The following is a 288,358-nucleotide window of genomic DNA, read 5'->3' as shown; positions in this document are numbered from 1 at the left end:
AGGTTGACAAGCATCTACTTAAGCAGTTTTGCAGAGGATGTTGGGAAAATTCCTTGATTCTAGAGTTGCAACTAGAGCAGAAAAAGCATTCACCCCCATCCTTTGCAGAGCTAATGACCTTATTGCGAACTGAGGAGAGCAAGCATGCTTCCAAAAGTGTACGAATGAAACAACATCTGGGAAGTGTTAAGCAGCGTGCCGTGATGCAATCTCAAACGACCACTAGAGATGATGTGGCTCAATTTAATTCTGTTACTGCTCAGTTGGCGAGTCAGATAGCAGAACTCCAAAATCAGCTTGCTTTATTAACTTCGAAGCAGTCTAAAGACAAACCAAACCCCAAGTCAAACATGGTCAAGTCCTCAAATAAGCAGAGTACCATCAGTCCTAAAGGAAAAACCAAAGTTCCAGACACATCCCAGACAGCTAGACCAAAGCCAGGTTATTGCTTTAGGTGTGGAGAGGATGGGCACATTGTCAGTTCTTGTTCCAATGACCCGAATCCAGCCTTGGTGTCAGAGAAGCGGAATGAACTTGCAAAGAGACAGCGTGAATGGGACTTTCGGAATGGCAGTACTAAGCCCCAGTTAAACTGACTGCAGTTCCTGTTGCGGGACGAATGGGAACTGGGATTGATTCAGGGTGTCCCAAGTCTGTTAGGGCACTGTCAGCCCGAGCACAAGTGAAACCACGCCAATCTGTTTTACCTAGGGGGTTAATTGGAGCAAAATGCACTGCACAAGTAGATGTTGCAGGTGTGATGTGTGACTGCTTGCTTGACACTGGTTCACAGGTCACTACCATAACAAAATCCTTCTACAATGATAATCTGTACAATAAGCCGATAAATTCCTTAAATGATTTTTTGGAAGTTGAGGGAGCAAATGGTCAAAACGTCCCTTACCTCGGTTATGTTGAGCTGATCATCACTTTTCCCAAGGACTTTGTGGGAGTTGACACAGAGGTACTTACCTTAGCCTTGATTGTCCCTGATCTTCCCTCCACTTCTCAGCCTTCAGTGTTGATCGGCACGAACACTTTGGACAACCTGTATAAGGACTTTTCACAACAAGAGACTCAATACTTTTCTCCCACTTATGGATATAAGCAAGTGCTTAAGATGTTGGAGATGCGCCTGAAGCAGAATGTAGAAGGAAACGTTGGATTAGTGCGCGTATCTGAGAATCATTCACAGGTGATTCCAGCCGGCCAAAGTGCAGTTCTCTGTGGAGCAGCCTCTGTTGCCGGTTCACATTTAGACAAGTGGGCAGTTGTGGAACACCCGTCTTGTTCCCCTCTACCTTGTGGTCTGATCGTCAAGACATGCATGGTCACACTTGGAGACAACAGACATTGTTATGTGCCTGTTGTAGTTGCCAATTCTACCACACACGACATTACAATTCCTCCTAGATGTGTGGTTGCTGAATTGAAGGCGATCCAGTCTGTGTGCTCTGAGCAGTCCGACCATGGGAGTGTAGTAGAACCCATTCCAACATCTGCTCTCGAGTTCAACTTTGGTGATTCACCCATTTCGCCAGAATGGAAAAGCAGACTTACAAGGCGGCTACAAGAAATGCCAGAGGTATTCTCCTTGCATCCTCAAGACTTTGGGTGCACCGATAAGGTCAAGCATCGGATCAATCTTGTGGATGAAATGCCCTTCAAACATCGGGCAAGGCCCATACATCCGGAGGATTTTGAAGCAGTTAAGAAACACCTTCAGGAATTACTCAATGTGGGAGTCATACGAGAATCTCAATCTCCTTACTCTTCTCCCATTGTGGTTGTCAGAAAGAAGAGTGGCGACATCCGGTTATGCATTGACTATCGGAAATTAAATCAAAAGACCATCAAGGATGCGTATGCACTCCCCAAACTTGAGGACACATTCATGGCTTTAACGGGATCTAAGTGGTTTTCAGTACTTGACCTAAAATCTGGTTATTACCAAATTGAGGTCGAAGAGGCTGACAAGGCAAAAACAGCTTTTGTATGCCCGCTAGGATTTTATGAATTTAATCGGATGCCACAAGGGGTCACTAACGCCCCAAGCACCTTCCAGCGGATTATGGAAAAGTGTATGGCAGACATAAACCTTCGCGAGGTCTTGGTGTTCATAGATGACATCATAGTATTCTCCAAGGATTTGGAAGAACACGAGGAAAGACTGTCTAGAGTCCTAAATAGACTTAAAGAGTATGGTCTTAAACTTGCTCCAGAGAAATGCGTCTTTGCACAAACCTCGGTTAAGTACCTCGGCCATATAGTGTCAGACCAAGGAGTGAAAACCGATCCCGATAAAGTAGCAGCTGTCAAAACCTGGCCGGTTCCTAAAAATTTAAAAGAACTTCGTTCCTTTCTCGGATTTGTTGGATATTACCGACGTTTCATCAAAGATTTTTCCAAGAAGGTGAAGCCTTTAAATGAGTTAACTTCAGGGTACCCCCCTACTCGGCGGAACTTTAAGTCAGTGAGTAATGTCCAGTACCGGAACCCTAAAGATATCTTTAATGGCAGATGGACAACTGCTTGTCAGGATGCGTTTGAATTAATCATTGAGGAGCTCACATCTGCACCGGTTCTGGCTTTTGCAAACCCCAGGTTATCATACATCCTGCATACCGATGCAAGCGGATCAGGTCTGGGTGCCGCTCTGTATCAGGAGCAGGATGGACAAATTAGAGTTATCGCTTATGCGAGTCGGGGGCTTTCGAGCAGTGAGTCCAAATACCCTGCCCATAAATTAGAATTCCTGGCACTTAAATGGGCAGTGGTAGAAAAGTTCCATGATTACCTTTATGGAGGCACTTTCACAGTGGTGACAGACAGTAACCCCCTTACCTATGTTCTTTCTACTGCTAAACTTGATGCAACTGGGTACAGGTGGTTGGCTGCACTGTCGACTTACAATTCCACCCTGCAATATAGATCCGGAAAGCAGAATATTGACGCTGATGGGTTGTCTCGTCGACCCAACGAGAAGTTTCCGACTGATGATAACTCTCTGAAGGAACAAAACCGCATCCTTAATTTCACTGAACAACTTACCAAGAATTCGAATGAGCATGAACTTAGTGATGATGTGGTAAAAGCCATCTGTGAAAGTCGTCTTATCCAATGGCCAGAGTGTCCGAATGACTTCCCTCCTGCATTTGTCAGTTCTTTGGCAATGCAGGAAACCGCTGTACCTAACGCTTATGTACTAGAGGATCAATGTGGAGGACTACCAATCATTCCTCATCTTTCTCAGGCTGAAGTTCAAAGCGCTCAATTAGCCGATCCTTGCATCCGAGAGGTTATTGCCCAATTTCAAACTGGAGAATCCCCTTCGAGTACTGTAAGGAATGCTCTTCCCAGATTGCCTTACCTCCTCAGGGAGAAAGACCGCCTTGAGTTACTTGATGGAGTCCTATACAGAAGAAGGAACTTTGCTGGGAAAACTATTTACCAACTTGTCTTACCTGAGAAGTTCCATCTAGATGTTCTCAAATCTCTGCATGATGACCTCGGACATATGGGTGTTGATCGTACTTTAGACCTGGTTCGAAACAGGTTCTATTGGCCCAAGATGGCATCAGACGTTGAGCACAAAGTTAGGACCTGTGGTCGGTGTATACGAAGAAAGGTTTTACCCGAAAAAGCTGCACCTCTTGTGAATATCTCTACCACTCGTCCTTTGCAACTTGTGTGCATGGATTTTCTGAGTCTAGAACCTGATCAAAGCAACACCAAGGATGTGTTAGTAATCACTGACCACTTTACTAAATATGCACTAGCTATTCCCACCCCTAACCAAAAGGCCAAAACTGTTGCAAGGTGTTTATGGGAGCAGTTCATTTGCCATTATGGTTATCCTGAACGCCTTCACAGTGACCAAGGGCCTGACTTTGAATCACATCTAATCAAAGAGTTGTGTGAAATAGCTGGAGTGCAAAAGGTCAGGACAACACCATACCACCCGAGAGGAAATCCTGTTGAGAGATTCAACAGAACATTGTTGAGCATGCTTGGAACTCTAGAGAACAAAAAGAAAAGCTACTGGAAAGAGTACGTAAAACCTCTTGTACATGCTTACAATTGTACCCGCAATGAGACCACTGGGTTCAGCCCTTACGAGTTGATGTTCGGGCGGCAACCTAGGCTTCCTGTAGATCTGGCTTTTGGATTACCCTTGAAGAGCAAAGAAGAAATAACACATTCACAGTATGTAAAGAATCTCAAGTCACATCTTGAAGAAAGTTTCCGTATTGCAAGTGAAAATTCCAAGAAAATGGCTGAAAGGAATAAAACCCGCTATGACAAATCTGTGAGAGCGTCAACATTGCACAAGGGAGACAGAGTTTTGGTTAGGAGTGTTCGACTCAGGGGAAAGAACAAACTCGCTGACAAATGGGAAGGAGTAGTCTATGTAGTCATAGACCAACATGGTGATTTACCAGTGTATAAAGTATGCCCTGAGACACAAACAGGACCCACCCGGACACTACACCGGGATTTGTTACTTCCTTGTGGAACTCTTCCATCTGAAATGCGGGAATGTGAGTCCCAGAGTTCAGTTCCCAAGCGCAAGACTCGTAGTAGGACAGCTTGCAGAAATTCTGAGGAAACAGAGGAAATCTCCAATTCTGAGGAAGAGGAAGAATACTATTCAATGCCTCAACTTGATATTGTGAATGAGTCTTTTGTGGTTCATACTTCTGGAGTGACTTACCCAAACAAGGAAAGTGCTGTAATTCCATCACTTGAAGCAAGCTCAGAGATCAACCGAGGAGCTCAAAGTGAATTACCTGAAAGGGAATTTTAGGTCATTGATGAATTACCTGTGAGTGAACCTGTGAATCCTAAAGCTGACTTACCTGTGAATCCTAAAGCTGACTTACCTGAAAATCCTGAGGTCCAACCTGAAAGAGAAAAAGATGCTGATATGAGTCGTTCACCTACCTTGGAGCTGCAGGATCCGAATCATAATGGAGAATCATCCATCCTGGAATCCAGTTCGACTGAAGAAAAGCTAATTGATGAAGAAGAAACAAATGATGCAGAGAAGGATGAGATTGAACTGAGAAGGTCTGCCCGACATAGAGAGAGACCCAAAATTCTAACTTACCCTGAACTGGGAAATCCCCTTGTGACCATAGTTCAATCCCTCCTTCAAGGTCTAAATGTTGCTCTCTCAGAGTCCCTGCAAGATTCCTCTCAAATAGGACACCTCCTAACTCGTGGGTATGCACCCATTGGTGATATGCAAAGGGACTTGCATAGTTCTAAGAGGGGAGGGTGTAACCCAGACTCAAATTAGCATATTTGCAGTCTTTGCTCAAGTTAATTTGTCCAAAATATTTAACAATGACTGAACACCAAATAGAATAAAACTTCGTGACAATGTCTAGTTTATTATAATGTTTATTATAATATGTAAATTATTGCAGCAAATCGCAACGAATGGAAAGTGTGTATACTGTTGATTCTGCAGATGTTAGGCATCCAATCAGGAAAGAACAGGAAGCAGCGCTGACTCCGCCTCCCTGTGCGCAGCGCAGATCGGAAAAACAGAGAAACAATACAGAGAGGAGAAACAGTGATTAGGAGAATTAATGGTGAAATACCTGAAAGAAAACCTAGAATTTCATTGAGAATCAGTTTATTGTTACAACTACACTGATTGAGAAGTTTGTTTAGATACTTACCTGAGTAGAGTTCCTGTTGATTCTGTAGATGTTAGGCTAAGCTAACACTAACGAAACTAGCGTGGTTCATCTGGTGAAACCTGGAAAGAGAGACAAACAAACAAAAAACAGTTAATTTACAGAGGAATCGGCCAGATTTTGCATGTATGTGTTTTGAAGTTGGATTTTCGTATTGTGGACTGCGTTCTTTGGTGTGGATGCATCGAGACGTGTGACAAGTGAAGGAAAGCTAGATGGCGAGCCACCCGTGAAAACCGAACTTGGATCTACTTTTCTCATCTTTCCTTGGATTTGCGTCATTTCTGCAGGTCGACTATCTGTAGGAGTTCTTCCCTTTTTTGACTTTAAGGATTGAGGTATCTTTTATTTCCTTTTGGGAGTGACATTTTCTGAAAACTAAAGGGGAAATTTCTATTTTTTGTGTTGTTTGGACTGAGAATCTTTGAACTGAAAATAATCGTTTGATCTGATAAGAGATCTATATCCCCTACATATTTTCTTTCGTTATTATTGTGGGTAACAAAGCACAATTGTAAATTTACTTTGTTGGTGAACATTTTGTTGAGAAATTGTCATGTATTTTGGATTGTGAAAAGATTGTTTCACAAAAATTACACTGAAATTAGGAAACGAAAGAGATACATCTAAACTAGTAAATAACTAATAAATCTGCCAATTAGGTGTAACTAAAATTAGGTTAAAAAGCAATAAAATAAATTCTAGATTATAAGGAAACTCAAAATAGAAATCAACTAGCTGAAAAGGGAAAAGAAAGGAACTAAACGTTTGTTACTTTTCTTTTGGTTGATATTTTCTTGTATTTAATTTGGGTAATTGTTTTCATCTGCAACTAAGGTAAATTCACTTTTGAATTGTGTACAATTTATTTTCTTTCAAACATTGTTGATTCAAATCCATTATTTGATTTGTTTGTTGATACTTTCATTTTTGATATAAAAGGAAAAAAGTCCATGTGTGTGTACCTCTGCCTCCTTCGACTCCTGTGTCTTCTGATCGGCCCATTGATCTAGTTTATCACAAGTTCTGCAAAGCAGGTGTTACAATCCCATTAGGGGAAAGTTTAGAAAAAGACCCAAATATTGCCTATTCATACGCCTATTCATTCTTTTTCTCACGTGAATAGGGTACAAATTTGAACCTTTAGATATCACCATGAAAATTACTGAGTTGATTACTTACATCAAGACAAACAAAAAATGTTTAATCTAAATCTAATCTAAACATTGGGTATAGCCAGGTGAAAATGTCTTGTTGAATCTTGTTGACACATAACAGTAAAATACTTAATGTTAAGGTCTGAATGGAACCCATTTAGGCTACCCATGAGCATTAATACATAGATGCAGGAAGAAGTACTTTAGAAACCAGCCTTTATTCATTTTTAAGAGACTGGGTTTGGGGCTGAGGTCCGTGGGACTGTTTCTGGGGAACGAGTCTGAGGGAAGAACAGGAGACAATGGTAAGGGGAATGCAGAAGACAAAAGGTAGGCAAAATGAAGTGAATCCGCAGAAACAGTCCCACGGACCCAGCCCCAAACCCCATCTCCCCAGATCAAAATGAACTAGCCTACATAAAAAGTTAGTCAAAACAAACTTTGAAGTTTGAAACTTGAAGTTTGAAGTAAGTTAAAAGTGGTTTTAAAGCGTAAAGTTTAAAGGTTTTTAAGACAATACAGTATATCAGGAAAACAGACAGACAGACAGCCAACATAATACGTTTAAATAGCATTTATTTTTATCAAGCAAACATAACTATGATAAAACGTTTAAATAATATAACAGCATGTTGGCTTTCTAAGGCCAACATAAGTTGAAATAGCATTTCAGTATGTTGGCTTTCTTAAACCAACAATCATTGCACTAACTCTCACACACATTTCTACTCTTATTTGTTCAATTTCTCCATGTTTAACGAGGATCTTCTGCAGCAAACACAATTTCCCTGTATAAACATTAAATGAAGATGCATCAAGTTCCCCTCACATGCACTTTTCCCTGCCTCCTCTTTCATCTAACCACACATTTCACTATTAAACTACTAAAACATAATTACATAAGGAATCAGATAGTATTAATTTATTTAATTATTGACTTATGTTCATATTTTACTAAGTATTATCTTGTCAGTGAAGTCCAGACACTAGCCCAAGAGCCCAAGAACAATATGTAACCATTTTATGACCACATGCCCAGTATGACCTCTATTTTTTTTAATATTTCACCAGGCAGTAGTTTACTGTGTGACTTACTGCGTGACTTAAGATGATTTGATTGAGTGAAAGTGTTTCTGATGAGTCACGAGAGCACAGGTTGTGATATGCCTGCAATACACTCTTAGAAGAAAAGGTTATATGTAGAACCTATTATGCAAAATTCACTTTTACATGGTGTTTGAACATAAATTTGTGTTGGCAGTGTGTGTACACAACCACCCTATAAATTGCAAATCTGACTCATGTCAAAACGGGAATAGTGTTTATAGTTTAGGAAAATGGGTGTGCTTTCTGATAAATGGCGTTATGGTTTTGAAATTTCAGTTCAAAAGCCTGGTTATATTGTTTAAGCAATCAAGAAAAACTGTAACACTTGCTGGTAAAATTTGGATAGTTTAATTGATAATTTCCCAGGCAGATAGTTACATCTCAGAAGAAAAGATAAGCCTAAGCTTTTTGAAAATGGACTGAGGAATAAAGAACCATAATGAATTTTCATATCTTTGACAGTTTCTTAACCAATTAAGTTTAAAAGTATTGTTAGTATAAAAAAAAAATCTAACATCTCTAAGCCACCATCAGCTCTTTTGCCTGATATAATGTCCTTTTTTAACTTGCAAGGTTTATTTTTCCAAATAAGTCGAGAAAGCTTTTATTAATTACTTTGGAAGTTTTATCACTGACATAAAAGGAGTAAACAAATCTGGAAAGACTCTCAGCTTTGGAAAGCAAAACTCTCCCAAACAAAGTCAGATCCCTTTGTAACCCGTTTTTCAGAATATTTTTAGTTTTTTTAATTTTAGGCATAACATTCAGTTGTTCACGTGTATGTTTATTTTTAGAAATATGAATGCCAAGGTATGTAACAGAGTCCTTTACAGGTATGCTTTCAACTAATAGATCCATAGAATCGTGTATAAATAATATTTTGCATTTTTTAAGATTTAACAATAAACCAGAGGATTTGGAAAATTTGAATACATTCCAGGGCCGTTTTAACTTGACTTTTATCTCTCAGAAATAAAGCAGTGTCATCTGCCAATTGACAAATTTTGATTTCTCTATCAAATATTTTCAGTCCCAGAATGTTATGATTATTCAAAACGTGAATAGAAAGAAGTTCAGCCACTAATAAAAAGGGAGAAATTGGACAGCCTTGGCATATGCCACAATGGATCCTAAATCTTTTAGAGGTTCCCATATTAAGAAGAATAGAGCTATTAATATCTTTATAAAACATTTCTATAAAATTAATAAAATTCTATTTTAATTCTATTTAATTCCATTTAAAAATGTCAGTCCTTGTTTACTTAGTATAAACCCTGATTTATGAAAAAAAAGAAAAAAAGAAAGAAAAAAAAACTAATAGAATGGAAAAGTTTTTTCAAAATGTACAATTAATTTATTGATTGCACTATAAAAATAAATAAAGATAGAGGTGATTAAAGGTGAACTAAGTAACTTTTTTACCTTAACAGAACAGCTTCGGAGTCATTGGAATGGTTATATTACTTATTTCGGGTTGAATGGTGGTCGTTTCGCACCCCCCTGGTGCCCGTGAGCGGAAAATTCGCACTTGCAACTTTGAGCCGGCGGGCCGCTGGCCGCCGCGTCAGGAAGTATCGCGTGATATCAGGTCTCGCGATGTAAACAATTGCTTTACGGCCAAAAGAAATCTGCTAAAATGCTGTCATTATTGCGCTCCCTCACGCTGTTCGAACCCGAATGAAAAAGACGTTTTAAAGAATGTCCCATCTGCTTTGATGTCGTTGATCTACTAGCCTCTGGTGTCTGAGAATTGCCAACGAGTTTTTACAACAGTGTTGTCAAATATCTATTCCGAAGCTGTGGGGGAGCTCTAGAGAGAAACCTGCGAGCAAAAAGCTAGAATACAGCGAAGAAATCCCGAAACTACTGAGCCCCGCTTTAAATAACAAACATGGAAAACAACAACATCAAAACAATAAAAAATCTCAAAATAAAAGGGACACATAATAGTTACTCCACCTCCCCAGAAAACCACAACACAAGTTTCACACATTAGGCCTGTTGTAGCCTATGCCACAGTGGCAGTGTTGGCCTGCTTCACTACCTCTGCAGAAGGCTCGTATCTGAAGCAGGGTTCAATCCGTTCATGAACGTTCATTGCATCTGTCACGTGACAAATGAACGAAAGACTCGGAAGGTAAAGTAATTATTTATGTTCCCTGTAAATTATTTTTGACTGCATTATAATGATTTCTTAATTCAGAATATGATAAAGACTGCGTAGGTGGATGTGTTTGGGGAATTTGGCTGTTAAAAGTATAACATTTAAACCCCCTTAAATGAACGAAATGACTCGAAAAAAGATTTGTTCATTTTAATGAACGAGATCGAACAAGCGAGTCAGTAAAATGATCCGAACTTCCCATCACTCACAGGCTGCCATCAAGTGACAGTCTGTTCCTGGTGTCAGTCTTGTTTAGGCCAATAACTGAAAAGGTTCGCTCAGCATCCGCATTTGAGTGTGGCAGGCTCAACACAATCTGGGCAACCTTTGATCATTTGGGGAATTTTAAAATGCCACTTGCCCGATTTGCCAAAACGTAAGCCTATTTTTATTGAGCAATTAGCTAGCCCACATAACATACGTCAGACAACGTTCGCAACTATAGTTGAAGTCTACTCTCGGCACACAGACTGATTAGGCAAGGCTACGTCTGTAGTGAAAGGCACACCATTTTATTATCTGCCTACCTTGATTGTCATCCAAACTTTCAAACGCGCATCAGTAGGCTCCGACTCGGACTCCGAACCTATGCTCTGAACTCTCTCTGAACTTTTCACATGCAACTGATGTATCAGGTGCAAGGTTTTCAGCGAATCAACGATCAGAGAATACTGCAGAGAGACGTCTCTTTGGATAAAAGGGAAGTGGAAATAAAAATCAATAATAGGCTGAATGGTACCATGATATGTCCGTAACATGTCCGTAAATGACCTACCCATAAGTGTTACATTAGAGTTAGCTATAACACAGTTACAGTATAAAAATTATGTCTAAAGTTCCCATAAAACATGAAAACCCAACAACCCAATGGGAATATATTGTTGTGTAAAACATCTGTTCATAATCTGTGATTACACAATTCCAATACGAATAGCACTGGGAGGCGTCTGGAATAACTCTGCAATGATCAATCCGCATTTTTAAGACAGCTTATTTTAGGCTCATATTCAGAATGTCCTTCTCATACAACGCCAACGCCAACGACCGCACAAATGGGCTTCCTTTGTGAAATATAGCAGACCACCTTTTTTAAATAACAGTTTAAAAAAGATGGTCTGTGATAGATAGATAGATAGATAGATAGATAGATAGATAGATAGATAGATAGATAGATAGATAGATAGATAGATAGATAGATAGATAGATAGATAGGCTATATCTGTGTATGAGAACAAGCTTTACACTTCAAGATCTATCTATCTATCTATGTACGACATTCATGCATTTATTTGTCATTTAAACTGATGCAAACAGGGAAAGAGAGTAGAAAAGACGTATTATCCTGTCGCCTCCTCTAGTGGACAGCATTAAGTATTACGGCCTTCATTGCTCAGATAACGCAAGTCAATGGATTTTTTTGGGAAAGTCAGTCTGACCAGTTACTAGTTAGAAAAGATACAAGCGAGTCAGACCAGCTGTCTGAGCTGAGTTTGGTGATGCATTTAAGTTCTAGGCGGAGTCAATTTCTCATAATAATATTACATAATAATAATGTTTAAATATATGCTGGCTTTTTAAAGCCAACCTAATAAAGAAAACTCAGACAAACATCGACCAATTCAGTATGTAATAAAATTGTATTAGTTTTAAAATAAAACTAATAACATTTTAAAGGTATCCCGTGCTTCAACCAACATGATTTAATCCCAAACCCTGCTAATTTTGTCAGTATTAATGTACGTTCACTTCTCTCTTTTCTGTCTCTTTCTTTTCATGTGAAATGAGTAGGCTACAAATGCATACATTCATAAATATAATCTTTATTTCTATTCGATTTTCTAAATTATTTATACGCCACACTGCCCTTTGATGTAAATGGTAAATGTTACGGACATATTATCATGGTAGGTTACCGTTCAGCCAATCATTGATATTTATTTCCACTTCCCTTTTATCCAAAGAGACGGGACTATTTGCACTGTATTTATCAATGGGAAATAGCCTATATCATGCTAAAATAATCTGTCATATAGCCTACTGTGGCTCACATTAATGGGGTCGCTTGCAGCACGAATTACGTGAGCAGCAACATATTCTGCTTCAAATATTGTGCATATTTAACAGTGAGTGGTGGTTTCAGACATTATTTTATTATAGTGTATGATTTGTCCATGCCACACTCGCACTGACTCTGCCTGACAGAAAGAAAAGCTCGTAGCTTACTGAAGGCGGAGCGGTTTGACCAATCAGATGAAAGGGGCGTTTCAGCGCCGCCCACGTGTGCAAATGAAATATCGAACCCATTAACCGATTTGTAAACCACAAACGAAAAATGAAAAATCGAGCCAAAATCTCATTTTTCGTTTTTTAAACTAAAGTAAAAAACGAATAAACGAGCTGGTTTTCATTTCTCATTATTCCATTCCAAACAGGAAATGAAATGAACAAAAAGTACACGGACCTATCTAGCGTGCTCATTGGCTGCCCTGCGGCAACTGCAGCAGCCTACCACTGAGCCCTGCGTGACGTCACGCCCAATGACATCACGCCTCACGCGTCACAGCCCGCCAGAATGGGGGTGGCTTAGCGTATAAAAGGACGAGATTGGGGGCTGCTTACCTGGTTTTCATCGACTGAAGCGAAATCAGCTCGTGGCACGAGCACGGCAGGTTATGCAATACTCGTTCCCTCTTCTAGAGAGAACCGAGGTTACATTAGGTAACCGAGTACGTTCTCTTACGAGAGGTTCTCTCGTATTGCGTAAGTTGCTGACGCTACGGGAACCCCTTGTCAACGCCGTGTGCGCCAAGCATCCACCACATAAGTCCCAGGGGAAAGCCCGGGGGACGCAGATAAGTGGGACTCAGGCGGCCAGCAATGCGGGCCAGCGCATGTACATAAGCACACCGTAGGGGATACAGAGCGGCGCTGCCGGTCCATATTGAAAGAATATCAACCCCTGTAGTGCAGCTCAACCAGGAGAGCTAAAGTCACGTGAGAGTAGCCTGCGCACGAACAATCTGGGCAGAACATACACACAACTTAGACTGACAAAAGTCTAGCCTGCAAGGCGGGAACTTCCAGGTTATAAAACCTAACAAATGTAGAGGGGGAGGCCCAGCCCGCCGCCATACAAATGTCATGAATACAAATCCCGCTGGACCAAGCCCACGATGAGGCCATGCCTCTAGTGGAATGAGCCCTGACGCCCAGAGGGCACTGCAGGTCTTAAGCTGCTGCGATAGCGTCCACTATCCATCTGGACAGGCTATGTTTCGAGGCGGCGAGACCCTTGGTGCGCCCATCAAACGAAACAAAGAGCTGCTCCGAGTGCCTGAAGGCGGCGGAGCGCGTGATGTAAACTCTCAGCGCCCTGACAGGGCAGAGGAGGTTATCATCGCCCTCTAAACCGGATGCCGGCAGAGCCGATAGAGAGATGATCTGCGCTCTGAAGGGAGTGCCAATCACCTTGGGGACATAACCATGTCTCGGTTTGAGGATGACTTTAGAGTCATTTGGTCCAAACTCGAGACACGCGGCGCTAACAGATAACGCGTGTAAGTCCCCCGACGGGCGGCCTTGGTAAAGGTGCAGAAGTTCCGCGTCCACGCCGGCCCGCATCCGGCCGGACTCCTGGATCGAAGAGGGGTGGATAAGGCATGCCAAAAGATTCTTCCCAAGATGCCTTGCCAGGGAAGATATCAGGTGTGATGTGGATGAGAACATGTGGCCAAATGCAGAAGACCGAGCAGATTAGAAGATGGCTTTTTCTGTTTGTATATTTTGTATTTTCACATACAGTAATACTGTAAATGGCAGCTATATTGCATATTTTTGTTATCTTGCAGAAATGTCCTGTTGCAAATAAAGCCGTTACTGCAGCAATTCTGTCTCTGTCTTCTTTTTTTCATAAACCATACATTCTATAAAGCTACTCTAAGAAGGGTTATTTATTTTGTTGAATTGAATTTCTGCTGCAAAAAAACAACAACAAAATGCATGCATTTACATTACAAACAAAACAAAAATGTAGAGAGACTTCAAAAGAAACTGCAGTGCAAAACACAATCTATGATCAATACAATATACTGTCTATTGTAGGCTATAAGGGCAGACCTGACACATAAAATAATGCAGTTTCTGTAATTCCATCTGATGTTAATGTTTTTATGACACTGTGCTATGATTGACTAAATCTTCCTGTTGGAAGAGAACATGTGTTAATGTTTTGGTAGACATAGTGCATTGTGTTAGTGTATTATTGTATTTTGAAAAAGTGTTGGAGTTTAGTTTACAATGTGTGATTTTGAGCATGAAATTAACCGGTTTGCCAATTGTGTGTTGTAGTTGTGTTGGTGCGTTAAGAGTTTAGGAAAATTGTTAAAAGTATTGAAAAAATTGTCATAGCGATTGTAAAAAACTGTAAATACATGTGTGACTGGTTTTGTGGTATTTTGTGTATTTCGTATTGTATCAACTAGCCAGCATGATTTATATGGTAATACCACCAATGTTTTCCACACATGCCTGTTTTCATGACCTTTACCATGTAAACCGAACACCTACACTGGTTTCAATATCAAACACAAACAGCACCAACTGGACAGTGGGACAAGATATTAGCATGTAAACTGCTATGAAAATATTAAATATTTTTCTGTTGTTCTTCGTTCTGCCAATGTTTTTTTTTTTTATGTTTTTTTTTTTTAATGTTTTTATGTTTTTAGGGTATTTCCTTCCATCAGCTATTTTGTTATCTTATGGGTGCTAAAAAGAGACACGTGTGTTGTTTGGTAACATTATAACTTAACAAATATTGTTCAAATTAATCAAATATAAATTATCATACATAAATATAAATAAAATTGAATTAATCACATTAAGTTAGTGGTTTAATAAACATTTTTATATTTTCTGTCTCGCTTTTTTACACTGTGCTAACTACACATGCTATTGGACATTTCCTATTTCCCACTTCTGAAGTTGTGATTACGAGTCACGTTCAAGTGCTTTGTTGTTGGAAAGAACAGGAATCACGGAGGACACCAGGTTTATCCTTGCTTATTTCATGTCTGACTGACATGTATGACAGTACATATTGAGGATATTCAATGTATTACTGATGTATTTTATGTTGTAGAATAAAACGTGAAAATATTTTGAGATTGTGTTCACCACAGACCTTATTTCAAGCTTTTAACCAAAAACCCATTCAAAAAACCCATGGACTTCAGGATGATGGAACCGGAAGGAGACCAGAGGAGGGATTCGTGGTGAACATGAAGGCAGACTGACAGAGAATTGGAGAAAGAAGTGGTCAGAGAGATGTAGTGGAGTAATAAGATGGTTGTCAGTGGTGCAGTTATGTGTAAGGATGAGGTCTAGTTCTTTGCTTGCTTTGTGTGTTGCAGGAGTGTGCTGTCTCGTGAGGTCAAATAAAGCCAGAAGAGTAAGGAAGTCAGTCGCTTGAGGTTTTTCTAAGTGTATTTTGAAGTCACCAAGAATTACCAATGGAGCGCCCTCTGGAAAAGATGATAGCAGCACATTAGGAAGTTGCAATTGACCTAGTGGATGGTATATGGCGACAAGATGAAGTTTGGCCGGATTAGTGACAGTGATGGCATGATGTTCAAAGGAGGTACTTGCAGGGAGAAGAGATAGGAGAGAATTTCCAGTTGGTGGAAATGAGAAGACCTGTTCTCCCACTCTGCCCAGTTGGACGAGGTGTGTGGGAGAAAGTGAAGCTAGTGGAGAGGGCTGACGGAGTAGCGTGATCCATGTTTCAGTAAAAGCCAAAATGTTAAGTTTTGACTTACTGGCAAAGGCTGGAAAGAAGTTAGCTTTGTTGACAGCAGAACTATATTTCCACTGTCGAACAGAAAGGGTAACAGGCTGTGGAGAATAAGTGGCCGAGGAACGTTAAAGCCTTCACTGAAAAAAAATATTTTTGCTGCTTGTTCAAATTGCTTAATTAAAATGAGCTTAAGCAACACATTTGCTATACATTTTGTCCTAACTTAATTTGATTGTGTTCAATCTGCTTAAATATGTGTAAAATTTAAGTTTACTTAATCCATTTGTGTTGGATTACATTAATGATTTGTGTTGCATAAACTGAAACTTGGCGGTGATTGTTAGTTCTTTGCATGCTTTGCATATGGTTGAATTAAGAGAAGATAAATGTTAAAATTAAGTGTTATTTTATGTTTTTTTGAGAAAATGAGAAAAGGGGAAGACCTGATAGTGTGTAATTGTGTTTAATGTTCAATTACATTGGAATTATTAGAACCATTTAAATGGGGTTACCATTGTAGAGAAGAGTGGAGCATTTTGTCAGGTTGTTGACTGATTCAGTTACTTACTTTCAACTGCTTTGGCTGAAAGGAGCATGCACATCTTAGCATTTAAGATGTGAATATGTACTATTGCTAGCAAACAGCTAAATATAGTTGATTCAATTGTATGTCACTAAAATAAATTAAATCTAAATGGAAGACTGAATATATAATTATGAATAACTGAATCATATCAGGGAGCCTTTAAAAATTCACTTAAATGGAACGCTTAAAAGGACTTCATTCCATGATGTTGAAGTTACATGAACAAATTATGCTTGTTTAACATAACCCAGTTATGTGGAACCTGTTGATATAAAAAAGTTAATTAAAGCCAACATATCATTTTTTTGAGTGTTGGTGTGTGCTTCTGTGTGCGGACGTGCTAATACTTCAGTCTGCGATGGACAACAGAAATGAACTAGTGGCACATGGTAAGAGTAATGAGGGAAGTGGTAACAGAAAGATAGGGATACTTAGAGCAGTGTGTTGTGCCTTGTCTGTGTCCTTACTTAGTGGAGTCATGCAGGTAGAGTCCCAGGTTTTTACCAGAGTAGGTCTTCACACGGGGAGGGCTGAACACGAGAGCTGCCTTTTACGCTGCCGCTTCAGTATTGTTTGAAACTTATGTAGGCCTACTGCCTCACAAATTGCTTCACAGCTTCACAGTCCACCTACTTCAATAAAGTGTGGTGAAAATCAAGTTTTTAATGTTGTTTATATGTCTGTGTGGTGTTTTTAATTTGCTTTAAGACAAACCAAGTGCAAATTTGTGCAAGGTCAACACCATTGCTGAGTGTTTTCTCTTTAAAACTGCAGTGAAACAAACAACAGTCTCAAAAACGCAAGTGCTACTGCCCAACACTGCATAAAACACATTACCTTAGTAGTGACGCTATACTGTCCAACACTGCATAAAACACATTACCTTACCCGATACATCGACTTGTAGATGAGCCTGTGTAATTCACTCCTCCTCTTCTTCTGAATCAGTTTCTGCTTCAAACATGGCTGAATTAAACCAGTATTTCCACTTGCCAGTACAGCGTTTACTACAGTAGAGTTGAGCGAGTGGATGAGGATCAGGTGTGATCTTGTGTAATTGAGTGGAGGCGGGGCTAATTTGCATATTAATGGTTCTGCATATCCTAAATGCAGCAAGGGTGTAGTTACATTCAAGCTATTTTAAGGCATGAGGAAAAAAATAAATATGTAATTTTGTTGATCAAAGATGAGTTTTAAAGGACATAAGTATTGACTATGGGTAAAAAAAATTGTAAACTGGAACTTCCACTGGATAGCTCCTAAATTAGCTCCTAAATTAACAAGTAACAGATCTTAGACCTTAGAAGTCTGTGAAGTGCAGTTCTACCTCCTTACTAGCAACAGCTGCTAATCTTGAACAATAAACACAGCACGCACACTGCAACTGCTGGTCACTCTGAAAGACAAATGCTTCTTCGGCTCTAACTGAACTGAGGCCACTTAATATATAGCTCACCTACTTCATTAACTGCTCAAAGTATAAAGAGTAAACTGAAACTTCCTCTGGATAGCTCACAAAATTACCCCTCTTTTAATATTTGACATTTTGTGCTATAACAAGTTAACAACTAATTCATCAAATGTTTCTATTCATTTAATAACACATTGGCTGATGCATCATCATCCAGCACATGCTAAACTTATATCTCCGTCCTTCAGAGGTCCTGACTCTCTGTGGTCATTAAAAATCCCAGGATGTCCTTCGAAAAAAAGTAGGGGTGTAACCCCGGCATCCTGGCCAAATTTGCCCCTTGGCCTCTGTCCATCATGGCCTCCTAATCATCCCCATATACTGATTGGCTTCATCACTGTCCCCTCTCCACCAGTAAGCTGGTGTGTGGTGGGCGTTCTGGCGCAATATGGCTGCCGTCGCATCATCCAGGTGCATGCTGCACATTGGTGGTGGTTGAGGAGATTCCCCCCTTCCATGTAAAGCGCTTTGAGTACCTAGAAAAGCGCTATATAAATGTAACAAATTATAATTATTATTATATCTAAATATGCTACAATTTAAAAGTTAATCCACACTATTCTTGACGGGGAGTCTTACCCCAAAAGCTGTAAATACAACAGAATAAACATTATGGCAAAACAAATTTATGTAAAAATAAAAGTATTTGATCCAGATGCTTCATAATTGTTCCTGAATTTATTTACATTTTTTTCTCTTTTTTTTTTTTTTTTTTTTTGTGCAAAATTGTGAAAATTATATCATATACTATTTTGTGGGATTCCGCAACAGAGTTTCCCTGATGTTTGCTCTCAACAGGGGCTTAGCTGGTAAGAAAATGGCTTGTGTAAGGACAAATCAGCAGTAAATGAAATCAGCAGTAGGCTATATTGAGCTGAATCTCTCATGACTCATTAACTTCAGAGACATTGTTAAAAGGCTTTACAGCACATTAAAAAAGATACGAGTAAAATTCCACAGCTTATGTTGTCTCTATTGACTTTTCTGCTTGAATGCTGGGGTTCCTTTAATGAAACCTGACGCGAGCACAAAGTGACTTCTGTTTATGTAATGACCTCGTGGAGTACAGCAACAGGCAGGGCTAAACTTATTACCAGACAGTTTACTAAGTGTCTCCCTTTGAGATTCACCCAGACGTCTCCCTGCAATGGACAGCGCAATGTCTTTTATGCAGATGTAGTCCGGTACTGTAACTAAATATAAGCTGCATTGTGGTAATTAAAGACTTCAGGAATAACGAAAATGGACAGTATTACCGGTACCACAGTGAGTCAGATAAACGGAGACTCAAAACAGGAGAAAAGTGATGATGCCCAGTCAACGTCGAGTTCACAGGTTGTTTGTGGAGGGTGTCGAAAGAAACTTCGGAGTTTGTTACCAGTGAATTATAAAGAAGAAATTGTAGAGCTACTAAAACTGGCTGGACCAGTGGTAAGTTTGAAAAGTTTGAATTGATTTATGAAGGATTTTAAACTTTGCTTATAGCAATCATAACCAAATATCGTGATGATTTTATTCACTGTTGATTGACAATAGAAAAAGAAAAATGGACACCTTTGATTTTGTAGAGAAAATGAACACATGAATATAAATCTTTAAAAATAAACTTTATTTTCTGGTTGACGGGAATATTTGATCTATAATTATTGACACTCTTTCTGAGACTCCTGAGAAATAGAAAAAAAATCTGGAAGTTGCACCAAACCGTAGTTGAATGTCTCTAAATATGTTTAGTTTTGCAGAATAATCTAAAATAATGATTTGTCAACTTGTCTTAGTTCTTTAGTCAGGTTTGTCTCAAGAATATTGTACATGACAAATCAAACATACAATATTGTAGCTGAGAGAAAAAAAGTGGAAATGTCTTGTGGCTTTTATTTGATCCTGATATCGTTTCCCCTTTTTTGCAGTTTATATCTCAGCTGATGATCTTTCTGATCAGCTTCATCAGCACTGTGTTCTGTGGACACTTGGGGAAAACTGAACTGGCCGGTGTGGCTCTGGCTATTGCTGTGAGTTCACAAAATAACTTCATTATAGTGGCATTCATTAAATCGCCTTTATAAATACGTCCTTTTTGCTCACAGGTTATTAATGTGTCCGGCATCTCCATCGGATCTGGATTGGCGTCTGCATGCGATACACTCATCTCTCAGGTATGAAAGTCAATGTTCAGTAATGTGAGTGTCATTTGTGCTCAGGTGTCATTTGAAGTGAATTGTGTCCTGCAGACGTTTGGGGGTAATAATCTGAAGCGGGTGGGTGTGATACTGCAGCGAGGGATTCTCATCCTCCTTTTGGCCTGTTTCCCCTGCTGGGCGCTTCTCATCAACACAGAGGCGATCCTGCTGGCTGTCCGGCAGAGGCCCAGTGTGGCCAGGTCTGACGCATTCAACACACATTAACTTATGGTTCAACTTCTGTTTGGCAAAACTTACTTGAATCTGCTGATAAAATCTTTTGTCAACATATTGTGAATGCAAGTGAACATAGAATTAAATGATCTAAGTATTGTGAAATAACATGATGTCATATCATTTGGACATGTGGCAGTCACATGGACCTAAAGCCAGTGTCTGTTGAGTTCCTTTAACTGTGTGTGATTGTTTGCCCCCCCCCCCCCCCCCCCCCTCTCTCTCTCTCTCTCTCTCTCTCTCTCTCTCTCTCTCTCTTTCTCTCTCAACAGTCTGTCACAACTCTATGTAAAAATATTCATGCCTGCTCTGCCTGTGAGTGACACATTAAATATGAAATGTATTCACTGTCTGTAACTATAAGTAACTATACAGTAAAAATAACTATTCTAGGTAATAACTTTAAATATATATATTTTCAGGCTGCCTTTATGTATCAGCTGCAGGGAAGGTATCTTCAAAATCAGGTAAACCCAAGCAATGTGTCTCCATTATTATTTTGCCTGAGCTTATTGTTCATAAATAGCATATACAAGGGTCTGTTTTTGTTTGTATATTTGTTTAGGGTATTATTTGGCCTCAGGTCATCACAGGAGTAGCAGGGAACATCCTCAACGCTTTAATAAACTACATCTTCCTTCATCTGCTAGATCTTGGTGTGGCGTAAGAACCTGTCTAGATTTTGTTTATCACAATTCATAGGATCTTATGTTGCGTCCCAAATGACATACTATACACTCCTGCAATGTACTCTACCATGTGAAGTTAAAAATGTAATTTTGTCATCCAGCTTTGGAGTCTGATAGCCACAATGTAAGGAAAACTGTGACAGTTTGGATCGGTCTGAAAACACTACTTGCACTATTTATACTACAAAATGGCTTAAAGTGCATAAGTGTGCAAATTGGGACACACCTTTAGTTTTTTGTATTTTTTTTAAAGAACTCAAGGCTTAAAAATAATTAAAGGTCCAAATGACTCCATGGAGTCATTCTTTCTTACTAACAGTGGATCTGCTGCTGCAAACACCATTTCTCAGTATTCATTGGCTGTGTTTCTCTATGTCTACATCCGCTGGAAGGGCTTGCATGAAGCCACCTGGGATGGTGAGTGTCTATCTACGTCAACACCAGAACCCTTGGTTTTCAAGGGGGTGTACTGTTTATATTCTGAGACACAAAAACTTGTGCAATAACAAAATTACATTAAAACCTTAAAACATTCAAGGAATGTCTGGTAAATGTATTTTAACCAAAGTCTTTTCACTAAAAGTTTTAATTGAATATGGATGTTGCTTGAATATTTAAATGTTACTATAATTTAATCTTTTTGATTCCATGAATTACACAACTTTTCTTTATTTGAAAATTGTTTTAGCGTTGTATAATTATTTAAAAGATGATTACATCACTCACAGGAGCAATATGTAACAGTTTTATGTCCTGGTGCAAAGCATGCTGGTTTCTTTATTAATATGTGACTCTTTAAGATAGTGTAGAGGAGAGTTCACTGAAATGTTTCGATGAGTCATGGTTCATTTTATAACATACTGCCTTCATAGATAGTCAATGTTGAAACTGTCATATCTTTCTTGCTGATCTCCATCTCTGTCTCACATTAGGTTGGTCTCGTGACTGTCTGCAGGAATGGGGCGCCTTCATTCGCTTGGCTCTTCCCAGCATGCTCATGCTTTGTGTGGAGTGGTGGACATATGAGATTGGAGGATTCCTGGCGGGTTTGCAAACTTCCTGTGTTTTTATGTAATTCAATTTGCCTTGTGGCATGAATTATATTTGTGATCTTCATGTATTGTATTTTTTCAATGTAGGGCTCATCAGTGAGGCCGAACTGGGAGCCCAGTCTGTTGTGTATGAGCTGGCCACTATTGCATATATGGTAGGTTTACAAAGGTCATTCGGTCTAACTTGTAACAAAAACAAAACTGTACACTTGTTCTGGTTTCAGGATCTTCTCAGACCCAGCAGCACCAGCTGTTTGCAGGTCAACAGGTCAAGATATTAGCATTACATTTATACAAAAGATAAACTGAAATTGGAACCTGTTGACAGAACTGTGTAACTAATATGGTACATTTCTGTTATTCTACATTCAGTACTTAGTCTCATTTTCCATTAGCAAATAGTCTTTTGTTAGTCTCTGCACGGGTGGTGAAAACCAAATCACACATTGTAACTAAACACATCAGCCTTTTATTTCCAAATACATTTTCTAAAACAACTCACTCTGATATATATATACATTCAACACATACTCAAAGTATTAGATCTTGATAGTAGTAATCTTGCATATTTGTATATGAAGAACTTGCACAGGAATGCAGCTGTGTGGTGCACTTCTTTCTTTTTTTTTAGGTGAGACTAAGCAGCCACAGCCTTAATCCATCCCATAATTGAGATTATTAAATGTAGTCTTGGAAATAACTAAAATGCATGTAAAGTTTTCATAGTAAGTGCGACCAAAAAACCCAACAGAAATCATTGCTTTTGAAATAACGGTGAGTAAAAGAGCAATATCAAAAGTAAAATGGCTCCAGGAACAACAAAATCTGTGATAAAGTATATTTGAATCCTTTGGTTAAAGTAGACCAATTCGCTTGAGCACAAGTCATTGTTTTCTCTTTGTGATTCAGTTTCCACTGGGATTTGCAGTGGCAGCCAGTGTGAGGGTGGGAAATGCTCTTGGAGCTGGAAACACGGAACAAGCCAAGCTGTCCGCCAAAGTGTCTTTAGTCTGTGGACGTATGTGATCTATTCATCAACAGCTTTGCTATAAGATGCCTAATAGCGTCTACAAATTTTTGCATGCATTATTAATTATAAAAATCTCACTTATGACTATGTTTATTATCATTGTAAAGTTAAGTGTTATTTGGTGTTTTTTCTAGTACTGGTTTCTTGTGTGGTTGCAACCATTTTTGGAAGTACCAAAGATGTTATTGGATACATATTTACCACGGAAGAGTAAGTACCTACAAAGTAGATCTACTTTGCTTAAAAGCAATACAACATTTTAGATTGGGTATTTGGTATTTACAAAAATGCACTTATCGAACGGGAGAAACTGCAACGTACAGTATGGCAGCTCTAGTAAAGAATACAAATAAAAGAGTTATTTCTCTCTCTCACACAGGGAGATTGTGTTCAGAGTATCAGAGGTCATGATCATGTATGGCTTCTTTCATCTATTTGATGCCACTGCGGTAAGAGTTTTTATTTTTAACTATTATCTGCATTAGAAAAAAAACAAAGATCAGCATTGATAATTTTCTAGTACAAATATCTGATCGTCTGTAAATATACATTTACTTTGAGAAGCAAAATCGCATAAACTTGATTCCAGATCAATTCTCTAGTTTCTTAATACATATAACCCCACTGGTATATTGTTTTTTTCTTGTTTTAAGCATAAATCTAATTATATTTTGTGAAGGTTTTTTTTTATATTTTGGTGAAAAGCAAAACAAAATTATTATTTTTTTTCCTTTTTAAGAAAAACAAGTGTGTGGTGATATTTTGACGTCTGTGAGGTGCTTTCAGTCTTTCAGGTCACTTCAGATATTGTGAATGTCTGACAATGTCCTATTGATAATAGGTAAACTAAGGTTTGTTTTTCTGTCTGAAGGGCATTACAGGTGGCATTATCAGAGGTGCAGGAAAGCAGCTGCTTGGAGCTCTTTGTAACATTGTGGGATATTATTTTGTGGGATTACCAGTAGGAGTGTCACTGATGTTTGCTCTCAGCATGGGCATAGTTGGTAGGTGACTTGCAAACATGTTGTGAAATAAAACATTCTCAGCAGCTTTGCTGGAATAACCAAAACACTTTATTAACCCTCTGATGCTACTCTGCCACTTTTCAAAAATTGTGTACTTCATTGGAATGGTACAAACATTTTGGAACTTGCCAAGTGAACTCAAATTTTTTTACATGATTCAAAAAGGCTAAGTGGTCTTATGAAATTGTCAATTAAAAGAAATCTCTGTAAACAGAAATAGTGCATTCATTTCATTGAGGAAAAAAAGTTACATACACAACCTAAGAGTACAAATGTGACCCAAATGTTAGGAGCACCAGAGGGTTAAAACTCAAGTGCCCCACTGAACAAGTCCATCAATCTCCTCGCGTCTTTTCTCTCTGTTGTTAGGTCTGTGGATTGGGTTTTTTGGGTGTGTCTTCCTACAGTCATTGTTCTTCATCATCCTCATTTGCAAACTGGACTGGAAAAAGGCGACTCAAGAGGTGGGCCATTTTTCCTCATCCATAGTCTATTTGGACAGATGATTATTTTAGTCTTTATCTTCTTATTTTCAGGCCTTGATCAGAGCAGGTGTTCAAGCCACTGAGACCAAAGATGAATCTTACGCTATGGAAAATAAGGGCTGCACAGAAGGTACTGTCTGTCTGTGGTATATGATGACCTTAATGATGAACAAAAAAAAAACATTCTTTTATTATGAATTTTCCTTTATTTTGACCAATTATTGTATAGAAGTGCCAGAAGAGTCCCAGCACACTGAAGAAGGCCAGACAGATGCCAGCACAGACCTGGAAGGACTCAGTAAAGGAGAAGGAGGAATAACAGACGCTGGCACAAAGGTCACAGTTGGGGTGGTTTTGACCACCAAACAGCTGGTTGTTCGTCGAGGACTAGCGGTTTTCTTCATGATGCTTATCCTAGCTGGAGGGATTGTGTTAAATGAAGTGCTCATTCAATTTCTCAGATGAGCACAATAAATACAGAGCTTTGTCTTCAATGCAAATTTAAAATAAAAAAATCCACCAGTGCCTATGCAAAGTTAATAATATTTTAGAGGTAGATTATTGTTTTATTTATTTTTCTATGTATTTTTTAATTCACCACAGCCTTTTTGAGGTCTCTGATATTAGTTGTGTTAATTGTATCACACTGGCATTGTGAGAGTTTTATTGAATTTCAAGAATAAAATAAGCGACAAGCTGTAACGGTTACTTGACATGTATTTTTTATTTATTGTCAGTATTGCGGTTGTTAGTGGAAGCTCATTTCTGCCACAGAGTTAAAAATAAAAAAAGATAATTGTGACATTTTATCTCACAATTGTGTGGGGATTTTTCTCACAATTGCGAGTTTGTATCTCACAATTATAACTTTATTTATCGCAGTTGTGAGATAAAGCAATTATGAGTTATAAAGAACTCAAAGCTTGGAAGAGCAATGATATTCTTTAATATAACTCCAATTGTGTTTGGCTGAAAGAAGAATACTTGAGGGGGTGTAAATTTTGTGATAATTTACATTTTTGGGTGAACTATCCCTTTAAGAGAAAACACTTTTCAAGAACTACATTAAACTGTTTGTTGGGACTACATTTTTTCCAGATCTTGCGAAGTCAATGTCACTCATTAAAATAATCACTGCCCACAGAAAAATGCAAGGGGCAAGACCTGGTTAAGCTGCGCTAACAAAGACTAGATGAAGAAGACCTGCTTTAGCGTGAGACGCTGTTTTTCCACCCCAGTTACAAAATGCATTTGTTTGGCCTTCCTATAGGCAGACGAACTTAGAATACAGCAATGCATTTTTTGAATAGTCAGGCATGAAATCCTATTCTAGTACAAAACAAAATCAAGATCGTAAAATGGCATAATAAGACAACTTTAAATAAAGCCACTGCATAAGGCCATTCTGGACTGTTATCAACTTGTTCATTTAGGGATAACGACTGCATGTTGTGTGATTCTACTGATCCCCTCTCATAATTTTCTCTGTCAATTTAATGACCCCCTCAAAAATTAGACTTTCATCTACCATATTTATACATTTACTTACTCAATTGTTCACTAATTTTACAAATCGTTGTCAGCTTAGTCCCAGACACTGGCCCATGAGTAATATTTAACCGTTTTTAATATCTGACCAGACAGAAGTTTACCGTATGACTGATTTGAAGTTGATTTAACTGAGTGAAAGTGTTTCTGATGAGTCAGATTTGATACAGATATTTTGAAATCTACTTTCATAAGTTGCATTCAGTATTTTTTTCTAATGACATAATGAAATAATAACAATAATTGTTATGTTGTTATTATTATTTAATATAATTAAATATGATATTTATTTATTTTGTTGTTGTTGTTTACTTGAACAATAAAAAAACGAACACATCTGAGCACAAATTAAGTGACTTCTGTTTATGTAATGACCTCGTGGAGTCCAGCAACAGGCAGGGCTAAACTTACTAAGAGACAGTTTACTAAGTGTCTCCCTTTGAGATCCACCCAGACGTCTCCCTGTAATGGACCTTTAGCGCAATGTCTTTTATGCAGATGTAGTACGGTACTGTAACTAAATATAAGCTGCATTGTGGGAATTAAAGACTTCAGGAATAACGAAAATGGACAGTATTACCACAGTAAGTCAGATAAACGGAGACTCAAAACAGGAGAAAAGTGATGATGATGATCAGTCAACGTCGAGTTCACAGGTTGGTTGTGGAGGGTGTCGAAAGAAACTTCGGAGTTTGTTACCAGTGAAATATAAAGAAGAAATTGTAGAGCAAGGGAAGCTGGCTGGACCAGTGGTAAGTTTGAATCGTGTGAATTGATTTATGAAGGCACTTTTTTTTTTTTTTTTAAGTGCAAAATCATTGTCAGTAAACAATTGACAAATGAACAAAATAGCTAAAATAAATTCGGATTTGATATGAATGAACATTTTATTTAGCTTTGTTGTTTGTTTTTAGCTTTAACCTTTAATGTTTGCCTCAATGCTAAACAATCAAAACATTTGTGCTCGGATCCCTAATAGTTTTGGCAAAACTATATTTTCAATTTGGAACTGAATCAGATATGACCATTAGAATGTTCTTAATACATCTGCCATTTCATGTAGCCTATCTGGATGCAATCTAAGTCGCAAAGTTTAATTCTAAATTTGTTCATATATATAATAAATATTTGATCACTTGTAATGAGTTAAGATATTTCATTAGTCCATTTTATCTGAAGAACATGACATGATCAGTTTATTTTATTTCTCAAGAAGTGGAAATGTCTATCGGATCCTGAAAATGTTTCTCCTCCTAATATAGTTTATATCTCAGCTGATGATCTTTCTGATCAACTTCATCAGCACTGTGTTCTGTGGACACTTGGGGAAAACTGAACTGGCCGGTGTGGCTCTGGCTATTGCTGTGAGTTCACAAAATAACTTTATTATAGTGGCGTGCATTAAAACACCAATTGCCTTGCCTGTAAATACGTCCTTTTTGCTTACAGGTTATTAATGTGTCCGGTATCTCCATCGGATCTGGATTGGCGTCTACATGCGATACACTCATCTCTCAGGTATGAAAGTCAATGTTCAGTTATGTGAGTGTCATTTGTGCTCAGGTGTCATTTGAAGTGAATTGTGTCCTGCAGACGTTTGGGGGTAATAATCTGAAGCGGGTGGGTGTGATACTGCAGAGAGGGATTCTCATCCTCCTTTTGGCCTGTTTCCCCTGCTGGGCGCTTCTCATCAACACAGAGCCGATCCTGCTGGCTGTCCGGCAGAGTCCCAGTGTGGCCAGGTCTGACCACAGTCACTATGTGACGCATGAGTCCACAGTTCCTTAAAGCCCCCCTGTAGTCAATCATTTTATCACTTAAAACTCATCTTTGCGCCTTTGAAAAAATTTCTTCATACCTTAAAGGGATACTCCACTTTTTTCGGAAATATGATCATTTTACAACTACCCCAGAGTTAAACAGATGAGTTTTACCGTTTTAGAATCCATTCAGCCGAACTCCGGGTCTGACGGTACCACTTTTAGCATAGCTTAGCCCAGTAGCATTTCTTTCAAAATGACCAAAGAGTTTCAATATTTTTCCTATTTAAAACTTGACTCTTCTGTAGTTAAACCATGTACTAAGATCGACGGAAAATGAAAAGTTGCGATTTTCTAAGCCTATATGGCTAGGAACTACTCTCATTCCAGCGTAATAATCAAGGAACTGTGCGGCCGTACCATGCGTGCAGCAGGCGTAGTGATATGACGCAGCGCCTGAAAATAGGTCTAATAGGTTAGACAAACTTAGTCCCGGTCACGTTGGAAGAAGTTACCGAGCTGGGGACTATTTTTAGGCGCTGCGTCATATCACTACGCCTGCTGCACGCATGGTACGGCCGCACAGTTCCTTGATTATTACGCCGGAATGAGAGTAGTTCCTAGCCATATAGGCTTAGAAAATCGCAACTTTTCATTTTCCGTCGATCTTAGTACACGGTTTAACTACAGAAGAGTCAAGTTTTAAATAGGAAAAATATTGAAACTCTTTGGTCATTTTGAAAGAAATGCTACTGGACTCGTCTGAATCAATGATCTATGCTAAGCTATGCTAAAAGTGGTACCGTCAGACCCGGAGTTCGGCTGAATGGATTCTAAAACGGTAAAACTCAACTGTTTAACTCTGGGGGAGTTGTAAAATGAGCATATTTCCGAAAAAAGTGGAGTATCCCTTTAAAATAGCTTGAATATAGCACTCTTCACCCTTGTTTTATTATATGCAGATCCATTAATATGCAAATTAGGCATTACAATTACTTTAGTAAACGCTGGAAATACTGGTTTTATTCAGCCATATATGTTTGAAGAAGAAACTGATTCAGAAGAAGTGGAAGAGTGAATTATTCAGGCTCGTCTATCAGTGAGTCACGTTCGACGTTACGTCAGTAATTTTACGGTCAGTGACGTATTGAGATCTCGCCTGAGAGCCCAATCACCTTCAAGTGGTACAGAACAAGTCAATGGACATTTGTCAATGGACGCAAATCCCTCCCTGCTGTGCGGGTATATAAGGAAGCGTGCGGGACTCACTCATTAAGTTTTCACTGAGGAGCCGAGCCAGTGACTTGTCACTCAGCGGTGGACACAGGGATTGTGGCGATGGGACATAATGTCTCTGTTCCCTCATTCAGGGAACGGGGGTTATAATAGGTTACCTAGATGATCCCTCTCAGTCAGTAACGTTCGACATTATGTCGGTGACTGGCGTATTGGGATCCATAAGAAAAATGCCACAATCGCTGTGCCTTCCACTACCTAAACCTGTTAGGGTGGAAAAAGGACAGGGCATACACCACCTGGTCCCTGAAGGAGTGGTGAAAACTTTGGGCACATATCCAGGCCGGGGTCTCAGGATTATGTGAGAGTCCGGCGGCCCAAATTCCTGGTACGTTTCGTTGACTGAAGACACCTGCAGCTCTTAGCGCTGTCTTAAGAGACAGGATCTTAACCTCAACTGACTGCAAAGGCTTTAAATGGAGCTCTCTGTAGGGCCGTTAAGACCAGAGAAAGGTCCCAATTGGGGATGAGGCGAGGTTGAGGCGCACCTTTCTGGAACCTGATGACCAGGTCATGCTTTCCCACAGACTTACATTCTACTGCATCGTGATGTGTGGTGATAGCGACAACATACACTTTCAGCATACCTTTGCTCCAGCCCTTCTTGCAGGAAGGAAGGACAACTCTAATTGGGCATTTATGAGGGTCTTCTCAGTGAGAAGAACACCAATCAATGAAAAGACTTCACTTCAAAGCATTGGCACGCCTCAAAGAGGGGGCTATAGCTGCAGTGATAGTGTCTACTACCGCTGGGGGTAGGTAAGTCCTCTACATTCCGTCCAGAGATCACATGTGGAGGTTCCAGAGGTCTGGACACGGGTGCCATATAGTGATATAGAGAGGCAAACAGGTCTACCTGTGCGGCTTCGAAGCACCTCCAAATCAGCTGGACCACCTGGGGGTGGAGTCTCCACTCTCCCGGGAGTGTGAGCTGTCGTGCTGCATGATTGAGCTCACCCAGAATGTAAATGGCACGAAGTGAATTGAGTCGCGTCTGATTCCAGAAGAGGAGATGGCGGGCGAGTTGCGACATGCGACGGGAGCATAGACCTCCTTGACGGTTGATGTACGCAACGGTAAATGTGTTGTCCGTCCGGACCAATACATGCTTTCCCTGCAGCAACGGTCAGAACCAGCACAGGGCAAGGAATATTGCTAGAAACTCAAGATAATTGATATCTCGAGATAATTGACTGCCACTGCAGTCGAGGTCCTGTCCAGGAGACTGAGGCAGCATGCCTGTTGCACACGTGGTGTGCAACAGCTGGTGTTGGAGGCATCTGTTAAGACAACAATGTGCCTGGACACTTCCTCTAGGGGAACTCCTGCCTGTAGAAAAGCAAGGTCTGACTACAGGCTGAAAGCTCTGCAACAAGCCGGTGTGATTGTCACCCGGAATGTGCCATGGGACTCGGTCGTGTAACCAGTGTTAAAGTAGAGTCATAGGAAACAATTTGAGCAGCGTGACCGGGGCTGTGGATGCCATATGCTCCAGGACCCTCTAAAGTAGTTTCAGTGGAACCACTGTCTTGCCATTGAACAAATTTGAAGCAGAATTCAAGCTGGCCAGTTGTCACGGCACCCACTTTGGGAACTACTACTCTACATAATGACCCTTCTAAAAAAGGGGGAGTGGGAGGGGAGTACTACATAAGCTTACCCAGCGGCTATTGAAGAAACAGAGTACTCTGCAGAAATACCCTCTCTACCGAGAGGAGTACTATCTACGCTTCTTAGAGCCAACACCTGCAAGGTATTACACCCACTCAACCTGAGGCTACGACTCACAAAAGCGCATCCAGCTCTGAAAAGAAGTTCATGACATAGCCAACTAGCCCCAGGAGCGACACATTCAACAGTCAACCATTTTTCAAGGGGAGTGCTGGGGTCTGCATTTAGAGCATTTAGGCTCTTCCCTTCCAATCTGAGATCCTAACACCTGAGAATGTCTTGGGCACATGTTCGGGCTTATACTAGAAACTCTTGGGAGCAACATACTCTGCATAACGACTCTCTAAACGAGAGGAGTAACAATTAGCTCAACCTGAGCATGTCAGTGTCAACAAACATCTATTCAGCTCTATGAGCACTCTGTCAAGAGTGAACCTGACCACAGTCTCTAATCCAGAGACAGATTGAGCCCCCACGAGGCTCTGGGGAGCGGAGGCCTCAGCAGTATGACTCTCTAAGAAAAGGAGGCCTCCCACACTCAAGCCAATGTGGTCTCTAGTTGTTACAAACGAACCCATGGGGAAAACAGCTAAGCTTAGATACACCCAACAAGGAGCTCAAAGAGCAAAGGGTCTAAGACAGCTCTCTGTTATTGAGAGAGAGAGGCTCATTCTCTAACTCTACCTGCAAAGATAAAGACGTCTGTATGGAGCTCTAAAGGATGGAGGCCTCAGCATGATGACTCTTAGATTAGAGGAAGCCTAAAACACCCACATGGGTATCACTAAACTATTGTCACTCTGTCAGAGCTGTGGAGAGCGGAGGCCTCAATAATGACTCTCTGAAGTGAGAGGAGGCCAAACCACGTTAGGCCATCAGGGAGGCTTCAGCCTACTACCCGTGCTACTCTGATATCATACTGTATGTAAACGAATATCTATAGATCTGGGCAACCAGAGAATCAGAATGAGAGGAGTCAGCACTCAGCCCTGCGTGCAGTTCTGATGAGGCTGATGAGACTAGAACCTTCCGCTACTTCTAGCTACAACTCACAGAAGGTTTTCTCTGAATCAGAAATACCCAACTCCAGCTATCACTAGATATGCTAACGTATACTAGGACAAAGTAGCAACAGATTCCCTGTAACAGCTTCATGAATAATTGGGGCTTGAGGGAACGGAGGCAACTAACCCTCCTCTTTTCTTTTTTTTTTCTTTTTTTTTTTAGGGAAAGGCTTAACTATGTTCTATCTCCAAATTAGCTAGAAGAGGCTAAGAAATGCCAACCACTCTGCCAAAAACTGTGAGGCTACAGGGAGCTGCTTTTATCTTTTTTTGCTATATTTCTGATAATATTGAACAGCTGTGCTTGCTAACAAAAAGCTTGAGCCGGACCATCAGACTAATGGATTATCATCATTGGTCCAGCCCCTTTCAGGGCCTGATGTTGCTTAGGGAGGGGGAAGGAGGAAAAAGAGGGTAGCTGTAATCACCCTCAAAAAGGGAAAGAGGCGATGTCATCTGCCTCTGCTAGTACCAGGACACTTGTGTCTGGACTGAATCGCTTCCCTGAGGTCCTGCTTTTTCCTCCTTGACTCACGCCGTCTCAGTGACCTACTCCTAGGTGGAGGAGGTGCACGAGTTGCAAAACACAGGCCCTCTGGCAGTGTCTACGGTCCTCTGGCTGAGACGGACAAGGGCCCCCGGTCCGGCGCGGTATGTAAGATCTGAAAGCAGCTGAGCGCGCCGGTGGATGTGCCGAATAATTCAGAGGGCGAAACTGGGGAATCGAGGAGAAAGGCCTTTTCTTTCTCACCGATGCTCGCCAAGTTCACCCACAGATGTCTCTCTGTGGCCACTATAGCCGCCATCGATCTCCCGATTGTGGCGGCGGTCTGCTTGGTGGCCCGGTGAGCCAGGTCTGTGGTGCGGCGCAACTTGGGAGAGACCCTGGCCCTGGTCCAAGTCTCTCAGCAGATCGGGTTGGTATGCCTTGAGCACTGCCATTGTATGCAGTGCAGCACCAGCCTGACCTGCTGCCGTGTATGACCTGCCATTTAAATGTGATTTAGTTTTCAAAGGCTTAGATGGTAGGGCCAGAGCTCTCAGTGGCGATATTTCCCACAGAGAGAAATGGCTCGCGAATGTCTCTTCAATACCCATGCTTGCGCATTCCCTCGATGTTCGCATAATTAGAATGCTGAAATCGATGAACGCAGGTTGAGTATGGGTGCTTCCATGCCTTCTCGATCTCAAAGTGGATATCTGGAAGAAATGGAAGGCTCACGAGAGATTTCGGGTTATGGCCAGAGAGAAAACGCCCGTCCAGCCTTCCATGAGCAGTCTCCTCTCTGACGCGCTGTCCATAACCTCCACCAGCTCAGCGCGGGGCAGGGGGCCTGGAAGGGTTCAGCCATCTCTGCATCTTCACCTGCTTCAGCCGCCTCCTGCTCGTCCTGGCTTGAAGCCACCAGAGCGATGCATCTTCTCTCAGCAGCTCACCCTCGTCCGCCTCTGAGGGACGCAAGAGATTCACACCTCTCTCAAACTCCTCAGCAAGCTCCATCTGAGATCCCCACAATCTCAGTCTCCTCTCCACCTCAGCGTGAGCAGGACCCGAACCATGGGGCGTGGGGCGCAGATAACTGTCCCTCTTCCCTCGAGAAGGGAGACAGACGAGAGCAGAACATTTTATAGGAACAACGCTCACAGTTCGCGCACACGGACCCCTCAAGGACCAAGCACTTGTGCTCCTCACCCAAACAGAAAACACATAAGGTATGTGTGTCGCCAGGTGTCAAGAATCTCGGACATAGGCAATAATCTGTTTCTAATAAATTCATAATTTCCTTCAGGAACCAGCAAACCAGTCCCTGAAATGAAAAGAGGATGACATGTTCTCTAGGCACCCCTTTTATACTTCCTGGTCGCCCTTCCCTTTTTTTGTCCCTCCATTTACAGCAACGTCATTGCAACTTTCAAGGCCCAGAAAGGTGATAAAAACATCGTTAAAATAATCCATGTGACTACAGTAGTTCAACCTTAATGTAATGAAGCGATGAGAATACTTTTTGTGCGCAAAAAAAACCCCTAAAATAACGACTTTATTCAACAATCACAGGCATCACACACGACCAGCGTCGGCCAATAGTGAGCTGATATTCTGACATAGAACCCAGAAGCGCTGCACTTTTTACACTACGTCAACAGCGTAGGAGAATGGTTTGGAAGAGAAGAGATTGTTGAATAAAATCATTACTTAGAACACACATATGACCCGGAGGGGCTGCATATGGAGTATCACTGGGGTGTCCAGCCGCAGGTGGAATGTTTCAACCCCAGGGGTGGCAAGGTGGCTTGCCGAGGGAAAGACACATGCTCAGAGAGGCTTACAGTGGAAATATACATGTGGGGGTCGCCCAGAGGGTGAACCATGCACATGGAGGCACCTAGCCAAGCGCGAAAGCTGCCGGTGGCATAACTCTGGCGTTGACGTCAACAGTGCTGGAGGAACTCAGGGCCTGCGGGGAGGCTCACCTGAGGAAATATCGCACGTATCCCATCCGTGGAGAGGAATGGCGAGCAAGCGAAGACACCTGAGCAGAATCTAGTACCGGCTAGTTGAAGCGAGTACATGAGAAGAAACTGGCTCCACTCTGAGATTATAGAATCTCGTGAATGTATTAGGTGTCGCCCAGCCTGCAGCTCTACAGATGTCTGTTAGCGAGGCGCCATGCGCTAGAGCCCAAGAGGATGCCACACTCAGAGTGGAGTGGGCCGTCACACCAAGGGGGCATGGTCGACCTTGCTGCTGGTATGCCAAAGCAATGGCGTCCACTATCCAGTGGGACAACCTTTGCTTGGAGAGAGCCTTTCCCTTCAGCTTCCCACCATAACAGACAAAGAGCTGGTCTGAGGTCCTGAAACACTGCGTTCTGTCTAAGTAAGCACGGAGGGCGCGTACTGGACAGAGCAATGCCAAGGCTGGGTCTGCCTCCTCCAAGGGCAGCGCTTGCAGGTTCACTACCTGGTTCGAAAGGGTGTGGTAGGAACCTTGGGCACATATCCAGGCCGGGGTCTCAGGATCACGTGAGAGTTAGCCGGCCCGAATTCCAGGCACGCTTCGTCAACCGAAAATGCCTGCAGCCTCTTGATGGAGGCCAATGCAACCAGGAGCGCTGTCTTCATTGACAGGAACTTAAGCTCCACTGATTGCAGAGGCTCAAAGGGAGCACTCTGCAGGGCAGTTAAAACCACTGAGAGGTCCCAAGAGGGTACGAGGGGAGGACGAGGAGGATTTAGTCTACTCGCTCCCCTCAGGAACCTGATGATCAGGTCGTGCTCTCCCAGAGACTTACCATCAACTGCGTCGGGATGTGCGGCAATAGCGGCAACATACACTTTCAGGGTGGAGGGAGACAGCCTTCGCTCCAACCCTTCTTGCAGGAAGGAAAGCACGACACTGATCGGGCATTTCGTGGGTTCTTGATGTTTAGAAGAACACCAGTTGACGAAGAGGTTCCACTTCAACGCGTAGGCATGTCTCGTGGATGATGCTCTAGCGGAAGTGATGGTAGCCAACACCACTGGTGGTAGGGTACTCAAACCTGCCTCGTCCCGTCCAGGAGCCACACGTGGAGGTTCCAAAGATCGGGACGAGGGTGCCATAGGGTGCCCCGTCCCTGAGAAAGGAGGTCCTTCCTCAGGGGAATTGGCCAGGGAGGTGCTGTCGCAAGGAGTACCAGTTCTGAGAACCAGGTCCGGTTGTGCCAATACGGGGCAACCAAAATGACCTGCTCCTCGTCCTCCCTGATCTTGCGCAAGGTCTGCGCAAGGAGGCTCACTGGGAGAAACGCATACTTGCGTAGGCCCCGCGGCCAGCTGTGTGCCAGTGCATCCGTGCTGAGCGTGCCCTCGGTCAGGGAATAATACAGGTCGCAGTGGGACGAGTCGTGGGAGGCAAACAGGTCTGCCTCAGTCCGCTTCTGGAGTGATCGAAGACTGTTGGGCGCAGTCCTCAACCACACCGCCGACCAAGCTGCCCGTCTCAAGAGTGCTGCTTAGGCTGGCGTGGCAGTCTAAGGGGTGGAGACGGGCAGCGCCGCCCTCCTGCGACCTCCTCCTGCTCAGGGCCGGTGAAGGCCCGAGGGGAGGAGCCGCATGGAGGTGGCCTTGGCGGGAAGCAGACTAAGGAGACCACACGGATGGATGACCATCAGTGCAGACGGACCTAAGTCTGCTTCTGGTGGCCGAAGCCACCCCGCCGAAGAGCCCAGCCTGGAACATGGGGGAGCTGAGAAAATGAATTCTCAGACTCCCTCACATCAACCTGGCTAAGCCCATGTCTGGACCACTCTAGTGGACACCACCTGACCCAGGATCACGCAGGTACCGATGTCGCCCGAGAGCGAGGTCAGTAGTGTGCGCGGCGGAACGACCAGGCCGGACATGGGAGGCATAGTGTCCCAGCAAGGGGGCGTGGTCGAGTTTCCGCGTTCTGTCAGTGTTGGCCAGGGAAGGACTAGCGTTCCACTGCGGCCGGTTCCGACAGAACTCCCGAGTCAGCACTGCCTCGAAGGTGAAGGCGACACACAGGACTGCATGCCTGTGTCACAATAGTGACAGAGAACATACAGACCAAGATCGCCTCACGATCAAGGGCAGCGAAGGCGGAGGACGCGGAAGCGTCCTGATGCACATCCGGGAAAGCCTACAGCGCTCGGGGGAGGGCGGCGCCACTCCAACCGATGCTTTCAGCTGCCCGGGAAAGCATGGCCATCGGCTCTGGATCTGACTCGACTAACGCTGACACTCCTGAGGGAGGCAACGTAGTCGAATCCTCATTTCCAGAGAAATCAAGCCCGCCTTGTGATGCTGTGAGTGACATGACACCACCTGCTGGAGCCCCGAATTAAACACTGGGTCCCCGCGAGGAACCAGGCACACACGGAAGCCCCACGGTTTGCGATGTGGAGGGGGGCGTTTTTTTTTTTTTTTTGTATTGTACTACACTGTAACCCTCAGATCACCCTGGCCACCAGCCAAAGTATCCCGTAGGAAGAGATAGATTGGGGTGTGGCAGAGGGGACTCTACCCACACTGAGATCATTGAGTCTCGATCTATAAACATCGCGATGGTCATGTTCCCGCAATGAAAACATGACTCATCCACGAGCGCTGCCGAGCGTGATTAAGCCCAACACGCGAAACAGCGCTCGTGACCGTTAGGCAGATGAATCACGCACCCACATCCAGTAAATAAACGGGCAAACCGTCTTGAAAAAGACCTGCCGTGTGCAGCTCTTTTAGAGAGAGGAAAAAGCTCAGCAGAGTGCTGAAGCGCCCTGGGAGAAACACACACACTGTCGGCAGATCACTGCACAGATCAGCAGCAGGCAATGCGATCTCGCTGGAACGCGCCATCACTCCAACACACTGAAGAGCCGCTCGTCTCGTAGAGTGAAGATGATTCAGAATGGCTTGCAGGAGTGAAGAGATCTCTTGGCTCCGAAGCGAAAACATATCTGCATGTTGCCAGCGTACTTCCTTATATACCCATGACGTGGGGCGGACTTACGCTATGCAAATTCCGCAGACCCATGGCATTTCATTGCCATTGGCTCGTTTTGTATACTCGAAGGTGAGAGGCTTTCTAAGCGAAACCCCATTCGTCGCCATCCGACGTAACTCGGAGTGACCACGAAAGGGAACAGTTATTTTAAATTGTAATAATATTTCACAATATTACTGTTTTTCTATATTTTTGAATAAAAAAAATGCAGGCTCTGAACTTCTTTCAAAAACGTTGAATGGCAGTTTAGCAAAACTTACATGAATCTGCTGAAAAAACAATAGTTGTCAACATACTGTGATGTGAATAGTACATAATTGCTATATATGCAAGTATTATGAAAGCCTATTATTGTTATTCAGTGGCTTTCAAAACTAAATTTAATCTGTTCATTATTGTAATTTTGTAGTATCTGTTTTCTTAACTGTGTGATTGTTTCTCTTTCTCTCTCAACAGTCTGTCACAACTCTATGTAAAAATATTCATGCCAGCTTTGCCTGTGAGTGACACATTAAATGTATTAACCTGTAAAATGACTAACTATAAAGTAAAAACCTATTCCTCCGTATCTAATTAATAATGTATAAATGTGAAATGTGCATAACAAAGTGTATTTTTCCATCCAATTATTTTTTTTAAATACTGTTTTTGTTGGCATCTTCAGGCTGCATTTATTTATCAGCTGCAGGGACGGTACCTTCAAAATCAGGTCAGGCCTCTATTGCAGAAAATCTTTCTTTTTTCTTCTTTTCTTCTTCTTTTTCTTTTTCTTGAATGCAAAAATACAATTTTTGATTGTATATTTGTTTAGGGTATTATTTGGCCTCAGGTCATCACAGGAGTAGCAGGGAACATCCTCAACGCTTTAATAAACTACATCTTCCTTCATCTGCTAGATCTTGGTGTGGCGTAAGAACCTGTCTAGATTCGGTTTATCTCATATTTATTTGAATAAATTTGTTGTTTTTACTTATTGTGAAGGATTGTGATTAGTGTAAACTTCTGGGTTATTTCAGCAGTTACTTAAAAGGTCAAATGATTTATTGGACTTTCTTATTAACTCACAGTGGATCTGCTGCTGCAAACACCATTTCCCAGTATTCCTTGGCTGTGCTTCTCTTTGTTTATATTCGCTGGAAGGGCCTGCATAAAGCCACCTGGGATGGTATCTATCTATCTATCTATCTATCTATCTATCTATCTATATTTTATCAGAAAGTAGTTCAATGAAATGTTGCTGAGTGATGACATCAGTTGTTGTTGTTTTTTCTGAAAAACATGCTGATATCGTCAAACGATAATTATTTGTTATTAATTTGATTATTGTTTTTGTTTTTTTGATCACAACTTGTCATTATAGGAAACTAATGAAACTAATTAATTTACATAAATTAAAGTTCCATGCAAGAACTTCTAGGTCTCCATCTGTTACATCTCTCTCTGTCTCACATTAGGCTGGTCTCGTGACTGTCTGCAGGAATGGGGTCCATTCATTCGCTTGGCTCTTCCTAGCATGCTCATGCTTTGTGTACAGTGGTGGGCATATGAGATTGGTGGATTCCTGGCAGGTTTGCAAGCTGTCTGAGTTTTTATGTAATTCAGTTTTGTTTGTATCATGACTACATTATATTTGTTGTGGTGTTTTTTGTCATTGTAGGCCTCATCAGTGAGGCTGAGCTGGGAGCCCAGTCTATTGTGTTTGAGCTGGCAACTATTGCGTTTATGGTATGTTTTTCAAAGGTTCCTTGGTGTCATGAATATATACACCTGTACTGGTTTGAGGATCTTCTCAAACCGAACAACACCAGCTGTTTACTGGTCAATGGTTCAAGATATTAGCATTACATTTATATGAAAGATAAACTGAAATTGGAAACTGTTAACAGAACTGTGTAACTAATACGTGTTACATTTATGTTATTCCATATTCAGCCAAGACTTCAAAGAGTGCTTTTTGATGTTTTTCTTTCTTTCTTTCTTTTGTTTTAACAGTTTTGTGTACCATTAATAAATATTTTGTTATCTTCTGCCTGGGTGGTAAAACATCTCAGGTTATGACTGTAACCCTTGTTCCCTAAGAACAGGGAACGAGACACTGCATCCTAAGACACTTATGGGGAACGCCTCAGCGTGACTGGTATCTGAAGCAACTGTCAAATCACAGCAATCGTATTGGCCAGCGACAGCCTATGACATCATACTAGTGCGACCAGGAAGTATATAAGGGCCGCCTAGAGAACATGTCATCAACTTCTCGTCTGAAGCGACTGTGCAGGCAGCCCGAAGGCATGGCAACGAGACACAGTGTCTCATTCCCTGTTCTCAGGGAACGAGGGTTACAGTCGTTACCCGAGATGTTCCCTTTCGAAAGGGAACTCGCACTGCGTCCTGAGACGCTTATGGGGAACGAAATACCCGCGCCACCATGCTGAGGGGAGTGCATGCCAAAACAATGGCTGAGATTAAAGTTTCACAGTAATGGCAGATTCCAGTAGAAGTGCCAAAACCACTCACCCCTTCTGGTCACACATTAGACTGTCAGTGACAATACTCCCTATGGCCACTGCCCGAGCTATCATGCCACAAAGAGCTCAGGAGACTCTAGAGCAGTGGTTCTCAACTCCAGTCCTCAGGACCCGCTGCTCTGCACATTTTGTATGTCTCACTTATCTGACACACTCAGTTCAGTTCATGGAGTCTCTCCTAATGAGCTGATGATCTGATTCAGGTGTGTTAAATAAGGAAGACATACAAAATGTGCAGAGCAGTGGGTCCCGAGGACTGGAGTTGAGAACCACTGCTCTAGAGAGAGGAAGCCAACCTCACCCAACACACTGATTTTCAAGGCGGCCCCCAGAGGGCCGAATTCATGACATATCACTATCTGGCTCAGATAAGCGGAGGCCTTATCAAGCTTAAAAGGCCGCTCAAGGACTTGGAATCTACATCTTCACTGGGAAGGGATTCCTTTAAGGTGTATGGCCAGGGGCCTACAGGAACCCTGGTCAGTCACTTTTAGGGGGACAATATGTCAACCCCCATAGCCACCAGGGAGGCTGAACTGGTCTGTCCTGAGACCTAGTCTAGCCAACAGCCTGTCTGTTTCCTAAAGAGATCCTCTTATCATTACTTGCCTCATGAGAGATAGCCAGATGAAAGGAACTGCAAAAAGGCAGTAACCAGCTCACACCGGATAAAGAGACGGGCATCCTGGGGAGCAGGACTCAGCATAGCGCTTTCCAACCCTTACAATCGAGGGGAGTTACTGTGCGTTCACACCGCCGCCAGCGAGAGCATCAAAGTGGCTGGAAGTCATTAATTTTCAATGTGAGCCGGCGGCGAGCTCTGGCGAGGGTGGCGCGGTACGTCTTGGAAAGCGAGAGCAGCGAGAAGAGTTGAAGTCAGGTCAACTTTAAGGTAATGAGTTATGACACGGTTCAGCGGCAACCAATCGGAATGTAGAAGTCTTCCGCTTGAGAGGAGTCCAGAAAACGCAGTCCTGTACCGACCACATTAGTTCCCAAGCAAAATAGAGGAGAGGTTGATCATGTGAATTTGATAAGAAGGCACGCAACACTATTTATAGGCAACATTTTCGCGCTAGGACGCTTGTTTTTCAGCGGGAATGCAAATTAGATTAGCACTAACCATGAACACAAAAGTCACACCACATAAATGGCTTTTAATTGGTTTATTTTGTTTGCAAACATGTCACTATAATTGTTAAGTTCTTTCCATCGATCAATTTCTTACTTTCACATTTAAAAGATTCCATGAGGTTAACTTATACCCTACTTGGTCAGTCTGCAAAAATAACGATCAACAAAATATTTATTAAATAGGAATTGGCTTTTTTTTTTTAACAAAAAATATTAAATTTAAATAAAGTTTTAAAAAAGACCAAGCATTCGATCTACATCAGAGCGTCAGAGCGTCCACGAATCTTTCTACGGCGTTGTTGGCAGGGCGGCGAGATTGAATTTTGCCGCTCTTGCCGGCGGCGGTGTGAACGCACAGTTACTCTGCTCGACCCTGGACCTACAGAGTGCTATCTTTTTCAAAGCACTGTGGAGGCTGTATACTCTACCTAGGGTCCCTACTCCACTAAGGTATGACCTTCTTAGAACGAGGGAGTACCTAACAGCCTAATCAAATTGATCTACCAGGGAGGTCTCATATGAGTCCTTCTCCTTCTGACCAGACTTCGGGAGTACTCTACAGAATGACCCTCTCAAATGAGGGGAAAGCAACTCTCAAAGCATCGACCAAGCTCTAAGCAATAATAGAGAGGCTCCATAAGAGCCTGCAATATGATCTAACTTTAGGAAGCTAGGACACAGATTTAGCTGAAAGTGCTAAACAACCTAGCTCGACCCAGAGGATGGCCTTCAAGGTGGCCTGCTTGAGTGCCAACTAATTGGTAACGAATCTAGAACTCTAGGGCTAATGCCAGGGAGGCTCATGTGAGGCCTACAAAATAAATCTTTTGGCTGATTTTATGCATCAGATTTTGTGCACATTGGGTTATTCATAAGAAGATTGTTTAAATGTTTTATCAAAAGTTGAAAAAAAACTTACAATTAAAATGAAAACATACATCATAGGTCCTACAGGCATTGTTCCTCATGGGAAAGAGGTCAAACATCAAGTCACATTTTCATCCACAGCCTTAAAGGATTAGTTCACCCCAAAATGAAAATTTCCTAATAATTTACTCACCCCAATGCCATCCAAGATATCCATGTCTTTCTTTCCTCAGTGGGAGAGAAATTATGTTTTTTGAGGAAAACATTTCTGGATTTTTCTTCTAACAATGGACTTCATTGATTACCATCGTTTTTAAGTCCAAATCAATGCAGTTTCAAAAGTCTTTGAAGTGTTTAAACGGGCTGTACGCGATCACAGCTGAAGAAGAGGTTGTTATCTAGCGAAACGATAGGTCATTTAAAAAATATATATATAATTTATAGACTTTTTATCTTCAATAGTTCGGATTGAGCTGATCAACAAACGGACAGGGAACTGCGTCATCACATTGAAAGGTCACGCCGGCGTTGATCAGTCCGTTTGTTGATCAGCTCAATCCGAACTATTGAAGGTAAAAAGTCTATAAATTATCTTTTTTTTTTTTTAAATGACCTATCGTTTCGCTAGATAACAACCTTTTCTTCAGCTGTGATCGCTGTACAGCCCGTTTAAACACTTCCAGGCAGCCAGGCATTCATATAATATTTGTAATCTTACAGTTCAAATTACAATCCGGCCTCTAGTTAATAAACGCCAGAGGAGAACTGGCCCCCGACTGAGCCTGGGTTCTCCCAAGGTTTTTTTTTTCTCCATTGGGTCACCTGATGGAGTTTTAGGACACCATTAGGTCACTTGATGGAGTTTTTCGGTTCCTTGCCACTGTTGCCTTTGGCTTGCTCAGTTGGGGATATTCTGGGGATATTTAATTTGATTTTATCAATCAATAAATTCCACTAGAAACAAACCTTGTTGTATTATTTTAATTTAATACTGTGAATCTGCTTTGATACAATCTGTATTGTGAAAAGCGCTATACAAATATACTTGACTTGACTTGACTTGACTTGACTTCAAAGAGTTTTGAAACTGCATTGATTTGGACTTAAAAACGATGGTAACCAATGAAGTCCATTATTAGAAGAAAAATCCAGAAATGTTTTCCTCAAAAAACATAATTTCTTTCCCACTGAGGAAAGAAAGACATGGATATCTTGGATGGCATTGGGGTGAGTAAATTATTAGGACATTTTCATTTTGGGGTGAACTAATCCTTTAATCGCTCCTATAATTGAGATTACATTTAGCCCAAAATGCATGTGCATTTTCATCATACAAGTGAAAAACTGATAAAAAATCATTGCTGTTGAAATAAAAGTAGATGACTTGAGATAAAAGTAGAACCATATCAAAACAGCAGTAAGTTCTGTTTCTGAACATCTGAGATAAATTATATTTGAATCCTTTAGTTAAAGTAGGTTTTTGTCATTAAATGTATGTATTATCCTCATTTTTCAGTTTCCACTGGGATTTGCAGTGGCAGCCAGTGTGAGGGTGGGAAATGCTCTTGGAGCTGGAAACGTCGAACAAGCAAAGCTGTCCGCCAAAGTGTCTTTTGTCTGTGGACGTATGTGATTTGCTCATTAATTCAACTAAAAACTCTTCTAAAAATGATTCTAGATGCTGTTCCTGCATGGCCAGTTGGCACGGTTATGATTTCTTTTTCAAAATCAGGATTACATTGTATGTTAGAATGTGAGTAAGGGTTGTGATACTGTTGGTAAACATTGGAGCAAGGCCTATGACGATGGAGCATGTAGAGAAGTTCCCAAACTGCCAACAAAGTACATTTAGTAAAAAATAGAGATACCATAATGGAAATTAACTCAAGGAAAAGTTAAATTTGCTCATAAGAAAAATACTTTAGTAAAAATATTTAAGTAACTGATAAAAGTACCGGTAAATTTTATGAATAATGGCACAGGTGATGATAACGATGGGAACCTAGCTGAGATTCTGTGTTAGGGTATGTAAGAGTTTTTAAAGGGATCGTCCAATCCACACATACATTTTTTTTATTCTGTCATATTTACATGTTGTTCCAAACCTGTATGAATTTCTTCTTCTGCAGAACAACCATTCTTTCAATACAATGAAAGTGAAAGGGGACAAAACAACACTAAACCCCAGTGACTTTGTAATGACCAAAAAAAAAATCCATCAGAAGTATTTTTACACATATTCTTTCAATTTTCAATACAATAAATGCATAGCCTAAAGATTCCATTATAGAATTTTGACATAGAGAGGGGGAACCCCCCTAGAGGGACAGAGGTCCACTCAGCAGTGGATTCATCACTGTGAAGTATAGTTAAATTTTATTAATAAATGACAATTTTGTACTTATTTCATCTGTTAACTATCACTCATTCCTCACTCATTACATGGCACGGTTATTTATTTAATTGTGGGGTTTTTTTTTTTGGGGGGGGGGGGGGGGGGGGGGTAGTTGCGCTGAACACACTGAACCGTGCTCAAGTGGAGATGTAAATTAAATGTAACTGAACCGTTTGGCCCGATGGTGGAAAAGCACTTTTAACCAATGCTTGGTTACAACCAAGAATTTAATACCTATTTGTTTAGGTTTCTCTATTGTTTTTTTCTAGTACTTGCATCCTGTGTAGTCGCAACCTTTATTGGAACTACCAGTGATATTGTTGGATACATCTTTACCAGTGAAGAGTAAGTAGAGTAAGAGACCTACTGTTCAGATTTAATTATGCATTAAACATCATAACATTTTATATGTAAGACAATTCCTTGCTTGTGTAATGGTAAATTGTATATCTTGTAACGGAGGCCAGATAGCGAGAACTGTGTGAGTAAACCTCACTCCCAAGGCCTCAAGAGGTGTGTTAGCGACCGATGTTAGGGTCTGCGGTCTTTAGCATCATTGTTAGCGTGCCCGCCTCTCATGCTGGAATAGCCTGTTTGAATCCTGCTCGGAGCGGGGCAAGTAGAGCCGGAGAGGTTATAATCTATTGTTTGATTAGAAGGTCGACAGATAAAGTTTTTTTATTGTGTGTTTCTGACCAACATTGAAACTTTCAATTGTGATATTGAGATCAAATCTGTGTACTGACTGTGGCCTCTCTCTCTCTCTCTCTCTCTCTCTCTCTCTCTCTCAAAGGGAAATAGTGCTCAGAGTATCAGAGGTCATGATCATGTACAGCTTCTTTCATATATTTGATGTCATTGTGGTAGGCTTGTGATTTTTTTTCTTTGTTTTGATCCTTTTGAAAAACAAAATCACATCCTATTTACAATAGTCTTTCTGCCTTTTTTAAAATGACTTTTATTTCATTCTGGTTATCAGTATTTATATCTAAACATCTGTAATACAGTATACACTTACTTTCAGAAGGAAAAATACGATTTTCCAGTTTCAGTTTCTTTCTATTTCTCTATTTCTTTTTATTTCTCAGATATTCACTTTAGATATTGTGAATGTCTGACAGTGTCCTCTTGTTAATGGTCAAACTAAGGTTTGTTTTTCTGTCTGAAGGGCATTACAGGTGGCATTATCAGAGGTGCAGGAAAGCAGCTGCTTGGTGCTCTTTCTAACATTGTGGGATATTACATTGTGGGATTCCCAATTGGAGTGTCATTGATGTTTGCTCTCAGTATGGGCATAGTTGGTAAACATTTCAAATATTAAACTCAGGTGCCACGCTTAACACCTCCATTAATCGACCTATTTAATCTAATAATTAATCTTTTTCTCTCCTGCTAGGTTTGTGGACTGGATTTTTTGTATCTGCTTTCACACAATCTTTGTTCTTCATTATCCTCATTTGCAAACTGGACTGGAAAAAGGCGACTCAAGAGGTGGGCCATTTTTCCTCATCCATAGTCTATTTGGACAGATGATTATTTTAGCCTTATTTTTCTTATTTTCAGGCCTTGATCAGAGCAGGTGTTCAAGCCCCTGAGACCAAAGATGAATCTTACACTATGGAAAATAAGGGCTGCACAGAAGGTACTTTCTGTCTGTGGTTTATGATGACCTTAATGATGAACAAAAAACATGTTTCTTTCATCATGGACTTTCCCTTATGTTGACCTATTATTGTACAGAAGTGCCAGAACAGTCCCAGCACACTGAAGAAGGCCAGACAGATGCCAGCACAGACCTGGAAGGACTCAGTAAAGGAGGAAAAGGAATAACAGACGCTGGCACAAAGGTCACAGTTGGGGTGGTTTTGACCACCAAACAGCTGGTTGTTCGTCGAGGACTAGCGGTTTTCTTCATGCTGCTTATCCTAGCTGGAGGGATTGTGTTAAATGAAGTGCTCATTACATTTCTCAGATGAGCACAATAAATATTTCTTCATTCCAAAATATTCACATTAGTTTATGATTGTGTGTTGCTACATTGAGTAGCCTACTTGAGTTATGAAAAAAGAAAAAGAAAAGTGGCTTCTTAAACTTTAGCAATCGTACATTTGCATTATACTTCTTAAAACAAGTTAGGCAAACAACTAGTTTTATTTACTGTAGGTTTTTTTGTTTTTTTTTTATCTCATATTTTGCACTTATCAAGAGCTCATTTTGGTTCTTTGTTGTGCATTTGTGAGTTTATTTAAAGGGATACTCCACTTTAAAATGAAAATTTTGTCATCATATACTCACCCTCATGTTGTTTCAATCCTTTATGAATTTCTTTCTTCTGCTGAACAGAAAGGAAGATATTTAGAAGAATGTCAGTAACCAGACAGTTTCTGGTCTCATTGACTTCCATAGTATATATTTTTTCCTACTATGGAAGTCAATGAGACCAGAAACTGTCTGGTTACTGACATTCTTCTAAATATCTTCCTTTCTGTTCAGCAGAAGAAAGAAATTCATACAGGTTTGAAACAACATGAGGGTGAGTATATGATGACAGAATTTTCATTTTAAAGTGGAGTATCCCTTTAAGATACTTGTTTAGTTGTTTTTATAGAATTGTTTGTGATGTTTGATAAATGTTTCTTAGGATTGTTTGCAAATGTCAGCTAGAAAAGGAGACAGGAAAAGGCTGTCTCGAGTTTTAAATACATTTTTTTTTTAAATGTTTCTTGTCCATTTGTTGTTATTTAAATTATTTATTTTTTCTGTCATGCAAAGAAACATGATCCGGTTGCGATTACTCTTTTCTCACACTTTTCTGCAGTAAAATGACACCTGAAAGTCATCACAATCACTTCAAATGGACTTGTTTAAGGGGTTGTTTACACAACACCGTTTTCAACTAAAAACAGAAAACTTAAGAATTTTAACGAGTTTTAAAGTGCAAGTTTTTGAAAAAGATATCGTTATTGTCTCCTTGTAAACTACATAAATGTGAATTTGTTGATAGCAGTTGAGTGCAGGTGAGACCTTTTTTTGGTGAAACATTTTTACACAAAAAAAAAAAAATAAAAAAAAATTTAGTACATTTTAAAGCTGTGAAATCAATTAAATATACTGTATGAATTGAGTAAATGCAAGTAAAAAAATTAAGTAAATTTGAGTAACTGCATCTGGTACATTAACAAATAAAATTTAGTAGAAATAATTTAACATTTAAACATTTAAAAAAAATATGAGTAATTTTAACTTTTTATTTATGAGTAATACTAACTTTTTTATTTCCTCTAAACCTTAGTAAAATAGTATTCCATACAACCACCAGTATACATGATATTGGCCTTTATTGTCGATAAGTACAGCAATACAGCATATTTTACACTGTTTTAACATGTAGCCAATACAATATTGCCTACATTTAAACTCATTTAACAAACATTTTAGAAGTAAAAATGAAACATTTAAACATTCAGGTAGCCTAATTCAAGTGTAATCAACCAGTCAGTTATCCAATTTCCACCAGATCAGCGCTGGTTCTCGTGCCGGAGACGGACTCGCGCTCTGCGGGTGAACTTCGAACTTCATACCGCCGTCCTGCGTTTCACTCACAGTCACAGCCGAAAGATACTGTGAGCGACTGACTCCATAACCTGCCAATAAACAAACAGTGCACAGTTCTGAGGACATTTTATTATCCAAATTAATTATATTCATTATCATTAGGAATAAAGTCCTGTGTTTTATGCAAGGCGTTTCAATCACGCGAAAAGACAGGCACGACTCTCGTTTAGGTGTCACATTACGCCTCTGTATGTTGTTTTGCATTAAATAAAATGATTTAAAGCACAGTAATGATTTTATAGATAAAATAAAACATTCACAAACCTGAAGAAGAGGAAATGCACCAATTCTGCGATGCTGAGAAGAGAAGAACTGTTCTGGACTGGAGAGAATTCAAACAGCCCGCGCTCACTCAACCGTTAAACTTACTCAATTTCTTAAGAGTGTTAAATACACTCACCTAAAGGATTATTAGGAACATCATACTAATACTGTGTTTGACCCCCTTTCGCCTTCAGAACTGCCTTAATTCTACGTGGCATTGATTCAACAAGGTGCTGAAAGCATTCTTTAGAAATGTTGGCCCATATTGATAGGATAGCATCTTGTAGTTGATGGACATTTGTGGGATGCACATCCAGGGCACGAAGCTCCCGTTCCACCACATCCCAAAGATGCTCTATTGGGTTGAGATCTGGTGACTGTGGGGGCCATTTTAGTACAGTGAACTCATTGTCATGTTCAAGAAACCAATTTGAAATGATTCGAGCTTTGTGACATGGTGCATTATCCTGCTGGAAGTAGCCATCAGAGAACATTTTTCCAGTCTTCAACTGTCCAATTTTGGTGAGCTTGTGCAAATTGTAGCCTCTTTTTCCTATTTGTAGTGGAGATGAGTGGTACCCGGTGGGGTCTTCTGCTGTTGTAGCCCATCCGCCTCAAGGTTGTGCGTGTTGTGGCTTCACAAATGCTTTGCTGCATACCTCGGTTGTAACGAGTGGTTATTTCAGTCAAAGTTGCTCTTCTATCAGCTTGAATCAGTCGGCCCATTCTCCTCTGACCTCTAGCATCAACAAGGCATTTTCGCCCACAGGACTGCCGCATACTGGATGTTTTTCCCTTTTCACACCATTCTTTGTAAACCCTAGAAATGGTTGTGCGTGAAAATCCCAGTAACTGAGCAGATTGTGAAATACTCAGACCGGCCCGTCTGGCACCAACAACCATGCCACGCTCAAAATTGCTTAAATCACCTTTCTTTCCCATTCTGACATTCAGTTTGGAGTTCAGGAGATTGTCTTGACCAGGACCACACCCCTAAATGCATTGAAGCAACTGCCATGTGATTGGTTGATTAGATAATTGCATTAATGAGAAATTTAACAGGTGTTCCTAATAATCCTTTAGGTGAGTGTATATTAATAATATTGATTTGAATGAAGTAATATTTTTGTTTCTTGAAACAGATCTGTTTAATTCTCCATTCTCAAATATTTTGATAGAAATTTCACAAATATATTAAGTGTATTATAAAGAAATAATTGGTTAGTCAAATACTAAATTCTTTTAGTGAAAAACACTTAAATATAACTGTAAATTTTAGATAAAATTAACTGTTGGATTTTTAGTCAACAATCAAGTAAACAATATTCAGAGATTTTATTAAGTTACTAAAGTTAAATATTACTGTAATATTTACTAAGCCACAGAATTATTTTTTAGAGTGTGGAAAGCTGTCTCAGACAGCGTGCAATTATTGAGTTCTCTTTTAAGTCTTGTGCTTGAATGGACAAATTCACACAGAAATGATGTCAACATGCGAGTCTTGGCGAGTATTCTAGCAAACATAGAAGTTTATTTCTTAAGTGAACGTAAACATTTGAGAAAGACAACGCATGTGTAACAGGTGTATCACTGCATCTGGATCCGTGCATTATGTCTTAAAGTGACAGCAGCCTAATATTCCTGCTGTCTGTGTTTTTTAATGTTAATCAAACAACAAAAGACAAAGAAATCACTCACTACTCTTGACTGAATAGCTTTTGTAACTTTAATAATGATTAATCTTTATTTATTTAAGCATGTTAATTTTATTTTCACTCTATTGTATTTATTTGTGCTGTTGCTTGTTGTTTCATTATTTTTTCTGATTTTCTTTATTTTTATTTGACAGTGGTCCTTTTTCCCTGAACATATACATACCAAAACCGTGACCCTAAAACCGTGATAAAAACCGAACCGTGAGAAATTTGAACTGTTTCACCCCTAATAAGTATGTATCACTGATCTATATAATGACAATGTCATTCTATATAGATCAGTGGTATGCATGTATCTATCTATCTATCTATCTATCTATCTATCTATCTATCTATCTATCTATCTATCTATCTATCTATTTACACTACGGGGCTGCTGAATGCTTGAATTTGACTGGTTGACGAACATTCTAAGGTGTGTAATTATTATTATTATTAAATAAGAATACAATAAATAATAAATCAAATAAGTTTTAAAAGAAGATTTAAAAACTAAAAGATTCAGCATGTCTAATGTCAGTGGGAAGAGAATTCAAGAGTTTTGCAGACAAAGAAGAAAAGGCCCGATCACCCATAGAGCATAGAGAAGGTGAAGGAACCGTTACAAAAAGCCAGAATCGGAGGAGCAAAGATCACATCTTGGGGTGTAGACCATTAAAGGTTCAGACAAATATTGTGGCACTAAACCATGCAAGCCAAGCATTCGAATGTTAGAATCTATGGGAAACTTGACAGGGGGCCAGTGCAAGGACTAAGATTGGAGCGATGTGCTTACTTGTCCTGGTCCTTGTCAGGATTCTTTTGAGGAGTTTTGTACGTATTGCAATTTGTTTAGGGGAAGATTTAGAGACCGCAACGAGCAGAGCATTACAATAATCGCTGCGAGAAAAAAACTAATGAATTAATCAGTTTTTCAGCCACATAAAAAGATAACATGGGGCACAGTCTTGCAATGTTTCTGAGATTAACTTTTAGGCCCTAACAGTACTGGACATCATGAGGATCGAATGTTAAATTTGCATCAAATTTTCTTTGAAACTCAAGAGCAGATCCATCCACATTTAGGGTTCAAGAACCAGTTTTCTGTATTTGGTGGGGTGAACCAATCAGCATAACCTAAGTCTTATCAGTGTTGAGACTGAGAAAACTTTGAGACGTCCATATTTTTTTTATCTTTAAGTGTTCAAGAAAGGCAACAGCTGTGTTAACACCAGGTTCTGAATGAATATAAATTCAACTGAACCTTATCCTAGACAAAGATTACAAAATCAAGACAAAAAACAAAATTACGCACAGTCAAAATACAGGTCACAGGCTATACAGGAGAAAATGTGCCCGTGACAGGCAGCTGCATAGCCAACATCCTCCACAAAGGAAAGCAGAAAGCATCACATGAGTACAGTTGCTGGTTGTAAGCAAAGAGGTGCAGCCAATTTTGTGCTTAAAAATATGTGTGTGATTGAATCAAGAAGGTCTTTGTGGTTAATGTGCATAAGGACGCAAACAATGATGATACACTCCTCAATGAATTCAGAGACATTTTTGAGGGCATGGGATGCCTCCCAGGTGAACATAAAACCCACATTGACCACCAGATGGCTCCAGTCATACATGCATGTCGGAAGGTTGCCTTTGATTTAAGAGGGAAGCTTAAAGGAGAACTGAAAAAACTTGGAGTAATATTCAGGAATAAAATACAGGAGCTTTCCTGTAGCTCAAACAGTGTGTTGGTGCTTGTAACGCCAAGGTCATGGGTTCGATTCCCAGGGAAAACAAGAACTGATAAGAATGTAAATGTGTACCTTGAAATGCAATGTAAGAAATGCCAAATATGTGAAATGTAATATGAATGGGGCTTTAAGGGGTGTGTCCTGGGTTGAGGGCAGAGGTTAAAATAAAGATGGTGACAGCTAAAGAATGACTGTGTTCTGGTCTGTCTGCAAAAAAAAAAAAAAAAAGTCTAGTAAAACAAGTGACAAATTATTTCCATGTTTTTGCCACAAAATTAAGTTTTATTAGGTACGGAAAGCTCATACTCTTTCTCCCGCTCTCTCTCCCACTCAAACACACACACATACAGTACGACACACATTCACACAGAAATGTGTTGTCAGCACTGCTCTGACGATTTCATCAGTAAAATAGTGTGACAACAATGACATTTCTCACTAGCGAGGTAATACTTGCCATGTTCTCACTTGCTGTTCTTCTTATAAACTTACAGTTTCACTATTAGTAGTGAGGAACTGCCGAACTGTTAAGAGACACACAGACTGAGGTAATTCACACATGCTAACTCTCTCTCTCTCTCTCTCTCTCTCTCTCTCTCTCTCTCATAACCGCATTAACAACTGCATTTCTCTGCTTTTCTCATAACTGCATTAATAAGTGCATGTCTCTGCTATTAGTGGCTCAAGCCTGCGTAACTACTTCTGAAATTACGTTTTGGAATTAGCAAAGGAGGCTTGGGATTAAATGTGCAATAAATTAGTCCAACACACAAGAATGTTTTAAGGACAAAAACCTAACAAATGTCTTGTAAGTACAACATCTAAACAATGTTTTGAGGTGTGGTTACTGTAGTATAAGCTTAATAATTGATTTTGCGCCGTTGAATTATTGAAAATTAATGCACACTAGAGGTGTAACAATCTATCCGCTTCGCGTCGTGGTTGCATTACCAGCTCGGGTGTGCATTATTTTTCGAATTATTAAGTCAATTATTTCTTTACATATATTGCTCCTCTGCATGAATGAATGTGGTTCAAGGACATCATCTCAGAGCGAATGGACAAATGAATATATACACACCGACGCAGCCGGAGTATGGATATGATGTGACATGCACGGGCGACTGTGCATTTGACAGTGTATTTGCACATTATCATTTTCTTTTTTTATCAAAAATTGCATAGTGTAGCTTTAAATGCTTGCCTAAAAGAAATTTGTAAAGAATGTTTTCAATAGTATTTCGCTTTGTGCTTTACTTTGGTTATAAGGTTGTAGTTTTCATCATATAACCAGATACATATTTTAAAAAACTGTTTAAAATGTAAAATCTGTCCACTAAGAAATGAAATAATATATACTGCACAATAAGTACTGCTCTTTTCAGTAGTCTTATGCAGCTGTATTTTGGCCTAGACAGTTGGGCTGGAGACTGTCCCAGAAAATTTGTCCATATTGTGCGTACAAATCCCCTTCTGTAAGCCTACGAGCTGGCAGAGATGTAATAAAAAATGTTATGGGTATTGGCTGATTCGCTTATGTCCTCCTTGTATAGATTGGATGGATTGACCCAGTCGCGGTCCCAATCTTTTTTTCTTTTTCTGTTTTAATTGGGGCCTTGGTAAGATGGATCAAGTTAGAGTGAGCTTGCTGTGGTGTTGATGAAGGTGTTAAGGGTGGAAAAAATCTTTGAATCCATTGTTAGGTTGCTCTGAGGTCGAATAAAACTTTCCGGAAGAGGACAAGCTACATGCACAGCGATTCCAGCCATCAGGATCAGGACGGTGGTCAACAGTGTGAGTCCCCGTCTAAGCACAAGCTGTTTCGTAGAGAGCAAGACTTTAGGTCGAGCTTCTCCAGATTCACTCTCCATCACTAGTTTACCCTGCTCCTGGGTACTAACTTGTACATAGCCGGCCGCTTCAGAGCTATTACTTGTTAGCTGGGCCTAAAGTAGCAAAAAAATTATATAAATAAAAGTTATCACCACAGGGATTAGAGAATAGTTTTATATTTCAGGACAGACGTCATCAATGTAGCAATTACTTTGTTTCCAGTTATGTCATCCCAAGGTTCAGGTATACTTGCTGAAGCTCCAAAATCAGGTGTTTGCTCCGCGCCGTCCTGCCGTTCAGAAACTAGCGTTTCGATGACTGACTGTCCTATCGACGGCGTCTTTTGGACACACACTACTTTTGCATGTTTGCCTGCACGTTTCAGGGCCTGAGGAAGATATTAGTCAAAATTATCAAACACTTTCAACAGCCTTCCTGGAGGGCAGCTTGGCTTGACCATGTGAGTTTGATTTGTCATGTCCCACCTGCTCTGTCACTTTCTTCCAGTCGAGCTTGAAGATGAGCGTGGTGAAGAAACAGGTTTGAATAATGACACAAATCAAGAGGCCAAGCCACAGACCTGAATGAGTGGGAAATGAGAATGAGATGTGTTTCAGGCTTAGAACAGGTAACAGATAAACAAATGCAACCTGAATTGTATTACATGGCTGGAGTGAAGACAAAACATGCTATGACCAGAGATATGAATCCACATTAAAGGGTTAATTCACCCCAAAATAAAAAACAAATCTGTCAGCAATTACTTATTTTACCTAATAATTCAAAATATCTTCATTTCTTTTTAGAAGATGAACAAAAGTCTTATGGATTTGTAACTACATGAGGGTGTCAAAATGTTTATTTAAAAATCTTTAAAAACCATAAGTTTAGATGTGCTTAATGTATTGAAATTAGTTTTATAGAAAAACATAAATTGATGACTTTGTTATAATTATTACAAAATATGTTTTAATGACTTTGTTAGATTAATATCTCCAGTGCATATACAGTATCCCACATAGCAACATTTTGACGTCCTAGATCCAGCCCACATCTGGCACACTTGGAAAGATGATCTGGCCCACATGCAGCGTGGACTGACGGCCCTTGGCGGCTCACACCATTGTTGAGATTCATGTCATTGTTGATGTCTGTGTGTGTCATCGTAGATTAATTTTATGTGCTCATGTTTGTTAAAATCTTCTAACTGATTGTTATAATATTGCTGGATCTCATGCTGCAGTAATACAGGGTTTGTGATGTGAATATATTAATGGTACAACACAATTGTTAGATTCAAAAGACATCAGTGAATCAGTCTATTTCATGATGATTATAAAACCATCAACCGGTAACCATCATCACCTGATCTCATTTCACTTTAGCTTTCTTTGCTGCTGCAAATGTGCTTGAAAAACACACCGTCACAGCGGCCAAAAAAGACAAAAGATATAATAAGAGTTAAGAGCCCAAATAATGGAAACACTAATCACTGTTATGATGACTTCAAATGAAAAACATTAGAGTTAAACCCCCGTTAATTGTCAATAAAAACTTGTAGAGTCTGACAGAAAGAAAGTCAGTCTGGTTAGTAATAAGTGAAGCTGGTAATGCTGTTTGTGGAGTTGTTTAATCCTCCTCTGCTGAGATCTTGAGAGATTTAATGTCTTCTTTTATCTTCAGTTGATTTCATCTAAGGCTGTGGCTGAAGTCAGTTGTAGTTCTTGTGTTTCTGCTCGTCTCTTTTTCTGTTCTCTTCTTTCCTTCAGTGATTCTGCTCATTAACAGGCTTATTGAGGCTGAAATGACTCCATATTTAATATACACAGATTTTGTGGCTCAGATAAGATCCAGTTCTGTTTTTCTTTTCTTTGCTCTTGGCTGACATGTGGCATTGCTATGGCCTGCTTGTGGCCCAGATCTGGCAAACAGGAGTGAGCCGGCCAAGGGCCGTCAGTCCACACTGCATGTGGGCCAGATCATCTTTCCAAGTGTGCCAGATGAGGGTCGGATCTGGGATGTCAAAATGTTGCTATGTGGGATAGTGTTTAGAAGTTTGGGGTCGGTAAGATTTTTTTTATGTTTTTGAAAGAGGTCTCTTATGTTTACCAAAGCTGCATTTCTTTAACCTAAAATACATTAAAACAAAATCATTACAAATTAAAATAACTGCTTTCTATTTAAATATATTTTAAAATTGTAATTTATGCCTGTGATGGCAAAAGCTGAATTTATAGCATCATTACTCCAATCTTCAGTATCACATGATCCTTTAGAAATAATTTGAATATGCTGATTTGCTGCTAAAGAAACATTTGAACAGTGACACAAATCAAGGGAATGCTGAAATTGATCATAATAATGTTGTATTATTATCAAAATTGGGGTTGTCACATATATAAATGAAATTAAAGCTCTTTATTGGCTTGACATTATTTTTTTGTTGATCCTGGAACAACATTCCAATCAACCAATCAGATTTGAAGGCTATAATTACCAATCAGTGTTATTCACCTATAATTCACCCTCTGATTTTAGGGATAACTTATGGGTAGGGTTAGGTTTAGGGGTAGGGATATGGTTAGGACTGAATTTTGTTCCCGGATCAACAAAATATGTAGACCAAGGAATGCGTCTATCTTGGCAAAATCAGGACATGCGAAAAAGGTGTACCAAGTATCCTGAGCTCGGCCAGAAACATCAGTGATATTCCCACTGGTAACCCAATGCAGTAGTAACAGATCAAGTTGGACAGTGCTGCTATCTTCTGCTTCCCTGCACCCAGAAGAATCCCTGAACACACACACTAAAACACAACACAATCAGTCTTACAGATATGAACCAGACACTTCACAGTTATCAGTGAATTACGTCATTTCACAGAACCAGGTTTCATTCCCTAGTAAACTGATTGTGACATTATCACTACAGTATAATCACAGTATAATCACACCTAGAGTCATATAATGATGAAAGACAACTAGGCATTACAAGAGATAGCATAATGCCACCAATGACTCATTTGTGTTGCCTTCCTTTAAACGAATACAAATGTTAAAACATTTCAAACCTACCACAAGAGCATCAAAAAACTGCAGGAAGACGAACAGGGTGAGATTTTCCGAGACAATCTTCACTATGCTCCTGTTAGATTAAATGAAGAAGTGAGAACTGCAAAACAATAGAAGAAAAACTTCGCTCTAATCGCTCTAATTAGCAGTGTTTTTATTTATTTCTTATGCAGAAAATGAGATCATGATACCATAAAATATCACATGACAAATCCATAATAATCTCTGTTTTATCATAATCCAATACATGTGTATACAGTATGCTATAATGGAAAAAAAACCTACTCATCAGAGGTAAAGATGTAGCCCACTACTGACTTTGAGCAACCTATCACGATTCCCTGTAAAACAGCCAAAACTCCTGCAATGCAAAGGTTTAAATTATATTTTCTTCTAGATATCTATTATATGTTCACCATGAAATCAAACTTAACAATTATTTTTTTATGGAGTATTCCAGTATTTATTTAGATTTATCCGTGCACGCTTTATTTTTGTAAAAGTTCATGTGTCCTCGTAATCTCCCTCCCTTTTTCATCGACATCTGTATGACATCCAGTGTTGGGAAGGTTACTTTGGAAATGTAATAGGTTACAGATTACAAGTTTTTATAATGCTATAAGTAGTGTAATTATTTAAATGACCATACTTTGTTAAAGTAATATAACTGATTACATATGATTACTCTTCTAAATCTCTAACGAATGTTTTCAACTGTTAATCATTTTCAAACATTCAAATCAGGCAGGGTTAACCTTACAGTAATAGTCAATACTGATATCAGACTTTTATTTTGAGCAAAAAGATCACGTTTTTGTCAAAGACTATGTCTGGATCGGATTCAGAATGATGATCAAATCATAGATGGATTGGATCACGTCCATCAACACCCACAAAGCTTCACAGTCCTATAGCTCGTCCTGGGTCGACACTTCATTCAGTAACATTAGGCAGTTTTGATTTATATGCTGTTTAATGTTGATGATCGCGTTACTTTATATATGCATATGCTTACATATGCTAAATCGCTTGTTCCCTTTCGAGAGAACTCGCGATGCGTCGATGACGCTTTGGGAACGCCCCCAGCGTGATTGTGTCTGAAGCATCTATGTCAACTAGTCCAATGGAAAGAATGAACGTCACGGGCGGGTGACGTCATGACCAGGAAGAGATAAAAGTGCATCCGGTGCAACCGGCATTAGCTTCTGTTGCCTCAGCAAGTGATCTGTGTCAAAATACTGTCTGTCTTATTTACTGTTGTCTGTCACGTTACACATATTCACTATGGCGAAACAATTATTCAAGCAGTGTGCTTATCCCTTTACTTATTATTGCATATTATAAGTTGATTGGCCAGCCGAGAAAAGAGCTTCTTATCATCCAATATTTCACCTCCACCACGAGGCCTTCCATTTTTTCCCGATCTTCACAGCGAGCTGTCTAGATTGTGGAATAAGCCATACTCATCCCGTCTTTCAGCCCCCAAGTTCATGTATATTCTCAAATAAGGGGGTTGAAAGAGTATGGCTATGGGTCGATGCCCCGGGCAGAACAGACGCTTGCGAGCTATCTGTCTCCCGGTTCAGCATCGTCCCTGAAGGCCTCAGCTTTGCCCACGAAGCCATTAAAAACAACATCTAATTTAGTGGGCAAAGCATATACGGCAGCAGGTCAAGCCGGAGCCTGCCTTCATACCATGACAGTGCTTCAAGCATATCAGGCTGACCTGCTGGGAGATTTGGACATGAGTGAGGGGGTGGGGCCTGACAAAATTCGAGAGCTTCGTTGGGCCACAAATTTTTCTCGCCAGAGCAATTGGGTGGTCTGTGGCAGCCCTTGTAGCCACTGAGAGACACCTCTGGCTTAATATGGCAGATTTAAAGGAGAAAGATAGATCTTTTCTGCTGGATGCGCCTGTCGACCCTTCTGCCCTCTTCGGCGACGCTGTTAATTCAGTCGTCGAGAGGTTCCAGGAAACTAAAAAGCAGGCAGAGGTGTTCAAACTAGCTCCTCATATCGCGCACAGCAAAAAGAGAGTGTTGCGTCTCGTGCCCCTCCACAAAAATACTGGAAACAGACGCAACACTCTCAGCCGAAGCTTTCTAAGCAGAAGACGGATCTGAGGGTCATTCTTCAGGCTAAGAAGGCTTCGGGTCAAAATAAAAAGTCCTGACGCCACGGGCGTCAGACCAATGAGGGAAGCCCCAACCAGGATGGAACGGTGTACACCTCAGTATACGGTGCCCGTTCCATCTCGGTAACCTCAGGGGGCCGTTCTGCCAACCCCGCCACCCTCTGTGTTTTGGGGCGCAGCGAGCTCCTGGCGCAGTGTCAACTCGACATTGCGTCAGACTCGCGCCTTCTGAAGGTTTCCTGCCAGTATGCTTCAGGTCCCCGAACTGGCTGTTTCAATTACACCAGAGGCCAGCCTCGAGAGGCTGGTTCCCTTAGTAGAATTTCTGGCAGAATGGAAGAATCTGCCAAACATATCTCAATGGGTCCTGCAGATAGTAGAAAGAGCTTACAACGGGGTGTTGCTCACAATAGTACAGCCCGAGCAGGCTCTGGTATAGAGCAGGAGGCTATAGAGCAGGTGTATTCACCCGACAGAGAATCGGGTTTTTACAGCCATTATTTCATTGTTCCAAAAAAGGAATCTAGGGTTGCGTCCCATACTAGATCTTCGTCGTTTGAATCGTACAGTTCAGAAACTCAAGTTCAAGATGCTGACACTCAAACAGATCGTGACTCAAATCAGATCCGAGGACTGGTTTGTCACGATAGATCTGAAAGACTCATACTTCCATGTCTCCATCCTCCCTCAGCACAGGAATTTCCTGAGGTTTTCTTTCGGGGGCAAAGAATACCAGTATCAGGTGCTTCCATTTGGTCTAGCTCTATCACCCCGCACATCCACGAAGTGCGTAGATGCAGCTCTGGCCCCGCTCAGGCTGCAGGGCATATGCATTCTGAATTACATAGACGACTGGCTGATTCTTGCGGAGTTAGAACAGTTAGCGGTTCGGCATCGAGATGTTGTCCTCGCTCATATGCAGAAATTGGGGTTGAGGCTCAATGCCAAGAAGAGTGTGCTTTCTCCAGTACAGAGGACCACTTTTCTTGGTGTGGTCTTGGATTCGGTCACGATGTGAGCCGTTCTATCGCCTGCTCGTGTAGCTGCTATCCTCACAGCCACAAAAGAGCTAAAGCTAGGCCAGTCACGCACTGTAAAACTGTTCGAGAGACTGTTGGGCCTCATGGCAGCAGCGTCCAATGTGATACCCTTTGGCCTGCTGTACATGAGACCTTTGCAGTGGTGGCTCAGGACCAGAGGGTTCTCTCAGAGGGGAAACCCACTCCGTATGATCAAGATCACGCGTCGGTGTCTCCGTGCCTTGGTTATCTGGAGGAAACATTGGTTCCTGTCCCAGGGTCCGGTGTTGGGAGCTCTTTGCCATCGAGTTACTATCTCGACAGATGCTTCCCTCACCGGCTGGGGAGCGGTAATGGAAGGCCGTTCAGCTCAGGGTCTGTGGAGGAGTCATCATCTCTCTTGGCACATAAATTGCCTGGAGATGATGGCCGTCTTCAATGCATTGAGACATTTTCTCCCAGACCTGAGGGGCCATCATGTGCTCGTTCGGACGGACAATACATCGGTGGTCTCTTATATAAATCGTCAGGGGGGTCTGTGTTTGCGTCCACTATGCAAACTGGCGCACCAGATCCTCCTATGGTCCCTAGGGAAAATACTCTCTTTGAGGGCAGTGTATATTCCAGGGAACCAGAATATAGGAGCAGACACCCGGTCGAGACAGGGGCTGAGGCCAGGGGACTGGAGACTCCACCCCGAGGCGGTGGAGCAAATTTGGGAATTTTACGGAAACCGAGCAGAAGTGGATCTGTTTGCATCTCAGCACACGACGCACTGTCCATTTTGGTTCTCCCTTACTCACCCAGCCCCCCTGGGGCTGGATGCTTTGGTACAGACGTGGCCGAGGCTACGTCTGTACGCATTTCCCCCTGTTGCTCTGCTCCCAGGAGTTTTGGAGTATTTCACCCCCAGCCAGAGATTTGGAAACTATGGGTTTGGCCTCTGAGGGGGCCCAACTTATAGAGAGTGGTCTCTCAACCGAGGTTGTTGAAACCATTTTAAGCTCCAGAGCTCCTGCTACGAGGAAACTTTATGCACTAAAGTGGATAGTTTTCACTTCTTGGTGTCACCAGCGTCAGTGGGATCCGGTTAACTGTTCAGTTAATACAGTACTTGAATTTCTACAAGATCGCTTTGTATCAGGTTTATGTCCTTCCACACTTAAGGTATACGTGGCGGCCATTGCAGCTTTCCACGCCCCAGTGGGTAATCCATCTTTGGGTCGAGACCCCCTGATCACTCGTTTCCTTCGTGGCACCTTGAGGCTGAGGCCCACAATTCGCACTAGGGTGCCGGCTTGGGACCTTTCAATAGTTCTAAAAGGCCTGTCTGGGGCTCCCTTTGAGCCCTTAGATTCGGTTTCAGAAAAGTATCTTACATTCAAGACCATCTTTCTGCTAGCTATTTCGTCCCTCAAAAGAGTCGGAGACCTTCAGGCCCTTTCGGTATCTCCCACCTGCCTTGAGTTTGCACCCGGGATGGTTAAGGCTTTCTTATACCCTAAACAGGGATATGTTCCTAAAGTTCCTACAAATATTCCGAGGCCTATTGTGTTGCAGGCTTTTTGTCCTCCTCCGTTTACCTCATCGGACCAGGAAAAGCTTAACCTTTTGTGTCCAGTGCGAGCACTGGACACTTATGTTCATCGGACTTCTTCGTAGAGAAAATGCTTTGGATCACCCAAAATAGGTCTTCCAGCTTCTAAGCAGACAGTTAGCAAGTGGATAGTTGAGGCTATTTCTCTTTCTTATGAGTCCTCTGACCAGCCGTGCCCTTTGGTGGTCAGAGCTCATTCCACTAGGAGTATGGCGGCCTCTAAAGCTCTATTTTCTGGTGTTTCTCTCCAAGATGTTTGCGATGCGGCGGGTTGGTCCTCACTGCTCACATTCGTGAGGTTTTACAGCCTGGACCTGGATGCTGCCCCAGGGTCTCAGGTGCTTAGTGCTTAAGTGTAAGTTCTGACAACATGCTGACACTCAAGTATTTGTAAGTTTGGCGATTTGGGTATTCTCGTTCCCATCGACGCATCACGAGTTCCCTCGAAAGGGAACGTCTCAAGGTTACGACTGTAACCCTAGTTTCCTGAGTAGGGAACAAGACGATGCGTCGCCCTGCCATACTTCCTACATCCCTGTGATCGACTTGCTTCGGCAATTTCGAAGCCAATGCCGGTTGCACCGGATGCGCTTTTATCTCTTCCTGGTCATGACGTCACCCGCCCGTGACGTTCATTCTTTCCATTCTTTCCATGACATAAATGCTTCAGACGCAATCATGCTGGGGGCGTTCCCAAAGCGTCATCGACGCATCGTCTCGTTCCCTACTCAGGGAACTAGGGTTACAGTCGTAACCTTGAGACGTTTCTGTTTCTTCGCCCATGTTTTTATAAGGAGATGCAGAAATCTTTCAGAATATGTCTAATAGCGACCCCTACCGTATAACAGTGAAAACATTTCCGTCAATGGAGGGGAAGCGTCGTCTCATCAATGACGGAAATTTCCTTCAGTGGCGGGGACAGAGTTAAGCTTCAATTTAAGCACTATGTGGGTATTTCCATAGTCTACTAACCGGAGATCACGAGAGTCACTTTACTGGTGATCAGGGCCCTGTTAGTGTCTCCAGCTCCCAGCGCGTTTCCCACACGCACACAAGCGGCTGCATGCACACCTAATGGAAACTAAACATGAAATATGTTTATTAAAACATGCAAATATTCACACTAATTCAATTTAACAATAAATAAATACATTTGTAATGCATGTGTTGTTGTTTTTTCAATACATTTGCCTTTTGGCAGTAATGTCTGAAAGTCTCTTAAGTATTGTGAGCTCAATGCTACACAACGCTGTCTTACCATGTAACTAATGGACCCCACCTCCAGCAACACATGTTGAGCACCAAGATCCACCTCCCCGAGCATTCCTGACAATCATCAGGATGAGAAGAGGGATGGATGTTATTTAATTATGTGTGAAATGAGATTGTTTTTCTCTGATTGTGGCATTGCACTGAAACATACAGTAGTTAGGCAATTTATGAGAAGATTTGTAAGCCATCAAACTTTTGTGCACTGCACTTCCACCTGGGATCTTGTATCAGTGCAATAACAAAATAGTAATTAACAAAGCATTAACTGTCAGGGATTTAACATGATTGCAGTGGCACTTCAGGTTGTAGACCAATAGGAATATTTTCTGTTATATATATCAAATTGGCAACTACTCATTTAATTTAATCAGAAACACAAGACAACGCATACTCAAACTTCCTCACACCTCTACACACCTGCAAGGAAACCTCCAATCTCATAAATCCACCACTCAAAACAGAGCATGAGAGTGCTGGGAATGGCCAGTTTCATGTAAGAGCCCCACTCCTGCAGTGATGCTCTAGACCAGCCTGTAGGGGGCGACAGAGACAAACACATACACACACAATCACTGCATACAGAACACCATATATCTCCTGTAATTATTGATTGACTTGCTTTGCAAAATAATTATGTTTGTGTATTCATGCATGTGGAAGAACTTGTCACAATTCGACAAAACCAGTCTACTTTATTTTGTAACGCAGAGAAGCAAGCCATTTACTGTTAATTTGTGTGAGGCCTCCGATTTATGAGTCACTATAGGTAAATGATGAATAACTATTTGTGCTACAAACCAGTGTGTTTATGATTGCGATAATAAATTAAAATAATAAATACCAGTTTACAATATCAAGCATCATCATTAACTGTTTTTGTACAGCTAAAATAACTGGAAGTGGCTGACACCGGAAGCCTGACACATTCAAGTTACAAATGGCCACAAATGCTCTTAAAGGGGACCTATTGTGCTTTTTTACATTTTCAACTTTCTTTAGTGTGTAATGTTGCATGAACGGAGTCTTCAAAGTTACAAAGCACAAAGTCCACTCCTAAGGGAGTTATTCTCTATATCAGTGCACACTGTTTCTGAACGCCTCGATTGGAGTTTTCCTGCGGGAACGTACACATCGCAGTATTCCTCATTTAAATATCTCCCTCCCAAAGTATATGCAAAAAGGAATAAAATATTTTATTTCACTGGGAAAATGCCAACTGGTGTCTATAAGGAGCAGGAATTCACACTGAAAGTGATTAAAGTCTCTACGCTGTCCGTTGCTAGTAGGACTTCCTACTAGAAAGTGGAAGTCATTGGCTGGAAGTCAATCCCAAAAAGAATTGATTGTTCGATTCTGAGGTAGTGACAACTGAGAGTCATTTGAACCTGTGGTGATGATTTCATTAAGGGAAATCGACTCCACTGAAGGGCCTAGCCTGGGCACAGTGTGCATCAAAATGTGGCCATTAACAGCTAGGTGTAGGAAAGTTTGATTTATCTCAATAACAATTTTGTTCATCAAAAAGATAGATTTGTTCACTGATTCATTTGTTGACTGTTTTTGTAGTTTACATCATTACACCAGTAGATGGCAAGTGTGTGGTAATTGTATGGGAGCATTACAAGCGTATTTATTTTGTTGCAAGTCATTCATGCGCAAAAAGTCATGGTAACACTTTATTTTGATGGTCCCTTTTGAACATTCTGTTGACTATAAGCAACTTTGCAACTACATGTCAACTAACTCTTATTAGAGCATTAGTAGACTATCTGCTTAATATCTGATAACTCTTTATTGTGATGATCCTCCAACAGACATTCTACTAACTATAAGTAACTTTGCAACTACATGTCAACTTATTCTAACCCTAACCCTACCAGTCTATTAAAGGGATAGTTCACCCAAAAATGAAAATTCTGTCATCATTTACTCACCCTCAAGTTGTTCCAAACCTGTATGAGTTTCTTTGTTCTGCTGAACACAAAGGAAGATATTTGGAAGAATGTTTGTTATCAAACAGATCTCGGTCCCCATTGACTTCCATAGTAGGAAAAAAATATACTATGGTAGTCAATGGGGACCGAGATCTGTTTGGTTACAAACATTCTTCCAAATATCTTCCTTTGTGTTCAGCAGAACAAAGAAACTCATACAGGTTTGGAACAACTTGAGGGTGAGTAAATGATGACAGAATTTTCATTTTTGGGTGAACTATCCCTTTAATACTCTGCTAACACTCTAATGAGAGTTAGTAGACATGTAGGTGCAACGTTACTTATAGTCAACAGAATGTGTTAAAGGGACCATCAAAATAAAGTGAAACCAAAGTCATGATCAACGCGACTTGTATTGTTAAAAAAATAGGTAAGTCAAGTTAAAAGAACATTATTACACAGCTCTGTGGAATACTTGATTCTGAATGGTCAATCGCGGCAGCAACGCTATACGCTTGCTAGGAACGTTTTTTCTTCATGGAAGTTTTGTGTTTGGTGAGCTAATATAATATTAAAACTCAGTCAAAATAAATATTTTGTGTACAGTTATTTAATTATATCCAGTATCGTGGATTCGATCTATATATATATCGCAGAATCAAGAATTACGGGCCTTCACATCAAGAATGATGTATTAAGAGATGCATTAAGAGCCAAGGGGTGAAAACTTTTTGAATTTGAAGATCAAGGTAAATTTTACTTAATTTGTCTTCCGGGAAACATGTAAGTATCTTCTGTTGCTTCCGAAGAGCAGTACTAAATAAGAACAAAAAATGTCATCCTGTTCAAAAGTTTTCACCCCCGGCTCTTAATGCATTGTGTTTCCTTCGGGAGCATCAGTGAATGTATGAACCTTTTTTTTAAAGTTGTGTTTGAGTCCCTCAGATTTCCTCAGTGTGAAAAGATGGATCTCAAAATCATATAGTCACTGCTGGAAAGGGTTCAAATATGCAAAAGATGCTGGAAAACTGAAGAATTTCCAGGACCTGGAGGACTTTTCTGAAGAACATTGGACAGTTTAACTGCTTAAGATAAACAAGGGACTCAAGAACAACTATCACAAAACAAAACAAAAAAACAGTTGTGGATCATCCAGGTTACGACACGCAGTATTAAGAATCGAGGATACATAAACGTATGAATGGGGTCATTTTTATAAATTCAGCTATTTTTTGTCTTGTGAATAATGAATAAATAAATAATAACTACTTGTAATATAATAAAGTTGACTTTATTATATAAACATCTTTTATGTAAAATATCCTATTCAGGACAGTACTAAATAAAAAATAATATGCGTTTTGTATGATCCTTCTTATTTTAAATTATTCACATTTTCACAGATTCTGCAATCTGTAAACTTTTGAGCAGCACTGTGTATTCACTGTGCATCGCTGTCTGCACTTCCATTGGTAGTCGCCGCACACGCTGAGGCTCATTTGCATACACTGGAACTCTGCTAACTGCATTACTAGCCATCTCTCTCGCTCACGGTCAAGAATCAATTTGTCACTGCAAATCAATGTCGGATGTGAACGCCCCTTTAGGGAGTGATAATTATAGATGACTTAATGTAATCATTTTAGAAGTCAATGACCCCATAATGGCATTAAAGTGTGTGTGTGCGGCTTTCCACATATTCCTCACCATCCCATGTGTTCACATGCAGCTTTTTCCAGCGTATGTACGCAAACAGCAGGAGGCAGATGGAGATCTGTGAGAAACTGTTGGCTACAGCAGAGCCCCTGCAGAAACACACACACACCTGCTTATCCAAGAGATCATTTATTTCCTGGCTCTTCAGTGTATTTATTATTGTTTATTATTATTAAAATCAGTAGCCTATTAATCATTCATACTTCACTCCCAGCTTCATTGAGTGAAGAAGGATGTAGTTTGTTGCTACATTTAAAATGTTGGCAGCAACTGCAGTGTACATCTGGGGCAGGATGATGCCCTGAAACATGACAATACATTATCTCTTCAGTTTTCATCTCTTTTGCTCATATATACAAGCTTTCCAATGCAACATCTTGAGCTTACTGAGATGTTGTACCTGGTTTTGCAGATAAGACACCTGCAGATAGTGCAGAAACATGGCCTAGGAAATTGAAGGAAGATATCGGTGCTGTCAGCAGAAGGAAAGCTTGTGACAACTGACTGTATAACTGTGGTTACATCCTTTAAATATTACATGTGTTGAACTAAAATAATAGACAATTTGACTATTATGTGTCATGAAGAGTGAGCAGCATGATTTGGAGAAAGCGCCAGGAAACATTTGAACTTATACTCTAGAAAACAAGGCCAGCACAGAGATTAAAGCACAACCACTGAATGTTTTTGTAAAATCATGTTGTTATACTTACAGGAACAGCAGGGAGGAAAGCCATAACATACAGCTGTGCAATCCTGAAATAGGGATGAATAATGGAACCTTGAGCATTGTCTTTAAACAGTATGATACCCAAAAACAGGATCATTGACACTCCATAAATAGTTACAATTTGGTGTCATATTTATGGTGTCCTATTTATGTCCTAATTATTATTATTATTGTGAGAACAATCAGATTTATCTTTGCAAACAAAAAAAAAACACACACAAAAAAACAGTATTATGGAAATAATATACTTTAAAAGAATATACTTAGGTGCGACCTGAATGTAACGTTTTTGGACTCTTAAAGGCAGGGTAGGCAGGATAAAAAAAAAAAAAAACTTTTTCCCAAATTTGTTTAAACTGTCTTTATATACCAATACATAATTAAAATGTAAGTACTCTGAAAAAGAGAGTATAAAAATAAACACAGCTACTTATTTCCATTCGGAACGAATGAAATGATTGCCTGGGCGACTGTCACTCTCCCTCGCTACCATGGCTACCACCCCTGCCGCTACAGGAGCTGCCCACATGCGTGCACCCGTTTGACTCGAGGAGGGGGAGAGGCACGGAGAGAGGCACAGAAGCTAGGAAGAATCACAATTATGGCAGAGAAAGAGCAGTCAAAATTCCCAGTATCTGCATATACAGTCAGCGAAGGCAAACAAGGCAAAAAAAGGAACTAGTAAGGTAGAAAGGTAGGCTACTTGTCTCCGGAGTGTAATGTTAGTCCTCATCAGAGCCAACAGTGCTTTCATCGTGGAAGCTCTTACATGCAAAACACCGTATATGTTATGAATCTTACACGAAATTCACCTTCAGCACAGTGTAACTGATGGTAATGGGAAAACGTGTATCAATGCAACCTGTTTTTAGCTTTGCCTTATGTTACTAGCTCGTTACCGAATCAAACTCAATATATTTTAAACTTTACCAGTATCGATATGCTAGCTTGATAGTGGGTACTAACAGCCATGTTAGTTGTTTATATTCATAATGATACAGTAATTGAAAAAAAAAGTAATTGAAGATAAATAAAAAAATATTTTATTACATGTGATTCTGACATGATGTCACTACATGCACTGCGCTCCTCTCCGCTCGGCGCTGGCAAACGCGTCCTCCAAGCTGAGCGGTCGGCATCGCGCGTTCATGTGTTTTGGGGTGTGGCTTTGGAAGGAGCCCAGAAGGGAGGGGGTGGGAGTGAATGGAATAAGTAGCTGTGTTTATTGCAGCCCTGAGAGGACTACAGACACTCGATTTTTATACTCTCTTACATTTTAATTATGTATTGGTATATAAAGACAGTTTATAAAAATCCTGCCTACCCTGCCTTTAATTGCATGTTAATTGCAATTAAATGAAAATGTATTAGAGTTTAAATTTACTTTAACTATAAACTATAGTACAAGTTTAACTATAAGAGTTTAACTATAAAATCTAAAATAACTTCAGAGTTCAACTTTTTTGACCCACTTTGGTAGGATTTAAGTAGCCTAGACAGCAAAAGTGTCGGTGTAAAGAGCTGTGCATGTAAACCTCACTCCCCTGATCTCAAGAGGCGCTCTAGCGACTGACGCCAGAGCCTGCGGTCTTTAGCCTCCTTGTTACACACATGAGATCACAGCAATAGCAAACCACAACCATCCAATCAATTCCCAATGGAAAAAATCAAGTTCCGCCCAACATTTTTTCTTGTTCAGGAAGTCGTTTCACGCGGATATACGTAACGATAGGGAAGAAACTTTTATTTCATGCTGACTTTAAGATTTAAAATGTATAGATAAAAAAATAAAATAAAAATAGGCAAGAAGTAAATCTTTTATCTCATTTCATGAAAGCATTTTGAACAAAAATTGCTGTTGTCAGTATTTGGTGAACTTTTGAAAAAGTTTGAAAAGACTTTTATCCCCAGATTTATAGCTAAATAAATAAATTCTTTATTCATCTCAGAAGTTTTAGTACCCTCGATATTTCAACTGCTGATTTTTAAAGCGTAGAAACTGCTTATTCTGTTCTTTTGGCACACAATTTTGTTTTCCCTACAGAAAGTATGGATTTTTTTTTTTTTTACATCGGTAACAATTACCCTACTAAAAGTTTTGATTTAATAATCTGACTGGATTAGTCTGACCTGGCCACCTCCGGCTCTTGCTTCAGGGTGAGGAGTATCGACTCAGCGTTGATGAGTATGGCCCAGCATGGCAGGCAGAAGAGTAAGAGGATGAGTATGCTTCTCTGGAGAATTTCCCCCACACGTTTAAGGTTCTTACTGCCAAATGTCTGGACATGGACAACAGATCATTAGTACATAATATAGAGGATGGACTCATAACTTTATGTAACAATTAAGTTAGTTGATGTTGTTTGAGTTGTTTTTCAGATATGTTTTTTAACAGAGGGAGATATTAAATAAATCTCTCACTTTGTGAAATACTGTGAGTCCAGCTAAAACTGGGGTTGGGGGGGGGGTATTATACAAACACAATAAACAATGGTTTATTGAGATAGTTGGTAAGACAACATACATAATTACTTTAAACATGTTAAGGTCATCATTAGTTAAGAATACCTGAGAGAGGTTATACAAACATAATAAACAATGGTTTATTGAGATAGTTGGCAAGACAACAAACATAATTACTTTAAACATGTTAAGGTCATCCTGAGTTAAGACTACCTGAGAGACGAGTGTGTCACATGCAAGGGCCAGACCGCATCCAGTGGCTGTTGTGGTCACATTAACAGTCTGAGGGAGACAAATGAGGCTTTAGCAGTGCAATCACTGAGCATAGTCTCCTTATCTCTCACTGCTTCCTTCTTGGAGATACAGGCTATGGATTCCCGATTGGATCTTCTAGAGCACTTCTTGAAATAGGAAATAGTCTTAGTTTACAAAACACAGACATGACAAGATACCAAGGCTTTAGATTTTTCAGTGAAATGTATGAGGTCATTGATGTCAGAAGGATTTCATTCATTTTAATATAGTTATATATTTTAACATCAGAGATGTAATAATTGGACGGAATGTCTTAAAGTAGACCTTTCCTTTAACTTGTGATGTGGCATATATTTTTGTACCTAATTTACCTCTAAAGAGTGGATTTAGTACCTTTCGGGTACAATAAGGTACTAATATATATGCAACCCTTAGAAAAAGTACAAAAGTGTACCTTTGAAGGTACTGTCCCAGTGAAGCTGTTGTAACCCTAAAGGTCATTTTTTTGTGCAGATTTTTTTTCTGACAGCAATAGACAGTGGATGCATTACCGCAGAAGCCAGGGCATATCCAGCCAATTCAGCATTTCCTAGGTGACCACAGAATATTGTGATGACGAATGGCAGTAGAAAGTTTAAGATCCTGGAGACAAGCTGACGAAAATGAAAATTCAGACATCAAGAACACAAGCAAACAAATAAACCACACAGAAATCAATTCAGTCTGCAGCCCAAAGATTGTTGGACTATTTGAATCCAGATTACATCCGGCAAAGCAACTTTATAGAAAATCATGATGTTTATGTTTATAATCTTCATGCCTGATAGTCGCATTTACAGTTTAGAGATGGAACAAAAATATATGGGAATATACTGCAAAATATAATGTGATATATTACATAATTTCCATATTGGAAACTAGTGCTGCTATTTTTCCATATACTGCAATATATTTATTGACCATGTATGGCTATATATTAATACAATTTAAAATATTTATAAATAAAGACAAAAAATAGCATAACATGTAAAATTCACAAAGTTTTATCCTTTATTGTGTACATAGATCGCACACACATGTTCCCATATAAATGTGAATATATGTTCACACATATACACTATATTGCCAAAAGTATTGGGACATCCCTTGAATTCAGGTGTTCCAATCACTTCCATGGCCACAGCTGTATAAAATCAAGCACCTAGGCATGCAGACTGCTTCTACAAACATTTGTGAAAGAATGGGTCGCTCTCAGGAGCTCAGTGAATTCAAGAGTGGTACCGTGATAGATTGCCACCTGTGCAATAAGTCCATTCGTGAAACGTCCTCACTACTAAATATTCCACGGACAACTGTTAGTGGTATTATAGCAAAGTGGAAGCAATTGGGAACAACACCAACTCAGCCACAAAGTGGTAGGCCAGCGGAATGAGTCAGGCGCACAGTGCACAGAAGTTGGCAACTTTCAGCAGAGTCACACGCTACAGACCTCTAAACTTTGTGTGGCCTTCAGATTATCTCAAGAACAGTGCGTAGAGAGCACTGAGAGTCATGGGCTGCGTTCCAGTCCACTTTTAGACACGCACTTGCGAACTTCCCTAAGCACTTCCCCTCGGGGGAATCCCTGCCGCCATTTTGAAGTGCGTTCCACTTCGTGAAGTGGACGAGGGAAGTTTATATTGACAGACCCTCGTTCCCTCGATTTTGACAGAGGGAGCGAGTCTACTTCATATGTACACTTCAGGCACCTATATGTCCCACAATGCAGTACGACTGTGACGTCACCACAGATCTCGTCTAATCACCACAACAACAAACAACTCTATGATATATTAATTATAATTGTTTTGTTTTTTAAACAATCCAAACACACCTATAAACATTTGGATGCTGCATTAAACAAATTCTTAAAGGGAAAAATAAATAAATAATAAATCAACTCCATAGCTGATTCCAAGTGATCAAGGGTTAAGGACGTTCCAGTTCAGCCCATTGCAGTTTCTGCCAGTAGTGGGCAAAGCAATGACGTACATCCGAGTGAATGAGACGGAGGGAAGTTAGCGAGTGAAGGGCATGACAATTTTGGACTGGAACGCAGCCATGGAATGGGCTTCCATGGCCGAGCAGCTGCATCCAAGCCTTACATCACCAAGTGCAATGCAAAGCGTCGGATGCAGTGGTGTAAAGCATGCCGCCACTGGACTCTAGAGCAGTGGAGACTTGTTCTCTGGAGTGACAAATCACGTTTCTTTGTCTGGAAATCCGATGGACGAGTCTGGGTTTGCCAGGAGAATGGTACTTGCCTGACTGCATTGTGCCAAGTGTTAAGTTTGGTGGAGGGGGGATTATGGTGTGGGGTTGTTTTTCAGGGGTTGGGCTTGTCCCCTTAGTTCCAGTGAAAGGAACTCTTAATGCTTCAGCATACCAAGACATTTTGGACAATTTCATGCTCCCAACTTTCTGGGAACAGTTTGGGCATGGCCCATTCCTGTTCCAACATGATGAGTGAGTTTGGTGTGGAGGAACTTGACTAGCCTGCACAAAGTCCTGACCTCAACCCGATAGAACACATTTGGGATGAATTAGAGCGGACACTGCGAGCCAGGCCTTCTCGTCCAACATCAGTGCCTGACCTCACAAATGCGCTTCTATAAGAATGGTAAAAAATTCCCATAAACACACTAAACCTTGTGGAAAGCCTTCCTAGAAGAGTTGAAGCTGTTATAGCTGCAAAGGGTTGACCAACACCATATTAAACCCTACAGATTAAGAATGGGATGTCATTAAAGTTCATGTGCATGTAAAGGCAGACGTCCCAAAACTTTTGGCAATATAATGTATATACACACACATTCACGGAATGAGTTACAACAGATTTCTAGTTCCCAGCATGCTTTGCTTCTGACTGTTAAAGGAGAGCAAATAAATAAAATAAAAAAAATTATTTAATGTGTTTTGCTTAATATTAATATAGGGGGAGAAGTGCTGAAGTGCTCATTGTGCTGAAGAGTAGAGCCTGTGGTGATTTTGACGACTGGCCCAACACCATTAAGACTACATGATACTTAAGAAGTAATAGCAGTATACTCCTCAACACAGTGATAGTCTACTAAATACTTTAGTACATGCAGGTGTGCTTGTGCTCTAGCTTGAAAATATAAAACATTTATAATGTAAATAATTAAGAAATATAAAAAAGATTATAATATTTTACATATACACTCACCGGCCACTTTATTAGGTACACCTTGCTAGGTTTGACCCCATTTTGTCTTCAGAACTGCCTTAATTCTTTGTGGCATACTGTAGATTCAACAAGGTGCAGGAGATTTTGAGCACATTCCTCAGAGATTTTGGCCCATATTGACATTATAGAATGACACAGTTGCTGCAGATTTGTTGGCTGCACATCCATGATTGCGAATCTCCTGTTCCACCACATCCCAAAGATGCTCTGTAGGATTGAGTTATCCTGGTGGAAGTAGTCATCAGAAGATGGTACACTGTGGTCATAAAGGGATGGACATCGTCAGCAACAATACTCAGGTAGGCTGTGGCGTTTAAAACATGCTCACTTGTTAAAAAGCGGCCCAAAGTGTGTGAAGAAAATCTCCCACAATCCACTACACCATAAGCACCAGCCTGAACTGTTGATACAAGCCAGGATTGATCCATGCTTTTATGTTGTTTATGCCAAATTCTGACCCTACCATCTGAATGTTGCGGCAAAAATCAAGACTCATCAGACCAGGCAACGTTTTTCCAATCTTTTTTGTCCAATTTTGGTGATCAAGTGTGAATTGTAGCTTCAGTTTCTTGTTCTCATCTGACAGGAGTGACACCGGTGTGTGTTCTGCTGCTGTAGCCCATCTACTTCAAGGTTCGACATGTTGTGTGTTCAGAGATGCAGACCTCGGTTGTAGCGAGTGGTTATTTGAGTAACTGTTGTTTCTATCACCTCAACCAGTCTGGCCATTCTCCTCTGACCTCTGGCATCAATAAGGCATTTTCACTCACAGAACTGCCACTCACTGGATATTTTCTCTTTTTTGGACCATTCTCTATAAACCCAAGAGATGGTTGTGCGTCAAAATCCCAGTAAATCATCAGTCCATGTCATGTTCAAAGTCACTTAAATCACCTTTCTTCCAAATTCTGATGCTCAATTTGAACTTCATCTTCATCTTGACCTGCCATGTTGTTGCCATTTGATTGGCTGATTAGACATTTGTGTTAATGCGCAGTTGAACAGGTGTAGCTTACAAAGTGGCTGGTGAGTGTATCAAATTTTAAATATATTTTTGTATTTGCTTTAATAGTGGTACCATTATAACCATTATAACATTAGTGGCATCATGATCACTTTTTCAATCCATCATGATAATCATTTTTCAATCCACAGATGCCTAACCAAGATTAATTCCTAATATAAACAGAATTCATACCACAGGAATTCCATGTGACAGTCAGATAAACACTGTTCACGACTATAAAACAGGAGCCATCATTCACATCGTCATCAGTCATACAATTACTATCTCCAAGTCAAGACTAACTTAAGTTACAGGCATGGGTCAAACATGCATCCCAGAACCAGTCTTTGCTGGCAAAGCTCCTGTCTTTAAAGTTTAAAGTGAGCTGAAGCACTGAGAGAGTATTGGAGCAGAAAGAGGACTCACCAGGGGCCCGGTCAGAAGCAGGACTTGGTAGAGCTCCTCTCTGTAGGCCAGGGGAACCCATTTACGCACACAGCTGCAGCGGAACAGTTTAGAACTGGGTGCTGTTGCCTCGGTGATTTGTTCATGGCTTGCCAGGGGGCCACAAGCCTCAGGCATCCCAGCTTTATCCATTCAGCCGCTGAGTGCAAGAAAATAAGAGAAGAGGGTGAGGAAAGAGCGAGACAGAGAGAATAATAGGAGCGATATTGGAATGAGACCGCTTCTCTCCAGCAGCGATTTGTCATAAAATGTTGTTATCAGTCCATGGAGGCAGAAACAATCAAATCAAATTGTGCTGGGACACTGATTAAGTAACCTGCTGCCTTCAGTCGCAGAGAGGCAGGTCACAAGCAAGCTCTTTATAATTCCCTGTATGGAGTACAGCAACTCTGAGGGGGGCTGTAAGAGGGGCGGGTTAGCCCTTCGTACTTCTTAAACTCAGCGGTAATCTTATCAGGAATGCCTCTGTAAATAACAGATTGCTTGCCTTTGAGGAACTCATTCTAAAGCGCTTGCTTTCTAAGTTGTTCGTTTTAGTAGTTTTTTCAAATTGCAAGTTTGTTTTACAATAGCAAACTCAGTGTAAAGCACATAATGTGCTTGTAGTTTTGCAGACTTGGTCTGAAGATTCATTACATAAGTGAAAGGTTTCACTGAGTGAGCCTCAAGTTCCACTTTTAGTGTCTAAGCAATTTGAAAAAAACTTTAATGCAGCATAATGAGCAGAGAAAGCTTTGCTTTGGGACAAAATGATCTTGGGAAACAGACCTTTAACCTGTAAACTGACTTCCTTTACCACATCTTCACTATTTAGGCAGGGTTAGGTCTGAATTTCACAAGGATGATATGTTCAAAAGAGTTTTCTAGCCCCTATGGCTGCAAATGTTGCTGTTTTAGGTGTTGATGGCAAGAAAATGTGTTTTAATATTCATCATACTGATCTCAATCATTCAACATTAGCTAAATATCTCTAATTGGCACATTACCATTTGGTAGCTTGCCATGGATCTCCAGCGGCAGATCACACACAACCTTTGGTCATAAATGTGTCTGCTTGATCAAACATTAACGTTTTACCTCAGTCAACATCACAGGTCTTACACAACCAGTGCTGATCATTCAATAATCTGTGTGTGTGTGTGTGTGTGTGTGTGTGTGTGTGTGTGTGTGTGTGTGTGTGTGTGTGTGTGTGTGTGTGTGTGTGTGTGTGTGTGTGTGTGTGTGTGTGCGCGCGTATATGTGCCTGTGTGCGTATATGTGCCTGTGTGCGTGTGTTCAAATATTATTGCAACTACATTTTACAACTACATTTTACTTTTTTTAATAAGCACAAAAATTGGTTAAAATATTGTTGGAACTACATTTTACAGAGCCCCTAAAGGAACATGGTGGTGGGGAAAAAACATGAGAAGGGAGGAAGAATGCCAAAGTTTTGAAATATACTTTTTCCACCCATCTCATTTTTTTCCCACCACCATGTTCCTTTAGGGGCTTCGGAATGTTTACGGTCTTACATGTAAAAATGTACAGAAAGTATATGTCAGCATAATTCATGCAATGTACAGTGTGTGTGCACTTATCGATGGGTAGCAAACTGGAACAACCTTTAGCCTTTATTTTGCAAGACATCCTATGTCTTATCAGATGCAATAAGAAATGCTGAAGACTGAAAGGAGGAATGGGAGGGCAATAGAAGAAGTTATGCACTATCATGCAATAAAACTTTTTTATTGAAAAGAGTTTGTCTTCTCTCACACATGCATGCAATTAACAAATGTACGCATACATCTACGTATTGCCTCTGTTCATCCAGAAGTACAATTTTATGACGAAGAGACAAAGGTTCATGATGGCAATGACTATGGAAGAATGATTACTGTAAGTTACTGTAAGGAGCAGGCGAGCAGCATCCACATCTCCAGGACCTGCCTTCACTGGTGACAGACAGGTAATGATATAGTGTTTGCCCCAAACTTTGGCACTGTTTGTCACTGCTGTGAAATTAAAACACTTTTAAACCATCTCAATACAGTAAGTCTATAATTTTGGCAAAAGCTCTCCATTAAGTTTAACAACAAGCAAGCTAGTCTGGTGTTGACGTAAAATAGCATTGTGCAAGGTCGGAAATGCCACCAAAATGAATAAAAATGCCCCCAAAATTCAGTATATGAATTACCCATGTAAGTGTTCATGTATTTTGTGTTTATAACATAATATAGTTGAGCAATCTCACATGAGCAAGAGTGCCATTTTCTCGAATATCAGCACAATTGCAAAATGTGATATTAATTTTATACAACAGTTCAATAAACGATGAGTTGATTCAATTAATTGACAAGTTTTAGGCACAACATTGTCCATTTTGACTGTTTTTGCTCTATTTAGCCAACAAAACTATATCCATACAAAGCAGAAAAGTTGAATCTCAGCAACACAGCAGTGTTTCGTTATTGAATTATTCACTGTTTTTGAACAAATCGGTTAAGTCAATGATTCAATGACCCATTCATAAAGGTTGAATGACTGATGATTCACTAATTAAGGCTTGCCTCCACCTATTGGTGGTTTTAGTTTCATAATAGTATAATTTAAACCAAAATTTTCAATTTAAAAAATTTGAATTACAGAAAGATCCTAACTTTAGATCCTATCTATCTTATCTGTTTAGTAATCATGGCAATTTCATTTAGGACCTCATTTAGGACAAAAGCTATTACAAAATGACATTTCTTAAGTGCATAATTATATCTTGGATAGGAAAACAGTATTACCGAAGCACCCTAACTCCACAAAAAAATCCTAAAAACTGACTTAACTTTAGGACAAACCCAATGGTCTCCTAACTTCAAAATTATTTGTGAAATTAATTATTACTGTAAAAATCACATAATAGCCCTGTCTGAGAATGGCGTCACATTTATTAATGATACAAGATCAAGAACAGCGATATTTGATGGTGGAAAGACTTTGTGAACACCCAAATGATGTGCTGCACTTTGATGACAAAACTCGACAGTTACAGACTCCTATGAAATAAAAGGATTAGGCTTTGCCTTTTCTACCAAGCTTGTCAAAACTTCACTTAGTGAAAAGCACCACTTAATTTGTTTCTCCATTTTACTTCACAGCAGCTGTTTGCGCATCATTGGTTGCTTGGTAATAGACCTGAAGGTGATGATACACAGGGCAACTTTTTGAGCAATGTTGCTGGGCAATGTTGCCATCAACGGACAACCAGATGAGACACAGGGACCACGACCGATCTAAATTATCCAGATAGAAATTTATTGCCCATTTTCAATGGGAAAGTGCCCAAACAACAATCTCTCTGCAAGATTGCCCAGCAACATTGCTCAAAAAGTTGCCCTGTGTATCATCACCTTGAGAGTTGATTACCAAATCGATGGGGGGGTTTAAGATTTCCTAACTACAGAAAAAAAAGGAGATTTTATAAGATAGGATAAGAATCCTAAAGCAATTTAAGATTTGCTTCTGTAATACGAATTTGGGAAAAATCGTAAATTAACTTGTCAGATCGTAACTTAAGACTTAAGATAGAAAGTTTCTGTAATATGCCCCCAGCCCCCCAAAATGTCTGCACAGCCCTGAAAAAAAATTGCTGCCTTTAATAATCAACTTGGCTGTAAGTCATTTCAAACTAAATTAAACTTTTAAAAAATGATCATGTGACTCTATGTATAAAGAGGGTCAGATGTTCTTGCTTCTATTGAAGCTCAAGATGCCCTTTAAATAATTCTCAAATCATGATGAATAACTTGGTTTAACAAACTTGTAGATCTTAAGTGCTCCTGTCATTTTTTTATAAAATTTTATCAATTAATTTGTATTATACGTTACATATTTCATATATAACTGTGTTATATACAGTATATATCATTGTACTATAACAATATAGTCTTGTACTGTGTATAATCAAGTGCACTTGTATGTATGTGATACATCCATCAAAAAAGACATATTTTGGTGCCTACAAAGCTGATCAAAAACAATGAAGACAATGGTTAAACAGTTAACCGTGGTTAAAATTCACATTGAACCTGTGATATCTGTTAGATTTAGTTACAGTTTAACTTTGATAATCAACATCATTAGCTCACTGTGGTCAAACTGGGCCCCCTGGTGGATAATAATTGAGACTCCATTATGTAATGTAAACAGCATAATACATCTTTTGTTTCAAATCTGGGGCGAAGACAAAGCTAAATGCACAATATGCACTAGAAAACAGAACTGTTACATAATTTCATTATAACTATTAGTTCATATTCAACCATCTGGCTGATAACCGTTATGCCTTTAAATACATACATATGATTGATTAGGGCCAATGCAGGGAATGGGACCAGGGCTTACACACCTACTCTTTTTTACGAGAAGTACCATGGGATTTTTCATGACCACAGAGAGTCAGGACCTTGGTTTAGAGTCTCATCCAAAGGAAAGAAGACGTATATATAGGGTACTACGGGGTGCACCAGGGTAAAAGGCGCCTTTGATTTTATTTTCCTCTAAACCACTAAATGGCACAAAAACTTGCCGCAACACTTTCCAAAACATCTGCTTTTCAAGATGACCGTGAAAATTTGGCTGATTATTTATTGTTAGTACTGTAAATCGATATTAAATTATTATGGAATCTCCCTCAATGCTTTCAGAATCTTTACTTTTTAAAATTATTTTGTTTCTGTATTTTTAAAATATATTTTTATTTTAACATTTTAATGACAGTATATTTATGTAACAATTTTTTTATTTTTTTATTAATCAAAATAAAAAGAAAATAGTAGCCTACAAACTTTGCTAAAATTATTGTTTTGTACAAGTATTAACTTGTTCTTAACATACTGTATTATTTTAGCTTTCTTAAGGTGTGCCTTTAGCCCCGTTGTACCCTGTATATACAGTATAATAGTATAACAAGGTGACCTTATGCATATAACACTGTATTTGTATGAAATTTGTATAACTGATTTTCCTACATGCTGTACATGTGCATAATGTCATTGCCCTGCGTCAATGAACTCAGATATCACATATAAACACTAAAGGAATGCATGATTCATTTTGGGTTGGGACATGTATTTTTTTCATTTAATGCGTTTGGCATTGACATATGCATTTATAGAACATACAATTTCTCTTATCGCAAATGTTTTTATGACTGTAAGACTATATCTTTATGAGATTTCTCTCTTTTCATCCTTCCCATTCCACCTTGAGATATTGAAATGACACTTAAAAACCTATTTTTGCACAACACTAAAAGGTCTGTGACCGTGAGGGGAAGGTGATTTCAATTCCAAGTGCTGTAAAGGGACAGAATATAAATCATTGGTGTAAAGACACAGGCCTCTCCAGACCTCACGCAACCTTTGGATTTGGCATTTTCCAGAGAACCATCGCACAAAGCTTTGGTGAGTAAGCGGTCTTGAAAAAGGCATCTTTGCATCATTCTGTTGATAAAATCAAATGATTCAATGACTTTGAAACTGTCTGGAATTGTTAAATACGTTTAAATAAAAAAAATTGCCATCATTTACATACCCTCACAACATTCTGAAGCTGTATGACTTTTTTTTCTTTAGTGATATTCTGAGAAATGTCTTTAGTTTTTCCATTAAAGTCAATGGGATCCAAAGTTGTTTTGGATACACATTGATTTTGATAAGTAACGGCCATTTTCTTACATTTCTAGCAAAATACGAATTCATTTGAAGAATGTTTACCCAAAACATTCCACAAATCATATTTGTTCATGTCTTTTTATCATTAAGGGCAGCTGGCACACTTACAAAGATGAAAGTATTGGTTATCATTCAGCTCCTGCTGTGCTGTGTCAGTCCTATAAAAGGTAGCCTAATCTATCACTATGTTTTCAAAGTCTGGTGCTTTCAAACAGATCCAAATGCTGCATGTTCTAACATATTATTCTACTCGAATAATTCGAATACATTATGCCTGAACAAATTGCTAATATTTAATTCTCTGTAAACGCATTCTGAGCAGCGGTCACCGTTGAGTCATGTCCGTCGGCCATCGGGAGCTTGCTAAAGACAGAAGTTGAGCAAACCGTCACCCTAACTTGTAAGACTGATGGAAGTATTGACCCATCCAACCAAGAACTGCAGTGGTTCCGCAATGGTGCCCGGGTGAATCTGGCAGAAGAAAACCGCCTGTCCCGGAGTAGTCTTTGTGTACAGTCTGTCTCGAAAGAGGACAACGGAGTCGTCTTTACCTGTCAGCTGAAGGGTGACGCAAGTGTGAACGGCTCCATCGAGTTCGACGTCCATTGTAAGTTTAATGTTCAGAATAATGAGTAAACAGGAATATATTCAAGGGTAAAACTGACAGGTTTGGAATCAATTTCATTTCAGTTCATCTATTCCAGAACTCAACTAACACCTTATCAAACTCATTAAATTAACTCTTTAAATGTAGCCTACATCGAATGTTCACTCAGTTAGGATTGTGCGTTCGTGGGGTTCATTTGTAAACATTAAAACATCTCTTTCAATATAGCCACACGACGTAAACAATTAAAATGACCATTTACTGTGTAAACTAACCATTTATGTGTAAAGTTATCTATTCTAATTGTTTTGAATCTGGAATATTTCTTTAAATTAATCAGATTTCAGTCAAACTGATTAATATGCTGCTGCAATTTGTAAGTGGATAGTGAAAAAAAAAAAAGTTTTTCTTTCTTTCCTGTATGCATGTAAAACAACATAGTTAAGGAGATATGGTCAGATGTTTCATTCTAAGGTTTGAATGCCATTATATTACAGATCCTCCAGACCTTAATGACACTAAAGAACTGTTTGTTGAGGAAAAAAGTGGTGTTGTTCTGTCCTGTGATGTACGTGCCAACCCTCCTGTAGCTCTGGTTTGGAAAAGGGATGGTGAAGTTTTGGATCTGACCACAGGTAGTTACATAACGACCAATAATGGCATTACCGCTGAGTTGTCAATCCCAAAAGCTGAGCGTGATGTACATCAAGGAACGTACATCTGTGAGGTAACCTCACCCGTCTATGGAATTGCGAGCAGGACATTTACAGTTACGGTTGTAGGTTTGTGGTCCCTTTTTTATCCTCAATTTTTCTTTGACATTCTGCTTTACATTAATGTTCAGTTTAATTTATGTTTCTTTTTCCCCCTCCATTAGATAGAGTCCTAAAGTTCCCTGTAGGACCCACGATTGCTGGAGTGGTGGTGGTTTTATGCACAATTGTATTAGCACTCATCTCTAGGAGGGATAAAATTATGAAGGTATGTCAGCTCCATTTTGTTATCGTCATAACTAATAAAATAAAGACAACAGCGACGTTTAATATGAACTAGTTTACATAAATAACTCAGATCTTTGAATCAAAAACTATCTGAAACATCAGAAACTTTTGTGTCCTATAGTGCTGCAAACGAAATTGAACATCTCCACGTGGAATTGCATCTCAGGCATTCAAACCACAGAGACATTGAGCATTGAGGAGATCAGACTGGAATTTAGCCATTACTGTAACTGGCAAATGGGATGGAACCAGGATGGAAAGACACAGCCACTCCTAGAACATTGATGGCTGTGTTTGTTGGAGATACATTAAAATAAAGTCATTAAAGTGAATTGCAAGATATTTTACTGTACATTCTCAAGGACGAGATTTTACTTGTGTAAATAGTGTAAAAGTCAATAACCCAGGAAAGCCATGACCATAGCATGTTAGTTGGCTAGAAGAATTAGCTATATAGAGGAGTATTTTGCTAAATTTTGCACCAATGCTATATTTTCTAAATGTCATAATCATTTGTTAACAAACAAGTATTCATTAATTCAATGAGCTTATTGTTTCTGTAATACATTATTACATTGTTTAAATTAATACATTTTTAGCTAACTTTGACTTATTATATGTACATTTCTGAAATACTTAACTTAGACATTTATCTCTAATAACAGATCACTCTAAATTGTAATATGGACTCATGCACTTTCTGTAAAGCTGCTTTGAAATTATGTGCATTGTGAAAAGCGCTATACAAATAAACGTAAATTGAATTGAATTGAATTAAATATCATGTGCACTATATTAACATTATATTTTTACTTATATCATTAAAATATTATACGTTGTTATTATATTAAAAAAAGCATTATATTTATATTTGAGTTGTTATTTTTAACCTTTATCTATTAACATGTATCTACTGTACCTAATATTTATCTAAATGAATTGATATACTGAATCAAGATCGGAATCATATCACAAGAATTGAATTGAATTTGTAAATATGAAATCAAGCAATAATAAAAACAGTGGCCTACCAGTCATTGTACCATGTTGAAACATGTTCTCACTGAAATGGAACTTAATAAAATTTCTGTTTAGTTACCAAATGTTTTGACAATCACAGTACACTTATTGTGATGCAAACATGTTTTTTTACATCCCTCCCAAATCGAAATTGAACATCTCCACATGGAATTTCATCTCAGGCATTCAAACCACAGAGACATTGAGCATTGAGGAGATCAGACTGGAATTCAAGTAGCCATTACTGTACTGGCAAATGGGATGGAACCAGGATGGAATCTCTTAAATATAAATTACTAATTCAAAAAGATCTTCTTAGTTTCCTGCTTAGCCTGTTTGTTTTGTTGTTGTTAAATTATAAGGTGAAAATATATCTGTCAAACAACTCTTTATACTTGTGAATTTTTTAGATGATTTCCGTGTGCGTTTCTCCCCAGATTCTAATGTTGTTGAGCAAGTACTTTGTCTCTGAGCCAGCAAAGACGCAGCCACTCCTAGAACATTGATGGCTGTGTTTGTTGGAGATACAATAAAATAAAGTCATTAAAGTTAATTGCAAGATATTTTACTGTACATTCTCAAGGACGAGATTTTACTTGTGTAAATACTGTAAAAATCATAAACCTTTAACCAAATCAAATCATATAGGTTATAGGCGCATATAATATATATACACGCCTATAACCTATTTGATTTGATTTGGTTAAAGGTTAAATATATTTTCCACTTTATAGTAAGATTCGGATACTTTCACTGTTTTCTTCGCTGTCATATCAAATTCTGAGACAAATACAAATGTAATTATATTTCAGATTTGTTGGACATTTAGTAACTTAGATTTTGTTTTAGTTGATTATAAGCACAAGCTTTATATTAAACAATACTAACTTGATCACAGCTGTTGAATATTTTGGGATATTTATGCATTTGAGACATTTCATAAGACGTTTTGCTATCACTCGAGGTGGTTTATTAATGATGAGCTTCTTTGGTATTTATGTATTTAACAGTTTAAAAGTGGTCTCTTTGTCTCTATGAATATAGACAGTTGATCATAGCAATACAAGCGCTCCAAAACAAAGAACCGCGGGTTACGTCACATTTAGATTGCGACGCAATAGCATTTTGGCCAATCAGAGTGGAGGAACGGGACATAGTGGGCGGAGTCTGACTTCCAGAGGGAGCGGTTCGCCAAATTCAAACAGCCAGCCACTCGAAACAAAGTAAAGGATAGTTTGACTTCAAAAGACTCTGAGATTTAGGAAAAGAACGGTAAGTTTTAATTTTAACGTCATAGTCAATGCAAAATCTTTTAGACGTATTTGTTGTGTAAAGCATTTATTGTTTTTGTTCGATGTTGCGTTGGGTCGCTAACTTTTTAAATGATCAATGCTTTGTGCTCTTCTACTCTGCGGTAACGTTGCTAACGTTACTTACATCTTGGTGAATAATCTTCAGTTTCATTTTATTATCACTCACCGCGATTTACTATTTTCTTTTACAAAAATCAAGCTTGTGATCAGTTTATTTATCATTTGAACCGAGGCAGCTCTTCACAGAGTTCCTCCCACAATCATGGAAAACCTGGAAAAGTAATGGTGAATAAAATCTTTAAAAGTCACAGACATTTCTTATGTGAATATTATGTGTTCTACACTGTGGACTTATAATTATGCTAATTTTAACAGAAAAGGGAAAATGTCATAGTAACAACCTGTTTTAGAGTGACATTTTTTAACAGAATGCATTGTTGCTGTAAAATACTGCAAAATGGTTCATCATTGTTTACGTATAAAGTCAATGTAGGCTACTATTCAACAAGACAACGCATATAGGTCTACACTTTTACCGTAAAGTATATTTTTAAGTCATATTTTTTTTGCAAATAGGCATTTTTACATCTCCCTGAGAACTCATGATGACGTCCACTATTGTGAGCGGGGTCTGGAGGTCGCATGCTGTCCTCGATGAGTCAGAGCCCGACAGCTCGCCCGAAGCGCCGCAGCAGTTTAAGAAGATGCGCTCCACCAGCTCGCTGAACTCACTGAGAATGTCTCTGCGCAAGCGGCTGCCCCTGAAACCAGTGCAGTCCAACGTCAACATCTCGGAGAACCCCACCTGGGAGTCACTACAGATGAACCAAAAGACCAGTGTTGTCCGCAAAATGACCCGCAGTGCAAAAAACTCCATTGGAAACGTCTGTCAGGTGTGCTTCATTTTTCTGTGAATGCACATTCATTCAATCACTTGTTATAGACCTTATTCACAGCAGAGCCATCTTTAAACAAGAATGAAAGCGAGGCTGTGAGGGATATACATAGGCTGCATCTGAAATCGCATACTTCCCTACTATATAGTAGGTGAAAAACAGTATGTGACAAAGTAACTATGTACGAATTCACAGTACTCTTAAAACAGTAGGCAAAAAGTACCCATGACTTACTACTTCTGGTGAGATTCTGAAGTGTGCATATTATGGACACTTTACTATCCCATGAGGCCACGGGAGAGGATTTGTGAATTTTTTATTTAATTTTTTAGTTCAATTGCAGACAAGTACAGTGCAAAAATTACAAGACAAATACAAGGTATTGTGATACAGTTCAGAGTATGTAAAACAAAGAATAACGTGAAGTGGCGTAACTGATGCTGATAGGTCACATGATAATGACAACATGGCGAATGTAGTACGTCCAGATTTCATTCCTACACACATTCAATACTATATAGAGCGTACTTTTTAAGCGGGCTTGAAGTAATTGTTTTAAATTCAAAATAAGTACCAACTCAAGAGAGTAGCTTATGCGATTTCGGACGCAGCCATATATCTCTTCAGTGGGTTGTACTGTTATTTAATGTGTTTCTGGATTGTTCTGCTGATGAAACACTGCAAAAATATCTTTCCAAGAAATTTCTGTAGACAAAAAACTCCAGACAACATGAGCTGTGGAAAATTCTAAGTGATATAGGAGCTTGTTACAGTGCATGCCATTGAAAACACGGTAAGTCTATCCCTCACAGCCTCGCTTTCATACCTGTCATGGCGCTGCTCTGAATAAGGTCTATAGTTATTCATGTAAAACAAATGTTTATTTAGGCTACCTTCCCAAAAACCCCTATATTTTCATCTTCTAATCAGAAGTTTCAAAGGAGCAGACAGCCACGTCAGGAGTGTCTGGTCATGACGCCTGGTAGAACATCAGGCGGAGAGGAGTGTGATTGCACTGGGATATCACAAACCCCAAAACGATCTGCCGCCCGTACTACCATCACCCCCAGGCGAACTCCAAGGTCAACCAGCAAGCGGACTCCTCGAGGGGCCTGTACCCCAGACGCCAGTGCCTGTGCTGTTAGGACGGTGAAGACCAGGGGCACCAGGAGGCAGCTGGTGCGAATGGCTGCACTCAGAAGCCCTTTTGCATCACCAAACACAATGAACAGCAGGAGGTGAGGCTGCACACCTGCATTCACACATTGCATTTTTGCTGATTTTAAATTGTGTCCCCATGAAATCATTTGACGACAGCATTTTTCTTCATTGGGAAGTTGCGTGGGCAATATTTAAAGAATCAACCTTTTTTTGTGTGTAAATAGGCCATTATGTCACTGATGTGAACTGTGAGTTGGTATTTGCAGGTGGTATATTAGGGGGAAGGACATTGTCATTCTAAATAGCATTTGATTGGGAAGGAATGTGTGTAGTGCAGGATGAGTCATCAGGAATTTATTTGTATTTTTTTGAAGAGAGTGACTGTGTTTAGATGTCACACTATACAATGTATACTGTGCACAGTATTACAATTGTCTGCATGCATGGAATACCCTGATGACTAACTATATTTGTCAAAATATGTTGTGTAACAATTGAGCACACTGTGTAAAATACCCACAATTCTCTTTTTTTAATATTCATTCTAATTAGATTAGATGGTCAAATATTTAGACATTTTATGCTAAATTGAACAAAAATGTAAAATAACAGTAACTATTTCAAAGATGTTGGACGCTGGATTCAGTGTTATTTTAAGTATCATTGAGATACTATTGTTGTAAATATTTAAAAAATAGTTTTTACTTTAATTTTAGTTTGAGTAATTTTGTTGTGTTTTGTCATTTTTCTTCTTTTTTTAAATGTGTCTTATTCCAGTTTTAGTTATACTAAGTGAAAATGAGAAATGTTGCCTTGGGGAACTAGCTGCTTTTTTATTTCAGTTAATGTTTATTTTATTTCAAGAAACACATTTTTTTTAATGGTTTTAGTAAACTAAAATCACCCTGAACTGGATATTTGCCATCATCTAACGCTCACTAAAAGGTTTAAAACTAATAATTTAATAACACTGTTAAATGTAATCTTTGGCAAATTTCAAAATGAATATCCATTTTCATATTGTACATTATAATGTTTTGATGCCTGAATCTTGTAGCATTCAATGTGATTGATTTTAGTTTTCAGTATTTTATCTTTTAGTAGTTTAATTCAACATAATAGTATTGTTATGTTATAAGTTATAAGTCCATAACATAAAAATAATATTATTAATATTGGTGCCTGACCCTCCCTAAACTGTGCAGTATCCAATAAGTAGTATGCTTGTATTCCATTCCAAACACAGCCCATGCCTGTAGATTTTAAAATAACACATCTGACAGCTAATTTAGTCAGCGCTTGGGAGAACATTAGCATATGGATGACCCTGACGCTACAAAACATTAGGGATGACAAGAACAGTTCTGCAGATTGAACGTAACGCATGATATCACAAAATGGTTCTCTCCATCCCATGACAGGCAGTTTGATGAGGATCTGGATTGTGTGTCCAAAGGCCTTGGAAGGCTAAACCGTCTCTCTCAAGCCTTTGATGATGCGATTTGGAAAGATGATAGGTGAGTATAAAAAAAATCCCAATAAAATGTTGTTTTAATCTTCACCTTTTATCAGTTTTATTTCTGCCAGTTCTTGGGATTGGGTGTGCTCACTCAAGCACAATGTGGTCCCAGTTCCCGCTCATGACATCTGGCCATTTCCTGTTTGTAGTTTGGGAGGGCGCCCCAACGTTTCACTAGACAGCAGCTGCTCTGTACCGAAACCTCCTTAAAAAGCCTTTATATTGAGGCGCTTAAAAGTTACTGCACTTAGTGGGGTTTGCTTTTTGGAATTGTTGTCTATTGCTGGAACAACTGTGATTTAACTGTTTTAATCTAAGGGTTATTTTTTAAGACATTGGGGTTGTTCATGTTTTTATCATGCAGTGCTAGTCTTAATATCTTCCAGCCCTTCCTCCTCCTCCGAGGGACCCCGTTCCCTCCCCTTTTTGAATTCCACACATAACTTTCCTCCCGCCAAGATTTTCAAATGGCTCAAAAGTCTCATTCCTTGGTTGGGCGGTCAGTCACTCTTAATCAATCCAGCTAAAGGGGTGACGATGGGATTTTAGGGCTGATTTAAATCTGCTATATTGCAGTCAACAAATTCAAGGCTTTCAGGCATGATCACTTGTAATATCTTTCTGAATTAAGTCCATTTATTATTTCTCTTCTATTCTGCAAGCGACAGGTTCAGGGAGTGTCTTTTGGATTAAAGCGAAGGTAAATGTTTTAAGTATCTTTCTGAAGTTCTGCTTGTGCAAAAATGTAATGTTTATTCCATTATGTGAGCATGTTTGTCCAATCTAAGGAGTCAACTTTAGCTCACTGGGTCTGATTCGTGCAGTCAGCGCCACACTAAAGCCTATTTGTATTGCATGATTAGTTATTAACCTACACCAAACATGATTTAAGGAGCTTTACTTTCTAATATCAAGCACTAAAAGGCATTTTATTACACACTTTACATTGGCTGCTGTTTAATTTGCCCATTTCCTTCCAATCCTTTTTACCATCATTTTACTTCTATATTGTGATTCGTCATGCCAATTCAAACAGATTCTTCAGCTCACTACATTTTGAAAGCAAAAAAAAATGTATCTTAGAAGATGATTAATGTTCCAATTCACAAGTCTGTTGCTCCTTTTTTCCTGTGTAACACTAAACGAGTTATTGTTAAAATGAACAACTTTTACACTGAAAAACTGCATTTTCAGTTTCATTTAAAAATAATTAGTGCTGTCAACTCAATTAATCTGGATTAATCGCACCTAACATAACATTTTGTAAATATATAATATGTGTGTGTGTGTATTTACAAACTTTTATGTTAAATGTGATTTATCATGATTAATCAGTTTGACAGCACTAAAAATCATATATAACATTGGGATTTGAACACTAAACTCTAACTAACATAACTTTCACTCATGTAAATAACTGTTAAATGTGTTTTCTTTAGTCATGGTGTATTGCTAGATCATATCCCCCTTCCTCAATGCCTAGTCAAAAACCTATCTTGTCCTGGCTAATCAAAAGTGCATTTTGTAACCAGTTAGCACTAAGCTTGTAAGCTAAAGCCCAAAGTATACTTTGTTTTTTATGCATAATTTAAGGTGCACTTACAGAACACATGTACATTTTGTCATCAGCATAGTACAGCACAAAATAACAAGTAGTTAAAGGGTTTGAGACGGGTGATTCCCGGAGGTTTGAGATTTAGCGCCTCCACGTTAAACTTTCTCGCTAGTTATGACAACTAAACTATGCCACTCCCACACCATACACACGTCAAAGTTGCAGGAGCAAATTTTCTCTGTTTACAGATATGACGAGACGGGCGAGTGACGTTTACGCAATTTCCCATGAAAACAATCCCGCTAGGTCTAAAATCTAAACGCTTATAGTAGGCTTACCATAGTGAATCAAGGTAGGACAAAAACACGTTTTTGAAAAAGGATTGGGGATGTATTGACTCGTTTGTTAATTTTGAACAAAAAAGTTGCATATTGTACCTTTAACTTTGTAGACCTGAAAAATTTCTAAACTTTCTAGTGTTCATGTGTCAATTCGCGCACTATTATTTGAAGTAAACTTTGAAAGCCTCTGCATTCGGCTGCAAACGTTCGCATAAAACCTTGACTTCGGTCTTAAAGTCGGCATAAAGTGGAAGTTTTGTGACGTATATCCAAATGAGACAGCTTCTGGAATAAGAAAAATATAGGGCAGGACTTGATTTCATCCTTCGGGAATGAGTTGGATCGTAGGAATTTGGCTAGTTGCCAGTTAAATGGAGGCTGATCTGAATGCCAGTTTGCTGTCAGTTGTGGAGGATATTAAGCCCCATCCTCCACCGAGACACACGTCATGAAGAGAACAGACGCTGTTGCATTTTAAGAAAATAGTGTGCACAGATAAATCATTTATTATAAGCACTGCAACATTGTGTAAAAAAAAAAGAAGAAAAAAAGAAGAGAGAACTGCCTAATTTGATATCATGATCTCCAAAAGCACCTTACTTCATCCCACACTTAACTTTAACCAATAATATGATTGCAGGGTCCAGGCATTGGAGCACTACAAAGGGGTCATGAGCAAGAGCTACAGCACGACCAAGAGCAACATTTCCAGAGGACTGAACAGGGCTTCCATCCGAAAACAGACACAGCGCGTACAGCAGTCCGTAAGCAGCTGGACTGATGTGGCCATGGCGAACATCCGCAAAGTCACTTAAGAGGCAACTGTTTTCCTTATGCTATCAAACATGTATGTTGTCTTGTGTTTCTCAGTATATGCCAGAAGAGGCCTTGTCCAGTATTTTGAAGGGACACTTTTCTTATCTGTCTGTATCTTTTAATGGGCAACTGAATATACTGTATCACTATATGAAAACATTTCCATTTATAGCTGCTGATTTTCAGATTTTTTTTGTGCATGATTTCAATGAATGCACATTCATGGCTCAGTGTGCTAGACATATTGAAGCATTTATTTAAAACCTTCTGCTGTGAAAAGCCACCAAAAGATGTGAATACGAAATGTAAGCATATTAAAAATGAATGTGTGGAAAGGTCAAAGAATTAGGAAAAATGCTACATGTTATTCATCAAAAACTACCGAACACTAAACTGACATGTTTAGATAGTGTCTTAACTGTGGGAAATGTTACTAACGTTACTGTTTACTAACTGTTTTAACCTATTTAGTTGAAGTTTATTAACAGCGTTTTACTGCTTTGGTACTTTACTGAGTGTACTGCAAGGCATTAGTATTTGTGTAGCAGGAGGAAAAAAATGCAAAGTATGCTATAATTTCACTATTTCACCAAGCAATTATACTGCTATTGTTAATATTATGTAAGACATCATAATCACAGATTGTACTCACAATATAGTGATCCATATGTAAACATTACCAAAGAACAATAAGAGAGTGAGTTTGTTTCAAAGCTGAAATGTTTACAATTATATCACTTTGCATTATGATTTTTTAAAAGAAAAGGACAAAAACAGCAGAATTGTTTGCTTTTTTTATATTTAATAAATAAATAAAATCCATAAATAACAAATTTGAATGGTTTCTTTCTTTTCATCTCATTATGTAAGTTTTTTTCTTCACATCTCTTAGCATGTAAAGGACTAGAAGCTGCAAAGTACACGGTTCAGAGCAGTTCAGTCCTATTACTTGGATTTCCTTTTTCTTGTGCTTTCTTAACTGACGTTAAAATGCACTGAAAAATAACAGCGATCTAATGTGCTTTTAAAAATGCAGGGTGTCTCAGCAAGGAATCATCATTTTTAAAAGGTTGCTTTATTGGTCTATTTTAAGGATGGTAAATGTTTAAAACTCCAGAGGGAGCAGCTGTAAAACCACCTGCAAGATTTCAGCTCATTATAACCATTTTATCAGGAAGATTTTTCAGTCATGGCATGCAAAGAATGGGTTCTGCTATCTCACTGTGTTGAGGGGAAGATGCTTTCTAGAACAGTATGGACTTTTTCATGCTCAAACAGCAACAATACACACAGATTTTAAAATGTAAAAAAGCATAATATGACCCCTTTCACAAATGAAACTTTATTTTAGAGTGATGGCCGAATTGGTGAATGTGATTTCACCAAGTACAACATGATACTGGATGAACATTCCAATCAACCAATCAGATTTGAGGGACAAGTTTACATTTTATGTCAAGTTTAGGCTTGCAACCAGGGTTAGGTGCTTTTACATCAATGCTATTCACCTATCATTTCCCAAGAAAAATGCGATAACTTTGTTAGATAATGCAATATTCAATATGCGATACGTTAATGCTTTAAGTGTGTGAAATCAATTTAAATTATATGTAAAAACTGAAACTGATTTAACCAATATATATATATTGGTTTACTGTATTAGGCTGCTGTCACTTTAAGACTTAATGCACTGATCCCATTGCCGCACATCCGATTTCTTTCCCAGTGGTTTACGTTCACTTAAGACTGTGTTTGCATGAATATTCGCCATATTGTCATATGTGTGTATGACCATTCAAGTGCAATAAGCCACGGAAGAGAACTGAATTTGGGATTGCAAACAAAATATGTTGCTCCAGGAACTTACTTGGCAAAATCAAGATAACCTACCAGAATTACAGTTCTAAAAAACTGAGAAGAGTGCAATTAAATTAATCGGAAATAATTTGTCAACATTTCAACAGATAGTTTTATAACTTCCAATAACACTGTTTATGAAATGCATTTATACAAATATATACAGTTTTGTGCAGTACAGCCAAATTCACATGACAGATTCTCTCTGAAAAAGTCAGACGTCAAACCACAGCAGGACATTTAAAAACTGTCAGCACATAATCTACTAGCACATACTTCATCCTAGATGAACACTAGAACTATAGTCTTTACATAATGCATGAGTATGAAGCAACATTTTGACAAAAAGAATCTGGGTTGAGCAAATCATGCAGACAGGAGTCCGAAAAAAAACTATTAATGAAACATGGCAGTTGGAATGCTCCTGGAGATGTCCGTTTTTCTTCTAAGCTCCTTTTCCTTTACGGCTGATTAAAACACAAGCAAACAGGGTCTTCTGAGAAATGCTTGCCAGGTGATCTGGGGGACGTGTGGGTCACAAAAGAGTCATAAAGAACACAATGCCTCAGGTTGCAGGACTGCTATAAATAGATGCGGCTCAGGGGCTCAGGTGCTCATGTCCATGGTTACCTTCACAAAGACCACAGGAGTCTGCAGGAAGATATTCACCACACATTAAACGAGTCTCCTGGCAAAGCACAAAACTCAATAAAAGATGACCTTGACACTACTTTCTATAGCTACTCTCTGTCATACTTCTGTCTCATTTATGACACCTCCATCTTCCTCTTTCCTTCAGCCTGCTGTAAGAGTCACATGGGGTTAAAGCGTTCAGTGTCCAATCTTCACATCTGTTCTGGGCTCTTTCTAACAGCAAACGTTTTAAATGTTCCTCGTCTCTCTCCGGTGGGATTGTTTGTTTTGGAGATAATTTGCAAATCCTTGCAGCTGTTCACTGTTCTTGTCTACCAAGGAGCCCATCTATCGAGTTGAGCGGTTCTTCTGGTTTGAGATGAGATCTTGACGTGTTTGATGATTAAATTTGTCTGTATGTACTGAGGATGGAGAAAGAAACATGAGATTAGTAAATGTGCTTGTTCAAGGTGGTCTTCCAGCCTCACCAGCTGAAGTCAATAATCCTGTTAACCGCGGTAGAATCACTGTATAACATACTAGCAGTTTGGTGCATTAATATACAATTCAAAATCAGATGCTTTTGAATGGCTTTTAATGTAGCTCATCCAATAAGATTGTATTTTTATAATTTTGTATGTCTTTCAGCTTGACTCCATGAGCTCCATATGGGAACTTTAAAATATAATTCGAATTCAGTATAAAAATTAGAAGCATTTCAGTCTCGTGAGTCAATTTTTTCTTCTTCTGAATAACCAGTTACGGAATCTGCAAATGCTATCTATAAAGAGACTAAATCTTGCATCCTCAGAGACAGAGGCATTGTGGAAAAGTTCAATATAAAATAACAGCATAGAATAATAAAAATAAAATAATAATAGGTTCAAAATGACTAAATATGATATTCAAAATAAATATAATTGGAAAATAATAATTATTTTAGGGGTCCATAGCATTAAAAAGTTTGAAAACCCCTGTTATAATGTATTTCTACCAACAAGTGTAAATAATTCAACAAGTAATTTATAATAAAAAACAGAAACTAAATAAGATTTATGTATTTGAATTGCATATAAAATTCCCATCCATTTGCCTTCAACAATTTTAATATAACTAATAAACTTAATGTGATGCATATTTGTTGGTCATACATAAATAAAATGGGTAAGAAAAAGGTAAGGTAATTAGGCATTATTAACTATTTGCATTTGATATTTTTTTTTTTTTTTTTATCATTTAAAAAATATATTCATTTTCAAAACATATCTTAGCAATCCTATTTGGAGCAGTAATAGATTAATATTGGCACATAACTTGAACAGTTTTGTATTGTAAATTGTCTATTAATGGCCCAGAGTCAAAGATCATTTGCTTTCTTTACCCTTGTGTTTTTCAGGGCCATTCAGAAAAGATTCGCACATCTATAAACGCCTCTGGTTTAGAGCAGTTCTACCACAATTACTTGCTCCAATAGACCGTGAAAGAGAAGCACAACTCAAACATCAGCCAAAGGGAGACTCGTCTCACAATGTCCATCACTCTTTCTAGAAGCCAATTAAGCCCCTCCCTAAAAGTTCAAGACAGATTCGCCAAGCTGGCGACAAGACAGCCGTTCCCTGGGCCGCTGGGCTGTCGTTTACAGACACATGATGACAGAGTGCAGAGACCTGCGCAATCCAGAGCAACTCGTGTGCGTCACAGCAACCCAGATGGGAGCCAGTGGTCTTCTGTGAGCCAATGGGCTGCTCTGGCTCTTAAGCGATCCAATACAAATGTTTGCAAATGACATTCTGCTCCCATAACTGCACAACATGAGTGTGTGTCAGTGCACACACTACATCAAATATCAGCGAATCTCTGCAGGTTTGTGAAATGAACGGAGCTCTGTATCGGGGCGCTTTCAAATCAATCACAAAACATGTGTCTCCATGACAACAGCTGAGAAACATCTCCAATGAATATGTCAGCATGCCTTCTCTGCTAAACCATATTGGGCATTAGCAATGAGTTGCGCACAGCTAATGTCAGAGCAGAAATAATGATGGGTATAATCTTCTGAAATGTACTGAGGTAGCTATTAGGCAACAACAGGTCATATAAATGTACTAAAGACGTGAAATACAAGTAGGGTACAATGGAGCTAAAGGCAAACCTTAAGAAATGTGCTTTTCTTTATACTCTCATAGTGTATGATTGAAGAAAAACAAATGTTTGTATTGAACATTGATGGAGCAACAGATTTTGTGTGGGAAAAAATCATAAAAGTAGTTTATATTTAAAAAATCGTATAAATGTACGAGGTGGAAAGGTGGGCCTTTTACCCCACACTCACTAAAAGGGTCACCAGCATGGCCGTCCTTCCATAGTTTTGGATTTATTTTAATCTAACACTTATTCCTTTGGCATCAAATTTAAGAATAACATATTTTGACAGTTTTTGCGGAATGGTTTACCGATATCCACATTTCCTCTTCCTCTGTAAAGACATGTTTAAAACCTGACTTAAGACATATTTGTTTGATGAGGCCTTTGCTACTTTGTAAGGTCCATTAGGTTTAGATTATATGCATTTATATTCTTATTTTTTTTATCCCTTTCTTTCTCTGTATTTTATTTTACTTGTTGTAAAAATTACTTGACTTACATAGCACTTTGGTACATTCAGTTTTTTAAGGTGCTTTATAAATACATTTTGATTTGATTCTTTATTTACTAATTGTAAGTGCATTAACACTTTAATAAAAAAGTTACTATTTATTTTTGCATCACATGAAAAGTATACATTTTCCCAAGAAATTAACTAGTAACTTTTGTTTGTAAGTGTATGTCTTGAAGTAGTTAACTGGTAACAAGTTAATTTGTAACTAGTTAACAGTCAAAGTACTAGTAACTACTAGTTCACAATATAGTTAATATAGTTAATATAGTTAAGTTTAGTTAACTAGAAAGAGAAGTAAACTAGTACTAGTATTGCAATACATTAATAGTACTAGTATTAATTGCAATACAAGTTAACTAGTATTTTGCTTTAATTTAGAACATTAATATCACTTAAAGGGATACTCCACTTTTTTTTTTTGGAAATAGGCTCATTTTACAACTCCCACAGAGTTAAACAGTTGAGTTTTACCGGTTTCGAATCCATTCAGCCGAACTCCGGGTCTGGCGGTACCACTTTTAGCATAGCTTAGCATAGATCATTGAATCGGACAAGACCATTAGCATCTCTCTCAAAAAAACGACCAAAGAGTTTCGATATTTTTCCTGTTTAAAACTTGACTCTTCTGTAGTTACATCGTGTACTAAGACCGACGGAAAATGAAAAGTTGCGATTTTCTAGGCTGATATGGCTAGGAACTATACTCTCATTCCTGCGTAATAATCAAGAAACTTTGCTGCCATACCATGGCATACCAGGCGTAATGATATGACGCAGCGCCTGATAATAGTCCCCAGCACGGTAGCCTATTTTCAGGCGCTGCGTCATATCATTACACCTGCTTTCTGATTTTGTAATGTAATCTGACAAATTAATACAAATTATAGTATCAATTAATACTAAATGAATAATTTAGTTAAACATTAGTAAACTAGTTAGACCAGTAACTAGATAACTGACAAGTTACTCTTATTAATTTTGTCACATGCAAGAATAATCCTGTGCTATTTTGACAAGAATATAAAATATTCCTAAGAAGTTAACTAGTAACATAGTTACTAATTACTACTAGTGTGTGCATGTGCTAAAATTGACATTGTTTAATATTCCAAACTATTTATCTACCAAATTAGTCACTAGTTAACTAGTAACTACTACTTCACAACTTGATGAAAATGTTGTTAACTAGTAAGGTATGTTAACTACTACTAGTAGTAGTAGTACTACTTAATTAGTACATGACCAACACTTAACTAGCATTATGCTTAACTAGTACTTGTTGTTGCCTTATGGCTAATGTAATCAATATGTCATACATATCATCCAGATTTTGTAATGTAATGTAATATGATAACAAGTTCTTGATTTTTGTAATCATGTAATCCAAATTACATGTAGTCCATTACTGCTCATCACTGATAGTTATGAAGTATAATGTTTTTAATGAGCGCTTACTGTATTAGATGGGATGCAGTTTCACAACATACCCTTTTCCAACAACTTCCTTTATAGTACAATATCCTGTATTCTCCCCTCTTCTTCTTCCTCCTCTTCCTCTTGATCATCAGTCTGGATGCGAATCTCTGGTCCGTCTTTATGAGATTCAGGCTGGCTCTGAGCACGCTCAGGTTTGGGGGTTGAGACAGATGATGAGGGTGGAGACGGCTGCTGAACAGACATGGCTCGTCGCAGCAGCGGAGTGCGCTTGCAGGACAGGAAGTCCGGGGATGGAGACAGGAAGTCCGTTTTGGAAGAAAGGCCAAAAGATCCCTGCCGAAGCACCATGCGGTTCTTTTTTGAGCGTGACCCGTGCTCAAACTCAAGAGTGGAGAGGTGAGCTGCGTAGCCTTCACTCAAAAACTATGACACATGAGAAAGAGACAAAGGGAGGGAAAATTGTCCTTGAAGGGATTCAGTACTGTTAAGACTAAGAGGAAAATATCTTAACCTGGTAAACTAAAACGACTGAGCTTTACCTGGCACTGGTGCTGATGTTTCTTGGATGGCCTGCCCACAATGTATATCTGATTAGGTGCAAGTCCCAATGTGCTGTATACGGACATGTCCTTCATAGAGCCATATGCCGCACTGATATTAATGTGACACTATGTGGAAACACAAATATATTTTTATAAAAATATTTAAGTTTTTATTGCCCAGTTACTTCCTTTTCTGCACGCTTCCAAGTGTAATTTAATTACGGTGCAATCTGAAAGTTGATAACTGAGACATGATAAAATATTAGGAGTTTTAAAGAGAGATGAATTAACAAAAGGTTTATGAGATTACAGGTAATCGATTACAGCCAATCGATCTCTACATTTATACTTCCCTTTATAACCACGCATGCACTAACTCTGTGCGCTATGCAAATTCATGTTCTCCCTCTCCCTCTCTCTACCAGCAGCAGCAGCAGCATGTTTCCATTAATTGTATGTTCTGAGCATTTAGCAGAATGATCAGCAGCAGCAACCATAGCTCCTGAGAGTTGTCATGACTGAAATGTTATAAAATGAGGCTAATCATTACTCACCAATTTGATACTTTCTAAACATCTATAAAGTTGAAAAACAAACATTCAAAACCTACAAAATCATCTTCTAATGTAACATATTGTAATGTATAATGTAAACGTTCAGCTGGTATGTGCAAAGACAGACCTCTTTCACCAGACTCTTTAGAAAAATGGTTTTCTGACGCAAGGGGTCATGGACGAGTCCTTCTGAGAAGAAGACCATGCCCTGGGGGAAGTTGTGCTGAGAGAGCCAGGACACCACCCTCTGCTTCTGCATGTCAGGACGGCCAGTAATGTAGATGATCAGATACCCAAGATCCTGCCAATGTCTAGAAATTAATCAAAACACAGACATCAAACAGCTGAACTTGACAAATGGAGTCAACACTACAATTTGTGTACAAATTAGGTATGTTTACATGCACTAATGTCCATCAGTCCAAATAAATTCAATTAAATTTCAGATTCTGAAAGTTCTGTTTATATGAACCCTAATGTCACATTGGTTTTGGGGTTTGGTTCATATTTATGTTTAATGTCTTTTATTTTGAAGTTTAGTCATAAAAGTCACTGTTTGTCATGTGATTCCTTGCCCTTGTGTGAACATGTCATGTGCTTCCCTAGTCTCATGTGTAATGTTCTGATTGGTTGTTCAGGTCATGTGTTTCTCTGTTCTGTTTTGTGATTGTTTTTTTGTCTTGATTGTTACTTATTGCTCATTAGTCTTTGTGTATACATAGCACTCTTGTTTCATTGTTCCTTTGTCTAGCTTTGTTCATGTAACTACTTTTTAGTGAATCCATGTCTAGTCCAGGTTTATGTTCAAGTTATGTTTGTTATGGTCATAGTCAAGTTCAAGTCAAGTCTATGGTACTTTTGTATTTGGATCACATTTTGGTTTAAATAAACTGCCTCAGGAGACTATTCGTAACACCTAAGTTTTGAAATCCGATTCACATATTTGTTTACATGTGCATTACATGTATTCCGAACCAAACTTAAGTGCATACACAAAGTTCAGAACCAAAAGAAAAGTCACCAGGTTAATGTCACTGGACTTACTGTGAACATAATTGTCGTTTTTACCTTGATGACATATTTAAATAGAAAACTGAAAGCTATTTTAGCTAATATTTATTAAATATTCAGCATCTTCCAATATTCAGATGTAAATAAACATACGCACATTTGTAAAACATATGTAAACATATGCATTTTCACATTCAAGATTACTAGCGGATTATTTGTTTGCATGCAATGAGATTATTTACTTGTCTTCCCATTATGCTTTTTCTAATTTAAATGAATTTTATTAATCCAAGAGGTGAAACGGATGCGAAACGTGTGCATAGCACAAACAATACTCGACAATGAAAGAAAGGAAATGAGGAACTTAAATACACAATGATGATTAACTCAAAAACTAACAGGTGTGATTGTGAATGAGTGTCCATGACAACAGATAGTGGCGGGAAAAAGAGAACAAGGGAACAAAGGAAAACAGGTGACTAAACATACTGACAGAAAACGATAACAAACTTAGGCAACATGTGACAGGGACAGGGCAAAATAGCAATTTTATAGATGAAGACGTTCAAACATACATAGATGTGTTTAAAACAGAAACGATCACACTTTATATATATATGTACTTATAACACAATAAGTGCATTGTATCAAATTATGAATTTAAATGTTCATACACAGTAGTTAAAGACACTTAATATAAAGTGGGACCTAAAATCATGGAATTTGTGCCTCTAATAGTTTAAGCACTGGGACACGATACAAGTTTACTGTATTACATTTATTAACAGCAATATAAAGGTGTGGTTACATTAGCGAAATGTTGTGTGGGGAAAAAAGGGTCCATTGTCTATTATCAATAGCAATGTATGAAGCAAAACTCACAGTCAGCTTTCTGGCGGTCAACACAGTGAATTTGTGTGACTAACTTTTGAAACCCATTCCGAAATCTGTGTGCGGAAACCTCTCGCACTCATGCAGAATTTCCTATCCTGTGGATTCTTATAGTTACTACATTTCGCATACAAAAAAAGTAACCAAACAGCGGTAAATGTGGCAGCACATTAAGGCTTTATGTATCTAAGATCTAAGTATTTGTCATTAGTTACAAGTTTACCTGACCACATCCACAGCTCCGGGGCGGACTTTGGGATCACTACCCATTAGGGAAACACTGGCAGCAAAGGAGCCATCAATACTAAACACCACACACTCCATTCCCCGTAGCAACACTGTGAGGAATGCCTCAGCGCTTGTCTGATCACCTCTGTAAAGAAAAATAAAGAAACGCAACCAGCTCAGGTAGTGAATTCCTCCATTCTCCATTCCATGGTCTATAGATAGATATTAAGAGGATTCACAGTTTTGTGATGAGAATGTGAGTACTTACTTGACCACCATTTTGATGGGGTAAACACCCACCCCCAGTTTTTTATCATCAGGGATGGTGTAGGACACACGTCCGTTGCTGCTGGTCACCACAGTGTCAAACAGCACCCAACGGCCGGGGGCAGGCTGGGTCTTCAAAAACACATCCACCTGAGAATCAGACAGGAACTCATAAACATACATGCAAGATCATAATTTTAAGTTTCAATAAACTGTTTTGTATGAAATGCTTTTTTGTGCCAGCTATCCATTAGAATGGGAATCTAAAGCCACTTTTCCACTATTGGGCCGAACGGTTCTAAGAACGATTCCAGTTGTATTTCCACTTGAGCGTGGTACGGCATGACACGATTACAAACCATTCTTGGCCCGGAATTCTCAGCATGGTTGATAGAATGCATGTAGTGACGTTGCCACTCAGGATTGGTCGCTTGTCTGTTGGCTGGCTACCATTTTCTCGGTAGCTGGCTAAGTACGCTATTTGAGTGACATAAACAAATGAATAATAAAATGAAAAGAAATATCTGATCATCCTCCATAACGCGGTCGCGATTTACATCTAATATTGTCTGCAACTCTTGCGTAAACAAGGCAATGACTGACGTGTTTGTATTATATTCCAAAGAGCGGCCATTATCAGCCCCACAGTGGCCACTTGGCCTGACTGGCATGAAATGGAACGATTAAGCAAAGAGAACGGTTTGGCCCGATGTCAGAAAAGCGGCTTAACAGATAGTTTTCTCCAGACCTCTTTGGTTTTGTAGCATTGGTCATGATGCTTGTTGTTACGACATCAACAATACCTTCTCTCCCGTTAGGGTCACCATGTCAAGAGGGCCATACATAAATCGCCCCACCAGCGTCTGCGGACCATCTTCTGTCACAATGACATCATGAACTCTGTGATTTGCCGTTACATTCTGTTAATGAATAATAATATGATTGAGCCTTAAAAACAAAGGTATGTTCATAAACTCACTATTAAAATATGTTGCATTCCCAGTTTACAAGATAGATCAAATGTTTTCTGTCTTCTTTATGAAAGGACGTTGAATGTTAATTACATCAGAAAAGTTTTAATGATTCTCCAGGACAATGCATTTGCACTTGCATGCATTTGCAACTACATATATTGTGAGACTTAGTAAATCGCAACTACCTTGTACTTCACAGTCTTTCTAATTCTTTAGGGAATGTGGAAATACCTAACAAGAGCTCTCAAAGGAATTCATGTTTACAGCATAAGATTACAGCATTAGAAAGAGTTCTCAACACCCAATGTAGGTAAACATGGAAAAGGACCCACAAGCTACACTGGCAGAATAAATATTGCAATACATGAGCATCAACATGATAAAACTTTAATTACCATTACTTATATAAAACAGTTTAAAATGAGTTCTTACAGTTTGACTGACACCAACAAGAATTTGATCGGTTAGTATCATCTCAGGTTACGACTCTAAGCATGGTTCCCTGAGAAGGGGAACAAGACACTGCGTAATGGAGTTAACGCTATGGGAACACTCCTCATCGCTGGAATCTGAAGAATGTGTTACACTCCAATCTCGATTAGCTACCACAGTCAGGTGATGACAGAGTATATAAAGGCGCCTAGAAAGAACGTCACCAGCTTTATTTGTCTGAAGGAAAACGTACAGGCATGTCGAAAGTATGGCAACACTACGCATTGTCTCGTCCCCCTTCTCAGGGAACTATGGTTACAGTCGTAACCTGAGATGTTTCCTTTTGAAGTGGAACTCTACACTGCATCATGGAATTTACACTATGGGAACGAAATACTAGGGTTGGGTATCGTGTTTTTTTTTTTTTCGATACCGGTGCCAAATCAAAACTTTTAAAATGGTACCGGTGCCTAAATGGTGATACAAAAAAAAAAAAAAAAAGAGCCTCAAAACTATGGTGAATAAGATTAAAGAGCGTTTTTTTATTGAAAAAAATAAAATAAAAAAATCTTAAAATTGAATATATTGAAATTTTAAATATATAAATATTAGTCTAAATACAAAACACAACAAATTTACATAACAAATTGACAGTAAAACCTAACCCAAATACAATAAATTAACACTAAATAACACTAATAAAAGCAAAGTAGTCTGTATTTTTGGTATGCTACAAACCAGCTTTAAATTTCAGCAATTCTTTTCTCATTTTTTGCCTTCTCTGGCGAAATATGACACCTCTCCTGACTTATTGCTTGTCCTGCTCAAGGTTAGCGTTATTTTAGAATGCATCACCTTAAATGCTGTGACACGAAACCTATTGTGGAAGAAGAACACCGTCATGTTTACAACTGTGACAATGAGCATTCATCAGGATCAACTGAATGCTGGATTTTCAAAAGTACGTGAGGTTCGGGGCTCTATTGTTGCAGTAAATTTGCACAACGCTCTTGAATGAATAATTTATTAGATTAATGCCGGTCTGTTATTGTATGGACATCGACTTACATTTTCACGCCACAGTGCCAGCCAACGCGCAAACGCAGATTTGAATTTAGAAGTTGATGATCACGCGATCTTAACATTAAGCACACCAGTGTGAACGATCGTAAGTGTCAAAGGGTTAACTAGCAATCACATGCGGTGATGATGTTTCTAACGTCCATTTCGGAGAACCAGAAGGTAGATATTTCAACCGACAGCTGAGGCATTTAAGTGGCACCGAAATGAGGCACCGAAATCTGCATTTTGGTTCGGTCTGGTTACATACCGGTTTCTTAGGTACCAGTTTCATATCAGTGCCCGGTTTCGGTACCCAACCCTACGAAATACCCAGTACGCCACACTGCCCAAATGCCTGCTCACAGTGCTTTGAAATCACCAGCGAAATAAGCTGTAACCAAAGATTGCCATAGAGCGCATCTAGTGACCCAGAACTACCAGTCTGAGGGACTGTCTGCAGCTCAATACCACCCATATTATTTATTTGACCCAGGGGTAGAACTGACTAGGTAGATCACAGCCTCACTGCATCTACCAACCAAAGAGGAGGGTCATTTTAGTTCCAGAGGGACAACCTCCAACAAGGGAGCAAATGATTAAGCATCCTGTCCTGACAACCAGGAGAGAACACCATTCTCTCAACTGCCTGCTGTACCTAAGAAACATAGTGCATAGGGATGGAGTGCCACATCCAGCTCCACCCCCTTGCTCTCTATCACCAATCATCACAGGTGGCGTGACTGGCCAACCTCTTCTGAGGACAGAAAAACATTGCCTCCGAAATTCTAGGGAAGCGCTCTACCTGATAACAGTCCTCCTAGAGAACTAGTTGTCATTCGTCATTCGACTATTACCTTCCGTACCGGAGGGGCCACTGAGAGAGTGGAGTGCCATTGCACTCTTATACCATTCTCTACCAAGTAGCTCTTGACGGCTGATGGTTACCCATTCCTACAGTTCAAGTGAATGACAGAGAGCGGGCCGCTAGCTGCGACAGAGTCCAGTTTTTTATGTCCGCACTTATCACCTCCAGGTATGGACGGGAGAGGCAACAACTGAAGGAGTGACATACAGAGGCAGAAAAGTTCATTCTCCTTCTTGTACTGCCCATCCATACATGGCAACAGACTGATCCAGCCTCCAATCTAGGAGGGGGCTAGATAGCTGCCCCTTCCCAAAGGGAAGTGCCAACCTGTTACTCCAAAATTAATGTCAATCGACAAGAAGTAAATTTATGCTACAGGAGATGAAGTAGAACGCTAAAGAGGTATTGCCCAATCTTCCTGTACTGTCTAGCCCATTGAAATGTGATCACAGAAGGAGCACATCGCTAACACCTCTGCACTCCATGTGTCAGAGGGGGAGGGGTGACCAATGATGATGTGGGACGCAGGTTGCGTTATTTGCCCATCATACACATTTATCAAAACCTAACTGTTATAAAGGGAGCATATTGCTACCATATTAAAACTGCCGACACTGAAATAACAGACAGAGAGAGGCTTGGGATGCGAGCAGTGTAATTGCCCATCTAATTGCCTCTGCACCCAGTTCACTGAAGAGCGCCAGATGGAGAGTGGAAGATTACAGGGTTAAATACCCAATCTCTTCCTATAGATCCTCTACTTATGTGCCACCAGGGAGGCGCATCAATACCACTTCATACTCTTAGAACTAGCAAGACGACAAATGATAAAGTGATGTGCGGTTTGCCACATACCGTCATGGGCAGCAAGTAGAAGAATGGGATGCAGCCGTGTTAGAGCTCAGTTCTACACCTGCAACACCCAATGCACCAGAGCGCATGTCCATATCATCTCCATAGCGTAAGCTTTCTGGAGACAATAAGGGAGCAGACAGCAGAGCAGACAAGTCCCTAAAGGCCAAGTCAGGTCCCAAGTCTTTGAGGTCCAAGTCCAAGTCAAGTCAAAAAGTCTTTGAGGTCCAAGTTACTACTTGTTTCTACTTCAAAAATATCTAATAATGCGCACAAAGTATTACTTAAAGTCAGCTTGGTAGGCTTGCAACATCACCATGGTGTGCAAAGCCCCACCAGCCTGGCCCAACACCACATACACCTTGCCAACGAACCTGGTATTGCTTCAATGACAAGGCTGGAGCCTTCCATGAGGATCCCGCACCGGGGACGAGATAGCTCGCAAATGACTCCTCAATCTGGGGCATCCCCGCATATCCATGTGCATCGATCCCCTTAATATTGGCACAACTGTTCATTACAGGGGCATGAACAGGCTTAAAATGCCTTCTCCCACGACCTTGCCACCTTAGAGTGGAGATCGGGGAGGAAAGGAAGGCTCACTGGAGCAGGATGCTTATGACCTGCAAGGAATCGCTCATCCTGCTTGGGGCAGATTCCTCTCTCTCCACTGACCAATCTAATTTTAACTTTGCCGTGGTGCAGATAATAATGTAGATTAGCTCCAGTATGTGGGGGTGAGGGAGGAGACAGACTCACTCAAGACCTCACCCACTTCAACACCCATCACATCTAGTTCCTCAGAACTAGATCGGGTCAATAACATGCTATCCACCAGAACAGAAAAAGCTGCCGAGCGGGCTTCCGGATCTGACCTGAGAGCTCAAGAGCTAGCTGGTGATGCCTGAAATAGGGTTAAACCCATCTCAAGTTCATCCACTAGCTCCATCTGCAACCCCCACGATTGCAGTCGCCTCATCATTTCCATAGCGTTAACTCCATGACGCAGAGTAGAGTTCCACTTCGAAAGGGAACTTTCTTGTTTTTTTTGTGTCACAGTCACAATATATAACACATATCACTAACATTTAAAAGTTTGGGTTCTGTAAGATTCGAACACTTAATTTCTTTTTATTCAGCAAGGATGCATTCAATTGACCAAAAGTACAGTAAATACATTTATGATGTTACAAAAGATTTTTATTTCAAATAAAAGCTTTTATTTTTAACTTTCTATTCATCAAAGACACCTTTAAAAATGTATCACAGTTTCCGCAACAATATTAAGCAGAACATATTTAATTATAAGAAATGTTTATTTGTTTCTGAAGGACCATGTGACACATAGTCCTTCTATGAGAGTAATGTCTGCTTAGAATTCAGCTTTGACATCAGAGAAAGATTTACATTTTACAACATATTCAAATAGAAAAGTTATTTTAAATTGCAATAATATTTCACAATATTATTGTTTTTTCTTTATTTTTGCTCAAATAAATATATGCAGCCTGGGAGAGCACAAGACGCTTGTTTCAAAAGCTTTAAAAAAATGTTACGGACCCTATACTGTTAAATGGTAGTGTATAGCACTACAGTATTTTGAATCAAATGTTCTGCAGGGGCCCTATTTGTTCAAAAATGCAGACTAGACATGAAACATTATTATTATTATTTTACATTTCCAGGTAAATGTTATGTATTATAAAATCAATCACACTGCACAACATTGTTTCATCAAGAATAGTAATTGCAGGTAATTTCATGTGATATTAACCCGTAATTTGACATGTGTCCGCCTGCGAAGCCACTTCTCACGGGGGCTGGATGGAGAAATTGGAATAGCGTCTGAACAATTGGACTCCCCAGCCTTCAGACAGTCACACCGCATTACCTGACAAGGAAAGTGGCAGAAAAACTGTGCTGTAAATTTCCAATCCTATGAAAGCAAAGGCTTTGTCTGAATGAATCTCAAATGTAGGGAGGGTCCGAAAGTGTGACAAATACTGAAAACACTTCCATTTTGCATTTGAAAATAGCATTTGAAATTGAATATTTTCTTTAAAAACAGTACATTTTTCAAATAAAATATTTATTTTAAAAATATTTAAAATATTTAAAATATTTGATTTAGTATGCTTACAAGAAGACTTTTTTGCACTTAATGTTAGTGCTTTCTTTGTTTTCTTCTCTATCTGTCTCTGCTCCTTTCTACTTCATAATTCTCAGTAATGTGTTGTTAAAACTGTTCCCATGAGTCTGTGTCCTCTCTGGCATGACATTAGACAACATTTGCTGTAGACATTAAACTTAAAGAGCTGCAGTTCTTTTCATCTTTTGATCGGATCAATGCACTTCTACATGTTTCCAAATATATTCACTGGATGACGCATTTCAGCATTATTACATAGTCTGTGCTGTTTGGACTTCTCCACCCCCACCCCCCCCTTGTTTAAAAGAAAGCTCATTGTTTGACACAGCGTCTCTGTAGAGCTCTTGAACAGATTGAGGAGTGAGTCACAAGTTCACGTGAGTCTTAAACAAGGAGGTCTATAACAGCTGGAGAAAAAGCAAATGTGATTTGAATTCAGCCATATTTGCTCTTGGGTGTTCAGGTCAGCTAACAGGTTTATTTTTTTATTTTTTTCAATGAACAAAACCACAAATGCCATGTGGCTAATTCCTGGCAGCAAGTAAAATGCAATATATAATATAATATAATATAATATAATTATAATGTAGGTAACATTTTAGCAATCAAGTCGTGTGTTATGGTTTCTGTCATCTGTTTGGAATCAGAACTAGCATTCTAGCATTCACTTTTTTGATCTAAACAAGTTTGCAAATGGTCTAAAATTGTTAGTGGTTCAGTGATTCATTTAGACAGTTCACACTTGCACTGAATCGTTTGCAGCAGTCTCTCACACCAAAATAGTAATGAGATACTTTATAAGACATAACACACAAAGAGAGCTGCATGAGGTGGATATTCACTGTACCAACAATACATTTTAGGAAACAAAATTGCCAAATGTCTTCTATAATTGTCAGTCATGAAGGAGATCATTATTGTGCATGCAGTTTGTAAACGGTTCTGTACTGCAGGTAAAAACTATTTATATAAAAAATAGTATTAAATGAGAAGACTTTTTTGTTGAGGGGCCAGTGCCCCATTATTGATGGCAAGGCAAGAAACACCCCTGATATAATATATTTGTGATTTATATGTTGTTTGCAAAAATAATATAGAATATAAAAAGGTGCTGTTTGCCCACAAATTGTTTAGCTACAGCAAACTGTAGGAGCTATAAAAAATCCTATTCTACTGTGTAATGTTAGTCTGACACTGTGCTGTATTTATTTACTGAACCTGTTTAAATCTGAGGAAGCCCCTGAGCCTTCAACACATAAAGAGGAACATATATCTTTTATGCCAAAGTTTTCCAGTTCACAAGGGTGTAGTGATTGATTTGTTTACAGGTAGCTACTAACAATATAAGTCTTGAACAAACTGTCTATAGCTGACCTTAAAGAAACAGGAACAACAGCCCTAATTCTTTCAATTTTGATTCCATCTGTATTATTGTCTGATCAGATGGAAAACATAGCTGAAATTGAGGTTTTTAAGCTTTTTAAGCAAAATGGTGCAAATATCTGGGGAAATATTGGGACAACACAGCATTTATCTTGCCATCCATCAGAACTCCAGCGTGTATGTGCTGGATGAAAGACCTTAAAGTCAGCATGAAATGAAAATTCACCATATCTATTTTCTAAAAGCATGTTTTTTGTGAATGATTCATCTGTGAATGACAGACTTCTCTCTGGGGATGTTTGCAGGACTTCTCTAATCATTTTGTCCAATTAAACACAATTAACTGCAAGCTCACATTCAGATCTGTCTCCATCCAATCAACAATTAATGGATTAAACCAAGACCTCAACCTACCTTTTTTTTTTTTTTTTTTTTTTACTTGGTTCTATGTCACAATATGGAAGAAAAGATCTGTCGCTACATCCGTTACATTGATTTCAAAATTTATCTTGAAAGAATAGTCCAACCAAAACTGAAAATCCTATTATCACTTACTCACCCTCACCCTGGTGTGACATGAGGGTTTATGACTTTATTTATATGACTTGTATTCAGTGGAACACAAAAGAAGATATTTTGAAAAACTTTGTGAAACAAACAACATTGGAGCCCATTGACTTTCATTGTACGGACAAAACATTTCTAGAAATATCTTGTTTAAAGTGTAAAGTGTATGTTCAGTTCCCTTTCAAGGGAACGAGGTGCTACGTCGATTGATGCTAAGGGAATGCTTCGCGTGATGACGTCTTGAAGCACATGTAAAATCAGTCCAATGGTGTGACAGAACGTCAGAGGCGGGTGACGTCATGAACCAGGAAACTATAAAGCCTGCCCAAAACAGAGCTATGTAAGAAACAGCAAGCTTCTGTGTCTTCAGTAGCGCTCATTGTGAAACTGTCCTTGTCTATTTGGTGTTGTTTTGTCTTTATATCCGATATATATATATATAAAGTCAGGGTGAGAAAGCAGCAGTTCAGGTTGTGTGTGCACCCCTACCCATGTTATTTAATGGGTGGGGACACAGACATTCTTTGTGTAGCTTGTTTAGGTGAGAAGCATGCACAGTCAGTGCTCGAGGGTGCTGGCTGTGAGCACTGTGATGTGCTTCCAATGCGGACACTTCGATCCCGCCTGCCGTTCTTTAGCGAGGATGCTCAGGCTTGCGTTCCCCAGGTCTCTGGCAAACACAAACATGGGGTTCGCAAATGGATCTATCAGCGGGGTTAGAGACGGGCCCAGCCTTATCTCTGCCTTCACCTGATAGATCCAGTGCCTTCTCTCAGGGTTTGGAAGCACAAGCTGTAGTTCCTTCCGCCCCGAGGCACAGACACTGCAACTATCTAGTTCTGAGGAACTGGACGTTGTCAGTGTCGATGCAAGAGATTCTGAGGATTCGCCACCTCAGTCTCATGCATTTGAAGAGCTGGTTGAAGTTGTGACAAGAGCGGTTGAAAGACTGAGTATTGACTGGCCAGCAGATAAACAGGACGTTCGTTTCAAAAGTAAACTGGACGAACGCTTCCTACCATCATGGTCCCTACCGTTTTCCCCAATCTCCACACAGGGGTCGCTGCTACAGACCTACCAAGCTGAATTGTTCGGAGACATGGATGAGGGCAGGGGAATTGGCCCTGACGTAGTTTGCGAACTACGTAGAGCCACAGATTTATCTCTCAGGGCCACCAAGGAGACGGCTAAATCCATCGGCCGCTCTATGGTCTCCGGCATAGAGACTATCAGCGACATAGAGACCATCATCCAGCATCAGCAGTCTCCGGCGAGCACATATCTCAAGGACCAACCGGAAAACGTAGTGGCCTTAGGATGCCTGCCCCCTCCGACGAGGGCTCCAGAGCAGTTAGTTCGGTCGTTCCCTGCTGGTTTACCTTTACAGGGCGTGGAAGCACGTAATGGTAATGGAACAAGAAGTTGAAACCCTGTTAGAGAAAGGGGCCAAAGAATATGTACCTCCCTCCAAAAGGGAAACCGGGTTCTACAGCCAGTATTTCATAGTTCCAAAGAAGGATGGCGGGGTTGCGTCCCATTTTGGATCATCGAGTGCTAAACGAGTCAGTCATGCAACTAAAGTTCAAAATGTTAACACTGAGACAAATCGTGCCATAGATCAGATCCGAGGACTGGTTTGTCACGATAGATCTCAAGCGTCTAACGTGATACCTTTTGGATTGTTGTAGCCACTGGAGGAGGTTCCGTCTAAGTTCCTGACCCTAAAAGCTTTGTTCCTCCTAGCTATTAGGAGACACCCTCACGCTTGGAATTTGCACCTGGCATGGTTAAAGCGTTCCTTCATCCTAGACCACGTTATGTTCCAAAGGACCCCACTACTGTGGCCAGATCTATCATACTAAAGGCCTTTTGTCCTCTTCCCTTCCAGAACTCGGACCAGGAAAAGAATAATCTGCTATGCCCAGTAAGGGCACTAGATGCCCATGTCCACAGAGCTACCCTGTGGCGTAATTATCTGAACAGTTGTTCGTATGTTTTGGGCCCCCTAACAAAGGGTCCCCTGCATCTTAGCAGAGAATGAGCAAGTGGTTGGTTGAGGCTATCTCACTTGCTTATGAATCGGTCGGGCAGCCTTCACTTATGGCTGTCCTTTCCCATTCTACTAGGAGTATGGCGGCCTCCAAGGCCCTTATGACAGGAGTTGCTCTCCAAGATGTTTGTGATGCGGCAGGGTGGTCCTTACCGTACACATTTGTAAGGTTCTACTCTTTGAACTACACTTGTTCTACACCAGGGTCCCAGGTGGTCTCGCCTTGTGCTGCTCCTCGCAATTTCACACTGGACAGACACTTGTCGCTATGGTGGCGTTGGTATAGACGTTCCCTTAGCGTCAATCAGTGCAGCACAAGTTCCCTTGAAAGGGAACGCCTCGGTTACGGCTGTAGTCGCTTACAGGCACGTAGGAGATATGGCAATGTGAAGCAGCGTCTCGTTCCCTGAAGCTTCGTCACCTTGCCATATCTCCTATGTGCCTGTCAGTGACTACTTCAGACTTTTACGAAGCTAGCTACCCTCTGTTTTGGGCAGGCTTTGTAGTTTCCTGGTTCATGACGTCACCTGCCTGTGACGTTCCGTTACACCATTGGACTGATTTTACATGTGCTTCAAGACGTCATCACGCAAAGTGTTCCCTTAGCGTCAGTTGACGCAGCGTCTCGTTCCCTCTTCAGGGAACCGAGGTTACAGTCGTAACTGAGGCGTTTTTGTTTTGTTTTCACTGTGTTTCCTGTTCTGGTTTGCCTGTGTTCTTTGTGCCTAGTAATTAGTTACTGATTTAATTCACCTGTCCATACTTATTTAGATTACTCTTCCTGTAAGAAGAAGAAGAAAAAGAGAGTAAATCAAGCAGTATTCGAATGAGTATTAGTAAATGGTAACAAAATCTTAATTTTTTGGTGGACTATCCTGTGGTAGAAATTCCCTTACGCACCTACGATTGGCACTTCCCATCCAAAATGATCCTCAGATGACCACCACTCGGACTACATCAGTAAACCCAGATGCCTAAGACTAGTATTTTGACTGCATGAGATGCCTACAAATAATAGCTACTCTGGCAGTAGTCTCAGCCCATGGACTGTTGGCAGAACGTCTGATGCATATGGCACACTTTTCTGGAAACACTTCAGGAGTTTCGAAGTCGCAATCTAAATGGTTGAATTCTACTAGATGTCCGGGAGACGTGTGTATTGCATTCTTTAACGGTCCGCCTTGAAACAAATGCTGTGACGCCAAAACCCCTCATGGAAGAAGAAAGCTGTTGTGTTTACAACTGTGTCAATGAGCGCTTACCAGGATCAACTAAACGCTGGATTTTCAAAAGTATGTGAAGTTCGCGGCTCCATTGTTGCAGTAAACTTGCACAATGTTCTTGAATTAATCATTTATTAGATGCACACCAGTCTGTTATGGTAGGGACATCAACATTATATTGGAACGCCCCTAAACATGACGTGGAACAAAACAAACTGTGATTGGTTGCGTTACATGTCAGTCAAATGTCCTCTTGGGTGGTCCTTGGCCAAGAAAAGCTGCGAAAGAGTCCAGACCTTCTGTCGCCAGTCTGAAGGTCTGGTTACGCAAGACTACTCTGTCGGTAACCCCGGATGCCCTAAGAGTAGTCACTCTGAGTCGGACGACGTCTCACTCCCTATGAACATTATCACTTGGGAATAAAGATAGTGTTCCAATAACCTGCTGTGCAGCAGTAACCAGACAGACTCCAGACAATGCCTTTGAAATGCTTTAATCACGGCCGAGAGGACCAGTCCCAGATAGAATCCCCACAGTAAAAAGAGTACAGTTTAAATAAAACAGGAGCATGGCAAAGGTGACATGATTCATTGCATACATTTTCTCTAATATAATTAGGTAATTTGTGCAATTCAGTAAACCCCCTCCTCTGTTACTGGGCAAAGCAAATCGTTTTTTTTTTGTGTGTTTTTTTGGTTACTTCAGCTTGCTCAAGTTAATGAGATTAAACATATATTTATTCAGACAGCCATCTAGTCTTTTACATCTGCATCCGTTATTTCAACACACACTAACTTTGACCCAAGTGTTGGGGACATTTCTTTTCAAAAGCATATAAAAGGAAAAAAGGAATGCTAGTTATGATTAATACAAAATAAAAAATCCTTTTGACTTTTAAAGCTTAGAGCAACTGATGACTGACAGGTGAGTACGCGCTCCCTTTACGCTGTCACAAATACATCAGAATGAATTGTGGTTTACACTACATACTGTATGCAGTGTGGTCCGAATGTGGTTTTGGACATTTACACCTGCATTTCCTGCTGCCCACTTCAGATAACCCAAGATGGATGTTAATACTTGGTGTAAACAGGGACTTTTCCCTCAAGTTGTGGTGTTATATGTTATACAATCCGTGTAGTAGAGCCAAGAACTTTCAGAGGAAGCGCACTTACCTGTCTAAGAATAAAAGCCACAGCATCCGTGGACTCCCAGTATGAGGCGTGGAACAGGTGAGGCAGTGCTATAGTGGGAAAGGTAGTGAGCACATCTGGACAGTACAGCACATAATCTAACCGCTTCGACCCCCACCACCTACTACATACTGAGAGAGAGAAAACAGAGCATTTATGTTATACATGCCTGAACCACACTTGCAGGTAGCTTATATCTTCAAACTGTATACAGCAAAGTCCCTGACTTCCATGAAGAAATGAATAAAATATATGAACATCCTGAAAGCACCAGATTCAAGGACATGTAGTGCTCTTGAGACTCACTGTTTGAAATGCTAAAAGGCTCGCTTGGGGCAGTTTCAGACCCTTCAGCATCAGAGGCAGAGTGGGCGAGTCCGAGTGGAACAACTCGATCGCTGTCCCTGCGAGACACACTTCCTCCACAGCACTGCTCTATGTGTCCGTCTACAGATAGACTGCTGTCTGACAAGTGTCTGAGCACGGTGTCTGCTTTGAGAAAAAAAGTAATAAAGGAAGACAACAAAGAATTATTCACAAATGAGAAACTTAACTAAATGTTTTTTTTGCATGTGAATTTTTGGGTTGTTAACCTCTTCCACTCTACGTGCCTGTGAGCAGGGCGGGGCGGGGCCTAGGGCTACTTCATTATATTTAAACACAGCTCAAGATATTTCACTTTTTATTCTATAATATATCAGTAATATGTAATACCCTCCTGTGTGTTTTTTTTAAAAAAAAGCTTTTAAAAGGCGATTGCTAACAAGTGGCTAAATGGGATTACAGAGGTTGTCAGCGACATTAAACATCATCAGCTGAACAGGTAAACTCATCTACTCACCATTCCACTTTCACAGCCTTGTTGTGTTTATAATCATGCTCTTGCAAACAAAGAGTTGATGGAAGCTTTGTGATGTTGACGTTGAAGAAATGCGACTGTGGTGTAGTTCATTTATAACCTACGTTTAGATTCTGACTTATGCTGATTGTATTTAGGCTTCAAAATTCAATTGGAAAAAAGGAAAAATGTGACGTTTTTTTGTCGAGGGAACCAGGCTGATGTTAACTTCCGTGTTGGCCTACAAAAAAAATGTCATCCCTGCGGCACTCTATAAAGGTCAGCTGCAAAAATAACTTCCCAGATAAATCTTTAGTAAATACTGACAGTAGTTTGTTTAACTGCAAAAGAAGGTTTTAGTCAATCTGGCCCTTAGTTTATTTTTATTTATTTTTCTGAATGTTTTCACAGGTTGGTCACACCACATCTGATTTGGCAGATAAAAATGCTTTCAAATATTAATAAGTAATAAGTAAAAAATAATATATAAAACAAGATTTTGGCAATCTACTTTTCATGAATTTCATTATTTTTAATTAGCTTTTTTTCTTCATTGCGATATCAGGAAAGATTTATAACAATACAAATTTAATTCAGTATTCAGAAATTAATCATGATAGAAGTGGATTCAAGTCATTGTAAGTAACAAATCCCTTTATTGTGTGTTTTAAATATACATTTATTTAATTCACAGAATGAAGAAAAAATTTCAGATGGAGCAGGACATACAAACCAAGAATTAATTATTTGTTTGTGATATTTTTTGTTTGTTAACAACTAATTAATAAATTAAGCCACTTGAGCACATTGAGCATCTTATTGATGCTCAAAAACCTCCTCCAAATCCTCCAAAATCCTGTTTCAGCATATAGAAAGTTATTCTTCTGCAAGCGATTTATATGCCCTAGCTTGAAAGAAACCTAAATCCGGCTTTTTGAGACAATGTTGCATTTTCAGGGCCCTTAAATGTATAATAATTGTGTGAAATGATTTAATTTGATTTCTCCCAAAACCCAGCTGCTCAGTGAGTGTTTTCTCTCCTGGCATTCAATGCATTAGATGCTCTGTTCAGCTAGCTGTGACCTCAGCTTGGCTGCATAATGGGACTAATTGGAGCACATTTTCTGGCACAGAGTGATTCTGACTAATACCACAGAATAATGATGATCTTAAAGAACTCTAGTAGAGCATGTCGTTCACACTGGCAATGTCATTCAGTTCTAGATCACTGGTAAAATGTATGCCTTGAGTGCACTGTAAGTTGCTTTGGATAAAAGGATCTGCATAAAGTGTAAACTGATCACTGTGCTTACACAGTGATCAGGGTGATCAGGTGATTGGGGTCTCACTTGGGAGCCCCAATCCCCTCTGAGTAGTAAAAAAATGGGCCAATGAATATTGGCGAGTGAGATTTGCATACTGAGCCACTCCTACCTGGACATACAGGTATATAAGGCTGGCTAGCACTCACATTTGTTCAGTTGTTTTTGCTTCAGAGCCAAGTGGTTCCGCAAAGTGATCACTCTCCTCCAATCACCTCACAAAGAGCATTGTTCCTGATCGAAAGAGCATTCTCCCTGATCTAAAAGAGCTTGCCTACGAGAGGATGTCTTTCTTTCCAGTGAAAGGGCGCATTCAGTGGTGTTTCGCCATTCATAAAAGAGTTTTTGCATAGTTACATGCAGTGATTCACCCATTGGCACTTCGGCACAAAAGAGCAGATTTCCCTAAAAGAGCAAGCACAGGCGGCTTCATCATACTTCATCGTACCCAAGAAAGGCAGAGGGATACGGCCAGTATTGGATCTGTGTGTTGAATCGGGCACTTCACAAGCTCCCGTTCAAAATGCTCAATCAGAAATGCATCTTCACATGCGTTTTCCCCCAGGATTGGTTTGCAGTGATCGACCTTAAAGACTTTAATGTCTCGATGTTACCTCGATACAGACCGTTCCCACATTTTGCTTTCGAGCATTTCAGTACAAGATCCTCCCCTTTGGGCTGTCCCTGTCTCACAGTGTCTTTACCAAAGTCGCAGAGAATGCCTTTACCCCACTCATGGAGGTGGCTATTCACATCTCAATGACTGGTTTATTCTAGCTCACTCTTGGGATCAGTTATGCTAACACAGGGACCTGGTGCTCAGGCACCACAGCCATCTGGGGCCTTGGGTCAATGGTGAAAAGAGCAAGCTCTCCCCCACGCAGAGCATCTCTTTTCTCTGTATGGAGTTAAAATTCAAAATCGCTTCAAAATTCAATTGGAAAAATCTGACGTTTTTTGCCGAGGGAACCAGGCTGATGTTAACTTCTGTGTTACCCTACAAAAATCTGTCATCCCTGCAGCACTCTATAAAGCAGGGTTTCTCAAACTCTGCCACTGTCCTGCACAGTTTAGCTCCAACCCTGATCAAACACACCTGAGCAAGTTGATTAATGTCTTCAGGATCACTAGAAACTCACAGCTAGGTGTGTTTGATCAGGGTTGGAGCTAAACTGTGCAGGACAGTGGTCCTCCAGGACCGAGTTTGAGAAACCCTGCTATAAAAGTTAGCTGCAAAAATAACTTCCCAGTAAATCTTTAGTAAATACTGACAGTAGTTTGTTTAACTGCAAAAGAAGTTTTGAACTGGTGCAAGATGCTAGTCAATCTGGCCCTTAGTTTATTTTTATTTATTTTCTGTCTGTTTTCACAGGTTGGTCACACCACATGATTGATTTGGTAGACAAAAATGTCTTTAATAAGTAAAAATTATAGTAATAAGTAAAAATAAAGATATTGGCAATCTTTTTTTCAGGAATTTCATTATTTTTAATTCGCTTTTTTTCTTCGTTGCAATATCAGGAAAGATGTATAACAATTAAATTCAGAATTCATAAATGAATCATGATAGAAGTGTATTTAAGTCATTGTATGTAACAAATGCTTTTAATGTGTGTTTTAAAAAAAAATTCACAGAATTAAGAAAGTGTTTTGTCATATCAATAGTTCAGATGGAGCAGGACACACAAACCAAGAATTAATACATTTTTTTTTGTGATATGTTTTGTTTGTTAGCAACTATTTAATAGATTAAGCCATTTGAGCACATTGAAAATCGTATTGATGCTCAAAAACCTCTTCCAACAAAGAGCAAGCTCTCCCCCATGCAGAGCATCTCTTTTCTCTGTATGGAATTATATATGGTGCATCTCACCAACAGGTGCGCACACAGTCTGTCCTGAACTGCCTGAATACGTTCAAACGGAAGATAGCAGTGCCACTGAAACCATTTCAGAGGCTCCTGGGGCATATGGTATCCACAGCCGCAGTAACAGTACATGGCTGAGTCTCCGGATGGGAATGGCGCCATGACACTTATCCGTGTGGCCATCACACTGAGCTGTTGCCAAACATTCAGCCCCTTGTCAGACGGGAGGTCCCTTAGAACAAGAGTGCAGGCATGTTGTTGTTACAACAGATGCCTCTAGAACAGGTCGCTGTTCACCCTGCACCAGTTTCGACTATTGATTCAGGCCAAGCACATGTTGGTCAACACAGCAACTGTTGTGTACCATCAACCGCCAAGGCAGAATACGCTCACGTCCTCTGGAGTCAGCAGTGGCTCAAACCGCTTTGCACCGTTCTCATACCGAGCAATTCTCAATCGTGCGGCCAGTGCACTCTCACGACAGCTCACATACCCTGGAGAATGAAGACTCCACTCCCAAGTGGTCCAGCTGATCTGGAGTCGATTCTGAGATGCACAGGTAGACCTGTTTGCCTCCCCGGGAGTCCTCCCACTGGCAGTTGTTGTATTCCCTGACAAAGGGGACCCTCTGCACGGATGCTCTGTCAAACAGCTGGCCCTGGGGCCTACGCAAGTATACTTTTCCCCCAGTGAGCCTGCTCGCACAGACACTGTGCAAGGTTAGGGAGGATGAGGAGCAGGTCTTGATGGTTAGACCTTTATGGCCCACCCGGACCTGGTTTTCGGACCTGATGCTCCTCGCAACAGCCCCTCCCTGGCAGATTCCCCTGAGGAAGGACCTACTTTCTCAGGGACGGAGCACCATATGGAACCCACGTCCAGACCTCTGGAACCTCCTAAAGTGGTGGAGGTAGACACTATCACTCAAGCTAGAGCCCCCTCTACCAGGCGAGCTTATGATTTGAAGTGGATTTGAAGTTTGTTTGCTGAGTGGTGTTTTTCCTGGCGGGAAGACCCCCGGAAATGACAGATGAGCTCTTTGCTTTTCTTCCTGCAAGAGAGGTTGCAGCGGAGGCTCCACCTTTAAAGTCTATGTTGCCACCATCACAGCACATCACAATGGTGTTGATGGTAGGTCACTGGGAAAGCATGACCTGGTCATCAGGTTCCTGAGAGGTACCAGGTGGTTAAATCTTCCCAGTCCATGCCTCATCCCCTCCTGGGACCTCTCTGTGGTCCTTTCCGATCTAGAGAGAGCTCCCTTTAAGCCCCTGGAGACAGTTGAGCTTAAAGGAGAACTCCGGTCAATTTTAACATTGAGCTCATTTTTTTGTACATTTGGAGTGCTGTCAATACAGAGAACAACGACAAAAATCGGTGTTGCCTACACCGAGTTATTCTATTTTTAAAATTTGCACACTATTGACTTCAATGGGGCAAGTAGTAAGCCTGCTTTTTAGCCTCTTAACATCCTTTAAGTGTCATTACAAGTGCACAGAAAATGTGAGTGATTCCTTCCGAGTGAACACGGGTGGATCTGACTGCAGTAGATGTTAGAGATATTAATAAAAATGAAGTTAATTCAGCCAGCGCTCATACCTTTGTTTACATCCTGTTTTCGGTCGAAGTCCACAGTAGTCGATTGTCGAGTTCACGCGCGTGATCATAGGTACTAAACCTATGCGCGTGAACTCGACAATCGATTACTATGGCCTTCCACCGAAAACAGGATGTAAACAAAGGTATGAGCGCTGGCTGAATTAACTTAATTTTTATTAATATCTCTAACATCTACTGCAGTCAGATCCACCCGTGTTCACTCGGAAGGAATCACTCACATTTTCTGTGCACTTGTCATGACACTTAAAGGATGTTAAGAGGCTAAAAAGCAGGCTTACTACTTGCCCCATTGAAGTCAATAGGGTGCAAATTTTAAAAATAGAATAACTCGGTGTAGGCAACACCGATTTTTGTCGTTGTTCTCTGTATTGACAGCACTCCAAATGTACAAAAAAATGAGCTCAATGTTAAAATTGACCGGAGTTCTCCTTTAAGTTCCTGTCTCTAAGGACAGTGCTCCTGACCGAGCTTGCTCACTTTAAGAGGGTGGGGGACCTGCAGGCATTTTGGTCAACAAATCATGCCTTGAGTTTGGGCCGGCCCAGTCTCACATGATCCTGAGACCCCAGCCCGGATATGTGCCCAAAGTTCCCATCACTCCCTTTAGGGACAAGGTGGTGAATTCAAGCGCTTCCCTGGAGGAGGCAAACCCAGCCCATGTCCTGTTCGAGCACTGCATGTTTACATGGACCGCACGCAGAGCTTCAGAAGCTCAGAGCAAGCCAAGAAGTCTCCAAACAGAAGTTGGCCCACTTGATAGTGGCTGTCATTACCTTGGCGTACCAGTCCCAAGGCGAGAAGTGCCCCATCGGAGTGAGGGCTCATTCTACTTGGGGTGTTGCTTCCTCCTGGGCGTTAGTGCAAGTTACCTCTCTGGCATCTGCAGAGCTGAGGGTTGGGCGATACCTAACCCCTTTGTGAGATTCTACAATCTCTGGGTTGAGCCGTTTTTTTCCTGTGTATTGGGTACAAAAAGGTAATGTGCGAGAAGGTTGACTCTGTGTCTCGCTTGCAGCGCTTTTCCCCTCTAGTGGGGGGATACGAGTGCCTACTGCCTTTTCAGGTGAGTTCCCTACTGGGGAACCCTGAATCAAGTTCCTCCAGTGTCCTTCGGCAGTCAGATGCAGCGGAGGTGTCTGACGCCAGACCCAGTACTTATTTGCATGACTGGCTAGTCAGCCCTTGTACTGGGCTAAGTGCCCATATGCTGTGATTCCCCCTTGGTAATTCCATATGTGTCCCATATCTGTCCAAGATACGGTTTCCCTGTTGGTAAACCCGTGTATTTCCCTGGGCAGTTTATACTCTGCCCTGTCTTGACATCGGTAGTAGTTCCATCCCTGGCTAGACAGGACCTACCGCACAGATCTTCCATATGTAGTAATAGCCCACGGGTCAGTCCATATGTGTATCCACCACAAGTTACCTCCCTTTTGGTAGGGTGTGGCCTCCATAGCATCACTCTCTATTGTACTAGAATTGAAACCTAAATCACTCTTCCCATGAAACAACACGTAAGAGGAAAAGCAGCTATGACTGTCTCCAGGGTAAGCCCTGTCACTTTCATCCCATTGGTATGGAGAACTATTTTTCCTTGGCCTTACATGGGGCGCTGGATAGGTCACAATTGTATGAGTGTCCAGTTGGCAAAAGGCAGCTTGCCAGCATTGCGTCTCCGACACTCGTAACATTCAACGTAACATTGAACATGACTGACTGAATGGAAACGTCTTGGTTATTGATGTAACCCTCGTTCCCTAAAGTAGGCAACGGAGACATTACATCGCTCCCGCCACAACCCTGAACCACCGCTTAATGGCCGGCATCCCTGTCTCTGCTCCTCAGCAAAACCTGAATGAGTGAGTGCTAGCCGGCCTTATACACCCGTATGTCCAGGTCGGAGTGGCTCAGCATGCAAATCTCACTCCCCAATATTCATTGGCCCATTTTTTTCCTACTCAAAGGTGATTGGGGCTCCCAAGACCCCAATACGTCAGTATGGATGTAACATCTCTGTTCCCTCCTTCAGGGAACGAGGGTTACATTAGTAACCAAGATGTTATCCAGATGTTCCAGTGGAAAACCAGTAACATGTCTTTTTTGACATGTCTTTTTTGAATTAATATGGTTGAATTAATTTATTCAATTATTATAAGTTAAAGTATTAAAATATCAAATTGCCAAGACCTAAAATCTGTTAAATATTACAACTTAGATTAAGTTATAATAAATATTTGTACTTTGCTCTTTTTATTTACATTTAAAACAAACAGATCTTTACAGCCCTATTTACTTGAGTGATGCAAGCTGATGGGAGCCTGAGAGAAAGCTCTTACCAATGAGAGTGGAGCGCCCATCACCCAGAGGGTACCGCTGGTAACGGGAAACAGGAAAGGGGGGAAGGTGGGTGAGAACTGGGTGCAGCAAAGGTTCCAGACGTGAGGCAGAGGGGTCCGATGGGTAGAACAGATTAAAAATCTGAGAACAAGCTGGCCGGAGCTGAGCCACTAATAGAGATGAAAGAGAGTAACCATTCATCAGGTAATTACTTTGAGCATGAAATAAAATAAAAAAATCACTTAAAATCACATTTATTATTTTGGTAAAACAGAATATTTCTTTAAAAATAAACAATTTGAGTGTGTGAAAGGGAAGCTGATTTATACCATCAATGGCAGGTAACACTGTCCTCCTCATTGCTAGAACCAGCCCCAGTGGGCATCCCAGCAGAAAGCAATCTGACACTTCAAACTCAAAGCAGCCTGGATTGAGAGCCTGACTGGAACCACACTGATCGTCCTGAGACAGACTGTGAGACAGCAGGGATGGAAAGCGAGTTATCTTCATTTATTATTAAAACTTTGTTAATGATTAATCAGAATTAATGCTTTCGTTTTATGCTGATGTCATCATGTGCCCCCATGACAGGTCCGTTAATACTTTAGAACCAAGCAAGATCTTTATCCTTGATACATTCCATTGCAAATCGTCCATTTCAGGATCACTTCAGTCAGGACCACTCTGGCAATGGAACATGATTTATTGTTATTAATTTACAACATTTGGTTTGGCAGTATGGTTCCGTATGGGGTTCAGCTTTACAATAAATTAGGATTAGCTGGGCCTGTAATAAGCCCCCCGGAACAATCAGCATGACATTGAAATGATGACTGTACAATAATATTTAGCAATCAAAAGAATCAAAAGAGTCTTGATTCAGATCTGGAACAGAGAGCGAAAAAGGAGGGGGGGTATGATTAAGGAAAAGAACAGTCTTTAATAATAAATCCGACAGGGAATTTTCGGGAGAACACAACCACATTCAAACATAGACAACAACGAACAGTGATATAATAAAATAAAAAGGAGAACAAATGAGATAATAAACAGAACAGGTGAACTTAATCATTTATCAGACACACTGGGAAACGGTCAGATGACAGGCACAGGGAAAACAGAACCTACACACACTGAAAACCAAATCAAAACAGGGCAAACACGTCAATTAGCATTTAATTCAGTTCAACGACTTTTTTGTTTTTTTTGGCTCCCAACTGTTACAGTTTTTTTATTTCAGACATCACTTTATCTGTAAACTGAACAATGCAACTGAATGACTCATTAGCATTCAATCTTAAAATTAAGAATTTATTTTATTAAAATCATTAAAACCCTGGCATAAAGGACATTACAAAAGACTAGCAGGGTGGAAAGTGATAATGAAGACGAAGGAAAACCATAAATGCATTACTCCTGCCATGCTCCTGCCATGCACTCCAGGACATGACAAACATGAACACATTCGCTCCAACTAAATTAATTAAATGATTTAAAGTCCAACCATGTTTAATCAGACATATTGGGAAGCTTTTCTTCCTGAGGGAATAAGCAGTAACTAAAATGTCAACACATGTCAGTGAAGCAATGAACAAACCCAAATCTCACCTGCTGATAAAGACATCACACTGACCACTGGCCACGTCTGCATCACACGAGTCACTTTGCTTTCGGATGAGTGGATGGCGGACTCCAGACAGCGGATCACACGGCGTTGACACATCAATGTTGCTCTTACTCAGGCGCTTGCTGCCTCGGAGAGTGGGGCTCAGGGAGTTCACCGCACATGGCTTCGCCTGGAACATAAAGACAACCATAACCGAAGTCAGTTGTACAGCAGCCAGAAGTGTAATATGTTCCTCATTATCAATTTTCAGCAGTTGTGGTTGTCATCTTGCTTCCTTACTACTTTTTTTCCTTAAAATTGAAGTTCACACCATGGAATCTGTTTTCATATTTACAAATGAAGACCTCTAGAATTACTATATAGTCAAACAAGACTGCCAAACACAAAGTTATGATACATTGTATATTAAATACAGTGCAGCAGAAGTAAACCCCATTAACTTTCTCCAAATTGAAATAGATTTTTAACAAAATCCTATAAACCTTTCAAGATAGACCTACCATGAGCTCCGAGCTCTGATATGCTTCTCAATTGATGTGTGATTTAAAAGTAATTAAAAATTTAAAAGCAAGTTTAATAGCCAAATTCCCTATGAAAAAACATTACCCACAATCCTAAAGAGAGATCGACCAATTAGAGGAGTTGTTACTTTGACCACTCATTTTGAACTCAGCCCAGATGGATTCCCTACACTGTCAATATTTCTAGCCATCTGAAAATTTTGCATTAAACTTAAAAATATTACATTTTACTTTAATGACTAAGTAAACAGTTTCATATTTTACCATCATCCTTTTATTTAAAAATAAGTAATAGTTCATTGCCTGATAAAAAAAAAAAAAAGTACACAGTCCTGTTGTCACAAGTTTACTGCTCATTTGTGCTTCACAGATTTTTATTTTCTGTTCTCTTGGTTTCTTTGGTTCCAGATTATGTTTACCTGTGTCTTGTTTAGTGTCTCATTTGTTCTGTGTATTTGTATCCCAGTGTTTGAGTTCTCCTGATCATTTTTGGGAGTTACCCTTTTGGATTGGTTGGCTCTTCTTGTTATCCAAGATTGTATTCTTGTTTCATTTATTGACTGCAATGAGATCCTTTCTTTTTTCCTCTCTCTAAATTGTGATTCATCTCAGAGCTGGTTGGTTTGGTTCATGGCTTATAATTATTTAATGAAGGATTTTTTTTATTTATTTTTAAATCCTATGGGGAAAAAATCTATTTTAAAGAAATACTGTTGGATCCAAAGCTACTGTAAAAGTAACTGAAATGTGTTGGGGCTGTGGTATATTAACTCTTCAATCAAGCAACACTCAATAGCCATGTGTAACACAGTGACTCTGAACCCTGTACTATTTTTTTGCCTCCGTTCCACTGTTTCCGAGGCATCTGTTCATCATCTGATGTGCCATGTGATGTCTTTTTATCACACACTGGCACTGCACAGTTGACCGCGCTTTTATTAAACTGTCAGCACCAAGAAGCTCAGAGAGACAGGGTGACTGGGGATCTATAATGGTTGCAAACAGTAGACACATTGGGGGGATCGCAATAACATGAAGGATGGCACAATTTTATTTCTGGGTGAACTAATCCTTAAAGATAGGGAGAGAGCTGAGGAGGAGACAAACGGGAATGGGAAAATGTCCTATGACATTTAGATATGAGAACAGACAAAAAAGCTTTGAAGGGCAGAAATGTGAAGGATTCTCTTGAGCAGACATGGATTTATGTCTGATAAGGAGAGAATGACAGTCAGCTTCAAACAGAAGTGAAAGGCAGGAGTTCAGGGTGGTTTTGTGTGCATGTTCTTCTGTACCTTTAGACTCTCTGTACTGTTGTTGGTGCTGCCACCCTCAGGGCTTCTGTGTTGCTTGTCACCACTGAAACACAACGCATCAAAACAAAGGACACCGCCAACACAGTCTGCCACCAGGCACACCTGAAACAAGCATTTGAAGATGATTTGAGTTATATATTACATACAGAGCACTTAAAGGTTTTGGTAACAATCAAACGACCAACCCTCATGTTGTCCCAAATCCACAAGACTTTCGTTCATTTTTTAAACAGAACTGAAATCTGAGAGATTTCTGTCCCTTCATTGAAGATCTATCCACAGATCATAAAGTTAATCCGTATGAATCGAGCTAGCTTAATCCAAGTCTTCTGAAGAGACACAATCACTTTAAATGATGAACATATTTAATTTAGGATTTTATTCACATATTAACATTGATCAGCAATCAATGTTTACAGCACTCAAATTTGGTCATGAAAGCTCATGTATGCTTGCTTGACCAATGAGGTTCATTCTCACGTGTTACGCAGGACATCTGAGCTTCGCAAGAACCAATGAGTTTTTTTCTCACGTGTCAAGCAAGTACAATGTTGCTTCTGTTTATGTTTACTGATCAATGCTTATATGTGAAAAAATATATATGTTAATCATATAAAATGATCATGTCTCTTTAGAGGACTTGGATGAAGATGCTCGATTCATATGGATTTATTTTACGATCTCTTTATAATTATTTTAACTGTCTTTAAACTGTTTTGGGTAGACTTTCAATAAAAGGACAGAAATTTCTCAGATATCATTAAAAATATCTTTGGAATGACATGAGGGTGAGGAAATGATGACAGAATTTTCATTGAGGATGAACTATCAATTAAATTCCGCTCATTGACATTTCAACTCAAAATGTGTAAACAATGTTTGTGATTTTCACTACATTTCCTATTTAAAACAAGAAAACCTTAAAGATACTCTATTAACATGTTGAAATGCTATTTTTATGTACAGTTTAGAGTAGCTGAATTCTTGGTTGTTAGTAAAGCATCAGCTTCTGCTACACATCATCAGGCTGGTGAAGTCAATCTAAAGATAAAATTGGTAAATATGTATATATGTATATTGATAAACCAATAATTATTTGTACAAAAACAGTATGTGGCAAAAGTAGTCTGTCCGAATTCACAGCACTCTATAAAGAGTAGGCAAAAAAGTACCTGGATGCCAACATGGCGAATGTAGTACATTCATACTACACACATGAATACTATAGAACATACTTTTTTTAGCGGTCGATAAGCAATTACTTATTCAAAATAAGTACCTACTCAAGAGAGTATGCGATTTCAGACTCAACCTATGAAACTAGGTCTAAAACGTTTTGAGCTTATCCACTTTCGACCACTTCCAAAGGTAGTCGAAAACGCATTCAACCTGATTGCTTTCGTAGGGTAAACGCTCATGTGGTCAAATGTATTCAAACAGACACAAAAGACTGCATACTCTCTGTCTACTGACCTAATGCGTAAACATTATCGGAAGTGTGCTAGTCAGACGGGATTTAAACTTAATCTGTAGGAGACCCAAGTCGGGTCTTTTTGAAGACGAAAAATGTACCAAACACAATGTTCTCTTACCATTCCTGATTTCTAACACACACTCACCGCATTCAGCATGGTCTTGCGGCTATCAGAGCAAACATGAAAGCTGATGCTCTCTGTGTGTTTTTCTGTCATCTTCAGAGAGTTCATATGTAAATTGCGCAAGATTATTTCATCCATTAGATCGAAAGATCTGAAAAATCCCATACATTTACCTGCACATAGACCCTCCCCTCGAAGAAATCAGGACAGAAGTGGTTGAAAGTGGACAAAAGAGACGGAATAAAGCACCAGGTGTAAACGGGTATGTGTCTCCCTCATCTACTTGTGATCCGAGTAAACAAAACGCATCTTAATACCAGGTGTAAACAGGACCAAAGATTTCAAGCTTTCCCATAATACAAGTGACTGCTGTGAAATTGAGAGTGAGATCATTTTACCAATCGCACTGAAACATTTAAAGGGGTACTTCACCTCTGGGAAGATGAATGTGTATTTAAAATAGGTCATTTAAGTAGAAGAAATGTGAAGAAATGTTTGAATTTGGAGCTTTCTAGACTGAGAAAAGCCAGAAAAAGTATTTTTGGCTTATGTGGATGAAAGACAACAACTCCCAGAATGCACTTGCTTCGCTGTCTTAGGAGGCCACGCCTACCGGTAAGAGTGCGCAGATGAAAACAACAAAGCTAGCCTACGTGATGAGTTTGCGAGGGATTTAAAGATCGTCCAAAATGTCCGGGATTCGGATTTTGCGTTCTACAGTCGCCATTCATCATGTTTACTGTGGCGAGCAGGACGAGGCTGACGGCCGCGGGAGAACAGCGCGAGGCCGGTGGTGTCATTACTAAGACGCGCCGGTCTCGCATCTCTCACGGAGGAGCGGGAATTTTTCTTAGCAATGGTAAAACGCACATCAACCGATCACTTGTTTAGCGTTCATGTAAACACTACATTCAAATTCACCAATCAGAATGAATTCAGTTAGATTGAAAGGTATGCATGTAAACAATGAATGGCGACCGCAGAAAGCAAAAGCTGAATCCCGGACATTTTGAACGATCTTGCCCGCCGGACAAGTCCGGAAAAAGGAGGATGGTTACTTACTCAGCTTTCTCCTACTATTCAGCTTTCTCCACAGAACAAGAGCCTGCTAGCTTAGCTTCCAAAGAAAGACGGCTGACACTGTGTACATTCTGACTGAGTGAGATCCCACCCTGTATGGGCGGGCTGAAAACATGCGGAACAACGCCTTCTACTGGCTGTAGTCTTTAGCCTCTGGCCAGAAAATCCTCCGATGACGCAAAATGACGATTTTTGCGTCATCGGAGGATTTTTTCCAGACAAAAAATACATAAATCTCTTGTCTCAGGGGGATATGAGGGTGGAAAGCACGGTAATTCGAAAATACTACAGGTTTTCTACTAATACAAAGCTTAATGCTAAATCCTGAAGTAACCCTTTAAATGATCCCAAATATTAAAGGTAAAAAGCAATTGATTAACAAGACATAATATTTGGTATATAGACATTCTTAGTGATCTTTCAGCCAGGGTGAAAAGAAAAGGAGAAGGAAGAGAGGGGTTCAGGATGGGTGAGCAGAGAAGATTAGGCAAATGGCTTTCTGTGCCCCTGCTTCATGATCTCTTCTCTGGATTTGCAGATATATAGATTTTTTTGCATGGTATCTGTGTTTGTGAAAGTGTCTGTGTTCGGTCTTATCAGGAATTTCGGTCTTACATGATTGTTAGATGACAGCAAAGGTAATCTACATGTAAGAGTAGAGGAATGAGTACGAGTTATCAAATGTTGAACAATGCACGCCAATAATACATTAAATTAAAAAACAAATTTATATACACATATATATATATATATATATATATATATATATATACTCACCTAAAGGATTATTAGGAACACCATACTAATACTGTGTTTGACCCCCTTTCGCCTTCAGAACTGCCTTAATTCTCCGTGGCACTGATTCAACAAGGTGCTGAAAGTATTCTTTAGAAATGTTGGCCCATACTGATAGGATAGCATCTTGCAGTTGATGGAGATTTGTGGGATGCACATCCAGGGCATGAAGCTCCCGTTCCACCACATCCCAAAGATGCTCTATTGGGTTGAGATCTGGTGACTGTGGGGGCCATTTTATTACAGTGAACTCATTGTCATGTTCAAGAAACCAATTTGAAATGATTTGAGCTTTGTGACATGGTGCATTATCCTGCTGGAAGTAGCCATCAGAGGATGAGTACATGGTGGTCATAAAGGGATGGACATGGTCAGAAACAATGCTCAGGTAGGCCGTGGCATTTAAACGATGCCCAATTGGCACTAAGGGGCCTAAAGTGTGCCAAGAAAACATCCCCCACACCATTACACCACCACCACCAGCCTGCACAGTGGTAACAAGGCATGATGGATCCATGTTCTCATTCTGTTTACGCCAAATTCTGACTCTACCATCTGAATGTCTCAACAGAAATCGAGACTCATCAGACCAGGCAACATTTTTCCAGTCTTCAACTGTCCAATTTTGGTGAGCTCGTGCAAATTGTAGCCTCTTTTTCCTATTTGTAGTGGAGATGAGTGGTACCCGGTGGGGTCTTCTGCTGTTGTAGCCCATCCGCCTCAAGGTTGTGCGTGTTGTGGCTTCACAAATGCTTTGCTGCATACCTCGGTTGTAACGAGTGGTTATTTCAGTCAAAGTTGCTCTTCTATCAGCTTGAATCAGTCGGCCCATTCTCCTCTGACCTCTAGCATCAACAAGGCATTTTCGCCCACAGGACTGCCGCATACTGAATGTTTTTCCCTTTTCACACCATTCTTTGTAAACCCTAGAAATGGTTGTGCGTGAAAATCCCAGTAACTGAGCAGATTGTGAAATACTCAGACCGGCCCGTCTGGCACCAACAACCATGCCACGCTCAAAATTGCTTAAATCACCTTTCTTTCCCATTCTGACATTCAGTTTGGAGTTCAGGAGATTGTCTTGACCAGGACCACACCCCTAAATGCATTGAAGCAACTGCCATGTGATTGGTTGATTAGATAATTGCATTAATGAGAAATTGAACAGGTGTTCCTAATAATCCTTTAGGTGAGTGTATATATACTTTTTTTTTTTTTAAATATATATATATTGCTAACATTGGCCAATAATCAATATGTTTACCTGTCCTGTGAAGCCCACACCCTCTGGGGACTGAAGGAAGTTTCGGTAAACCTGATTGGCCTGAGCAATGACTGCTGCTACAGCATTCTGGTAATGAGGGGCAGCGATGGCAAGTATGGGAAGAGCGGCCAGCGGCAAATGATCCACACTGCTGGACACACAGGTTTCATCGTAGCTGTATGGATTCAAACTACAGGCAGACAAAAGGGAAAATTCTTGATGGGACAAAATGTTTGAATAGCTAACCTCTTGCACTGTGCACATTTTTACACGAAGTTTCAATTTTCTGTACTGCGTCACTAAGGATGTCCTTTAGCACTCCTTCGATTGTTTTTTTGTGCTCTTGTTTTGAGTTCCTGTTTTCTCTCATGTTCATTTTTATCACCTGGCCCATGTGATGATGCAACAATGGACAGTGTTATGTAAGTACTGCTGTGGAGAGTCTGATGAATCCATTTGTCTAGCAGCTTTCTCAGACTGTCTTATGCAATTTCCACCCAAGAATAATAAGTGCTAGAAAAAACCACCAGGTCAAATCTGATTGTTTTAGATTGTATACTTCACAAACAAACTTCATATACAAACTTAAAGAAACTTCAAAAGCAAACGTTTAGGAATAGGTTGGATTACAATGGTCATGATGTATGGCTTTGATTCACTAACATCTCATAACAGTCATACGTTTGGGAATCGATTACACTACACTAGAGTGGAGCTTGATTCACTAAAAAGAACTGGCTCATTTCTTTCAAATGAATGCAATGATATGTTTGTGATGGATAATACCTTATATCTGGTAACTGACTAAAAAACACTTTAATACAAGTTTGTAAAAAGTAATAAAAAAAAATGTCAGAAAAGCTATCATTTGTTGGTCTATAGCATCATTTGTTTGCAGATGTCACTTGATTTTATATTTTGTTATCTAATGCAGTATAATTCATACTTTTAAAGAGTGGTTTAGGTTAGTATATAGACTACTATTTTATTCTGTTATATGTAATCATTCAAGTGCAGTTTATTCAACAAACTAAATACAAAAACCATGGCATGGCACCCAACAGTAGTTACACAAACAATACTTGACAAGGAACCAGGCAAACATGAGGGCTTAAATACACAAGGCTAAATGACAAGACAAGGGACACCTGTGAACACAATCAAGACAATCAACCAATGTCAAGACAGAACACATGGCAGGATCACAAGACTAGAAAAGGGAATCAGATGACAAGACAGTGACATGACTGTGACATGAAACAACATAAAAACCAAAACAACCTGTGACATTACATATAGTTCTACTGTTGTTCAATGTATATACATCTTGTACAATGTCTGATGTTAATGTCATATTCAGATACATTTTGAGATACCGAATGTTGCCTATAAATTTGATATGCAAATTTGATATGCAAACTGATTTAGATGTATTTTTAGCTAAATGTGCTTTAAAGGACAGTTCAGAGGTGGAGATCAGGTCATCCCTGTCTCGATATCTGAAAGAGCAGGATGTCTAATTAGCATACTAAAGCTCCTCTATCTTTAATCAGGCCAGTTTCCTGTCACAGAATGTGGTAGTTTGATTAATAGAGCGGAGCTGTTAAATATATATTTTTAATTATTTCCTTTTGCCTACATCAACAGTGACAGCTATTCCTATGAGACAATGATGGAAGTTGTGTCTGTAATCAGACACAGATTGATTGCTAAACAGGTGAGTGCTTTAAAGTAGACAGAATAAATAATTGAGTAAAGGAGAAAAAAATCATGGAAAAAGGTTGTCTCGCGGATGATAATTGAGCTTTATTTATCAGCAATGAGTTTTATTTTCTGTATAGTTCATGACCAAAATCATTATCATTCTTGTCTGGATGTTCCCATCAGCTCAGAAATGGAAAACTGGCAAGAGGCTACAAAGAAAATGTCCAAATGTCATCATGTAAAATTCACTGTGCTTTGACTGGGCATGTGGCCTTATGTGCTCCTGCTCCAGTGTTTCTGACAGAGACACGCAATTCTGACACATTTTAACCTCTTTGTGTAATGAAATTTATTTCATCATTTAATGGAACTAAATTAACCTTTGTGGTTCCCTGGAAACAACTGAACGTTTATCATAGAAATGAACATTTTCCCCCAGGGTTCCAAAGTCTTTAGAAGACATTTTCATTTTCAAGTCTCTCTGATCTGAAATGTTCATTCTGGCAGCTTAGCATGACTCCAAAGGGCAGATCAATGGGTTCATTTAACTGTCAGTTAGAGTTGTGCATATAATTTGAGAATTTAAATGGTCAGGTAAGAGCTTGAGATTCTCAAATCTTGGGGGGGGGGTGGGGGGGTTGGGATGCAATTCCATTGCCAAACATTTTAGTAGAAAATAGGTTGATAATATACTGACAAAACTTTTAATGTGTATCTTTCTACAAATTATCATACGAACAGGCAGATTTAAAAATATTAGTCTTGAACTGTATATGTTTGATTCGCTAAAAAGAACCATCATTCGGAATCGGGAATGCTGTATGGTTTTGATTCGCTAAAAAGATGAGTAATTTATATGTAACTTGGTAGGACTACACTAGTCGTGCTGTATGAGATAGATTCGCAAAAAAGAACTGGCTTATTAGAGTAATTTGGGTGGTAATTGGCTGGACTACACTGGTCATGCTGTATAAGATTGATTCACTAAAAAGATGAGTAATTCATATGTAACTTGGTAGGACTACACTAGTCGTGCTGTATAAGATTGATTCACTAAAAAGATGAGTAATTCATATGTAACTTGGTAGGACTACACTAGTCGTGCTGTATAAGATTGATTCTCTAAAAAGAATTGGCTCATTAGAATCATTTGTTCGAGAATCGGTTGGACTACACTGATCATGCAGCATGGTTTAATCACTAAAAAGTACCAGCTCTTAGGTTGGGAATTGGTTGGACAATATTTCTTAAGCTGTATGGTTTTGACTCACTGAGAAGAACCGTCTCATTAGAGTCAATAGGTGTGTTCGACATCGTCTGCGGCTGGATGCAACGGAGACGTGAAGTCGGACACTTTCTGCTTCCTATAGTGACGCTTGAGCTGTGTTTGCACACTTTACCACAGCTGAAGTGAAATAAATGCAATATTTGCCAAATACACATATGTTTCAGAGACATTCTCATTCAATACTTTATTTACTGCTTAATACAGCGTCTGTTTGTACAAGAATAAAGTTCAATAAAGCATGCTTCAAGTTTTTATGGACATATTTCATATACTCCAAACATGAAGCAGCACTGTGTACATGCTCATATTTCATCAAGTCTTCTTCAAAGTATATATTTGCAAATAAGGACACTGAGCGGTATGTCTGATCATGAACGTGTTTGCATGGTGAATTATCTGATACACAGATAATGTAGACAGAAAATTCTAAGAAGATTGGACAAAAAAGTAACTGTGCCTTTATTCTTTCTGTGTTAAACTGATGTTTGTCATTTGGTGTTCCTAATAGACGTAATGAAAATATAATTAGAACTTTTAAATTGTTCATATAGACCATATAGAAGTTTTTTAAGAATAATTTATCAAAACATATTTTATTTTTTATGATAGTAGTCTCTAATGATAAGATATTTGTGAGTTTACTGTCATTATATTTTTAAAATATATTAAAGTGCCCCCAACTGTTTTTTTTTTTTTTTATTCATTTGTCTGTATAATAAATGTGTTGCAGGTCTGTGTTTTATTGGTTGTTGTCTCCCCTCTTCCCAACTTCTACAGTCCCACTTTTCCACAGCTTTCCACAGCCATTTCTTGAGTCTTTTTCAAATCTGAGGTGTGAACGACCAGTGCTAAACCAGACACTTTATATGAGTAAAAATTACTAAGTGCGCCATTAAACTGTCAGATGAAAGTCTGTAATTCTTGACACTGAAAACTCATCCAAGGCTAAACTGAGGTAAGAGTTACCGAGCTAGCATGAGTGTTTCAGCATGAACATAATCATTACGAAGAATTAGCATATTTGGTCTTTACATTTTTGTTTCAACATCTTACTTTGAGACCAGGGAGAAGGCATCAGCACACACGGGCGTGCAAGGCACCAGTCTGACCAGCATGCTGTCTGCTGCCGCTTGGAAGTGTGCCCGAGCCACACGCTCCAACACGGACGCCAATGTGGCAGCATCACCCGCCTTCCCTCCAGGGTCACCACCTCCAGAATCCAAGATATGACCTCCATGAATCACCAGGATGAGTAATTGTGTCCTGCATTTCCTCTGCAGGAGGGTGAAAGAGATGAAATGAGTAAAAACTGAAAGAATAATTCAATGTAATTAGAAGAGGTAATGAGGACTAACCTCCATGTCTTCCAAACCATCCACACTGCTCTGTGGCGCACATCGAGGATGCCGCAGCCTGTACAGGCTCTCTAGTGATCAATGAGAGAGAGAGAGAACTTTATGGTTCTCTGCAGTGAGGCAGCAATTTCCACCTCAAACCATCCATCTTATTGATGACTGATGGGACAGTCGTCATTCTCTAAGAAGAAGAAGTCGTGCTTCCTGTTCTCTCTTCCACAAATTGGCAAAGTGCTACTAGTTATTGCACTCTCTCACTCTTTATTTACAGATAAAGCTACATACAATAGCATTGTGTATACATAAATTTGTATAAATAAGCACTTATTTTCTTTCCTTAAATTATATATATATATATATATATATATATTTTTTTTTTTTAAGTTATGAGTGTACTTTATAGCTTATTCAAAACTCCTTTTCTTTATTTGACCATTGTGAAAACTATTCAGGATTTAAGTATTAATACTGAGAATAGTGCTTTTGAATTATGGAGAATGGTATGAAAAAATGTATAATAATAATAAATACAGAAAAGAAACAGCATCAAATCAACAATAACCTAAAAAAAAAAAACATTCAAAGTTGTTGATTCCTTAACTTGGTTTTGGGGGGGGAAATTACAACAGCTTATCTATTTATGAAATGTTGTGTGAAATGTAGGGTAATTATTCTCTTTAATTGTCACTTCATATTTGTGGCTTTTAGAAACATTGTGGCATGTTGCAGAAAGGCGTAGTTGAAGTGAGGATCTGTTTGGGTTTTGGGATTCCTGGGATTACTGTGTGAAAGGGGCTAATGATGAAGTGCTATCCTACTTAAATATGCAGATTACATAATATTACATACATTTTAATTTAATGAATTGAAATGATAATGTGTTAAATTTTATTTGATCTTATTTTACTTTAAATGTACCTTTTGTATCAAATATTAATCATTTGTAATATAAATATTCATAAAAAATATTCATAAATTGTGTAATGAAAATACAAAATAAAACTTGATTGTAAAGTCCAACTTTTTACAAATACATAAAGCTATATTGCACAGTGCATTGTTTGCTCATAATGATACATATAATTGGAATAAGTGAGTGTGTGTGCGTTAAAAACATCCAGCATGTCACGGAAGTCCACTATGTCACCACACTATAGTTTGCAATGTAAGCTCTCTCAATTTCTCAAGTTTTCCTCCCAAGAATAACCTATAATATCCTCTCTTTTGAGGACAATATTTAATTTGAACTGGTGCAGAACTGTAGGTAAAATAATATGAACTAATATTGTGATTGGCCCATTATTTAGCCTTTTTAAAGAGCACTAAAGGTTTTCTGTCAGAACTCAACTGCTCTTTGCCAGTCAATGTCAACCTCACAAGGAATCACTACTCACGCTACTAGAGGCTATGCCCAAACTGTCTCAGAATTAAAACAGCAAGACAGTCTGCATCTGTTTGTGGCTCTGTGTGGGGCTGGAGAAAATGGCTATTAATGAATAATGCAAGAAACCTCCAGACAAACAAGAGAGGGTGAATAGAAAGAGACAAATAGCAGTTAGATTTTCCTTTAAAATCTGAATGGCACTCAAAACCACAATTCAGTAATTAACATTATCAAATCTTTTTATGATTTAAATTAGAGTTCATATCCACAGGGCTGGGAGTTTTTTTTTCTTTATAGGTCTTTCCTTTGCTTGTAAACTTAAGCTGTTTATGTGAAGTCTTTCCCTAAGCTCCAACTCCAACTTCATTTTACTGAATAACACCATTAAAAGTCAAGTCAGCTCACCACTTATAGGTAGCTATAGCTTTTTTTTTTATGTGGACAAACGTAAAGACAGTTTCTAATATATGCATCTATTTAAGCAATATCCCACTCTCAAGTGCACTGTCAAAGTCCCTAAGCTCAGTCCACATATTTGTATTTTCGAAACTGGACAGCTATTTCTAGTCAAGCAAGTTAAAGGAGCAGCAAGTGATTTCTGAGAAACGGGGCCCTATCTTGCACCCAGCGCAATTGACTTTGTACACCGACGCATGTATCATTCCTATTTTGCACCCGCGCAAAGCGGACTTTTCCCTCCACAGATGCACGTCGGTTAACTAAGAAATACACTTGCGCTCCCCGGGGCGGTTCAGCGCAAAGAGGAGGCGTGTTCCGGCGCAAACGTTCCCTCATGCTATTTTACAGGTTTAGAAAACAATTGCGCCACTGACCGAAAAAAAAACAGTTTAAAGTCAGTGGCGCGTTGCGCATGTTATTCATATGCTATTTTAAGGGCGCATGCTTGGCCTTAATCAATGTAGCGTGTGCACAACGCGCATACACTTTGATTCTCTCATCTACACACAGACACAGCAGTTATTTTTGCAAATCATACATTATTACGACAGATAGATAGATAGATAGATAGACAGATAGATAGATAGATAGACATTTTATTATAAAAGCATACATCTAGCTTACACATTTACCCAAATTATCATACGCCTGTTTAACCGAAGTAAATGTGGGTGTGTTTCTCCATCCCCAACGTCCCTGACGAGAACGTCGGTCTCCTCGGCCTTGAACTGCTCCTGTCGTGCGCCTGGCAAATCCGCCGTTATAATAGGAATCCGCTTTAGAACAAGCGCGCCTGCTCTTAAAGTGAATGTGAGATGTCGCTCTGATTGGTTTATTTCACGTTACGCCCAAACCACACCTATGAATAATGAAGCTACTTCAGACCAACCCCTTTTAGATTTGCGCCAGGCGCAAGAGTCATTTATCCCGCCGGGAAAATAGCAACAGCGCCAAGACCCGCCCACAAAGTTACTTGCGCTTTGCGCTTTGACACTTGCGTTTCAGATCGTTAAAATAGGGCCCACGGTGTTGAAAGTGGTTCTGACCAAGCACCACAACACACTCAGCAGTAAGGGGCGTGTCCACTCATGATGGGGGAGGAGAGAGAGTGAGCAAAAGGGAGATTTGAAGAAACACTGTAGAAAAAAAGAGATAGAGGTAAGAGGTCAATGGGTGCTCTCTTTAGGGCCATTAAGAGGGGAGAAGGCGTGGCCGAGGAGGATTCAGTCTCCTGGCGCCTTTCAGGAACCTGATGACTAGGTCGTGCTTCCCCACAGACTTATCATCTACTGCATCGTGATGTGTGGCGATAGCGGACACATACATATTTAAGGTGGAGGGAGACAGCCTTTGCTCTCCCCCTTCTTGTAGGAAAGAAAGCACAACATTGATCAGGCATCTACGGGGGTCTTTACTGTAGGTAGAACACCAACGAAGAGACTCTACTTCAAAGCGTAAGCATGCCTCGTAGAGGAGCCTCTAGCTGAAGTGATAGTGTCTACTATTGCTTGGGGTAGGCCACTTCAGTCCTCCGTGTCCTATCCAGAGACCACAAGTGGGGGTTCCAGAGGTCTGGATGCAGGTGCCAAATGGTGCCCCCTCCCTGAGAAAGCACCAGGAAGAGGCTGTCAAGAGTAAGGCGCATCCTTCAAGACCTGCTCCTCGTCCTCCCTGACCTAGCACAGTGTCTGTGTGAGCAGGCTTATTGGGGGAAACACGTACTTGCGTAGGCCCCGAGGACAGCTGTGTGCCAGTGCATCCGTGCTGAGGGTCCCCTCTGTCAGGGAATAAAATAACTGGCAGTGGGACGTCTCCGGAGACGCAAACCTGGCAGCCCCGAAACATTCCCAGATCAGCTGGACCGTCCAGGGGTGGAGTCTCCACTCTCGCCTGGATGTGGGCTGTCGTGAGAGCTCGTCGGCTGCATGATTGAGCTCGCCAGGGATGTGAATGGCATGAAATGACCTGAGTCGCTTCTACCTCTATAGGAGGAGATGGCAGGCGAGTTGTGACTTACGGAGAGTAGACCACCTTGACGGTTGATGTACACAACATTCAACGTGTTGATCGTTCGGACCAGCACATGCTTTCCCTCCAACAATGGCAGAAACAGAGCAGGGCCAACAGTACTGCTAGCACTCGAGACCATTGATATGCCACAGCAATCAAGGTCCTGTCCAGGAGCCCGAGGCTGAATGCCCGTTGCATACAGCACCCCAGCCCGTGGAGGAGGAATCTGTTGAGAAAACAACACGCCTGGACACTTGTTCTATGGGCAATCCTGCCCACAGAAAAGCAAAGTCTGACCACGGGCTGAAAGAACAGTGACAGATCTGTGTGATTAGCACCCGATGTGTGCTGCTCTTATGACTCAAGCAGCATTACTGCAGCTGCCGTATGCCCCAGTGTGTTTCAGTGTAAACTATTTCAGTGTCCTGCACAGTCATGTCGACAGAGTTCAACTACATACCAAGAAAAGAGATTCTCTGCACGGGGGAGAGTTTGCTCTTTTCCCACTGGACCTGAAACACCAGGTGGCTGGTCAGCCTGGGAGCTGGGAGAGTCGAGAAAGCGAACTTTGTTGACTTCCTTCATCTCGGCCAGGTTCAGCCAGAGATAGTGCTCTTGGACTGCAAGTGTGGACATCGTCTGCCCAAGGTACGACCAGTGACTCTGAGGGTGAGGTCCGTCGCTGTGTGCATCTCCTGCATTAACTATGTGCCAGAACTACCTTCGTGTAGCTCTTTTGGTGCTTTGGCCTGATATACCTACAGGAGGGCCATAGCATGCAGGGCGGAGGTGGCCTGTCCAGCAGCACTGTAAGAGAACTTACAGGCCTTGGATGGGAGACGCGGGCGACCCAGCCAGGTGGCAGCATTTTGTGGGCATAACTGCACCTCAACTGCATGCTCCACCTGGGGGATCTCCACATACCCTTTGGCCACCCCACCATCAAGGGTAGTGAGAGCGGAGAAGACATTGAACCGGCTTCTGGCAGAAAAAAGGTGCCTTCCATGACTTTGTGACCTCCTCATGCACTTCCGGGAAGAAAGCGACCAGAGCGGGACGCTGCTGTTCGGCATGCCCCACCCCGAGAAACTAATCATCCAGCCGTGAGTGTTTGGGACATGGTGGAGGGTTTCACTTGAGCCCGACGCTCATGGCGGCCCAGGAAAGCATGGCAGCGAAAAGCGGAAAAGCGAAAGCTTAGTTTGCACAATGCCTTATATACCCGGCCCGTATGGAGTGGCTTGCGATGCAAATCTCACATTGGCTCGTTTTGTTACCACTCGAATGTGATTGGGCTCTCAGGCGATATCCCAATTCATCAGTAGTATCATTTAGTTCTGACGTAACATTGAACGTGACTGACAGATAGGGAAATGCCAAGTAGGCCAAGATGTGTGTACATCAGGGGTCTACTTGTTGTCACACATTTAGTACGGTGGGGGAAGTTTAGTACAATCTTCTGATTGGTCAGTTTGAATGTCTCACATTTGGGTCTCAGTCTCATGGTAAAGGAAGGAATAAAAAAAGATTGTAAATGTTGTTCTTGAGGCACTCTTTCTTTGCCTCCTCTTTTCTTTGTCTCTTCTTCTTGGAGGGCTTTGCTCTTCCTCTCTACCTGAGCTCTGCCTTCCATCTCTCTTTCTCTCTACACTCTCTCTCTCTCTTGCTCACTCTCTCTCTCTCTCTAAGGTAGCATTTTACATATATTCTGGGTACAATTAATGGAAAATGATTTTATCATCTCATTCATCTATTTTGTAACTATTTCAAGTGTAACCATAACCAGATATTGTTATTAAACCCTTTCAATTACAAATGATGTGCTAATCGCTTTGATTCGGTATTAACATCAATGTGCTACCTATTGCAATACAATATCGTCACACTATAGCAATGCTCTGCAAAATATTTTGCTATTATAACTGCGCTTATTTCTGTCGTTGGTATACGTAGAAGTGGGTGGTAATAGACAAGAAATGTACAGTTTTATACCATCTTGCTGATAACATTTCTTTAGTCATTCAGCAATCCTGCAGACTGAACCACTGTAGTGAAGGTGAGTAACATTGGTTTTGCTATGTTTTAACAGAATCAAGATATATCTTGATTCTGTAAAAACATACTAAAACTAATAGCAAAACCAATGACAGTTTTGAGTGTCATTGTTTGTCTGGAGCTGGTGTGTTGCTTGCGACTAACATCAAACTCTTGCTTGTATACACTCGTGTACTATATGTTCATATGCTGTTCTTCCTTGCCATTCTTTCGTCATCTTCGCTTTATTTTTTGCAAAGCATTATTTTGCTTCAGCTATGATAAAGAGACATCCACTCTTGCATTGCGTGTTTGTGCACTTTGGGGGCGGAGCAATGAAGGGATGGGTATGTTTTTATGGGTTGATTTCAAATATCAACAGTGTATCTCTGAAATCGCGTACTCTAACTTTAAGCTTCTCTATTTGAATTGGGAAAGACCAAAACTTCTGTAACTATTTATCAAAATTGGACAACAATTATATAATACAGTATATTATGCGTTTTAAGCTCAGCTAACACTAAAAAGAGAGAAAATCTTTCAGACTGGTGCAGCTAATGCGCAGCCGTGGTAATATTCAGACCAAAGATTATGAGTGTTATATTGCTTGTTTACAGTAACTTAATAAACAAGAAGGTTGAGTAACTTAATCAGTGTTTATGGATGAATCAGTTGAGTGAATGATTCAAATGACTCAATCATAAACTTGTCGCCACCTACTTTACTAAATAAACTCTCCACCACTATAGACTAACTACTTTTGCACAACAGAACATATAATTCAGCAAAACATAAATACAATCTAAATAGCAAATTTAATATCAACACTTGACTCAATAATCAAAGTAAGCTTTACTCTAGTTTGTACAGTTTTATCTGCTTGTTTGGTACATCATAAATTATAATCACAGTTCATTTGTAAAATGAGTTATAATTAAATTTATTATAGCTCTGGAGGAGATGGTTTCACATTTGTGATTTTACATTTCACCAGCAGTGATGGCCTGATGAAGACTGCTGGAGATGTAAATGAGCTTGTTTAATAAGAATAACAGTATAATAGCACTGGAGAAACCAGGATCAAAACAACAGCCTGAGCACACACATACATTCAGTAAGCATAATTAAGATGTCAAATATTATCCATCAGGAAAAAGAAGCATTGTCTGTGCCATTTATGGAATCACAGGGTATGCAAAAACGGGGGTTGCAACATATTCGATGCATGGGCCAAAACAAGGAGGTGTGCCAAAATTTTGTCCATGTTACTGTGTTATTGTGTCTGTGGGTTGGTGGGGCTAAAGTTTGTGTCACAAACGTGGCCAAATAATTGGGTAGTTCTTGACCTGATCAAGTCTCATTCTGTTTATTTTTCAGAACTTGTATTGGTTTTGTCCCAGTGCTCCAATGTGATCTACAGCTCAGAATTTTTTCCACTTTCACTCGCTTCAGTGCAATACTCGTTCATTAGTGAGAGGTCGCTGGTGTTTTATTAAGGCTACTGTGCTCAGGTGTGTTTTTATTCACAGTATAATTGGACGAAAATGTGGGTTCTCATGCCAGAAGACTCAAGTTTTGTTTGTTGGGCTCTAAATAAGGTAATTCAGCATGTATCCTATCTATTTACATTTTTTTTAAATTGGAAATTCATAAATTGGGTCATGCTTAAATCCTCTGGTGTGGAAATAAATGAATAAACGAATAAATAAAAGGTTTAGTTAAGTGGCAGGATGCATCCCTACTCTCTTTAAATCTAAAATATGTTCCAGATTTCTTAACTGTGAAATGAAAACGGATAATTGTTAGCAGTAATCCTCTCTCGCTCTGTCTGTCTCAATCCTATTTCTTTCTCTGTCTCTTTATAATCTGTGACCTTACCTTCAATGAAAACCAAAATAACCAAATCCACATAATATTAAGTTTCTGCACTTCTCTAAGCCATCCATAAATCCTTTCACAAATAATAGATCTGTTGGGCTGTATGGATGGAGACCTTTTTCCACAAGTGAGAATAAAAATGAATCTCTCAAGACCCTGTTTTCTCACATCTCAACACTGCTAAAACCAAACACTGCTGCTGAACTCATCGTTTGTGGCTGACAAACTCTGATCAGTCGCTCGATCATGCAGCACCATTTATGAGGTCTTATTGGTCTTGGTAGGACTGTTTCGCAGTCTGATGAAACACATTTTTCTAAAATGAGTGTCAAAAAGTGAGCTGCCTATTTCTCCTCATTTAAAAGTAGCTGTCGTGTGGCATTACAGAAACTCTAATTCTCCCATGCAGCATTAGGGTGCCTCTCTAAAGGGAGTTAAATTTGCACAAGAGTTATATAGTGCTGTAGAGTCACTGCATGTCCTGGGTATTAATACGGCTTAGAGAAGCAAAACAGTGATTACGCTGCATCTGTAGCATTAGTCACTGTTGATTCTCCCTTCACTGAAATTCCCCACTTTAAGTTAGACACTAAACAAGCTGTTTGCAATGTAAACTGCCGTTTAGGGTAAAGTAAACTAATTAGGGAGGAGCAGCATTTAGATTATCCACGGTTTTCACAGCAATTTTACTTGTCAGTTGAAATGTATTCAAATGAATGAGCCGTAAAATCACATCATCAAGCAACTCCTGGTAAATTCAGCCTTAAAGAACCTTAAAGGATGAATACAATGTGTTCATGATACAAAAACATGTAGGAGAGATGTCTTCAGGAGACCCTGGTGGTTTTACCTCTGGAGTGCTCCAAGTGTCCCAGTGTTTCAATCTGCTCCACCAGGTCATTGGAGTTCCACTGGCTCATTTCCAGGAGTAAGGCCGTCTTCCCCTCCATAACATCTGCGGATCAGCAGGACGTGAAAAGCCATTCAATACAATGAAGAAAATTAGAGTCTATAATATAATATAATATAATATCCCGAGGTGAGTGGCATCTTAGTTTAGCCTAAACAAGGGTCACACCTTTAGCCTCATTTACATTTACATGTAGGAGGGGGGCGTTCTCGCGACCTAGCGCAACATTCCCTAAAAGTTCTCTAAAGGTGATGTAAATCCTGAACCTTTACAGAACATTAGGGACATTCCTAAAGCATCCTCTTTTGGTTATGGAAGTGCTGCAGGTTCAAGGTACCTTATATGACTTTAGGGGGATGTTCCATTTTGGTTATTTTATGGTCACATAAGAATGTTACAATTTAGGACATTTGGGACGTTAACAGAATGTTCCCACATGGTTGGTCATATAATAAAGTTCCCGATATGACTTTAGGGGCCATTCCATGTTGGTTATTCTATGGTCACACAGCATCGTTACAAAGAGGACATTTGGGATGTTAACAGGACTTTTCATTAGGGACTGCGCTGCAACATATCTTCCTCCTAACTCATTTGGAAACATCGGTTCAGAAACACCCATTTCACCTACAGGTCAAATGCAAAGTTCTCATAAAAAACAACATATGTATTACAAAGACATTTAGGCCTACTTTTATTTATTTTTAAAACAACACTTTGTCTTATTTTTATTTACACATTTTAAAATTCATATGTACGATATCTTAACTTTATTTCTTGTAGGTATTTATAATAATTTATAAAAACAATGTTATTATTAGGGATGTCACAATATCAAAATTCCAGTAGTCTGTACCAATACCATTACAATTTTACAGTATGTATATGTATATAATGTATAATAACATTCTTATGAAAATACACGAAATGGCTCGAAAAACACACATAAACCATACATTGTCACATTTGTGTGTTTATTTCATGTCTCATCATTCAAAATGTCTTTTATCTGCTTTATATTCAGCTACAGTGATAGCTGGATGCCTTTGTCCATATAAGGGAATTCTTGTAACCTCATAAAATGAACCTACCAGCATGAATGAAGCACACATTACATCAGAGTTTTTAACGCTCCATAATCCTTACATCACCCTGTTTATATATATAAATATACACATGTGTAAGTTACAGGCCCTATTTTAAAGTGCTTTAAGCTTCACATTTGACAATAGCCATTCACTCACATAGACTTTAGGATTTTGCTTTCTGTAGCCATTTTTAGAAGTGTATAGGTCTGTGTATAAGACCACAATTTTGTTTCAAATCATCCGTTGTACTAAAATATGGGCTTCTTTTATTAAATAATGACTATAGGCCATGTCTTTATGAAGTCCCTAACACAGAGGTAAGAGAAAAAATGCTCTTGGGGAATCATTTAAAAGAGGTTTGGTACAACACACAGTGACAAAATGGCACAAAAAAAAAAAATTATAATAATTCATGGAGCCAAAAATAGACCACTGAGATAGCAGGGAGCAGGCAGGGAAGAAGAAGAGGCTGTGGAATACGTTGATAAGAAACTAATGAAGATGGATCACACTCTCTGTGTTTTCCTCCGGTTGTAAATTAGCCAGTTTTTAAGGATGAACTCCGTCTATAAAGTCTATAAACTTTATTTTGCTCATATCAGTCAGTCATTAGTATGCAGGCCATGGGGTCGTTCTCTTGCCATCTGCAACTACAGCATTAGCCAGTTTCATTACTGCCAATTATTCATGTTTGAATGAATATAAGATGTGTCACGGTTCATAAATCCATTGTCTTCTTCTTGTCTCGTGTTCTGTTGTCATGTGTGTGTTGTGCATTGATTGTGTGGGCGGGTCGTCTGATCAGCGATCATCAACAATTAAGCTCATCACTCCCGTCACCAGCTGCAGCTCATCTCATCACCCCATAAATACTCACCACTTTCTCATTTCCCCTGTCAGATCGTTGTATGTGGTTTCCCGGTTGTGTTCCCAGTCTTCGTGTCGAGTTTGTGCCTGCCCTGTTCCTGTTCCTGTTCGTGTTCCCTTGGATTTGAATTACTCGTCACCTGGGATTCTCACCGCACCACTTCACCGTCTGCACTGGAACATCTGACCATCGGGGTCCCTGCGTTACCATCCTGTGTCTCAGCTGTTATTTGTTCCTTGTTCTGTCACTTCAATAAATGAGTATACTTGCAATTGCTTCCTCATCTTTTACCGTTACAGAACGATCTGACCAAAAGCATGGAAGCAGCGAGTGGTTCCTCCAGTCCTATGGAGGATTTTCTGAATCAATGCATGAAGAGAATGGATACGCAGGAGAAGAATCTCCATGAGACAGCTCGCGCTGTTCAGGCTCTGGTAACGCAGGTGTCCGGGCTCACCCAGCAGCTACAACAACCACAGGTTCCCACTGCGCCACCCGCACCGCCGATTCCCCCACCACCATCAGCGGACCCATCCCAGTCAGAGCCCCGCCTGCCGATTCCGGAGGCTTACGCAGGTGAACCCAATTACTGCCGGTCTTTTCTGACCAGATGCTCTATGCATTTTTCTCTGCAGCCCCGTACTTTCCACGACGAGCGAACCAAGGTCGCGTTTGTTCTGGCGCTTCTGACTGGGAAAGCGGCGCTTTGGGGAACGGCGGTGTGGGAGAATCAGGAAGAATGCTGCTCCTCGTTCCAGAGGCTCTCCGAAGAAATGAAACAGGTGTTCGACCGTTCCGTGTCCGGACGTGAGGCTGCCAGAGTATTAGCCGACCTTCAACAAGGAGAAAGATCCGTATCTGACTTTTCGATCGAGTTTCGCACTCTGGCAGCCGAGAGCCAATGGAACGAGGAGGCGCAGTGGGACATGTTCCTGCATGGGCTGGCTGACCGCGTCCAACGAGAAATCTACGCCATGGACCTTCCAGCCAGATTGAGTGATCTCATTGCCCTGGCGATAAGAGTGGATGGTCGTCTTTCTCGAGCTGATCGACGTCTGCAGTCCCAGCGGGTCCCGGGTGGGATCGAGGGACAACGATCCAGAGAGAGGGACGCGGTCAGCCCCGTCGAAGATCACGAGCCCATGCAGGTGGGTCGAGCCCGGCTTTCCCGGGAGGAGAAGGAAAGGCGGAGATCCCTGGGCCTTTGCATGTACTGTGGAAGAGCGGGACACTTTGCTTACAGCTGTCCGTTAAAAGGCCCAGCCCGGCAGTAAATATGAGGCTACTGTCGGGTGGGATCTCTGCCGAGAAGACCTCATCCACATCTACTCTCCTTCCGGTAAGGCTCCGATGGTCCTCTCACCTTCACGACTGTCGAGCACTTCTGGACTCTGGGGCTGAAGGTAATTTCATGGACTACACTTTTGCACTCAAGTTTCAAGTTCCCCTCAGATCCCTCACACATCAGATTGCAGTACACGCACTCAACGGTCAAGAACTCCCCACCATTTCACTTGCCACCGAAGACATCACCCTCATCACATCAGGCAACCACACCGAAACCATCTCGTTCTACATCATGGACACTCCTCTTGCACCCATCGTCCTTGGTCATCCCTGGCTCACCCGTCATAACCCCAGAGTGGACTGGTCATCACAATCTGTGTCTTCGTGGAGTAGCTTTTGTCATAAGTCTTGTCTAGTGTCTGCCTGTCCGTCTGTTTCTGTCCCTGTGTTTCAGGAGGAGACAGTGGAGTTATCTAACGTGCCCGCGGAGTACCTGGACCTGAAGGAGGTGTTCAGTAAGTCTCGGGCTGCTTCTCTTCCTCCGCATCGTCCCTATGACTGTGCTATAGAGTTATTACCAGGTACGTCTCCGCCTAAGGGCAAGTTATATTCACTCTCTGTTCCGGAGAGAGAGGCCATGGAGAAATACATTTCTGATTCTCTAGCAACGGGGTTCATCCGTCCTTCCTCTTCTCCAGCGGGGGCGAGATTCTTTTTTGTGGGGAAGAAGGATGGGTCGCTGCGACCTTGTATTGACTACCGGGGGTTGAACAACATCACGGTAAAGAATACTTATCCTTTACCGTTGATGTCTTCAGCTTTCGAGAGGTTGCAGGGAGCATCTATCTTTACGAAATTGGATTTACGAAACGCTTATCATTTGGTCCGCATCAGGGAGGGGGATGAGTGGAAGACCGCTTTTAACACCCCCAGGGGGCACTTTGAATACTTGGTTATGCCTTTCGGCCTTTCCAACTCCCCAGCGGTCTTCCAGGCACTTGTCAATGACGTGTTACGAGACATGGTCGATCAGTTCATTTATGTCTACCTGGATGACATATTGATTTTTTCTTCGTCTCTCCAGGAACATGTGCAACACGTCCGACAAGTGCTTCAGAGGTTGCTAGAGAATGGGCTTTTTGTCAAGGCGGAGAAATGCGTTTTTCATGCACAGTCTGTTCCTTTCTTAGGTTACATCATCTCGGTTGAGGGAATGCGCATGGATCCTGAGAAGGTTAAGGCTGTGGTGGATTGGCCAAACCCAGATTCCCGTAAGGCCCTACTGAGGTTTCTGGGGTTCGCCAATTTTTACCGGCGTTTCATTCGCAACTTCAGCCAACTAGCCGCACCTCTGACCGCCTTGACCTCCCCCAGTACTACGTTCAGGTGGTCAGACGCAGCGTTTGCCAAACTGAAGGGTTGCTTTGTTTCAGCCCCTATTCTGATAACCCCTGATCCATCACGTCAGTTCGTGGTGGAGGTCGATGCGTCAGAGGTGGGGGTAGGTGCAGTGTTATCCCAGCGTTCTCCTTCAGACGACAAGATGCATCCTTGCGCGTTTTTGTCACATCGTTTATCCCCTGCCGAACGTAATTATGACATTGGCAACAGGGAGTTGTTGGCAGTCAAGTTAGCATTGGAGGAGTGGCGCCACTGGTTAGAAGGGTCGGGGGTACCTTTTATCGTCTGGACCGATCACAAGAATTTGGAATACATTCGGACTGCTAAAAGATTGAACTCCAGGCAGGCTCGGTGGGCTCTTTTTTTCGGTCGTTTTGACTTTACTCTCTCGTACCGCCCGGGTTCTAAGAACATCAAACCCGATTCTTTATCGCGCATTTTTGACCGTTCCGAACGCCCGTCTACTCCCGAGTGCATTTTACCAGAGAATCTATTCATCTCTTCACTCACATGGGAGGTCGAATCGAAGGTCAAGAGGGCCTTAGAAGGGGTAACGCCTCCGACTCGTTGTCCACCGAACCGTTTATTTGTGCCTGAGGGTCTACGGTCCAGCGTTATTCAGTGGGGTCATTGCTCCAATGTGGCTTGCCATCCAGGAGTTAATCGTACTCAATTTTTAGTCAAGCAACGATTCTGGTGGCCTGGTATGGCTCGTGACGTTCACAGTTTTGTTTTGGCTTGTTCAGTCTGCGCCATGGGTAAGACTTCCAATCGGCCCCCGGATGGGTTACTTCAACCGCTGCCGGTGCCTTCGAGACCCTGGTCCCATATCGCTCTAGATTTTATCTCCGCCCTCCCACCCTCCCAGGGTCACACGGTAGTTTTAACCGTGGTGGACCGGTTCTCGAAGGCGGCCCATTTCATTCCCTTGCCCAAATTACCCTCAGCCAAGGAGACAGCGTTGATTGTCGTTAACCACGTCTTTCGGCTTCATGGCCTGCCGACAGACGTGGTTTCTGACAGAGGACCCCAATTTGTGTCCAAATTTTGGAGAGAGTTTTGTAGACTTCTGGGGGCGACTGTCAGCCTGTCCTCCGGGTTCCATCCCCAGAGCAATGGTCAGACCGAACGAGCCAACCAAGATTTGGAAAGAACGTTGCGATGTTTAGTGTCCAAGAATCCTTCCTCTTGGAGTCAGCAACTGTCTATGGTGGAGTACGCCCACAACACGTTGCCAGTGTCATCCACGGGCCTATCACCGTTTGAGTGTAGTGTAGGGTACCAGCCACCTATTTTTCCTAGTCTGGAATCCGAAGTCGCGGTCCCCTCCGCCCACGCCTTTGTCCAGAGGTGTCACCACACTTGGACTAGAGCCCGTGAGACTCTACTCCAAGTGGGGGCACGCACCAAGGCCAAAGCCGATCGCCACCGGCGTAGGCCTCCCGTATATGTCGTCGGTTCCAAAGTGTGGCTTTCTACTAAGGACATTCCGCTCCGCTCCGTTTCCAATAAACTTGCACCCAAATTCATTGGCCCGTTCTCTGTCACTAAGATCATTAGTCCGGTGACAGTCCGCCTCAATCTTCCTCCAGTGTACAGGAGGATTCATCCCGTCTTTCATGTGTCTAAAATTAAGCCCGTTTTTTTTGCACGCATTAATCCGCCAGCCCCGGTTCCCCCCCCGCCGCGACTCGTAGATGGGGAAACTACTTATTCGGTTAATCGTGTTCTGGACTCGAGGCGAAGGGGACGCGGATTTCAGTACTTGGTGGACTGGGAAGGTTACGGTCCGGAGGAGAGAAGTTGGGTACCTGCTAGAGCAGGGGTGGGCAACTTCGGTCCTGGAGGGCCACTGTCCTACAGAGTTTAGCTTCAACCCTAATCAAACACACCTGAACAAGCTAATCAAGGTCCTCAGGATTACTAGAAAATTACAGGCAGGTGATTTTTTCAGGGTTGGAGCTAAACTCTGTAGGACAGTGGCCCTCCAGGACCGAAGTTGCCCACCCCTGTGCTAGAGACATTCTGGATCACTCCCTTATCGATGATTACAATCGACAGGTAAGGGAGCCTGGGAACGCCAGGAGGCGTTCCTAGGGAGGGGGGTACTGTCACGGTTCATAAATCCATTGTCTTCTTCTTGTCTCGTGTTCTGTTGTCATGTGTGTGTTGTGCATTGATTGTGTGGGCGGGTCGTCTGATCAGCGATCATCAACAATTAAGCTCATCACTCCCGTCACCAGCTGCAGCTCATCTCATCACCCCATAAATACTCACCACTTTCTCATTTCCCCTGTCAGATCGTTGTATGTGGTTTCCCGGTTGTGTTCCCAGTCTTCGTGTCGAGTTTGTGCCTGCCCTGTTCCTGTTCCTGTTCGTGTTCCCTTGGATTTGGATTACTCGTCACCTGGGATTCTCACCGCACCACTTCACCGTCTGCACTGGAACATCTGACCATCGGGGTCCCTGCGTTACCATCCTGTGTCTCAGCTGTTATTTGTTCCTTGTTCTGTCACTTCAATAAATGAGTATACTTGCAATTGCTTCCTCATCTTTTACCGTTACAAGATGTTGCTCCCAAGGCACCAAAATGTGCTAAAAAAGGGGAAATATGTAGAGTATATGTAATAGAATGCCACCAGTAACTGCAATATGGCCATGCTAATATTCAAATAATGATTATTTGAATGATTATTTTGATAATTAATTAATTCGTGAAAAAATACAAAACTCAATACTTTTAATCCAATATAAATAAATAAAAATCCACATTCTGCCCAATGTTCACTGGGCCTGCGCTCGTTCACTGAAGTCTGTGAAGTTTAGCGGAGAATTGCTTAATGTCTGGACAAGGCTTGTATGCAAAATGGAATAATTGCATGACTTTCTAACATTTACAGGAATACAACCATAAAATGGGAGTTATGTGCTGGGAAAATAATTCTCAAATGCATTTAAAGCACATGTATCCACCTGACAAGGCCAGCCGCGTTAAAATAAGTGCTTTTGTTTGAAGCGCTTAATGTTTGTTTGAAGCATTCCTTATGTTTAGGATAACTTCCCACTGCAGCACATTATGTGTTATCTGCTATTTTCCAGAAGCGTTTTATCCCCAGAAATGCTACACACTACTGTAAAGGTATGTAATTGGGTAATGTTTTCAACGTGATGATGTAATACGAGGCGTGTCGCAGACCAGCACAAGATGAACAAATGTGGTTAAAAAGTATATACATTTTTTGGGGGGGGGGGGGATGACCGATCATTTCGCTAGATAAGACCCTTATTTCTCGAATGTGATCGTGCAGAGCCCTTTGAAGCACTTCTAAGCCCTTTGAAACGGCATTGATTTGAACTTCAACATTCTGGTTGCCATTGAAGTCCATTGTGTGTGGAAAAATCCTCATGTGTGTAGAAAATGTTTTCCTCAAAATACTTAATTTATTTTCCACTGAAGAAAAAAAGACATGAACATCTTGGATGGCACTGGGGTGAGTAAATTATCAGGAAATTTTCATTTTGAGGTGAACTAATCCTTTAAATGTATTGTTTCAGTGTTTGATGTACAAGTAATTAAGAAAGACTGAGCTGTGATGCACCGAGGCTCTGGGAAGAAGCATGGCTGTTTAATCAGAAAAGCATCAGTAGGAATGCTCTTCCCTCCAGAAGCGACTAACTTACTGTTTGGAGATGGTGAGTGATTGTGTCCATGGGGCAGATTGTGTGTTTGAGTTTGTGGAAAAGGCCATTTCGAAGAAGGCTAGCCTACTTTAGTCAGATGCAATGATCATATGGCTGTGTGTGTAAAGTCTGTGTTTAAAGTAACACTATGTAACTTTTCAACCTTCATAATATATTTCCAAAACGCTTGTGATGGTACATCGACTTAAAATAGGTTGAATGACGCGTCTGCCATAGCCTGATGGGGTTTGTATAGTTTTTTATCGTATTTTTAAACTTCGGGGTTCGGGTAGTAACACCCGCGCACAAAAAGAACTACAAAATTCGACTGCTTTACGGCATAGGCTACCTCACTTCCCCCAACACGTCCTCGCATGCTGTTGGACTTGTAAGTATATTGCTTATACTGTATATCACTCGGACAAGCTTTTTACTCGTTGGTGTGAGCTAAATAGCACCTGGCGTTCTTGTTGATGGATTAGTAGACATCTTCGGAGGCTAGCTGTGCTTGTTCGATGTCCGACGATTTGTAACGCGTTGTGTTTATTCCCCAATCGAACTCGTGTAACTGTCTGTCACACGTTTTACCGTCCACAGCATTACTTGATAGACAAAAATAGGACAAGAATGAGCATCAAACAGAAACAATCCGCTTACGGTGTGTTCGAGGCGCACATACAATACAGACTGTGCCGAGTCAGTTAAACAGGGCGCGCGCAGCTCTTAAAGGGGACACACCTTATTGCCACTCGTTACAGCTTCTATCCGACTGAACAGGGACCGGTATACAGGGGCATCAGGCTCAGGATCAGTGAGTGAAGAGACTGCTGCGTGAGTGGTATTTACGACAGTAACGTTAAATACAAGTAGTCCACAGCGACTCTAGGGGTCGTTGTTTGACCAAAACGGAAATCCTACATAATGGGGCTTTAAATGCAACAAATAATTGTGCCTACATCATGCATTGTGCCATTAGTTCCATTCAAAACCATGCAACTATGGACAACATACAGTCACCCATAAATTTAGACAAACATTGCCATTTCTACGAAATAAGGCTTTTTACGTTGCTACCATTTTCATATTGAACAATACTGCTGATTTGTTAAGGGTTTGTGAGTTCCCCACATGAATAAATTATATGGTTACTGTTAAAGGATAATTGTTTTCCCCTTTTTGATTTTATCTTAATTTTGTGTACTTGAAAAAGAAAAAAAAGAGCTTTAATATTTTGTTACAATGAAATATTTTTAATGTTGCAATATCTTAGACAAATATATATATTTTTAAAAAGGTAATTTAAACAAGTTAAAGAAAAGAGCAAATGAAAGATTGCTCAGTTGCTAATTGAAAATCTGTAGTTGCTATGGCAAGATTTTTTTTAACATTTAGTGCACAAACAAATCCAATTTGGCAACAGTTGTTAAATTTAAACTCAAAGATAATTGTGTTGCCTTCAATCTAATGCAAAGCTAAACATTGCATTACATTTTTACAGTGCATGTGTTTGCATCTTAATCAAGGGCAAGGTGTGGAAAGATAGATACAGAGAGATACAGATGGAAAGATAAAAAATGGAGTGATGACATGTACAAGAAGAAAATTAATGCAGAAAGGCCACATGAATATTTGCAAGAGCATCACAGGACTGCAGCATCCAATGGAGAAGCTCTGTTATCATGTAAATTCTCTCATACAGATTTAGTCTTGACAACTTGATGGGTAGCTTAAGAACATTTTGCCAACAACTTGTTCAGAGAATCAATATTTTGAGAAAAATGACAGGCAAAATGACAGGCAAGAATGGCAAATGAAGGGCCAGGACAGAGAAAAACAAAACAAGAAAAGGAAATGAGACAAGCTCCGGCAAGAAACTGAGAAAGCAAAACAAAACAAACCTCTGGGCAGACACACTGAATCAGCATACAAATGTGAAAATGTAATGATATCAAGTTGGCATGTTTTTGTCATTCACTGAGCGCCAAACCATTAATTATGTATTTGACAAGTACAAACTGAATAATGGGATGTAACAGATGATTTTTCTTAAAGGAACAGTTCACCTAAATAATCTGTCATTATTTACCTGTCATGTAAAACAAGTGTGGGTATTGGGACAGCCCCATTTTGTTCAAACCATAGACAGTAAAAGAAATAGACACAGCGACCCCATAGACTTCAACAGAGAAAAGTGAAGCAAATTAGAAGCATTCACTTCCTGATGGCTGAGCGGACTGCGCAGACTCAAACTGAGCTTGATGACGTAGATGTGACATGAGCAACCTGTCTGTCTTCTAGAAGCTGTGCCAAGAGAAATCTGAATCATTCCCTTTCGAATCTTGCAGAGACGGAGAGCTGTCCATGAGCTAGGACCAGGAGCAACTTTATGACTCTCTATGGGCTTCTCCCTTGACTTTATCGGACTTATGCCTCCACGTCCCCCCGATTGACTGCAAGCTTCTCCTCCTGTGTATACGGTAATTTCCAGAGAGTCGCGTGGTTATGTTGCAATCGTTAGCCTATTTTTACAAAAACTGCTTCTACGGGGCCATAACGTAAGATACAAGGTAATGGAGCCTTTTATACATTGTCGTGTTTCTTTAGAAATGAACAATGGACAAATAGAGTCTTTAAACGCCTCAGATGTAAAGTTATTCGCTGTCAAAGTGACGCCAAAATGAATGGGAGTCAATGGAATGCTAACAGCAGGTGATGGCTTGTTAGCCAATGGCGGCCCCCGGGGATGGTACGCTTTCCGGGTGCTGGATTACCCCCCTGGTTCAAACTGGTTTTGTAAAGTGGATCGACCAATTCATTGTAAAAAAATTTTTTTAAATAATTAAATAATAATAATAATTCCTGATTCTGATTTGTAACCCACTGCAACGGAATAATTTAGTTAGTGAGTTTGAACCAGCTCATTGAAACAAATCACTGGTTTTATGAAGCATATCAACTGTTTCATTGTAAATATCTGACTCAAAATAATAATTTGGTTACGAATCAGTTTTTCCATTAATAACAAATTACATTTTGTTCTGTTTCTCACACAAAGCTATCATCGTCAGAAGACTTTTTAAAGTAGTGTACAAATCATGTGGACCACTTTTAGTCATGGAGGCTTGGAATGACATGATGGTGAGTAAAAATATTCCTTTGTGGGTGATCCAATCCTTTAACGTTCCTATCAAACAGTATCAAGCACCAAATCATGATCATACAGAGATGCAACTTGACTATTGACCAGAGAGAGGAGGCTAATTGGCATTCAAGCATCATCCTTATTTAACTTAATACCTGCTGGCAGCATACAGCACAGTCTGACAAGTGTTGCAGTAATAAATGGGTACAGTTTCAATGGCTGTGTGCCCATAGCATCCTATCTAGATAACAGTATGATGCAGACAAATGGGTGGCCCTGCTTTTCAGCCCTTTACGGATGAGTTCCTTAAATATTTAGGCCAACTTCCACATTACTGTAGCACCGGAATGCTGTAGGTGTGGGATGTGAAATCAAAAGCAGAATAAAATACATGTATAACCTTCTACTCTAGATGTAAAAAATGTAATGTATTGCATTCTGCATTCTTACTGTGCGCAAGAAATATTAAAACTGCTACCCTGTTCGTGACCTTGTCATGTATTATTTCCATTCACAACTTTCAAATAAACGAAATAAATGAGGAACGTGGAAAGTTATGCATGGCTCCAAATGCTTCATTTCCACAAACCTTTTACATATGCTACGATTCTGAACTCCCCAAATGATTCTGTAGAGATTACAGCCATAATCACTCACAGGTACTTCACATTCGATAGCAATCTAGCCTAATACCTGTAAGATAAGACAGGGAAGCGAACGAAATACGCAGTGCCTTTAGGGCCTTTATTACTACTGGGATTAACAAGAGGACCATTTGCCCATAAAAAAATTCACACAAACGCTACTTGAGAGTGCTCGATGCTTGAAAAATACCAGTGGGCAATTTGCACCTCATGAATAACTGAATTGCACCAATTATAATCCTGCTGGTTGCTACCCAACAGACACAACAAATGACATCAACATATGCAAGGGAGTCATCATTAAGTTGTCCGGCATTACTTCAGAATTTCATTGCGAAATGGTTTTAAAGAACCTGAGGGAATAACTCTAATTTTTACAAATGGAAATCTGAGCCTGAATACCATGCTCATATTTTTGCATAAGTACAATTGATTTAAATGTGTTTCACATTTGTATGTCCTTGTGGGACCGTAACACCAGTCTGCGTGTGTGTTGTTTGTGATGTATTACTTTAGCCTTTTCTTTAACCTGTGTTGTGACTGGCTGTCAAGTCAAAGAAAGATCGCAATGGATCAGCCGCCATTAATTTCTTTGCAAATGAAATGCAGTTTCTACAAGCTCAGGTACATCTGTGGTGATGTAAAATCCATCTTATAAAAAAGGACATGGAATTTGATTCATTAAAAATGGTATTTGAGAGGCTCTTGCTCCATTTAGGTTTGACTTGTGGTGTGTTTTCATTTGAAGTCTGCAGATAAGTAGCTCCTCCAGAATATCCCTTCTGTTCAATGTTTGTTAGCCACATAGAAATAGCTCGATAGTCTCTTCAGTCTTGTTCTGTTTGAGCTGTGTGCTGTCTTAATTCCATAAGGGATTTCAGCCATTTTTAGGGGTATTTTGTGTACATCGCACACTTCAAACAAACCCTGCTGAATGCTCCAAATGCTATTTGCACTTCACACACAATTTATGATTTGCAGACATATAATTATTATACACCAAAAGCTTTGAGTACCAATGAAAATCCCTGTAATTCAACTGACTGACAGTTGTTTTGAGTCTTTTCTTCTCCAGCAACTTAAAGTCCCCCTGCAGTCAACCATTTTTGATAATCAAAATGACATATTTAAACGTTTTAAACGGACTAGGTCTATACGTGACAACGTTGGACACATAACGGAAATTAATATGCTTAGCCTTTTGCTTGACTACTCTATCAAACAGCTAATAATGTGTTACTAACGTTACACATGTTCGCATTCGCTGCATTTTCCTGTCTATTCCTAAAGGTGTTCTTGTGCTCATCATATTAAAATGCCCACTGAGCAAAACAACATTTGCTGCAGGCAAAAGCCCCGCACGTTTGACGGGATTGGTTACTTGTTTGTGACAGTAGGAAACAGGGGAAGGTTCAAGCCACCAGACTGTCTTTGGTTCACTGCAGTTGTAATGAGAAAATACTCAGCAACTGTGTTCACCTATGAATTTGCACATGGTTTGTCTTAAAGCATAATAAAAACCCCACATAGACATATAAACAACATTAAAAACTTGATTTTCCTAGAAGGACCAGCACTTTCCCCTAATAAATATTAATCAGGAACAAGATCAACTCTTACCCCGGGCGTCAAAAAACTCCTCGTCAGAGCTTTCAACGGATTCCTGGGCAATGTTCTGGAGTCTCCAGTGGGAGGCGCTATGTTTTCGAGAGGGCACTAGAAAACAAAAGAGAGCAACATTTACCACAAATCACATAAAATGACAAACAATAGAATAAAAGATACAGTACAATACATGTACCTCTGAGGTACAGAAACATCAAACAAAAAAACATTGAGGTACAAGACTGTTTAGTTTAGTTAAGCATTAACTGTGGTACCTCCATCTGTTATCTACCTCTGGGTATCTTAATATATTTATTATTTTATATATTTAGATATTATTAATATATTTGGACGTCCCAGTGGTTGATTATTATTATTACAGCTTAACTATCTTCTCTTGTGTTTTATGAAGGTCACATTAAAACTCTCTTGGAAACTTTTCACCAAACCTTCATCATTACTCATTTCTTATAAATTTCCTTTCATGAATGGATTTTATTGTTTTATCTTTTTCCCAGTCCCAGACTTTAAATTCTATATGAAAATATGAATTTTACACTATTACACTTAAAACAACATGCCTAAAACTATGAAAATCTAAACAAATACTGAAATGAACATAAACCATTTCCATATTTATTGTGTGAAAATGATTTCTATCAATGTTTAAAAAAAATGTATAGCTATACCACAGTTGGGGCATTTTTCCAAGCCACATAAACACTTTTGCTTCTAATAAAGTTAGTGCAATAGGTTACCAAGGAGACCACAGAGCCCCTGAAGCACATTGAGATACATGTGATGTGTGTGTCATGTTGTGTGGCTCGAAGTCTTTATTTTAATATTAATCTTCACAGGGAAACATACAGGAGAAAATAATAACTTGACCTCATAATACTAAGATGATACCAGACATAGAACTGAACAAAACACAGGGCTTAAATACGAGAGTGGAACAGGTGTGGAAACTCATTAACAATCAGGGAAACTAACTAGAGAAACAGGAACAGAACACATGTGAAAACGAAATCAAAACAGACTACACAGTACAGTGTCTTCACAGTACAGTATATCTTCAAATATAAATTTGTGCAATGAGTACTTAATTTCCGATCAAGCTATCATTTTGTTTAATTGTGTGTTTAGGATACATAAAATGCTATCTATGAAATCATGCTTAGCAAGACAAAGGGGTCGGCCATTTTATCCAAAAGTGTTCACAGAATTCTTCTGTGCATGTGTGTCCACTGGTGGACACTGTTAGTGGAAAAATGTAATAAATTAGTTTGAAAAGTGTGTTTTAAGAGTTTATTTTAAGGCCAATAGTCCCACTAGTTAAAAGGAACATCCATTTATATCAGTATATTATTATTACATACTGTATATTATATAATATAGGCCTACTGTTATTAAAGATTAAAGATATTTACTCAAACACTTTATATATAATGCATAAAAAGTGTTTTAATGCATTAATTATGCATTGTAATGCACCTTATAATGAATTTTATGATCTCATGAATAATTATAACCACATCTCTTCGTTGCACTTTTAGAAAGAATAATGCATTAAAACACATGACAAACAACTAGTTGCAGATGTAGCAAGAAATCTGCAAATACTACAATGCAGTTCAATTTTGTTTACAATTATTTATGAAAAGATATAATGCATTACAACATACATTATGAATACCATTATATTGCATTATAAAGGCTTCAAGCTAAGTGTTATTTCTTATTATTACACGGCTCTGTGGAATACTTAATTCTGATTGGTCAATCGCACCATCCAGCAGTAAGTTATTCCCAGATAACAATCTCTCAAAGCAGATAACACAGGCTCTTTGTTCAAATTATTAAAAACTCAGTCGAATCAATATTTTGTGTGCAGTTATTTAATTATGCCATCCAGTAACGTGGTTTCAGTAACGTGGATTCGTGACTATTGTTTTGTACACTGTTGGATTATAAGATACAAACAGGTACGATTTAAAAAAAAATCTTATCTCCATAATTATTTATGTGGTGAAATGCTGTGTAATAAGTGGTATGACTGTATACCGTATACTGTATAGGTCCTCATAACCCTGTCAGGGGTTATTTTGAGAGAACAACCAGCTGGATGTACATTATCCCTTACTTAACCCACTGATGCAGCCGCACTGCTGCTAAAACTTTGTACAACGGCAAAAATTTGTCATTTAATTGTGTCTCCTGTCAATTAAAAGGAGCTATACAGACCTCAGAAAACATTGGTGCATAGCCTGAAAAATAATATTCCCTCTGCTAAAGTTTCCCTTCATATAGCAGATACAGTTACACAAAACCTCTCCCTCAGGGAGCATCACTTTAATGCCAAGTGTGACTAATTAAAAAGGAATAGCACGCCTACGCTGCTAGTTGCAAATAGTCAAGTCAAGTCAAGTCAAGTATATTTGTATAGCGCTTTTCACAATACAGATTGTATCAAAGCAGCTTCACAGTATTAAATTAAAATAATACAACAAGGTTTGTTTCTAGTGGAATTTATTGATAAAATCAAATTAGATATCCAGAATATCCCCAACTGAGCAAGCCAAAGGCAACAGTGGCAAGGAACCGAAAAACTCCATCAAGTGACCTAATAGTGTCCTAAAACTCCATCAGGTGACCCAATGGAGAAAAAAAAAACCTTGGGAGAACCCAGGCTCAGTCGGGGGCCAGTTCTCCTCTGGCGTTTATTAACTAGAGGCCGGATTGTAATTTGGACTGTAAGATTAAAAATATTATATGAATGCCTGGCTGAAGAGATGCGACTTTAATCTAGTTTTAAACTGGGAGAGCGAGTCTGAGCAACGAACAGTATCAGGAAGGCTATTCCAGAGTTTTGGAGCTAAATGTGAAAATGCTCTCCCTCCTTTGGTGGTTCTGGATATCCTAGGTATGACCAAAAGCCTTGAATTTAGTGATCTTAAAGAGCGCGATGGATTATAGGGCGATAGAAGATCCGTTAAATAGACTGGAGCTAAGCCGTTTAGGGCTTTATAAGTCAGTAGCAATACCTTGTAATTAATACGGAACTTTATAGGTAACCAATGCAGTGATGATAAAATCGGTGTTATATGATCATATTTTCTTGATCTAGTAAGAACTCTAGCGGCGGCATTTTGGACTAACTGTAGCTTGTTAATTGAGGATGCAGGACAACCGGCTAATAAAGCATTACAGTAATCTAGTCTCGAGGTCATGAATGCATGAACTAACTTTTCTGCATCAGAAACTGATAGCATATTACGTAGCTTAGCAATGTTTCTAAGGTGGAAAAAGGCGGTTTTTGTAACATATGAAATATGATTTTTGAAAGACAGGTTGCAATCGAGTATAACACCCAGGTCTTTTACTGTAGAGGATAAAGTAACAGGACATCCTACTATATTAAAGTTGTATTGCGAGAGGTTTTGTGGGCGGTTTTTTGAACCGATAAGTAGTACCTCTGTTTTGTCTGGATTTAATAAAAGAAAATTACGCGTCATCCAATCTTTTATATCTTTAACACACTCTGTCAATTTGGATAATTTATCGTTTTCATCTGGCCGTGATGAAATATATATTTGAGTGTCATCAGCATAACAATGGAAACTAATTCCATGTTTCCTTATAATATTTCCAAGTGGCATCATATATACTGAGAATAATAGAGGGCCTAACACAGATCCCTGCGGCACTCCATAGTTTACTGGAGTTATGATCGATTTTTCTCCATTTAAATAGACAAAATGGTAGCGGTCAGATAAGTATGATCTAAACCAGCTTAATGCTTGTCCTTGAACACCAGTATAATTTTGTAGTCGATCTAAGAGTATTGTGTGATCTATAGTATCGAACGCAGCACTAAGATCAAGTAAAACTAGTATTGAGATACAGCCTTGGTCAGAAGCTAAAAGTAAATCATTTGTGATTTTAACGAGCGCAGTTTCAGTGCTATGGTGCGGCCTGAAACCAGACTGAAACTTCTCATAGATATCATTTTCTTGCAAGAAAGAACACAATTGAGCGGACACCACTTTTTCTAATATTTTAGACATAAATGGAAGATTTGAAATGGGTCTATAATTTGCTAGGTTATTATGATCTAATTGTGGTTTCTTAATGAGAGGTTTTATAACTGCCAGTTTAAATGTTCTTGGAACATGACCTAAAGATAAAGACGAGTTAATAATATTAAGGAGAGGCTCTTCCACTACAGGTAACACTTCTTTCAGTAGTTTAGTTGGTATCGGATCTAATAAACATGTTGTTGTTTTAGAGGAAGTGATAAGTTTATTTAACTCTATTTGTTCTATAGTTGTAAAGCACTGTAATTGTTCTTGCGGGGTGATAATTAAGGCTGAATTATAAGGCGCAACTGAAGATTGAACGTTTACAATTGTGGTTCTGATGTTTTCTATTTTCTCAGTGAAGAACTTCATAAAATCATTACTACTAAACTGTAATGGGATATTTTGTTCGGGTGATGTCTGTTTATTTGTTAGTCTAGCCACGGTGTTAAATAAAAACCTTGGATTATTTTGGTTATTTTCTATTAGTTTGCGGAGGTGCTCAGCCCTGGCTGCTTTTAGGGCCTTTTTATAACGTGACATACTGTCTTTCCACGCGATTCTAAAGACCTCTAAATTAGTTTGTTTCCATTTACGCTCTAAAATACGGGTTTCTCTCTTTAGAACATGCGTGGTATTGTTGTACCACGGTGCTTTAATTTTCTCTCTGACCTTTTTTAATCTAATAGGTGCAACAACATCCAATGTTCTAGAGAGAATAGTGCTCATAGTGCTAGTTAGTTCTTCTAGTTCATCTGTTTGTTTGGGTTCAGGCAGCAGCTGAGACAGATCGGATAAGCAATTTGAGAAATTATCTATGGTGGATGGAAGGATTGTTCTGCCTGGTTGATAACGCGGCGCTGCATGACATATTACAGCAGTACGTAATATGCAAGTTACCATGTAATGGTCAGTGACTTCATCACTTTGCGGTATAATATCTATATCGGTTGGATCGGTTCCATGTGATATAATTAAATCGAGTGTATGATTAAGACGATGAGTTGGTCCGGTGACGTTTTGCTTGACCCCAAATGAATTTAATAAATCTGTAAACGCAGCCCCTAACGCATCATTTGGATTATCTACGTGTATGTTAAAATCTCCAACAATTAATGCTTTATCGACATTGACTAATAGGTCTGAGAGAAAATCTGCAAACTCTTTTAGGAAATCAGCGTAAGGCCCAGGCGGTCTATATACGGTAGCCAAGGCTAGAGATAATAGGGATGTTTTTCTAACATCTAAGAGCGTAACATTTAGTACAAGTACTTCAAACGAAATAAACTTATAACCCGCTTTCTGAGTAACATTGAGAATATCTCTATAAATTGTCGCAACACCACCGCCACGACCAATTAGACGGGGCTCATGCTTATAGGAGTATCCAGGAGGAGCAGACTCATTTAGACCGAAATAATCATTTGGTTTAAGCCAGGTTTCAGTTAGGCAAAGTACATCGAAGCTATTATCTGTGACTATTTCATTTACAATAACTGCCTTAGGTGTGAGTGATCTAATGTTTAGAAGACCTAGCTTTAGAAATTGTTTTTGTTTACTAATAGCAACATTTTCTGTTTTAATAACAATTAGATTTTTCCTAGATCCTGCAGTAGATATATTATTTGATCTCACTAAACGAGGAATAGACACGGTTTCTATGCAATATTCTACACTAGTATTTATATCAGTTAAATTGGTGCAGCAGAGACTATGATTTGGACTTTTGGTTACTAGTCAAAAGGTATTTAACATTTTGGAGATGTTATCCGACAGAAGATCTGCTCCGAATCTGCTTGGGTGTAAGCCATCGGCACGGAAAAGCCTAGGACGCTCCCAAAACAGATTCCAATTATTTACAAAGAGCAGTTTCTGCTCATTGCACCATGACATTAACCATTCATTTAGCGCAAATAATCTGCTAAACTTTTCATGTCCTAGTCGGTACGTGGGAAGCGGTCCTGACACTATGATCGTTGTTTCAGGCGATGTGCTGCGTACCGTATCGATCAGATTCCTGAAGTCTTTCTTCAGAATCTCTGTCTGGCGCATCCTGATGTCGTTCACTCCCGCGTGGAGGACAACAGTTCCGACGCGCTCGTCACCGTTCAGAATCTCGGGAACGTGAGTAGCGATTTCAGAAACACGAGCACCAGGAAAGCAGTGACTGTGCACCTTACTTTTACCTAACGTTGCGCGTACGTGCCGAATGATGGAATCGCCGATGATCACAGCATCGCGTTCTGTTTCGCGAAGAGGGGAGAAGCGGTTTTGTGTGGATAACTCGAAAACCGGGAGGGTCGGAGAGAGTCTTGGTCTAGACCTGACTCGCGTCTTCCGCTGCGGAACCACCCAGGCTTCGTGGTGGCGTGTTGGAGCCGGAGTGAACGAGACCATGGCTGATCGCGACCTCGGCGCTCGGGACCTATGTTGAGAAACGCACGGAGTAGACGAAGTCGGAGTCAGCGGGTTAGTAACGTTAATCTCTGATTTGTGTGCATCGGCGCGTGATGTTTCAAGAGCTAACCGCCGGTCTATCAGCTCGGCTTGTCTCAATAAAAGGTCGTGGATCTGTTTCTCAACAGCTTCCAGCTCAGACTGCAGTGCGTGCAGCTCAAATGTGTCCTCACCTGCACCAAAAGGTAGACTACTTTCATCTGATATATTCGCCATTTTAACAGATGGACAGTAAGTTAGCAACGAAGCTACCAGTGATGCTATCAATATTAATACTAATTTATGACTGAAGTTTTAGATATAATCCGTCTTTTTAGTGGTACGGGTGTAGAGTAGACGCACGATAGGCGAAAAATGTTTGTAAGTGAGTGTTGAGAAGACGCGTTCAGCCGTGATCCACGGGAGTAACCTATAGGAGTATCCAGCGTTGGATCACTAATAGGCTTGAGACGCGTCTGCTCAACAGTCCGCGTTGTAACTATGAGGGTTGAGCAGTAGTGCTTCTCAGTGAGGTAAAGTAGAAAATGTTTGTTGTAAGTTTAAAGAATAAAATCAAGATTTATAAATCAAATCGATGGAGCTCCAAAGACAACAACGCGTTCAGACGCGACGCACCTAGGTGAGAGAGGGCTGGATTTTGCTGAGCTCTGATTAGACTGCAAAGAACTTGCAAGAACTTGCATTGTTCCTGACTTCTTTGTAGATTCTGCACATTTTCGCTTTTTACAACTCAATCTGGTTGTCTCTGTTTGAGACATTAGCAGTGCTGTGAGATGACAGGAGACTCTGTCTTGCACTCTCTCTTCAACAAATCACTTAAAGAATGTAAATGTGAGGCATATACAGGGTGCTTTTAGACAAGTGAATAATCCAGTCCTTAAACGTCGAAATAAAAATGCATCCGGTCATATTTTAATAGACAGAGACCTGGCATACAAAACCAGTTAATGTGCAATCCAGTTATGATTCAGGACTTCTATTTTGAGTTCTATAAAGTGCTGAGCAAAGAAATCTTAACTTCCCTTTCAAGGGAACTTGAGTCACACACTCAAGACACACACACACACACACACACACATACAACATATATATATATTTAAACTATATAATGATGAGCGAACAGCATTATAGGAAGTGTGTTTATCCCTGCACTCGATATATCACGGGTGGGAACACACACCAAATATGTGTTGTTTGTTTCGGAGTGCAGCATGCCCAGTCAGCTCTCGAGGGGGCTGATTGTAAGCATTGTGAGCGTTTACCATTAAGAACGCTGCGCTCCCACCGATCGCTCTTCGAGGAGGGCTCAGGTCCTGCTTCTGCCGAGGCAGTACGGCGACTTCAGACGTGGGGTTCGCAAATGGATCTGACAGCGGGGTTTGAGATCTCAGCCTTCACCTGTCAGATCCAGTGCCTCACTTCAGGGTTTGGAAGCACGCTCTGCGGTTTCTTCCACCCAGGCTAAGGTCCCGGTACTGCAACTGTCCAGTTCTGAGGAACTGGATGTTGTTAGTATTGGTACAGGAGATACTGAAGACTCGTCACTTCAGTCTCCTGCATGTGAGGAGCTAGTGAAGGTGCAACGAATTCTGTTGACCTGTTTCCTGCTCGTATTGCTTCGATTCTCTCAGTCATGAAACAAGTGAAGCTAGTCCAGTCGCTCACTGTAAAGCAGTTTCAGAGACTGTTAGGTCTGATGGCAGCAGCGTCCAACATCATACCTTGCGGCTTGTTGTACATGAGACCGTAGCAGTGGTGGCTCAGGACCAAGGGGTTCTCCCCAAGGGGAAACCCGGTCCACACGATCAAGGTCACGCGGCGCTGCCTACGTGCCTTAGTCATGTGGAAAGAACCTTGGTTCCTGTACCAAGGGCCCGTGCTGGGAGCTCCCTGTCATCGCGTCGCGTCACGTTAACGACGGATGCTTCCCTCACGGGTTTGGGGGCGATCATGAGTGGTCCAAGGGTGGGCAGGACCATATGTGGCAGGACCATAATCTCTCTTGGCATATAAATTGTCTAGAAATGTTGGCGGTGTTCCAGGCCCTGAAACACTTCCTCCCAGACCTCAGGGGCCATCATGTGCTTGTTCGGTCAGACAACACATCGGTGGTCTCTTACATAAACAATCTGGGGGGTCTGCGATCACGCCCCTTATACAAGCTGGCTCACCAGATCCTCCTGTGGGCCCAGGGGAAGCTTCTTTAATTGAGGGCGATTTATATCCCAGGGTATCTAAATCAGGGGGCAGACATCCCGTCGAGGAAAGGGGCAGAGGCCCGAGGAATGGAGACTCCACCCCGAGGTGGTGGAGCTCCTGTGGAAGAGTTTCGGTCGTGCCGAGGTAGACCTGATTGCTTCCAAGGAGACATCACAATGTCCACTGTCGTTCTCTCTCAGCCATCCAGCCCCTTTGGGGTTGGACGCTATGGTGCAGGCGTGGCCGAGGTCATGTCTGTACGCATTTCCCCCGATTGCTCTGCTGCCAGAAGTTCTGGAAAGGGCTCGCCTTGGGTGCAGTGCTGGAATTCCTGCAGGAGCACTTCTCTGCAGGGTTATCCCCCTCCACACTGAAGGTGTACGTGGCAGCACTAGCTGCTTACCACGTCCCTTTGAGTGGAATTTCTCTGGGGAGAAACCCATTAATAAAACGTTTCCTTTGTGGCAATTTGAGGCTGAGGCCAGCAGACCGCACAAGGGTGGGATTTGGCTGTTGTATTAGAAGGCCTCTCCCTAGCTCCTTTCAAGCCCATTGAAGAAGTTTCTGAGAAATACATTACTCTAAAAACTATATTTCTTCTTGCTATTTCGTCTCTCACTCTCGGTTTCTCTCTCGTGCCTGGAATTTTCGTCTGGCATGGTTAAGGCCTTTCTTCATCCTAGGCCAGGCTATGTTCCTAAGGTCCCTACTAATATTGTTAGACCAATAGTACTGCAGGCTTTCTGTCCTCCTCCTTTTTTGACGTCAGACCAAGAGAAACTAAATCTGCTCTGCCCGGTTAGGGCCCTAGAAGCTTATGTCCACAGAGCTGCCCTGTGCCCATTTGTGAGGTTCTACGATCTTGACTTCAGCTCCACTCCAGGGGCGCTCCCGCAGCTTTTCGACGCAGCTTGAGTACCTGCCATACTCCCGGCATGCCCATGATCGACTTGCTTCAGCCTATCAGAAGCTAGCGCTGTTGTGATTCAGGGGTGCTTTATAGTTTCCTGATCGATGACGTCACCCGCCTATGACGTTCCGTCTCGCCATTGGACTGATTCCATACGTGCTTCATGCCACAATCACACAAGGGCGTTTCGACATAGCGTCTCGTTCCCTCTTCAGGGAACTAGGATTACATACGTAACCGAGACGTTTTCTCTAAACTATACTCTTACTTTCTCTTCTTTCTTACTTTTTCAAATGCAGCAAGTGCAAGAAAATGAACAAAAAAGTGGGTCATGCTCACTCATAAAGGGATAGTTCACCCAAAAATGACAAATCTGTCATCATTTCTCAACTGAGAAGATGACACAGATGGGTCTTGATGTAGTGTTTAAAATGGTTCTAAAGTCTGCATTTCCTGGATGTCCGAATCGTGAGAAACCAACGAGAAAACGTAAAAGTGCCTTACCAATGCCGCAAAATTAATGGCTTACCTTTCACACTTTCCCATCAAATGATTGTGAGCGTAATCTTCTCAGTTCTCGCGCATGTGGCGTGGCGCTCTCATGAACTCACGTCAGAGGCCCACACAGAAGAACATGAATAGTTGAATAAAGTTGTTATTTTATGTGTGTTTTTGCGCACAAAATGTATTCTCATCGCTTGATAAACTTAAGGTTGAGCCACTGTAGTCACTTGGACTATTTTAACGATGTCTTTACTAACTTTTCTGGGCTGGCAGATGAAATTACCTTGCAGCCTATAAAGGAGTGAGCCAGCTCTCAGATTTCATCAAAAATATCTTAATTTGTGTTCCGAAGATGAACGAAAGTACGGGGTTGGAACAACATGAGGGTGAGTAATTACTGACAGAATTTTCATTTTTGGGTGAACTAACCCTTTAAAAAAATTTTTTTTAAAGTTCACAAATCATATTGTTTAAATTGTCTCTGCCTTAATTATTATAATTATTAATTATTATATTCCCTTTATTATTTTGGAATAAATGTAAAAATGCGTAAAAATACTAACTTGATTCAATTTATACTTGCTTTTAATAAATAGAATATTACATAGGTAGAGTAAAAATACAAAATAGAATTGTATTTGGTCTCTCTTTTTTGTTTATGTTTATTTAACCAGGAAACTTAAGTGTAACAGAGACAGAACAAATGTGAGGACTTTTCCCCCTCATTTTAAAACACCACTGATTCAGGTGTATCTTTTGAACAGCATTTTAAATTTGCAGTTTATTGACCTCGCTCACACTAGGCCAGACAGTGGAAATGCGACTAATAATTTCTGACTGGCATAACTGAACAAATCAAACAAACGTAAACTGGTAAAAGCGGGGCCCCCTATTGGCCGGGGCCCATGGGCTGAAGCCCATCAAGTCTAATGGTAAGTCCGGCCATGTCTATATGTGACGTGTTGGGAGAGAGAACGTGTTGAATTAGCCCCAGTATGGACAAACCCATTTAGAGCCCTAGGGGCTAATTCAGATAGGGCAGACCCACTCTTTTGTTTCACAGAAAATATAATGGGCCCTAATTTAACGATCTGAAACGCAAGTATCAAGCGCGAAAGGCAAGTAACTTTGTGGGCGGGTCTTGGGCGCTGTTGCTATTATACCGGCGGGATAAATGACTCTTGCGCCCGACTCAAATCTAAAATGGGTTGGTCTGAAGTAGCTTCATTATTCATAGGTGTGGTTTGGGCATAACGTGAAATAAACCAATCGAAACGACATCTCACATTCCCTTTAAGAGCAGGCGCGCTTGTTCCATGGCAGATTGCTATTATAACGGTGGATTTGCCAGGCGCACGCCAGGAGCGGTTCACAGCCGAGGAGACCGACGTTCTCATCAGGGCCGTAAAACACAGAGAAGTGACATTGTATGGGGATGGGAGAAACCCACCCAAATTAGCTTCGGTTAAACAGGCGTATAAAAATTTGGGTAAATGTGTAAGCCTATTTATGCCTATTTTTTCACATCTTTATGGACACAACAATGATTTCCCTCGTGTGTTAATATTTATCCTTCTAATAATGTATGGTTTTCTAAAAATGAGAACTGCTGCGTCTGTGTGTAGATGAGATAAGCAAAGTGCATGCGTGTTGTACACACGCTACATTGATTATGGCCAAGCATGCGCCCTTAAAATAGCATATGAATAACATGCCACTGACTTTAGACTAGGTTTTTCCTGGTCAGTGGTGGAATTGTTTTCTAAACCTGCAAAATAGCACCAGGGAACGTTTGCGCCAGAACACGCCTCCTCTTTGCGCTGAACCGCCCCGGGAGCGCAAGTTAATTTCCTAATTTACCGACGTGCATCTGTGGAGGGAAAAGTCAGCTGTGCGCGGGTGCAAAATAGGAATGATACAATCACGTCAGTGTACAAAGTCAATTGCGCTGGGTGCAAGATAGGGCCCAATGTCATACAGGTTTGGAGTGACATTAGACTGAGTAAATGGTCTCACTTTCCTCCATCCAGTCTTTCTATCTCTTCAAATATTGACCAGTCCACTCAGAATTCCACCCTCTCATCAGCACTTGATGTGGACCTCTGCCCTGTAGTCTCAAAGCCATCCTGTCACATTTTTTCCAGCCTCTGGCTTTCTGACATCCTCTATTGTGACAGAACAAAACTACATGGGTGAAAAAAACTATTCGCCTAAAGTGCTACATCCTGTGCTGTGATTTTTTTTCCCTGACAACTGAAGACATCGGGCTCCCATTACACATTCAACATCTTCAATCTGTGCAAACTGTTTTATGCCTTTTCATTCCATCTCTGTTCTTCTCCACCATCTACACTTACCACTGAGTATGTCATGACCCACTTTGAAAACAAAGTGGCCATTTGCAGCTCATTCTCATTCAGGCCTGACACAACCAACCACCTAGTCATTTAGAACTTCACTGCTGTCCTTGATTGAAATGGTGTGCGATGAGCACAGACTCAAACTCTTCACCAAGCACTGCACAACTATGTGCCCCATTAAAGAGATAGTTCACCCAAAAATTAAAATTACCCCATGATTTATTCACCCTCAAGCCATCCTAAGAAAGGACATTCTTCTTTCAGACGAATACAATCGGTGTTATATAAAAAAAATTCCTGCTCTTCCAAGCTTTATAATGGCAGTGAATGGCCGTTTATGTTTTGAAGTCCATCAAAGTACAACCATTCATGATAAGGCCCTGGGGGGTTAATAAAGGCTTTCTGAAGCGGAACGATGCATTCGTGTAAGAAAAATATCCATATTTAAAATTTTATCAACTAAAATAACTAGCTTCTGTATGCATCTCTCAGCCTCCCTGGGAAAGTCTATGCCAGGGTACTGGAGAGGAGAATCCGGCCGATAGTAGAACCTCGGATTCAGGAGGAACAGTGTGGTTTTCGTCCCGGTCGTGGAACACTGGACCAGCTCTATACCCTCTACAGGGTGCTGGAGGGCTCATGGGAGTTTGCCCAACCAATCTACATGTGCTTTGTGGATTTGGAGAAGGCATTCGACTGTGTCCCTCGCGGCGGCCTGTGGAGGGTGCTCCGGGAGTATGGGGTCCGGGGCCCTTTGCTAAGGGCTATCCGGTCCCTGTACGACCGGAGCAGGAGCTTGGTTCGTATTGCCAGCAGTAAGTCAGACTTGTTCCCGGTGCGTGTTGGACTCCGGCAGGGCTGCCCTTTGTCGCCGGTTCTGTTCATAATTTTTATGGACAGAATTTCTAGGCGCAGCCAGGGGCCGGAGGGGGTCAGGTTTGGGGACCACACGATTTCATCTCTGCTCTTTGCGGATGATGTTGTCGTGTTGGCCTCATCAGACCAGGACCTCCAGCATGCACTGGGACGGTTTGCAGCCGAGTGTGAAGCGGCTGGGATGAGAATCAGCACCTCCAAATCCGAGGCCATGGTTCTCAGTCGGAAAAGGGTGGTTTGCCCGCTTCAGGTTGGTGGAGAGCTCCTGCCTCAAGTGGAGGAGTTCAAGTATCTTGGGGTCTTGTTCACGAGTGAGGGAAGGATGGAACGGGAGATTGACAGGCGGATCGGTGCAGCTTCTGCAGTAATGCGGTCGATGTACCGGTCTGTCGTGGTGAAGAAGGAGCTGAGCCACAAGGCGAAGCTCTCGATTTACCAGTCAATCTACGTTCCTACTCTCACCTATGGTCATGAGCTGTGGGTCATGACCGAAAGGACAAGATCCCGGATACAAGCGGCCGAAATGAGCTTTCTCCGCAGGGTGGCTGGGCGATCCCTTAGAGATAGGATGAGAAGCTCGGTCACTCGGGAGGAGCTCAGAGTAGAGCCGCTGCTCCTCCACATCGAGAGGGGTCAGTTGAGGTGGCTCGGGCATCTTTTCCGGATGCCTCCTGGACGCCTTCCCGGGAAGGTGTTCCGGGCATGTCCCACCGGGAGGAGACCCCGGGGAAGACCTAGGACACGCTGGAGAGACTATGTCTCCCGGCTGGCCTGGGAACGCCTCGGTGTCCCCCCGGAAGAGCTGGAGGAAGTGTCTAGGGAGAGGGAAGTCTGGGCATCCCTGCTTAGACTGCTGCCCCCGCGACTCGGCCCCGGATAAGCGGTAGAAGATGGATGGATGGATGTATGCATCTATTTACGGCGAAAGAGTAACCTTTGACATGACGCATGACGCATTGACGAACGCGGAAGCGCAGGATAGAGTAAAACAAAACACCACTCACGAATTAGAAGTCTAAAGCGAGAATTTTTATAGAGAAATGTCGGAGGAGCTTGAGTTTGATGCCCAGCCCTGTTTGTTTGAACCGTGAGAGACGTCAAAGCTTACACTACTCCTTACGTCATACATCGTCAAGTGTTACTCTTTTGGCGTAAGTCGACTTGTGCAGACCGTCTGCCTGTTGCTGCATTGCGCCGGGTGTATGAGAGGGCCCTATATCTTTTGAAATGTGGAAGAAATGTTTGCAACTACGTGCCCCTTTAACCTACTCTTTTCTTAGACATTTTCTGTAATATTTTTCTTTATCATAATCTAGTGGAGATATCCCATCAGACTTAATAATATCAGACAATTAATATTCTTATAAAAAATAATTAAAAATAAATAAACATAAATAATTTAATTAAATTTAATAATTAGACAGGAAAGAACTGGCCCTAGTCCTTGTACATTGGCCCACGTAATGAAATTCAGACAGACAAACAGACAAAATAAAACCACTCAAAACAATGTAGTAATTATCAATAATCTTGTGATAAACACAAGCAATGTCTTTCTTTCCATTTATATAAAATGTTGACACCAATTCTTTGACAACACTTTTCCATAATAAAAGTCTTTGAAGGATTCTGTGTTCAATGTACTATGTGTGGACTTTTGGACAAAAATTTAGATAATCAAGTTTGTACACAGCAAGGGTTAATTGCATCTTAATAATTAATATATTTAAATATATAATTTTTTGTCAAGTTAGTTTGTATTTAAGTCTGAAGTCCTTCAGAAGAACGCACTGCTCCTGTCAGACATGCCACTAAGTGTGCTTGTCAAGCACACAATCGGCTGAGCACAAGGCATTTTCAAGACTGACTTTTATATGGATTTATAATAAATATCTCATCTTTAGTGGTCTTGTGATGACAAAGTAATCTTTTGTAATGTTCTACGCATCAAATTATGCTGCCTTAACTACTGAAGTGTGCTGAAGAGCATCACACCGAATGGGTCAGGTACTTTTTTGTGTCTGATCCAATAATGTCAACTTATCACTTGAAGTTTAATGGTGACTGACTAAGCTTTTCTTCCTCCAAGTAAAGACTTCCCGAGCCAAATCTCTCCTCTTGGTTGAAGGTCATAAAGCTGTTGCCTTCAGCCCAATTAAGCACTTGTTTTCATCCTAGATGACCATCTCTCCTCTGTAGAACACATTATACGACAGCAGTCTGATCCTGCTGCATCAAGCTCAGCAAAACAAAGAAAACAACAATAACATCAAGATGACAGTGGCTATATCCTCGTCAGCCTTATAGCATCTGTCATAAATCCCCTCAAGCACATCCAACTGGTTCCACTATGCCCCGTTTTTATCTTCAGGGAATTATCTTGCATGACACTTCATATCAGGACTCCAATGCACGCTGGTCCAGTAGGCTGCCAGTATGTACTAGACCAGAACTGGTTCTGGTTGGCCAGATCAGGGGTTTTCAAGCTGTGATATGGGGAACCCTGAGGGACAAACTAGGTAAATAAAACAGATAGTTTTGTAAATAAAACAGAATAGAAATACAATAAATCATAAAACTAAAATAAAAAAATTGAAACTATTACCATTTTACTAGTCGAAAATAAATCACAAATCATTGTATTCTATTGACAGATAAGATGTAGTGCCAACATAATAAAAAGTAAATATTTTCCTGATATTTTACAGGTTTAAACGTAAATTATTTTGTTTATAATTATAAAAGAGTCTTTATACATAAAAAAAATACATATGTTCCTTTATGTTGTGGAAGGGGGTCCCTCACAAGGAAATCATCATATGGGAATCACGTTAGTAGAACCATCATGAGATTACCTGTACTTTATAACAGGCATTTCAGTGATGAACATTTTCCAACATTTTGGTAAGCTTGTGTCCATATAGCCTCAATTTCCCTGTTCTTAGCTGACAGGAGTTGAACCCAGAGTGACCTTTTCCTGTTGTAGCCCATCCAATTCAAGGTTTGACATGTTCTGCATTTAGAGGTTTTCATATTCATAGCACTATTGTGGTCCGTGTTTACGTCAGTTACTGTCGCCTTCCTGTCTGCTTGAACAAGTCTGGTCATTTTCCTCTGACCTCTCTCATTAATTTGACCATTTACGTCCAGAGAACTGCTGCTCACTAAACTTTTTTTCTGTTTTCTCATAATTTTCTCTAAACTTATCCTGGGAGATTAACCGTTTCTGAGATACTGTAACCCAACCTCTTGATCATGTTTAATGCATTGGGTTACTTACTGCCGATCAATGTGATAAACAAGTTAGGTCAACAGTAATCTAAAAGTAATCAAAAAAGTATTGCCTAAAAAGTATAATGTAATGGATTATGTTACTAACAACAATTTTTGTCATGTAACTTGGAATCAGTAATGGACTATAATTTCTAGGTTATCTACCCAGCACAGGCTATTCACTACTGTAACACTTAGATTTAGTTTAGTCATTTTATAATGTTTTTGTTAAGAAAGCATCTAATGAGAGAAGAAAAATAATGTAAGTGTTCTTATTTTATTGAACATATGACCTTATGGTAGTCAACTACTACATTATTTTCAGCCCTAAAAGTATTGTTGGAGCGGTCAACCCAATGTCATGAGTTGGCGATTTCATATGAATTCATACAATTTATAGAAAAAATAACACGAAGGTCCAACCCTATAAGTGGGGCATAAGCAGATCATACGAAAATGTATGAAAGATAATGTAAGAACTCATACGAATTTGCCACCAAATTTGGCAAAACATAATAGTTATAAATTGCCATGAGAGTGTGCTGAAATGGTAGTTTGTGGCACTGGAATAATATAATAAATATTAGAGACTACATTTATATTCTTGAAACATTCTTACCACAGCAATTGCATTTATGATAATTACCTAAGCAATTTTCGAACATTTTGGAAATTAGACTATCAGGATGTAGATGTTGATAGCAGTTTAATAAGTCTAGACTGCCTTTTCTGTCTTTTAGAAACATTATACCCTTCCTACAGGCCATTTGCTCCAGAGGTGGCTTGATGAAGATTATTAGACATTAATGAGAGGCTCACTGAGGTACATTCATTAAAGTGGTAGATTTCCGAAGGGGCATTCATCCCGTCTGATGAGGAGTCATTTTCTGTGCACCCACCTGATGTAATGTACTCAGCAAGAATCATGCAGAAAAGATTAGCTAGTCCTTTAATCAAATGAAACCAGGAATCGCAGGAGAAAACAAAAGCACCGTAACGGCTTATACTGTATGTATAAATCAACACAAGACAATACCGGATGAGGAAAAGAACCAAACTTAGGACTTAAATACTAAGGAGATAACAATAAACTAAATAAGACACAGCTGATAATTATAAGTAACCATGAAAACAAACAGGGACATAATCAGCAACCAAGCAAACCTAAACTAAACAGATCCGGGAAACAGGAACTAAGGGAAACAACACCGAACATCAAAATAAGAGTCCATAACCGTGACACTTGAAACAATACTGCTGCTAATTTATGATTATGCAACTTGTCTTTGAGTTTAAAAAATCTTTCAGTCCTTTCAGTGTTATGCACATTGTATACTTACAATACAATTAAATGTTTTGTTAGGGTTTTGACATCATACAGGATACACAACTACAAGCGCGGAATTCACTCTCTATCGCTGTAGTTTACATAATCAGTGAATGTTCAGTTTTAGCTCTCTAACTTGAGGAGCAATTATTTGCATGATCTTACCAATGTCAAGCAATCAGCTAATTGCATGTTTTTTTTTTTTAATTCAAAGATTTAATTAGTATTTTTTTATGGTATACAAGCAGCACAGTTTTAATTGGAGCTTTTACTGCTGAGACACTATTATCTATTACCTTCATCTCGTCTTATTAAAAAAGGTATTACAGTGTACAGTATGATGTCTCTAAGCCCCTTCTCATATACAAACACTCATTCGCCTTCCCCTGTGGGGTTATAATGAAGCGATTCATCTTCTGGTTTGTTTCTCGGAAATATACCCAGGAATAGATGCAAACATAAACAAAAGCCTGGATTTTAATAAGTCTGGGAATTTCAGTGCTTGCAGCAATAATGTATTTGTATGCGCTGGGTCTAAAAGTACAACAAAGAACTGCAGTTCCTCAAAGATTTTTGGCCAAAAGAGAGGATAAAAGACTTCAAAAGCTGTGTACCGACAGATGACTTTCACAGAGCTGCAAACAGGGCTTTGAATAGGTTTACTTTAATAGGTATTGATGGTTATATTGCATAATGTCCTTCATTCTTTGGTCGCGGCAGAAGAATCATGCGGAATAGAGCAACTAAAAGAACAGCGACTCTTAACATCACAACAACTGTCAATGTTAGTAGAATATTAATAGTTTATGGAAATGCAAAGCTTTGATAACTGATCTCTCAAAGAAGTGTTTACCCTTTTCAGGCAATTTCATCTAGAAATGTTTTATGGTTGTGTCTGAATTTTAATCTGGGATTGGATGACATCCAAATTAATTACACACTTTAATGATAAATGATGTGCTTTTTGCTAAGTATCTCTCACTCCCCTCTGTCTCGGACACACCTGTGATTCATTTAACGGTTCTTTGAGGTATACTTGCAGTTGCCTTGAAAACTTCCCTGGCACAGACAAGAGCTGAAAACCAAAATGTTATCCGACCGTCCAATCAACCTTGTCTTCGAACACAGCTCATTTGAAAGACTAAGCTGAGGAAAGAGAATGTTAGGAATGCATTTCCTCTGCTAAAATATCAAACATGCATTAATTTGGATTACATTCCAGGGCAGGATAAAAAGATTGCTAAATTGATCTTTAGAATCAATAGTTATTTCACCAGCTTTGTCCGAAAACAAATGGAATTCAGAAATTGATTGGAATACATCTGAGCCTGTGCAATCAAACCTTTCAAAGCAGATAGCAACATTATGAATTCACAATTCAAAACCATAATTTGCATACCAACTCTCTACCACTTTTCTCTGATTTGGAGGAAAATAATCAACTTTTTCTACAGGGAAGACAACAAAATTATTTCTTTTCTGCAGAGCATGCAGTGTCACATGATCCTTCAGAAATTATTTTAAACAATAATTTCTTATCAATCAATTGATATTATTAACAATTTTTATGGATACCCTGACACTTGAGGAATCTTTGATGAATGGAAAGTTTAAAAACTATGCTTTTATGTCATGGAACACAAAGGGAATTTTTCCAAATAAAAACTTAAACCCTGTCCTCTCACACTCTAAACAAAGACCTGAATGCAGTAATTCATATATTATATTTGTCTATTCCATTTTCTTATAATTTTTAACATATAGGTATGTTGAGTTTATTTTATATTTGACATGTATTTTTGCCTATTCTTAACTTGCCCAGGGCACCGAATGAGCCAGGAACGCCACTATTGCCCCCTCTAACAAAATATGCGCATAATGTCCCTGAATTTGACCATCTATTTAAAACTGACAGAAAGACAGTGTTGACAACCAGCTGTCATGGCAACTCAAGCAGAATTAAGGTTGATGTTAGCGAGAGGGGCAAACAACTGGTCCCAACAAGTGTAAAATGAAAGGTCCATCTCTTCATAAAAAAAAACACCACTCGGAGAACCGTGGGGAGGAGGCATCATAAATCATCCCTAAACCTTGGGTGCTTCTCAATATCCCTCCTTGTTTCCTCGCTCCTGAGGAGGCTTCCTGAGGAGTCATGAGTTCTTCCTATGCGGAAGAGTTTTATCGACTAAACGTGACGCACGTATAAATTCTCCTCCCCCTTCACGTCGGTCATAATAATTTTAATTTATACTTTACCTTTGCAGTTTATATAAACCACACATCTCACATATTTCAACAGGGTATCTTGCTTTATTATTATTTATTATGAATTTCTTAAATAATCAAACTTTAACAACATACGGACAGATCCTTTGAGCTGATTACGCTGTGAAGTGACGCTCGAGTGATCAAGTATTCCAATGTATAAAAAAGCTTTCATTCGATTCCTCCGTCCTCATTTTCCTTCCTTGCATCCTTCCCTTCTCTTTTCACAAAATGCCTTATTTTTTATTAAGCAACAAGAAATTATGAAAGAGTGTGTTGCCACAAAGCTGATAACTGCTTATATCAAAAAAATCTAAAATAAGAACATTGTTTTTGAGATTTCTGGAGGCAGGGACTTCAAAAATAGGATTGGAATACATTCTGTGTGATTATGAGCTAACTTTCATTTATATATGAAAATAGGTTAATTTTATGTGTTGAATAAATAGATATGAAAGGTTTATTATGCAATTCCATGTGATGCATCTAAAATATGCCTCACTACATTTTTTAGTACAAACATGTCATCTATGATTTATCAGAATATATTATGTGGTAATTAATTTCAGCATGTAGGCTAAAATATGACGCCTGAAGAAATTATGTTACATAACCCCTAAATATGCGAATAAGGCACTGCTTGTCACGTTTTGAGTTTGTTTTTGTCGTGTTTATTGTTTACATTTACATTTATTCCTTTAGCAGACGCTTTTATCCAAAGCGACTTACAAATGAGAACAGTAGAGCAGTTAAACTAACAGTAGGACAACAATATGCAAGTGCTATGACCCTTCTCAGTTTAATCTAACGCAGTACATGTTAACTTAAAAAAAAAAATAGAATAGAAGAGAAAGTGTTAGTATTACTGGATCAAGTGTTTGTATTTCTGTTTGATTTAGTTTCCTCGTCATGTTCCAGTTTGTTAATTAGTTATGTTCCCTCAGTTTCACCGCCTTTTTGTTTCTACGGTTACAGATTTATTTTAGTTAGTTAGTTCAGTTATAGGTCCTTGCATTGTTTTAAGTCAGTGTGTTAATTGTTGTGTTTCCTCCATGTTATTCTCTGGTTTAATATTTAGATCCTTGTATTAAATACCTATTTCAGTATCTTCATCGTGTTTCATTACAGCCACCGACCGTGACACCATAATAGCTACAAGAAGTTTTTGTTTTGTGTGTATTGTTGTTATGGACTTTAGGGTAGCTCTGAGGGAATTAATCGAAACAGTGAGTATAAATGAATACATAATTAAACAGATAAGATCAAATTTAATTTCATCATCATCTTCTTCCGCTTATCCGGGGCCGGGTCGCGGGGGCAGCAGTCTAAGCAGAGACGCCCAGACTTCCCTCTCCCTAGACACTTCCTCCAGCTCTTCCAGGGGTATACCGAGGCGTTCCCAGGCCAGCCGTGAGACAAAATCCCTCCAGCGTGTCCTAAGTCTTCCCCGGGTTCTCCTACCGGTGGAACGCGCCCGGGAAGGCGTCCAGGAAGCATCCGGAACAGATGCCCGAGCCACCTCAGCTGGCTCCTCTCGATGTGGAGGAGCAGCGGCTCTACTCTGAGCTCCTCCCGAGTGACCGAGCTTCTCATCCTATCTCTAAGGGATCGCCCAGCCACCCTGCGGAGAAAGTTCATTTTGGCCGCCTGTATCCGGGATCTTGTCCTTTCGGTCATGACCCACAGCTCATGACCATAGGTGAGAGTAGGAACGTAGATTGACTGGTAAATCGAGAGCTTCGCCTTGCAGCTCAGCTCCTTCTTCACCACGACAGACCGGTACATCGACCGCATTACTGCAGAAGCTCACCAATCCGGCTGTCAATCTCCCGTTCCATCCTTCCCTCACTCGTGAACAAGACCCCAAGATACGTGAACTCCTCCACTTGAGGCAGGAACTCTCCACCAACCTGAAGCGGGCAAGACAATTTTATTTGAAAGTCAATTTGGTCTGTTTATTTTGTAGAAGCCACTTTTTTTTTTTTCATATCATTAAGCCCGCTAATGATCAGCTCTAGATGGATACCTGTGTTCAGATAAGCAGATGGTTTCACATCTGGTGAGGGTATCTTGCTACTTTTCAAATGAGGCTTGTAATGGGTGAGCATGATCTCTGCACCTCATGAAATTTCCAGCCAGAAAAATATTCAATACAGTAACACTTCCTTTGACTCTGAGTCCAGTGATGGCGATATTTGAACCTTCATTTTTATCTGACCTCCCTAGTGCTGTTACGCTTTCTTTCCAGTCCTTTAACCGCCCAGATTATTTATTTTTCTCAAGGACTCTCATGAGCGCCTGCAGCAGAGGGCTTTTAGATCCTAGAGGATAACATTATCAGATCCCCTTTGACCATGTAGCACAATCTACACTCGGCTTCAGTCCAATACATCTGGAGAAAAACAAGAGCAAAACTACTACAAAAATACTAGTCAGAAAAAGGCAATGTGACAGAAAACAACAGCTCATTTTGTAAAACATGCTGTAAGCTTACATGTTTTACTCTCTGTCTTGGTGTTACATAAATGAGTGTTAAACTCATTTATAAATACCCACTCATCCTGCCTGTTTTAATTACCAAACATTTTTTAATTTCTCTGGTATTATTAAGAGACACATTTACTGAATGTTTTTTTGTTCCTACTTTTTCCCAGTTGAGGTGATGATTGTCTTAGTGATATAATAAAGGTTTATTAAATTATGTGCCAACATTAGCACTTGATAATAAAGGCATCAGCCACATCATAATATTAAATTAAAAAGATTGTGCTTTACAACAGAAGCGTTATGCCCAATTCAAGCTGAGTCTAAGAAGTTACCGGAGTAACAAGGTAACGTGTGATAGTATTGCTTTTATTATGCTTTTCAATAATAAAAAAAACATACATTTTAGACGTAACATTCCCAGTTACTTTGTCTGTTTTTGCCCCACCAACACAAGAAGTTCCAAACAAAGCAAAAGTTTAAGTGTTGCAACACACATCAGGTGTTGTTTTGTTCCTGAATTATTGAGTGCTTTTGAACAAATCATTTGACTACATAGTTCAATGACATAGTATAAAGACCATTTAGTTCCTGAATGAATCATCGTTTTTTTTTATTTATCAACTCTTAAACACCGCCACTTGTCGCCACCTACTGGTGAAACCATGTAACTGTCACTGAGAAATACCTACCACTACTGCACAGACTGACAATTTGTCTAAGGGGCTGTTTACACAACACCATTCTCAAATAAAAAACTTCAAAGTTAATTTTTGTTCCAAATTTTTGAAACCGGTCTCCGTGTAAACAACAAAAACGCGAATCTCTGAAACCTATGACGTCATGCACATGCGTATTACGTGTTCAATCTATAGTGTTGGCCTGGCAGCAGTCGTTTTCGCGGATCCGTGTGAACAGTGATCATTTTGACAATGGTGTCGTCTGTACGCGGAAAACTTAATGGGAAAACTTATATCGTCTTATATCGCATATCGTTATCGTGTAAACGTACCCTTAAACAAGCAAAGGAGCAGTGTTAGGGGTAATGCATTACAAGTAATGCAAGTTACACAAACAGATTACTTTTTTCAAGTAACTATAAAGTAATGCATTACTTTTAAATTTACAACAAAATATCTGAGTTACTTTTTCAAATAAGTAACGCAATTTACTTTGTTTTCCTATTTATTGACTGACACCTCTCCTTTCCACATGTTGAGATTCAGTATTCCTCAAAATGGATAAAAACAGTTAAATGTAAACTCAGAAGAACATTATGAAAACCTGCAATTATTAAATATATTTTAAATAACAAAACTATGCTTTGTTTTTAATCTCACTTTATTAACCAATGTCTTTGCTGCTGACCTTCGATCATCCAATTGAATCATACTACTAAGCAAAAATGACTTTAGATAAACATCACATTTGTGTTACATTTTTTGTGTGAAAAAAAGCAAAAAGTAAAAAAGATTCTAAGTTGGACTGTTATAACATTACTCTTGGAATGCTGATTTGAATGTTTTTGAACTAACTGTTGTAGATATTTCTACACTGCTAAACTGTCACAGCTGTAACGTAAAAAAAAAAATAACTTACAGTCAACAACTCTCATCAGGTTGTCACGAGCTTGTCATGATTCATCTTAAAGGCAGTTTTCATTCAGTCATTGGATTCCAAGAGTGTTAACTCCTGTTCTTTCCAAATAACAGGCACTTCAAACTATGTTTATTCCATGTATTCCTGCCAAGTTTCTTCTTTCTCAAACTTTGATTGCGACTTTCAAGCATCAATACAGGAGTTCCTCAAGGCTCGTTGTTGAGCCCTTTTACTTTTTTTCCTTGATGGTCAATACTTTTATTTCTCTCACAGCTTTTAACCACGACGGAATTCTTTTTTTTTTTTTTTTGAAAACCTGTCCACAATAGAACTTTGACTGAAGTAATAGTTCATTCTTTTTTTTCTTTAATTCATACATTACTTGTTTTTGACCTTATGTTGGCTACAAGATGAAAGTCTATCTCCCACTGGGCTAAAGCTCTAAAGCTGAATTAATTTCACTAAACATCTTCTCCTTATTAAAATGCATCATACAGAGCCAATGGCAGAATTTGCACAACAAATCCAGAGAACAGCTCTCCTCTGCTGTTAGCATTTTTTAACTATATTGACTATAACTATAAACCACAGGACAAGGGCAGATCTTGACATTGAATCAACACTGCAAACTGAAATTTGTATTTCAGATGTGAGGACATAGCCTATCCTTAAAACATTAAAAATATACAATACACCAGCAACAGGCAGAAACTGAGCTATTTGGCATTAAGTAATATAATAGAGAAATGTAGTCTGGCAGAATACTTACAGGGGGTATACTGGCAGTAGTCTGGATGAATTTGAAGAATCTCTATCTGTATAATGTCTATACAGTTTAATCTCTATAATGTTTATATCTCTATCTCTACTGTGTTTGACCTCTCTGTCTTGGACTATATCTGTCACTTTATTTCTTGCACTTTGTTTCAAGCTTTCTGTTTTTCTCCGCCCCTGTCTTTAGCTTCTTCTTTTTTTCGGCAGATGTGTCCTTGCTTTTATATTTACCTGCTGTCTGCCACATGCAGTTCTGACACAAAGGATCAGTCTCTGATCAGACAGATAGAAGTCCGGATGTGCTGCTTGTCTGGAACCTGCAGTGGACAGGGGTGACTAAATCTATATCACTAGGCTATATCAGTAACACTCAGCCCTGCTGGTGCTCTGAGAAACCAGCTTCCACTGAGGGATTCTTATAAGCTGATGCCCTAAGGCTTCAAATGAGAACCAAGAAATGTAATCCTACAAAAAAAATAGACCTTTAACAGCCCGTGCGGTGTACAGAATTTTGTGAGTTAAAGGGTTAGTTCACCCAAAAATGAAAATTCTGTCATTAATTACTCACCCTCATGTCGTTCCAAACCCGTAAGACTTTCATTCATCTTCAGAACACACATGAAGATCTTTTTGATGAAATCTGAGAGCTTTCTATCACTCCATTGACAGCTGCGCAACTACCAATTTAATGCTTCAAAAAGTTCATAAAGAGATAAAAACCTAATCCATATGAATCAAGCGGTTTAGTCAAAGTTTTCTGAACAGACTCGATTGCTTCATTTGATGAACAGATTGAATTTAGGCTTTTATTCACATTTAAACTTTGATCAGCGAACATAAACAGAAGCTCCACCGAACCTGCTTGACGCACAAGAACAAACCTCATCAGTTCTTGCAGAAGCTCAAACATGCTGCGTAACACGAGAATGAACCTCACTGGTTCTTGCAGAAGCTCAAACATGATGCGTAACACGAGAATGAACCTCATTGGTTCCTGCTGAAGCTCAAACATGATGCGTAACACGAGAATGAACCTCATTGGTTCCTGCTGAAGCTCAAACCTGATGCGTAACACGAGAATGAACCTCATTGGTTCCTGCTGAAGCTCAAACATGATGCGTAACACGAGAATGAACCTCATTGGTTCCTGCTGAAGCTCAAACATGATGCGTAACACGAGAATGAACCTCATTGGTTCCTGCTGAAGCTCAAACATGATGTGTAACACGAGAATGAACCTCATTGGTTCCTGCTGAAGCTCAAACATGATGCGTAACACGAGAATGAACCTCATTGGTTCCTGCTGATGCTCAAACATGATGCGTAACACGAGAATGAACCTCATTGGTTCTTGCTGATGCTCAAACATGATGCGTAACACGAGAATGAACCTCATTGGTTCCTGCTGAAGCTCAAACAAGATGTGTAACACATGAGAATGAACCTCTGGTTCCTGCTGAAGCTCAAACATGCTGATTAACACGAGAATGAACCTCATTGGTTCTTGCAGAAGCTCAAACATTAGAGATGCACCGATTGCAATTTTCTTGGCCGATTCCGATTTCCGATTTTTCATTGAGTTTGACCTGCCGATACCGATTTTTACCGATTCCGATTTCATTTTTTCTAACCACTTTACAGCACACACAAATATTTATTTTCTATCTTGTCTTGAATAGAACATTTTGCATAGAACTTAGAAATTTTTTGAACAGATAATCGCTATAAAATGCAACTATATAAATTACTCCTGGTGTGGGAAATTAAAAGTTAATTAAAATTAAACTAAAAGAAAGCTTCTACTGTATATTCTGACTAGTTTACTCTTTTTTTTTTATAAAACACCATATAGTACTTTTACCCAAACTGAATAATAAAAACAAGTTTATATGGGTAAATTTTCTAGATCACGTGAAAATCGGCCAATTCCGGTCACCAGCCGATCAATCGGTGCATCTCTATCAAACATGATGCGTAACACGAGAATGAACCTCATTGGTTCCTGCTGAAGCTCAAACATGCTGTGTAACACAAGAGCTGAAGCTCAAACGTGCTGCGTAACACAATAATGAACCTCATTGGTTCTTGCTAAAGCTCAAACGTGCTGCATAACACATGAGAATGAACCTCATTGGTTCTTGCAGAAGCTCAAACGTGCTGCGTAACAACACATGAGAATGAACCTCGAAATAACAGTAATTACGACATTAAATTTTGCTCTTGTTTCTCACACAAAGCTACTGTCTAAGCCTAGTTTCAAAATATTTGTAACATTTATGGTGCTTTTATTGTGAAATTTGTTTAATGTGAATGTACATCTGTTGCTTTTTTATACTGTTGTGGAGCTGTTAGGGTTATGAATTTAACGGACAGAAATGTTTCTGTTATTTAAACACATGAAAGAAATCACCAGACTTTGATTACATTTGTACGACCATTTTCCCAGTCTGTGCAACTGTGAAATTGAAAAATTGTAATTTTACATGATGTGCTGCCATTTTCTTTTGTACATGGAAAACGACAAAAGCCATAGACTCCAGAGCATAGACTGTAAAAAATAGCTCCAGAGGCGGAAAAACCAGCATGACTAATTTACTTGCAGAACCCGCTGAACAGCGCAGGGCAGGCCGCTTTCGACCGCATGACCCAGTCCAATTTGAACAGAGCTATGTGAAATGTGTTGTGAGCTTACATTGGAACCCCAAATGACTCTGTGCTTAAGGTGGTTGATTTCATATTAAAGTTGACATTCACTGGAGTGGAAAAACATACTTAAGGACTAGCAAAAAAATGTGAAAAAGTGTCGACGTTACTATAATCCATAAAATGCCATTATTTAATGCAGCAACAACAATGGTATTTTGGCGGAGACGTTGCACATTCATAGTAAATATCATTATATTGTTAATATTTTATATAAAAGAATTGAGGAAATACAATGTATTTTTATTATACCATATTACAATATACTGTACCATATTAGATGTCAGAAGAGATTTTTTAAATTGCGCATGCTTATTTCCCCCATTTTCCCATTAGATTACAATTACCGTCATCTAACACATAAGGTTATTTTTAAATAGTAAATATTTAATAAGCAAATCTCAAACTATTATCCATTTGTCATACTGTACATTATAATGTTGTGATGCCTAAATTCACTTGAAGCATTTAAAATTTGTCATTTGAAATATTTATTTAGGTTTGTTTGATTTATTTTTTAATATATTAAGAGAAAATAGCATAGAATTGTAATATTGGGCATTTATTGGTTGTCAGCCATAACATAACATTCTTTGACAGAATCCTAAGAACTAAGGTTACAGTGTCATTGTAGTGCCAGATTTTCCCCATTGACTCTTTCTCCATTTATCTTTCCATCTCACAGTCGTTTAAAGCAATTACATGCAATTTTACCAACAATTAGAACTAAATTACATTTCTCTGTAAACTTATGTGATGTGGTTTAACTTTGTGGGTAGTGAAGAGAGAGTAAGGAAAAAAGACAGACAAGTTGGTTTAACACCTGAACATGAAGAATATGTAAAGTAAACTTCGCATGAAAATAAACTGTGTTTTGCTTTCAGAAAGGCGACACCCATTCTGGAAAAGGGCAAGAATCTCATATTAATTAACCATATGATAATGATTATCCATATTCAGATTGCTTTTGTTTTACAGCATCACAAGGATTTCTGTCAATGCTTCTCTGACAAAACAGTACAAAAACATCAGACAAAACAGCTGTCCAATCCAGTGTCTGTGGCTGAGCCAGTGCAACCATAACCAGAGAAACAAGAGCATCACTCACAGGGCACAACAGTGCCTTTGTGTTTGTAATTACTGTATGTCTGATCAGACATGTACTGAGTGAGGCTCAATAAGACAGAGACACGGGTTAATTGAGGCTATTGAAACACATCAGATGAGACAGCGAGGGCTGTTTGATGTACTTGAAACACATTTTGAGACAGAGTGTCGCATAGTTAGCTGAGGGAAACTGGATTGAAATTTCCTTTGCTTTGCACTCTGCTGCCAATCAAATCAAGCAACATTACATGACCCTAATTGTGACCCAATAATTGTCCCTAAATACATTGAGATTTCCTCATTTCTCACTTGTGTATTAGATGGATTAAAAAATATAGCGTGTATGGGGCCACACACTTTTCTTTGTGAAATTATGGCCACACAAATTTGGGTTTAATAACATCTACTGTACTGTGGTAAAATTTAATGAACACATTTTCATGGTAACCATATGAACAGCGTTGCATTTATGTCACTGAATGGGTAAAAGTATAAAATGAAAAACTGCATGAAAAAGCATTGTCCATGTGACACATGGTCTTTAAAAACACGCACATGCCTCACTATTGGGAAACTTTTGTTGTGGAAGAATGTGAAAATGTCCACAAATAAGTATTTTCACATTGTCAAAAGATTCTATTAATGTTACAGTAAACAAAAAACACAGGCAGATAACCAAAAAAAATTATGAATAGAAATAATATTAAAATCTTCTTTGATATCTTAAAATGTACTGATGACTACCAGAATAATACAGATGGTGCACTAAAAAAGGGCACATAATCTTGCACACAAAGATAATGCAAAAATAATGCAATAAGGGAAAAAAAATATTATCAGATCATTTTTTACTGTTTTTTTTAAGTTGATATAATGATACTGTTTGTTGTTTTGAATATAATTTGTCACTATAAATGATGTGGTAATTCGTAATATTTCCATAACATATCCATAAACCTCAATTTCTACACTGGTTTAAAATAATATTAAATCTATTTTTCTGTTAACATAATAACATGTTCCATACCATATAAACTTGCAGTTTTCACTGTATCATTTTTATATTAGTTTTCCAGTTAAATTGTTGTTATTTATTTACAGTGCATACCTATTCTTTTTATAAAAATAAAAAAAAAAGCCATTTATGATATCCTGTAAATTATATTAAGGCTGTAAATACTGACAGTGTCAGTGTGGACCATGACAGATAAAAAAAAAAAAAGGAAAAACATGATATTTCACTCCTCACTCGAGACAGAGCGTAACCACATCACACCCCTGATACATGAACATTTCAAATGATAGGCTACTCATAAACTTTTGAGAAGCTTCATTTGGTAGCTTATGTCTCCAAAGCTAGACATTAGACTATAGTGGGCGTGAGCAGATTCACCGGAAACATGCACACGTATCAAAATAATGTGAAAAACAGCATAATAATAATGTGATGAAAGCATTATTCACATAAACTAATTCATTTCGCTATAAACAGTCAATAACCTGAATCCATTTAGTTTTAATTACAAATATCCTAAATCATATTGACAAATAAATCACATGTGTAGGCTAACAATGCCTGAACACTTAATTTTGGCTGTTATTCACTGAGATTTTATAAATATCCAGCTGTGTCAGTGAGTCAAAGAGCGCGTGCTGGCTCATCGATGACCGTCTGAGATGACATGCATTTCAACAGAAGGCTAATTTCATATCCGCGTCGCGGAGGCATTCGCACGAGAAGATGAATGAACTTACCTCGCGTTTCTTTTGCCATCCTACCCCTCTATGTAAGCGTGTGTGTGGTAGTTCTGAGTCAATTCCTCTTTCTCAAACCGACAGTCTACGCATATTCTCGGGGACCTACCTGCTCGCACAGGTGACCTAACATTAGTTACCAGCTACACCGAATAAATGCCAATAAAGTGCAGTCCATTGTTCTAACCGGACGCTTCTATCAGTCTCCGATGTCAGAATTAAATCTCCAGAATCGCGCCAAAAGTGATACAGCTGAGAACTACTATGACGCATCAATCGGAAAGTAGCCTATCCTGTCACACGAACGCATCTCTGACGAGTGTGCACGAGCCTCGCACTATGAGCATCATGAATGATGCTGTCTGGGAAGGATCTGCCGTATGTGCGTGTATGTTCACTGTGCATGTTATTATTAAGACGGGGGAAGCAGTCCGCACGGATTCCTGGATGCCCATGCCAGTTAATTATTAATCACTTAAAGGCTTCATAAGTTCCCTAAAATCATCTCACGAAACCCCCAGCGTCTCATGCCAGCTGTATGAAATCTAATTAGACTAACTGGGACATCAGGGAACACATTCGCATAGAATTGTTCAAATAATCTAATATACAATGTGCAAATTATGCCATGATTTTCAGGAGGGACCTAAACGTCAGTTAATAGCCTATCTAAATGTTAAACATTAAAGTCTTTGTCATAGACTTGACGAATCTATAATAAGTCAAGGCACAACATTTCTTTTAAGAAAGACATGAGAGTTTGAAACAACACTAACTAACAAAATTATGAAAACCCTTTCAGTTTTTATGTTGTTTATATGTCTAAGGTGTTTTAATAGACTATGCTTTAAGACAGACCAGTGCAAATTCATAAGTCCACACTATTGCTGAGTATTTTCTCCTTAAAACTGCAATGAACCAAAAGGCAGTCTCAAAAACGCAGTTTGAAATCGCTGGTGTTTCTGACGTCACAAACTACCTTGTAACCATTCTCGTCACGAGGGGGGCGGGCTTTAGCAGATAATTAAAGGGGTCATATAATGGTACATGCACTTTTACAAGTTGATTGTACTGAAATGTGTGTTGGCAGTGCCTGTACACAACCATCATAAAATGCTAAAAATCCATCCAGTGTTTTTTTTTTTAAATCTTCTTATATGTTTTCCCCCATCTCAAATCAAGCCGCTCGACCGTGTGACGTCATATGGTCGGACGCCCCTCCCACGATTGTTGATAGACAGCAGCGTTTCAACACAGACCCGCCCTCGCTCGTGAGCGAGCTGTCAATCATAGTCCGCGCGGACCGGCGCAGTCATTGTTGATACGCTGGAGCACTGTCTATGAGCAGAATGGCATCTAATGGCGCTTTTCCATTACCAGTACCAGCTCGACTCGACTCGCCTCGACTCAGCTCGACTCGGCTCGCTTTTCGCTCCGTTTTCCATTGCAGATAGTACCTCCACAATAGTACCTGGACGTCATAGCGACGCCACAGGAAACTGCCGTGACTTAATCTTTTACGCGAGACGCGCGAGACACACCCGCTACCCACACACACACAGGGCAAAGGAGGAAATCGAGTGTATGCTGTTTTTGGATGTTTTTGTTTTTGTTTTTGCTGTTTTTTATTCAGGATACTCCGTCTGGCGCGTGCAATGATGACGCAGTGAATAGTGACGATTCTCTCTGACCAATCAGCAGTCTGCCGTGTTTTCACGTCACATTTTAGTATCGCCTCAGCTCGCCTCAGCCCACTTAGAACCTTGCCGGAGGTGGTACGAAAAAAAGTACCTGGAAGCAGGTACAGGTACAACTTTTACACAGTGGAAAACCAAACAGAGCCGAGTCGAGTCGAGCCGAGGCGAGCTGGTACTGTGTAGCGGAAAAGCGCCATAAGCGATTGTGGTGTTCTGTTCTTGGGTGTAATAACAAACACAGCAGTCTTTTTGATGTTCCTATATCCGAACCGCTGAAGACGCAGTGGCTGAGTTTGTTTTCGAAGGGAATATTCCCCACGATCAACGTCAATGCTTTCATGTTTGCGCAAATCATTTCACCAGACTGCTTTATAAACGAGGTCAGTATAAAGCTGGTTTTGCTAAGAAGCTGCTCCTGAAAAAAGGATCGGTACCAACTATTCGTGTTCTTGCTGCACCTCCAGAAGAACTGAAGTGAGTGTAACGTTCTATTAACCTTTATATTAATATTTATATTAATCTTTGCAAATCGCTTGCACGCTTCACGATGAATGCGGCTGAGGTTTACACTCAGGGTACATTACGGCATGTTTTCTATGTACGACGTTCTCAATATAATTCATAATCCCACGTTTATAATGAACAACGCGTTATGGTTATTGTGTTATTGTGTAACAAACGGTGTACGCACAGAACAGAGGGGCGGGGTGAGCAAAGCTCATTATCATTTAAAGACACATGCACTTAAACGGCGTGCTGAAAACAGAGCTGTTTTTGACCAGGTAAAATTTGTGTTTTCTTACAATACTAATGAGCATTTTTAATTTAAGTATATTACAAACTTTTAATTTAGACCCTAAAGAATCATATTAGCTTGTACAAAAATGGCATTATATGACCCCTTTAACTAAAGCAGGAGAGTCTCAAGAGAAGTCAGGTTATCCTAGTATATTTTTCTGTTGATATGAAAAATTGGGTAAATTTAGCAATAAAGCAAGTGAATTATGTATCGATGGACATTACTGTTATGATGAAATATGCCTTTCTCCACTGACATTCTAAGTTGTTCAAAGCGTTTCTAAGGATGCTGATTTTAAAAGGGCTGTCAGACTCTGAGATGGCGAATGGGAACATATGGTTCATGTAACATTAGCAACACATTATTGGCTGTTTGATAAAGTAGTCAAGCAAAAGGCTAATCATATTAATTACCGCTATGTGTCCGACGTTGTAGAGAGCGATACATAAAACTCATTATCATTCTGATACATCGACTTGTGGAGGAGCCTGTATGAGTGAGTGGAGGTGGGGCTTAGTTACATTCAAGCTATTTTTAAGGCATGAATAAAATAATTCCACTGGAAAGAAAAACGTTTAAATATGCCATTTTGGTGATCAAAATGAGTTTTAAGGGACAAAATGATTGACTACAGGAGGGCTTAAGGTTTTCTCATACATTTTATATTCTTCCATGTTCTTATGTTTCTGAAGAACTAAGTGGCTCTTTTAGCACTATTTTTCAGCACATAAATGTACAGCAGTGGCACAACAAGAGAGAAAATGCAAGAAAAAAACTCCATGGCAACAGTAGTTCCACAAATGCCTCTTGCAAGTGTGAAATACTGACATAAACAGGTCAGTTTTGGTGCTTTGGGGAAATACACAGTATGTCTTTGGTCAAATGCAGGAAAAATCTGAAATAACCCCAGCTAAGCATCAATATGAATAATAATTGATGGCTGTGTTCCTATTTACAGGTAGCAGTTACACCTGCCTGGTCATCTGTTTCGAACTCACAGCTGGGTAGTTTCTATTGGTGAGTTGCTGTAAATCTATAATCTAATAATCCCATGTAAACTAACAGTATTGTCTCTAAATCGAGTCCCTTGAAAGTCATGTAGGACATTGCATCCAGATCTAGGCTGCATGCCGCCGGGACTTCTTGTAACGTGTTTATCGATGAGCAATGAAAGCAACACTTTTTACAGCTGGGTTGCGGAATGGATTATAACTTTGTGCTTTGTTGTTAGGGTTATTTTTAGTGGGTAATTTTTTCATGCTGCCATGGTAAAAGTGGGTATCTGGGCCATCTTCCCTCCTGTGTAACAGCCCGTTTGAATGGGGAGGTTTGGTTGAAAGAGGTTTAACAGCGGGTCAGATAATGGTGTTTCATCTGCTTCTGTGAGTCACCCAGGCTGAAATTTCACAAATGAGTTTTTATCACACAGAGTGAACAACCTTCAATTTTATTCATACTTCAATAGCCTTATTAATTAATCTGATCTGCTTTTCCACTCTCTGATTCGCCACTTTTTGTAACACGACTGTCTATTGACTCTCTATTGAGTTTCTGTAAAGCCAAAACACTGTGTACATAACAGTCAGAAAATGTTAGACTAAATTTGCAATAATAATAATAATTATGCATACATCAGTCTTTTGCTGTAATTGACTGATCACAACATGAAACACATTTTTATTGCATTTACTATCTTTAAAACATTTCTGTTCACTTTTTGTTTTAATAATAAAAAAAAAAGTTTAGGGCCAAACAAAGGATATAAATATATAATTAAATATGATAATATAACTGCATTTAAATATAAATTGCATTATAATGAGTAATTTAAATAAAATAAAATAATGGTATTTAGTACTTCAGACCTGTTCTATATAATAATGTATTATCTTCAGCAAATTATTCTATCATTAACATATGAAATATCAAGTCAGCATAAGTTGTTTAAATATTACATTTGAAATAACAACAGACAACCATTTCTTGCTGTACTTGATTTCCCAGCAAAATGTGCATCACGAAATGCAGACATTTTGGAAATTATATTAAAAGTCCTCCTACTTCCTGCAAAGAGCCACCATGGAGCAGAAGTTATGTAATAAATAGATTGTATACAATTTTCAGGAAATTATTGGTCACGTTAGTGATGTCGAGGCTATCAAGTATGATACTTCTGGCTCAACTGATGGTGTGAGCTTGGGACGGGACTATCTGTTTGTGGTGGCACAAAAATCCTATACTTCACCATTGGTTGCGAATTGAATCCTGATTCTTGTCTTCCTCCCACACATCCATGCAAGCAGAGAGAAGTTGAGAGTTGCCTATAATGGAAAAAAAAAAACTCAAGAATGATATATTCTTTCTATTTATTCTTTACACTCTTAAAAGCAGTAAGAAGTGTGAGTCTCAGGATGTTACGGCGGTGGAGAGTTGTTTTCTTTCTCTCAACACGCACTGTGTTAATGTCTGAGACAATATGCATAATCAATTAGATCATCCTGTTCCTTGTGGCAACACGAATTTTAAATGATTCATTCCGAAAGACATAAACACATACATGTCTACACACTCACACGGCCCTGAATTATTTCTAAAGGAAGTGTTGCCTATTTAAGCTCCAAATATATCACATCAATCACATGTAGGCTTTAAAACAACTTTATATAGGTGCAAATGCCTCTCATACACAAAATATCTCCTATTTAATATGACATTCGTCAAATTTGATCTAACATAATCAGTTCAATATTGTCTGAAGACTATGGGCAATTTAATGTATGAATCATTCATCTCACTGTTTCAGGAGGTGTTGTTCCCTTCTCCATTGCCATAGTCTCTGGAAACATGAACCCTGCAGCCTCCACACAGTATCTTTTCATCAGCCTCATTTTCACACCCAGTTCATTTCTCCATATAACACTTATCAGTGCCAATTTAGATCAATATTACATATCAACAGTGAATGGTTGCTGGAACAAATGTCCAACCTTCAGACAATAATAATAATTAATAATAATTCGTTACATTTATATAGCGCTTTTTCTGAGACCTCAAAGCACTTTACATATGGAAGGGGGGAATCTCCTCAACCACCACCAATGTGCAGCATCCGCTTGGATGATGCGACGGCAGCCATATTGCACCAGAACGCCCACCACACACCAGCTTACTGGTGGAGAGGAGACAGAGTGATGAAGCCAATCAGTATATGGGGATGATTAGGAGGCCATGATGGACAGAGGCCAAGGGGCAAATTTGGCCAGGATGCCGGGGTTACACCCCTACTCTTTTTCGAAGGACATCCTGGGATTTTTAATGACCACAGAGAGTCAGGACCTCGGTTTTACGTCTCATCCGAAGGACGGAAGGACAAGCAGCAGAACCCATTGAAACCTTTTAAAAAAAACTACTTTAGCAAGAAAACTATATTATTTTTATCATTAGGTTATTTTATTATGCTTTTTTAATCTTTGTTTTATTATTAGAATTTTTTAATTTGTTATTTATTTTTTTGTTTTATTATCAGAATTTATATATATATATACATATAATGTATTTGTTTTTTGTAGTTTATATAAAATATATAGCCTTCATGTGTACTTGACTATATTTAAAGACACCATGAAACGAGAGTTGCAATAGTCTTTTCTTCCCAATTGTGATGTATATCCAGTGTGATCTCATGAGAATACTTGTGTATTTTTACATAAAGTGTAGCTACATTTAGTACATTTACTTACGTTTTCATACACACTGAAACGTATAATAACGACGTATTGACAGCACTAAAACGTAAATTATTTATGTACAAACAATTTTACCATTATTGTCAAAATAGCTGGCAACAAAAGTGAGTACATCCTAAGTGAACATGTCAAAACTGTGTCCAAAGTGTCAATATTTTGTGCGAGCACCATTGTTATCTAGCACTGCCTTAATCCTCCTGGCCATGGAGTTCACCAGAGCTTCACATGTTGTTGCTGGGATCCTCTTCCACTCCTCCATAATGACATCATGAAGCTGCTGGATGTTAGACACATGGTGCTTCTCCACCTTCCACTTGAGGAAGCCCCACAGGTGCTCAATAGGGTTCAGGTCTGGAGACGTGCTTGGCCACTCCGTCACCTTCAGCTTCCTCAGCAAGGCAGTTGTCATCTTGGCGGTGTGTTTGGGGTGGTTATCATGCCGTTCGGCCCAGTTTCTGAAGGGAGGGCATCATGTTCTGCTTCAGAATGTCACTGTACATGTTGGAATCCATGTTTCCCTCTATGAAGCGCAGCTCCCCAGTACCAGCAGCACTCATGCAGCCCCAGACCATGATGCTATATACCACCACCATGCTCGACTGTAGGCAAGACACAATTTTCTTGGAACACCTCATCAGGGTGCCGCCACACAAGTTTATCTTAGTCTCATCAGGCCACAGGACATGGTTCCAGTAATTCATGCTCTTGGACAGGTTGCTTTCAGCAAACTGTTTGCGGGCTTTCTTGCGAGCCAGCATCAGACGACCGACTTGTTGCAGTGTGCGGTGTATTGTTTGAGCACTGACAAGTTGACCTTCCGCTTCTGCAACCTCTAAAGCAATGCTGGCACGATCATGCGTCTGTTTTTTTAAGCCAGCTTCTGCACCTGACTCACTCTAAAATCTATCCAAGTTTCATTTCTATAGTATTTTCCATTGAGAAGATATACTAAAATGTTTGCTGAAATGTGAGGGGTGTATACAATTACTATATTATTTTTTATATTGTAATAATTTCAAATTTGATCTCCAAATTAATGTAATTTAATCTCCAAATTGATGTAATAAAGACAGTATAACTGAAATATTTGATCTAACAGGTAGGAAATATACGAAAATTTAATAAAGCTATTAAATAGCTATATTTCTGATTTGCAAGTTGGTTTAGGCATCTGCTTAATGATTAAATGTAAATGTGAGGTAAGCACAAAAATATGAAGGTCAAGTGTGTGGTTTTCTGCAGTCCTTCTTCAGGAGAAACTCTTTTCAGGACCAACACACTTGTTTTACCTAACAAGTGCCATAATGGTTCTAATCAGTCCCTTTGGTCCTCACTAAGAGGATGTGCTGACTGATGCAAGGCCTAAAAATGGAAAGTTGAGTGACCCATTGTCAACAGATCGGGACACAGCAAAACACAGCTGCTGGTGAAGAGTGGGTAATTAAGAAAGGTGAATGAGAAAGAGATAAGAGATAAAACCCTTGTCAATATCGGGTCCTGAAAGGGAGAAGATAATAAGTCCCTGAGGGGTCTATGAAGTAAATAGGGGTCAGCATGTATGTAGGTACAATTAAACCTCAGCCTACTGCGAGAGAATTGCCACAATGATGACATCAAAAGCTTCACCGCTCTCCCCCTTTGTCTCTCGCTCTGTTGCTATTTATAGACTCTCATCAGCACTGGATGGAAGGTACTATGGCTTCTTGCCTCCCAGTATTTTCTCTCCATGGCCACATATGAATAGTCTGTCACAATGTCCTTTTCTGCTTCCTCACATTTTCTGTTACCTTGAAATTCAATTTTTAGAGGTTGAATGGCTGTCAGATGGCGTGGGTTGATGTGCTAGTTAATGTGGGCTATAGTCGAACTATATCCTTAGGCAATCATAACATGCATTAAAATGTTCTCTTTACAGAAGAATATTACAATAAACCTCAAAACTGGGTAACAATTATTATATAAGTAACTATGAAGGCATGCAGGGCAAATGAGTAGTACTACATTAACACTTCAGCTACTAATATTAACTAATTTGGAAATATTAGCTTAACTAATCAGTGATATGAGTATTATCAGTAATATCAAATTTAGGATAGTTCCTTATTAGGTAATCAATAATTACGGAATGAGATTAGCCTTATTAATAACTATTAACTAACTACAACAAATTATAAAGAATTACCAATTAATTACTAATCAAAACATTAACCTGTGACTGAGACGTAACCAATCATCTTTTTCACTCTGAATTTAGTCATAAAATGCAACATAATTACTCAAGTGTTGAGTGTTGAGTAGTTAGTGATGCATTTTATGACCGCTTAAAAAAAGACAATTGCTTACATCTCAGACATGTTAATGTTGTAATCAGTCATTAATTAGTAATTCTTCGTAATTTGTCATAGTTACTTATAGTTCTTGATGATGCCAATCTAATTCAAGTAATTATTGATTTCCTAATGAGGAACCATCTTAGTCCACCTTTTAGTGAAGGACTATTATTCTAAAGTGTTATCAAGAACTGTTTCAACCTCTGATATGTGAAACTCATTTTGTTGAATTAGTTTGTAGAGTTCATGCCAATCTTATTGGCCGAAGGCAGTCCGATGAGCTCACATGGAGCACCCAAGCATACAAAAGCGTGCCTGCATTACACATCATCAGCTTTTTTGTCCTCAGAAAGCTGCTTTGGTTATGTGTGTGTGAAGATAAGAGCTCTGTTGTTGCTTGATTTTCTCTCGAGGGATAGAATCGAGTGTCTGAATGGAGTGCGTTTGGCTCCCAAATGAGTTGGATGCACTCATAGCGATGAATTTACAGTGGGGGGGGGGGGGGGGGGGTAGGGTTAGGAGTGTCTTTATACGCAGTAGAACTATTCTCGAGTGGAGGGGCTGTATGAGGTTGCCCTGGGTTGTTTGTGACCTATCTCTCCCCTGGCACTGCATCCTCTTTGAAGGCGCCTTGCCAATGGGAGTAGAGCGAGCGTGTTCGGCTCGAGGGAGCTGAATTCACTCACTGTTATGGACGTGGAGAGAGATCTCCGCTCTCGCTTGGCTCTTTTCTTTATGGATGAGAGTCAAGTGACTGCACCTTGCAATCCAGACCCCGTGTAGGGTTGGGCTCCCTGGCAGGAATCCTAATGAGCATAGCTCAACAGGTCAATCTGAATGTGGACTATGTCCATTCTCTCACCTGTCGCCCCCTCCCCAATCTATCAGATTGGGTATTAAAGCAAGGCAATGCTCCTTAGGAATATAAGTAAGGTTGAGCCTAAATAGATATTCTGTTGCCCTGCCCAGTTCATCGACTGGGAGTTGAAGTAGGGCTGAGCTCCCTAGCATGGACTAAGCACAAGTAGAGCTTGACAATTAGATAGAGTATGGAAATGGAAACTTCTCCTCCCTCACCAGTTTGTCATATTGGGGTTTGAAGTATAGGATTATGCTCCTTGTGAATGGGTTGATCCCCAGGCTACTCGAAGGTTGGAACGGGGATTTAACAGAGCAGAATGGTATTTCACGGATATAGATCCCTTCTCTATTGCCTCTCCAGCTCCCTTTGGTACGCTACTGCCATAGGCTTGTGTTCAGGTCTGGTATAGATTAATTGCTGTGAGCAACTCCGTATTTCATCTATTGGTAGAAGCTTGTACAAGTATTTTTATTTTTTACAATAATGACAGACTACATTAGTGTTGAATAGTGTAATTATCTGTAATAAGCATTCAACATTCTTGTGACCCAAAAGATGAAGATGTGAAAAGATGTGACCGCTCAAGTTTTAGTCATATAGAACAGTACTATAAATAGAGCTGAAACAGGCAGTGCAACTGAGCCTAAATTACATAATCAATTTCTCTATTGATCACTGTGCCTGTTTTCCATTGTTGATCCATTGGTCATTCACATGTAATGCGTTCCTGTTTTCTGTCCTGGCATCCTTTATGGAAAATGAGATGTAATGGACAGGACAACGTATGCATGGATGGATGGATTTGCCACAATTACAGCTTAGATGACACATAATTACCTTGTAATGAATTCCTCTTTCCCTCCTAATCAACAGCTGGGTCCTCATTCCACTTCATCAGTAAGCAGTGATCATCATATTCTCACATGCACACTGACACTTGGTTACGGATGGGCAATCATTGCTCTTGTAGTCAGCTTTGTTTTATGTACATTAACCAGCCAGCTTGATGACCAAAGACACAAAAAGCACTAAAACGTATCATCACACATCAAATCAAAGATCGTATGCAGAATAGTGAACACTGTTGATTAACTACACACCATGTTTCCAACTCAAAATACAGTACAATTGCAGCCTCTACTGGCTTTATTCTGCAAGTACTTAAAAAGCCTAGTTATTTCTCACCTTTATAAAGATAGACAAATCTTTAAAATTTAAGAACCTGAAGTATTACAGATGTCAAATTTCATGATATATTACGGTTGATATTTCCATACAAAAAATAACTAAGACACACAAATGCATAAAATGTCCTGAGATTACATGGTTTAGTTGGCACGTAAATAATGCAACAGTTGCAGAGCCTTGCATCTGCTGTTTGGAGAAGCACAGGGAGAGAAGGAATCTCCATAAATAATACACGAAGACACAGAGAGCGTGCTAAAAGTCTAACTTCTCACTGAGAGAATGCAGAATGTGCACTTGATATAAAGAAACTTTCTGAGAAAGTTCATATGAATTTGAAAGCATATACGATTTTTGAAACGAATGCAGCTCAGTTAAACATCTGACTGAGGAAGAATGCATGTGGTACAAGTATTCAAGTGGATTTGTGTCAATTATATTTATTACAGTATATATTTCACTTGTTTTCGTAATATGTTTATATAGTTGTGCTATATTTACAGTATTTATTCTTTTTTGAAATATCTGATGAATCAAGAATCATTGTCCGTTTTCTTTTGTTTAATGAATGAATGAAACCCCTAATCAGAATAAAGACTTTAATTTGCATACAAATATTTAAATATCACAGAAAAGCACACAGATACGTTCATATTACATAACGATTATGTAAGCATTGCATGGCACTGGCATTAATGTCTTTATTTCATGAGGTTGTGGTCTGTGTCAAATTCTTATCTTCTCAGCCAGAGACAGCAGCTGCTTCCGTCCTTCAAAGAGCAAAATACTTGCAGCCATGGCAGAGTTCAGGCTGTCCACACCGTGCACCATGGGGATCAGTAATCTCCGCCCCCCAGTCCTCTCCGCCAATTGCAAAGCCTCCCGGCTCAGACCGTGCGTTTCTCCACCAATTATGAGGCCTGTGTGCCTAGCAACCCAGTCAATGTAATAATACCGAGTCTCAAGGGATTTGAGACTATCATAATCCTCAAAACCAGACAAGTCGCCATCCTCATATTCCACCTTCCTTGGGTGCTGATGGCCTCTGACCCAACCGTAATCAGATGGCTTTTTTTGTTTTTTAGGGGTTACAGTATGGTCATCTTCAGTCATGGTGGTGCTGCAGTTGTCGGCTACGTGAATGGTTGCTGTTTTAGGCAGGTGACTTGGAATCTCGTCCCATGTTAGGCTTGGGATTATAGGGAGACGGAAATGAGCACCCATGGCTGCCCTAAGAACTTTGGGCTCCCAAACATCCACACATCCTGAATTATAAACAAAACATTTTTTTTTTTTAAATATCAAGTTCCTATTGTTTATGTAAAATTATGTGAAATAAAACATTATTATCACTGTAAAATACAATATAAAACATATATAAACATAGAATGGTCCAGACCTTAAATTCATTTAAAGTCTTTGGGATGTGCTAGGAAGATTTACAGAGTGCTTGACTCTTGCACATAAATGTTGAGAGGTTAATTCCATCAAGAAGTGCATAATATTTTGGTGGAGTGTGTATGTGAAATTGTAGCTCAAAATACCCCACAGATATTTTTATATAGCATGTTAAAGTTGTCACTTTTTGAGGGTGAGCAAAAACGCACCGTTTTGTGTCTGTTCCTTTAAATGCAAATGAGCTGCAGCACAGAGGGAGGAGCTTCAACAGCTTGTGTCCTTTTACCTCACACACACACACTGAAAATTTCTAAAACTTTTAGCCTTTTATGTTCAAACCGGACTCAGATGATGTCAACGGAGTCAATGATGGAGAGAAGTGACAACATGTAGAAGCAACAGGACATTTCTGAATGGTTAGTTGATGAATTTATGTTGCTGATGTGTAGCTATCTTCTAGTCATTGATTAGCATATTCTGTCATGATAATCTATAAATTGCATTCCCGGGAGGCGGGGTTTATGTACATTTTAGGGTTGGTGATGTCACTAACCCAGGAGGAATGTTGTGTAGTCCCTACCAGCCGTTTGTTGTGGTCCTTAAAGGGTTAGTTCACCCAAAAATGAAAATTCTGTCAGTAATTACTCACCTTCATGTTGTTCCAACCCCGTAAGACCTTCGTTCATCTTCGGAACACAAATTAAGATATTTTTTATGAAATCTGAGCGCTGGCTCACTCCTCCATAGACTTCTAGGTGACCGAAACTTGCTGGCCCAGAAAAGTTATTAAAGAGATTGCTAATATAGTCCAAGTGACTACAGTGGCTCAATCTTAAGTTTATCAAGCGACGAGAATACTTTTTGTGCGCAAAAACAAACAAAAATAACAACTTTATTCCACTATTAATTTCCTTCTATCTGGGCCTCGAGTTGGTTCACGTAGTGTTTTTGCGCAGCGCGTCTGTGTTGTACATCACACGCATCACACACATGACCAGCGTCGGCCAATAGTGAGCCTACGTGGTGACGTGTAACACAGACGCGCTGCGCAAAAACACTACGTGAACTAACTCGAGGCCCAGATAGAAGGAAATGAATAGTGGAATAAAGTCGTTATTTTTGTTGTTTTTTGCGCACAAAAAGTATTCTCGTCGCTTGATATACTTAAGATTGAGCCACTGTAGTCACTTGGACTATATTAGAAATCTCTTTAATAACTTTTCTGGGCCAGCAAGTTTCGGTCACCTAGAAGTCTATGGAGGAGTGAGCCAGTGCTCAGATTTCATAAAAAATATCTTAATTTGTGTTCCGAAGATGAACGAAGGTCTTACGGGGTTGGAACAACATGAGGGTGAGTAATTACCGACAGAATTTTCATTTTGGGGTGAACTAACCCTTTAAAAAGCAATTTCTTTAAAAGAAAATATCTCCCTTTGCTTTGAACTTTGAGCATTGTAACTTTGCAGATGTTGTTAATGCTCAAACAGCAACATTACACACTAACTAAAGTTAGAGAAGTGAAATCAATCAACCACCCCTTTAACTGCCCCTTAAAGAAATCACTCTAATTCTAATCCTTTAATTCTTTGGAAGAGAAAAGTTTCAAAACTTCAAAACAAAAGCTTTGCTGGTACCTTTAGTCAGCAGTACAGTTTGGCACCCTGCGGCAGCGGCGGAGCGTAACACTGCGCCCAGGTTTCCTGGGTCCCTCATGTTGTCACAAATCAATGTCAGAGGCACAGGCTTGCCATACTTTTCTTGTGAGAATGTTAAATGGGAAGCCTCAGGCCGTTTGAATATGGCTGCAATTAGAGAATGTCACGTCACACATGGCTTCTGCAAAACATCCTTGAGATTAAGGTGCTGCAGAATAAGCAATACAATTTATTTTTTGTTGATAACGAAGTTACATCTTCTTACCTATTAGGTCTTGTGAGGGGTCAAGATCAGACCAGATTTTAGGATCTTCCATCCTAACTTTCACAATGCTGGTACGTCTGAGTTTATCTGGGGGAAGCTCCCGCAGTGCATCCACAGAACTGAAATAAACAGTTTGTGCTATAGCCCCTGCATCCAGAGCACTGCATACAAGACGCTTTCCCTCCAGAACAACTTTACCTTGCTGCTCACGAAGCTTCTTAGATCGAGCTATGTTGACCAACTTCCTGCATATAAAATGGAGATTAAATGCAACATTATATGTAGTAAATAAGGGGACTATAGCACTTACTGCACATTTGTTGCATAAAAACTAGTTACTACTAATATTATTAGCAACTGAGTCTTTTTTAATTAAAGAATGTAGTATCGCATAAAAACAGGCACCAAAGTCGGTAACTCCAAAGATGGGATTAAACAAACAACAACGGCATTCACAAGATGCCAAATACAGATTCAAAGTACTTTACCATACTTTTTTTGTTTTTCATAACCTTAAAGGGATAGTTCAACCAAAAATTTAAAATGTCATAATTTACTCACCCTCATGTTGTTCCAAACCTTATGAGTTTCTGTTGAATACAAAATAAGTTGCTTTAAAGAATGTTGGTTACCAGACAGTTGATTGACTTTTATAGTATTTCTCTTTTTTTCTACTATGGAAGTCATTGGCTACCGTCAACTGATTACCAACATTCTTCAAAATATCTTCTTTTGTGTTCAACAGAAGAAAGAAATTCATACAGGTTTGGAACAACGTGAGGGTGAGAAAATGATGACAGAATTTTCATTTTTAAGTGAACTATTGCTTTAAGTGGCTTCATTATAAGAGCAAATTTGTTACATTCTGCATTTATGAATAAAGAATTTAGCATTTAGAATAAAGTTTACAAAATTGCCGATACTTTTATTTTCCAATACAATATAATCATTTATTTAATATTCAATGTTATCTTTAAAAAAAAAAATTGGAGAAAAAGTAATAAAAAAAAAAGTAAAAAAAAAAAACTGCATGACATTGCTGAACATCATCATCATGACATTGCTGAACATCATCATCATGACAGCGCCCATGAGATGGCGACCCGCTCCACGTAGAGCAAAACAGCTTTTTATGTCTTCATTTCAAGTGAAAATAGTTTTATATATCATTGCCATGATATTTGTCAAAATTGTTGCTCATTTCTTTCTGTCTTAAACTTTAGCAAAAAACATAATTAGTGCACTTGATATTAGACTAATCTTTGTAGGCTGCTCTCAGGCACTGGAAGTAACAAATATCAATAAAGTCTGATAAAGAGTATCACTCACGTCAAACATTTGTCGCCAGGCTGTGATTTCTCATACAGCAAACCATCAACTTCTCCGAAACGGGAGAATGAGGATTGAGCAGCGACATGGCGGTCGTCAATTACCCTTTCCCGACGTAATTGTGAGAACTGAACTGAATGCGAGTTGCTGTCACTTTGGCTGACATTTGTAGCAATCTCGGGTTGAATTCTCGCTATTTCAGGGTTTCTGAAAATGTTGTCTTTTATTGAATGTTCATTGGTTTGACTGACGACTTGTTTCGAATTTTCTATCGACTCATTCACTGAAATTAATCCAGATACAGATGTGCGTCTACGTACATATCGTTTGATATTTACGGCATTACATCGCAATGTCAAAGCTGGTTGAAATATTGGATACAAGAATCTCATGCTTGCAATGCGCGTCGCCATTTTGACAACTGAACTTCCGGGATGCGAATTTACAAATATTACTATGGCGAAGGCTGAACGGCGGATGCTTAATATTATAATAAGTCACGCATTTGTATTTGAACGACAAGCAGTATTTACCTAATTAATATTCACGAGCCATGCGTTAGCCATAGGAAGGGTAGTATTACCTATTCATAAAGAATAGACCTTTGTAGAGAAAAAATACTTTGGCAAAATTTCCTTTAATAAAATATTATAAAATATCTTCTAATAGAAATGTTTTGCTTCATGACATTGCCACAAACCTTTTCACTGATTCGATTCGATCCCCATTTATTGTTGTTAGCTCAGTGGTTTAAATTTACAAGAGTGGAGAAACCTTAATCCCATGCGGGTTTGCAAAATGCAAAGTTTTATAATGTAATATTCAAATGTCATTATTGAAGATTAAAAAAAAAAAAAATTCATATCACAAATTGTATAATAAAGCACGTTTTTTATCCAAAATTATTTGAATATTTTGATCTAAATTATTCATATATTCATGTTTTAGTGTGTATCGTTTAAAGAAATATTGAAATGAAATATCAGGAGTGAATCAGTTAAAACACCATACTAGGCCCAGTTGATTACATTGTTGTGAAAATGTTGCTATTTAATATTTCCTCTCTGTGCCTCACCTGTGGTCTAAAGGGGCCACATGTGGTTGCTCTTTGTAGAAGAATGATTTCAGCATTGCGTTTAGCATCATCGTTCATGCATTATGGGCAATTATGCAGCTACTGTTATAATCTGTTATTCTGAAGCACGTGACTTGTGTGTATGTGCATATTTGTGAGCAAAACAAACAAAGACAGAGAGAGAGGAGTTAAAGCTAAACTGTATCATGAGACTGTGACGCATGTTTATTATTTGTCAAATTACCATAAAACTGCATGGCTTAAGTCTATCCATTATGTGATCAATGATCTTTACTTTTATCGAATATAATATGTGATGTATTGTATGTACATTTTTTTTTTAAATTGTATTGTTTAAATGTTTTATTGTAGTGTACTACTGCTCTTTTTGTCATCAATACATTTAAGACAACAAAACATAAAAAAAATCTAATCAATGAATCAGAAATAATGTTAAAAATATATTGAAGGTTCATAGACAGCATGTTTTCATAATTTCAGTCATACCAACTGTTCAGTCATATACCAACAACACAGAGATAATCCAATCCCTTGTCTTATGCAATCTGCTGAACAGATCAGTTGTCACAGGACATAAAAAAGCATTGTCAGTAACTGACAAAAATGCAAATACAATAATTCAGAACCATGGGTTATTATAGTGATCTAAGATTAAAACCTTAAAGATTTATTTTTTATTTTTTATTTTTTTAGGTCTACTTGAAATAAATTAACTGAACTAAAATAAAATATAAAAAAATATTTCAACTGTTAAACTTGATGTAGCCTACTAAAATAACTACAACTGAAATGGTTGGCTTTTACAAAAAACAAGAACTAATAACAATTTGAAAAATGCTTAAACTTTAATACATAAAAATCTAAATGAATTCAAAATATTAATAAAATCTTTCACAATTATACTAAAATAGCAATGTCCATAATACTAGAGCACAAATAAATACATTTCAACATTTATCTTGAGTTTTATACGGCACAATTTGTAGGTATAACTTTAAATAAGCTCGTCAGGAAAGCTAGGGGTGAATTCAGGTTGATTGGGACAATGGCAAAAGTGTCCCAATCCTGTCAAAAAAGATAGACATAAAAATATGCAGAGCTGTACCAGAAACAAGATAAAAAAAATCAACAAGTAGCTTATACGCTAATGCAATAACAACACAGTCATAAAACTGTAAATTAACTGGAAGCATGATCTTATTTTGTTTAATGTTTAAAAGCGTCATGTTTCATCACTGGATGAAACTAGGCGTCAATAATTCAGCCCAGACTGCTCCTGATACTATTTTGAGAGGGCGCTCGAGTGGGCGTGGCCTAAAAACTCAGCAAAAAATATGATTGGGTGACAGCAACGTGCGTGGGAGGATGCGCAGTATTCGTCGACTCCATCGGAGATTATCTTGTTTTTGTCGCCATATCTGTCAGACCGATAACGCTTTGATGGAAAATGAGTTCGTCTTCATAGTTCAGTGTAAGACACAATGTAAAAGCCATTGCCCTGTCCATACTTGAGCGATTAGAACAGTTATGCACATAGGTAGTGCTGTCACTCACTGTCACTGAAACTACAGGCGACAACATGGATGAACACTAGTGTAGATTCAACTAATGTTTCACGCTGAGCGACAAATGTGATGGGTGCCGATGCTAGCAAAAACAGCAAGGTTAGTCTTTTTATTATTTTATTATTATGAATGATGGAAAAAAGTTACTTTGCAGAAAGAAACCATGTGTTCAGGATGGCTGCTCACTGTGCATGTGTTAGGCTACTTTTATGTTTGAGCTCCAGTTGTAAAAGTATAGCAGTGCGTACGTTTATTTTAAAAGCCAAATCTTACTAGGGCAATTTAAGTCACACATTATACAAGCATGTCATATAAAAGTATATATGTTATTTTATATACAACTAAGGTCTTATGAAGCTGCAGAACATTGTTTTTTATTGACAAGCAGGGCATTACAGTGATTTTAAAACATTTATTTACCCACTGTAATGACCAATAAATTATGTCTAATGCACAATAATTCCTTGAGTCATTTCACATCTGTGTAGATTTGAACTGAAAGCAAAGCCAAAGGACAAGCTGTATGACTAACATCCTTTAATTTATATGAATATTAAAGTGATTCCTTTAATAGGCACTTTTGAATTTATACACACACACATTTAAATGCATGCAATATTTGATTATCTGTTTCAAACTAACTATACACATTTGTTTTTCTTAAATTCATCATTACAACTAACTAGACACGGTCACCGTCAATGATGCAGTAATGACACAATTGAAAATTTTTGGGGTAATACTGACTATTTGATTTTGCTAGGACTGCATTATAATTTTATTATTTAATGTTGTTCCCATGAGCATGAGTTTAAAATCATTTTGTTGAGGTAATGATGACAAAGAATAAAACATCCCACGAAGAGGTGGAAATTTTACACAAGCGTATTTTATTCACAAACACACACACACACACACAGAGACAAACTGGCATATGGTTTATGGGGACTCTCCATAGATTTAAAGGTGCAATAAGTGATTGTCTACAGAAAACTTTTTTGTTATGCTGGTTGAAATTCTCCTCATATCCTGATAGCAATCACTATGTTAAGCGGTCTAAATGTATTTTTATAAATATATATAGTCTGTGGAAGGCGTAGGACCATAAAATGTTCGTTCAATCATCGCATTCGGTCCGAATGAAATAATAGCATGTGTTCTCTATCAGTCAACGTGTGTTTGCATACCGCTGCGCAGCCTGTTAACGCAGACATCATACGTCATCAGCGCGTTCATGTACGCAATTTGTGATGGCGATTTGAAGTGAGGGTGGGATCGAATGCTAAGTTAGCATTTCTCACCTATTGCACCTTTAATGATTTTTATACTGTACAAACTGTATATTTATCCTACACTAGTCCTACCCCTAAATGTACCCATCACAGAAAACATTCAGCATTTTTTTAATAAAAAAAACACAGTTTAGTATGTTTTTTAAGCCATTTTGTTTTACATGAGTGTCCTCATAAACCACCTTTATGTTGTAATACCAATGCCATTATACACATTTGTGTCTTCATAAACCACATATGCCAGATCACACAAAACACACTAAAATCATTTTAACACTTGTTAAAGGTTGTATCAGTGAATTCAGGCCCCCCCAAAAATGATCACATTCATCTAATCTTTCCTAACGATCCGCTAGCTGCCCGCCCCATAAGCATGCCGTCAAAAAAACGTGTCTCTGTAGGCAGCCTAGGCTCTGAGATCTGCACACAAAAACAATTGGTTTCACCAACCACTCAGAACCAAAACAAATAGTGTTCCAACCAATCACCGACAGGGGGAGGGTGTTGTGAGGTTTTGTGCTTGTGCACGGCTGCTTGCGAAGTCGGAGCTGAAGAAGAAGCTGGCTCAAAACCTCACAACACCCTCCCCTGTCAGTGATTGGTTGGAACACTATTTGTTTTGGTTTTGATTGGTTGGTGAAACCAATTGTTTTTGTGTGCAGATCTCAGAGCCTAGGCTGCCTACAGAGACGCGTTTTTTTGACGGCATGCTTATGGGGCGGGCAGCTAGCGGATGTTTCCATTTTTATTCATCCATAATTGACGGGTGTTGGGACATGGAAAAAAAAAACAATTAATTTTAACCATGAAATATGTATTTTTTTCCCTTAAATTATGTCGTTTAGAACCCATTATTTTCTCCTAGTACGTTTTTTGTTATTATTTAAAATTAAAGATGGTGATCTATAATGACTGCTGGGATTGCAAAGTGTCCATACAGAAACACCAATGAGCATGTTGAAAAATAGGTCATTGCTGGAATATGAGTAACCATGTAATGATTATTTAATGACATTCATTCACAGCAGAACACAGGGTTGGAGGAGCAATCACAAATATCCAGATGGAGGGGATTTCTCTCTGCTGTGGGTATTTCTCTCCCAGCTGGGCTCTGCAAAATCAACCCATTACGAATCGGATCACATAGAATGATTTGTGACAAGGAGCCATCCATTCCTGAGCACCTCGTCTCCTCATTACCGGGCCCTGAGAAACTCTGCATGGAATGGAGTTTTCCGAGCTTTATCAACATGTTTCTTCCTGAATTCCCCCACCGTAATGTCCCAGGACATGAACATTTTCAGGTGAGAGATGCCAAGGGCAAAAGGTGAAAATAACCTCACTTATTAGTCAACAGTTTCTTATTAATTTTATATGTTTTTCACAGTATTTTATCTTATCGTCCAACCCCTAGGTCCTGGGTTACATAGCGAAAGGATCTTTTGGTCCCATTTTAAAGGTCAAGGATAAGTCGAAGCAAAAGACCTACGCAGTTAAGGTAAAAACTTTGTCTATAAGTCAATCAAATGTTTGTACGCACCTACTCATTGTTTCTAATTACTATTTTACACATTTAAAACTAATAAATATAACAGGAAATTACACAAAAAATGTCAAACAAATCAAAACTATCTCATATTTGAGTTGCCAACCTTTAGGTTTATTATAATGTAAAGACATTCATACATAGGACATGCATAGCAACGAGGGGGTAACATCGCTGGTTTTGAAGTAATTAAACTCACAGCTTTAATGTTAAGAGAGAGAGATGCTCAACAGACTCAGGTAATTCGCACAAGCATCATCGCTCTCTCTCACTCCTCTCTCTCTTGATAATGAATTCAAATAAATGCTATAATTCATTCATTCAAATAAATTGTAACTTATGCACTACTTGATCTCTGTGTCTGATTCAAAGCCGGCAGAATGCTAGATGTAAAATAATCATTAGTTTTACCTCTCCGGTCAAATATTGCACTGCAAACATCAATAACAGCATTAAGTCATCAGCATTATAAATATATGCGTTATTTGAGGGGACAGCCATTTGTGGTGTCCAAAACCATAGTGGACGTTATTCAGTACACTCATTTAATCCCACATTGCCCCGCAATAACGAGTGTACAACCGATGTACACTCAACGGCTGTCCGAATTCGCTCACTCGTTTTCATTCACTCCTTCAAGTGAACAGTATTAGTGGACTAACGTTGGGAATAGTGAATGAGGGTTTAGGTGGCGATTTCGGATTCAGCTCTTTGTCTGGTCTCATCAATGGCAAAGACTAATTAACTTACTTTGATACTCACCTTGTGAAGGCTTACCTGTTTCAACATAGCAATATCCAAGTTATCTCAGTGTCTTCTACAAGTGAACTACAAGTCTATCCCCATTACTACCTCCAAGATTCCCAGCTCCTCATCTCCTCAGCCTCCTTCATTGGTTGTGTGCATCGTCTTGTCCGCCTGCAACAGATAAAGCCTAATTCGTACAGGATTAGTTTAGCATGGAGAGGTGGGGGAAAGTAATTATTACCAGAGCTTCTCTGTGATTTTAGTCCCGTCCGAATGTGCCATCTCAGTAATCATTATGGACAATGTCAGTAAAGATTACAGCGACTTTTACCTTCTGTAAAAAGGTCCGGAAAAATGACCTCAGGTAATACTAATCCCGTGTGAATTAACCCACTGTAAATATGTACGTAAATATTCCGTAATTTCCTGTTTAGAAGTACTTTTCCACGGTTTTTCAAGTATGGAGGCGCTTGAAAAAGCATTTAGTTGCGCTCTAGGCGGTGGGACGTCAAGTCTGTGGCACGAAACTTCTTTTAGCTTTAGGTAAGTGCCTATTACCAACAGAACCCAATTAGAATTTAATAAATGTAATTAATAAATCGTTTGATCGGACCTTACTGTTATATATAGGTTATTTTTATTATATGTGTTTGTGCATATTATATCAGGAAGGTGACGGTGGTGCGTAAATCGAGTTACCCCTCCCACTTCTGCTAGTTTTACTGAGATTTCTTATCCTGGGCGAATTTGGCCAATTATATTACAGACGTCCTGTAGTAAAATTACATTACTCCATCTACCCTTGTAAAACTAATCCAGTCAATACTCACCTGTTCTCCGTTGTTCCTGCTGGATTTCAATAAACTTTCCCGTTGTGTCCATATTCCATCTCTCTCATTTCTGTGTCTGAGTATCCCTGACACTTATGCTCACCAAGGCAGCATTTATTTGATTAAAAAACAGTAATACTGTAACATATATTATTAAAATTTTAAACTATTTATTTATTGAATATAAAAATTTTAATTTATGTGATAGCAAAGCTGTATTTTCAGCATCATTACTCCTGTCTTCAGTGTCACATGATCCTTCAGAAATCATTCTTATATGCTGCTTTGGTGCTTAAGTAATTTTCTTAACGTTTTATTGATGTTGAAAACTGTTTTTGCTGCTTAATATTTTTTGCAGAGACCATAATACATTTTTCAGGGTTCTTTGATGAATAGGAAGTTCTAAAGAACAGCATTCATTTACAGTTTTTCTCGATTGCTTAAACACATTTCTTGAAACTATGCCTCGTATTCTCAAAACTGTAAACACAAATCCATAACGTCTCCCCCAATTCCCCAAACATCCTATTTTCAGGTCAAAATGAAGCTCTACACTCAAAACCATTCACTCTTGCTGAAAAACCAAACTTTGCCCTCAGACAGGACACACAAGCCCTCAAAATCACACACACTACAACATAGTCTTACACACTGGTGCAATAAATTCAAAACAACATTTCCAAAACTGGTAAGTTATGTTGCTTGTGGTTCCCCCCCTCACAAACCTTTACACATGATGAACACAAAATGGATACATTGGCACATTTTTATTCATTCATGTACACAGTACAATGCAAAAAAAAAAGGGCTGTTTTACTCTTTTTTTTTTTCTTTTTTTTTCTCTCTCCTCTAAATGTTTTTTTTTTTTTTTTTACTTAAGATGTGTATGACCATCATATGACAGTAAAAGAGCACACACAAACCTTATTGTAATATGAAAGTGTATTGGAATGGTAAAGAATGTTGGTACGTGACAGGGCCTCCACTCAAGGAGACAATATGATGAACAAGTCTAATAATGTTCCACATATGGTTGAAATACCATCATTGGCCTAGAAAGATAACATTCTGGAGTCAAGACTATAAAGGAGAAAGGATGCCCTCCCTTCACTGTCACACTCTGCAGCCACTCTGTGTGACTATACAACTGCTGGCCTTTTCTTGCAAGAAAATAAACCTCATCAAAGACTATTGGAAATGTTTGTCTCTTATTCAGTGATAGAATTTTGTTTGCCACCACACCTCCCTGAAGGTTCTTGAGGCGACGGTAAAGCGACTCAAATTTGGCCTTACTCATAGCCCAGCCTCCCTCATAGTCATACCATTGACAAAGACATGGGCAACTAGAGTGCTTGAATTTCATCTGAGACTCTTGACTTCTTTCCCTTGCCCTTCCTCCTCCTCCTTCTTATCCATCCTCGATCTCTTCCTTCATGTTTTTCTGGATCCATTGTTCCAAAACTCAAACTGATTTGGGCCCTTTTATCTATCTATTGAAGGATCTGATTGATGTATGTTCAATTTTGACTCTTAGTGTTTCCACCTGGGTAATTGTGTGCTAACTGAGCTGAAGCTGTGCTGACTTGAGTGAACAATATTGAATGCTAGTGCTTTCTAAATGACAACATGGTCTAAGCAATGAGAAATAAAGGGATTTGTGTGTAGAGTTTTGCAGTGACAGTTCAACAAATCTGACTCGTGTGTCAAAACAGGGAATAGTGTTTATAGTTTAGGGAAATGTTTAGGGAATATAGTTTAAATTTTAGAATTTTAGAATTTAGAATTTTTTTTTACATTTTTAAAGCCTGGTTATAGTGTTTAAGTAATCGAGAAAAACTGTAAAATAGAAATACTGTTAGTGTCACTTTTGACCAAATTAATTCGCCCTTGTGGGATAAGAGTCTAAATTTATTTATAAAAAAATAAAAACGTACTGACCCCACACTTGTGAACGGTGACCTCATCTTCATGAGAAAGAATAAACAGCCTGTCATAGTAACAGAGTGATGTTCAATTGCCATTTGTGATTTATTTTGTCTAATGCAGGTTATTCCAAAATCTGAGATTTTGCGCTTGGGAGTTTTGGAGCAGTCAAAGGAGGAAGTAATAGTCCAGGTGAGCCCAAGTCCTCACTTTTCAACAATGTCCTCATTTTCATTAGGTTAAATGGTCTGTGTCATCTTTTACAGGCACTGACTTCTAGCTTATGTCATAAGTACTATGGAGATTGAGGTGGTGTGTGTTTTAGTAGTAACAGAAAGGGAATAAATGCAAATTCACTGAAAGAGAGCTAGGATGAATATTAGCAGGTCTCTTTATCACCCTGGTACATGAAGAGGTCGAGTTCAAAACCCACAGAGGTTTGTGACTCACTGTGCCTGTGCTCTTGTTGTCAAACTGTTACCTTGCAGCGTCAGGTCCGCCACCCTTTTGTCCACGACCTGCAGGACTGCTGGCAGACCCAGCGACACATCTACATTAGTGAGTGAATCAGAACACACCCCTGCCCCAACTCTCCTCCTGCCTTTCCCACCACTAAATCAGTCTCCCCTCACACAAAGTGCCATGTGGCCCTGTCCCCACCGAGACACGACAATCTGCCTGGAGCTCTCACAAACTGTCATTCCACTTCAAATCTGTGTGCAGCTGTGAAGAGGACATGTAATCTGAAATGATACACTACTTTTCAGAGTTTGGGGTCAGTGAGATTTCTAAATGTTTTTGAAAGGGGGCTCTTCTCATAAAGACATCAAAAATACAGTAAAAAAAGTAATATTTTTAATTTATTCCTGTGTCACATGATCCTTCAGAAATCATTCTAGTATGCTGATTTTTGTGCTAAGAAACATTTCTTATTATTAATATCAGTGTTTTACTTAATATTTTCGTGGACACCATGATGTATTTTATTTACAGGATTCTTTGATGAATGGAAAAGATCAAAAGAACAGCGATAGAAATCTTTTGTAACACTGTAAAATCTTAAATATCACTTTTGATCAATTTAATGCCCCCTTGATAATTAAAATATTTAAAAAATTAAGAAAACCTGACTCCAATATTTTGAACATTAGTGAATGATCCGTGTTAAAATGTTTACAGGCATTTTATTTTAGAATCGATGCACCTAATAATTATTAATATTAAATTAACTAAAGAGTTTAAAAATGCTTGTTGTCAAACAGGGTTACCAAACACCCCCCGCCCGCCATAATTTGGCCAAACAGGTAGTTCCGCCCCAAACTCAATTGGTTGAGCAAATGTTGCTGTGTCTGGATGCGCAAAAACCAAACAGAACAATGTTTTGGAAGCGTCACTTTATTTCAACCTTTGGAATGGCTTGTGTAGATAGTTGTGAGAATGTGTAAAATATACCATGCACACTTCACAGTTCAATTACATTTCTTACTCTGATTCTGTCTGCCACGCTGTCTACAAATTATGAGACTGAGAACTACCCAAACTGCACTTCATGTTGCTGATTTCATGATGTTTCTAATGTTTAGATATACTGTACAATCATCCATAAGTCTATAATCCTGCTCCTGGAGACCCACTATCTCACTAGTTCTATCTCACTAGTCCACTTGTTCCAACCTTCAACCTTCGGCACATTGTTGTGAGGTTAGCTGGTCCAGGTGTGTTTGATTGAGGTTGGTGCTAAACTCTGCTGGACAGTGGGTCTCCAGGAGCAGGATCCAAGACCTCTGCAACCATCTATAGTTTAATATCAAATAGTCCCAAGTAGTTCTTAAATAGTGCTAGCATGTAAAGTGACCCACAGACTGTTATTTCTGAATTAGACAGGCCAGAATGTTCTAGAACGGGTTCTCAAATCTGGCCCTCGAGATGCACTTCCTGCAGAGTTTAGCTCCAGCCTGGATCAAACTCTCCTGCATGTAATGTTCTAGTAATTCTGAAGACCTTGCTTAGCTTGTTCAGGTGTGTTTGATCAAGGGTGGAGTTAAAGGTGCGTTCACGCCATGTCGTAATTACGTGATTTCAACTTTTTATAGCATTCATGTCCTCGAATAGCTTGTAAATACAGCTTGTAAGATGGGAATTGTTTGAGAGCTCCTACTTGGTCCCATAGAAACGCATAATTCAGAAAAGCTCAGGATATAACGTCACGTGTCGTCATCTTGAGATAGAAGATATCCCAAGTTTATGGCCCACCCAACTTGGGATCTTGGGTATCAAAATTATCCCCGATCTTTCCAGTGGTAAATACTAATTGAGAGGGCGTTCATGTCCAATTTTTATCTAGGAAACTCGTATTTACGATAAATCCCGGTAGCACGTGAAGGCAGCATTAGTAACACTCCTATGTTTTAGGACACCTCAATCCAAACCTCAAGTCCTTTTTCCCCAGTGTTTGATTTCCCAGTGATCCTGACTGGATTTGTGAAAGTGAATTTTCTTCTTCTACTTTGATGTTCAGTTCACCCCTTGAACGCTTTCTCCTGGCTAAAGCTACGATGAACGTGTCACTTCCTTACCACCACTTGATTACCACCTGATTCCTTCATTCACAGCCTGCACTGTTTTGACACTTTATTCAGTCTAGATCACTATTGGGATTTGTTTAAATCACTGGGATCTTAAAGCTTAAGATCCTATTTAATAACACAGATGCCCAGTTTCACAGACAAGGCTTAAAGGCCAATTGAAGTGCAGCATTATTCAATGTGTTGATGTAATTTAAGACAGGGCGGGACATATCCAACAGCTCCGACCCTTTTTTTAAATTGCCAATAGCGTTTAGTTTAGACAGCTCGGCCAGAGCCGCTGAGCTCGGTAAAGCTACAGTTTCCTCCTAATCTCTGACCGTCTCTCCCCCATATTGCTTTAAAATATAGCATTCTGTGCAGAATTCACATGGGTCTGATATGTTTGTGGTCTGTGCCGACTCGATCATATGATCCACTCTATCGTGTCTCTGGACTGTGGCGGTTTGCGTGACACTAACGTGAAACCAGACTTCATTCGCTCCAGTGTTTACACTGTCTAAAATCATTCCCTATCCCTTATACAGTGCACTATGTGCCATTCACCATGTAGAAAATTGTAAAAGTGTGAACAAATGACCGATTTTAGCGCTTTTAACTAAAAGCAACTTGCATTGATGTATCTTAAACTATGTCAGTGCCATTGTTTTATCTCAAGTAAGCACCAGTATTTTTTTCACCAGTATCAGGCACATTTATAAAAGCTACTTAAATGTCCTAATTGAACTAAGGCCATATCCTTGGCTTAATCTAAGCCCTATCTGTGAAACCAGGCCAGAATGTTCTGTACTTTGTCTAAACCATGATGTTTTACCAGTCAGTGGTCTGGGTGAGGGCATAACTGTTTGAAACAGATGGTCTTGACTGATGTATTATGAATCTGGTCATCTCCCAAAGTGACAGATGTTTACTCTGCGTTCACTTGCCCTTTCCATGTATCAGTTGGATGTTTGTGTTCATGTTTATCTGTGCTTGGGATTTGCACATTCAGGCACTGGTCATGTGATTTGATTCTGTTTATTCCCTCTCTAGTGTGTGATTACTGCAGCACAGGAGACTTGTACACATACTGGGTGATGATTGGTCAGTTCAGAGAGGATGTGGTAAAAGTGTTTGCTGCTGAATTGGGTTCTGCTTTAGGTAAGCAATGACGCTCATCTTGGATGCTTATGAACCTTTAGTAATCATTCTAATATGCTGATTTGGTGCTCAAGAAACAATTATACATTTTCTCGATGTTGAAAGCAGTTGTGCTGGTTAATATTTTTGTAGAAATATTTATAGATAAAATATTTATAGATAAGAAATCTTTTGTAACCTTATACATGTGTTAACTGTTACTTTTGATCATTTTAATGTGTCCTTGCTGAATAAAAATATTAATATTAATTGGACTGTGGTGTATTACAGGGTTTCTGCAGGTCTAAAGGTGATAACAATAAAGATATAGTTCTAAAAATCATTCTAAATGTAAAAGAATAGCAGAGTCCACACCACAACTATAAAGATAATGAATTAAAAAGTAACTGATATCTGTTAAAAGTTGTATTTTTAAACAGTGAAATATTGCTAATACAACTCATTGTGTTTTTAATGTGGGAAACATATTGACGTATTGTCTTTCCTTCAATTTATTCCTTAAATTTTCTTTACTTAATCGTGAAAAGTTCTTTAAAATGTCTTAAATTAACCTTTCTAAAACATGCAGAACCGCTGCATTATATACATTTTAAGGAAACAGTTTAGTTTAGGGTCCAAATCTCACTATTAACTAGTTGCTTGTTGGCATGCATTTTATTAGGATACTGGCTGTTTATTAGTACTTATAAATCACATTATTAATGCTTTATTCTGCATGACCATATTCTACATCCCTTAATCCTACCCAATACCTAAATGTATAAGTTTATTGAGGCAAATGTCATAGTTAATAGTTAGTTAATAGTGAGAATCAGACCCTAATCTAAAGTCTGACCAAATTTTATATTATATTATAGATTTTTACTGATCCTGTTAATGAAAAATACCTTGACATTTTGTCAAGCACTTAAATAAATTTTTTGTTCAAGTACAGTAGCTATGAATGCTTATCACAATAATCATGTTGTATCATCTCTGTTTATAGGATTTCTTCATGACTGTGCAATCATCCACCGTGATGTGAAGGTATACACTGTTTTATATAATGATGTAATGATAATAAATATGATCCCTAAAATGTCTTAAAAACATTCACTGTTGTATTTTTAACAGATGGAAAATGTCCTTCTAACAGATCAGGGTAAGGCAGCCTGTGTTCTTTAGTCACTCCAGTAGAGGGCGGTATGTGTCCACTTTTTTCATGTAAACATGGAATCTTCCGGAACATCCAGGCTTCACGCTTTCCGAATAGGCCTACACTATAGTATTTACACAAATACGACATCGTGATAGCAATACAATATTAACAAATAATCCAATTCACAACATTTCTATTGCAATATTTCAATATTTGTTTGTTAAAATGCTGAAGTGAAATATGACGTCAAAGCTTATAAAATTAAAATGTCATCAGACAAACATCTAATCATAAATATATAATATGATATTAATAATAATAATTAATAGTCTTCTACAATAATAATATTGAAACCTTATAACCTATAATCTTAAATGATCAGTAATAAACGTCTATCTTATTACAGGCCACTTACGACTGGCTGACTTTGGTTTGTCCCGGCGTCTTGAGCGTGGAGGGAGGGCATTCACTATTTGTGGAACAATTCAATACATGGGTAAATCTACAATAAATCAAGAAATGAAAACAAATAAAGAATTACTTTGAACTATATGTGGAATAATGTACATAAATGCCAAATGAATCATTAACTGATATTTGCGGCTGAGCAAATGAAAGGATGTTTATGTCTAGCTGTGTGTGGAATGTATGCAAGATTCTCATGAAATCTGTCTCTTCAGCTCCTGAAGTCCTTAGCGGTGGTCCCTACAACCACACTGCCGATTGGTGGTCTCTCGGCATCCTCCTCTTCGCACTGGCCACTGGAAAGGTGAGGACAAATGCACATATATTTGCATATTGTGTTTTTTTTTCTCATTGTGGGGGAAATGACACGTTTGCGTGTGTGTGATGTGTCTTTTCTGCCAAGTCATTCTTAACTCCCCCTCCCTCCTCAGTTTCCAGTGTCCCCAGAACCGGATCACTGTTGCATGCTGAGGAGGGTGCGCTGCTTCCCTTATGAGATGCCAAAAAACTTCTCTCCTCCTTTTGCTCTGTTGCTTACAGAGGTGAGACCTGGACACCTGATGGAGAGCTTTATTCACCAAAATGTTCAAAGTAGTATCAATTTTGTCTCTGAAATTCCCTAAAAATAGACACAAATGAGATCATTAAAAAATATTTTTCAAAATCATTCAAAAAATCCCTTTATAAAATGGATTGCTTAGATTATTTGGGTCGTTTAATTCAGATCATTTTAGAAGAGTTCATACTGAAAGCTTTTTTTTCTTCTTTTTTTTTATTGTGATTCTGAACAATTTGAGACCCCTTGTGAAATTATAGAGGAAACGTGAGATTACTCTGTAAAAAAAATAATTGTTTTAAGATTATTGGAGCAAGTTTTACTATTTCAAAATGCCATCTTTAATTCAATGTGTTACTTGCAGTTTCTTTGTAAGTACTTGTGAAATTTCCTAGCAATTTCTAACTAAAACTCTATTTAAGCTCAATAATTGATCTTATTTGTGATTCTTTACTGTGAGGACCTTTAAAACAATTAAGGCAGAGCACTAATTCCTGGTGTTGATATGTCACTTTTTAACAAATTGCAAGTCTCTTTCAAGTAATAACTGCATTACTTCAATCATTTAAACCCAATTTTTCTCCCCTCAGCTTCTTTGTAAGACTCCAATACGTCGCCTTCGGACACTGGAACGCTTCAAGCGCCAAACCTTTTTCCACGGCACGCCATTTGATTCCCATCTGCTCCAAAAGACCCCCATGGAGCTGATCTTGGAGCTGAAGAACCGGCCTGACCGGCCTGCCAAATCCCGTCGAGGCCTGACCCTGGAACCCTTCGCAAACTTTGACTGCGACTTTCTCTTAACCTCACCCTGCACACCCACAGTCCCAGATCTTTCCCCAACTCTGGCCAACATGGAGCGGGTAGAAGCGCTCATGCAAATCCATGTACCTCAGGACGATGCTTCCCAAAGAGAAGTGTTTGTTTAACTTTGTTAAAAATCACACACTTTAGAGTGTGTTCACACTTGCCAGGTTTGGTTTGATTTGATTAAAATGAACTCGGGTGCGATTGCTCTGTTAGTGCGGTTCATTTGCATAAGTGCCATCCGAACCCTGGTGCACACCAAAAAGCAGAATCAGACCCCTGAAAAGATGGGTCTCGATCCACTTCCAAACGAACTAAATATGGATGCAACCCTAAAAATAGGTATTGTTTTGGATGTTCAATAAGTTCTGTCACAAAATATGTCATAAAATGTCATAAAAGCCATTTATTGTTTTGTTTTGTATCTTTAGATTTGGTGTAAAAATAGTGTGAACGCTAAGCAAACCAGGACTAAATGTTTCATTTCTTTTTTGGTTTTCTTATCAAAAGAACCCAGAGAACCGAACTACAAGTGTGAATACACCCTTAGCATGTGGGGGAAAGTTCAAACCTTAATTGTAGGTTATTCTTCCGTGAAGGAATATGGTTAAGTGCATTTCATTTTTATTGAGAGACTCTAGCTCTTACATTGAATTCCATACCTTTTGTTGAGACATTTAGTGAAATGTGGTTCATAGTTCCTCATATCCTTTGACGTTATTTGACTATTTTGTCCTTATTAATGACCCAGCACTGCATTTTCTTTCAACAAACATACCATAAATTCAGTTCTTCTCGGTTTTATGTTTTGAAAGCTGTGCAAACCCTCAGGGATATACTTTAAAGCTAAAAGGACCAAATCATCACTCATTTCGTAATTACTAAACCTAAGCCTCATGAAAAAGCATTGTTAAGAAAAAAATTGTAAAATCCCAAAAGTGGACATCTATACTTTTATATGAAAGAATATGCTTAGCACTGTTCATTGTATTTGCATAATGCACTTGGGACTGAATGGAAAAGGAACTGTGGTTATGCTGTTATACTGATTTTCCTATTGGCTTTATTGTTCCTATTGTTGTTTTAACCAATGCTTTGGGCCTGGTTGGATCAATGCCCATGTATGCATGAATAACCTTGTCTTCCTGGGATGACAGTTCTTGTTTTACGCCCGGAATGCCTGACACCAGTGATCCTTTATTAAATACTAAGCAAAGAAAAGGGGAAATAATGTAGTAAAATGTTTCTTTTTTTCATTCAATATTGTAATTGATGTTGTATGTGGTCATTTTTAAAGCTCCGCCCAGCCAGTGACACAGTACTGCAGTTTCAGCTACTGCTATTATTGAGCTACAATAAGATATTCCTCAACACTTTTTTTCCATACTAGATAAAAGAAGCCTTTTTAAAATATAGCCAATCATTAATTGGTTTATCTATAGTGGATATTGCATATATAATTAATAGACAAATGTTCTGTAAGAAAAAAGAAATGTATGCAAATGTTCTCATTTTCTTTCTTTTTACATTGACTAACTAGCTATTTATTCTGAAATTTTTCATTTGACTTTTTAAAAAGCCTACGTGCTCGTAAACACACCTCAAGCAATGTGATGTCGACGTGCGAGGTCACTTTAAGGAGTCATGAATATTAACTATTATTACAATAAGGTCGTGACTAAAGCCACGCCCCTACGTGGGTTGCTTTTTCTAAGCGGTCACGTTGCGTTGCGGCATTGAAACTGGAGGCTGTCGACATCAGGGCATCTTTTGAATCACTCTCCTTAGCAGGTAAGTGAGTAAATTCTTTCATTTAAATAAATATGTGTGCGTGTAATTATAGTGACACTACAACTTTCATAGATGGCATGTCATTATTTTATCAGATAATTTTGGATATTGAATGTAATTTTGTTAATTCCTTCTGAATTGTACTTTAAACGTGCGTGTGTTTAAATTTAACGTTACTATTAAAAAAAAAAAACATATTTGCTTTAATGTTAAGTTAATGCGTCATCCGACAGGTGGTTCTCATTTCGTTATCAATGGCCTTCTCCATCATGGTACAATAATTAATACGTTTAGCAGATACGTCCAACATATAAAAGCAGTTCTCATTAATGTCAGTGTGAAATGTTCATTTTTGACTCAAAAAGTAACTATATAAAGAGACAAACATTATCATGTCGACATTTAATGTCATCCTTAGCACGGATGACGACACCATCATCATCATCATCATCATCTCTCTCTTCCGTATATTTACCGTTAGTGTAACTGTTAGCTAACTGACAAACCGAACCCGAATAGTGTTTATTTCACAGAATACGCAAATAAAAACATCATATTAATGCGTAGGTCTATACAGCATCACGGATGAGACTGGTGTCTGCAGAAGGGAGCGTGGCCGATCTGCACGTAGGCATTTCCTACATCAGTGTAGCTTAGCCTAGCGGACGTGAGCTAACGTGATGAAAATAGCGTTTCCTAGTGTCCTTCAGATTTAACACACATCCCATCCTCTCGAAAGCGCTATTAAAACAATTTTCATCCAATTTAGAATCTGTCAAAGATGTGCATCACTCTAAATGTTCCCCTCGGTCGCTTTAACATCCCATCTTACACTGCTTCCGACGCAAGTAGCACGCGCGCATCGCGGTGCGTCACAGCAGTGTGGAATGTTTGAAATGAATCACGCGAGCTGTGTTCTCTCATCATCCTGTCCCGTGACGTGTATACGTGCTGAAGATGGTGTCTCTCCTCTCTGAGGACACATCAGGTACATGTATCAAGGTTAAACGAGCTAAGCTGATGATGAAGACTATAAGCTCGGGATGTACGGTTCTCTAAACGGTGGCCTTTGACGCTTATTTTTTCTTTTATGTAATATCTTCTATATTTTGCATGACCATTGTAATTCTCCATGCATAATACATCTGTTTGAAGAAGAACATGTGATATGGCCTCATGGAAACGTGTTTCTAGGCCTAATGACGCATAAGCGCATCGTGTCGTTTTTCTCTATTGAGAAAGTCGTTTTGACCAAGTCAGTGTTATTTTTATTTAAAATAAATAGTTTAATAGTCAAATAACTCTGTAATGAACTACACTACCCATACTCCTTAAGTGAAATCCACCAATCAGAGAAGTCAGTGTTAAAATGGAAACGCTCTCAAATTGCTATTTGTAAATTAAGGGATATTTTGCAATATTGACCTTGATGTCAAAATCAGAATTGTCAATTCCTGTTTTTTATTTATTATAAATGATTTCTCTGTGCACATAATTTTTTTTTTAATGAATCTGCCCTCATAATCTTTAATCAAAATAACTTCTCACCCTTGCACCGACTTCTCTTCTCTGATGACTCACGTGAGATCGACCAATAGCAAACCATAACCATCCAATAAATTCCAGATGGACAAAATCAGGTCCAAGTACATATTCTTTTCTGTATTTTTGTCTGTTCTGGGCGTGACGAATTGTCGCAAAGACTGCTTGTTAGGGTGTGGGGGGAGGGTTAGGGGTTCGTTTCTGTGGCGTTTCACCCATTACTCCAACCTGCAGATATCCCTGTCTCGAAAAATGGGCGGTCACTGTTGCGCATGATGCGGTGCAGAGAAACCGATCCTGTCAAAGATACAGACTGAAACAATCAGCTGTCACTTATGCCTGAAGCATTTTCTTTGAGAAGCATCTTCTGCAAGGCCACCCAATCCCTAATTGAAAGATTTGTTTGAATAAAAAAATATTTTCTTTTTATAGTTGGATCTGAAGCATTAGAACTGTATGTTCACTGGTAAAAGGTGTCGGCAACAGTCGGAAGGGGTTGTTCTTCACAGCTGTATCTGATTATAGACCGGTTAGCTCCTTCATCCTGCTATTTTTAGCTTGTATATTCAAGCATTATATCAGATTGATGCCTTGTAGACATTCATATGATCCACTGTGTGATTTGTTTAAAAACAGTTAAAAATGAATACTCTAACTAAATGATTTAGAAGTGCGTGTCTAATAAACAGTGGCATCATGACTCATCAAATATATTCACTTGCATAACTCACACAGATGACGCTTTGTAAATGGATAGCTAATGTGGTTTTCTGTAGAAGCTGTTGTTTAAATGGAGCTCATCTACAAAATGTCTCATAATAAACTGAAATTAGCAAGCAGTCTAATATCGTATAATAAAAAAAAACTTTCTATAGCATCTTTATCTCAAAACAATTTACAAAAATAAAGTAAAAATACATAAAGATGCTAAATAATAACATGCTATCTAGAAATCAGTATAAAATAACAATTACAAAGTAATCTCATAAAAGCTACCCAGTAGAAGTGAGTTGTAGGACTCTGATAATATTACATTTAAATGACAATTAAAAAAAATACAAATAAATGACAATAAATTAGTTCAAATAATGATCAAATATGTATCAATGATATTTAATTATAAAATAATAATGTAATTATTTGTTAACATAAAATTTAAATATGGACCTGTATTGAAGTACAGTTTGCGTCTTGGAAACATAAGGTTTAGTACACAAAGATTATCCCATGCTTTATGTGATAACAATTGTCAAGCAAAGGGCAAATTAAGGTCCCTTTGAATTAGGACCAGTGGACACCTATTCATCATGGGTCATTGACTGTGGTCATACATCAAAATGACCTCTGTTTGTCCTTTACACACAACACATTGCCAATGAAGCCAATACAGCCTGGCCTTTTAGCATTAGCATTGCTCAAACTAAAGCCAGACAGTGAAGTTTTGTACTGAAGTATTACAGAGTGAAGAAGTGGAATGGTAAAAGCGTGCCGTAACACATCCCTCGCAGAACTCAAACGATTTGAGATCGCCTGATGAATGAGGTGAGCGGCAGCCGTAGGCTGTGTTTTCCAGTGGAAACTTCCATTGTTCGACAAAACCAATGAGTTGGAATCATTCACAGAGCTTCAGAGATGTGTGCTTTCCTGTCTCTTCAGTAATGCTGTGATAAACCATCTGCTAGCACAGAAATACAGCAGTAGCTGAGATGCTAGATGTAGAGGAACAACAACCGGCTTGAACTGATAACTGATAATAACTCTCATTAAATCCCACATTAATTCATTTCAGTAAAATCTCAATTAAGGACAATATGTGAAGGGTTTCTCTTTCTGTGTGCATAAACTGGTGTGCCTATAGCCAGAGCGCATCCAACTGTGATTTACATCAACACAGACCAGCCAGTTTGTGCCGGTTTAGGCTCGTTCCATTCAGCATAGAGATGGGGGAGTACTCAACCGGGAAGACTATTAAGACATAGAAAGAGATTTAGACGAGCCATGAACTGCACAGTCAATTTAAAATACAAGTCATAAATATGGTATGTCACTGAGAGTGAGAAATGAACCTTTGTGAAAAAGAAGTGCAATTCATTTAATTGAATCTGTGCTTGTAGTGTACCTTAAACCTTAAAAGTATAAAACTGTACTTGTTGATAATATAACAAAAGTCCACTTTTATCTTTTTCTTAACACACGTATACACTTAATAAGTATACATTTAAAAGTGCACTTTGTAAATTCCATTTTATATCATTGTTTTAATCATATTTGTCATGCATTAAAGGGGTTATGACATGGATTTTTATTTTAGTTTAATGTTCCTTGAGGTTCACTTCTAATGTAAATACATTTTTGCACACACAAAAAAACCCCCAAATATACATGTGGAAAAACAATTATTTTCAAGCCTCATTCTGACCCTCTTTCTGAAATGATCCGTTTTTAGGGGCGGCTTAACCAAAGACTACAGAATAACACAAGACGCGTCACTCGTATTGTTTTGAATGGGGAAAAGTGCAACGCTCAATATGGTGGAATAAGTCCCGCCTTCTAAATAAGAGGCAATCGCCAATTGGTGAAGTCATCGCGCCACTGCCGTTAGAAGCTCCGGTTCCTATAGAGACAGTCAGACTTCCACTGCGCATTAGCTTGATCCAGCCTAAAAATGTTGAAACAAAATTTGAGACAGTTATCAGATTTCATTGGTAATTTCAATTATGAAGTTTAATCGTAAGCTTGGCGAACAGTTTTGGTGAAATTCAAAGAGACAGGAGCTGCACTTGCATGCCCGAGAGGCGTTTCAAAGATGGCCGCCGAGTGAAATGACTTGTCTTGAAAAGGATTTTGGCTTAAAGCTGCATTCAGTAACTTCGGGATTTCTTCGCTGTATTCTCGCTTTTTGCTCGCAGGTTTCTCTCTAGAGCTCCCCCACAGCTTCGGAATAGATATTTGACAACACTGTTGTAAAAACTCGTTGGCTATTCTCAGACACCAGAGGCTAGCAGATCAACGACATCAAAGCAGATGGGACATTCTTTAAAACGTCTTCTTCATTCGGGTTCGAACAGCGTGAGGAAGCGCAATAATGACGGCATTTTAGCAGATTTCTTTTGGCCGTAAAGCAATTGTTTACATCGTGAGACCTGATATCACGCTGACGCGGAGGCCCGCCGCCCCAAAGTTGCAAGTGCGTATTTTCCGCTCACGGGCACCAGGGGGGTGCGAAACGACCACCATTCAACCCGAAATAAGTAATATAACCATTCCAATGACTCCGAAGCTGTTCAGTTAAGGTAAAAAAGTTTCTTAGTTCACCTTTAACTCTGTAATGATTGGCTAACATCATTGCATAGTATCAAAGCCCATTCACCATTGCAAGTGAGTATGTATTTTGAAAACATTATGTATATAAAACCATCATTTACAAACAAAGCATCATAAAAATCATTTACCTACTATTTGCGATGCAGTTGCTGGCGATCCAGGACGGCATTAAAAACAAACCATCTACTTGTTCCTGAAGCTGGTGTCTTTCTGAAGTCTGTACAGAGAAGCAAACAAGCCGTTTAAACTGGACACGTCAAAGTGAACAATCCTTTACCCTTCAATTTACTCTTCCATTTGTCTTGTTGTCAACAGACTCAAGCGCGTAGATCCGTCAGAAAGTGAATGTGCATCTGTATACTGTATCCAGTGTAGACAGCATCAGTGATTATAATGGGTTATATTTACTTTTGACATGACGCTCATATCCGGTGTAGGCAACTGTCAGCCGTTAAGCGACCGAACGCCAGGGGGCGGGGCCTAGTGTGCGATGATGTATAACTATTTGTCGATGTCTTGTTTTGGAGGCAGGCATATGCAAATGCATTTGCCCATGTGGCGTCACCCAATATCCAGATGAGCCGTTTTTGGAGCTTGATTAAATAAATGCTTTGTTTATAATGACGATTAGTTTACCACAATGCTTGTCAGTACATTCTTGTAGTACACTTTCAAAGATTATAGAAGCAATTATGATATTAAAGATGTACTTAAAGGGTTAGTTCACTCAAAAATGAAAATTATGTCATTAATGACTCACCCTCATGTCGTTCCAAGCCCGTAAGACCTCCGTTCATCTTCGGAACACAGTTTAAGATATTTTAGATTAGAGCCCCACCGATAAAGGATTTTGAAGGCCGATACCGATACAAATATTTGTTGGTTTTAAAATCCGATATTCCGATATATCGTCCGATTATTATTTTATAATTTTTTTTACATTTATTTTCAGAAACGCGCAACAAAACATTAACAGATTTCCCTAACATTAGTTATTTGTAGTTATTTATGAGTTTTAACTAAAATAATATAATGCATTTTAAAAAGAAACTTGTTTCTTTTATTGTCACAACAGAACAGAGGAACATCAAAATATTAAATAATGATGACATTATTACTATCATCATCATTTATATTATCCTTAAACAAGATAAAGGTCACTCCTAAATGTTTGTGTGCGTGTGTAATAATTAGTCCCTACATTGCCTTATAAGCTACCTTATAATGACAATGTCAGCTTGCTTATCCCTTTACCTGCACTTTTTAAATTCTTTCCATCAAGCTACATCAAACCATTTTCAATCATCAGTTGCTGCCTGCCTTCTAAAACCTACTATTTAGCGATCTAAATCCACTCGTTAATGCTGCGGCTGAACGACAGTCTGCAACGCACACTTGGCGTCATTGGATTTCACACACGTGTAAAAGAAAAGCTAACTTTTATGCACAAGCTACGTTTGATACTTTTTCTCTATGTCTAAATGTTCACTCCTCGCAAGTCTAACTTACATTTTACAATGCAGGGACTGTAACTAGAGATATGCTAGTTATAAATACAGTAATCATTACTTTATTTAGGCAGAATAAGTTCGTTGTGGTTTCCAAGCTCATTAATGTTAACGTTAGCGGTCTTCCACTGATAGTGGCATTAGCTAGCTTTGTGGTTAGCTAGTCTATGATGAGCCATAATTTAGCAATGGATAACGTCATACTGCAAATTGTAAAACATACATTTTCAATATAACAGGCCAAGGAGAGATGATACGTCTCATTGCTATAACTGTCACGCTATTAAAGAAATCCTTCAGTCACATTGTCAAAAGTTAAAAGGACAGTCAGTCAACTACACTGTAACAACGTAACGTAGTTACTAGCTAATTCCGCTTCACTCTCGGCTTATTTAACAGCAGCAAAACTGGACATGATAGTCACGAATTTTGTCATGCTTATTTGAGTTAAGAGAACTGATGGGGATGTTCTTTTAATTGTTATTCAAGCAATGTATGTCTCGTGACCAACCGATGATCTCACTCGCGGATAACTGGTTCTCTCTGCCCGACTCTGGCTGGATCAGCAGGTTGCAGGATGTGTGGCGCGTTATACACGAGTGTTGCCAACAGGGACGGTGTAGAGTGCCCTCTGGTGGACAAACTATACAACGCCAACACTCATGACATGGTTGAAGGGTGTTTCGTCCGTTTTTATTTTATTTTTGAAATATTCATTTATCGGCCATTATAAATGCCGATACCGATAGTTTGGAAAATGCCTAATATCGGCCTGCCGATAAATCGGTCGGGCTCTATTTTAGATTTAGTCCGAGAGCTTTCTCTCCCTCCATTGAAAATGTACGGTATACTGTCCATGTCCAGAAAGGTAATAAAAACATCATCAAAGTAGTCCATGTGACATCAGTGGTTTAGTTAGAATTTTTTTGAAGCATCGAAAATACATTTTGGTCCAAAAATAACAAACACTACGACTTTATTCAGCATTGTATTCTCTTCCGGGTCTGTTGTCAATCCGCAGTGACGCTGCTGACGTGTTATCTGGTGCACCCGAGCTTCGTTTACAGTCTGAGGGAGACGCACGCTGTATTCAAGCTATTCTACATTGTTTGTATTTTGATATTGCTATTTTTTTTTTAAATAGTGCGTAAGTGTGCATGGTCAGCAGCGTCACTGCGGAGTCGTGAACGCGGATTGACAACAGACCCGGAAGAGAATACAACGTTTTAAAAAATTATGCTGAAGTAATAATCTGTGCCCTTTAAATGAAATGCTGTGTCAGTCTAGCTCTCTAAATATGAGTAGCAACAGATAGTCGCAGACAGTGGGGCAAGTCTAATGGGGATTGACAGCAGAGATTAGAGAGCTGTGATTGCATAATCATGGCTTTAGTCTGCATTATGCAATTCAGCCTCACTGAAGAGCTGTGAGGAAGAGTGGGCAGGAATATTAACCAACCCTTTTAGATACATTGAGTAATGGGACACTGTTTTGTTTATTCATAGCCAGCAGTTAGATGTTTCCAGGAGACGGATTGTTCCTTGTGTGAGACTGTTTCTAAGCTGCCGCGAGCGCTGCCAGCCAGTTTCACATTCGAGTCATGTTCTGCTTCTGACTCTCAAATTAAGAGCTGAACAACTGTTTTCCACATCTAAAATAAATGTTTCTTGAGCAGAAAATCAGCATATTAGACTGATTACTGAAGGATCATGTGACACTGAAGACTGGAAATTTCAGCTTTGCCATCACAGGAAGAAATTGCGTATTTACATAATACATGATTGAAAAAAGAAAACTGTATTTCACAATATTACTGTTTTTTTTTTGTTGTTGTTTTTTTTACTGATATTTGTTTTTTTTATGACTCTACAAGTTCGATTAAACATGAGGAAAATATTAAATGGTTTTAAATTTGAAGGAAAAAGTAAATGCTAAACTTGGTTAATGTATTTATCTGACAAAATTATTTGGCAAATAAGTCAAACTACAGCTACAGGTTTTATTTAAAATAAATAAAATAAAATAAAAATGCATAAAAAGCAGCTCTTAGGAAAAAGCATTGACTATAACATAATCAGTTATTAATATTTCGTTGGTTCTCTCTTGTTTTTGCATGTTCATAATTTCATAAATTCTTGAATGTCAGGCTGGTATATATATATATATATATATATATCTAGATATAGATATATTGATGGATGGATAATCAAATAGACACAGATTTGTTTCAATATGTGAAGTTGAGATGGATGAAGTGACAGTCGTGTCTCCTCTTCCTCTATTGCAGGTTGCTTTGAGCCACAGACATCATGACGCACCAGTACCCCGCACTCACTACTGAGCAGAAGAAGGAGCTTCAGGACATCGCTCAGCGTATCGTAGCTCCTGGGAAGGGCATCCTCGCTGCAGATGAGTCCACAGGTCAGTGACGGTTGCACCGTACATGAATGTAACGCATTCAGTTTGATCATTTACTCCCGTCATGTTGACACGTTCTGTCATTCTTTGGAAAACGAGACATTCTGCAAACAGTGACTGAAACACCTACCGCTTTCTGCCAGTCCCAGTCTAACACAATGATATGTATGTCTGCGTCTATATAGGAAGTATGGCAAAGCGTCTGAACCCAATCGGCGTGGAGAACACAGAGGAGAACCGCCGTCTTTATCGCCAGCTCCTTTTCTCTGCTGACGAGCGCATTGACAAGTGCATTGGTGGTGTTATCTTCTTCCACGAGACCCTCTATCAGAACGCTGATGATGGCACATGCTTTGCCAAATTGATCAAGGACAGGGGCATGGTTGTGGGAATCAAGGTACAAGAACAATAGCAGTGGTGTGATTAGAACGTTCAGTGCATCACTTGATCAGCTGCTAAATTCAAATGTGCTTTAAATAGCTCAACTATTCAGTATTTACAACCAAAGATATTTAAATACACATAAGTACTAGCAAAAAAGTACATTTATAGTGTAAAATGCACACTGTTGGAAGCAGCAATAGTAATCCTTCCAATTATAATTTGACGATGCGTTTTATTCATATCGGATACACATTGTGTTGGTAATGTAAATCCAATTGCAGTGCAGTTTAACACATTTTTATTTATTTGAACAATGTAACACATCCTTGCTGAAAAAAAGTATTCATTTCTTTCAAAAAAAGAAAGAAAAAGAGTTCTGACCCCAAACTTTTAAATGGTAGCGTGTATTGTTACAAAAGATTTCCATTTAGATAAATGCTGTTCTTTTTAAACGTTTTATTCATCAAATAATCCTGAAAACAGTGTCACAGGTTATAAAACAATTTTAGGAAGCACAACTATTTTCAACATTGATAATAAATCAGTATATTAGAATGATTTCTGATTCTGAAGATCTGATTAAAAAACATTAAAAGTAGTAATGTTTCCAAACTTTTGGCCTGTGTGTGTGTGTGTGTGTGTGTGCGTGTGTGTGTGTGTGTGTGTGTGTGTGAGTGAATATATTTATATACACACACGTATGAGGGAAGACTTTTTAGAGAACACAGTAGGCAAAGGATTAGGGTAAGATTATCAGGTTAATGGAGGTTGTTCATGTTTGCCTCAGCCAAGTATTCTAATTGATACAAGACCTTTTTGTTGATTGAAGATGTATTTGTGTAAATGTACATTTGAAATATTCTTCCAAATTATACTTCTATTATTGCTTTGTATGTACAGTTTATAGGTAAATAAAGCAGTTTCAACAATTTGCAGGATTATTAGCCGTGCAGCCATGACAGTTTGATCCTAAAGCAGGTTGTCCTCTTTTTCAGGTTGACAAAGGTGTCGTCCCTCTGGCAGGAACAAACGGAGAGACCACAACACAGGGTAAGCTTACAGTCACCGCTATTTTATTTGTTTAAAAGGATGGCAGTTATGGTGTTATGTCAATGGGATACCTGTTTGTCTTAAGGGCTCGATGGCCTGTCAGAACGCTGTGCTCAGTATAAGAAAGACGGTGCAGACTTTGCCAAGTGGCGCTGTGTGTTGAAGATCAGTGAGACCACTCCCTCAGAGTTGGCCATCATGGAGAACGCTAATGTCCTGGCTCGCTACGCCAGCATCTGCCAGCAGGTGAGCTTCTTAAGTCTTGGCCAGCTTTGTGTTGAACTTAAAGCAGTGTTGTTATTGTTAACTAAAATTAATACTATTAACGGTTTAGTTCATGTTTAGTTACCCAAAAATGAAAATTCTGTCATTTGCTCGCCCTCATGTTGTCCCAAACCTGTAAGACTTCATCTTCAGAACACAAATGAAGATATTTTTAATTAAATCGGAGAGATTTCTGTCCCTCCATTGACAGTCTCGCTAGACAGTACTGGCTTGACGCGTGAGAACGAACCTCATTGGTTCTTGCTGAAACTCAAACGTGCTGCGCAACACAAGAATGAACCTCATTGGTTCCTGCTTCCGCTCAAACGTTCTGCATAACATTAAATCTGTTCATCATATAAAGCAATATATGCGTATATATGTATATATAAAAATAAATTATTTAACAAAAAATGTTTTCCTTTAATTAACTGAAATGACTGCAATAAACTGCAATAAAATAAACTGAAGTACAAAAATAAATTAAAGCCAAATAGAAATATCAGAAAAAATATATAAAAATGGCAAAATCACAAACTTAACCTAAAATGAAAATATAAAACAAGTGAATTAATAAAAATATAACTAAATACAACAATAATATATATAAACAGAGCCGGCTCTCCCTATAAGCGAACTAAGCGGCTGCTTAGGGCCCCGCCGCCACTAGGGGGCCCCCTAACTACAGATGGTACCTGCCGGTGTCGCTGCGGTTTAAAGGGTAACTAAACCCCTGGTCAGAGCCTGACTCCACCCACTGTCAATATTTGAAAAATGCTAGAAAAGTGGGCAGACCCCAGCGGAGATAGAGGGGACGAACCGTGAGCGGGGGGGGGCGTGCACCTGAGACCTGCTGTCAGACTCTAAAATGGAGTTTGCTCACAGAGTCGAAAGACGACGTAAAGTGCATCTGATGAGTTTTATCAGAGCCCGTCATTCTCTGGTTTTATCGAGTTGATGTCAATAGCGCGCGCTCTCTATAGGCATATTCATTAGGGCTGGGTACCGAGTTCGATACTTTTTAGGTACCGACCGAATTGCCTCGATACTATCGAGTATCGAAAAATGACTTGTTTTTCGGTACCAGATTTCGATACCTAAGGGGTTAACTCGTCAACGTCAGTGCTCAAACAAATACATATGAAATGCACAACGACACGCCTAAATTCGCTCACGCACATACACGCAAACTCTACACACACGAGACGCGCGGAACTCTCCGCACATACTCTTATGAGACGCGCGCGCGCACACAAACTGTCCACGCACATTCTCATAAGACGCGAGCCTATGGACGCGAGCACACACACACAAACTCGCGCACATACTCAATGACACGCAAGCACACACACTCACAATACCCTAAAGATGTGGAAAAGTCGATCAAAAGTGTGGCTACATTTCTCCAGGCTCGATGCCAACAGCGCGCGATGCAGTATTTGTGGTAAAATAATGGCTGCAAAGACGGTACCGCGACAGATATGATGAAGCCCTTGACAGTGCACGGAGTAAACATAAGAGCAGAAAGTTGCTGCGTCTTCGACTGGTAAATGAAGAGATACCTTGTTGATCACTCTGACTGTGTTTATATTGCAATAATGACCTACTGAATGTACACTGCCGTTCAAAAACGTGTTGGTCAGAATTTTTTTTCAGTAAGCATGCATTAAAGTGATCAAAAATGACCTTCCAAAAACTGTTTTCATATTTCAGCTTTGACAACACAGGAATAAATTACATTTTGAAATATAATCAAATAAGATTTTAAATTGTAATACTATTCCACAATATTACAAGTTTTACTGTATTTTTGATGAAATAAATTCAGCTTTGGTGAGCATGAGCTCTTTATAAAAAAAAATATTTTGTACCTTATGTATATGTATAAGGAATATTTTGTTCCTTTGTGCTTTTTTTGTTCCTTTGTGCACTGACTAAGGAGCATGAGTCAAACTGAAAAAATAAAACCAAAGTTTTTCTGAGGTAATGTGTTATGTAATCTTGTTAAAATGGATTTCATAAAATTGGTATCGAAAAAAGTATCGATCAGGAACCGGTATCGAAATCAAGGTATCGGTATCGGTATTGGTATCGAAATTTTTTAAACGATACCCAGCCCTAATATTCATATTTTGCCGCTATGTGAAAAAATCCAGCAAAATGCGCCGACGCGTTTGTCGACCCCAGAGGATTAACTTTAGCCTAACCATAAATTGTGATTAAAATATATATGATCACTCACATCAAGACGCCGCTGCGGTGGTGGAGTCCATGCAGGATCAGCAGCATTTTACACTGTCGCTTTTCAGCGCGAGCTGTGTGGAGGAGAAGCCCATTTCCACCTCTATTGCGTTGGAGAAGCAATCCCGCGAAAATGCAGGTTTCACACTCACGGTCTTCCAGGCCAAGTGCATGCAAACACTGGCGCCTATTTTCCAAGTCTGCTGGAAAGCTATGCAGTCCAGCAGTGCTGTTGCAACCAGCAACACTACACCTACGTACCCTCCTGACCACTGTACACAGATAAATCTACGCTAGCTCATACCAAGGGCGTGGTGAGCTCGTACCAGGGGCGTGGTAGAGCTGGAACCTGCTTACGTCACCTGCCACCTTTTACGTCACTTGCCACCGCAACATCCAATAGGAAAATTCAACTGCAGTAGCCACCGTTCAACCTTAAGAGGGCAGCACTCAGACGTTTTTACACCATATATTGTAAAATTAAAACACTTTATACCCAAATGTCCAAAAAGTTACTCGAATCAATGAACAGCACTAATAAAGCCTCATTCTTACAGATCATTAAATAAAAAAAGTGGGTTTAGGGTTTAGTTACCCTTTAAAGCTATATAAGCGGTTTATACTCAACGCCTCTGCACGAGCGCGAAGGTGCGCGCAGCAAAAATGACATCATTGCGGTGTGGGCGGTCGTGCTCGTTGGGTGCACAAGACCACATTTCGCTTGGCGGTGTTCATTGCTTTTTTTGTAACAACGCGCACGGCTCCACATCCGGATCCGACTTCGAGCCGAATCTGGCCGAGCCCGAACTTCTCACCACACCGGCACCCAGTTTGCACGTCTAAATTAGTTGCTTACATTAAAAAAAAGAACATACAATAGCTTAAAAAGTATTTTTAATGAACATAAAGGTCCATGTTTAATAAAAATGTTCAAGAAACTTAATTAAATGTTTAGTGAAATTAGAAAATATGTAGGCCTATGAGATCGTTAATTTAGTTATGTTGTATACACATTCTCATATCCATATATTTTGTTTTATTGTCACGAGTAATAATCTCAGTCAACCAACCGTATAGAAATCGTTGTCTTCCCTGGACTTGGAAATTTGACCACAAAAATTAAACGAGTCTATCCATCGGGTGCAGAAAAAAAGGAACAAGAGAAAAAAAAAAAAAAAATCCCATTATAGTAGAGCTACTACTCTAACGAAATCCACATTTTAAGCAGTTTTCACTGTAGAATTATTTTTTTATGAGTTTTTGAACTTGACATTATACAATGCACAAATAACCGCTTGTTGCGCCTTCAGCCCAATTCGCGTTGCTATTTCACGGCAGCCTCGGAGCCGGAGGGTGCGTTAAAGTGGACATAAGCCCATTATAGTAGAGCTGATTCTCTAGTCTAATTAAATCCAAATTTTAAGAAGTTTTTACTGTAGAATTATTTTATGAATTTTTGAACTTGACATTACACAATGCACAAAAAGCCGCCTATTGCATTTTCTGCACAATTCACGGCGCTGTTTCACGGCAGCCTCGGAGTGTGCGTTAAAGTGGACATAAGCCCATTATAGTAGAGCTACTACTCTAACGAAATCCACATTTTAAGCAGTTTTTACTGTAGAATTATTTTTGTATGAACTACATGTAACGTGTAACAATGACACTAAAATTATTATTTTTTTTACTGTAAAATGTAGCCTAGTTAAAAAGTGTTACCTAGAGTTTTTATTAGATTTATGTATATATTTTATAACTAAACATTTTAAATACACATTTGGTTAATGATTGTTCGCTGAAGTAGTGTTTTTGTAGTTGGAATATTTAAAAAATATAAATACCAACTCAAACTAGAATCTTTTGTAGAATTGTTTATCTCTTTGATGCATCAATATATAAGAATATGTTTAAATCACTTTAAAAGGAAGCAAAGAAATTACTGGTCCAACTTCTTCCTCTTTTTAAAGTGTGGAAAAGGGAAAAGAAGTTCAAAGATCGAGACTCCAGCAACACCTGTAACTAGTATAATATTAATAAAATAAAATTTTAATAAAACAATAAATAATTGTGGGCAGTTGCTGGTTTGTGGTGGCAATACTCCATTAGGCTATTCACTGCAAGGAAGGGCCCCAAAATTATCCTGATTAGGGCCCCCAGACTTACGACCCTGTATATAAATAACACTGAAATAAAGAAATACAAGTTACAAAGGTTTAAATGTATATTTAGATGTTTTGTCGAAGCTAATGAATGGATATGAGAGATGTAGTCAGTGGAGTGATGGGTGTTTTGTTTAGTTTTTTACGTAATATTGTCTTTGTTTTTCAGAATGGCATTGTGCCCATTGTGGAGCCAGAGATTTTACCTGACGGTGACCATGACTTGAAGCGTTGCCAGTATGTTACAGAGAAGGTACGTAACAAGTGAAATCAAATTATATCATTCAAACCAGACTTGTTTTAATGGGTTGTGGCATGATACATGAGCCGCTTTCCGACCGGAGGAACCTTTTCACAGTTCCTAGAACTATTGGCTAAAGTACCCGGATGTCGGCGTGTTCGCACCGCAGGAACTAGGAACGATTTTAGTTCTAGGAACTCCATTTGGAGGAACTAATTTAGGTCCTACTTCAGAGTAGGGTCTAAACCAGCACTATAGGAACTACCCGTGACGTTAGTGTACGCTGATTGACCGAACGCACGCGGAACACCAGCACCCGCCATTTTTAAAACAGCTAGAATGTAAACACACAGATTATAGCCTATATATTTACTCCAGAAACTAACTATACAAACATGAAAACAGTGATAGATGGGTCTCTGAACCTTTATGCTGAAGAGAAAATCCAACGCAACTTTGAGAGGACCAAGCCAAACATATGTTTATCTGCCCAGCTAGCAACACTGGACATCAACCACAAGGCTAATAACCTTTTTTTCATATACTGTCTACTTTCTATAACAGTTCTATCTAATAACATATTAAACAGTACTGTCAGACAGAGCGCTAACTAATAAACACAGAGAATGCGAGCATTGTTTGCTCTGGCGTTCACAGCGCCGCCAAAATAAAGGTCCGTCGCGCCGTCAAAATAAAAGTCGCTGTGGTTGCGTCACGCCCTTACCCCTCCTACCAGTTCCTATGGCCGCTTGGCCAGTGCGAACGCAAACAGCAAAACCGAGTTTGGGGGAGAGTAGTTCTTAGAACTGTTTAGGAGTGGACAGTTCCTATAACTAAGTTCCTGTAACTACTTGGTCGGAAAGCGGCTATGGTTACATTTACTTGACCTATTTCCCATGTATTTCCAGGTCCTTGCTGCTTGCTACAAGGCCCTGTCTGACCATCATGTCTATCTGGAGGGAACTCTTCTGAAACCCAACATGGTGACAGCTGGTCACTCCTGCCCCACCAAATTCAGCAACCAGGAGATTGCCATGGCAACAGTGACAGCCTTGCGCCGCACCGTTCCCCCCGCAGTAACAGGTGAGTCTATAGGGAAACTACCAGCTGTTTAATTCACTGGTTTTGAGGCCTAAAGAATGAGGTTGCTGGGTATTTTAAGAATACGAAGAGCGCAATAACGTAGTTACTTCTGGAAACATCATGTTTTTAAAAAATGTGAGCAGTTAACATTATGTGGTGAGATCACAGTCCCATTTTCCTGGCAGGTGTGACTTTCCTCTCTGGAGGTCAGAGTGAGGAGGAGGCGTCCATCAACCTGAACGCCATCAACACCTGCCCTCTGAACAAACCCTGGGCCCTCACCTTCTCTTATGGACGTGCCCTGCAGGCCTCTGCCCTGAACGCCTGGCGCGGGTCCAAGGACAACGAGAAGGCCGCCACAGAGGAGTTCATCAAGCGTGCTGAGGTCAGTTATTCAAATCATTTCCTCATTAAGGGGCAGTCAAATGACCCAAATTTCACAGGCAAATAAGGTCCATTGTTTAGTGTCAATAGTCGCTTTCAAACCAAGCAGTTTTCTGTTGGTCAATGTGGCAAATCTGCCAATCTTACCAACTTGAATCTGTGGAGAAATCTTTCCCGCTCATGCAAAATTCCTGATTGCTTGGATTCCTATTGAAATAACTGGATTTAGCATTAGTAAATAAAAACAGTAATAAAGTCAAGTATTTGTTCTTATTTGATCACAGACTGTTTAATCAAACTACATGCAATTGCACAAACACAATAGAACAAAGATGCTAATTAAAATATCTGTGCTTTTCAGGTAGATCTAACAGCAGTTAGTTAAAGGTTAGGTACAGAAATCGAATAATCAAATGTAAAATAACACTGCATAGTCTCTCTTCACTGTATACATTAAATATAGGTAAAAAAAGCACTGATGATCTGTACAGCACCGACAAACATGCAAGTGGAAGTTAAGCAATGTCCATTGTGAAATTCTGTGCGAATGAAAGTGTCATGCGTATGCGATTTACTCCTAAATCTGTGACGAACTGTAATAAATCCAAACATGAATCTCGTCCATATTGTTTGCGATCATGGTTGGTGAATAAAGGCACTTATGCAACCTCCATGCTACAATAGAAAGTAAAAATGTAACATTTGGAATTATTGGAATTAATATTATGAGCCACAGGTTTTGTATTGATTTTCCGTTTGATGAAGCCATCATAGTTGGTCAAATGATGTCCATCTGCCACCTACAGGCCTATTAGGTGAAGTGAAATATGAAATGGCCTTTATTAGTTTTTATAATAATATTATATTATATAAGCGCATATGTGTGTTAACTTATCTTTCTCTGGAATTGCTTGATATTATTTAAACTAAACTATTTATCGTGAATAATAATCATGATTGTAATTTTTGAGCAAAATAATCATAATTCTCACTTTAACCATTATCGTGTAGCCCTGGTTTTTGACTAAATGAAAACTTTAATTTCTCTTTTGCTGTTTCAGTACAAAATATTGCTACATCACTATATCGTATCACTAATTTAATGACAGTTTTCTAGTAAATATATGGATTGACAAACATGAACTGGAAAATAATATAATAAATGTAATATATATATATATATATATATATATATATAATATACAACATTTTATAACAATAGAGCTATGTGAATCTGTTTGTAATTATTGGGTTACTATTGTTTTGTTATTGTTAATGTAAAGCCTGTCTGAAACCGCTGATTCAGGCAGCATAAACTGACCTTTGTGAACTTTCCTCAGGCTAATGGATTGGCTGCTCAGGGCAAGTACGTCTCCAGTGTAACCGGTGCAGCAGCAGGACAGTCCCTTTACGTGGCCGATCATTCCTACTGAACATCCTGCTTCCCAACATTCCAGCTTCCGCCAGCCAATAGTATAGTGCACAGCTGCTACCCTTCCTGTCACCAACCAATCACAGGCCTGCGCTGTCTTCTGTACTTTAGGGTTGTCATTGCAATGTCTTATATATCTATTTAAAATGTATTACACTTTTGAAACAGAAATGGGAAAAATAAAGGTACACAGAAGATTATTTTTGTTTTTGAAGAGCTCTAGGCGTGGTTTCATGCTAAAAACAAGGAAACAGTATTTTTTAGTGGGCCCTTAGCAAATGTATGTCAATGTATGTCAGACTTTTTTTTTATTATTATTCCAATTTAAGTCATTCCAATTCAGGCACCAGCCACTCGAGTTGACTTGTCACATTCCTTTCAGTGCAGTATGGCCTCACCGGTCCTCATAATGATGCGTGGATGATGCGAGTACTGGAGTTCAGATCAGTGTACCCAGCAAGGGCAGTTTATCATATTGAAAATGAAACAAAGTAATATATAGTTGCTAGTTAACATTATTAATTCCTGACTCTGAGGAATATTATTTTGTGTTTTCACATGTAATATTAATGCATTGTCTGGGATGTGTGATTACGGTTCAAGAAATTTAATATAAAATTACTAACAATATTAGTTTGAAAACAAAGACACTTATTTTAGAATTGTATTCTGTTGTGTTGTGTGCTTGAGTGTATCATGCTCTCCCTTTCCTCCCCGTATTTGTGACAATGTTACATGAATAATAAACTTGTATTGGTTGTAAACGGCGGAGCAGACCAAACAGTGGAGCTTCTGGGAAGGGGAGCGCTCCCTTCTCTGTTGGCAAAATGTGATATTGTGATTTGATGTTGTTCTCTGAGCACTTTGTCTGTCAGATAGTAAAAACTAAAATAAAAATACTGTAAAACCCCAGATCCTCTTTGTCCATTATTATGGAGGTATTTCATACACCACGGTTTACATTTACACATTCTTTCTATTTTACAGCTTTCCTCCACAGACCCCCAGCAATTTGCTGAATTTTACGCATGTTCTAAGTAAAGAGGCACAAATCCAATGTTTGTATGTTCTGAGACCTATTAGATGTTTGATAAAATATTACCTAAAAGAGAAGTAACCTAGCATGAAAAGTTTTAAACGCATCAAATCCACATATCCTCCCCATTTAAACTGATTTGTCACCTTCTCAACTGTATCTAACTGTTCCAACCCCACTGGAACACAAATAAGTGCTTTTTGTCCCTTCATTGACAGCTACGCAACTACCACTTTGACGCTTCAAAAAGTTCTTAAAGAGATCGTAAAACTAATCCATACGAATTGAGCTGTTTAGTCCAAAATTTTCTGAAGAGACTCGATCTCTTTATATGATGAACAGATTTAATTTAGGGTTTTATTCACACATAAACATTCATCAACTCACACATCAGTTGTGGAAAATGTAAGCTCAAGATGTGTGAGAACCAATGAGGTTCATTCTTGTTTGAGCTTCAACAAAAACCAATGCGGTTTGTTCTCGCGTGTCAAGCAAGTTCGGTTGAGCTTCTGTTTATGTTCACTGATCAGTGTTTATATGTGGATAAAAGCCTATCTGCATATCTGTTCATCATATAAAGCAATCGAGTCTCTTCGGAAAATGTATGTCTAAACCGCTAAATTCATATGGATTCGTTTTAAGATCTCTTTATGAACTTTTTGAAGCGTCAAAGTGGTAGTTGCGTAGCTTTCAATGGAGGGACAGAAATCGCTCATATTTAATTAAAATAATCTTCATTTGTGTTCCAAAAAAACGAAAAACTTATGACATGAGGGTGAGTAATTAATGGGAGAAATAAAAATTTTGGGTGAACTAACCCTTAAGCCTTGTCTGTGAAATTAGGGTTAGTATGTATTAGTATTTAACCCACGTTTTATGTGTGTTAAATGTGTGTTTTATGTTATTTAATGACAAATAATATTTTTATATAGTGAAGCAGACCATTTGTTAATTTAAAGTGATAGTTTACCTAAAACTGATAATTGTGTCACCACTGACGACCCTCATGTTGTTCCAAACTTCTATGACTTTCATTCTGTGACTGTAGGCGGCGCTGTTGTCTCCCTTACCGGGCCTAACCCAACCTTAGCCTACCGTCACTGCAGCGCATGATACAATCACAGAAATCGGTGTTTTATAACATAAAAGTTATATTTTCGCCTCCGTGTTTTTTGTCCATACAATGGAAGTCGATGGTAACCTAAATATATTGGTTACCAACATTCTTCAAAATAACTTATTTTGTGATCTGCAGAAGAAAGAAATGTATACAGGTTTAGAACGACATGAGGGTTCTGATGACAGAATTTTTATTTTGAGGGTGAACTAAAAGTGGCATAATTTATTAACTGCATGCATACCGGAAGAAAAACGAATAGGCTTTTTAAGGGAGAGTAAAATTACACTAAACCCGCCCCTTTTAACTCTGATTGGAAGACTCAGTGCCTTCTAGCGTCTGATTGGATAGAATCGACCAATCGCGTGCCATGCGGTAGTCATTTCACTCACAGCAATGGCAGCACTGCAGCTTGGTGAGTCTTGTGCATTCATTCAAAACGATTTCCTCATTTTGCTCTCTGTTTTAGTGTTCACGTATTTTCCTCACGAATTTCCATTTATGAGTACATGACACTAAAGCCAAATGTCAGCGTCTCGTTAGCTTAGTTATGTTAAGCTCTGGTTCATGTTGACATGGCAGTGTTGGGTCACTCACTATGTTTTCTGTGAATGTAAATGGCATGCCTGTGTTTACCACAGTTTGAATGTGCAGTCCCTATTTAGTATCATTCTCTAGTATTTCCTTTTGGTTATACCAGAAAAGCAGCGAGGTCGATATGCTGCTCTTGCCATCGCTGCAGTGGTCACTCTTGTGGGCATCCCACTATGGTGGAAGACCACACAGACCTACCGCGCCTGGCTGCCTTTCTCTGAGATCAGCGAACTCGACAGCCTCCAGGTGACAGACACTGCATCCTTCCTCAAGTCAGAATCAGCAGACAAGTCTTAAAGGGATAGTTCACCTAAAAATTAGAATTACCCCATGATTTACTCGCCATCATAGGTTTATATGACATTCTTCTTTCAGACGAATACAATCGGAGTTATATTAAAAAATGTCCGGGCTCTTCCAAGCTTTATAATGGCAGTGAACGGCCATTTATGTTTTGAAGTCCATAAAAGTGCATCCATCCATCATAAAAGTGCATCCATCCATCATAAAAGTGCCCCACAGGGCTCCGGGGGGTTAATAAAGGCCTTCTGAAGTGAAGCGAAGGAATGTTTGTGAAAGAAAAATATCCATATTTAAAACTTTATAAACTAAAATGACTAGCTTCCGACAGACGGCCGTACGCATCGATTTACAGCGAAAGAGTAACTTCTGACCTGACGCATGACATACTGATGAACGCAGAAGCGCCGAGGATAGAGCAAAACAAAACACCACTCACGAATTAGAAGTCTAAAATTAGAATTTTTAAATGTCGGAGGAGCTTGAGTTTGTTGCCCAGCCCTGTTTGTTTGAACTGCGAGACACGTCAAAGGTTACGCTACTCCTACATCCTACGCCCTACATCGTCAAGTGTTACTCTTTTGGCGTAATAGTCGAGTTGCGTAGGCCGTCTGCCGGAAGCTGGTCATTTTAGTCGATAAAGTTTTAAATACGGATATTTTTCTTACATGAACGCTTCACTTCAGAAGGCCATAAAAGAGCCGGAGCACTTTTATGATGGATGGATGCACTTTTATGGACTTCGAAGAAACGGCCATCACTGCCATTAAAAAGCTTGGAAGAGCCAGGCCATTTTTTATATAACTCCGATTGTATTTGTCTGAAAGAATTAGAAGTAAATCATGGGATAATTTTCATTTTTGGGTGAACTATCCCTTTAACTCCAGTCCCAGACTAAAATGCATGTCTGAGCTGTTTTAACTGAAATCATCTTGCACTGATACAGCTTAAAATATGTCAGTGCCATTGTTTTGTCTCAAGATGCACACCAGTAATGTTTTTTTTTTTTTAAAGCATGTTTATAAAATCTACTTGTCTGTGAAACCGGGCCTATAAATTCCAAAATTATACATTATCATGTCACGTGTGTTTTTAACAGCTCCAGCTAAGTGTTGATATCGAGGTGGTCTTCTCTCGGGGAACACTGACCCCAGAACAGCAGAAAAAGCTTCCACTCAGTCATGTCAATGAAAAGGAGCACCAGATTGATGGTAAGTGATGTGTTTCTGTTCGGAAGCTTCATCATAAAACAAGCAATAAACACAAAGAGCTGAGATTCTGATATCCAAAATGCATTTTTCATCTCCAGCTAAAACAGGTTTGCGGTACAAGTATGAAGCCAGATATCGCACTGCCACTATAATGGAGGAAGACGCCTTGAATCAGCCCACTGCTGCAGGTTGAGTGGATTTATTGTCGCTAGTTATTTCTCTAGGGTGTACAAATAAACACTTTTTGTTGTGGGGGTTTATTATGGAAGCTTGCTTTCTGCCACATGATATCACACAATTGAGACCTTTTTTCTTGCAGTTGCCAGTTTACATTTCACAATTCTGACTTCTTTTCTCAGAATTGCTAGATATAAACGGACTTTTTTCTCAGAATTGTGAATTTATATCTCTCAGAATTGTCAGTCCTTTTTTCCCCAAAGAATTGGACATTATAACTTCCACAATTGTGAGTTTATATCTTGCAATTCTGAGAAAAAAAGTCTGAATTGTTAGATGTAAACACACAATTGTGAGATAAATAGTCATAATTGTGAGATAAAAAGTTGCAAGGACATGATTATTATTATTATTATTTTAAATATATATGTGTATATGTATATGCATATATGTATGTCGGAGCTGCCCATGATTCTATCGTCTCTGACATTTAATCACTTATATAATTATTTACTTATACCATTTTATTATGTTAATGAGGATATATTGACAGATTACAGAATATAAAAAAAAAAATTAAGCCTTTATTTTGTTTCAGCAATGCCAACTGAATGAAGAACAATTGTAATATATATTATTATTATTATTATTATTATTATTATTAATAATAATAATAATAATAATATTTGTTGAGTTATTCTAAACAATGGCTAATTTAATTGTTATTCTATATTGGTCAATATATCACTGAAGTTTCTATCCCATTTACTTCTCCCTTCATAGAGGCAGATCTATCCCTACACATGCTCACTGAGAGCTCTTGTGGGTCTGTGGTTGTGTATGTGATCCCTGAGTCCTCCACTTTATTACCAAAGGTAAGATTCAGAGCATTTATTTACAGTATTTGTTCACAGAAAACCTAAACCGAATCACCTTCAAAGCTCATTCTGGCCTTCTACTTTCAGGATGTGAAAGTGTACGTGGGGCAACGACGCACTGCGTTGCTGCGTTCTGCTCCTTTTAAAACGTCGTGGAGTCTGAAGGAAGTCCTATCAAATCTGGACCCGCGAGTGGAGCAGGTGGTGAGCACCATGTCCTTCAGTCACCAGGATATTGTAGCTGCTCTGAGCGACCGTGTCCGCATGCCTAAAGTGACTAAGGAGAGCATGGCAGACAGTATGAGGGCCATCAAATCTAGTCCAGGTGAGTGTCCGCTTTCAGTTTGGCTTGTTTTCTCAATGGCATATACTCATTTAAAGCTTCATAATCTTATTTGGCTTTCTCTTAGGCTACGAGATCACATTCAGTCTGCTCAACCCAGACCCAAAGTCGCACAGTCTTCACTGGGACATCGAAGGCGCCCTCCATAGCTACATTCAGCCTTTATTGGACAAACTTGCCCCTATAGCCAACTTTTCAGTGGACTCTCAGGTACTTGTTGTTTGCCTGGAGGGCTGGGTGATATGACCGTTAGGGTTAGGCAGTCATCATTTAGAGTCAGAAATCAGCATATCAGCATATCAGAATGATTTCTGAAGGATCTTTTGACACTGAAAACTGAAAAGTAATGATTCTGAAAATTCAGCTTTACCATCACAGGAATAAATGACATTTTAAAATATGTTAAAATAGAAAACAATGACTGATATTTGAAAGTGTAATATTTCAGAATGTTTGTGTTTTACTGTATTTTTGATGGAATAAATGCAGCCTTAGTGAGTAGAAAAGACTTCTTTCAACAATGTTAATCTTAATTATTTGACCAAATCCTTCAAATATTTCACATTTTGCACTGATGCCAGATTTATCATTCCTTTCTTATGAATAAATATGAAATAATATTTGTTTTATTTCATCAACTTTCAAATAAACATTAAAGCTTTTCTTTATGGTAGCACCTTTTAAAAACAGTGTTCACAGAAGAGAAATACATGTGTGCATTTACAGTAAAGAACAACATATGTACACACACAAAAAAATTAAGTAGAATAAAAAAAAAAATTCTAATAAAATTATTTACATTTGGTTTCATTTCATTTCAATTCATTTACACTTAATTAAAAAAATAGATGTTAACTGTGTTTACATAATGCATAAACATTTTCTTTCCTTGAGTGTCCAGCAAAAATCATTTTCATGATATATATATACAGTATATATCTTGTATATTATCACAATAATTGATTGTACTTCGTGATATAATATTTTGGACATACCGCCTACCTGAAACTCTCTATTTGTATGTTTGTTCCTTTCAGATTCTGTATTATGCGGTTCTGGGTGTGAACCCTCGTTTTGACAACAGTGTGTCAGGCTATACACTCAGTGCAGACAGCCTGTCACATGTTATCAACCCCGTTGAGGCCAGACTAGGTGAGATTTGACCTTTCATTGATGAGAAATTTTCTTAATGGACAGTGTCTATGCTTATTTACATTTACACAAATTGTTCTTGTCTTTCACGTAGGTTCCAATGCTGCTTCCTCTAACCCTGTCCTGAACTTCCTGCTGTATGTGCCCGATGCCCACCACTCGCCTCTCTTCATCAGAGACCACAGCAAAAAGGAGGTTCCCTCGAACGCCTTTCACAGCCCTCGTTGGGGAGGCATCATGGTACTCTCCACATGAATTCAAGGGGTCATGAAATGCATTTTCATATATTTATGTTTCTGGAGGTTTTTGCATCAAAATGGTTCAAATATTTGTACAAACCCTTTATTTCTAGGGTGCATGTGAGACGTGTGTTTTGATGCTTCTGATAGCCAGCGCTGTAATAGAGCCGAATAGAGTCACTTGAGAGTCACGACTAGAGTCACTCTTGTGATTAATGAAAAGGCATGAGTTGTTTAGAACACATCCTTTTGATTTACATAGACATATTAAGGGCCGTGTAGAGGACAATTGTCATTTCGAATCTTGACGTTTCAGAAGGGTAGAAAACCTGTGTGGTATGAAACTTGTAGTATGTTTGTATTGTAGATTAACCTCTTATGTGTAAATATCAAGGACATTTTGATTTTCCATTTCATGATCCATTTAAAGTCGGCATGAAACGGAAGTTGCAATAGTCTTTTCTTCCCTATTGTGACGAGTGAATATATACGAGGGAAAGAGCTTCTCGAACAAGAAAAATGTAGGGCGGGACTTGATTTTGTCCATGGGGAATTGATTGGATGGCTGTGGTTTGCTGTTGGTCGATCTCATGTGAGTGACAGGTTGCCCTGCCCACATCATCAGTAAACAACACATTATCAGAGAAGAGAAGAGATGTCGCTGCAAGAGGGAGAGGAAGTTACTTTGATTAAGGATCATGAGGGCACATTCATTTAAAAAAAGAAGGATGTGCATGGATAATAATTTATTATAAAACACTGCAATGTTTCATTAAAAAAATTAGTTTGGACTTCATGGTGACTTTAAACATTGTGTTGTTCTTGGAAATATTGTGTGTAAATGTGCTGGATGTTGCGAACAGGCCTATATTTCAGGGTTCATCTACCTGTCATCTACGTCCTCAGGTGTACAATGTAAATGAAATGTATGGACCTGAATCTGAACGTCCCGTCGATATTACCATTGATATGGCTAAAGTGATGGGCGTGTTCTTGGCACAGTTACGGTTAGTGCTTGACCATTTGACTTTAGAAATTTATGTTAAAATACCTAGTTTGCCAGGTGAAGGTATTACACACGCGTTACACTTTCTTTATCATTTTTTTTCTGTCCCTTTTCAGGCTCATGCTGGGGCTGCAGCACACTCGTCCTCCCACAGGCTTTGTGCTTCAGAGTCCCGGCAGCGCTGGACTGGCGGATTGGGAGCTGGACCGACTCCTGTGGAGCCGCAGCGTGGAGAACATCGCTACCGCCAGCACCACCATCACCTCACTAGCTCAGCTCCTCGACCAGATCGGAAACATCGTCATCAATGACAACATTGCAGAGCAGGTGCGCCGTCCAGATGTTCATAGTTCTTCACATAATGAAATCATTCCACTGTAGCGTTTGGCCTGAACGGTAGGAATTGTAAAATGTGCAATTTTGCAATCATTTCTGCGCAGGTTTCCAGCGCAGTGACGTCGCTCCAGTCTGCCGTGGCCGAGTTAGAGACTGGGAACCTGGCTTTTGCGCTCCAGTACAGCAGGGAGGCCATTTTGGCTTCAGAGAGGGCCTTTTTCGACCCCTCTCTTTTGCATCTTCTTTATTTTCCAGACGATCAGAAATTCGCCATCTACATTCCACTTTTTTTACCCATGTGTGTACCTATTGTACTCTCGCTGCTGAAAATTGTGAGCGAAGCTAAGCAAAGGCGAGCAGATAAGCAAGCCAAAAGAGACTGAAAAACAAGTGTTATATACACATATTAATGGCTGCACCTGCGTGGCATGTTTAAAAACACACCGAGTCATTAAAAGATGATGTGTGTGTGGTGTATATTTAAATCTTATTTATTACACCAATAGCCTAGCAGTCATCGAGTGGAAAAAAAAATGGATGCTGCTTAAATTTACAAAGGCAACCGTACTGAACAATGATTGGATGACATGGTTGAATCTGTCTGAGAGGAATTTATTGTTTTCTATCTGTGCATATTGTGTTGTCATATTGTATTGTCCATATTTTGTTTTTACACTGTAACACATGATCTGTTTGTGAGGGTTTATTTGACATATTCAGGTTTGTTTTTCAAGGGGTTCATCTTGAGTGGCACGTTCTTTGGGGCAACGTTCATAACAAAAATAACTTCTACACTGTAAAAAAAAAAGTCATTTAAATTACATTAAACTTACTTAAAAATGAGTTGAAGCTTGTATAACTTAAAGTTGAAAGTTATTTTGATGAGTTAAAGCAATGTAAAAACATGTCATAACTTACTGATCATCTCATTTTTAGATGATTAAGATGATCTGGGTCTGAAAACCAGTCAGTATCTGGTGTGACCACCATTTGCCTCACACAGTGCAACATCTCCTTCGCATAGAGTTGATCAGGTTGTTGATTGTGGTCTGTGGAATGTTGGTCCACTCCTCTTCAATGGCTGTGCGAAGTTGCTGGATGTTGGCAGGACCTCGAACACGCTGTTGTATACGCCGATCCAGAGCATCCCAAACATGCTCAATGGGTGACATGTCCAGTGAGTATGCTGGCCATGTAAGAACTGGGATGTTTTCAGCTTCCAGGAATTGTGTACAGATCTTTGCAACATGGGGCCATGCATTATCATGCTGCAACATGAGGTGATGGTCGTGGATGAATGGCACAACAATGGGCCTCAGGATCTCGTCACGGTATCTCTGTGCATTCAAAATGCCATCAATAAAATGCACCTGTGTTCGTTGTCCATAACATACGCCTGTCCAAAAAATACGCCTACCCATACCAGAACCCCACCGCCACCATGGGCCACTCGATCCACAACGTTGACATCAGCAAACCGCTCACCCACACAACGCCATACACGCTGTCTGCCATCTGCCCTGTTCAGTGAAAACCGGGATTCACCCGTGAAGAGAACACCTCTCCAAAGTGCCAGACGAATGAGCATTTGCCCACTCAAGTCGGTTACGACGACGACTACCTGCAGTCGGGTCGAGACCCCGATGAGGGCGACGATGAGCTTCCCTGAGATGGTTTCTGACAGTTTGTGCAGAAATTCTTTGGTTATGCAAACTGATTGTTGCAGCAGCTGTCTGGATGGCTAGTCTCAGACGATCTTGGAGGTGAAGATGCTGGATGTGGAGGTCCTGGGCTGGTGTGGTTACACGTGGTCTGCAGTTGTGAGGCCGGTTGGATGTACTGCCAAATTCTCTGAAACGCCTTTGGAGACGGCTTATGGTAGAGAAATGAACATTCAATTCATGGGCAATAGCTCTGGTGGACATTCCTGCAGTCAGCATGCCAATTGCACGCTCCCTCAAAACTTGCGACATCTGTGGCATTGTGCTGTGTGATAAAACTGCACATTTTAGAGTGGCTTTTTATTGTGGCCAGCCTAAGGCACACCTGTGCAATAATCATGCTGTATAATCAGCATCTTGATATGCCACACCTGTGAGGTCGATGGATTATCTCGGCAAAGGAGAAGTGCTCACTAACACAGATTTAGACAGATTTGTGAACAATATTTGAGAGCCTTTTGTGTACATAGAAAAAGTCTTAGAAAGATCTAAGTTCAGTTCATGAGTTCAGCTCATGAGAAATGGGGGCAAAAACAAAAAGTGTTGCGTTTATAATTTTGTTCAGTGTAAATACCAGAATAGGGACATTGGTTTTAAGAAAACTATGATTTCCAGCTCATTATATAAGATGAGTTGTAAATCCACCCCCTTCAAACTAAATACATACTATAGTTCTGTTAAATTAATTTTAATGTCATTTTTATTAATTTATTCTTTTTAAATCTAATTGAGTAGAAAAAAAAAGTGAATCAATAGAAACTAAATATTTTACAAATAGCATGTTAAATTGGTGTAATATAGTACACCAAATAAAATTGGCCTAAATTGGGTCTTTTAACATGAAAATGTATAGCTACCTTTTAAATTTTAGGATTGTGGTCCCTCGCTTTAGGATGATCATATTTGGGGGTCCGTGGCATCTAAAAGATTGAAACCCCCGGAACTAGATAATAAAGAAGCAGCAAATATGACAATGAGAAATTGACATGTTTTAATATGTTGCCAGAATATTCTCATGATGGTGTCCAAAAATAAAGCTGTTCATCATACAAAATGATAAAATGGCCGTATCTAGATAGGCTAGATAGATATACTTCATACCAAGGATGAGTTTAGCAGTTTTATCCTTATATAACGTTACATACGCCACACATGGGGTTCCAACCTTAGATTAGTAAACACGGGTTTATAAACTCGGATAACATTGATGTTGATATACCAATTGTGAAGTCGATCAAATTCGCTCTTTGCAAATGCAATGTAAAATAATCTGCACTTTTAAAATCTGCCGAATTACTGCCACGCGCTTTTATCCTTCCGCGCGGCGTCGCCCCTCCCCCTCCGCGCAGTCGCGAGCGTGTGGTGAGTGAAGGGGACGTCGCCATATTGTTAAAGATCTTATTGTTTTTTATACTTGAAAAATAATAGTTTTGAAGATAATCTGGCACTTTAGTTTGTGAATTTATATAGATCCAGCAGCGCTAACGGATTTCTTTCATATCACCTGACGGACAAATTATCAACGTCGTTGGCGTAACTTCTGCCTAAAGATGTCTGGCGGTGTAATTCGAGGGCCTGCAGGGAACAACGACTGTCGGATTTACGTGGGTAATTTACCCCCCGACATTCGCACCAAGGACGTAGAGGATGTGTTTTATAAATACGGAGCCATTCGGGATATCGATCTTAAAAACAGAAGAGGAGGTCCACCGTTTGCATTCGTGGAGTTCGAGGACCCGAGGTAACGTTAACGTTAAACACGCAAACCCAGCTTGCCCTGACGCATGTTAATGAATTTGGCAACAACAATACAAGACGATGCTGTCTCTTAACACATCATATGCTTTAAATTCGTGTTTATACGCAAACACTAGTCCTCTAATTTAAGGACTCGTATAAAGCACGCGAACTTGTCAGTCAGGTCATAACACGGGAAGTAACGTTATATGGATGGAGGGTTGGTTAAATAATGTATCTAATATCAGCTCAACTAGAATTCTGAGAGGTATGCAAAACTCTCTCAAGTATTCAGTGTACTTAGAAGTGCTCTGTAGAAATGCTCAGAATTTTGCATGAAATACCATTTCCAAATGTGTCAACATGTTTTGATTCTGTGAGTATTTCTGCGCATGCGCAAACGATCTTCTCGCGTGAGAACCATGAGGATTATTTGTGCATAATTTTTCTGTCCACTGATTTTTTTTTTTTCCTCTTATGTCTGCAGAGATGCAGAGGATGCTGTATATGGACGAGATGGCTATGACTATGACGGCTATCGTCTTCGAGTGGAGTTCCCGAGAAGTGGCAGGGGAGGTGGAAGAGGTGGAGGTGGTGGTGGTGGTGGTGGTGGCGTTGGAGCTCCCAGAGGCAGATATGGCCCTCCATCCAGGCGTTCGGAGTACAGGGTCATAGTGTCAGGTGAGGGAATGGGCAGTACATCTTTGTCATGTGACATAGGGTGCTTTCACACTTGGATTGATCGCTTGGTCCGAACTTGAGTTTGATTGCTCGCGAACCTTCTGGACTTCACACAGGGCTCCAGACTGCGAATAAATGATCACATTTTGTGACCTTTTTTCCTGGCGGTGCGACTAAATTTTGTTAGAGTTCGCACTGGTGCAGCCACCGCATTGGCCCAACTGATAAGAGCTGCCTTTTATGTTGCATATGAGGAACATAAAACGACAATCAAAACAAAAGTGAAACGAAACTGTGCTACTCGTTTGAGCTGCGCAGCGTGGACCTAGACAGCGCATCGCAAACTCAGAGCAGGTGTCCTCACGGGCCGATCTCGATCACGCGACACCGTTACTACACAGCGCTGGGAGATCCAGTGAGAAATCGTTTGAATTCACCGCAGAATTAATAACATTGCAGTGAGATCTTCGAATTCGGCGCAGAATTCTCTGTTATAAACCACATATGTCAGATCAAACAACGCTGATGTGGAAACCAGGAGAAGCATTGTGCCATGCCCATGAACGAACAAAATATAGAATATTAGAATATATTCTAATAGAATAATTATTTATAATAAATGTTTTGGAGAAAAACATTTATTTCAGAACGTGTCATATTTGCCCAGGGGTGCCATTTAATTCTGACCACAACTGTATGTACTGCAGATGTTGTAAAGAACGCTCAAGGTGAGCAGAAATTAGATATACATTCTCTTTGCTTGAAGTGCGTCAGGAAAGTGAGTGAGAGAACACACAGGTTTATGAAATCATACGTCATCGATAGTGGTTTACTTCCACGGTTTAGTACGGTTTAGCAGCAAGTCGTACAGGATTTCAGTTTTTAAAGCAGACTGGTATAGTTCATAAAACAGTGCCAGTGTTCAATTGAAATATTGGCAAGATTGTTTCTCATGTTTGGCCTTGACTTTTATTTTGACAGCCCAGATTTACGTGAGCTCCCATTCTCCATCTTCATTAGCTTACCGTCTTAGTTTAACAGTTCTGTGTAATAACTGAAAGACAAATGTTTTTTCATATACTGTGAGAATTTTAAACAAATCTTTGAAAAATGTAATGCCATGAACCTCACGAACCTCTGTGAATCCCGCTGATAGATCTTCTTGTGTGCATAGCCTGTGTGAACTCTGCGCGTGTGGGTCTGTTTGTGTGGAGGATTCAAGCCGTGTGAATTGGATGCAGACAGGAGAGTTCGGCTGTCACTGGAGATGCAAGAGCAAGCGACTTTAAATCTTTGATTTGAAACTATGCTGTGCCACATCTAGTTGTCTGCCATGTCATATTTACTGTGTACTGTATTTAAAATTACTTTTACCTGATCTTTGAGAAAATACAATTCCCAGTGCACACGACTAATATCAATACCGTTTTAAATGGAAACTAAATGATTTTGTTTTCCGCTGCAGATATACACTTTACAAAATATGTTAATTTCAAGATGTAACATTAACATGACAGTAATTTAAATGTAAAAATATAAAGCAAAACAATAACAAAAAACTAGTATAGTCGACTAGCAGCAGCAGTATCGTAACTAGTCGGCTAGTCTCACACATCCCTAGTGCACACCAGATTACTGCACTTTTGGTTACAGTGTTTACTAGGGCTGGGTTTCGACACACATTCCACAGTTCAATTTCGAATTTTGATTTTGGATATATATCAGGTACAGTACATAGTAAATCTTCTCAAGGGAAAAGAGAAAAAAAATCTCTAATGTTGTAAACTATACAGTCAGTTGATACTACATTACTAGAATATTGAAGGTTAAAATGACCTGGGGCCGTATTCACAAAGCATTTTATCTTACCACTAGGAGTACTCCTAAATCGCACTAAAAGATTTTAGCTAGGAGTTTTCTCTTAAAAGTTATTCACAACGCCTTTCAGACCTACTCTTAGTAAAGAAAAATGACAACTCCTAAACTAAGAGTGAGTCTTCGTTGCTATGGATGACGTCATTACTCATGCACGAGCTTGACTGAAGTGACCACCTTGATTGGCTGATGATTGTAACGCGGGAATGATTCCAAACCCCTCCCCTACGATGATGAGTGACAGGTGACAGGTCTGAGAATGCGTGCGCTACACAAGTAGTGCGAAGGACGGAAGATGATGGATAACTGAATAAATAGCCTAAATGAATAAAGAGTAAGGCAAAACAAATAGCCTAGTAGCCTAATGAAACATATGGATTGATGCAATATCTTTGCAACATTATTGAATTAATCTGTCACTATATGCCTCTGCCTACGTTTGCAAAGAGAAGAACATTTTAATTTGATTTACAATGAAACGTTACAATTAGTTTACATGCAATGAGTAGCCTAGTTTTAGTTGTTGGTGGTGGCGTTATTGCATCCCTAGTTATGCCTACAATGCAAAATTGTTCCCTCGCGATTGGAAGCTCCTGTAGCCGCCGCATACGCATTTCAAAACATCGCAACGTGAAATGCCACAAAAAGCGGTTTGTGAAGGTCTTAGTGAGTTAGGAGTCCTCTCGACTTCTTTTAAGCTGTCCCAGGCTTAGGTGCTACTTTTAGGGCTAAAATGCTTCGTGAATTACTCTTAGTCAAAAAAATTAGGAGTCCTAAAGTTACGAGTGACACGCCCATTATTTTTAGGAGTTGCTCCTAAATTCGCCAGTTAGGAGCTACTTTTAGCCTTAAAATTCTTTGTGAATACGGCCCCTGATTTGTATGCAAACACTTAAATTACACACAAGGAAGTTTTTATAATAACAAAGTTATAATACTAACTATATAATTACATAATTATGTTTCTACTCCAATTCGTCTTTTGAAATTTAAACATTTAAATGGTGGCTGTGGCAGTGATACAGATTTCGGTAAGTTGTTACTGTATCTTTCAAGATTTCAACAACCTTCTGATGTTCATTCATGTTTGTTTCGTGCTGTAACTAGTAGTAAAGCTGAAGAGATGATCAGTTCACGTGCGCTCCACGCTGCCGCTTCGCTTGAACTGAGGCGCTACAGCATGACGCCACATTAAAGAGCGCCAAAACGGTATTTATTGTTTGAATGTTTCATAATAAAATGGACCAAATGTGAACACTGTGACTTTGTTTCATATCTAAAGTAACAGCATAAAGCGTATTGCGATTTATTGGATGGGAGACGTGCTACAATGTTTTGTTCATCAGCTGAAAACAGCATAGACTAAAAGATCGATTCTTGGGATTTAAGAATCTATCAGTTCATAAAAATGAGAATCGATTAAAATCAATAAAAGCAATAATTTTTCTTCTTTTTTTTTTACCCAGCGCTAGTGTTATGTTTTTCTAGCACTTTTTTATTTGTAAAAAATACTATTATAAGATTTTTATATATATATAATTGTTTTGTTTTTTTGTTCAGATTTTCAAATGATTTATTTGTAATGATTTTTACGAAATCTTATATAAAATTAATATAAATGTAGTTTCAGAAATTGCTACTATCTTTAAATGAAATAGTGCAACATAAGAACCGATATAAAGCTGATATAGACCTATAAGATAATGGAATTGGGCAAAAAATACATTTCGGTTGACCACTAAACAGCATTCACATCCTAAAAGAACTGAACGGCGCAGTCAAACAAACCCAGGTGCACAGGAACAATCATTTCCTGTCCTACTTCCTCAAACTGGTTTATTCTAAACGATTCCCTTTCATTACTGAAGGCAGTTACTTGCGTTATGATTCTTGTGCTGTTCATAAAAAGAAAGATCTACTTATTTAATGGTTACGATTGTCTTTTTTTTTTTTTTTCTTCAGGACTTCCTCCAAGTGGCAGCTGGCAGGACCTTAAGGATCACATGCGTGAAGCAGGTGATGTATGTTATGCTGACGTTTTCCGAGATGGCACCGGCGTTGTGGAGTTTGTGCGCAAAGAAGACATGACCTACGCCGTTCGAAAGCTGGATAACACTAAGTTCCGGTCACATGAGGTAGGTGTGAGTTTGTAAACATAGACCGCCATTGGACAGGACAGGACAGGACAGGGCATAGCTTAAGGATTTGGGAACATCAAGGTAAGCTTGATGTCAGAGACCCATGATGGAGCCACATGGACTAGGAGGATCCATGGAATGGATCTTTTGAATGTAAGTGATTTTGTCAGTGGCCACATATAGAAGGAACTGTAATTTGATGTTGCGCTAAATCTGAAAAAAAATAAAAAAATAATCTATCTTAGATTGAGCCATGAATTAGGAGTAACCTAACATCTGGTAGTTCGTCTTTAGAAAGTGTTGCGTTATGTGTTTCTCAGGGGGAGACGGCTTACATCCGTGTAAAGGTGGATGGCCCGCGCAGCCCCAGTTATGGGCGCTCGCGCTCACGCAGCCGCAGCAGGAGTCGCAGCAGGAGCAACAGCCGCAGTCGCAGCTACTCTCCGCGCCGCAGCCGAGGATCACCACGTTACTCGCCCCGCCACAGCCGCTCCCGTTCCCGCACCTAAACATCCACATTCCAGCTAGTTGGCTGGCCACAATCATATACACCCTGTGTCGCCCTCTATCGGACCCACTGTTGTACTTCATTGCTCTCTTGACTTGTTTCGTCTCTCCATTTCCCCCAGTTTGCTATCTCTCATCTTTGGTTTGTTAGCTTTTTGGTTGTTTGTTTTTTTGTTTTTTTTATTACTTGACTGTCATTTTGCTAATGACAGCTACATGTAGCTAAGTGGATGTTCCCCTTTCTCTCCTTTCCTCCCCTGTCAATCTTTTTTTTGTTGTCGTCGTCTCCTATCCCATGACCCCGTTGTTTGTTTGTCTTGCATTCCCATTTTAACTGGATCTTCATACTCATCCCTTGTACTATATTTGACACAAGGGAAATGTTGAAATGCTTTAAATAGTTGTATTTGGGATGGATTAATTGCTACTGTTTTATTTTGTTAACAATGCTTCATTGTTGGCTTTCTCTGGGGTGGGAGTATTTTGTTGGAAAACTGTTCTACTTTTACCTTTTCATGTCTTTCTATAGACAACAGAAGAGCAGGATTAAAGAAAGCTTTGGAATAAAGGATTTTGAAGCACAGTTCATTCATATTAGGATATTTGGAGGAGGAGGAGCAGGCATTTCATTTAAGGAGGCAATGGTATGACGGCAAGCGGCTTTAGTCACCTTCAAAAAGGCAGTTGTTGTTTTTCAGCAGACTTCCAGTACCCTGGACTGTCTTAGTTCAGTAACACATTAGTTTTGCTTTGCCATTCTTCCTCTTTTCACGACACTCCCCTTCCCCATTTAATTTACCTTTTCTTACTGGTCATTGCTGCTAAGCATGCATGTGTACTGTCTGGATGTTGCAATGCTTGTGCGTACATTAAGACAGCATTGTTTTGTTTTTGTTTTTTTGGGGGTGTTTCGTTTTTAAATCCAAAAACATTTTTTGCCTGTTGTCCAAAATGTACTGGGATTTGGCCACTATTGATCTCCTATGTAGACTTATCACTAGACAAGATAAAGGCTTGCCATGTGCAGTTGTTCTCATGTAAATTGTGTATTTGTCAAGAGAAAGTGTCTGTTTTAGGTTAGTTTTGCTCGTTTTTTCAATGAAATAAGCACAATTTAATGTGTTTAGGAGGTGCTTTAAATTTCTTCCGGAGCATATCCTAGTCTGGTATCCTTTTTTTGTCATATACACACAAAAAAAACGGAAAAATAAATAATTAAAATACCGCTCCTATGATCAATTTATAGAAGCTTTAAATGATAGAAGCTCTTTATTTAGCTGTGATTCTAACTTGTTACCTCCCTCTTTTTGATTTTGCTGGTATTTAAAGGTTTGGATTGGAGGAGGGGCTCACTGTGTCCCGATCCTTGGAGCCGGATCATTGGATCAGTTCAGGATCAGGAGCAGAATTAGGCTTAGGATAAGGATGGATACATACAAGGAGCGGGATCAATTTACCGGGAGCGGGAACCATAGGAGAGGATCCCAACCCCAGCCCCGCATTCCCCCCACCAAACCACAGTTAAAGGATACTTGACGTCGTAATTGGCTTCTCTAGAACCAAATTCATTTTTTTCTTTTTCCGTGGAGCCCAAATGATGCGCGCGCAGAAGGGATCCAGGTGCCTCTTTTGTTTTTGTGAGATGAGTTTTTCGGTATAAACAGGAGCAGAGCAAGGAACCAGAAGGCTGGATCAGTTTGGATGGAATCGGCATGAGGAGCGTGGTAAATAGAGGGGAATTAGTGGGAGGGTGGGATAATAGGCACTTTTTGAGGGGGATGCTGTAGTTTATTTAGGGTTTCAAAAAATTACTTTTCAAATAACATTTGTTGGCATTTGCTGTGTTGGCAGTGGTGTTTCTTTGCCCCCACAATTGACTACTTTATATTTCTAAATTGAAGTGTTTTTTTTTTTCTCTCTTTAACCCTTCTTTAAATAAAGATTGAATGTTCAATTAAAGTGTTTTGTTCTCTGCTTAATTTTTTCTAGAAATCAGTAACTTATCTTAGCGGAATCAGTAACTCTGATACATTGTAGTATTTAGTGTCTATGAAATGCCTGACACACTAGATTGAGGTAATTTATACAGATGTAAAGTTTACATCTGATAAATCAAGATTTATTCTTGTTTATTTATTTAATTTATATCAAGATAAATTAAATTCTATTCATATGTGTAGTGGACCAATAAGGGTTTTTCAATGGTAGTACTAAGCTAAAGAGCAACACGATAGCCGATATATATCGGTACATCTAAGTAGTGCCACATTAAAACAACATTTTTTACATTTGTCTTCCCATGTAGCAGTAGAATATGTGAACTCATAGATGAATGAAATGATAAAATTGTCCTTGGTTAATTCCAAAAGTGAACAGTCTGCACAATATTTAAGGTAAGGAACGTCACTTAAGTAACCACTAAGTTACATACAAACTTGACCTCATATAGTGGGGTAAGTAGATCCAGTAATACCTCACAGGAATCAATACCTTTGGCCCGAGGATGTGGGAGCCCTGGTGCATTGTGGGATGAAATAAAATGCGGGCAGTGAGAAGCTAGTGGAAAACGCTCGTAACACGCGGGGAGAGGCTCTACGCGAGCCAATCAGAGAGCCGGTGCAGTGCGGTGGGCGGGGTCACCTCGGGTCTAGTGACGCTAAGTTGGATGTGAGTTACGAGCACAGCCGCATGGGTAGAGTTACTTACGACTGACATAGTGGTTAGTGAAGTCAAGCGTGAACGCAGCGGCTCAAAAAAAGCCTGAGCTAAACAGTATTCCAGTGTAAAAGAATCAAAAGAGGGTGAGCAGTGTGGATTTAATTACTATGCATGCATCCGACGTGTTGACCATATAGCTTGTGAGAAAAATAATGTATTCAAACATCTAGATGCATGTGGTGAAGTTTAGCAATTAGTACTGTATTCAGATGAAGCATCATGGACGCAGCACGAGCCGCTACCTGTACTTTGCAGCAATTCTATTAGACGTTCGCATTTTAAATGATTATTATTATTGTTGGATGCGGAGTTCATAGACGCTTTTGAGAGGAAATATTCTACGCAGATTGTTTTTATCGAGAATAATTAGGGCGGTGGCGTGAAATGAAAGTTACAAGTGCTCGGCGTCTGGAGAAAAATATTACGTAATTCTGCCAATCATATGAGAGCAGATGCTGAGGACACACATCACCACCGTATGGCTTTAATGGACTCATCTGTGGGCACCAGAGTCCAGCCAAAGCCTGTTTTATGGCAGCACTTAGGTGAAAGTTACTCCAATTTGCCGTGAAAAAAAAAAAAAAAAAATGGCTACAGCTTGCAACAAATATAACAAAACATCAGCCTTCTGTGATTCCCTCTACATGACCTTATCAAAGGCAGACACCTGTGCTGTGTGAATTATTAATTGTGCTTTGCAGCATAATTTACTCCCACTTTCATTCGGCCCAATGAAATTGAATTCTTAACTCATGCGTCTTGTTACTTATGCAACTGCTTGGAGCATTTAGCCTTTGTACGTTATTGTTTTAATAGCCCGATAATCGGTTTGGCTGATATTTTTACAGATAATTCACACTATTCTACTTTGGTTATCAGATCTGCCAAAAAGTAGCAAGTCTCATTACAAGTGAGATTTAATTTTTTATTAATTTAACTAATTGTAAAATTATACATAAATCAGTTACTTGATATTCAAATGGAAAGATTTTTTTTCGAACATGCCTCCTATGTGCCATTGGTCAGTCAAACAAATAGTCCCGCCCCAAAGAACCAAACTTATGTGATTTGTGAGTCACTTTTGACAGTAACACATTGTTTAAACTGTTGAGGGAAATTAACCTACAAATAGATTTGAGGGTCCGTTTACACGGCAACGATGTGCTAAAACCGGAAACGTTTTTCCTTTGCTTTTTTTCCCGCGTACAGGCGACAATGTTGTCAAAACTCTCCCGTTCACATAGATCTGCGAAAACCATCACTGTATTCTGCCTGGCCAGTAGTTGGCGATGTCACTTTGTAAAGAAACAATACACGCCTATAGACTGAACATATAATGTGCATGCGCTTGACATCGTTTTCACAAATTCGTGTTTTTCGTTGTTTACGTGGGGACGATACCTGTGTTGTTTTCAAAAGTTTGCGTTTTTATGCCCCCAAAACGCTGTTGTTGCGTAAATGAATGGCCAAAACGCATAAAAAGTTTTCCGTTTTTAGTTGAAAAACGGTGTCGTGTAAACGGCTCTTAAGTTTTATCTGAATACTATACAGGGATAGGAGAAAATTAAATTTACGCACTTCAGCTGATTATTATTATACAAATACTAATGTACAAATTGGTTTTGTTTTTTAGTTATTGTCTAAAAAGCAGAAATGAAACTAATATTTAAATTCTACTTAAAGGTTACTGGCCACATTTTTTTCAAACACGCCCCCATGTGCTATTGGCCAGTTAAACAAATAGTCCCACCCTAAACTTATGCGATTGGTTGAGCCAGTTTTGTTTTGACTTTTTTAGATTTATCTGCATGCTAAGCAGGTATAGAAGAAAGTTAAATTGCACACTTTAGCTTCATGAGTCAAAAACAATATCGGCCAATCGCTAATTCTAAATGGCAGTTTACTGAATGCAAATGATTTGATATGTCTCTGATGTATCTGACCTCTCTGTTGCATATGCATTAGGCCTTGGTTTAGTTTATTTTCAGTAAATCGAACTGGATAAAGATCTGTGCTTTCTCATACGTCCTTCTCACTGAATGGATTTCATCAACCTCCACCCTCTCCTGGGCCCAACACTGAGTGCCTGAGAGTCTTTTGTAGAGGGAGCTGATTGAGGTGGCCTCCTTTTTGTCAAATCATGACTGCACGTTTTCATTTTTAGTAGATGCACTAGTTCCTTTATAAGCTGATTGGAAAGATGGATGACTCCGTAAACTCAGACAGGTCCCAGAGGTAGACCGTTTACATCTGTATTTGCCATTAAAAGAACTGGCAAGCAATTATAGTGTTTCAGGCCCATTTCTATTTATTTGTAAGTGAAGTCAAATTTTTGAAGTTGCTGTCTTGGCCAAGAATAACAGCAGAGCTTTTGATGCAAGCGAACATTATGAGCTTTAAAAATAATCATCTTTATTTATTTGTCTACACAGGTAATCAAGTTTGGCCTTGTCAACATAAAAAAAAAAAGAAGTAATTTTCTGATATTAAAATACGTTCTTAACTTAATAGGCAGTCAACTATAATAACATTAAACTGTCAAATATTATCCTTGTATTGTATTTTATCCTTATTTTGTAATCATTATGAGCACAAGTTGTAATTGCGTTTGTGTGTCTGATTAACTGAATACGTGACGTTAACTAAGAGCATAACATGTATTATTAGTATTGCTGTATATTACTGCTATATGAACATTTATTATACACTCATCTCTGGTTGATAACAGAATACTTCCTAATTGTAAGATTTGAAACAAGCATATTCTGTATGCTGCTTTGAAACTATATATGTATTGTGTAATAAACTTAAATAATAAGTAAGCCGTTGGTTGGTTGTGACAGAATTATGTTCAACCAAAAATGAAACTTGTCATATTTACTCTCCCTCATGTTGTTCTAAACCTGTATGAGTTTCTATCTTCTGTTGAACATAAAAAGATATTTTGAAGAATGTTGGTAATCAAACAGTTGAAGGTAGACATTGACTTTCATTGTAGGAAAAAAATACAATTGAAGTCATTGGCTACCGTCAACTGTTTGATTACCAACATTCTTCAAAATGACTTTTGTGTTCAACAGAAGAAAGAAACTCACACAGGTTTGGAACAACATGAGGGAGAGTAAATGATGACACATTTTATATGTTTTGGTGAACTAGCCCTTTAAGATTTGTTGACATCCTGAAACCACAGCATTGGCTAAACCATTTGAGGGGCGGGACTATCTGTTTGCCTGACACATGGCAGCCAAAAAAAAAAAAAAAGGTGTTCGGGAAACCTTTTTTTCCCCAATTCTGTTTGATGATGGTAGGGGCACTGTTAAACGACAAAGCTTTTGATTTTAAAGGAGAACTTGGTAACTTTTTTAACTTAATAAAACTGTCTAGAATTCATTTGGATGGTTAAACAACCTGTTCTGGTGATACTGGTGACTTTCCCCGCTCCCCCCAGCGTTCCCAGGCGGAAAACCAACCTTGCAACTTGGGGACTACCGTCCCGGCAAGATAGAAATAGGAAGTCTCGTGAGAAGCGAGAACGAGAACGAGCGCGAAACACGAATTGCTTTACGACAATTCGACATAAACACACATGCATGTATGATGTATTACCAGATTACCCACCTCGGTAGACATAGCTCCACACGATACAGTTGGCTTGCTCCGATCATAACAAACGCACATGAGCAGCGGTAGAGAGGGGGAGGAGGCCGCCGCAAGTGAGTTTTTTACGACCGTGTTGTGAAATATACGCCCCCCCACAGCTGTAGGGGGAGCTCGTGGGGAAAACATGCGACAACAAAAGGGAAAATCAGCGAAGAAGTGACTAGAGTTCGCTAGAGTTGCCGAGTTCTCCTTTAAAAGGCTAACTCAGCTTGATGGTCCAGGTTCTTCCTTGTTCTTCTGACTTTATAAGAGATGGTCAGTGAATCTCCTTTGCGTTTTCTCTTTCTTCATATTCACAGCCATCATGACTGACAGGAAGGCAGTAATAAAGAACGCTGATATGTCTGAGGACATGCAGCAGGACGCAGTGGATTGTGCCACACAGGCCATGGAGAAGTACAATATTGAGAAAGACATTGCTGCATATATCAAAAAGGTCATCCACAGAACGTTTATGATTGACACCTCCACAGACTTCATCAACAATATGTTATCTTTAAGATTTCGTTTCCTACTCTGTCTTGCTTCTTAGAAATATTCAGTAAAGCAGGGCTCAGTTATTGTTTGGTCTCAAATTATTTGTATACATCAACATAAGTTAAACTAGCTAATGCACTTCAAAACTTTGAAGCTAATGTTCAGCTAAATGCCCCTCACATTAAAATGTATTGTCAAATTAAATTTGAATGACAAGTGTATGTACATTATTAATGATTATTTTAATGGATATGCAATATAAGCACCATAAAGTATGTAGACATTACATGTTATAGGTCTGAGCAAGTTTGAAGACCCCTGCGGTCCTTCTAGGGATCAGTGGATCTCAACATTTTTTTACTTGAAGGCCACAACAATAATAGAAAGATGTATATTTGTTATAAAAAATAAGTTGTTTTAGCTTCTTTTCATGCTTGTTTTGTCTATCATTTTAAGTAATCTTGGGGCCCGTGATTGAGAACCACTGTTCCAGAATGTTCAATTCTGTTGGTCTTACTAAAGTGTACATTACTGTTCTTGCTTTTCAACAGGAGTTTGATAAGAAGTATAATCCAACATGGCATTGTATTGTGGGACGGAACTTTGGCAGTTACGTGACGCATGAAACGAAGCATTTCATCTACTTTTACTTGGGTCAAGTAGCCATTCTACTCTTCAAATCGGGCTGAGAGGAAAACTGTCGTTTGTGAAAGTTGGACATCAACTCCAAACCTGGACTGTGACGCACTTATGGCTTGAGCCACACTCAGATTACACACACACACACACACACACACACACACACACACGCTTTCATTCTTTCACATACATGAATTTAGCTATAGAGGCTGTGCATAAATGCATGGACCGTGTATATTTAATTTGTATATGTTGCAATACAGTAACCTTTTTTGCTTTCTGTAGTTGCACGAGATGACGCAACAAGATGACTTTTGTTTGTTTTTTCCAAGTCCAAATTTGTTTTGCACTGAAGTTGTACAAAATGCTTTGACCGCTGCCTTTAAAGTATATTAAAAATTGATATGTCATACATATTTTGGGTAAGAAGTGATTTTTATTGATTTATTTTGTAGATCCAAACACAGAATTGTCTGCATTTGGTTTCAAGTTAATGGCTGTTCCTAACCCCTCAGTTATTTATGATGTGAAGTTTACCCAACATCCTTTTTTTTTTGCACCATAATGTAACATGATCAATTGTCTTTATCTGCCTCCCATGAAGTGCAGCTGAAGAATTGAACAAACTTCACTATCTCAGCAGACAAGGGCACTCACTGCATGCGTTTTTGCTGAGGTAGGGAGTATTCAGGCTGTTCAGTTACTAATGAGCAGACCTGTCTGGAAACAAGGGGCCATTAATGGGATGCAGTACCTCTCGAATTTCAAGGCCACACATTTACTAAAGGCTTTGCTGCTTTTATGCCCCTCTTATCAAAGTATACATTTAAAAATGTCAATGATCGCCCTCGCAATCTCTTTGTCATGATACAAAAGAGTGGCAGTGCCACTCTAAATATTTTATACAGCGATGATTGAAGTCTTCTGTAGCTTTGTCTATTGAAGATAATGTGGCGTGTTCATGGCCAGACTCCTACCACCTTGTTTGTCACTTCAAATGTAGCGATGTAGCCAATCAGAGGAGAGACATGAAGCGTTCAACAACATAAATGACACACTGTCACACTCTTAAATTGAACTACGAACCCATTGAAAATTCCTGAGGGAACCTGTCTTGGCAGTACCATATAGCTGTATATTACTATTAAGAACCCATGTCAGCTTTTGACAAGCTTACTGCTTGTCAGGACGTATCAAAGGTGTGTCTTTTAAGTTGCTTTTTCCAACATAGGTGTTTTTAAAAAGTTGACGTTTTGGAGTTAGAAAGCCATGAACCAAATCAATCAGCTACGAGGTCAATCACATTACAAACTTTGATTCTGAAGAAGTTTTTATTTGAGAATCTGACAAGACAAAGGTCCATGACTGCATACTTCCCGGAAGAACTACAATCCCTTGAAGCATTATGACAATAAATTTTTATTTTTTAATTTTTTTTGGGTGCATTTTTTGACGCGATGCCCTGATTGGTGGAGATTTCTCTGTAGAATCATGGGTGATGTAGTTTTTCACCAGAAATCCCACTTCAATTCCACACAATTGTTTAAAATACGTTGAAATAATGATGGCTGATTTTGCCCCCAAACTATATAATTACTAGGAAATTATAACACATGCCACGTGCCAATTACGTGAAAATGTGGATTTCGCAGTGTAACCGTCTGGTAGCCTAGATGATAGTTTCATTGTCAATTAGTTGAATATGTGCACTGTGGCACTAATAACCTGTGTGTATAACGTTACAGTAGTGGAAATGCGTTTTAAAAAAAAGGTAGCGCAAACTGTCTTGACAAAGTGCACAACCCAAGTGCACAATTCGTGCATAAATGAAATTAAATTATTAAATATTTTAATCTATGAAGTATGAACAGTAACAGTCTTAATAACGAGTCACTTATACATTTACAGGGGGGGAAATAAAAATAACATGTTACTGTTGTTCAGATAAGTTGTATTGTAACATTTATACTAACCTTTTTGCCACACAATATAGTCAGAGCACGCAAAAAAAATTATTTAGCATGACTGACTGATAAATTACCTAGAGATAATATTAGGTAGCTAGCTAACCAGCATAGATGGTATGGAAAGTTCATAGGAAACGTTTGGAATAAAATTGTAAAAGACTTTTCATTTAAAAATGACGCTTTCCGATTGACCGCGGAAGTGGTTCATGGTTACCATAGTAAAGTCGCTATTTTGACCCCGTAAAGATGGCCGGTAAGGTAACGTTTTTTGATACGAACTTAAGTTTTCCTTCTAATCGCAGCACACAGGGATTTCATTCCGCCTCGCCCGATACATCAAGGTTTGTCCCTCAGTCAAAGTCACATCATGAGCTGGACGGTTCTGCGCAGGCGCAGGATCAGATCAGTCGCTGCTATGAGAAACTCCGCTCTCTGAGACCGTCTGACAGCGCGACTCTGAAAACTGAGCTCAATTTACTGTTCGACCAGCTCATCTCAGAAAACTACAGCAGCAGCAAAGATGACAACATTCATCCAGAGGTAGGATCAGACTTATGCTGTTTTTCTTAAAGCTGTTAAGCTTAGACAAGCTCCCAAAACATTGTAAGTCCCCTACATAGACTACATGTCTGCCTGAATCTAATGGCCTAGGATGCTCAGACATGCTGACTAGGTAGACAGGTTTGGAGACACAACCTTTGCAAAGTATTATTCCAAAATGTATCATTATACAAATAATTACGCAAAACAAGATAGAAACTTGCACGTTCGAAGAAATGAGCAGACAGTTGTATATCAAGATAAATATATGCAAATGCATTATTCCTGTGAAGACAAAGCTGAATTTCCAGCATCAATACTCGAGTCTTCAGTGTCACATGATCCTTCTAATAGGATTTAGTGCTCAATTATTAATGAATTTTATTATTTTCAGTGCACAAAACATTTTTTAGGATTCATTGATTAATAGAAAGTTCATTGAACAACATTTTATTTGAGCTAGAACGCTTTTGTAACATTATAAAACTATTTACTGCCACTTTTGATTAACTTAATGGATCCTTGCTGAATAAAAGCACACACACCCACAATATATATATATATTATTTACACTACCATTCAAAAGTGGGGTATCGCTGTTTCAATAAAAATATGAAGCAACACAACTGTTTTCAACATTGATAAAAATAAATGTTTCTTGAGCATCAAATCAGCATATTAGAATGATTTCTGCAGGATCATGTAACACTGAAAACTGGAGTAATGATGCTGAAAATTCAGTTTTGCATCACAGGAATAAAATACATTTTAAAATATATTAAAATACAAAACAGTTCATTTAAATTGTAATAATATTTTACAACATTACTGTTTTTACAGTATATTTATTTAACAAAGATAAATGCAGTCTGTGTGAGCATAAGAGACTTCTTTCAAAAACATTATAAACTATTTCACATTTGTTTGACCGGTACATGTATATTTGAACGTGTACATATGCATATTTCCATGCATTAAATAATAGAAAATTTTATAACATAATAAATATAAAATAATATAAATAAATATGTACAAAAAAATAGCTCATTCCTACAATTCCCAATAATCTCAATGAGTCTGTGAGAGGGCATAAATCATTGGTAGTGTTTGTCCAAAATGGCTTTTTAAATGACCACTTATCATCTTTCACAGGTTGTTTGTGAGATGCTTATGCAAGCAAGCCGTCTGGTTCCTCTCAGCCAAGAGCATCTCTTCATCAAATTGTGCCAAATGATTCATCAACTTCTAAACCAGCTTCAGGTACTTACACTATGGCCATATATGGCTTCTTATCAAGAGGCACAATCTTCTGAAAAATATCCTGCTTTTCTCCTTCCAGGTAATAGTGGATGAGCATACACTTGATGTGTTGGTGTCGTACTGCTCTCGTGCTCTGCGCACATGCAGCTCATGGACTCACCCGGATGTGTTGCTCGCCCTCTCGTCACTGGTCTATGGCAATGGATCCAAATGTCAACGGGTAGGAGCGACAAATCTGACAAACTCGCACTTATTTTTTGTTTATGATGTTAATAATCTAATCATCTTAATTTTGTAATCCTCTCCAGCATCTTCCAGAACTCCTTGGATTGAGTGGTTTTCTGGTGAGCTATGGTGACCCCGTTCAGCCCGACATAGAGCTGCGCCGTTCTGCTGTGCATTGCATAGCTAATCTGTGTCTCAGGTGAGGCATGTCCCGTGTCTTGGGAATTCAATCATGTCATGAATCAAACCTTATAACTTGCTGCTATTTAATATCCATTTAAAATGTAAAAGTTCAACTAAAGGCTGGAATCAGGGTTCTCAAGTCTCACGCATTGGCCATGATGAGACACACGCAATTCAACCAGTTCACACGCTCACACGCCACACCGTGTATTTCTCACGCTGAAAAGGCAATGCCAACCAAGTTGTCCTGCAAGCTTTATATATAACGTTGTATACGAGGCGCAGGCACACAAAGTGAAGTTTCCTGCCGCCAGCACGTATCTCGGCCATATTGCGTTCGTTACTAGGCAACATAGATGCGCGAACACACGGAAGGTGACGGAACGTTCTCGGCCACCGTACGTTCGTTACTAGGTAACCAACAACATTGCGCGAACACACGTCGCGATGGAGAAGGTAAGTTGGAAGAAAGCTCGTCTAACATTTTTAGGCTAGAACATTTAATATATAGCCCATCATATACATTATTATTGATGCAGTCAAAAACTCTACAACTACTTTGCAACCAGGCCAGAAGCTTTGGCTCAGTTTGGCTAGCTTACGTTATCTGAAACTAAGGGAAATGTTAGTGGGTATGGGAAGGAATGAAGATGTATTTCTTCATTTTCTTTTAAATTTTAAAAATAAGCTGGAGTGTGTACTCTTGTGTACACACACACAAACACACACACACCTTAATACTCTTAATATGTAATTTGTTCACAATGTCCCACCACACAATAAATCATTATACCATTTCGACTAGACGCATTCAAAATGCAAAAAGATTTGTTTTTCCAAACTGTTTGGAGCAATTTGTTATATTTTTGTATATTTATAATTTTGAAATATAACATTAAAGAGTATATTTGATGTGATGAATTGCTCTGTCATGTATCAGATTTACCAATTGTTATAATTTCAATTTGTGCTGGTTAATTATGAACAATGGGTAAAATTGGGGGGCGGGGCTCCATTAGGGCTCCTCCCCTAACCGCATGTGATCTCACTCCAAGCTTTTGATAAAACTTGAGAACCCTGCTGGAATACACCACACAACTTTTCGAAGCAAGTTGCCGAATGCCAGAGACAGTCTGACGATTTTGGGCAATCAGAGTTGACAGATTACACTGAAATTTTTTTTATCACATAAACGTAATTTTTTTTAGCTTCAGAGTCAGACTATGATTCCATCCAGTCGGAGGAGATCAAACGTGTTTGATATTTTCAGGCGATTTAAGAACACTTTTTTCCCCCACTTTTTTACTTTGGTGACTTCTTTGAAAAACATTTAAAAAAATCATAATTATTCCTAACTTCTGACCGGTAGACTTGAAAGTCTGGTAGTATGTGATACTCAGTCGGCAAGTGTACGATGTCTAGTGTTTTAAAATCTGTTCAAATTTTAGTTGTGTAGTTTATTCCAGCTTTAAGTTACGAAAGTATTGTGTTCCTATTGGCATTTTTTGTTTCATATTAGTATTTGACTTTGTTCCTACATACACCCTAACAAGCACAACATATGCACTGTCTTTAACCTTACATTGGTAAGAAAGTGTAAATGATTTCTAATGAATTACAATACACACAACAGTGTAATTATAGATGTAATTACAGAAATGAATTATAGCTGTAATTAATTACTTGCAGTTATTTTTCAAATATAAGTAGTACATTGTATCAGATGATTAATTTAAATGTTAATACATTTGGGACAAGTGACACTATTTTATTTAAATAAATAAAAATAATTTGTTATTTTCTTTTACATTTAAATATTTATGATGATAAGTGGATATTCATTTTTTAGATTTGCTTTTCATAATATTATATTTAACAGTGTTTAATATTATATTTTATATTTATTATGTATTATATGTTTTTAAATATGAACTTTGAGTGTTAGATGATGGCAGTCTCAATGTAAAAATAGATTAAATGAGCATGCGCAATTAAATATTAAGTATCAGCTGATATCAATCAAAATAAAATAAAAATCAGCTCCAATATCAGTTTAAATATTACTGATATGGAACCAATATATCATGCATCCATTAATTTAAGTTTTTTCAACAATCTGTTATTATTGACTACTAATACAATTTTAAAAAGCAGAGAGACTCGTCTGCAGAGTTAAAGGAATATAGTTCACCCAAAAATGAGAATTCTATCATCATTTACTCGCACTCAGGTTGTCCCAAACTTGTATGTTTTTCTTTCTTTTGTTGAACACAAAATAATATATTTTGAAGAATGTCTGTAACCAAACTGCTGACGGTAGCCATTGACTAACACACTATTTTGGTAACACTTTACAATAACATGAACATGAACTAAAAATGAACAATACTTCTACAGCATGTTTAAATCTTAGTTAATATTAATTTCAACATACATTGTTAAAATCAAAGGTTGTATTTGTTAACATTAGTTAATGCACCGTGAACTAACATGACCAAACAATGAACGGCTGTATTTGTATTAACTAACATTAACAGAGATTAATAAATAATGTAGCAAATGTATTGCTCATTGTTAGTTCATGTTATTTAATACATTAATGTTAACTAATGAACCTTATTGTAAAGTGTTACCATATTTTTTTTCACTCTATGGAAGTCAATGGCTAACCGTGGAGTTTTAATCGTTATTAAAGTCATAATCGTTCTTTGTGTGAACAGGCCTTTACAGTGAAATGTCGATTTGGTTGTGTGCTAGTGTTCCCGGTCAGCCGTATTTAGAGGAGCCCTATAAAGGTGTATGCTATGGAATCCTCCTGCGGACACTGCAGTCTCCCAAACCACCTGATGTGGAGGACATTGTCTTCTGTTCAGTCAGTACTGCATGTTTTCTGACGCTGCTAGAACTCAAGGTGCGGTCACATTAGCCAAAGTAGACAAAGTCCAATTTCTATTGTCAATAGTGTAACAGTGTGTGATGCAAAACTCACACTCTCACTTTCAAACCAAGTAGCTTTCTGCTGGTCGATGTGGCAAATTCATGGCAACTTGAATGTGTGTAAAAATTCGCAAAAAGCAACGGTTAATGTGACCACACCTTCACTCAAGCCACTTTGGTTGCTGTAGACAAACTGTTGGTTATTCATCTTTTCTCTTATTTGTGTACTATAAAAAGTTCCCCATTGCTTCTGTTTCAGTTATTGCAGAGTGCTCTGAAGGGAATGCAGTATTTTCTCAATGGTGGAAAATGGAAAGCCGTTCCAAACCAGGATCTGGGCACCTTATTGGCTGTGCTCAAAGTATGCATTGTGTTCTATCCATGTTTTAAAGGTGTAGATTTACAGATTGGTAATGCAGTTCAAAAGGGAGCTGAGGTGATAAGTGCAGGGAAGCTAATTGTATCGTCGCTGATAATTGTCTCATTGTTGTCCTTGGCAGAGATTCATGTTCTACGGGCTGCCGGGAGTAAGTGTGGAAATGCCACAGGTGTTGTACCCCGCTCCTCTCCCTCAGTACGAGACTGTTTCCGCTGCAAAACCTGAACCCTCACAAGACTCAGCTGTGCAGAAAAAAAACGCAGGGGTAGGTGGCAAGAACATTCGGGTCGTGTACGTGTGTCAGACTGTAACTGTATGATCTACAGTTCCAAAATTCTACTTTAGTCCCAACAGAACAAGAAGCGTAAGTCTCGTGGGAAAGGGAAGAAAGCTGGAGCCGAGGGAAAGAGAGATGCCGAGGAAGGAGAGGGTGAGGAAGTTAAATCTGCGGGAGGTGGAGGAGATCAGAGCGGTTGGTCTCTCGGCTCTCAGTCCTCGAGTGTTACTTCAGCGTCAGGCGTCACTCCGCAGCTCTACCCTTCCTGGAAGAAAGGGAGCTCTGACTCTGAATTCTCCGACCCTGAGGGAGGAATGCAGTCCAAACTCAGGTATGACTCTCGGAGCACTAATGCCAGGAAACTGTTCTTACATTATTAGGTCAAATAATACATTCACAGGTAGTAAATGACCTAGAAAAAGACACAGGAATGTGTCAGTTCTTCTTTTTTTTTTACATGCGTTATGAAGAGAGTGTTTTTTTTTTAAAGACTAATACTGATTATGTGTATGTGATTTAGTGTCCAGTAACAGATATGCTTATTTTCTTGTTTACTTTTGTATGTATGTATAGCCGCTTTCCGACTGGAGGAACCTTTTCACAGTTCCTAGAACTATTGGCTAAAGTACCCGGATGTCGGCGTGTTCGCACCGCAGGAACTAGGAACGATTTTAGTTCTAGGAACTCTATTTGGAGGAACTAATTTAGGTCCTACTTCAGAGTAGGGTCTAAACCAGCACTATAGGAACTACCCGTGACGTTAGTGTACGCTGATTGACCGAACGCACGCGGAACACCAGCACCCGCCATTTTTAAAACAGCTAGAATGTAAACACACAGATATAGCCTATATATTTACTCCAGAAACTAACTATACAAACATGGAAAACAGTGATAGATGGGGCTCTAAACCTTTATGCTGAAGAGAAAATCCAACGCAACTTTGAGGGGACCAAGCCAAACATGATTAGCACCTATGTATTTCTGCCCAGCTAGCAACACTGGACATCAACCACACGGCATAGGCTAATAACCTTTTTTTTCATATAACGTTACTGTCTACTTTCTATAACAGTTCTATCTAATAACATATTAAACAGTACTGTTAGACAGCTCGTTAACTAATGAACACAGAGAATGCGAGCATTGTTTGCTCTGGCGTTCACAGCGCCGCCAAAATAAAGGTCCGTCGCGCCGTCAAAATAAAAGTCACCGTGCCTGCGTCACGCCCTTACCCCTCCTACCAGTTCCTATGGCCTCTTGACCAGTGCGAACGCAAACAGCAAAACCGAGTTTGGGGGAGAGTAGTTCTTAGAACTGTTTAGAAGTGGACAGTTCCTAGAACTACTTGGTCGGAAAGCGGCTTATGTATGTATTTATAATTATTAATTTAAAATAGACAATTTAATTAAATAACAATGCATAAGCTTTTAATTAGGGCCGTGACATTAACGTGTTAATTTCGATTAATTAATCTGAGACAAAATAACGCGTTAAAAAAAATAACGCAGATTAATCCATTCCGTATTGACCTTTGAACCTGGAGCCGTTCTAGCCACATTATTTCAATAACATGTTCAACACAATTATTTTTAATTGATTGACAGCCCTAATTTATATGCAATTAAAATGCGATTAATTTCGATTAATTAATTACAAAGCCTCTAATTAATTAGATTATTTTTTTTAATCGAGTCCCGGCCCTACTTTTAATCAATGTTTAATCATTTATAATTCACATTAGTTATCATATTACATTATTATTACTATTAATTATGGTTGTTATTATATTAACTTTTTAATTGTTCATTAACTGATACTGTATTTCTGCTCTGACACAACTGTAATAGTAATTGAAAAACTAAATAGTACTTACAACAATCAAAATCTATGCATTATGAATATTTTTTATGATTATGCAATTGTACATTTTATCATTATTTATTAAAATAGGCCATTTAATAACAATAAATAACAATTTAATCATTCACAGTAATTGTAATCAGTATTATTTTTATTATTGTTGTTATCATTAATAATTACTTTTTTGCATGTCTTAAGTGTCTGATACTGTGTTTCTTCTCTGACACAACACTTTTTTTACATGGATGTGAATGTGTACGTGTTTATGTCGGTCACTCTCTCTCGTCTAGGTTGTATCAAGCACGTGTGCGGCAGAGTGCGCTTCAGTGCTTCCTGGCTGTGGTCAAATGTGTTGAGAAACGAATCCTCTATGGCTACTGGTCTTCCTTTGTTCCAGATGCGCCTGGGTTTGGAGGCCCTCCTCCTCTTACCCTGCTGACCATAGCCCTAAAGGACCCCTCCCCAAAGGTAAAACGCAAGTCAACTGTTGCCCATTTAGTTTCTGACATCAGCCGTATTTGGCTCTTGACGTACTCCATTTGCTCCTAGGTGCGAGCAGGCTCTCTGCAGGTTCTGTCCGCTCTTCTGGAAGGTTCTCGACAGTTCCTCTCCACCGCTGAAGACACCAGTGCGCCGCGCCAGGCCTTCACTCCTTTCTCGGCCACATTAGCTGCCAGTGTCAGAGAGCTGCACCGCGGCTTGCTGCTAGCGCTCGTAGCGGAGTCCTCCTGTCAGACCCTCACACAGGTCTTAAAGGTAACAGAACACACGCTCATGCCAGTGTTGTTAACTACAAATAAAATGATTAACCCTGTACAGCCTGACATAAGAAATAACAGTTTGGAAATTTAACAGTTTACTGAAACTTGTAGAAAAAAAAAGGTTTTGTAAGGCTCTTATAGTGTGATATAGGAAAATATGGAGCTCCCAATCGAGGAGGAAAGAAATACCTCAGTATTTTTCAGAGGCTCAAACTGAGCAAAAATATGCTTGTTGATATTTATTCAGCCAAAAAGTAAGATCTTTACAACAGTATTGCTGTAAATATCAGTTGTCACTATATCTTCCCAATATTATGTTTAATAAGATGATGTTTAAATGCTTAGTTTTATGATCAAAGCTCTGTAGTTTTTATTGTTGGGAGCAAGGAATATAATGCAGTGCAATGCAAAATAATAATAATGATTGAGAGATGTACAAATAAACGTTCCTCAAAAGCCTGATATATCATATTTGAAACTCACATTTTAACATGATAAAAAAAAAAAAAAAAGAAAGATGTATGGATAATCAGGCAAACCTAATTTGGTTAAGTCCAGTAAATGTTTATATTCAAGAGTGATTCTTATATTTCCTTTATAAAAATCAGTAAAGACGATGGACAGGTTTAAAATGACACTAAAAGGTCTTTTACTTGCTAAAAAATGTATAAACTATCAATCAGGCGACAGAAGGCATGTAGTAGATTTTGATTGTTAGAAATGGCCTTAGAAATGTGTGTATCAAATTATACAGTAGACTTTATAGGGTTTAAAACCACTTTCAATAATTGAAAGTATATTAAATATTAATATATGAAAATAAAAATATTATATGAAATGTTGCCTTGGCAACTAGCAGAAATAAGTTGAAGTACTGAAATTATTAAAGCTAAAACTGAAATAAAAATATAGCTATATAGAAATATGAAAAAAAAAACTATTAATAATGACAGAAGGACATAACAAAAATTACAAAAAAATTCACTAAAACTAAAAGAAAAATAGAAATATTAATAAATACTATAAATAATAATTTAAAATACAGACCGTATACAGTGCCCTCGGAACGATGCTTGACCTGAAAACTTACTTCAGCCATTTTGCAATTACCAATTGCTCCCATATTCATTTGACACAGATCAACTTCACCTGTGGTTACTCTTGCTAAAACATCACAACTATATCATTACTATGAACATGATCCATACAAAAATATTCCATTGGAGGAATATAAGGTCAGCATTTGCTGTTTTTCCAGGGCATGCAAGAGTTTTTCCCCACAAAGAGTTTGTGAACAGGATTTGTGTTTTGTCTTCCAGTGCCTTGCACACCTGGTGTCCAACGTGCCCTATAACCGTCTCAGGCCGGGCCTGCTGAGCCCACTGTGGAAACAGATCCGTCCATATATACGCCACAGAGGTACTGTTACAGGATGCTGCAGTTGTACTATTAAAGGCTTAGTTCACCCAGATTTTCAGGCCAGAGTCTTGATTTTGTTTTTGGGGTGTACTAGAATATTTTTTCATGCTTGATTGTTAAAAAAAACACATTATTATTTTTTTACATTATTACGGCTCCTCTCTCCCCAGTCTGGTTGATTGTCATTTTCGATGAAGCCCCTCCTTCCAAAATACAAAATCTGCTGTGATTGGTTAGCTTTTAAGCGTGTGTTCGGGAAATGTCACGTCCCTTCATAACCGCGAGCTCTACTCAGATGTAAATATTAACGATGGCGTCAATTTCAAACCATTTCAAGCCCGATTCAGACCCTTACAATGTTAACGAACAGGAGGATTGTACTGAACGGATTTTAAGCACAGGCTTTGCAAGCACGAATTTCACAGGACGTTTCAGAGTGCTATGTTTTTTTTTTTTTTGTAATTTTCTTATAGATACGAATACGATGTTATCCACCATTTAATCCTATTTGTCAGAAAACTATAATACATACAGTAATCGATCACAAAATCAGGGATAAATTTCCTAAGGGCCAGTGAACAGTCTTACAAAAGCTAAAGTAAACACTACATCAATACTGTAATGTTAGTTAGCAGGCTATCGGAGAAAATGCTTAGACCTTTGTTTACATCTATCTTAGCAACTACATAAAGCTTATAATTGGAACTGTTAAAAGAAAACACAACTACAAATAATAAGACATACTTACAAGTTGTGATCCGTAAACAACAGATTGTCCCGACAAAATGTGAATGGCTCCGTCTTTCAGGAGAAGCTTTTGTGCGTACAGCCTGCATTATACTCTCTTCTGGAAGCTGTTCTCCGTAAAATGTGCAGCGCACAGACAAACCTGAGGTTATAATATTCAGGAACAGTGTTAAAAATAAATGTTAACCTCTCTAAGTTTGTCAGCCTTAGGACAAACTTTTTCCGGCGACAACAGCCATTCCTCTTCTCTAAAACAGCCCAACATGGCCTCACCCCCTTTGTTGCGTGTTCCCGGGAGCAAGGTTTATGTAAATTTTAGGTTTTGTGATGTCACCAACCCGAGAAGAAGCTCGTTGTAGTCCCTACCAGCCGTTTGTTGTAGTCCTTAAAAAGCGATTTCTGTAAAAGATAATATCTCCCTTTGCATTGAACTTTGAGCGTCGTAATTTTGCAGATGTTGTTTATGCTAAAACTGCAACATTACACACTAACTAAAGTTAAAAAAGTGAAATCATAATCAAGGACCCCTTTAACCAAAGTTTTATGGGTTTGGAATGACATGAGGGTGAGTAAAATTACAAAATTTTAATTTAGGGGTGAACTAACCCTTTAAAACTGTCCAGATGTTCAGTGCTTGCCCTGATAATTGCTAAAAGTTCGTCCAGTTCAAACCTTCACAATCCCGTCTCTTCCTCCCATGTTAGATGTGAATGTCCGCGTGTCCTGTCTCACCCTCTTCGGTGCATTGGTCTCAACACAAGCCCCCCTCCCTGAGATCCAGCTCCTCCTCCAGCAGCCCGGATCCACATCGGCCCTCAACACCCCCGGCGTCAGGACCCCGCAGGAGCTCTCTCACAACTGGAGACGTCCCGGTACCTCGTCTCCTGGAGGAGGGGTCGAGGGGGGTCCGGAGGGGCCGTGCTGGCTGTCACAGCTGTGCGTGAGTCTGGTCACGCAGCCCCGTGAGGAACCGTACTCTGATAGTGACGCGGGGGGGTCTAGCGGAGCATCGCTGGAACCTTCACCTGTCCGACTTGAAGCCCTGCAGGTGAGTGGTCCGTTCGTGAAGATGTGAAGCATTTGTGCTTCTTGAAATTTTTATCTTTGATTGTTCGCCTGTGGTTTATTTCAGGTTTTGGCTCATCTGGTTAAGGGTTACTTCTCATTGGCTCAGACGTCTCTGTTGGAGTTGGGGCAACTCAGTGCCCGCTGTCTCGCAGAGCAAGAGCCGTCCGTGCAACTTCATGGCGCTAAAGTACCAGATCTTTGTCTTTGTCATTTCCTGTTTCATAACTGGTGCTTGCTAATGGAAACATTGCTATTATTATTATTATTATCTGTTCCTTTCCCAAGCTTCTGGAAGAACTGGGAACAGGCATTATCCAGCAGTACAGAGCTGACGCCAACACTCCACAAAGTGCCAAACTTGTGCCCGTATGCCAGGTAGTAAAACATTTGATTTTTTTAAACGTTGTATGTGATGTGGTAGAAAACAAAACTGAATTCAAAGATCATTATCTTGATGATTTGCAGGTGGTTCAGTTCTGGTCGGAAGTCTTGAGTGGTCCACTGATCAGTGCCTTACAGAACGAGCAGCATCCCACCCTACAGACCAGTGCGTGTGACACCATCTCCTCCATCTTGCCACAGGCTTTCAGCCAGCTGCCCGTGAGTGTGTTTGACCTCTTGAGTTTCCAGGCGTTCAGGAAGTCGTTCGATGGAACATGGAGTTGATTTATAAAATGTGTTTGTGATTTTCGCGTATATGAATACCTGCAGGATAAGACACAAGTGCTGTGTATCACGTTACTGCTGGGACTGACGTACAGCGAGAACTCTCTGGTGAAGTCGGCAGCGGTGAGAGCTCTAGGTGTCTACATCCTCTTTCCCTGCCTGAGAGAGGTACAGGATCAGCCTACTCGTATAATCAGACCTTCACTTCTCATTTTTAATTATTTATTTCTGTATTTTTTTTTATTGATATTTATTTTAATTGATTTGTTGTTGTTTTTAACTTAATTTTTTATAATATTTTTATTTTTTACAAATCATTCACCGTCATCCTTCCCTCGGGTCACCCCAAGACCCTAGGACTTTTGTCGCACTTGAACCACAAATACACAAAAAAAAGAAATGAATGGATTCGAGGAGTTTTGTGGTTGAAATTTAAAAAAGTAACCAATCCTTCCTTCGCGGGTCAATTTGACCCCCTTATGCTGGGTACACACCAAAAGATTTTTGACATCTTATAAGATTTTCAAAATGTGACAGACCACAAACATGAGGACAAAAAATCCTAGATTTAAGCGTTTTGCTCCTATAGTGTGTGGTGTGCCATGATGTGACAAAGACAGCACACCACACACAAACAGATTTTCAACCAGGGTCTCGACTATGAACACAGGAAATCTCGCAAAATATCGTGAGACTTCAGAATAAGCCCGACGGACAACATGCAGGAAGAAATTGCGATAGTGTTTGGAATGATTTTCACAGAAAATTCACGTGAAAAAACCATTGTACCTACCATTGTATATAACCTTTTATACAGAAATATAATCATTCTTTATTGTCTTTATTTATTCTTTATTGGATTTATTGTCTCTTTAGAAAAAGTTATTTAATCCCTCTATAGAACCTCACTGAACCCTTAACACTCAGCTTCTTCTTTTTTTTTTTTTTTTTTTAAGAATTACAATTACAGTCAGGGGGGTACAAAGAGTAAAGCCGATAAACAAACATAAAAAGACATATACATAAACAGTGACAAACTTAAAAGTTAAACAAAAATTTGAAAATGTTTACAGATTGAAACGCACTTTGCAGCTTTCTTATTTTTCAAACCCAATTGTGTTTAGGTATTGTAAAATTTCTGCACTTAAAATGAAAATCAAAGGCTTGTTTCCTCGAAATTTATACTTATGAATACTAAATCTTAACATTAAGCTTCCTGCAAGTGTGTGTGTGTGTGTGTGTGTGAGTGAGAGAATGACCGTGTCTTCCATCATCTCGCTTTCTGATTGGATATTGTTTTGTTTCACGTGATAATCTCCAGAGCGAGCGCGCGTTTGTCCTCGGGGTTCCCCCCACACATCAGGATTTCTGATCGTAAATATTAAACATGTTTAATATTTGCGATTCGCGATCGGAGCGGCTCCGACGTTCTTCCGAGCAGGTTCGGACACTCTTAACACACCTCACACCAAGGGAAAATCTGATAAAATAATCTGTTAAACCATCAAGATAATCGGGACATAGCTAGGATTGTCGGAAGGGGGGAAATCGGCCCAAAATCAGCCCGATTATCTTTTGGTGTGTACCCAGCATTAGGAATGAATGTAATGCGAGGAATGCTTCAGTACACAATTCAAACTAAAAATGCTAAAACTTTAACAAAAAATGATTTTATAATGTCTACATGTGTATCTGAATGCATACTGAAGAGAAACTGAATTTAGGACCCAGCGGAAGAGCTCATTTGCTCCAAATACATCTATAAGGCCATATCTAGTGGCAATAGTCATGAAATGTCATGTTATATTATTATTTTCCACAAGAGGTCGGCAAAGACACCCAATGTAAGATATTTTGAGCTGAATTAAAAGGGTTGTGCATGAAATTGAGTTATTTTGAATTTAAGTTGAAATAATGTGAGGAATGTGCTTAAATTACTATTTATTTATTATTTATTGATCAAATCTAGTAATGTAATGGTAAATAAAATAAAAAAGAATAAAAAAAATCTCCCAAAAAATTGCATTAAAATATTAAGTATAATTTAAGGGCTTCGGGTAATTTTGACCCGCGAGGGAAAGATGTGTTACAAAGTGCGAGGGAAGGATGAGAGTTAAATGTATACATTTACAAGTTTAACTATAAGTAAATCCACCTTCACCCAACTAAAAAAATTGTGGGCATCTCAAAAGGATGATCGATTTAACTTTCTTTTTTTGACGACCACAGGATGTGATGTTTGTGGCAGACACGGCTAATGCCATCCTCACCGCTCTGGATGACCGCTCACCTAACGTCCGTGCGAAGGCGGCCTGGTCTCTCGGCAACCTCACCGACACGCTCATTGTCAACATGTGAGAGCCGTCACGTCTGTGTGTATGTGTTTGCTCCATAAACCTCGCAGACTGATGGTTTTCCTTTGCTCACCTGTTGTTCAGGCAGTCGGTGGGGCTGGAGTTTCAGGAGGAGTTCTCTGATATGCTGCTGCTGAACATGTTGAGATCTGCCACTAAAGCTTCAGGAGATAAAGACAGGGTGGGTACTTGTTTTCAATTTTTTATTAGTGATGCCAAAAAGTCTTAACTTTCTACAAGTATCAAGGCCGAATACATTTTGTGACTATGCTAAATGATACAAACATTTAAGATTTTGGGACAAGGACTGCCTGATATATACTGGTTTTGGAGAGAGTGAGACATTTGTTAAATTAAGATGTTTTATTAGGGCAGACAATATCCCAAAACCCCCCTCAAATTTTAAGCGAAAATGTTACAACGTTCTTCACCTTGAAAGTTATCAAATGAAATGTGAAATATATAAATTAGTGCTGTCAACGTTAACGCGTTAACGCATGCGATTAATTTTTGTCTGGTTTAACGTGTTAAAATATTTAACGCAATTAACGCAGCATCCGTCTTTTCTGTCATCCGTTGGCTAGCTTTACATTATATGATCACGCTCTTATTCATTTAAATGCTTTTAAACATTTCAAGCGCGGCAAGACAAAAGAGAAAGCGCTGTCTGTGAATGTCTTTATGTGACACACACACACACACACACACACAATGCATAGACAGGGCGCCAGAATCCAGTTCTCTTTCGCGCTTGAACTAACAATAACAATCCCAAAATGTCAGTTTTGTCGATTATCCTCAAAAGAGCAGTCTTAAATGATTTATATAAAGTCTAAAATGAACGAAGAGTTGCGAGAGAATGAGGCGCGCATGTGAGATCCATAGACAGTACGGTATATAAACGGTGAGATCCGCGTGTCTGTCTGCTCTTAAAGGGACAGCAGCCAATAAAGCTTCCTGTCAGGGAACAGAGAAAATGACTCACTGCTGTTGACTAAATAACTTTTGTAGCTTTAATAAGGATTAACTATTTAATTTATAGTTTATGCAGTGCAGACTGCATATAACTTTGATAACTTTATTACAGTATATTTCCTAACTGTTAAGACAGGAAGGGCACGAATAAATATGACATTTATTATGGGTTTATGTTAGCATTGTTTTAAGTTCACTTAAATTAAAAAGTGTTATATTTTTGAAGCCTAATAAATGTGAAAAAGAAAAAAAAATCAGTAGCTGTATTAATATCAGTAATACTGGCCTTCATTCATAAAAAGATGCCATTAAAAAATTATTTAAAATATACTGTCTTTATGTTGTTTCTACGTTAATTTGATTAACTGTGAAATTATTACATTATAAAATATATTAAAAACGTACAAAAACATTTCTTTTTTTATTGCGATTAATTGCGATTAATCACAGAAAAAATGTGTGATTAATCTAGTTAAAGTTTTTAATCGATTGACAGCACTAATATATATATATAGCTGCTCAAGAAGAATTTCTTATTATTATCACAGTTGTTGTTTTGTTTTTGTCTGGATTCTTTGATGAAGAGAAGGTTCAAAAGATCAGCATTTATTTGAAATATTAATCTTTTGTGACATTATAAATGTCTTTACTGTCATATTTGACCAATTTAATGCATCCATGCTGAGTACAAGAATTCATTTTTCAACAACAAAAACTAATTCTTACCCAAACTTTTCTCCAGTAATGCATATTTACATATAGTTTAAACAGCTTGGCTATTGTTGTTACTTTTAGTGTAGAAAACTTTCAGAAGAGTAGGTTGACTACAGTTAAACTACTTTAAATTATGTGTAGCTTTTAGCTTTCCAAAGTGTTTTTTATTGTCATTATTTTATCAGTTGATATTGGGTATGTATTGTTCGATTTTATTGACATTTAACTGGACATTTACCTAATTTAACCCATTAAAGACCACCTTTCCTTGAAGAGTGCTTGCTCTGTTATAACACTGTCCCTTTAAGAGTTGCTTTGTAAATGTAAATCTGTGCATTCATGCATAAAGATTAGTTTAAAGGAATAGTTCACTTAAAAATTAAAATTCTGTCATCATTTACTCACCCTCAAGTTGTTTCAAACCTGTATGAGTTTCTTTCTTCTGCTGAACACAAAAGAAGATATTTTGAAGAATGTCTACTATGGAAGTCAATGGGGTCCATCAACTGTTTGGTTACCGACATTCTTCAAAATATCTTCCTTTGTGTTCAGCAGAAGAAAGAAACTCATACAGGTTTGAAACAACTTGAGGGTGAGTAAATAATTTAAGTGAACTCTTCCTTTAAATTCATCACTTGAAAGAACTGCTGTAATTAAAACACAGTTCAGTTCTTAATTACTATTCTAATGCTCATTTATCGATCTATGGTGTTATTAGCCATAACATTTACATCAGCTTATCAGTTACGTTTTGAATATTGCTGCATTCTCATTAGGGGCAGAAACAAAAGCCATCTTTTCATAATGTACCACAGAGTAATGCTGGAAGTAGAATGAACTCCTGGAAGATAAGAGTTTCCTGTGTCGCAGGTAAAGAGCAATGCTGTCCGTGCGCTCGGGAATCTGCTTCACTTCCTGCAGCCGGTGCACCTGGGAAAGCCTGTGTTTGAGCAGCCTCTGCAGGAGGCCATGACGGCACTGATCGAGACGGTTAGAGGAGATGCTACCATGAAAGTGCGCTGGAACGCCTGCTACGCACTGGGCAATACCTTCAGAAATCGCAGCCTGCCTCTAGGTGAGTGAACACACCAAAAAAAAAAAAAGTGGTGTTTTCTAAGGAAGAAATCACTATTATTATTGCTTATTCTTGGGTTAAATTTCAGGAGGCATACATTTAAAATATGTCAGGGTGATGTAACTAACTTTCCTGAAATCAGAATTAAGAAAAAACATTTAAACGAATACAATTCTTGAAAGGAAAGCATTTAGTTAACTCCTTCACTGCTTATTAATATTTGTAAAACTTTTGTCCACCCAGTCAAATGATTTTTTTTTCCCCGCTGAAAACAAAATAATTGTGAATTAATAATACATAATAAAGTTTTTGCCTTGAAAAATATACATAAGCATGTTTTTTGAAAAGAATGATTAAGATGTGTACTGTCACATGTTTTCAAAGTGTAAGGAAATCATGGTATTACTTTTTACTTGGTTACATCACATGATATTGAATTAGTTCATTAGTAAAAACTTTTTTTGAAAATGATATAAAAGTTTTTCAAAACATTTTAATAAACAAAGTACATTTACTTTTTTATTATGGCCACTCTTAAAGCCCAAAGTATACTATTTTTATCAAATGAATTAGAGCTGCACAATTAATCGTTAAACGATCACAATCTCGATTCAAACACCCACCTGATCATATTCTGCTATGTCCATTAAACATTAAGCGGAACATTCAGATCTGTGTTCATGCTGCCGCTGATCCAAAAAGAGCATTTGTCATGTGTAGGTATGGCTGTTTCTGAAACAGGTTCACAAAGTCTTTTCAACCTCACAGTAAAATTATTTCTGTGTTACAATAATGAAAATTATTACAGAAGTACTGTTTATAAAAGTTTATAGTTCGGATTGAAACAAATTAGAGCGAATCACCTTTTGAAAGTAACTTGACGCATTAAATAAAGATTGTATCAATGACATAGTTACACCAGTAGGTGGCTACAAGTGACTTAAAAAATTATTTTTTCATATTTTAGTTTTTTTAAACAAAAAAATTGTGATTCTCAATTTATCCAGAATCGCGCAGCTGTAGTAAGCGTACAGTGTGTGTGGTGGAAATTTTGTCCAAAGCATAGTATGTGCGCATTGTTCACCAATTTTCTAACCGTGCAAACTCTTCTGTATACTTTCGCTTAGCTCACACGTGCAATAATTAGTTGGTCCACAAGGTGGCACCCCTGACCCGGCCCATTGTTTCATGGGTAAAAAAAATCAATGGAGAGAAGAAGAAAAAAAAAACTACTGGAGACTGCAGCAACAGTAGACGCCCGAGTTGAGCACCCACAACTCTAGTTTAAACTAGGACAATTTTTATCATTCATAATTAATAATTGAGAATCTGGGAAAAACTGAGATGAAACTTTCTAGTGTGCCCTTTCAAGTGAAGTAAACTTTTAAAGGTTTTGCATTCAACTGTTCTTGTACGCTAAGTGTTTGCGTGAAAATTGAAGTATACTTTGGGCTTTATTTGTCAATCACCATCTAGAGATCAGAATATCATAGAGGATTGGGGGTGGGTTCATTTAGCCAAGTAAGTAACCACGACATTGAGCTAATGCTGCGGTCATGCCATGTCATAATTACCGTAATTACGAGATGACAACGTGCGATTTTTCTACACAGAACCGTTGTAACACATTCTCACTCCCAACTCGTCACATATTGACGGTTGGTCAGGACCCCTCGGCATCACTTTTTAATGCACAGGGAACCCCTTTAGTGTCATTTTTGGATGTGCAGGGTACTCCATTGCTTTCTATGAGAAACCTGGTTTCTGGTTACGGTCATAGAAAACAATGTGTTCGTTAAGGAAGTGGCGCTGCGCAGCTTTTCTCTCAGTGTGCGATCCTTTTTACACATTGTTTTGCTAATGTTTGAGGCTCCTTTTAAGGAACATAATTTATGAATCACAACCTGAACCCACCAAATTGGCTAGTGTGATGATATGCGTTACCCGCCTCTGTGGACTTTCGCCCGCATTTGGCATGTTGGCGTGTGTTCATTTCAAACCTTGGCTGAAAATGATCCCGTTCCATGAACGCACGCAGTTATATCTAATTCAAAAGATACACCCGGCTCTTTAGCATGATGTAATTGGTCAGGAGACACAAGAGCCAATGCCATTTCACAATCAAAGCTTCTTAGAGCTGCAACTTTTTAATGTGTGTACTGGATCTACAGCGGATGGACACGGTGACCACTTTTGAGTCTGTTCTTCACACAAATCAGTTGTTTTGGCCTCAGAACACTTGGAATATTTGTACTTTTTAGCCCCTTTCGCACTGCGTAGTTCTAGGAACTTAGTTATAGTAACTACCCACCAGAGTGGTTCCCTGATTACTAAATGTTTCATTTTCCTGGTTGCATTCCCACTTCCAGTAGGAACTCTGAAGTGATGTAAGCTGCACTTGTTGTGACTTTTATTTTGACGGAGCAGCAGACTTTTATTTTGACGGCACTGAGAACGTCAGAGTCTGAGAACACAGTGCTCGCATTCTCCGTGTTCATTGGTTTAACATTGGTCTAACAGTCCTGTCTAATACGTTATTAGACAGAACTGTTATAAAAAGTAGACAGTAAATGAAAACGTATTAGCGTTTGCCTTGTCAATATATAGGCTATAATCTGTGTGTGTTTCGTATGCGTTCAGCCAATCAGCGTACACTAACGTCACTGGTAGTTCTTATTGTTCTGGGTTAGACCCTACTCTGAAGTAGGTGCTAATTAAGTTCCCCAATAAGCGTTCCTAGAATTAAAATCATTCCTAGTTCCTGCAGTGCAAAACGCCAAAAAGCGGGTACTTCCACCAATAGTTCTAGGAACTATCCCCCTTATTTGACGAGTTGGTAGTTAGAATGCTTTGGCTTTTCAGTGGTCACGTGGTACAAGTAAAAAGTGTTCACATCCTTGTAAAACTTGCGATTACAAGAAGTCAGAATCTGGTAATTACAGTAATTCTGACATGTTCTTAAAGGAGTCATAATGTTGTTTTAACTTTGGTACCCAATGCTCTATTATAGTCTTTCAGGCACTTCTAAAAAAGAAAAGTGGAAAAAAAATCAACACAGAGCCCCTCAGACCCTTATTTCTAAAGGCATTATTGTCTCGCGAGATCTGATGCGATGTTTTGGCTGTCGTGGACGGTCATTATAATAATGCAAATGAGGGGCGCGTTGATTGGTTGCAGGAAGGAGGGGGGTTGACACCGCAGGTAACTTCAGCATCATTACAAACTGACATGGCGCAAGTTGTCAGAACCCGACCCGGCCGCGACATATGGGATTCAACCGTACATGTTTGAGCCGGACTCTGAACCAGAGCTGGAAAGGGAAGATGTAGAGTTGTTGGATTCACGTCTACATCAAGATGTCTCTGAATGGTAAAGACAATCATTTTGACTGAGACATACATTAACATCAGTTCGAGCAAAAACGTGTGTTGCTATTTTCTCCCACATAAATTTACCTTTTATTTAATGTAGATTACAATAACGGAGATGTAGTTTTTTTTTTTTTATCAGCTTACAGTGGTTTTGAGATTTTTACTATCATGTGGTGTTTTTGCCTTGTTTCACGTTGTGGTTATTTAGACATTCAATATGTTTCTTCTTTAGACATGCAACGTGATGTTATACTTGCATTTAAACAGTTTTAGCCACTGAGCATGGACTCCTGTCCCGTCACTACTGTAGCTGCTAGTGTAAAACAAAGTGGAAAGATGTGGCTAGCATTCGTAGAGTCCATTCCCCGTGTTTACCTCGAAGGTAACGTTACATACAATAGCCGCATTAGCAGTTAACGTTAGCTGCTATTTGTTAACCACAGTAGAGCAATAAAAACACAGTCTTACCTTTTCAATTTCTGGCAAGTCCCTGATGGTTGGGATGGCACCTTTTCCCAAACGGAGCTTCGAGGCCAAGTTCGCCTGATATTGCCCCAAATTTGTAAATGATTCCGGTGTAAAATGTTTAGCACACACACCTAACGATACACCACTTGAAAGAGTTGTTGGGACAGCGTCATTAAAAATGAATTTCCTCCACTGTTCCCTGATAGTTTCGTCCGTTTTTGGTAGATAAAACACATTTGCATGTTGTTTGTGGCAGTCACCCACAGAGCATCTCAAGTGTAGGCTACACTCGGTTTCTCCATCTTTCTCGAGTCGACTAAACTGAATCTGAGGGGGAGAGGGGCGGGCTTCCCGCGGCATAGGTTTGCGGTGTCCATATTTGGTATATCCTCCCCCGTCTTGACGTCAAGAGGGGGAAGAAATCAAAATCTCGTTTTTTCGTGCGCGTGCACGTGGCCTATTTTACAAACCCTGAGGTAAACAAACGCTTCACTTTTAAATATCGGCTTCCCGGCCAGTGTACAATCATTATGCAATCATAACATACATTGATTCTCGTGGAAAAGTGAAATTTCTACATTATGACTCCTTTAACACACACCACTTCCCTCGCAGGTTCTGCTGTCTGGTCTAAGGAAGCTTACTCTGCCCTGTCCTACGTCGTCACTTCCTGCAAGAACTTCAAAGTCCGCATCAAATCCGCCGCTGCACTTTCCGTTCCCTCAACGCGAGATTGCTACGGTGATGTTCACCAGTTTGCCGAGGTGTGGCGAGCTTTGGCTCAGGCCCTGGAACACAGTGAAGATACGGAAGACTTCCTTGAGTATCGATACTGTGCTAGTTTACGCTCGCAGCTCTGCCGTGCTCTCCTGCACCTCCTGTCCTTATGCCAGCCTGAGGACCTTCCAGCGCTGAGGTCATCACTGAGTGACCAATCCAGGCCAGTGCTACAGGACCTCCTGGTTCGTTACCTTGGTGATAAGGACGTGGCTTTGGTTGCCGGAGTTGACGGTCCTGCAGGGGAGGAGGCGGTGGATCACGCTGCGCCTGAAGATGGGTTGATGGTGCTCAACGAGACACTGACCAGGCTGAAGGGACCGCTAGAAGAGACCGCGTTGGACCGCAGTGAGGATCTGAAGACTGTGCTGAGCTTCCTTGAGGACGTAGTGAGGAACTTTGAGGAGATTAAAGAATCGGACTGCAACGAATCTACCCTTCAGCTCAGCAAATCACCATAGTGAAAGTAAAAATGCACCGATGAAGCCATACGGATTGACTGTCTGACCTTATAACCACCTTTATATTTTATTCAAAATGTATATTTTAAAATATATTATCAAAGTATCATAAACAAATTCCTGTTGAGTCTCAAGTTACACTATAAAACTAATTTCACTTGAACGATTTGACGCAAATAAAAACCCGCTTGCAGTATATGAGTCAACAAATAAAACAGGTTTTGTAAACTCGAGTGTTCCTTTTTTCAAGTTCTCAGTAAAACCTTGATATGAAATATTAATTTCAGAAGTAGATCATCGTTCTGAATCAAGATGGTGAGCATGTCTGCACAGAAAAGGAAGTGATTAAAAAATTGCGTGTTTGTTTCGCATTATACAATGTTCTTTTAAATACACTTATCACTGTATATTGGCTAATGCAGATATTCAGTTAGCAAAATACTGTGCATGCATATAGCATTTAAGAAACGTTTCAGACATTTTTTTTTTATTTGCACATATCCCATTGTAGCAATTTTGCAACGCTTTGCTTTGCAGCTTGGAAGCCTCATGGTTACAACCTCTAAAAGTAGTGCTCAACATTTTCTTTCAAAGCAATTTACAGTCAGTAGCTCCTGTCCCTTGTGGCAACTTTTACTTAGTCTTCAGTTATACACATATCATTGAGAGGAACTGGTCTTACTGTAACTTCCATTGCTAAGTCAGTCATTCTTGGGATTGAATCAGTCATTTGTATTAGCCATTGTATTGTGTTACCCCTACATCTCGTTATTTTCCTAGAAACCGAGTATATGGACACTTTCTGGATGTCAAATCACACAAATCATGATTTTTCTAATCCCGCTGGCAGATATTTGTTCTTGTTTAAAACATAAACTCACTTCATTTTCATCAGTTTCGCAGAAAACAAGACTTCATATTTTGTCAACTTGCATCTCCAGTAAATGCATCTAGATTTAAGAATCTTGAGACGTTTTCACTGGAAAAGACTAAAATACTGAGGAAGGCCATCACTTTTGTGCAGTGTGATCAGAAGGTACAGTAAAATACATTTTCATATTCTAGTGGTTGGGAGCAGAGCGATTCAAGCTACGTTTTCGTCGAATGAAACGGACAACTGTTGGGAGTTTCTAATACAACGCATTGTGTTTTTCCATAGACGATTACATTTAGAGAACATATTGAAATATTTTTTTAGTTGGACTTAAAAAGGTTTGTTTGTTTTGTGTTTGCAGTTATGGGACGATCTTACATTGTCAACCCTGTTACTATGATATTGTATAGTAAATAATTTCATAGTTTTGGATCAGAAGTGAAAATTTACAGGAACAATGGGATCAAATAATCTTTATAAGAAGCACATTTGATAGATAAGGTAGGTATGTACGTAGGTATTTATATATGTACGTAGGTAGGTATACTTGCGTAGATGGGTACGTATACGTACGTAGATGGGTAGGTACTTACATAGGTACACTGAAAAAAAATTATTTGATCAATAAGTTATGAAAAAAGTTTTTACATTGCTTTAACTCATCAAAATAAGTTAAGCAATTTTCAACTTTTTATACAAGTTATACAAAATGACGGAGCCCACCTAGTCCCACTTTGTCAAAAAAATTAATTATAACTATCTCGTGGCCTCAAGATAGTAACTCGTGGCCTCAAGATAGTAAC

General features: G+C 39.3%; 13 protein-coding genes across 22 annotated transcripts; 10 read left to right on the top strand and 3 right to left on the bottom strand.

Annotated features, from left to right (window-relative positions):
- The first annotated feature begins 19,048 nt into the window (after window positions 1–19,048).
- On the top strand, window positions 19,049–25,451 carry LOC311277465 (multidrug and toxin extrusion protein 1). Its single transcript, XM_084387775.1, has 17 exons — window positions 19,049–19,418; window positions 19,898–19,999; window positions 20,075–20,143; window positions 20,219–20,367; window positions 20,674–20,716; window positions 20,824–20,868; window positions 20,967–21,064; window positions 21,410–21,507; window positions 22,023–22,136; window positions 22,230–22,297; window positions 23,052–23,160; window positions 23,307–23,382; window positions 23,552–23,621; window positions 24,044–24,176; window positions 24,567–24,661; window positions 24,734–24,812; window positions 24,912–25,451. Exons 1-17 carry the CDS (start codon window positions 19,230–19,232, stop codon window positions 25,145–25,147), a joined length of 1,773 nt encoding a protein of 590 aa, XP_084243901.1. The 5' UTR covers window positions 19,049–19,229; the 3' UTR covers window positions 25,148–25,451.
- Window positions 25,452–26,765: 1,314 nt separating this feature from the next.
- On the top strand, window positions 26,766–46,471 carry LOC311277466 (multidrug and toxin extrusion protein 1-like). The gene is made up of 17 exons (XM_084387776.1): window positions 26,766–26,982; window positions 27,493–27,594; window positions 27,680–27,748; window positions 27,824–27,972; window positions 37,984–38,026; window positions 38,192–38,236; window positions 38,339–38,436; window positions 38,595–38,692; window positions 38,982–39,095; window positions 39,185–39,252; window positions 43,570–43,678; window positions 44,718–44,793; window positions 45,242–45,311; window positions 45,617–45,749; window positions 45,845–45,939; window positions 46,012–46,090; window positions 46,189–46,471. The coding sequence occupies exons 1-17, from the start codon at window positions 26,797–26,799 to the stop codon at window positions 46,422–46,424; spliced, it is 1,770 nt and encodes a 589-aa protein (XP_084243902.1). The 5' UTR covers window positions 26,766–26,796; the 3' UTR covers window positions 46,425–46,471.
- Window positions 46,472–51,193: 4,722 nt separating this feature from the next.
- On the bottom strand, window positions 51,194–74,894 carry slc47a1 (solute carrier family 47 member 1). Its single transcript, XM_084387591.1, has 17 exons — window positions 74,476–74,894; window positions 70,348–70,449; window positions 69,755–69,823; window positions 69,209–69,357; window positions 67,062–67,104; window positions 66,749–66,793; window positions 66,552–66,649; window positions 66,340–66,437; window positions 63,116–63,229; window positions 62,685–62,752; window positions 62,399–62,507; window positions 56,962–57,037; window positions 56,680–56,749; window positions 56,279–56,411; window positions 54,091–54,185; window positions 53,817–53,993; window positions 51,194–53,718 (listed from the first exon to the last, which is right to left on the bottom strand). Exons 1-17 carry the CDS (start codon window positions 74,644–74,646, stop codon window positions 53,407–53,409), a joined length of 1,929 nt encoding a protein of 642 aa, XP_084243717.1. The 5' UTR covers window positions 74,647–74,894; the 3' UTR covers window positions 51,194–53,406.
- A 4,962-nt stretch (window positions 74,895–79,856) lies between these two features.
- Window positions 79,857–82,617, top strand: tmigd1 (transmembrane and immunoglobulin domain containing 1). Of its 2 annotated transcripts, none has more exons than XM_084386242.1 (6): window positions 79,857–79,949; window positions 80,315–80,386; window positions 80,542–80,826; window positions 81,324–81,608; window positions 81,704–81,807; window positions 81,949–82,617. In XM_084386242.1, exons 2-6 carry the CDS (start codon window positions 80,332–80,334, stop codon window positions 81,964–81,966), a joined length of 747 nt encoding a protein of 248 aa, XP_084242368.1. In that variant the 5' UTR covers window positions 79,857–79,949; window positions 80,315–80,331; the 3' UTR covers window positions 81,967–82,617. The 2 variants fall into 2 exon arrangements, with proteins under 2 accessions (XP_084242368.1, XP_084242367.1); XM_084386241.1 differs by having other exon boundaries at window positions 79,859–79,949; window positions 80,310–80,386.
- A 1,356-nt stretch (window positions 82,618–83,973) lies between these two features.
- Window positions 83,974–91,278, top strand: pimreg (PICALM interacting mitotic regulator). 3 transcript variants are annotated; one of them, XM_084387505.1, is made up of 6 exons: window positions 83,974–84,119; window positions 84,737–85,053; window positions 85,987–86,294; window positions 87,639–87,734; window positions 88,405–88,436; window positions 90,273–91,278. In XM_084387505.1, exons 2-5 carry the CDS (start codon window positions 84,763–84,765, stop codon window positions 88,427–88,429), a joined length of 720 nt encoding a protein of 239 aa, XP_084243631.1. In that variant the 5' UTR covers window positions 83,974–84,119; window positions 84,737–84,762; the 3' UTR covers window positions 88,430–88,436; window positions 90,273–91,278. The 3 variants fall into 3 exon arrangements, with proteins under 3 accessions (XP_084243631.1, XP_084243630.1, XP_084243629.1); XM_084387504.1 differs by having other exon boundaries at window positions 83,988–84,119; window positions 88,399–88,436; window positions 90,273–91,264; XM_084387503.1 differs by lacking the exon at window positions 88,405–88,436 and having other exon boundaries at window positions 83,995–84,119; window positions 90,273–91,264.
- On the bottom strand, window positions 91,270–187,195 carry plrdgb (PITP-less RdgB-like protein). Of its 5 annotated transcripts, XR_014625188.1 has the most exons (21): window positions 186,873–187,195; window positions 156,216–156,311; window positions 142,425–142,529; window positions 133,810–133,880; window positions 133,508–133,728; window positions 129,463–129,652; window positions 124,705–124,827; window positions 122,870–123,057; window positions 121,591–121,733; window positions 121,261–121,431; window positions 113,584–113,769; window positions 113,260–113,408; window positions 106,487–106,603; window positions 101,331–101,447; window positions 100,529–100,677; window positions 100,256–100,405; window positions 98,258–98,441; window positions 97,574–97,702; window positions 97,085–97,457; window positions 93,062–93,360; window positions 91,270–92,956 (listed from the first exon to the last, which is right to left on the bottom strand). XR_014625188.1 is itself a non-coding variant. In XM_084387481.1 (20 exons), exons 1-19 carry the CDS (start codon window positions 186,889–186,891, stop codon window positions 97,104–97,106), a joined length of 2,862 nt encoding a protein of 953 aa, XP_084243607.1. In that variant the 5' UTR covers window positions 186,892–187,195; the 3' UTR covers window positions 91,270–93,360; window positions 97,085–97,103. The 5 variants fall into 5 exon arrangements, 3 of the variants coding, with proteins under 3 accessions (XP_084243607.1, XP_084243608.1, XP_084243609.1); XR_014625187.1 differs by having other exon boundaries at window positions 91,270–93,360; window positions 97,053–97,457; XM_084387481.1 differs by having other exon boundaries at window positions 91,270–93,360.
- A 10,881-nt stretch (window positions 187,196–198,076) lies between these two features.
- On the bottom strand, window positions 198,077–202,590 carry mrm3b (mitochondrial rRNA methyltransferase 3b). Its single transcript, XM_084387590.1, has 4 exons — window positions 202,139–202,590; window positions 200,810–201,054; window positions 200,524–200,691; window positions 198,077–198,756 (listed from the first exon to the last, which is right to left on the bottom strand). Exons 1-4 carry the CDS (start codon window positions 202,549–202,551, stop codon window positions 198,218–198,220), a joined length of 1,365 nt encoding a protein of 454 aa, XP_084243716.1. The 5' UTR covers window positions 202,552–202,590; the 3' UTR covers window positions 198,077–198,217.
- A 2,003-nt stretch (window positions 202,591–204,593) lies between these two features.
- Window positions 204,594–219,094, top strand: rskrb (ribosomal protein S6 kinase related b). The gene is made up of 12 exons (XM_084387271.1): window positions 204,594–204,898; window positions 207,117–207,395; window positions 207,506–207,589; window positions 211,261–211,329; window positions 211,626–211,695; window positions 214,755–214,862; window positions 215,848–215,888; window positions 215,976–216,003; window positions 216,407–216,496; window positions 216,681–216,769; window positions 216,897–217,007; window positions 217,612–219,094. Exons 1-12 carry the CDS (start codon window positions 204,869–204,871, stop codon window positions 217,948–217,950), a joined length of 1,338 nt encoding a protein of 445 aa, XP_084243397.1. The 5' UTR covers window positions 204,594–204,868; the 3' UTR covers window positions 217,951–219,094.
- Window positions 219,095–219,505: 411 nt separating this feature from the next.
- Window positions 219,506–238,561, top strand: aldocb (aldolase C, fructose-bisphosphate, b). The gene is made up of 9 exons (XM_084387050.1): window positions 219,506–219,619; window positions 228,281–228,414; window positions 228,597–228,808; window positions 229,791–229,845; window positions 229,931–230,091; window positions 234,679–234,762; window positions 235,659–235,833; window positions 236,019–236,218; window positions 237,558–238,561. The coding sequence occupies exons 2-9, from the start codon at window positions 228,303–228,305 to the stop codon at window positions 237,648–237,650; spliced, it is 1,092 nt and encodes a 363-aa protein (XP_084243176.1). The 5' UTR covers window positions 219,506–219,619; window positions 228,281–228,302; the 3' UTR covers window positions 237,651–238,561.
- Window positions 238,562–240,168: 1,607 nt separating this feature from the next.
- Window positions 240,169–246,881, top strand: pigs (phosphatidylinositol glycan anchor biosynthesis, class S). Its single transcript, XM_084386267.1, has 12 exons — window positions 240,169–240,217; window positions 240,503–240,642; window positions 241,796–241,907; window positions 242,006–242,095; window positions 242,868–242,959; window positions 243,050–243,287; window positions 243,373–243,515; window positions 244,343–244,457; window positions 244,552–244,697; window positions 245,603–245,703; window positions 245,819–246,029; window positions 246,143–246,881. The coding sequence occupies exons 1-12, from the start codon at window positions 240,199–240,201 to the stop codon at window positions 246,419–246,421; spliced, it is 1,686 nt and encodes a 561-aa protein (XP_084242393.1). The 5' UTR covers window positions 240,169–240,198; the 3' UTR covers window positions 246,422–246,881.
- A 2,197-nt stretch (window positions 246,882–249,078) lies between these two features.
- On the top strand, window positions 249,079–256,656 carry srsf1b (serine and arginine rich splicing factor 1b). Of its 2 annotated transcripts, XR_014625286.1 has the most exons (5): window positions 249,079–249,500; window positions 249,984–250,177; window positions 254,015–254,187; window positions 254,511–255,341; window positions 256,027–256,656. XR_014625286.1 is itself a non-coding variant. In XM_084387879.1 (4 exons), exons 1-4 carry the CDS (start codon window positions 249,310–249,312, stop codon window positions 254,697–254,699), a joined length of 747 nt encoding a protein of 248 aa, XP_084244005.1. In that variant the 5' UTR covers window positions 249,079–249,309; the 3' UTR covers window positions 254,700–256,656. The 2 variants fall into 2 exon arrangements, 1 of the variants encoding a protein (XP_084244005.1); XM_084387879.1 differs by having other exon boundaries at window positions 254,511–256,656.
- A 688-nt stretch (window positions 256,657–257,344) lies between these two features.
- Window positions 257,345–262,608, top strand: dynll2b (dynein, light chain, LC8-type 2b). Its single transcript, XM_084387774.1, has 3 exons — window positions 257,345–257,498; window positions 261,378–261,514; window positions 262,107–262,608. The coding sequence occupies exons 2-3, from the start codon at window positions 261,383–261,385 to the stop codon at window positions 262,242–262,244; spliced, it is 270 nt and encodes an 89-aa protein (XP_084243900.1). The 5' UTR covers window positions 257,345–257,498; window positions 261,378–261,382; the 3' UTR covers window positions 262,245–262,608.
- A 1,765-nt stretch (window positions 262,609–264,373) lies between these two features.
- On the top strand, window positions 264,374–286,906 carry heatr6 (HEAT repeat containing 6). Of its 2 annotated transcripts, XM_084388212.1 has the most exons (20): window positions 264,374–264,701; window positions 265,854–265,961; window positions 266,041–266,181; window positions 266,270–266,385; window positions 269,127–269,241; window positions 269,566–269,667; window positions 269,807–269,950; window positions 270,031–270,293; window positions 272,116–272,293; window positions 272,375–272,581; window positions 273,906–274,005; window positions 275,457–275,800; window positions 275,885–276,007; window positions 276,106–276,195; window positions 276,286–276,420; window positions 276,532–276,654; window positions 278,716–278,840; window positions 278,925–279,021; window positions 281,400–281,604; window positions 286,059–286,906. In XM_084388212.1, exons 1-20 carry the CDS (start codon window positions 264,408–264,410, stop codon window positions 286,679–286,681), a joined length of 3,633 nt encoding a protein of 1,210 aa, XP_084244338.1. In that variant the 5' UTR covers window positions 264,374–264,407; the 3' UTR covers window positions 286,682–286,906. The 2 variants fall into 2 exon arrangements, with proteins under 2 accessions (XP_084244338.1, XP_084244339.1); XM_084388213.1 differs by lacking the exons at window positions 264,374–264,701; window positions 265,854–265,961; window positions 266,041–266,181 and having other exon boundaries at window positions 266,269–266,385; window positions 269,090–269,241.
- The last annotated feature ends 1,452 nt before the right edge of the window (window positions 286,907–288,358 follow it).

Source organism: Rutilus rutilus (genome assembly GCF_951802725.1).
Source record: "Rutilus rutilus genome assembly, chromosome: 18".
NCBI lineage: Eukaryota > Metazoa > Chordata > Actinopteri > Cypriniformes > Leuciscidae > Rutilus > Rutilus rutilus.
The sequence above is the reverse complement of the archived record's forward strand: the minus strand, read 5'-3'. Positions and strand labels throughout refer to the sequence as shown.

Coding starts and splice junctions, on each gene's coding strand:
- LOC311277465 (XM_084387775.1), top strand. CDS start 19,230: ATGGACAGTATTACCGGTACCACAGTGAGTCAGATAAACGGAGACTCA. Junction 20,717..20,823: donor TATTCATGCCTGCTCTGCCT/GTGAGTGACACA, acceptor ATATATTTTCAG/GCTGCCTTTATGTATCAGCT. Junction 24,177..24,566: donor TCTCAGCATGGGCATAGTTG/GTAGGTGACTTG, acceptor CTCTGTTGTTAG/GTCTGTGGATTGGGTTTTTT.
- LOC311277466 (XM_084387776.1), top strand. CDS start 26,797: ATGGACAGTATTACCACAGTAAGTCAGATAAACGGAGACTCAAAACAG. Junction 38,237..38,338: donor GACGGTACCTTCAAAATCAG/GTCAGGCCTCTA, acceptor ATATTTGTTTAG/GGTATTATTTGGCCTCAGGT. Junction 39,253..43,569: donor TGGCAACTATTGCGTTTATG/GTATGTTTTTCA, acceptor CTCATTTTTCAG/TTTCCACTGGGATTTGCAGT.
- slc47a1 (XM_084387591.1), bottom strand. CDS start 74,646: ATGGATAAAGCTGGGATGCCTGAGGCTTGTGGCCCCCTGGCAAGCCAT. Junction 69,358..69,754: donor GTGACACACTCGTCTCTCAG/GTAGTCTTAACT, acceptor GTCCATGTCCAG/ACATTTGGCAGTAAGAACCT. Junction 56,750..56,961: donor TACATCTTTACCTCTGATGA/GTAGGTTTTTTT, acceptor TTAATCTAACAG/GAGCATAGTGAAGATTGTCT.
- tmigd1 (XM_084386242.1), top strand. CDS start 80,332: ATGAAAGTATTGGTTATCATTCAGCTCCTGCTGTGCTGTGTCAGTCCT. Junction 80,387..80,541: donor CTGTGTCAGTCCTATAAAAG/GTAGCCTAATCT, acceptor CATTCTGAGCAG/CGGTCACCGTTGAGTCATGT. Junction 81,609..81,703: donor ATTTACAGTTACGGTTGTAG/GTTTGTGGTCCC, acceptor CCCCTCCATTAG/ATAGAGTCCTAAAGTTCCCT.
- pimreg (XM_084387503.1), top strand. CDS start 84,763: ATGATGACGTCCACTATTGTGAGCGGGGTCTGGAGGTCGCATGCTGTC. Junction 86,295..87,638: donor AACACAATGAACAGCAGGAG/GTGAGGCTGCAC, acceptor ATCCCATGACAG/GCAGTTTGATGAGGATCTGG. Junction 87,735..90,272: donor GCGATTTGGAAAGATGATAG/GTGAGTATAAAA, acceptor ATATGATTGCAG/GGTCCAGGCATTGGAGCACT.
- plrdgb (XM_084387481.1), bottom strand. Junction 121,432..121,590: donor AGTGTTACCTGCCATTGATG/GTATAAATCAGC, acceptor CATCTCTATTAG/TGGCTCAGCTCCGGCCAGCT. Junction 100,406..100,528: donor CCCATCAAAATGGTGGTCAA/GTAAGTACTCAC, acceptor TTTTCTTTACAG/AGGTGATCAGACAAGCGCTG.
- mrm3b (XM_084387590.1), bottom strand. CDS start 202,551: ATGGCGACGCGCATTGCAAGCATGAGATTCTTGTATCCAATATTTCAA. Junction 200,692..200,809: donor CCCCTCACAAGACCTAATAG/GTAAGAAGATGT, acceptor CTCTAATTGCAG/CCATATTCAAACGGCCTGAG. Junction 198,757..200,523: donor AACTGTACTGCTGACTAAAG/GTACCAGCAAAG, acceptor TTTATAATTCAG/GATGTGTGGATGTTTGGGAG.
- rskrb (XM_084387271.1), top strand. CDS start 204,869: ATGGGTGCCGATGCTAGCAAAAACAGCAAG. Junction 207,396..207,505: donor CAGGACATGAACATTTTCAG/GTGAGAGATGCC, acceptor TCCAACCCCTAG/GTCCTGGGTTACATAGCGAA. Junction 217,008..217,611: donor TTGCTCTGTTGCTTACAGAG/GTGAGACCTGGA, acceptor TTCTCCCCTCAG/CTTCTTTGTAAGACTCCAAT.
- aldocb (XM_084387050.1), top strand. CDS start 228,303: ATGACGCACCAGTACCCCGCACTCACTACTGAGCAGAAGAAGGAGCTT. Junction 228,809..229,790: donor GCATGGTTGTGGGAATCAAG/GTACAAGAACAA, acceptor CCTCTTTTTCAG/GTTGACAAAGGTGTCGTCCC. Junction 236,219..237,557: donor AGTTCATCAAGCGTGCTGAG/GTCAGTTATTCA, acceptor AACTTTCCTCAG/GCTAATGGATTGGCTGCTCA.
- pigs (XM_084386267.1), top strand. Junction 241,908..242,005: donor AAAGGAGCACCAGATTGATG/GTAAGTGATGTG, acceptor TTTCATCTCCAG/CTAAAACAGGTTTGCGGTAC. Junction 244,458..244,551: donor CCCCGTTGAGGCCAGACTAG/GTGAGATTTGAC, acceptor TCTTTCACGTAG/GTTCCAATGCTGCTTCCTCT.
- srsf1b (XM_084387879.1), top strand. CDS start 249,310: ATGTCTGGCGGTGTAATTCGAGGGCCTGCAGGGAACAACGACTGTCGG. Junction 249,501..249,983: donor GTGGAGTTCGAGGACCCGAG/GTAACGTTAACG, acceptor TTATGTCTGCAG/AGATGCAGAGGATGCTGTAT. Junction 250,178..254,014: donor GTACAGGGTCATAGTGTCAG/GTGAGGGAATGG, acceptor TTTTTTCTTCAG/GACTTCCTCCAAGTGGCAGC.
- dynll2b (XM_084387774.1), top strand. CDS start 261,383: ATGACTGACAGGAAGGCAGTAATAAAGAACGCTGATATGTCTGAGGAC. Junction 261,515..262,106: donor TTGCTGCATATATCAAAAAG/GTCATCCACAGA, acceptor GCTTTTCAACAG/GAGTTTGATAAGAAGTATAA.
- heatr6 (XM_084388212.1), top strand. CDS start 264,408: ATGGCCGGTAAGGTAACGTTTTTTGATACGAACTTAAGTTTTCCTTCT. Junction 269,242..269,565: donor AGGACATTGTCTTCTGTTCA/GTCAGTACTGCA, acceptor CTTCTGTTTCAG/TTATTGCAGAGTGCTCTGAA. Junction 269,951..270,030: donor TGCAGAAAAAAAACGCAGGG/GTAGGTGGCAAG, acceptor ATTCTACTTTAG/TCCCAACAGAACAAGAAGCG.